At 38.1% G+C, this 288358-nt stretch overlaps 9 protein-coding genes, 2 non-coding genes and 1 pseudogene across 25 annotated transcripts; 7 read left to right on the forward strand and 5 right to left on the reverse strand.

Annotated features, from left to right (window-relative positions):
* The first annotated feature begins 17038 nt into the window (after positions 1-17038).
* ZNF713 (zinc finger protein 713) lies at positions 17039-123131 on the forward strand. 8 transcript variants are annotated; one of them, XM_016138558.2, is made up of 6 exons: positions 17039-17254; positions 42359-42407; positions 44210-44298; positions 47231-47410; positions 48479-48571; positions 70652-72029. In XM_016138558.2, the coding sequence occupies exons 4-6, from the start codon at positions 47266-47268 to the stop codon at positions 71707-71709; spliced, it is 1296 nt and encodes a 431-aa protein (XP_015994044.2). In that variant the 5' UTR covers positions 17039-17254; positions 42359-42407; positions 44210-44298; positions 47231-47265; the 3' UTR covers positions 71710-72029. The 8 variants fall into 8 exon arrangements, with proteins under 8 accessions (XP_015994044.2, XP_036082202.1, XP_036082203.1 ...); XM_036226309.1 differs by having other exon boundaries at positions 47284-47410; XM_036226310.1 differs by lacking the exons at positions 42359-42407; positions 70652-72029 and adding an exon at positions 122950-123131 and having other exon boundaries at positions 47284-47410.
* Positions 93356-93473, reverse strand: LOC118607555 (annotated as a pseudogene).
* A 47-nt stretch (positions 123132-123178) lies between the features above and the next one.
* Positions 123179-125906, forward strand: MRPS17 (mitochondrial ribosomal protein S17). Of its 3 annotated transcripts, none has more exons than XM_016138565.2 (3): positions 123179-123249; positions 123873-124014; positions 125475-125906. In XM_016138565.2, exons 2-3 carry the CDS (start codon positions 123892-123894, stop codon positions 125742-125744), a joined length of 393 nt encoding a protein of 130 aa, XP_015994051.2. In that variant the 5' UTR covers positions 123179-123249; positions 123873-123891; the 3' UTR covers positions 125745-125906. The 3 variants fall into 3 exon arrangements, with proteins under 3 accessions (XP_015994051.2, XP_015994050.2, XP_015994052.2); XM_016138564.2 differs by having other exon boundaries at positions 123202-123280; XM_016138566.2 differs by lacking the exon at positions 123179-123249 and adding an exon at positions 123290-123440.
* Positions 125907-129102: 3196 nt separating this feature from the next.
* NIPSNAP2 (nipsnap homolog 2) lies at positions 129103-160756 on the forward strand. Of its 5 annotated transcripts, none has more exons than XM_016138559.2 (10): positions 129184-129324; positions 135894-136033; positions 136116-136161; positions 139068-139162; positions 139488-139558; positions 140259-140399; positions 141304-141335; positions 152717-152811; positions 156088-156171; positions 159619-160756. In XM_016138559.2, the coding sequence occupies exons 1-10, from the start codon at positions 129254-129256 to the stop codon at positions 159681-159683; spliced, it is 840 nt and encodes a 279-aa protein (XP_015994045.1). In that variant the 5' UTR covers positions 129184-129253; the 3' UTR covers positions 159684-160756. The 5 variants fall into 5 exon arrangements, with proteins under 5 accessions (XP_015994048.1, XP_015994045.1, XP_015994046.1 ...); XM_016138560.2 differs by having other exon boundaries at positions 152717-152795; XM_016138562.2 differs by lacking the exon at positions 135894-136033 and having other exon boundaries at positions 129103-129324.
* An 18363-nt stretch (positions 160757-179119) lies between these two features.
* On the reverse strand, positions 179120-222703 carry PSPH (phosphoserine phosphatase). Its single transcript, XM_016138554.2, has 6 exons — positions 222459-222703; positions 184060-184218; positions 183231-183365; positions 182592-182737; positions 181495-181643; positions 179120-179607 (listed from the first exon to the last, which is right to left on the reverse strand). Exons 2-6 carry the CDS (start codon positions 184197-184199, stop codon positions 179500-179502), a joined length of 678 nt encoding a protein of 225 aa, XP_015994040.2. The 5' UTR covers positions 184200-184218; positions 222459-222703; the 3' UTR covers positions 179120-179499.
* Positions 222704-239120: 16417 nt separating this feature from the next.
* Positions 239121-249008, forward strand: CCT6A (chaperonin containing TCP1 subunit 6A). The gene is made up of 14 exons (XM_016138550.2): positions 239121-239392; positions 239831-239894; positions 241985-242119; positions 242966-243139; positions 243627-243730; positions 244443-244553; positions 244771-244930; positions 245020-245102; positions 245879-245975; positions 246280-246427; positions 246825-246958; positions 247351-247453; positions 248314-248386; positions 248614-249008. Exons 1-14 carry the CDS (start codon positions 239256-239258, stop codon positions 248684-248686), a joined length of 1596 nt encoding a protein of 531 aa, XP_015994036.1. The 5' UTR covers positions 239121-239255; the 3' UTR covers positions 248687-249008.
* LOC118607191 lies at positions 242707-242837 on the forward strand. The gene has a single exon (XR_004952729.1). It is a non-coding gene; the product is annotated as a small nucleolar RNA SNORA22 (small nucleolar RNA).
* LOC118607190 lies at positions 246478-246615 on the forward strand. The gene has a single exon (XR_004952728.1). It is a non-coding gene; the product is annotated as a small nucleolar RNA SNORA15 (small nucleolar RNA).
* Positions 249009-249734: 726 nt separating the features above from the next.
* SUMF2 (sulfatase modifying factor 2) lies at positions 249735-260921 on the forward strand. The gene is given in 12 exon segments (XM_016138553.2): positions 249735-251571; positions 251573-251627; positions 251809-251833; positions 254373-254453; positions 254456-254508; positions 254968-254986; positions 254989-255011; positions 255356-255506; positions 256330-256385; positions 258256-258340; positions 258522-258666; positions 259851-260921. Coding segments are annotated over 12 exon segments (909 nt in total). The 5' UTR covers positions 249735-251440; the 3' UTR covers positions 259936-260921.
* A 110-nt stretch (positions 260922-261031) lies between these two features.
* PHKG1 (phosphorylase kinase catalytic subunit gamma 1) lies at positions 261032-269722 on the reverse strand. 2 transcript variants are annotated; one of them, XM_016138551.2, is made up of 10 exons: positions 269166-269722; positions 266967-267071; positions 266277-266455; positions 265771-265825; positions 263244-263309; positions 262798-262961; positions 262315-262405; positions 262037-262190; positions 261736-261861; positions 261032-261351 (listed from the first exon to the last, which is right to left on the reverse strand). In XM_016138551.2, exons 2-10 carry the CDS (start codon positions 267047-267049, stop codon positions 261106-261108), a joined length of 1164 nt encoding a protein of 387 aa, XP_015994037.1. In that variant the 5' UTR covers positions 267050-267071; positions 269166-269722; the 3' UTR covers positions 261032-261105. The 2 variants fall into 2 exon arrangements, with proteins under 2 accessions (XP_015994037.1, XP_015994038.1); XM_016138552.2 differs by having other exon boundaries at positions 261106-261351; positions 265771-265820; positions 266350-266455.
* Positions 269723-272047: 2325 nt separating this feature from the next.
* Positions 272048-276090, reverse strand: CHCHD2 (coiled-coil-helix-coiled-coil-helix domain containing 2). Its single transcript, XM_016138548.2, has 4 exons — positions 275935-276090; positions 274112-274358; positions 273173-273329; positions 272048-272344 (listed from the first exon to the last, which is right to left on the reverse strand). The coding sequence occupies exons 1-4, from the start codon at positions 275982-275984 to the stop codon at positions 272334-272336; spliced, it is 465 nt and encodes a 154-aa protein (XP_015994034.2). The 5' UTR covers positions 275985-276090; the 3' UTR covers positions 272048-272333.
* Positions 276091-284653: 8563 nt separating this feature from the next.
* Positions 284654-286541, reverse strand: NUPR2 (nuclear protein 2, transcriptional regulator). The gene is made up of 2 exons (XM_016138549.2): positions 286205-286541; positions 284654-285863 (listed from the first exon to the last, which is right to left on the reverse strand). The coding sequence occupies exon 1, from the start codon at positions 286505-286507 to the stop codon at positions 286211-286213; it is 297 nt and encodes a 98-aa protein (XP_015994035.2). The 5' UTR covers positions 286508-286541; the 3' UTR covers positions 284654-285863; positions 286205-286210.
* Positions 286542-288358: the final 1817 nt, after the last annotated feature.

Here is a 288358-nt window from a genome sequence, read left to right on the forward strand (position 1 = left end):
AATAATACTAAGGTAATTTGCTTTTTCCACTGTGTTGACATTTGCGCTGACATTTGCAATGGTGGGTAAAATAGCTTCTACTTTATTCAAGGCAGTTGTACCAAAATGTATTATTAGTCATTATGTTAGTCATTTCATACATGCACAACAAAAAGAAAAAGCTGAATATCCACAAAATATTTATACTATATGCAAGTGTGATGGCTGTCTTGAGTAAAACAAGTTATGTGATTGTGAGAAATTAAACTTCTTTTTTCACAGAACACCAACTTTTTAATTAAATTTATTGGGGTAACATTGGATAATAATATTAAATAGGTTTCAAGTGTACAATTCAATAATACATCACATGTATATTGCATTGTATGTTTACCACCCAAAGTTAAATGTATTTCCATTACCATGTATTTGACCTCCTTTACCCTTATCTACTTCTCCCGCTCCCTTCTTTCCCTCTGGTAACTACTTAACTGTTGCGTCTGTGAGTCTCTCATCTGTTTGTCTTGTTCATTTGTTGCTTTCAGTTTTATATCCCACATATGAGTGAAATCATGTGGTTCTCAACTTTTTCTGACTTATCTCACTTATCATGATAATCTCAAGATCCATCCATGTTGTCACAATTGGCAGTATTTCATCTTTTCTAATGGCTGAGTAATATCCCATTGTATATATGTACCATATCTTCTTTATCCAATCATCTATCAAAGGGCATTTTGTTTTTTTTCCATGTCTTGGCCACTGTGAATAATGCTGCAATGAACACCTATTTTGATTGCAAAAACACCGACACACTAGTTTTTCAGGAGTGTTTATTTCTGAGATAGTATGCTTTGTAACATAAAAAAAACTGAAAATATATGTTGTTAATGATAATATTTGAGCTTGAAAGTTTGTAGAGAACTTGTATCCATCATTATGATCTTAACAGCTTCCTAATACTGACAAACTCTCCCCCAACAAGATTGGTGGTGATATTAACAAATGAATTTTTGATATTGTATAATGAAATATGGCAGCATTAAACAGACTTGAGTTTCCCAACCTCAACATTATTGACATTTAGAGCTGTGTGATTTTTTGTTTTGGAGGGCCATTCTCTGTGTTATAAGATGTTTAACAGCATCTCTAACCTCTACATAGTAAATGTCAGTAGCAACTCCCTAGTGTGACAATCAAACCTGTTTCTGGATATTGCTATATTTCTAGAGGGAAAAATCACCCCCAGGTAAGAATTAGTGTTAGATAACTCAGTAAACAGATATTTTCCAAATGACCGATGTGTCACATTATAAAGTCATTCATGAGCTCAAAATTCATTTGTGGAGTGAGTTAGACCCACAGATTTTAATATTATAAAACAAAAAGTTTTATGTAAATTTTATAAATATGGTTTCAGAGTCCATGTTGCAACAAATCTTGTTAAGTTTTGATGGAGTATTAAAGAATATTCACAATTATGTGGGAAGATGGATTTGTTTTTCCAAATGTATATCCATATGAAGCCAGATTTTCTTTAGAAACATCAACCAAAACATTTTTCAAGAAATTGAAAGCAGAGGTAGCTATAAGTATCCAGCTGTCCTTTTTCTTTTTACTTTTTTATTCTGTTAAAATATACACAAAATTTACCATTAGGCTTAGCAACATTCATTACATTCACATTATTATTTGACTATCACCACCATTCATCTTCAGAACTCTTAGTATCTACAGCCATGCCACCTGCCTGATCTCGTCTGATATTGGAAGCTAAGCAGGGTCAGGCCTGGTTAGTACTTGGATGAAAGACCACCTAGGAATACCAGGTTCTCTAGGCACTAAACAAACAAATAAACAAACAAAAACTCTTAGCATCTTCACAAACTGACCCTCTTATTTTCATTAAATAGTAACTGGCCATCCCCCTTCCTGGCTCCAGCCCCTGAAAACCATTGTACTTTCTGTCAATATCAGAATTTGACTACTCTAGGTATCTCATGTAAGTAAAATAATATAATATTTGTCCTTTTGTCACTGAATTATTTCACTTGGCATAATGTCTTCAAAGTTCATCTATGTTGTATTATATATCAGAATTTCCTTCCTTTTTTATGGCTGAATGATATTCCATACTATGTATATATCAAATTTTGCTTATCTATTTATCTGTCAATGAACACTGAGTTTCTTTTGTTTTGGGGTTATTGTGAATAATATTGCATTGAATGTGGAAATGCAAATATCTCTCCAAGACCCTCCTTTCAGTTCTTTGGGGTACATACCTAGAAGTGGAATTGCTCTATCATATTATAATTCCATGTTCAATTTTTTGAGAAACCTCTAAACTATTTTCCATAGCAGCTGCACCATTTTACATTTCCACAATAAAGAAGGGTTCCAAAATTCCTCCACATTATTACCAATACTTGTAATTTCTATTCTTTTTTAAATAGTAGCCATTCTAGTGGGTACAAAGTGGTAGCTCGTTTGGTTCTGATTTTCATTTCATTAATAATTAGTGCGGTTAAACATCTTTTCATGTACTTAATGGCCATTTGTATACCTTGTTTAAATCCTTTGCCCATTTTTTAATCTGGTTGTTTGTTTATTCATTGTTGAATTACAGAAGTTTGCTATATTCTGGATAATAACTCTATCTTATGTATAATTTAGAGATATTTTCTCCCATTTTGTGGATTGTCTTTTTACTCTATTAATAGTGTCCTCTGATGTACAAAAGTGTTAAATATTAATGAACTACAATTTATCTATTTTTCTTTTGCTTCCTGTGCTTTTAAAGTCATATACAAAAAAATTACTGCCAAGAATACTATCATGAAGTTTCACTCCTGTATTTCCTTCTAAGGTTTTATCATTTTACCTCTCACATTTAGGTCTTTGATCCACTTTGAGTTAACTTTTTTGTATGGTATAAGGTTACGATCCAACTTCATTCTTTTACATGTAAATTTCCTGCTTTCCCAACACTGTTCATTAAAAAAATCTGTCCTTTTCCCATTGAATGCTCTTGGCACCCTAGTTGAAAATAATTTGATTTACATAGGTGTTGGTTTATTTCTGGGCTTCCTATTCTATTTCATTGGTCTGCGTGTCTGTCCTTACACCAGTATGACACTATTTTAATTATTAAGCTTTATAGTAATTTTGACAGCAGGAAATGTGAGACCTCCAACTTTCATCTTTTTTTTTTAAAGCATTTTGGCTCTTCAGGGTCCCTTGAGACTCCATATACTTTTAGGATTAATTATCCTATTTCTGGAAAAATTTTGTTGGGATTTTGATAGAGATTATATTTAATTTTGCACAGTATTTACATCTTAACATTATTAAGTCTTCCAATTCATAAACACAAGATGTCTCTCAATTCACTTGTCTACTTTCATTTCTTTCACCAGCTTTCTTTTATTAAACCAAAAATGTAAGAGATTTGAAAAAATATAATTCTTCTAACCAAAGTTTAAGAAATAAATTTTTTAATAATAAAACTACATTATCATTAATAAGAAAATAGTTTATTATTATGTGAAAATATTTTTAAATTTCTATTTTAATATCTAATAATGTAAATATTCATAGATATAATCTGTATAAAGAACCTCTTTCGAATTCTGGGAAACATGGCAGAGTGAGAGACGTCCCCAGATCTCTCCCCCTGAAACAACAATAAGCTGAACATTTAAAACTCAAGAAAAAACACCCAAACTGCACACCAGCATGTCTTAGCATTGGATCTGTGCACAAGAACTACCACAGGTTGAAACCCCGGGTGTCGGGTGGTGGACTGAGAGAAATAAAGAAGCTGCCTCTTGCAACCCTGGGAGCTCCTTGCAGGAGGAAAGGGAGGGGTGAAGGTATAGTGACTTCCCTGAACTGCCCTAATGAAGTGCTGTGACTTCTACCCAGCCGGCAGCAGGGCCCAGTCATCAAGACAGAAAGCAGAGAAGCAGGACAGGACTGCAGAGAAACAACAGTTGATTTTACCGCAGTTTCAAAACTGAGAATGAGTGGCAGTCTCCAACTCCCAACCCAAGGGCCTCTCCCCACCATACCCTCCAAGACAGAACACTGCAGAGCCAGAAGGGAATCTCAGCAAATGCTGCCAAGGCTGAAGGTACCTCTCACAGCCTCTGGAGATCCCTACAGGAGGTGAAAGAAGAGAGAAGGTGCAGTGACTTCCCTGAACAGCCCTGGCTGGAAGTGTCGTGACTTCTATGCAAACAGGAAGCAGGGCCCAGTCATCAGGGCAGAAAGCAGTAAATCAGGACGGGACTGCAGAGAAACAACAGCTGATTTTTACCAGCCCCCGGCTGCAAAACCGAGGCTGAGCCGCAGCCTCCAACTCCGAACCCAGAAGGCCCCTCCCCCCATATCCTCTAAGAACAATCACTGCAAAACCCCAGGTGAATCTGAGTAAATACTACCAAAACTGTTGCTAACACTGACAGTGACAGAAATTCAGAGTAGCGAGTGTAATTAAATATCTACAAGAAGGCTGGTTCAAAAGAGTAGTGGTCAGCATCTCTCCTTTACACACTGAAGGTCCTGGGTTCATGCCCCAGTGGAGCCATGGTCCATACCCTGGAACTTCCAGGCCCCGGATGCAACAGAATGGGTTGTGCCAGGTGTACCAGGCCCCCTGGGTGAGCCAAGCTCCAGGTGTGTCAAACCCCAGGGTGCACCAGGCCCCAGGTGCACGGGCCCCCAGGTGTACCAAGATACTTGGGTATGCCAAGTCCCGGGTGAGCCAGGCCCCTGGTGTGTGCCACAAGCATGTGAGAGAAGACACCCCGCTTTCAGAGGTCCAGTTCTTAAGGGGAGAATGCAACATTTGTAGATCAGAAGTGGAAGTGGGGCGGGAGGGAGGTATTTGAAAGAAAGAAAAGAAAAAAAGACATTATTTAGGCTTTATATAAAGCAGGGATCCAAGGGACTTAGATGCCACCTACTGGAAACTAAAAGAAAAGTGCTTTCTTACAGCAGGCTAAAGAGAGGCCTTTATATAATATATCATCTTTCTGGAAAAACAACAGAATACACTTTCATTAATGCCCAGGTAGAAAAATAGTCCAGTAAACACCATGAACAACCAAGGTGACAAGGCATCTCAGAAAGAAAGAGAAAAATCTCCAGAAAATAAGCTTACAGACATAGAAATATACAACTTAAATGACAGAGAATTCAGGATGTTACTTCCGAAAAAACACATTGAGATTCTAAACGAGTCATATCAACAATTTCAGGAATTTAAAAAACGCCTAGATGAGCAGAACAAAAAGATCGAAACCTTCAAGAAGAATAGAATATATCTTCTAGAGATAAAAAACACACTGCAAGACTTGAAAAATGATATAGCAAGCTTAGGAAATAGAGTTGATCGAATGGAGGAAAGGATCAGTGATATTGAAGACAGAAATCTAGAAATAAATCAGAAGAAAGAAGAGAGAAACCAAAGAATGAAAAATAATGAAAGAGAAATTTAAGAATTAGCTGATACCATCAGGAGAGGAAACATAAAAATAATGGGCATTATCATAGGTAAGGAAAAGGACTAGAAAGCATTTCAAGACAAATAGTGGATGAGAATTTTCCAAATCTAAGGAATGTGCTGTAGCCTGGAATTCAAGAAGTCAACAGAACACATAATTATCTCAACCCAAAAAGGCCTTCACCAAGACACATTGTATTAAAGTTATCAAAAATCAATGACAAAGAGAATTCTCAAGGTAGCAAAGGAAAATAAAATGGTACCTTCTAAAGGAAAACCAATTAGATTATTGTAAGACTTCTCAGCACAGACCTTACAAGCCAGAAAGAAATGGAATCAAATACTCCAACTATTAAATGAAAGAAACTACCAACCTAGATAAATGTCTCCAGTTAAGTTCTCCTTTAGATATGACGGAGAAATTAAGACCTTTCCAGACATAAAAATAAAACATGTGAAGGAACTCTATAATGTAAACTACAAGACTCTATTATAAGAAATTGAGGAAGATACAAAGAAATGAAAAGATATTTCACGTTCATGGATGAAAAGGATCAACATAGTTAAAATGGCCTTATTACTGAAAGCATTATACAGCTTTAATGCAATTCTCATCAAAATCTCATTGACATTTTTTAAAGAAATAGAACAAAAAATCATCAGATTTGTATGGAAGCACAAAAGACCCTGGATTGCTAAAGCCATCATGAGAAAAAAGAACGAGGCTGAAGGCATCACTCTGCCTGACTTCAAATTATACTATAAAGTGACAGTAATCAAAACGTCATGGTATTGGCAGCAAAACAGACACACAGACCAGTGGAACAGAATCGAGAGTCCAGAAGTAAACTCATATTTATTTGAGCAAATAATTTTCAACAAAAGAGCCAAAAACATACAGAAGAGAAAGGAAATCCTCTTCAATAAATGGTGCTGGGAAAACTGAAGCTACCTGCAAAAGAACGAAACTAGACTGTTGTCTATCATCACACACCAAAATTAATTCAAAATGCATTAAAGGCCTCAACATAAGACTTGAAACAATAAAATACATAGAAGAAAACATAGGAACTAAACTCAAGGACTTTGGACTTAAAGAGGATTTATGAATTTAACCTCAAAGGCAAGGGAAGTAAAGGCAAAACTACATGAATGGGAATAAATCAAACAAAATTTCTTCTGCTCAGCAAAAGAAATCATCAACAAAGTAAAGAGACAACCATTCGAATGGGAAAACATATATTTGCAAGCAATGGCTCCAAAACATACACAGAACTCATACGACTCAATAGGAACAACAAAAAATGATCCGTTCAAAAAATGAGCAGAGAACCTGAACAGACACTTCTCCCCAGATGACATACAAATGGTCAATAAATATATGAAAAGATTCTCAACATTACTAGCTCTTAGGGAAATGCAAATCAAAACCACAATGAGATACCATCTCACACCTGTAAGAATGGCTATAATCAACAGGACAAGTAATAAGTGTTGGAGAGAATGCAGAGAAAAAAGGAATGCTCATACACTGCTGGTGGGACTGCAAATTGGTGCAGCCACTATGGAAAACAGTATGGAGGTTTCTCAAAAAACTAAGAATTAAACTACTATATGATATGGCAATACTTCTACTGGGTATTTACCCCAAAGCCTTGAAAACTCATATCCATAAAGATATTTGCACACAAATGTTCATAGCAGCATTATTTACATGGGCCAAGACATGGAAGCAACCCAACTGTCCTTGGCTAAAAAAGCTGTGGTAAATGTTTACAATGGAATATTACTCAGCCATAAGAAGAGATGAAATACTGCCATTTGTGACAACATGGATGGACCTCGAGATAATCATACTAAGAGAAATAAGCCGGACAGAAAAAGTGGATAATTACATATCATTTACATGTGGGATATAAACCTAAAAGCAACAAATGAACAGGACAAATAAACAGAGACTCAGGGACATGGACAATGGGCTAGTGGTTACCAGAGGGTAGGAGGTGGTGTAGGAGGGGAGAAGTAGAAGGGGTAAAGGAGGTCAATATAGAAGGATAGAGGGACAGTGAAGTGGGTAACAGGGATCAAATATATGGTAGATGAAGGACACTGGACTTTGGGTGGTAATCACAAAATAGAATATATATATATATATATGTCAAATTATAATATACATCTGATAATTACATAATTGTATTAACCAACGTTACCTCCCAAAATTTAAAAGATTTAAAAAAAAAAAAAAACAAGAAAAAATAATCTCTTTGAGGTACTGCCTGAAGTTGAGTGAGACTTTACAAGTTAAGGACACAGTTCAAATCTGACCAGACTGTCAACGAATGGTCTTGACACAATTGAACATACATAAGTATAAAACTAAACCTCAACCTAAATCTCACACCTTATACGAAAATTACTCGGGGGCACAGGGATGGTTCAATATACACAAATCAATTAATGTAGTATATTACATAAACACATTAAAAAATAATCATATCAATAGATGCAGAAAAAGCCTTCGACAAGATATAGCATTCGTTTGTGATCAAAACACTTAACAAAATCAGTATAGAAGTACCTTAACATAATAAAGGCCATATATGACAAACCCTCAACCAACATAATACTTAATAATGAAAATTTAAAATCTTTTCCTCTAACATCGGGAACAAGACAAGTCTGTCCAATATCATCACTGTTATTCAATATAACATTGCAGGTCCTAGAGAGTGCAATCGGATAAGAGAAAGATATGAAAGTCATCCAAATAGGAAACAAAGACGTCAAACTGTCACTATTTGCAGATGACATGATTCTCTATATAGAAACCCCTAAAGACTCCACAAGAACACTATTAGAAACAATAAGCAAATACCATAAAATTTCTGGATAGAATATCAATGCTAAAATATCCATATTGTTCCTATATCCTAATTACGAGTGTCAGAAAAAGAAGTGGAAAAAATAATTCCTTTTGCAATTGCAACAAAAACAATAAAATATCAAGGATTGACTCTAACAAAATGTTTGAAGGACATAAATAATGAAATCTATAAGACCGTATAAAAAGAAATAGAAAAGAAAATGACATAAATGATGGAGGCTCTGTTCATCCCTGTGATGAAAAATTAAAGTTGTGATAGACTCAAGGGGCAAGCAGCTAGGAAAAATCACTTGAGATCCAGAAAACTAAGTCATCCAACTAGGGGAAAATCCAAGAAATCACCCTGCAATGGCAGAAGGTAAGATGGGGCAAAACATGGGGCTGCTAGGACACGAGCTGCTGAGTGAGATGGAGGCTGGGGCAGCAGAAGATGTCTCTTAAAGGGAACATGTCTGCCCACATATTTTCGTGGTAACAGACCTGCTCTGAGCACCAATGCCAATTCAGCTGCATGCAGGGGGAACCAGGAACTTACTGAACTTACTGAAAGACATTGTCAGAGTGAGGGTCAAGGATGACTAGCTCTGTACAGAAGTTCTGGTGGTATCCATCATTGAGTCCTCCCTACTTCCAGTTCATGGACCCAGCATTGCCATAGCTGAGACATCATCAAACTGGATAACAAAGGTCGTTCTACCAGAGCATTTTCTGAAACCCCACCTCCCCCAACTCGCAGCCACTCCCAAGCCACATCCAGGAGTATTCTCAGTGAGTCAGGTGCTCCTTGCTGAACAGCATCTAGAGTCACACTGGAGCTAGCTGTCCTCGGTATATGGTGTGGCCTTTTGAGGCAACTATAAGCACAATATCTGTGGATTTCTTGCTGAATTTTAACAAGTGACCCCAGAGGGGCAGAAGTTCGGGCTAAATTTGGTCTGCACCTGAACCCCTCTTAGGACTGTGTCACTGGACACCTACTTCACAAATCCACACTAATAATACTGGAAGACTTAGGAGCTTTGCTTAATACATACAAACAGACACAGAAAGGTGGCCAAAATGAGAACACAAAGAAGCAGAAACCATATAACAGAACAGAATAGAGATCCAGGTATAATGGAGACAAATAATCTAACAGATGCAGAGTTCAAAACACTGGTTATAAAGATGTTCAATGAACTTTTGGGAAGTGTAGATGAATTCAGTGAAAACTTTGGCAAAGAGAATGAAAACATAAAAATGTAAATGGAAATTATAAAAGGGAACCAGTCAGAAATGAAGGACGCATTATCTGAGCTGAGAAGTATAGTAAATGTAATTAACAAAGGAATAAATAAAGTGAATAAAGAAAAGGATCAAATGACCTGTTTAGAGTATGGGAAAGCCAAGAACACTTAACCAGAATGGCAAGAAAAAAGAAGCCAAGACTATAAACACAATTTAAGAAGCATATGGGACGCTATTAAGGGTCTATATATCCGTCTGATCAGTATACCTGAAGGAAAACAATATGCTAAACAGGTGTTTGAAGAAATAATGATGGAAAATTTCCCTAACCTGGTGAAGGAAGTGGACATAAAACCCCAGGAAGTTCAGAGAATGGCAAAACTCAGGTATCCAAGGAGGCCCTCACCAAGATACATTATAACTAAAATGACAAAGGTTAAATATGAAAAGAGATTCTTAAAAGCAGCAAGAGAAAAGCAGTTAATTATCTACAAGAGAGCACCCATAAGACTGGCACCTGATTTCTCCAAAGAAACTATGCAGGACAGAAGGGTTCGGCACAAAATATTCAACGTGATGGAAATCCAGGATCTACAGTCAAGAATACTTTACCCAGCAAAGCTATCATTTAGGGTCGAAAGACAGATAAAGAGCTTTCCAGACAAAAATAAACTAAAGGAATTCATCACCACCAAGCCAGTATTACAGGATATGTTGGAGGGACTTCTTTAAGAAGAAAAAACATACATCAAAAACATGATTTAAGAATGCTAATAACTACATTCCTATCAACAAGTACCTCAAATGGAAAGAATTAAGTGCTCCAACCAAAAGATAGAGTGGCTGAACGGATAAGAAAACAAGACCCCTACATATGCTGCCTGCAAGAGACTCACTTCCGATTTAAAGACACACACAGACTTAAAGGAAAGGAATGGAAAAAGATACTGCCTCGATGGACCTAGGGGGTATTGTGCTGAATGAAGTAGGTCAGATAGAGAAAGACATGATTTTACATACATGTGGAATCTAAAGAACAAAATAAACGATGGCAACAACAAAAACTGAAATAAACTCATAGACACAGAGAATATTTTGAGGGCTACTAGATGGGAGGGGAGTTTGGAGGGATGGTGAAAAAGGGCAAAGGGATTTGAAGTACAAATGGATACTTACAAAACAGACATGGAGGTATAAAGTGTAGCATAAGGAAAATAGTCAACCATGTTGTAATACATATTTAAGGGGGAAGAGAGTTACCTGATTTAGTGGGGTGACCACTTTGTGAGTTGTATAGATCTCTAATCACTGTGCTGTACAACTGAAATTAAATAAACTCATAGACACAGAGAATATTTCGAGGGCTACTATATGGGGGAACGGTGAAAAAGGGCTAAGGGTTTAAAAAGTAAAATGGATAGTTACAAAATAGACATGGAGGTATAAAGTGTAGCACAAGGAAAATAGTTAATAATGTAATAAATATGTAAAGGGGAAGAGGAGTACTAGATTTTGTGGAGTGATCACTTTATGAGTTGTATAGATCTCTAATCACAATGTTGTACAACTGAAATTAATATATTATTGTATGCCAACTATAATTGAAAAAAAACTCATTGAATTGTACAATGTAAATACAAACAACTAATTGTCTATTATATTTCTTTAAGTAAAGCCAGAAGAAAAACCCATAAAATGTAATTCTTTCATGCACACGAAGGTTAGTCAAGGTTAACAGGGCTTGGTTAGTTCTAATATGCAAACAAGGAGGCAAAAACTCCAAGAAAGGAAGTAAAGTTTATATGTGCCATACTGCAGTTGTTATTCCAGGATGTATATGACTCAAAGATTTTTATGGCTGGCCTTGAACTGATCTTAGGAATAGGTTTAGCAACTTAATAGCAGCTCTGAAAACTGAGGCACAAGTTGTGCATAAGCCTCAATTCTTTAATAGCCTCCTGAATTTATTTTAAGTGAGTCTCTTAGCAATGTGGATATTATTTTATTTTTTCCATTATCAAGGTCTTCCAGGTGATTTTATTAATTCATTGACTTCTTCAGTTTGGAATAAAATTCAGAGGTTGCCTTTATCATCCTTTGTATGTTTGGACATGTCACAGCAGTCCATCACAGGTCTGCCCAGATCTGCTGAAACAATTTCTTCAAAGATGGGGATTGAAAAATTCTGGACATTTTTGACTAATCAATCTTAGAACATTTTCACCACTCCCCAAAGAAACCCTGTTCCCACTAGCAGTCACTCCCCCCTCCCACCTCCCCACACTCTAGTGAACACTAATCTACTGTCTGTCTCTATGGATTTGTCTATTATGGGCATTTCATAGAAATGCAATCATACAATATGTGGCATTTTGTGAATAGCTTCTTTCATTTAGTATAATGTTTTCAGGTGCAATATGGTAGTATATATCAGTACTTACTTTTTTTTTAAATAATATTTTATAGTATGACATCTTAATCTTTTCTGATGCCCATTCTCATAGTTTCCTCATGACAATTAATGCAAAATTATAAGTATTTACTAGTGAGTTGTTTTTGCTTTTAAGATATTTGAGAAACTATAACCTAGATCTTTGGAAGTGTACATCCCTCCGCACCTCCCCGTAGCTTTATTGAAATATAATAGACAATTAGTTGCTCAATTTACATTGTACAATTCATTGAGTTATTTTAAAAAAAATAGTTGGCATATAATAATATATTAGTTTCAGTTGTACAGCACAGTGATTAGAGATCTATACAACTCACAAAGTGGTCACCCCTCTAAATCAGGTAACTCTCTTCCCCCTTAAATATGTATTACAACATGGTTGACTATTTTCCTTATGCTACACTTTATACCTCCATGTCTGTTTTGTAAGTATCCATTTGTACTTCAAATCCCTTTGCCCTTTTTCACCATCCCTCCAAACTCCCCTCCCATCTAGTAGCCCTCAAAATATTCTCTGTGTCTATGAGTTTATTTCAGTTTTTGTTGTTGCCATCGTTTATTTTGTTCTTTAGATTCCACATGTATGTAAAATCATGTCTTTCTCTATCTGACCTACTTCATTCAGCACAATACCCCCTAGGTCCATCGAGGCAGTATCTTTTTCCATTCCTTTCCTTTAAGTCTGTGTGTGTCTTTAAATCGGAAGTGAGTCTCTTGCAGGCAGCATATGTAGGGGTCTTGTTTTCTTATCCGTTCAGCCACTCTATCTTTTGGTTGGAGCACTTAATTCTTTCCATTTGAGGTACTTGTTGATAGGAATGTAGTTATTAGCATTCTTAAATCATGTTTTTGATGTATGTTTTTTCTTCTTAAAGAAGTCCCTCCAACATATCCTGTAATACTGGCTTGGTGGTGATGAATTCCTTTAGTTTATTTTTGTCTGGAAAGCTCTTTATCTGTCTTTCGACCCTAAATGATAGCTTTGCTGGGTAAAGTATTCTTGACTGTAGATCCTGGATTTCCATCACGTTGAATATTTTGTGCCGAACCCTTCTGTCCTGCATAGTTTCTTTGGAGAAATCAGGTGCCAGTCTTATGGGTGTTCTCTTGTAGATAACTAACTGCTTTTCTCTTGCTGCTTTTAAGAATCTCTTTTCGTATTTAACCTTTGTCATTTTAGTTATAATGTGTCTTGGCGTGGGTCTCTCTGAGCTTCCTGGGCTTGTATGTCTATTTCCTTTACCAGGTTAGTGACCCTTTCCATCATTATTTTTGAATAACTCTTCAACGTCTTGTTTTCCTTCAGGTACCTCTATGACACAGACGTTTTTACATTTAACTATGTCCCATAAGCTCTTTAAATTATTATTATAGTCTTGGCTGCTTTTTTATTGCTGAACTAATTGAGTATCCTTGGCTTCCATTCCCTATATTGGTGTTTCTATCCTCTTCTTCCTCCACTCTGTTGATTCCCTCTAATACACTCTTCATCTCACATAATATATGCTTCATTTCTGAGTGTTTCCCTTTTATAATCTCCATTTCCATTTTTATGGTTTTTATCTCTTTGTTAACATTCTCACTGAATTCACCTATACTTCCCCTAAGTTCATTGAGCATCTTTATAACCAGTGTTTTGAACTCTGCATCCGTGAGATTACTTGACTCCATTTTTCCTGGATCTCTGTTCTGTTCTTTCATATGGTTTCTGCTTCTTTGTCTTCCCAGTTTGGGTGCCTTGCTGTGTGTGTTTCTATGTACTGACCAAAGCCCCTATTGTCCCGATCTTATTAGCATAGTTTTGTGTAATAGGTGTCTAGCAGTATAGTCCTCAGAGGAGTTCAGCTGCAGGCCAAGTTTAGTTAGCCCCAGCCGGTGCACCTTCAGGTTACCTATAAGATTCCGTAATCAATCCACAGATGCTGTGGTTATAGTTGCATCAAGAAGCCACACCAGAAACCGAGGCCACCTGCCACCTGTGTGAGTCTTGGCACTGCTCAGCAAATGGCAAAGGACTTGTCAAGGACACAGCTGGATGTGGCTTGGATGGGGCATGAGTGGGGGAGATAGAATTTCAGGGAATCCTCTGAGGAGAGTGACATTTGTTATCCAGTTTGATGACGTCTCAGGTATGGCAGTGCTGAGTTCTGCACACTGGGATGGGGCAGGGCTCAACTGAGGAGCAAAGGATACCATCAGTACTTCTGCCCAGTAGAAATCCTCGCCTTCGCCCTCACTCCAACAACTCAGTGTCTCCCTATAAGTCCTGGTGACCCCTGAGCAGCTGACCCAGTGCTGGGTGCTCAGAACGAGCAGGTCCACCAAAGTCCAGTTATGGACACAGCCCCTTTAAGAGGCTTCTGCATTTGCCGGCTGATGCTGATGCAGCCTCTGTCCCACTCAACCGCTAGGGACCAGGCAGGCTTACATTTTTGCACCTTCGTGCCACCAGCTGTTTCCATCCCGGGTTGTAGGGCTTCTGTTCATCTAGACCTCCAGGTGACTCCTGGCTCTGTGTTCCTTTCTCAATTTTGATGTGGTCTGCATGATGGAATGAGCAAAGCTTCTATCATCTACATCATTTTGCCTGATTATCTGGAAATGTGTATTTTTATTCATTTTTTTCACAATCACCTTCCAAGGCTGATTATGCTATTCCCAGCTTCGTAGCAGACATCAGTACCAAGTCCCAGCCTCGGCCTCTAAAGAACTTGAAGCTTAACAGGAATAAGACAAGAAACTCCAGGATTTCAAATTGAAAAACAACAAGAAATGTTAACTCTTGATTTTACAGCCTTCCCCACACCCTGTAGGCATGATTTTTGTTTGTGCTCACTGCTGCAAGTAACTTGGGGTTTTTTCTTTGATTCCTATCTTGGTGTGAGACTTCTAGATCAAAAATCTGAGTCTCCACCCCATCCTCCTTTAGAAACCATAAATTGCCCTGGTCTTTTCACAACACCAGAACTGGCTTGGTGAGATGCAACAGAAGAGGCAGTCAGAGAGAGTCAAAGGGACTCAACCCCCCACTGCTTGAGGGGAGCCACATGGAAAACAGGAGAAGGAATACAGGCAGCCTCTAGGGGCAAAGACTCACTCATGATGACAGACAGCAAAGAAATGGAGACCTTGGTCCTACAACCACAAGTAACTGGATTCAGTCAACAACTTGAATGAGACTGGAAGTATATTCATCCCCAGAGGTATCGGAATAAAACATAGCCCTGCTGGCATCATAACTTTGGCTTTGCAAATCTCTGAACAGAGGACTCAGGTGAATGACACTGTAACTGGATTTTTGCCTTTCAGAACTAACTAGTTCGTTAATTGTAACCTACAAGAAAACTACCAAACCATCTATTCATCTTGAATCCTATAGGCAAGCTCAATACAGGCCAGATATTACTATAATAACTGTGTCAGAAAGCAATGGTCAGAAAAATTAGAAAATTCGAAATGAAATGTATTATCACATTGGAATTTCTTCATAAAGATAAAAAGTGGAAATCAGTCTGCAACTAAAGTAAGTTTGCTTGTCTCCTGATGACTCAACATGTTATGGATACTGTTCAATTGTTTGTTTATTCAGGAGTCAATGCCAATTTTGCAGTGACTGAAGAATTAGCTTTTATAAATAGTCTGTGTACAACTTCAGGAGAATATATTTTCAAAGAAATTGAGAAAACCAGAATTTATTACTACATGAAGTGGAATTTGCTAAGCAAGTACTTCGTGGAAAATATTTGACTGTACCATGGGTTATTGAACCAGTAATATCAACATGATATAAACTTAACCAGTAATATAAACTTAACCAGTTAGTTTCAAGAATCTTTGTCAAAAATAGAAATTAAATATACTGATGTGTTCTATCACATAGCAGTTTGATGGATTGACAGTGGTAAAGTTTTAAGATTTGACCTTAGGACTGAGATTTAAATTTTTCTAAATGGGAAGAACTGCCTTCAATCACTTTGGAAATTAGCTTTTGTCGCAAATTTTATAATGTATCTTAATGAATTCAACCTAAAATTACAAGGTAAAAGAGAGCTTATAGTATATAACTTGTACTACAGGAACGTCATTTTATGACAACATTGTTTGAATCACAAGTAATGTGAAGCTGCTTTATACGCTTGCAGTGCTGTCAAAAGTTAAAGCAAGAAGATCCCTATCCTCATGCAAAATCAGCAGAGGGTATATTTTCCAAGTGCTATTGTTCCAGTAGCATTTTCAGACCTCTGTGGAAGTGCAAACGACAGTTCTGTGTTTCAAAATCCTTGTAGTGCGCAGTTGAAGAGTTGTTACTTAATCTTCGTTTAGAAGTGATTAATCTGCTATTTATTCACATGCTAAAGGCAAATATCAAGAAACTATAATGGAGTTCTATAAATGCCTTCCAAACAATAACTATGCTCAATTTAAATTATATGCAGTACCTGAAAAGTTTAAAAGATGGAAATATGTAAGATTTCATTACAGACTAGCAGTAACAGACGAATCTTCCCAATCCGTTTTACTGATGAGTTACCTTTGAATCCCAAATAAGCAAAATGTTATCCCCATTTAAGGAATTTCACTGTTCTCATCAGTAGACTTGTATTACCAAAAAAAAAAAAAAATGCATTCAACCATTATTATATTTTATGTTTCGTCAATATAACAAGGGGTGGGGGATTGAGGCGGTATTCCAAGACTGAGGAGAACAACGGCTTGCGTTTGTAGCCTTGGGGACGAAGCAGCGACACCGCGAGGGAGCTGGGTAGTCCAAAGTTTCTGACTGGCAGGAGTTATGGGCGGGTCCTCGCCCCCATCTTCTGGGCCCTCGCTGAACGAAATTCTGCGAGGGCCAGGGACGGAGACCCGGGTCTCCCCGGGTTAGCGAGTCCTGGTGAGAAGTAGACAAGGGAGAGCGCTAGGAGTTCCGGGGCAGGTGGGAAGCGGTCCGCCCAGGGCGTCACTGGCGCATGCGCATTGGCGAGCCAAAGCCAGCGCGACGCAGTCGCCATTGCAGGGTTTTCTTTGGAACGCACTTGAGGCCGAGGGCTGGTACAGCCTCACGAGTCCAGTCACTGGGCGTCATTGGCTCTGGCTTTGGGGCACTCACCCTCTCCCGCCTCAGTTTGGACTGGCGGCGGCAACAGTGGTGGAAGCGGTGTCAGGGGGCGGATCTGTCCCGGGCGCCCTTTGTATGTGAAGGCTGGTGAGTGCGGCCCTCCAGGGACCAAGCTGTGGGCGGGGCCGAGCGTGTCGGGGCCGAAGCTGCCCGTGCTGGACGCGGAGCCCCCCCATCAGCGCCCTTAGCCTCCTTGGAGACTGTGTCCCTTCTTTGATAGGAAGGCCTCCCTTGTTTCAAGGTGATAAACGTGTTTTTCTCTAATACCTTCTGCAATTTATTTTAGTGCAGGCGTGAGTGGGTATCATTTTTTTGAAACGTTTTTCCTTATCTCAAGATTATTAAAACATTCATTATTTTCTTATACTTTTAAAGGATTTAAAAATATTTTTTACATTTCCACCTGTGTTTTATTGGGTATTAATTTTGTGATGTTAAATAGTAATATGCCTTCTTCAGTTATCTTACTATTGTCAAAGGAACTCAAAGAGTCTGGAAGCTTTGTTAGAAATAAACGATAGAGATTTAGTCAAGATCTTAGACTTTGTAAACTGGAAACACGGTTTGGCAAAAACCTATAAGTGTTCCAAAGAAGAAAGAAGAGTTAAAAGTTCTTAAAGTAAAAAGTACATTCTTGAGAATTTTCAGCCCAACATTCTTAGCCCTAGGATTTGTCCAGGATAGTTGTCAGTCAGTTGACAGGCAGGGAGGATGGCGGATGCCAAGTGGTCCTGAAGATGAGCACCAGGAAGTCTAGTCACATCCAGTGGTGTCAGTCATTCAGTGGGTAATTGGAGGGTTTTCTGGAGGTCTAGATGTATATTGACACATTGACACAAGAATGGAAAGTTCAAAAAAAAGTTAAGTTCCTAGGCTAGTTACAAGAATAGTCTTTCCTCATGCCTCAACCTTCAAAATGTTAATAATTTTAGCAGCTTGGTTAAAGTGACTTCATTTTATATATTCTCTATCTTCACTCTTTCCTAATTTCCCCCTATTTTTCTTTCGGAAAACATAATAAACATTGTCAGGGTGGCAACAAGGCCTTCCCTGGGTCAGTCATATCACTCAAAGGGGGCATATCGATTAGAGACACACTTTCCATCTATGGGTCTTATAACTAGCCAATATTTGTGCCAATGTTAGGGTAAAGCATTAGGAAAGGACTGATTATTTTTACATGTCATATTCAATTAAAGGATAATTACACTCAGTATCACAGCACGAACTGACACATGCCTTGGTTTTTAGTGTTAGTACAGCATACATAAATCTTATAAATGATAATAAATATTTCCAAGAAAATAATCATCTCAGTTTGAAAAATATTTTTTAAAACTTTATGTATAGTTGGTATACAATACTATATTGGTTATATTAGTTTCAGGTGTACAGTATAGTGAGTTGACATTTTTATATCTGACAATGTGATCACCCCACTAATCCTAGTAATCATCTGTCACTATACAGACTTATCTCAGTATTATCAACTATATTCCCCTTCCCTTTTCCCCCCCACTCCTTCCCCTCTTGTAACCATCCCATTGTTCTCTTTCTGAGTCTCTTTTTGTTTTGTTTGTTCATTTTATTTTTTTTAGATTCCACATAGTGAAATCATATGGTATTCGTTCTTTTTTGCCTGATTTATTTCACATAGAATAATACCCTATGGATTCATCCATCTTAATGAAAATAGCAAGATTTCATTACTTTTTATTGATGCATAATATTCCTCTGGGTGAGTGTGTGTGTGTGTGTGTGTGTGTGTGTGTGTGTGTGTGTGTAATGTTAGCTATGGGCTTGTCATATATAGCCTTGATCAAATTGAGGTAAGGTCCTTCTGTGCCCACTTTTTCGAGAGTTTTTATCATAAAAAGGTGTTCAGTCTTGTCCAATACTACTTCGGCATCTATTGAGATAATCATATGATTCTTATCCTTGGTTTTGTTGATGTGATGAATCACATTGTTTTGCAGATGTTGAACCACCCTTGCACCCTTGGTATAAATCCCACTTGATCATGGTATATAATCTTTTTAATGTACTGTTAAATTCGGTTTGCTAGTATTTTGTTGAGAATCTTTACATCTATGTTCATCAGGGATATTGGCCAGAAGTTCTCTTTTTTGGTAGTCTTTGTCTGGTTTGAGTATCAGTGTAATGTTGGCCTCATAGAATAAGTTTGGAAGCTTTCCTTCTTCAAATTTTTGGAAACCTTTCAGAAGGATAGGTAATAATTCTTTAAATATTTGATAGAATTCACCTGTGGTGGTTACCAGAAGTGAGGGGGAGGGGGAAAATAAAAAAATTAAATATTAAAAAAATTATGTATATATAGTGTGAAAAAAAATAAACTGGCATTAAAAAAAAAAGAATTCAACTGTGAAGCATCTGGTCCTGGACTTGTTTGTTGGGAGTTTTCTTTATCATTGCTTTAATTTCATTGCCAGTAATTATTCTTTTCAGTTCTCTGTTTCTTCTTGATTTAGTCCTGGAAGGTTATATGTTTCTAAAAATTTATTCATTTATTCTAGATTGTCAAATTTGGTGGCATATACCTGTTCTAAGTATTCTTTAATGATCCTTTATGTGTCTGTGGTGTTGGTTGTAATCGCTTCTCTTTCATTTCTGTTTTTATTCACTTGTGTTCTCTCTTCTTCTTGATATGTCTTGCTAGAGATGTGTCAATCTTATTTATCCTTTCAAAGAACCTGCTCTTTGTTTCATTAATCTTTTATGTTGCTTTTCTATTTTTTATTTTATTTATTTTCTCTTTGATCTTTATTATTTCTTTCCTTCTACTTACTTTGGGTTTTGTTTGTTCCTCTTTTTTCTAGTTTCCTTCGTTGTAAATTTAGATTGTTTATTTAAGATTTTTCCTGTTTATTGACATAAGCCTGTATAGCTATAAACTTTCTCCTTGTAACTACTTTTGCTGCATCCCATAAATTTCATAAGGTGATTTCATTTTTATTTGTCTCAGTGTAGTTTTTGATATCCTTTTGGATTTCCTCTTTGATCTATTGGTTATTTAGAAGCATGTTGTTTGATCTCCACATATTTGTGTTTTTTCCATTTTTTTCTTTGTATTTGATTTCTAATTTCTTGTTATTGTGATCAGAAAATACACTCAATATAATTTCAATCTTCTTGAGCTTACTGAGGCTCATTTTGTGGCCTAACCTGGTAGGTGCATATGTGCATGCTTCCCTTTCCTTCTAATCCGGGTGGGGTCGCATGGTGTAGATGGGGCTGTTTCATGTACTCTTGACATGCTCTGTTGCTTTAACTGTAATCAGAGCTGGGTCATAGCTTAGAAGAATTATTGCTTAGTTGGTTTGGCTCTTGGGGTTCCTGGGAAACTTAGATAAAAAATATCATATAGTCTCGAGGTCCCAGATGGCAAGTATAGGTGGACACTGAGCTCACCTTCTCACAAGAATATACCAAATGTACATCTATATTTAGAGGAATATCTCCTGAGAGATAACTGTAGCCTTTGCACAAGAAGCAAGAAAGGGACTGCATAGAGAAGGCTGGGGAATCACAAGAGCTGGGTCTGGGCAGGATTGCTTTATGTGCTTGCATCTCAACATTCCACCAACTCTGCCCTCTCTGCAGGTGGGGCAAGCCTGTGTTCACACACCTCAGCACTTAGCTAGTTCAGTTTGTACATGCACATTCAGCAGTGCCCCACTCTCTGCACTTTCTCCAGACCAGGCAGCCTTGCATACACGTACCACAGCATTTTATTAGCTCCACACTCTTTCTTGGAGAGAAGGCCCCCATGTGAACACACAGTAGTACCTCCCTGTCTCCACACTTTCTCTGGACAGGGCAGACCTGTAGGTGGGAAACTTCAGCAATTTGTTGGCATCACACTCTCTTCGGGTTGGGGAGCCCCTTGTGTGCACAGCCCAGTGGGAGGGCAAAGCAGCACCATATTGGGTCAGTCTCCAGGTGGAGGGACCTTTTGTATGCATGCTATAGGGATCTCCTGTTTCTGCTGGGTGTAGCTCCAGTAAGGGTGGCTGCTACAGCACCCTACAGGTTAGCCAGAGAACCTGGATCAAGCCCCCACCCACTATCCAAGTTCAGGGGAAACTAAACAATGGCATTCACCAGTCCCTCTAGTCCTGGATTGTTCCCTCAGCTCCTAGAGGCCTCTTGTGATTCCCTAGCCTTCTTTATTCAGTCCCTTTCTTGCTTCTTGTGCAAAGGCTATTCAGTTGGCTCACAGTTGTCTTTCCGGAGGATATGCTCTAAATATAAGTGTATATTTGTTTGTTTTCTGGTGAGAATGTGAGCTCAGTGTCCACTTACACTGCCATCTTGGACCTCGAGACTATATGATATTTTTGATCTAAGTGTCCCAGGAACCCCAAGAGCTGGAGTGGGGTTACTCAGGGATTTTATTGGTTTCTGCACATGTCCCAAAAGAGAGGTCACATTTGTGGATTCATCAGGTATATAAACAAAACAGCTTGAGATGCAGTGATAATATCTAATTCTATCCAATTTTGTAAGACAGCTTTTCTCATTGAAGACATTTCAGTATTTATTTAAGTTAAACTCAGTTGACTGTCATCGAGGGCTGCTTGAGTGAACTTAATTAAAGTTTCCATATGACCAATAATATCTTTAATTTCTAAGGAAGGTGTAAAAATATCTGCTAAACAAGCATACCAATGGAAAACCGAGTCCACAGTACTTCCTAAAAAGGAGGTTAGTAATAGAGGACAAATACATCCTTTAGCCTATGGATGTGCAAGAGTATTTCTCCCTACTCAACCTCGGGGTTTCCAAAGAGAGATTTCTACCACACAGCCACTGCATTCCATGAAGAGCTACCCAATAAATTCCAGGTCTTCTATCCCAGTCTGTCCCAAACCAATCAGAACCTTTTAAGTTTATAACAGAATTACATTGATGGTAGGTATTTCCTGTAACATTCTAGTGCTACTAGGAAACTGTAGTTGAGAATGGTTTTATTGTTCCCAAGATAAAGGAGCTGAACAACTTAAATATCCATATCTAGGAGTTAACCATACAAACCCATCCTAAATTTGTACATATTGTCCATTTGTTATGATGGTTTTTTCAGGATTCTCACTATTTACAGTTTTTAAGTCTACATGGACATTAGCATTATAGGGAATGGAGACATTATGACCACTTGTTTCCATGATGTTGTTAATAGGCCATTTGTCAGGTGTTGGCAATGTAATACCAACTGAATTTAAAGTTGAATTTTGTTTATTCTTGTATATGGTGTAAGAAAGGGGTCCAGTTTCATTTTTCTGCAAGTGTCTGTCGAGTTTTCCCAACACCATTTATTGAATAGACTGTCTTTACCCCATTGTATATTCTTACCTCTTTGTCATATATTAAAGAACTATATGCTTGTGGATTTCTTTCTGGGATTTCTATTCTGCTACATTGATTTATGTGTCTGTTTTTATACCAGTACCATGCTATTTTGATTACTGTCGTCTTGTAATATAGTTTGATATCAGGCAGTGTGATACCTCCAACTTTATTCTTAAGATCGAAAGAGCTATTCTGGGTCTCTTATGGTTGCATATAAATTTTTGGATTATTTGCCCTATTTCAGTGAAAAATACCACTGGTATTTTGATAGGGATTGCATTGAACCTATAGATTGCTTTGGGTAGTATGGACATTTTACCATGTTAACTTTTCCTATCCACGAGCATGGTATATACTTCCATTTATTTGTATATTCTTCAATTTCTTTCTTCAATAACTTATAATTTTCCGAATAGAGGTCTTTTACATCCTTGGTTAAATTTATTTCCAGGTATTTTATTTTTTTGAATGTAATTGTAAATGAGATTCTTTTTTTACTTCCTCTTTCTGATAATTCCTTATCGATGTGTAAAAATGCCACTGATTTCTGAATATTAATTTTGTATTCTGCTACTTTACTGAATTCATTTATCAATTCTAATAGTTTTTTGGTGGAATCTTTAGGGTTCTCTCTATTTAGTGTTATATCACCTGCAAATAATGATAGTTTCACTTCTTCCTTTCCAATTTAGTTGCCTTTCATTTCTTTTTCTAGTCTGGTTGCTGTGGCTAGGACTTCCAATACTATGTTGAATAAAAAATGGTAAGAGTGGACATCCATGTTTTATTCCTGATCTTAAGGAAAATGCTTTTAGCTTTTCCCCACTAAGCATGTTAATGTGTATTTGTCATATATCACATTTACTATGTTGAGGTATATACCTTCTCTTCACACTTAGCTGAGATTTTTTTTTTATCATAAATGGATGCTGGATTTTGTCAAATGCTCTTGCTGCATCTATTGATATGATCATATAATTTTTATCTTTCAACTTGTGAATGTGCTGTATCACATTAATTGATTTGTGGATATTGAACCAACCTTACATCCCAGGAATAAATCCACTTGACCATGATATTTGATCTTTTTACTGTATCATTGAATTTGATTTGCTAATATTTTGTTGAGGATTTTTGCATCTATGTTCATTAGGGATATTGGCCTATAATTTTCTTTCTTTTTTTTTTTTTTTGTCTTTATCTGGTTTGGGAATCAGGGTAATAGTGGCCTCATAATATGAGCTTGGGAGCCTTCATTTCTCTTGAATATTTTGGAATAATTTGTGAAGAATAGATGTTAGTTCTTTTCTGAATATTTGGTAAAATTCACCTGCGAAGTCATCTGGTCAAGGATGAGTTTTTCAATTACAGATTCAATTTCATTAGTAGTAATTGTCTGTTCAGATTTTCTGTTTCTTCTTGACTCAGATTTGGGAGATTGTATGTTTCTTGGAATTTGTCCATTTCTTCCAGTTTGTTCAATTTGTTGGTATATAATTGTTCACAGCAATTTCTAATAATCCTTGTATATCTGTGGTGTCATTTCTCACTTCTCTATCATCTGATTTTATTTATTTGAGCCTTCTCTCCTTCTTGTAGAGTCTGGTTAAGGATTTATCAATTTTGTTTATATTTTCAAGGAACTAGGTCTTGGTTTCATTGATCTTTTGTATGTTTTAGATCCTATTTTGTTTATTTCTGGTCTGATTTTTATTATTTCTTTCCTTCTACTCACTTTGTGCTTTGTTTGCTCTTCTTTTTTTAGTTCCCTTAAGTATAAAGTTAGATTATTTATATGAGATTTTCATTCTTTCTTTAGGGAGGCCTGTATTGCTATGAATTTTTCTCTTAGGACTGCTTTTTTTTGTGTCCCATAGATTTTTGGTTGTTGCGTTTTCATTTTCATTTGTATCAAGGTATCTTTTGATTTCTTCCTTGAGCTCATTGTTAACGCATGTTATTTAGCTTCCATGTATTTGTGTGTTTTTCGATTTTTTTTCTTATAATTCACTTCTAGTTTTATGCCTTTTTGGTCAGAGAAGATGCATGATATGATTTCAATCTTACTAAATTTATTGAGGCTTTTTTTGAGGACTAACTTGTAGTCTGTCTTGAAAATGTTCCATGTGGACTTAAGAGGAATGTATACTGTGCTTCTTGGGGGGTGAAACACTCTAAAAATATCAATTAAATTAATCTAGTTTAGTGTGTCATTTAAGGCTGCTGTTACTTCGTTGATTTTTTCTCTGAAAGATCTGTCCATTGGTATTAAGGTGATGTTAAAGTCCCCTACTATGATTGTATTACTGTTGATCTCTCCATTTATGTCAGTCGGTATTTGCTTTATATATTTAGGTGCTTATATATTGGGTACATAGATGTTTACTAAGGTTATATCCTCTTTTTGGATTGATCCCTTTATCATTATGTAATGTCCTTCTGGGACTCTTTTTATATCCTTTGTTTTAAAATCTATTTTGTCTAATACAAGTATTGCTATCCCAGCTTTCTTTTCATTTCCATGTGCATGAAATATTTTTTCCATCTCTTTCAGTCTCTTTGCGTCTTTTGATCTGAAGTGAGTCACCTGTAAATGGAATATGTATGGGTCTTGTTTTCTTATCTAATTGGCTACCCTTTGTCTTTTGATTGGAGCGTTTAATTCATTTACATTTAAAGCGATTATTGATAGGTACATAGTAACTGCCATTTTATTCATATTTATGGTGTTTGTTTGTTTGTTTGCTTGTTTGTTTGTCCTCTTAAAGATGTCCCTTGAATATTTGTTTCCAGGCATTGGGTAGATCTGCTACATCTCCCAGTCTTGGCCAGGTGGCCTTATGACTCAGTGGCACAGTCTCCTTTGTCACCTGTGCCAGGTGCTCCAGGAGTGTCCATTTTGTGGGTTGTCTGTGTTCTCCTGTTGTAGTTAAGCTTTGATTGGTGTTGGCACATCATTGGATAGGATTGACTCTCAAGCTGACTGGCTGTGAGGACTGGCCATACCCACAGAGTATGAGCTGCTATATCTGGGATGACCCCATGGAGTGGGATTCACCCCAGTGAACTCATGTGCCTCTTGAGACCACCCTTTGTGTGTACTGCTTGTGGGGCTAATTAGGTGGTGCATTTTGTGGTCTGATGCCAGCATCTGCATTTATTGTTTTGGGGGCCCCTTTTGAGGGGCTTCCATGCAGGCCAAGGTCAGCTGCTACCTGTGACTGCCCGAGGCTACCTACTAGGAGCTACAAAGCTATCCAAGGTTGGTCACTGCCTGTGCTGGACATGGAGGTATGCAAGAAAGGCCACATGGCAAACTGAGGTCAGCTGTCACCAGCACTTGCGGCCTGGGACAGACAGCTCAGCAAAGTGTCCAGGGCACTCCAAGGTCTGAGGATCCCTACTAGCTACCCAGAAGGCTCAGTAGTTGAAGAAGTTCCAGGTAGTACCTGAGTTGGGTGAGGCGGGTCCCGAGAAGTTACCAGGGTAGGGTATGTGTGGCACTCCCCAGGTTAGTGCACGCCCAGATTTCTCAGATGACACTGAGTCCAGCTGTTGCCTGCTGCCTCAGGCTTGCAGGCTCCCAAAATTTGTTCAAGAAACATTGCAGCTTGGGCCAAGGCTTGTTTTCCACCACCTGAAGTACCTGTAGAGGTGCAAGAGCTGAGGCCTATGGATTGCTGCTGAAAGAGCCTCCTACTAAGAGAGCAGGGTGGGACTGGTTGCCCAGCCAAGAATATGGCTCCAACAATTTGAGAGTTGATTGGGGGCAGGGTCCCAGAGAGTCACTAGGATAGAGTAAGCAGAGTTCACCAGGCCAATGCAAATTCAGGTTTGGCTATTTGTGGGGCAGGCTCAACACAGGCAAGAAGGCTCACACCTGTAGGCCACACAGGATGAGGGCTCAACACAGGGACAATGGTGGCTGTCCATCCAGTCCTCGCCCCAAAGCCACATAACTCAGACCTTCTTTGTATGTTTCTGGTGCCTCCTGAGTTGCCAGCCCTCTGAGGGACCCCAGCATTAGTGCTTGCAAGTGAGTCTGTGTGTGAGTATTTTAAGGAGACATTTGGGTTTCCAGCAGCCTTCTGTCTCGCTGGACAGTCAGAATCCCCACTGGATTTTACAGCCAGATTTTGTGAGGACTCCTCTTCCCAGCACTGGAACCTTGGGCAGGGGAGCCTTATTGTGAGGTTGGGCCCCTTGCTCTTCCAGGACCGCCATGGGTGAGATATCCCCCCACCACACCTGGGTGCAGGGCCAACTTTTTGCACCTCCATTCTTCCTACCAGTCTCATCGTGGCCTCTTTATGTTCTTAGTTATAGGAGTGATGTTCAACTAATCTTCAGATGGCTCTCTAGGTTAATTTTTCTGTAATTCCATTGTAATTTTAATGTGGTCATGGGAAGAGGCAACCACAGCATTTACCTACCCCACTATCTTGACCAGAGCTCTCCAAAACTATTTCTTGAATGGCATCTGGTAAAACCAGTTTCCACTTAGATACAATTCTTTATAGTATTTACAGCTACCTTCTAGCCGAGATTTCTTTTCCATTGAAGCCCATTGCTGCTTTACTTATAATGATTAGTCCAAGTTATGTTTTGAAGAAGCTAAGATATTAATTGTGGCTTTAACATTTGCATGGCAGCAGCTTTGTAGCTTGATCTGCCATTACATTTTCTTTGCTAATTTTTACTCATCTTTCATGTGTCCAGACACTTTTTAAAAAGTTGTTGGGTGACTGGTTAATAAGATTATATTAGTTTCACCTGTACAATCCTATATAATACATCATCTATATGTTTTATAATGTGCTTACCATCCAAAGTCTAGTCTCCTTCTGTTATTATATATTTGATGCCCTTTACCCTCTTCAGACTCCCCCAGCTACCCTTCCCCTCTGATAATGACCATATAGTTGTCTGTGTCTACGAGGTTTTTTTTGTTTTGTTTGTTCATTTGTTACTTTCTGATATGTGTCCCACATATGGGCAAAATCATATGGTTGTCTTTTTCTGTCTGAATTATTTCACTTAGCATAATACTCTCAGGATCCATTCATGTTGTCACAAATGACAATATTTCATCTAGTTTCTCCTGGCTGAATAGTATTCCGTTGTATGTATGTACCACATCTTAATTCAATTATTCATTGAAGGACAAGTGTTTCCATGAGTAATGCTATAATGAACATAGGAGTACATACATCTTTACAAATAAATGTTTCTAATTTGGGGGGTAGATACCTAGGAGAAGGATTGCTAGGTCATGTGTTTGCTCTATTTTTAATGTTCTAGGGAACCTCTATACAGTTTTCTATAGTGACTATACCAATTTACATTTCATCAGCAGTATATGAGGGTTCCATTTTCAACACAATCTCTTCAGTGTTTGTTATTTCTTGTTTTCTGACAGGTGTGAGGTGGTATCTTATAGTGGTTTTGATTTGAATTTCCCTAATAGCTAGTGAAGTTCAGCTTCTTTTCCTATGTCCGTTGGCCATTTGTATATCTCTTTGGGAGAAAGCTTTCAGTTCCTCTGCCTATTTTTTAATTGGCTTGGCTTGTTTGTTTTCTTGTTGAGAAGTCTATATATTTTGGATATTAGCCCCTTATCAGAGGTAGTGTTTGCAAATATTTTCTCCCATTTGGATGGTTGTCTGTTCACCTTGTTGACAGTTCCTTTTGCTGTGCAGAAGCTTTTTAGTTTGATATATTCCAATTCATTTATTTTTGTTTTTCTTCCCTTGCCTTTGGGGTCAAGTTCACAATAAAACCTCTGAGACCAAGGTCCATAAGTTTACTACCTATGTTTTCTTCTATGTATTTTATTTTTTTAGGTCTTACATTCAAGTCTTCAATCCATTTCGAGTTAATTGTTTGTGAATGGTGTCATCTAGCAGTCTAGTTTCATTCTTTTATGTGTGGCTTTCCATTTTTTGCCAGTAGTATTTATTGAAGAGGCTTTCCTTTCTCCATTATATGTTTTTAGTTCTTTTGTTGAAAGGTAGTTTCCCTTATACATGTGGGTTAATTTCTGGGCTCTCAATTTTGTTCCATTGGTCTGTGTGTCTGTTTTTCTGCCAATATATACTGTTTTGATTAGTGTCTCTTTGTAGTATTATTTGAAGTTACGGAGTGTGAGGCCTTTGGCTTTGTTCTTTTTTTTTTTCCCCCTCAAAGTTGCTTTGTCTATTTGGGTCTTTTGTAGTTTTATACAAATTCGAGGATTGTTTGTTTTATTTCTCTGAAAATACCGTTGGGATTTTGATGGGATTACATTAAATCTGTATATTGCTTTAGGTAATATGGCCATTTACCAAGATCAATTCTTTCAATCCAGGAACTCAGAATGTCTTTCTATTGGGGTGTGGTTCTTCTTCAATTTCTTTCAATGTCTTGATGTTTTCAGTGTGCAAGTCCTTCACTTCCTATGTTTAGTTTACTCCTAGATATTTTATCTTTTTTTGTTGCAACTGTAAATGGAATTATTTTCTCCATTTATTCCCTGATTTATTGTTAGTGTGTAGGAACATAACAGATTTTTGTATATTGATTTTATATCTTGCAACTTTATTAAGTTTGCTTATCATTTCTAATACTCTTATTGAAGTCTTTAGCATTTTATATATGGAGAATTATGTCATCTAGAAATAATGACAGCTTTCTTTCATTCCCAATATTGATATTTTTTTCTTTATTTCTCTTTCCTGATTGCTCTGTCTTTGTCTTCCAATGCTAAGTTGAACAACCATGGTAAGAATGGGCATCCTTGTTTTGTTCCTGATATCATAAGAAAAGCTTTCCGTTTTTTACCATTGAGTATGATATTAGCTTAGGGTTTGTGATACATGGTCTTTATTATGTTGAGGTACTTACCTTCTATACCCATTTTAATGAGTGTTTTAACTATAAATAAATGTCGAACTTGTCAAATGCTTTTTCTGCATATTTTGATATAATCATATGATTTTTCTTTTATTGTTAATGTGATGTACCACTTTGATTAGTTTGCATCCCTGGATGGACACAACTTGATTGTGATGTATTATCCTGTTAATGTATTGTTGTATTTTATTTGTTCTCTGGTGTCAGGGTAATGTTGGCCTCATAAGAAGAGGAAGTATTGCCTCTTCTTCAATTTCTTGAGAAAGTTCAAGGAGGATTGTTAAACCTTCTTTCAAGGTTTGGTAGAATTTACCAGTGATGTCATCTTGTCCTGGACTTTTGTTTTGAGGAGGTTTTTGATTACTGCTTCAATGTCCTTACTACTTACCGCCATATTTAGGCTTTTCTTATCTTCATGGTTCAGTACAGGAAGGATACATATTCCTAAGAATTTTTCCATTTCTTCCAGGTTATCAAATTTAGTGGCTATAGCCTTTCATTGTGTTCTTGTATAATCCTTTGTATCTGTGGTGCCTTTTGTAACCTCTTTCATTTCTGATTTTATATGAGTCTTTTTTTTTCCTTTGCGAATTTAGCCAGAGGTTTGTCAGTTTTGTTTATCTTTTCAAAAATTGGCTCTCTGTCATTAATTTTTCTGTTATCTTTTTGTTCTGTTTCATTTATTTCCTCTCTGATTTTTTTCAGCTTTATTGAAACATAATAGACAATTAGTTGCTTTTATTTACATTGTACAATTCAATGAGGTTTTGTTTTTTTTTTCAATTATGGTTGGCATACAATAATATACCAGTTTCAGTTGTATAGCATAGTGATCAGACAGCCACGTAACTCACAAAGTGATCACCCCACTAAATCTAGTACCCTTCTTTCCTCTTACATATTATTGCAACATTATCAACCATCTTCCCCAAGCTACACTCTACATCTCCATGTCTATTCTGCAACTATCATATCATCCATTTGTACCTCAAAATCCCTTTGCCTTTTTTTTTTTTGCCATCCACCCTAACCCCCTCCCATCTAGTAGCCCTCAAAATATTCTATCTATGAGTTTCTTTCTGCTTTTGTTGTTGTTGTTGTTATTTTGTTCTTCAGATTCCACATGCACGTGAAATCATGCAATATTTGTCTTTCTCTATCCGACCCATTTCATTCAGTGCAATACCTTCCAGGTCGATCAAGGCAATATCTTTTTCCATCCCCTTCCTTTTAGTCTGTGTGTTTCTTTTAATCGGAAGTGAGTCTCTTGTAGGCAGCACATGTAGGGGTCTTGTTTTCTTATTCATTCAGCCATTCTATCTTTTGGTTGGAACACTTAATTCTTTTCCATTTGAGGTACTTGTTGATAGGAATGTAGTTGTTATCATTCTTTATTCCTGTTTTTCATATATGTTTTTTCCTTCTTAAAGAAGTCGCTCCAACATATCCTGTAATACTGGCTCGGTGGTGATGAATTCCTTTAGCTTATTTTTGTCTGGAAAGCTCTTTATCTGTCCTTCAACCCTAAATAATAGCTTTGGTGGATAAAGTATTCTTTGTTGTAGATCATGGGTTTTCATCACTTTGAATATTTTGTGCCAAGCCCTTCTGTTCTGCATAGTTTCTTTTGAAAAATCAAGTGCCAGTCTTATGGGTTCTGCTCTTACTACTTTTAAGATTCTCTTTTTATATTTTAGTTATAATGTGTCTTGGTGTGGGTCTCTTTGGGTTCCTGTTTTTTGGGATCCTCTGAGCTTGTATGTCTATTTCTTTTACCAGGTTAGGGAAGTTTTGCCTTGTTTACCTTCAGGTACCCCTATAACATGGATATTTTTACATTTAATTGTGTCCCATAGGCTCCTTAAATTATTATTGCAGCCTTGGCTTCCCCATCCTCTATTTAGGTCATTTGATCCTCTTTTTTATTCATTCTGTTTATTCCATTTAATATACTTTTCATCTCAGATAATGTGTTCTTCATTTTTGACTGTTTCCTTTTATAATTTCCATTTCCATTTTTATGGGTTTTGTCTCTTTGTTAAAGTCCTCACTGAATTCATCTGCACTTTGCCTAAGTTCATTGAGCATCTTTATAACCAGTGTTTTGAACTCTGCATCCATGAGATTGCTTAACTCCGTTTTTCCTAGATCTGTGTTCTGTTCTTTTCATATGGTTTCTGCTTCTTTGTCTTCCTATTTCGGTTGCCTTTCTGTGTCTGCTTTTATCTACTAAGCAAAACTCTTAAGTCTCTTGGTCTTTTTAGTGAGGCTTTATGTAGTAGGTGTGCAGTGGCACAGTCCTTAGAGGAGTTCAGTCACAGACCAAATTTAGCCTGAGCCTGTACCCCACTAGGGCCGCCTGTTAAGATTCAGCATGCAATCCACAGATGCTGTGCTTATAGTTGCCTCAAGAGGCCACACTAAAAACTGCAGTCATCTGCCACCAGTGTGAGTCTAGGCTCTGCTCATCAAGGGGCACCAGACTCGCCAAGTATACAGTTGGATGTGGCTTGGGTGAGGCCATGAGTTGGGGGAGGTGGAGTTTCAGGAAGTCCTCTGGGCTAAGTGACCTCTGTTGTCCAATTTGATGATGTCCCAGCCATGGCAGCACAGAGTCTGCACACTGGGAGGGGGAAAGGCTCAACAGAGGAACAATGGATACTGCCAGCACTTCTGTACAGAGCAAGCCTCTCCTCCGGCCCCCACTCCAACAACTCAGTGCCCCCAGAGCAGCTGACCCAGCACTGGTCCTCAGAGTAAGTAGGTCCGTCACCACAAAAATCTACTTACAGACAGTGTCCCTTTCAGATGTGTCTGCAGCTGCCAGCTGCTGCTGCCTCTGTCCCACTCGGCCCCTCAGGACTAGGCAGCCTCACATCCTCGCCCTCACATCATCCTATTGCAGGGTGATTTCTTATTTCTCTCCCTAGTCATAGAGTTTGTTCATCTAGACCCCAGGCGACTTTCCTTGCTCTTTGCTCCTTGTTTCTGTCACAATTTTGATTTGGTCTCAAGAGGATGAACAGAGGCTCTATCATCTATGCCATTTTTTTTTTTTACATTCCTCATGGATTTTTATTTTTTCCTCTCCTATTTACTTTGGTCTTCACATGTTCTTCTAGTTCTCTAAGGTGTAATGTTAGATTGTTTATTCATGATTTTTCTTGTTTCATGAAGTAGGCCTGTAATTTTATAAAATTCCCTCATATTACCAATCTAGCTGCATCCCAACTATTTGGTAGTGTCATTTTCATTTGTCCCTTATGTTTTTTGAATTCTTTTATTTCTTTTACCCAATAGTTTGTTCAGTAGCATGGTGTTTAATTCTCACATATTTGTGGTTTTTCCAGCTTTCTTCCTTTAGTTGATTTAGTTTCTTACTGTTGTGGTTAGAAAATATGCTTGGTATAAATTCATTGTTCTTAAATTTATTGAGACAAGTTTTGTGCCCCAATTTATGGTCTGTCCTTGAGAGCGTTCCTTGTGCACATGGGGAAAAAAATATATGTTCTGTCATTTGAGCATGGAGAGCTCTATAAATACTGATCATGCTCATTTGGTCTAATGTGTCATTTATCACACATGACAGAACATATATTCCTTTTTATGCTATGCATTCAGTTCCAAATTGCAGAAATTATATTTTATGTTGATAAATGACACATTATTGACTTTCTAGATGCTCTGTCCTTTACTGTCAGTTAGGTATTTGGGTTCCTTACTATAATTGTTTTTTGCCAGTTTATCCCTTTTGTTCTGTTAGTAGTTGCTTTACATGTTTTGGTGTTCCCAGATTGGATGCTTATATATTAATAAATATTATATCTTTTTGATGAATTATTCCCTTTATCATTATAAAATGTTCATCTTTCACTCTTGTTACCTTTTTTACCTTGAAATCTTTTTATCTGCTAAAATTTGGCTACATCTGCCTTAATCTGGATGCCATTTGCTTGAAGTATCATCTTCCACCCCTTTACTTTGAGCCCGTGATTGTCTTTGTAGCAGGATGGGTCTCCTGAAGGCAACATATAGTTGGGTCTCTTGCCTTTTTTTTTTTCTCTTATCCATCCTGCTACACTTTGCCTTTTGATTGGTGATGTCTGTCCATTTACATTTAGGGTAATTATTGATGTACAGCCATTTTTTTGTGCTCTGTACCTTCATTGTTTCTTTTCCTTTGTGTTTCTGACTGCTATTTTAGTTTTCTAGTTTTCTACGATTTTTTTTCCCTCTGCTACCTCTTTTTTTATGTTACATGTCTCAACTCTAGATTTTTCTTTTGTGGTTACCATCAGATTTATGTAAAAAAGTGTTCCCCATATACAGTACACCTTTTTCTGTTGATTGCATCTTATCTTCATCCACCTGCGCAAGTTCAGGCCTTTCCCTCTCCCTTACTATGTTTTTTATTGTAATAAATTATTCCTTTTTATGCTGTGCATTCAGTTCTAAATTGCATAAATTATACTTTTATTAAATGCTTTTCCTTCATTTACTTTTATGTTGTAATTAAGTATTTAATATACTATTCCAAAATAGAGGTAAAATTTCCTGCCATTGTCAGTTTGTAATCATACTCAAATTTCTTAAACTTTTTTTTGTTTCTTTCAACATTTTTTATACTGCAGGTCGTGCAGTGGTAAATTGCCTTAGCTTCTGTTTGTCTGGAAAAGTATCCCTCCTTTATATATAAGAATAACTTCGCTGGATTTTTATTCATGGCTGGTGGTTTCACACTTTTACTATTTTGAATGTTTCACTCTTTCATTCTTCTCTCTCCTAGTAGGGTACAGTATTCTCCACCCTACCTGACTTGCAAATTTTTTCTCTTATTAATGTTTCTAAATTTTCTTATTAAGTTACTTGGAGTAACATTGGTTAATGCAATTATATAATTTTCAGATGTATATTATGATTTGACATCTGTATATTCTATTGTGTGATTTCCTTCAGCTACCATATATTTGACCCCTTTACCCACTTCACCTTACTCCATCCCCCTATATTTATCTCCCTTTAACCCAACTACTTCTCCCTTCCACTCCCACCCCCTACTCTCTAGTAATCACTAGTCCATTGTCCATGTCCCTGAGTCTCTGTTTGTTGCTTTTAGGTTTGTATCCTACATATAAGTGAATGTGATTTTCAACTTTTTCTGTCTGGCTTATTCACTTAGCATGATTATCTCAAGGTCCATCCATGTTGTCGCAAATAGCAGTATTTCATCTCTGCCTGTGGCTGAGTTATATTCCATTGTATATATGTACCACACCTTCTTTAGCCAATCATCTATCGCAGGGCACTTTGGTTGCTTCCATGTCCTGGCCACAGTGAATAATGCTGCTATGAACGTAAGTGTGCTAATATCATTTTGGATATGAGTTTTGAAGTCTTTGGGGTAAATACCCAGTAGAAGGATTGCTAGATCATATGGTAGATCAATTCTTAGTTTTCTGTGGAACCTCCATACCACTTTCCATAATGGCCGTACCAACTTACAGTCCCACCAGGGGAATCCTATTTCTCCACATCTTCTCCAACAATTGTTATTACTCGTCCTTTTGATTATAGCCATTCTAACAGGTGTGAGATGGTATCTCATTGTGGTTTTGATTTTCATTTCCCTAATAGCTAGCAATGTTGAGCCTCTTTTCATATTTGTTGGCCATTTGTATGTCCTCTGGGGAGAAGTGTCTGGTCAGGTCCTCTACCCATTTTTTGATCAGATCATTTGTATTTTGGTGTTATTGAGTTGTATGAGTTCTTTGTAAATTTTGGATGTTAGGCCCATATCAGAAGTGTTGCTTGCAAATATATTTTCCCATTTGGATGGTTGTTTCTTTACCTTGTTGGCAGATTCTTTCTGGCTTATAAGGTCTGCACTGAGAAGTCCAATGATAATTTAATGGGTTTTCCTTTATATGTTACTGTTTTCTTCTTGCTACCTGAGAATTCTATCTTTGTCGTTGATTTTGATAACATTATACAAAGTGTCTTGGCGAAGACCTTTTTGATTGATGTAATTGGGTGTTCTGTTGTGTTCTTGAATTCCAAGTTCCAGCTTATTCCTTAGATTTGGGAAATTCTCATCCACTATTTGTCTTGAAATGCTTTCTAGTCCCTGCTCCTTTTCCTCGCCTTCGATAATGCCCATTATTCTTATGTTTCCTCTCCTACTGGTGTCAGCTAGTTCTTGTATTTCTCTTTCATTATTTTTCATTCTTCGGTTTCTCTCTTCTTTCTTCTGATTTATTTCTAGGTTTCTGTCTTCAGTATCACTGGTCCTTTCTTCCATTTGGTCAACTCTATTTCCCTAGCTTGTTATTTCATTTTTCAAGTCTTGCAGTGTGTGTATGTGTGTGTGTGTGTGTGTGTGTGTGTGTGTGTGTGTGTGTGTGTGTGTATCTCCAGAAGATCTATTCTGTTCTTCTGGAAGGTTTCAGTTTTTTTGCTCTGTTCATCTAGGTGTTTTTTCAATTCCTGAAATTGTTGATATGACTCATTTTGGATCTCATTGAGTTTTTTTCAGAAATACCATCCTGAATTCTCTGTCATTTAAGTCATATATTTCTATGTTTGTAAGCTTATTTTCTGGAAATTTTTTTCTTTCTTTCTGAGAGGCCTTGTCACCTTGGTTGTTCGTGACGTTTAATGGACTATATCTCCGCCTGGGCATTAATGGAAGTATATTCTGTTGTTTTTTCAGAAAGAAGATTTATTTTATAAATGTCTCTCTTTATTCCAGGCAGGGTTGTTCAGGGAAGTCACCGCACCTTCACTCCTTCCCCTGCTCCTGCAAGGAGCTCCAGCAGCTGCGAGAGGCAGCTTCTTTATTTTTCCCAGTCAACTGCCCAACTCTTTGGGTTCTGACCTATCGTAGTTCTTCTGTGCAGATCCCATGCTCAGACATGCTGGTGTGCAGTTTGGGTGTTTTTTGTTGTTTTAGATATTCAGTTTATTATCGTTTTTAGGGGTTTCTTTTTTAATTTTAATTTTTTCAATTACAGTTGACATTCAATGTTATATAGTTTTAGGTATACAGTTAGTACTTTGACATTTATATAACTTGTGAAGTGATTCCTACCACAAGTCTACTACCCTGTCCGCCTTGTACCATACATAGTTGTTACATTATTGACTGTATTCCCTATGTTGAATTTTTCATGCCTATGACTATTTTGTATCTATCAACTTGTACTTGTTAATCTCTTCACCTTTTTCTCCCAGCTCCTCAAACCCCCTCCCATCTGTCAACTATCAGTTTGTTCTTTTGTATCTAAGTCTGTTTCTATTTTGTTTATTAAGTTTTTTTTCTAGATATCACATATAAGTGAAATCATATGGTATTTGTTTTTCTATGTTTCATTTATTTTACTTAGTATAGTACTCTTAGGTCTATCCATGTTGTCACAAATGGTAAGATTTCATTCTTTTTTATGGCTGAGTAGTATCTATTGCATATATGTACAAATCTTCTTTATCCAACCATCTATTAATGGACATTTAGGTTGTTACTGTCTTTTGGCTACTATAAATAATGCTGCAGTGAACATTAGCATCTCCTTTATAGAATTAGTGTTTTGGATTTCTTCAGATAAATACCCAGAAGTGTAATTACAGGGTCCTTTTTCTTTCTTGTGATAGCCTTTGTTTTAAAGTCTATTTTGCCTGATTTGAGCATTGCTACCCCAGTTTTTTGTTTGTTTCCATTTTCATGAAATATCTTTTTACATTTCTTTCAGTCTGTGTGTGTCTTTTGATCTAAAGTAAGTCACTTAATTGGCAGCATATGCAGTGTCTTGTTTCCTTATCTGTTCAGCCACTTATGTTTTTTGATTGGAGCACTTAACCATTTACATTTAATGTAATTATTTCTAGCTATGTAGTTTTCCCCTTTCATATTTACATTTTTATCTTTTTTCCTTTTTTCTGCTTCTTAAAGAAGTCCCTGCAAGATTTTCTGTAATATTGGCTTAATGGTGAGGAGCTCCTTTAGCTTCTTCTTGTCTGGGAAGCTCTTTATCTGTCCTTCGATTCTGAATGATAGTGTTGATGAGTAGAGTAATCTTAGTTGTAAGTTTTTGCTTTTCATCACTTTGAATATTTTGTTCTAAGCCCTTCTGGCCTGCAAAGTTTCTGTTGAGAAATCAGCTGACAGTCTGTGAGTTTCCTTACAGATAACTATTTGCTTTTCTCTTGCTACTTTTAAGATTCTCTTTTTGTCTTCAACCTTTGGCATTTTAATTATGACGTGTCATGGTGTGGTCCTCTTTGGGTTCATCTTCTTTGGTACTCTCTGTGTTTCCTGGACTTGAATGTCTGTTTCCTTCACCAGGTTAGGGGAAGTTTCCTATCATTTTTTTCTTCAACTAGATTTTCAGTCCCTTGCTTTGTCCCTTCTCATCGTGGTATCTCTATGATGCGAAAGTTGATACTCTTGTGCCAGAGGCCTCTTAAGCTATCATATTTTCTTTTTTCTGTCTCGATTGATTGGTGTTTTCTGCTACCTTATCTTTCAAGTTGCTGAGTTTATCCTCTGCTTCATCTAATCTGTTGCTTCCCTCTAATGCATTCTTCATTTCAGTTATTGTATTCTTCATATCTGAATGGTTCTTTTTATGTCTTCTATCTCCATTTTTGTGTTTCCTAGCTCTTTGTTGAAGAGGTCATTGAGCATCTTATAACCAGTGTTTTGAATTCTGTGTCTGGTAGATTTCTTGTCTCCATTTTGTTTAGTTCTTTTTTTTTTTTTTGAGTTTTGTTCTGTTCTGTCATTCTGAACATGTTTCTTTGTCTCCTCATTTTTGCTGACTCTCTGTGTTTGTTTCAATTATTAGGTAGGTCTGCTATATTTCCCAGTCTTGGTAGAGTGGCTTTAAGTTTTAGGTTTCCTGTGGGACTCAGTAGTGCAGTCTCCCTGGTCACCTGTGCCAGTTGCTTCAGGTGTGTCCCTTGGGTAGGTTGTATGTAGCTTCAAGTCATAGTAGAGTCTTGATTGCTGTTGGCACATCAGTGGTAGGTGTTGACTCTCTGGCTCATAGGTTGTGAGGACTGACCATGATTACAGTGGAGGAGTTGTTGTGTAAGGGCTGACCCTATGGAGCAGTTTTCACTTTAATGGTGCTCTGGTGCCTGCTGAGTCTGCCCCTGGATGTGTCATTTGTGGGGGTGATTGGGTGTTGCTGTGGTGTGGTCTTAAGCTGGTCACTGAATGTTATTCTGAGGCCTCATAAGAGCTTCTCTGGTGCAGGCCAAGGTCAGCCACTGCCTGTGCCCTGTCCAGGGCCACTTGCTATGAGCTACAACATTATCTGCCAATAGTTGCTACTTCTACTGGCCTTGGAGGTGTTTGGGAGAAGCTAAGCTGTAACTGAGGCCTGCTGCAACTAATGCTCCATTTGAGTCTGCTTAACAAGATATAAAGAGGTACAGGGCATACTGAGGCCAGATGCTACTTATTTTTGAGAGATTTTATGAAAATCTAAAGCACGAGCCAAAACAAGCCACTTTTTTAAAAAAAATACTACTGGAAGTAGCTCAGGTTGGCCTGCTAGTTGGGTAGAGTGAGGTGTCAGAGAATCACTAGGGCAGAATGAATGGTATTAGCTAGAATAATTGAATCTCAAATATGATGCCTGCCTGTGCTGCAGGAGGGGTGGGGGTTCTCAACAATATAACAGTGGCTTCTGCCAGCACTTTTGTCCGGGGGAAAGCTGCCTCTCCATTTCTCACACTGAAGCCAGACAATTCCATTTCTTCCTGTATTTCCCTGGCACCGTTCCAGCTGCTGCCACAGCTGGAACTCAGAATGAGTGAGTCCATCAGCAAGTAAGCTTGTGCATGGGACCTTTCAGAAGAAGGCCTAGGACTTTATCAGCCCTCCGTCTCACTCAGCCATAATCTTTGCTGGTGTTCACAGCCAGGAGTTATGGAGACTCCTCTCCCTGGCACTGGAACCCCATACTGGGCAGCCTGGCATGAGGCTGTGACCCCTCACTCCTCAGGGGTCTCTGCAACTGTGATATTCTTCTCAATTTTTACCCATCATACATGGGTGTGGGACCAGCGTATTCCACACATCTGCCCATCCTACCAGTCTTGATGTGGCTTCTTCTGTATGTCCTTAATTTTAGCACTTCTGTTCAGCTAGACTAGGTGATTCTCAGTGATGTTGTTCTGTAGTTTAGTTGTAATTTTCATGTGGTCATGGGAGGAGGTGAGCACAGCATTTACCTGCTCCATCATATTGACCAGAAACTAGCCTTGGGTGCTTTTTATTTCTTTTTCTTGCCTGATTGCTCTTGCTAGGATTTCCAATACTCTGTTGAATAAAACTGGTGAAAGTGGACATCCTAGTCTTGTTCCTGATCATAAGGAAAATACTTTTAGCTTTTCCCTGTTGAGTATGATATTAGCTGTACGTTTGTCATAAATGGCTTTTATTATGTTGAGGTTTGTTCCCTCTATTCCCACTTTGCTGAGTTTTTTTTTTTTATCATAAATAGATGCTAGATTTTGTCAAATACTATATCTGCATCTATTGTTGTGGTCATATTATTTTTAACTTTCATTTTATATGTGGTATATCACATTAATTAACTTGCAAATATTGAACCACACTTGTATCCCAGGAACAAATCCCACTTGATCATGGTATGATCTTTTTAATGTATTACTGATTCAGTCTGCTAATATTTTGTCGAGGACTTTTACTAGAGGTATTAGCCTTGAAACATTTTTTTTATAATGTCTTTGGTCTTAGAATCAGAGTAATTATCAGGGTAATTATGTCATAATATGAAGTTGGGAATCTTCCATGCTCTTGAATTTTTTGGAATAGTTTGAGAAGAATAGGTTTTAATTCTTCTTTGAATGTTTGGTAAAATTCACCCTTGAGCCATCTCGCCCAGGACTTTTGTTTGTTCTTTCATTTTTTTAACTCGGTTTTTTCTTCTACCTGAGTCATTTTTAAATTCCGTAGAGTTCACTAATTCTCTCTTCCATCTGGTCTTCTTTGTTTGTCATGCTCTTGAAATCATTATTCATCTCATTTATTGACTTCTTCAGCTCCAGAATTTATGTTTTTTCCTATAGTTTCAGTCTCTATGGTAAAGTATATTTTTGTTCATTTATTTTATTCCTTACTTCACTGAACTGCCTTTCTGAGTTTTCTTGTATCTCATTGAGTTTTTTCAAAACTTCCATCTAAAATCCTCTTTTTTAAATCATAGCCCTTTATGTTTATAGTTTGGTTTCTAGAGACTTTTATTTTCTTTCTGAGCTAACTTATTCATTTGTGATGCTTGACAGATTGCTTCTCTGCACTGGCATTTGAGATAGTGAACTCTTCTTTTTAGGTATGGTTTTTATCTTTTAAAGATCCTGTCAACTGTGGAGGGAATGAGTAGATTTGAGAACAATATATACATGGTAGGCGGGGGAAAAAGGATTAGAGCATAGCTCACTGAGAAAGACCATGGAAGTAAAGCAATATATAACTGTCAGCAATATCAGATACTATCAGCATTTAGGTAATTAAGAAATAATGAGGCCTGACACAGGAACAATATAAGGGTCTTTTATATTACTGACTGAAGATATTTCAGTGGAGTCCTGACAACATAACAGAAGCAAGATTATAGAGGATTGAAAAAATAAGTGGGTAATGAGGGAGTAGAGACAAGTATTGACAATCCTGTCAATAATGTGGCCTTGAAAAAAAGTATGGTACTTGCAAAGGAGCATTTAGCCAGTGAAAGTTTTTAATATGGGATAGACATTAAATGATTTTAATCGATGATAGGAAGGAGTCATTAAAATGACAGATAAAGTTGATGATATAGGAATGAGAAGATAAGTGCTAGATTCAGGCCTATAAGGAGGCTGTAGAGAATGGAGTGATTCCAGGGAAGAAATAACCTTTTAATGCAAATTTCCTGGGCTGATAATAACCCCAGAAGTGCTATATCATTAGGTCTAGGATCTGCTTTCAACAAATATGATTCAGTGATCCACAGACCACATTTTGATAAACCTTCTTTCTTCTATTTCCCCCATCTATTAAGCTACTCTTAACTTTAGTTTCTTCCCCATCAAGTCTAGAACCTAGGTCTCCTAATTCATAGTCTAGAGTTTTCTAAGATAAAAAAGATAGTGGAAGACCTGTGGCCCTAGAAGTAGGTGACTGAAATAGAGCGATGGTGAAAATCATTGGAACTGAGGAAGTAAAGGAAGTGAAAAGTGCTGGTAGCTGTTTGAATTCTTGCTTGCATCAAAATAACTTGTAGGTCATTAGAAAAAAAACGTATGTAGATGCCAGACTTCATCTCAACAGACTCTGGTTTAGTGGCTCTTGGATGGAGCCTGGGACATGTATATATTTATATCTATATATTTTAAAATCTGGGCTGAGTCTAACGCACAGCCCAGATTGAGAGCCACTACATGGGTTTTCTACATGGTCAGTAAACTTCACTCAGCTTTTTGGAAGAGCTTGGGGTAAAAAGGAAAACTGGTAAGCTCAGAGTCATTTGTCATCTAAATTGATTATAATTCTAGTATTCCTTAGGCAGTCAAGGGAATTTGTTACTTTCCAAGCATCATGGTTTTTTTGAAAAAGACTGTGACAATCCCATAGGCTTCTCTGGAAAGGTGTATATATGTGTTGCATTAAAAATTACATACAGTTTGGGGTTTGGGAATGGTTTTCTTTTTTGTTGTTATTCTTTTCAATACAGGAATGAAAAGGGAAATTATGAGAAGAAAGGGAATCCGATTTTTAAAAAGAGAAAAAGAAAAAAAAATGGTGGAGAACAGCTACTAAGAAGGACTTTAGAGCATACTAGAAGAAACCAAGGACTGTCAATCAGGAGACTTAGGCTTTAGAACCAGCTTTCTTTTACTTAGTTCTGTGATCTCCAATTTTAGAATCCTTCATTCAACCAAGCAACTGAGACCTAAATCAACATTTCCAAAGGTGTGTTCTATGGAATCTTAGTCTTATCAGATGCCATTAAAAAATCTTGGTTTTTCACATATGAAGGAAAAACCCTATTTTGCCTAACTTGGTGAATGTGGTTTTCATTGTTATGAATAAATGGTTTTGAGATGATTTGGTTTGAAATATCAAGGCATTCTCACAGATTCTGTCTGGCTCTTCAGACAGTAGAACCTTTTTAGAGATTTTGATTGATGAAATAATGATTTTTCTTAAAGTGCTTTTAAATTACTCCTGAAAGGTCTGCCTCTTAGTGAACTGGTCACAAACTGTTAAGATTTGTGCCATCTCTTGGGCAGTGAATGGCTTCCTTATCTAAAAGGGCCATTTCACTAGAACTGCAGTTTTCTCTTTTTAAAAAAAATTGCTTCTCAGAAATGTTTTCACTATTTCCATCACTAGTTTTTGAGAGAAATTTTTCAGGCCAACTTTTTTTAACATTAGAATGTATTCTTTCATAATTATTAGCAAATCAGAGCATTTTAGTCTGTTCGTAGTGTTGGTGAAAGTCTTTCCCTAGGAAAGGACCACATGTTTTCTGTTTTAAAAAGAGGATAGGAAAGGATTGAGGGTAAAGTTTGTTGTAGTTAGTGTATCTATACTTCTCTGTTTTTTTCTAATGTGTGAATCTGAGAAATTCTAAAAATGCTTTTTGATTCTTTTAAAGAATCCCACATCCTACTGTGCTCTATCTTCATAAGTGAATAATTTTGTCTCTTTACAGACAATAGGTCTATAGGTGCCTGAAACTAGATTTCTTTTGCTCTGGTGCATCTCATTCCAGGTGCTCAGCCTGAAATTCCCTCTCTCAAGATTCCTACTAGAAGACAGATTTGAATATCATAATGAAGTCTGTATATGAAGGATTGAGTTCTTTGAGTTAAAAAAAAAAAAAAGGCAATAGCCTCCTTGAACAAGGCAAGATTCCGAGAGTGGCTGGCTGCCCCTGGGAAGCAGAAATCATTCTTGTGGATATCCATTGCCTTCTGAGACTCTTATCAGAGATGAGGCACCTTTAATACTTGGGAGTGACTGTTCCCCATAAGACACTACAAAATTAGCTTTAATGGACTGACTAGGATACTGAAGCTGTCAGTACTGGTATATTTCCTGAGGGTCCTGCTAGAAGGAAACAAAGCTTTGATGACATACAGTTTAAGAACTGCAAAAGGTGTAAAAAGCCTGGTGGAGAACTGAATCCAGGTACCCAATAATGAAGGTAAACATTCTGAAAAATGAAAAGAGTGAAATCTCTTAAAGAGAGCAGAGAAGAGAAGAACTCTGGAGTTTGAGTGTGGGGCTAAATTTATCCTCTTAGAGTAAGAATAGGCCCTCAACATATCACATCTCAGTGATTTTCATCTCCCACTTAGAATCTTGTGGAGACTTTAGAATTTAAAGTGTCGTTGCCAAAGCAAACCCCAGACCACCTGGGATAAAATTGGATTTATCCAAATCTCTGGGAATAGGAGCTGAACATTGGCATCTTTTTTAAATTTCCCAAGTGTAAAGCAGGGGCTGAGAACCACTAAGCTCTCTTGAGCTTCCCATATACCACAATAAATGGAGTTGTACCATAGAAGAGAAAAGTCCTGCATTGAATTCTTCAATGTAATAGAGGAACGAGAATGTCACAATTACATCATCCAACCTTTAAAGCTTATGTCTTAGACTACTTTTCTCAAAACTGTCTGCCATCCTAATACAAAGCAAGAGTTTCAAGATTTAGGTTCAGCCTTAATGCCTTGTATTAACAAAATGCTTTTTTTCTCTTTTCCCAGTTATGCCTTCTTAGAATGCTGTACTTTCCCAGGAGAGGAACATGGAGGAGAAGGAAATGAATGATGAATCACAGATAGTCAGGTCCCAGGTAAATTCAATTTTACTGTCCTCTGAAATGCTATTATAGTTCTCAGAATGTGAGCACTTTAATTTTTCAGTTCTCAGGTGCTAATCTCCAAAACTCCAGAGCCCTTGAAACTCTTGTGACAGATGGTAATCTCTGTAGCAGCAGTCCTCAACTGTTTGGCACCAGGTACCAGAGCTCCTATGAGAATCTAGTGCCTGATGATCTGAGGTGGAGCTGAGGTGGTGATGCTATTGATGGGGAGCAGCTGCAAATACAGATGAAGCTTCGCTGGCTTGCCTGCTGCTCACCTCCTATTGTGAGGCCAGGTTCCTAACAGTCCAGGGACTGGTACCAGTCTGCAGTCTGGGGACTCCTGCTCCATTCACCTTATACACCCCTTTATAACTCTTCTTTCCTCCATCATTTTTACCAGATCATGTAGTCATGTCTGTAATAGATGTAAAAGAAACAAAAGAAGCCATAGACTGTCTTTTAATTACTCTTCACTTAAACGGCTCCAGAATCTAAACAACACTTGCCATTCTCTCTGTAAACAATTGATGATGCCCATGCCCTATGACTACTTTGAGTTAATGGCATTTTTAAATATGCCTGAGGAAATCTACTGCCACAAGTTAATTTTTATCTTCAAAAACCTGTTAAAGCCTATTGTTACAATTCTATAATTTGAATACGTATTATGTAAACTGATGAGGTATAACTATGTTTGTTTATTTATATGAAAACTAATTATTTCTATGAAAACTAGTTGACTCTTTTGGAAAGACTTAGTAAATACCAGTCACTTTTTAAAAAAAATTTCTATCAAATTATGGGTGAGCAAATCTGTAAAACACTGAAGGAAAATCGTAAAAATCTTAGAGGATTCTACAGCTATATTATTTCCCAACTGTTATTTGCTCGTTATACTTTAATAAAACAGAAACTAATGCATTATGAGTATGGGTGTTCAGTCATTAAAATCATTCTCATAGAAAAGGCTTGCTTTACATCAAAAGATGAACCAATTAATAGAATTTATATATTTTAAATTAAAATAAAATGTTTAATATATCTTTTGTGGCTCTCCACTTTAACCAGATTCTTTGCTTAATATACCAGATACCAGTCTCAGTTGCTTCAGGTAGGAGGACTTCTATCATTCCTAGTTCTATGAGATAATCACTATGTCTACTTAGCAAATACACTCATTGGAGGAAGTTTTTCAAAGCCTACATCACACAATTAATAGTTGTATACTACTATGCATGCAAAAGACAGCAAAGACAAGAGAAGGGAGAAATCTGATTGAGACTAGAAGGCTGAGGGAAGAGGTCATGAAGGAGTAGAGTTTGAATTTGTGCTGATATCACGTAGGGTTTGGAGGTTAGAGAAGACAGAACCATTGCAGACCGGAAATAAAACTTGAGCAAGAGCAAAGACAATAAAGAGACTGTCAGCTTGAGCTGAGCATTTATTTGGTACATTAGTGCTTTGGGATCTTTGGTCTGCAAAGAATAGATTCATTTCAAGGCTCCTCACAGACAGGAATAAAAAAGAAAGACATCAAGAACGAATGTGGCATATGTGCTTCTTGGCATTCTAGCCAGAGGAGTTTGTTTTAATTTTTCAGAACCAATTACTCTGTTAGGAAAGAAGATGATTCATTTATTCAACAGATATTTTTTGAGTAGCTACTATGTGCCAGAAGTTAAGCTTGGCATCAAATATACATTGGTGAGCAAAACAGATGTGGTCCTAAAGCTAAGTTGCTTACAACCTAACAGAGAGAGACATTCAGCAAATATACTAATAAACTGCCAATTGAGATGTTTATTATACAAAATTAGAATAAGGTGCTGTGAATGTACATTAGAGAATCGGGGAAGAACTCTCTGGGGAAATGAAATTTAAAGTGAGATGTTAAGGATATATAGATGTTATAAAACATATGTGGAAAAGAGCATTTTAGGCATATACTAAACATCATGGATATGTTCAAGAAGTTAAAGTAACACCACTGTGGTTAAAATGGAGGGAGGGAGAGAGTGATTAGAGGTAAGCTTGGAGAAGCACACATGTGGCCATGAAATATTTGGATTTTATTCTAAGTGCAGTGAAAAGCTTTTGAGGGAATTTAAGTAGAATACTAACATAAGTAACTGAATTCCACTTAAAAATCACCCTGATGCATACTATGTAATAAGTGAATTTGTGAGAGTCAAGAATGGAAAGGGGAGAAAACCACTTAGGAAGCTGTTGCTGTATTGTACATGACAGAAAACGATAGCTTAAAACTAGAAGATGGAGAAAAATAGATGGTTTTGAGAGCTTTACTTTGGGAAACAACAGAAAAGAGCAAGAGGGGTAAAGTCAAAGGAAGAAAAGATGATTTCAAAAAAATGTAACCCAGGAAATGGCAAGGTAATGGTAAATCAGATCATGTCACTCCTCTGCTCAAAATGTGTGGCTCCCGTTTCACTCACAGTAAAAGCCAACGTCCTTATGATGGTCTAAACAGTCCTACAAAATCTAAAATCTGGACCTGTTACTTTTCTGGCTTTATCATTTATTTCTACTCCTTGCTCACTCCACTTTAGCCAAGCTTGGCCTCATTCTTCTTTCTTGAACATGCCACAAACACTATTGCCTTAGGACTTTTGTACTGTTTTTTCAAGTCTTTTCTCAAATGTCGCCTCTTCATTGACATCTTTTCTGTATTATTTTTTGTTTAAATGATATGAGAGTCTCACGACAGATTTTTAAAAACTTAAAAGCAAGCATTATTTCATGCATGTTTTTATATATGTCATGAAAGATGACAGAAGGATAGACACTAATTGTTTTTCAAAAATTTTGACCCTGATTACTCAGAGCCTTCTTAAGCCTCTTAGCACAAGTCTTGGACATCCTAACCTTTGTCTACTGCTGTACTTTTGTCCCTTCCCCTAAGGTCTTCAGTAAGAAATGGTTTCTGGCTGAGCAGGTATGTATTTGATGTTTCAGGAATCACTGACATTCCAGGATGTGGCTGTGGACTTCACCAGAGAGGAATGGGACCAGCTGTACCCTGCTCAAAAGAAACTCTACCGAGATGTAATGCTGGAAAACTACAGGAATCTGGTCATACTGGGTAAGGATGCTGTCCCTGTCAAACTGGAAACCATTCTATTGGGTTTACACTACCTCGCCCCCTTTATTTGGAGGGGTGGGGGGATATGTTTCAAGACTCCCAGGGGATGCCTGAAACTATAAATAGTGCTAAACCCTAAATATACTGTTTTTTTTCCTGTCCATACGTACCTATGAAGAATTTTAATGCCTTTGCATATTAACTAAGCACTTAACATACACTGTAGCCATAACTATTGCAATTTGAAGTGTGACATAAAAACAAGCATGAACTTCTTTTTCTTTCACAATTTCATAGATAAAAGATATGTTCTTACCATAAATCTAAGCAACTTAAGGATATAATTATTTTTTTTTCCATATTAAGTTGAGAACTTTTACCTTTTTACTTAAAGGAAGCACTTATGGCTTCTATTTGGCATATCTAAATTGCCAGCATCACTACTCTTGAGCTTTGGGGCCATTATTAAGTTAATAAGGGTTACTTGAACACAAGCAGTGCAATACCCCAACAGTCGAACTGATAACCTGATAGCTAAATGACTAATGGGCACAGAACATCTACACTGTTCATAGCTGGACAGAGGGATCATTCATGTCCCAGGCAGGACAAAGCAGGATGACACAAGATTTCATCACAGTACTCAGAACAGCCCACAATTTAAAACTTAATGAATTACTTGTTTCTGGAATTTTTCATTTAATATATTTTTAGACTGCAGTTGACCATCAAAAACTAAAAGCACAGAAGGTGAAATCATGGATAAGGGGTGACTACTCTTATATTCTCAAGTAGTGAAAACTTTCTTAGCCTTTGCGAACATAGTTCAGGCCAGGACAGAAGAATGCTAATCAGTTTTGTAGACAGAGACCTCTGTTTCCTGGTCTTTCTCTGCAGGTAAAAAGTCTTTACTTTGTTGAGTTGTATGGGTACCTTTATTTTGCTGCCTCTGAAGCCTCTTTTTTTCCAAATCCAGAGGTCCTTAAAGACTAAAAAGTTTGGAAATTAGCCTGAAAGAAATTTTCATTCCCAGTATAAATTTCTGAGATACATTTTTCCCATGAATAGGACATCAACTTTATAAGCCAAAGGTGATCACTCAGTTGGAACAAGAAGAGCAGTGGATGATGGAAAGAGACAGCCCACTAGACATTCATCCAGGTGAGAAGCAAGCATTTAAGTATTTGCTACTGAGTGAAAGGAAATAGTCACTTTTGAAATATTCAACTCAGTGTGCTCCACATAGCTCCCTCTAGGATCTAAACAATACTGAAGACTTTAAAATTTCAGTTAATACTTGTTTTTTTTCCAAAGTGAAAATGGCCCTCTTTTTTTTTTTAATTAAACAGATAATATATACTTATTAAAAAATTTGCACAACATGAAAGTTTTTTTGAAGGTATTAGTTTGAATATCCATAAATACCTAGATGTTGCAAATCTCTATATAGTGTTTTCCTTTTATTTTTTATTCACACATTCTCTTTTGTTTTTGTTTTTGTTCTTTAACTATTTATTAGTTTCCTATTGATCTTTTATTTTTTAATTAAAATTATTGGGGTGACATTTGTTAATAAAATTATATAAATTTCAAATGTACTATTCAATAATATATCATATGTATATTGCATTATGTTCACAACTCAGTCAAATTTCCTTCCATCACAATATATTTGATGCCTTTTACCCTTATCTTTTCCATATCAAAAATCCTTTGCCATTTTTACCTACCTTTTTTCTTCTTTTTTCTTTTATTAGAAAATTCTTTAAACTTGTCCATAATTTATAGCCCTGGTTTTTATTCTTTCATTTACCTTTGCGTTATGACCCTTACCCTACTTAACGTTACTAAAATTATTTTCTTGGAGATTACCCCTAACTTTCTTCCAGTCAAATCTGGTCTAAAAAACCACTTCATCTTCTATTTGACTGTGTTGACTTTACTTTTTTGAAATTTTCTTCCACCCTAGCTTGTGATACACACTGTTCTTACCTCTCCTAGCCTCTCTCCTGTATCTTTACCTGCTCCTTTACTACTTTCTCTCCCTCCTTATTCTTCTACAGGTATGTATTCCTATGGACTTGATGTTCCATTCCGCAGTTAGTACAGTGCTTTTAAGTAGTCATTTTATGTCATTTTCCCATTTCTACATTTCTAGTCTAAGTATTTCACCCACATTCTTTTTCCAGATTTTAGATTATATTTTTGTTTATGAATGTTATGCTATTAATTTAATTAAGTACTGTATTTCAAAACCTGGATCTGTTGATTTTATGCTGTTCTTCAAACATCCCACTAAATATGAGCCTTCTTGACCAAAAAAAAGAAAAAAAGAAAAACCTAGAACCAAAAAACAACAAAAAAAGCTTCTCCTTAGTTCCCTGTTATTGGCATTCTACCAATAATGCTCTGCCTGGGTTATATTAGTAAATGGTTGACTGATAAATGTATGCTGTTTTCCACTCTTGTCCATTAAGCAAGCTACCCTGCCCCATCTCTATCTAGTTTTCCACTCTGATGCCTTGTTCTGGTACCTTGTTTCATCAGTTGGATTTGGCTTTGTGTCATTTGAACTTCAGCTTTTTCAATTTCAATTTAATTTTGACTTGGCTCTCCTCCTTGCTTTTTAGTGCTCTAGGTTATTTTAGGCAGAAAACTTCGTTCCTATTTCAGCCACACTGACCCTGAATTTTGCAAAGCCTGACCAGTGCTGGCCATTCCATGTATAGAGGCTAATAATTAAAGCATTTCATCAAGAACCCATAGCACTTTCCCTGACAACAGTAGGTAAAATTATTTCTCTGAACCTCCATACCTGGATCTTGGGAAGTAGGAAACTAAAGAAAGAAAATGTAAAACTCTCTTTTTAGGTGAATTTCCTGAGTAGGCATCTACAGCAAAAAGCAGAGCTATTCTTTCCTGTGGGTACATATGCCACCATATGTAGGATCCACACTGTTTCTCATATGTCCCTACTCACAGACCCTCAACTAGAGAAAATAATTACTAACTTACGAAAATTTCCAGACATCATTATGCATCTATATATAGATACCCAAGGTTCGTGGTTCGTAGATCAGCTTGAACAAGTAATTATTTTCACATCCACCTTGTCAGGGACAAGCAGGCTAGCAGTCTTCTCCAAGGAGACTACTTATATTTTTGCATTATCCTATGAGATACAATCTTATGAGGATGGTGTAAAATATTTCTGTTGATTGAAGGACAAAGATAGAATGATCTGGCTTTAGTGACCTAATTCTGTTGTGCTCTCTGGGGTATTGCCTCCCTCATTGATATTGACATCTGCTGATGTCTATTTATCTGAAAATCTCTTCCTAGCTAAAATGAGACCTGGAAAGCATTCAATGGATTTTGCAACAAAGAGGTCACTAATTGTAGTAAAAAAAGAAATGACAGAGGAGTGTTTAGAACAATCAATTTGTACATCGTTGAGTGAACAGAGGTATAAAAAAAACATAGAACTAGTAAGTGTACAGTATTCTCACAGGAAGCTAGAATGAGAAGGGGAGACAATAAAGAGGATATTTACTAAAATAAAAAGATGGTGTCCAAAGAGGATTGTTCTAAGCAAGAATGATTTTAGCTTGCTTATAATGCCAAAGAGAAGGAGTCAGTAGAGAGGGTACATAGAAAATAGATACAAAAGAGTTAAGGTTCTAGAAGAAATAGGAATGGAATTGGAGAGAAAGAGATTAGGGTAATTTTGTACATAAATAAGTTTGTTTGTGGAAGATTTGAGAAGTTCACACATGGTGATTTTTATTTCCTTGGTAAAGCCCTCTTGGGTGTAAAGGAATTGGGAGGTCAAGTAGAGAACTTGAGGAGCACTTCCTATAGCATACTAAGATCAATAGAATCTGACCAAAGAGTAGTAAAGGGATTACTGAGAAGTTTTGAGGGCCCAAAGATTTAGCCTGATAGATATGTGGTTTCTCATTTCCATGGGTACGCCATTTCTCTTGTTATATTCGGCATTGGAAGAAGTTTGTAGACCCTCAGTTGAAGGCCTGTTCGACTGTTGAAACTAAACAAGGAAAACTGTGAAAGACAGTTAGTTAATTTAAGTGAATTGAAATAGAGTCCAAGAAGTGACAAGAAGTAAACTAAGGTCTGAAGAGGACTGAAAACGGAAAGACGACAAAAGAGTCAAAGAAATGGAGGTCTAGATGAGGTCAGAATGTGAATAAGGACATGAGACTACTCTAGGCAGGAAAGCGTGACACTGAGTTTGGGATTTCTTACATGGAGCAAAGTTCAGAGTGTAACTTTGTAGCTAGGTAAATAGATTGTTGAAGTGGAGTTAGAAAATAAGATGGAGGAGCCCCATTCAATAGCAACTAAAAAGATGAAATACCTAGAAATAAACTTTCAACAAGAAATATGCAACACCTTCATAATGAAAACCTTGAGGTACTTATGAAAGACACAAAAATAAACAACTAAATGAACATACCAAGATGTCAGTGTTTCTACTATACGTGTAGTGTAACCCCATAAAAAGTGCCTGTAAAGTTTTGGGAGGCTCTAGATAAGCTCATTCTAAAGTTCATATGAAAAAGTGATGTCAGAAGCATGGTGATGTGAGAGGTCTCCCCAGATCTCTCCCCTTTGAAATAACAACAAAATGAACATTTGCAACTCAACAAATAACACCCAACCTGCACACAAGCACATCTGAGAGATCTGCTCATCAGAGCATCCAAAGGTGGGTAGTTCCACATGTAACTGGGAGGCATGTTAGCAGTGTGAAACAAAGGAGCTGTGTTATGCAGCCAGAACTCCCTGCAGAAGGAGGAGAGGGGACATAACACATCCAGGTCTTCCTTTGAAACCCATAGCAGTACTGCCTGAGTGATCAGCATATTCCATGCAGTGGAGCCCAGGGATCAAGGCAAAAAGCAGGGCAGAGACTAAGTGTGGAGGGGTGACAGCTGTGGCTTAGCAATCACCATTGCCAAGCAGGAGGCTGAGTCACAGAGCTTGGACATACCCTCTCCTTCCACCAATCCAGAGCATGCCCTTCCCTCATCCATATCCTCTCGGAGCTAGCATCACTGAGACCCAGGGGAATTTGCACAACCAATACTAAACATATAATACAAGCGGTACAAGAGAGGAGAGTGGTGGTATCAAAGGAAAACAACAGAAACCTGAGGAACAGGAATAAGGGAAGGGAAACAACTACAAAAACAGCAGATCTTTCTTAATCAATCCGACACCCACTTAGGCTGAGTCAGAAGGAAGAAGTAGAACATTGCATCTGACTCTTGGGGCAGTAATGGGCCTTCAGGACCTCTTCAGACTCAGACCCACCATCATCCATTGCACCTTTCCATAGGGTGGAGCCCTGGGACTGAGGGACCTGTTCGCAGAAAAGGCAGATAGCTCACCAGAGGAGAGGCTTTATAGCCTCAAAGCAGAGATAAAAGAGGCTTGGATGTCATCTACTAAAAATCAAAAGAAAAACCCCTTCTTATCAACCTCCTAAAGAGATATAACAAATTTTCTTTTTTAAAAAGAAAAAGCAGAGTATTCCCATTAACACCCAGGCAGAAAAATAGTCCATCAAACACCATGAACAACCAAGGTGACAAGGCAACTCAGAATGAAAATGAAAAATCTACAGGAAATAAGCTCAAATACATAGAAGTAGGAGATTTAAATGACAGAGAATTTAGGATTGCACTTCTGAAAAACTCAACTAGATGAAAGAAAATTCTGACCAACAATTTCAAGAAATTAGAAACAAAATAAATGAACAAAACGAATACTTTTACCAAGAAGGTTGAAACCATTAAAAAAAAAAAAAAAGAACCAAACAGAACTTCTGGAGATGAAGAACACATTAAAAGAGATGAAGAATGAAATAGTGAGCTTAGGAAATAGAGCAGACCAGTTGGAGGAAGAATTAGTGATATTGAAAACAGAAATTTGGAAATGATGCAGAATGAAGAAGAGACTTGAGAGTTAAAAAGAAAAATGAAAGAACTCTACAAGAACTGTCTGACACCATCAGAAAGAGCAACATAAGAATAATGAGTATACCAAAAGGAGAAGAGAGGGAGAAGGGAATAGAGATATATTCAAACAAATAGTCAACGAGGACTTCCAAAACCTATGGAAAGAACTGTATCCTTGAATCCAAGAAGCAAATAAAACATCAAATTATCAATCCAAAAAGGCCTTCTCAAAGACACATTATACTAAAATTGTCAAAAATTAATGACAATTCCCAAGGCAGCCAGGAAAAAGAAAAGGGTAACCTATAAAAGAAAACTCATTAGACTATCTTTAGACTCCTTAGCAAAAAAACTTATAAGCAAGAAAGAAGTGGCACCAAATATTCAAACAATGAAAAAAAAAATCACCAGCCAAGAATAAATATATCCTGCAAAGATAACCTTTAGATATGAAAGAGAAATAAAGGCCTTTCCAGACATAAAAAAAAAGCTGCGGGAATTCCCCACCATGAAGCCTTCATTGCAGGAAGTACTAAAGGGGAGTAATTCTACCTGAAACAAAAGGATAAACAAATGTACATAACCATGAGTAAGACGACTAACAGTCAGACAGCAGCAGGAAACTGCAACCCTTATTAAGAAAAGGGTATTATAAGCTTAAATATTATATAATGGTTGAAGGTCAAAAAAAAAAAAACTCTAAACAGAAAACAGCTACTGCAACTTAGAAATGAATGTTCAGTATATATAGCAATAATTTGAGACAAAAACAAAAGGGGAGAGAGTAACGATCCAAATTCACCGAGGTGAATGGAGATAAAGTGCATCGGAAGAAAATGGACAATTATGTATGTATGTATGTATGTATGTATGTATGTATGTATGTATACACATACATATATATATATATATACACATAGATACCCATCCTTTATGTAAACTTAATGGTAACTACACTCCATAAATCCAGAACTGAGACACATAGCATAAAACATGAGGGAACAGAGGGAAAATCAAAAAAATGCCTCAAAATTAAAATAACAGGAACACAAAAACAGAGAAACAATGGAGACATCGAGCTACCAGAAAACAAAAAAATAAAATGGCTATAGGAAAACTTCATATTTTAATCATCTCCCTTAGTGTAAATGGACTGAACACACCAATAAGAAGGCACAGAGTACCAAATATGATCAGAAAACAAAACCCAACCAAATACTGCCTTTATCAGACATATCTCAGCTACAAGGATAAAAATAGACTCAAAGTAAAAGAGTGGAACACAATAATCCAAGCAAATGGCATCCAGAGAAAAGCATGTGCCACCATACTTATTTTTGACAATATAGATTTGAAGATAAAAAGGGTAATGAGAGATGATGATGGACACTTCATGATGATTAAGGGTGTTACATATCAAGAAGATCTAACACTTAATATTTTTGCTCCCAACCAGGGAGCACCTAAATATATAAAGCAACTACTAACAGAACCAAAAGGAGAGACTGACAATTCTCTATGGTAGGGGACCTAAATACCCCATGTCAGCTATGGATAGATCAAACAGAAAATAAGGAAATATCATCCTTAAATGACACATTAGATCAATTGGACATAATCAATATTTGCAGAGCCTTTTATTCCAAGACAGCAACTTGTATATTCTTCGCTAGTACACATAGAACATTCTCAAGGATAGCTCATGTGTTGAGATACAAAACTAGCCTCAACGAATTTAAGAAAATTGAAATCATACGAACTGTATTCTCTGACCATAATGTTTTGAAACTGGAGGTCAATTGTAAGAGAAGGCAAGAAGAACTATAAAGACATGGAGATTAAACAACATGCTACCAAAGAATGCCTGGGTAACAGTAAAAGGAGAGATCAAGCAATACATAAAAACAAATGAGAATGAAAGTACAACAAAATAAAACTTTTTGGGACCCAGCAAAAGTGGTAATAAGAGAAAAGTTGATATCATTACAGGCCTGTCTCTAGAAACAAGAACAAGCCCAAATAAACAATGGGACTATATTAAAATAAAAAACTTCTCTACAGCAAAGGAAACCATCAATAAGGCAGAGAGGGAGCAATCAGAATGGAAGAACATATTTGCAAACCACACCTCTGATAAAGGCCTAACATCCAAAAAATATAAAGAACTCATACAACTCAACAATAAAAAATTAATAATAATCCAGTTAAAAAATGGACAGAGGACTTTTAACAGACACTTCCCCATAATGACATACAAATATCCAACAGACATTAAAAGATGCTCAACATCACTAGCTATTAGAAAAATGCAAATCAAAACTACAATGAGATACCATCTCACACCTGTAAGAATGGCTATAATCAACAGGACAAGTAATAACAAATGTTGGAGAGAATGCAGAGAAAAAGGAATGCACCTACACTGCTGGTGGGACTGCAAATTGGTACAGCCACTATGGAAAACAGTATGGAAGTTCCTCAAAAAACTAAAATTGATCTGCGGTATGATCCAACAATGCTTCTACTGGGTATTTACCCCAAAGCCTTGAAAACCCATATCTGAAAAGATATTTGCACACTGATGTTCAGGGCAGCATTATTCACAGTGGCCAGGACATGGAAGCAACCAAAGTGTCCTACAATAGATGACTAGCTAAAGAAGCCATGGTACATATATACAATGGAATATCACTCAGCCATAAGAAGAGATGAAATACTGCCATTTGCGACAACATGGATGGACCTTGAGATAATCATGCTAAGTGAAATAAACCAGACAGAAAAAGTTGAAAAGCACATGATATCACTTATATGTGGGATATAAACCTACAAGCAACAAATGACCAGGACAAACAAACAGACACTCACAGACATGGACCATAGACTAACGGTTACCAGAAAATAAGGGGTGAGAGAGGAGGGGGGAGGTAGATGGGGTAAAGGGAGTCAAATATAGGGGGTTAGGGGGAGGGTGAAGCGAATAAAGGGGATCGAATATATGGTAACTGAAGGAAACTGGACTTTGGGTGGTAAACATACAATAGAATATACAGATGTCAAATTATAATGTATACCTGAAAATTATATAATAGTATTATTAACCAATGTTACCCAATAAAGAATAAAATAATGAAAATAATTCTTTTTATGAAACTACAATGAGATACTATCTTACATCTGTTAGAATGGCTGTCATCAGCAGGACAATAATAACAAGTGTTGGAGAGGTTGTAGGCAAAAAGGAACCCTCATACACTGTTGGTGGGACTGCAAATTGGCACAGCCACTGTGATAAACAGTATGGAGGTTCTTCAAAAAATTAAGAATTGAATTACCATATGATTTAGCAATCCCTCTTTTGGGTATTTACCTCAAAAAAAACTGAAAACATTTTGCAAAGATTAATGCACCTTGATGCTCATAGAAGCATTATTCATGGTGGCCAAGGCATGGAAACAACCGAAGTGTCCTAAGATAGATGATTGAATAAAGAAGATGTGGTGCATATATACAGTGGAATATTACTCGGTGATAATAAAAGATGAAATACCGTCATTTGTGACAACATGGGTAGATCTTGAGATAACCATGCTAAACGAAATAAGTCAGAAAGAAAAAGTTGAAAATCAGATGATATCACTCACACATGGGATATAAAACTAAAAGCAACAAACATGACAGAGGCTCATGTCTGTGGATTAGTGGTTACCAAAGGGAAGTGGGGAGGTGGGAGGTAGATCGGGGTAAAAGGGGTCAAACATTTAGTGACAGAAGGAAATCTAACTTTGGGAGGTGAACATATAATGCAATATATGTATACAACATACTGTTGAACTGTACACTTGAAACTTACTTGATTTTATTAATGTCACCACAATAATTTTAATTTAAAAAGTAAATAAAAATTTTTAAAGTTTATATGGAAAAAAAACACAAATATAATCAGGAAAACTCTGAAAGGAACACCAATAAGAATTATTTCTATAGATAACATACAATAAAATTTCATGAATTAAAGCAAGGCAGACCAACTGAACAGAATAGGAAATCCAGAAATAGACCCAGATACATGCAGGAATTAGTATGTAATAAATGATATGACATGACATGACCTAAGACACATGACAAATATAATTATTTCAAATTAGGAGGGAAAAATAGAGATCTAAATAAATTGTGTTGAGACAACTGGTATTTAAAATGTACACTGTTTAATAAATAGTGAGTAGCCATCTGAAAATAGATAAAATTGGATCCATAGCTTACTCCTTAAGGGAGATAAACTCCAAAGGTATCGAGACTTTAAATGTAAAACATGTAACCATAGGAGACCTGGAAGAAAACACAGGAGAAATCTTTCATAACTTTAAAATGGAGGAATTTTTTCTATAATTTAAAATTTAGAAGCCATAAGAAAATTCATACATTCAACACATGCAAATTCCAAATTCCGCATAGTATAGAGCAATAAACAAAGTAAAAAAATAAAATAGTAATAGGGAGAATACTTGCCATTTATGTCAGAAGGACTGATCTCCCATTAATGTATAAAAAGTTCCTCTTAATCAATAAGAGACCAATGGCCCAATAGAAAAATACACAAATATGAATGGTTCTTAGGTAAAGGAATACAAATACCTTTAACATATAAAAAATGTTCAGTCTCACGATAAAAAACACAAATTGAAACTACATCAAATACCTTTTCTCACCTGTTAGATTAGCAAAAAATCCAAAACTTTGACAGTACACACTGTTGATGAGTTCATAGGGAAGAAAGCACTCTCATACTGTGCTAATATAATATAAACCACCAGTGAGCAAAAGAATATCTTAGGCTAATCAAGTGGCCCCTTTCCAGATACCCTTTTTGGTATTGTAGACTCTGAATGAGTAAAACAGTCTAGAGTAAAGTTTTATGGAAACAACCCACACTCACTCTTTTACATATTGTTTATGGCTACTTTCACATTATAAGAGGTATGGCTCACAAAATCTTAAGTATTTACTATATTACTGTACAGGAAAAGCTTATCAACCTCTGCTAAAGCAATACTTTCTGTTTACAACCATCATTCTTATTAAGAAGTGCATTTTTATTGTATCCCATAAGATCTATATAATCTATAAAATTGAACCAAAAATTTTATCATTTATCCTTATCTCAATGTCTGATTAACTGTATTTTCTATTATTTTTTAGTCTATTCTGTTTTAATTTTTAATTCATTTCTACCTACTAAGTTAATATCACAACCCACTGTAAACATGGCACATTTTTTTAATCAAAAAAACAACTGGAAATACAGTGCTTTCCAAGTGGAAAGGATAAATTTTTTAAAATTTGTTTCTTTCCTTTCTTCCTAATTCTTCTCTCCTTCTCTCCCTTCTTTCCTTGTTTTCTTCCTTCCTAATTCCTAAACAATTTAGTTCAAAAGGCATTAGGTAGGGCTGAGCAGGGTGTCTACTTATTGAGGTATGCATTGGTGCAGAAGGCCTTGCAAGATGTTTAAGTTGCTCAATGGCATTGCAATATGCTTATACTGACCACAGACCTGTCCAGAAAGTGCCCCTTTTTAGATACAGAGGAGATCATAAGTGCCCTAGAAATCTAATTTTATTAAAGACCCATAACTCCTAGAGTTGATTCAGGGAAAATGGAGTCAGTGGGGACATATAGTAACCACATGAGACGATGGTAGTCTGTGCAAATCTCCTATTTTTCTTTATAAAGAACGCTTAGGCCCTTACAAGAATGATGGAAGCCTGATGAACCCCTGCCATAAGCTAAAGAGCCTTAGTCTGTAGCTCTGACACAGATATTACACCCACTTAAGATTTGGGTACAAAAAAGATTGTGTGTCATCCGTGCAGTGTAGGCAGGGCAAGTTTTTCTCTATGTCTGAAAACACTTTCTTCATAAGCATCAGTTTCGTTTGTAATCTCAGACAACTGTGGAGGTGGGGGGAGATAAGAAGTATACAATCTAATAGGTGATTAGGCATAAGTACAAACTAGGGCTTGGGGGTTTTGGTGAATTAATTGGGTTTTTAGCCAGGTAAGGCCAAACCAGGAAGAAAGTAGATAGTGCTCTCATATTCATGGCATGATTAAAATGTTCATCTTCATTAGTGTCCACTTGTTTCTTTTAAGGGCAATTGCAGTCATGTATACTAACGTGGGGGCTTAAGTTAGGTGGGGAGCTAGGGCCAACAGATTAGAGTCTGTTCTTCAAAACTGCTTTGAAGTTCAAAATAATTGTCTCAATCTGGAGTCTAGACTCTGTCTCCTGGCAGCCAGCTGCAAAGTAGATAGGCAGCCCTGTGATTGAATATCTGATGTGCCTTGAGGGTATCCCCAGTGGGGGAGCAGTGCATATACAGTCCATGCACAATCACTCCACCTGGATCAGAAGGTGGCATGTCTGTCAACAAGAAGAGTTTTCCCTTTTCTCTCAGAGGGAAGCCATTGAAAAAAGGAAATCAACAAAAGTGGTCATGAGCATGTTGGTCACACTGCATGTTTCCAGGGTTAAACAAGTTCTGGAAGTTAGGCCTTGGGGAATGAATGCCCTGAACTCTACTTGTAGTCAGTAGGAGCCTAGAGTACCATACTTATCTGTGCTTCCAGGAGCTAGGTTCACAGCCTAAGTATTATGGTGCTAGGAGAATATGAAATACAGCTTTCAAAGCTCCAGCCATTCATGCCATGTATTTTAGAGCCAAAGTTGCTGGATGGACAAAAGCTTTTGGGCTAAAAATAAAGTCCATGAAAGGACAATTTTTTTTGGTTGAGATGATAAATTTGTTTAAAATAGATCTTTTAAATTACTATTTTTCCCACATATAATTTTAGACCAGAGGAAGTTGTTTATGTGTCCTTATATACATCTTTGAACTTATTGATCTGTTTTCCACAATTTTCTAACCCAGACTTTTGCTTTTTTTCTTATTGAAATTTCTATTTCATGTTCAGCCAAGTAATTATTCTGCTTTGCTGTTTGTGATAACAGTAAGTTCAATGTAACCTAAATGTGAATTGATAAAAAATACTTTGATTCAATACATCCATAAAATTAGATATTTTACAGTGCCTTAAAATTACATAGAAATGTATTTGTTAACATGGAAATATGTTCATGTTATGCATGTTCATGTGAAAAGGCAAAATACTAAACAGTATTATGGTCTAATTCCACATTATTTCTCAGAACAGTTCCTGGTATAACTATTAATGGTGTCCCCTTTTACTGTCAAGTGTCCTATTTAGGATGATAATCAAGTGTGCCACGCCTACAGCTTTGATATACAGATATACCACAGATATTGCGGGTTCAGTTCCAGACCACCACTATAAAGTCAATCACACTGAGTTTATGATTTCCCACTGCACATTAAAGTTGTGTTTACAATATTGTCATCTGTTAAGTGTGCAATAGCATTATGTCTAAAAAATCAATGTAAATTAAAAAAAACTTTATTGCTAAAAAATGCTAACTGTCATCTAGTATTTCAGCGAGTCATCTTTTTGCTTGTGGAGGGTCTAGCCTCATTGTTGATGGTAGCTACCTGATCAGGGTAGTGATTGCTGAGGGTTGGAGTGGCTGTGGCAATTTCTTAAAATAAGACAACAGTGAAGTCTGCCCCATCAATTGACTCTTCTTTTCATGAACAATTTCTCTGTAGCATGCAATGCTCTAAGATAGCATTTACCCACAGAACTTCTTTCAAAATTGGAGTTGGTCCTCTCAAACCCTGCTGCTGCTTTATCAACTAAGTTCATGTAACAGTCTAAATCCTTTGTTGTAATTTCCACAGTCTTCACAGCATCTTCACCAGGAATAGATTCCATCTCAAAAAAAAAACAAAAAAACAAAAACAAAAAAAAAGAACAAAAAAACCCCCCCAAAATAATACTTCATTCATCCATAAGAAGCAACTCTTCATCTGTTAAAGTTCTATCATGAGACTGCAGCAATTCAGTTGCATCCTCAGACTCAATTTCAATTCCAGTTCTCTTATTATTTCCAACACATCTACAGTTACATCCCCCAATGAAGTCTTGAATCCCTCAAAACCATTCATGAGGGTTGGAATTAACTTTGTCCAAACTCCTGTTAATGTTGATATTTTAACCTCTTCCATGAATCACAAATGTTCCTAATACCATCTAGAAAAATGAATCCTTTTCAGAAGGTTTTCAACTTATTTTGCCAAAACCCATCAGAGTAAACATACAGCTTTATGAGATATACTTCTCAAATAAGGCTTGAAAGTTGAAATTACTCCTTGATCCATGGGCTGCAGAATGGATGTTGTCTTGGCAGTCATGAAAACATTAATCTCATTGTACATCTCCATCAGAGCTCAAGTGGCCAGGTGCATTGTCAATGAGCGGTAAAAAAAATTGAAAAGAAATTTTTTATAAGCTATAGGTCTCAGCAGTAGGCTTAAAATATTCAATGAACCATGTTGTAAACAGATATGCTGCAATCCAAACTTCATTACTCCATCTACGGAACACAGACATACTCCATTTACAGAACACAGACAGGGTAGATTTCACACAATCCTTAAAGGCCCTAGGATTTTTGGAATGGTGAATGATTACTGGCTCCAATTTAAAATCACCAGCTACATTAGCTCTCCAAAAAACAGCCTTGCCTTTGAAGCCAAGCATTAACTTCTCTCTAGCTGTGAAAGTCCAGATAGCATGCATCTTCCAGTATAAAGCTATTTCATCTTCGTTGATAATCTGTTGCTTAGTGTTAACACCTTTATTAACCTTAAACCCCATGAACCAACCTTTGCTACCTTCAAACTTTTCTTCTAAAGCTTTCTCACTTCTCTCATCCTTTACAGAATTGAAGAGACTTAGGGTCTGCTCTGGATTAGGCTTTGGCTTAAGGGAATCTTATGGCTGGTTTGATCATCTGTACAGACCGCTAAAGCTATCTCTATATCAGCAATTAGGCTTTTTTTTTTTTTTTTTGGAATATTCATCTGTTCACTGGAGTGGCACTTTTCATTTCCTTCAAGAATTTTTCCTTTGTATTCACAACTTTGCTAACTGGTGAAAGAAGCCTAGCTTTTGGCCTCTTTCAAATTTCAACATGACCTCTTCTCTAAGCTTAATTGCTTTTAGCTTTTAATTCAAAGTGGGAAATGTGCAACTCTTTCTTTCACTTGAACATTTAGAGCTATTAGTTTGCCTAATTTCAATATGGGTTTGCCTTGGGTCATAGGCAGGCCCAAAGAGAAGAAAATAGATGAACAGCTTGTAAGTAGAGCAGTCAGAACCTACAAAACACTTACTGATTAAATTTACTGTCTTATATGGATGCAGTTCATGGCACCCCAAAAACAGTTACAATAGTAGTATCAAAGATCACTGATCACAGATCACCATAACAAATATAGTAATAATGGAAAAGTTTGAAATATTGTGAGAATTACTAAAATGTGACACAGAAACATAAAGTGAACAAATGGTATTGGAAAAATTGTTGATAGACACACTTGATATAAGGTTGTCATAAACCTTCAATTTATAAAAGCATAATACCTGCAAAGTGTAATAAAGTGGAGCACAATAAAACAAGGTATGCTTGTACATATCCTGTAGTCAGAAGACTAAGAGTACTGTGTGACTAACAGTTAAGAAAGCTAAAGCAATCCAAGGACCAAGTATAGCTGACTAATGAATTACCTTTGGTGGGTGAGCTGGGAGAAGCTGTTAAGATCAGTGTATACTACACAAATTTGTTGGGACAAGGTATCATGAGTGTTTTTCATAAGTCAACCAGCATGATCTTGTATCATGTTCAGTAGGGTTTATGCCCTAGGGCTAGTCCCAAGGTACTACCCCAAACAGAGATGTATCTATCTAGATCATAGAAATAAGAAGAGAATGAGGGTTGCAGCAAAAACCTCCCAAGAGTGATAAAAGTTCCCCAAACTGGTTAAGTTCCCTTAACCATTTGCTAAGCTGAGACTTTGAAGCTACCCAGTCATACAAAAATTATCCTCTTAATCCTTCCTCTTTCTACACAGCTCCTATCCCTTAACTCTTGTTAGAATGGAACTAAACATTAGTGAGTGATGGAAGAAGCCAGCGGGGAGATAAGTGGGGAAAGAAGAGAATAGAGTCAGAGAAAAGTCTAGGATGGAGAGAGTAGAGTTGAGGGAGAGGTAAACCGAAATAGAGTAGAGTGAGGGAAGATGAGGCAGAGATAGTAACATGACCCTGTAACAGACCCAAAGGAGGGGAAAAGGATTAATTTTTTAGTTTGACTATTACACATGACTGAGCATTTTATTTTATTGTTGCTTTTATTTAATTTTTTTTACTTTATTTTTTTACTTTTTAAATTATTCCTTCTTCCCTCACCTACCTCCCCCATGGTAACCACTAATCCATTGTCCATGACCAGTAGGCTCTGTTTGTCCTGTTCTTTTGTTACTTTTAGGTTTATATCCCATATATGTGGCATCATGTGCTTTTCAACCTTTTCTGTCTGGCTTATTTTGCTTAGTATGATTGTCCCAAGTTCCATCCATGTTATTACAAATGGCAGTATTTCATCTCTTCTTATGGCTAAGTAATATTCCATTGTATATATGAACCACAGCTTCCATAGCCAGTCATCTATTGTAGGACACTTTGCTTGCTTTCATGTCCTGGCCACTGTGAATAATGCTGCTATGAACATTGGTATGCAGATATCTTTTTGGATATGGGTTTCCAAGGCTTTGGGGAAAATACCCAGTAGAGGGATTGCTAGATCATACGGTAGATCAATTCTTAGTTTTTTGAGGAACTTCCATACTGTTTTCTATAGTGGCTGTACCAATTTGCAGTCCCGCCAGCACTGTATGAGGGTTCCTTTTTCTCCACATTCTCTCCAACAATTGTTATTACTTGTTCTGGTGATTATAGCTATTCTAACAGGTGTGAGATGGTATCTCATTGTGGTTTTGATTTGCATTTCCCTAATAGCTACCGATATTGAGCATCTTTTCATATATTTGTTGGCCATTTGTATGTCTTCTAAGGAAAGGTGTCTGTTCAGGTCCTCTGCCCATTTTTTTATTGAATCGTTTGGGTTTTTTGTTGTTATTGAGCTGTATGAGTTCTTTGTATATTTTGGATATTAGTCCCTTATCGGAGGTGTTGCTTGCAAATATATTATCCCATTCGGATGTTTGTCTCCTTACCTTCTTGACCATTTCTTCTGCCGAGCAGAAGCTTTTTAGTTTGATGTAGTCCCATTCATTTATTTTTGCTTTTATTCCCTTGACTTTGAGATCAACTTCATAAAATCCTCTTTAAGTCCAAGGTCCTTGAGTTTAGTACCTCTATTTTTTTCTATGAATTTTATTGCTGCAGGTCTTATATGTAGATCATTAATCCATTTTGAGTTAATTTTCCTGTAGTGATAGATAACAATCTAGTTTCATTCTTTTGCAGGTGGCTTTCCAGTTTTCCCAGCACCATTTATTGAAGAGGCTTTCCTTTCTCCACGCTGTTTCGACATTTTTTGTTGAAAATTATTTGTCTATATAAGTATGGGGTTACTTCTGGACTCTCTATTCTGTTCCACTGGTCCATGTGTCTGTCTTTCTGCCAATACATTTCACTTTGACTACTGTCTCTTTGTAGTATAATTTGAAGTCAAGCAGAGCGATGCTTCCATCCTCATTTTATTTCCTCAGGATGGCTTTGGCAATCTGGGGTATTTTGTGCTTCCATACAAATATGATTTTTGTTCTATTTCTTTAAAAACTCCCGATGGGATTTTAATAGGGAATGCATTAAATCTGTGTAATGCTTTAGGTAATATAGTCATTTTAACTATGTTGATTCTTCCAATCCAAGAACATGGAATATCTTTCCATTTCTTTGTATCTTCTTCGATTTCTTTTAAAAGGGGTTGTAGTTTTCATTATATAGGTCCTTCATATGTTTTGATAAATGTATTCCTAAGTATTTTACTTTTTTGTTGCAATTGCAAAAGGAATTATTTTTTCACTTCCTTTTCTGATATTTTGTTATTACAATATAGGAACGCTATGGAATTATGAACATTGATTTTGTATCCAGAGACTTTACTGTATTTGCTCATTGTTTCTAGTAGTATTCTTGTGTAGTCTTTAGAGTTTTCTATATAGAAAGTCATGTCATTCACAAGTAGTGACAGTTTGACTGCTTCGTTTCCTATTTGGATGCTTTTTATAACTTTCTCTTGCCTGATTGCACTCGCTAGGACCTCGACTGTTATATTGAATAACAGTGGCAATAGTAGACAGCCTTGCCTTGTTCCTGATCTTGGAAAGTTTTTACTTATTCACCACTAAATATAATGTTGGCTGATGGTTTGTCATATATTGCCTTTATTATATTTAGTTATTTTTTTCTATGCATATTTTGTTAAAGGTTTTGATCATAAATGGGTCTTGTATCTTGTCGAAGGCTTTTTCTGCATCTTTTGATATGATTCTTATTTTTTAATTTGTTTATGTGATGTATCACATTAATTACTTTGAGTATATTGAACCATCCCTGTGCTTCTGGGATGAAGCCCACTTGATCATGGTGTATAATCTTTTTAATATGTTGCTGTATTTGGTTCACTAGATCTTATTTTGCATCTGTGTTCATGAGAGATATTGGTCTGTAGTTTCTTTGTGTGTGTTATCTTTACCAGGTTTTGGTATTGGGGTATTATTTGCCTCATAAAATGCATTGTGAAGTATTGCCTCCTCTTCAATATTTTGGATGAGTTTGAGGAGAATAGGTATTAAATCTTCTTGAATGTTTGATAGAATTCACTGGTGAAGCCATCTGGTCCTGGACTTTTACTTTTTGGTAGGTTTTTGGTGATTGTTTCCATTTCCATACTGCTACCATTCTCTTTAGATTTTCTAGTTCTTATTGATGCAACCTAAGAAACTTGTATTTTTCTAAGTACTGGTCTATTTCTTCTAAGTTATTATATTTGGTGTTATATACTTTTTCATAGTATTCTTGTATAATCTTTTGTATTTCTGCAGTGTTGTCATAATTTCTCCTCTTTCATCCCCGATTTTGTTTATTTGTGTCCTCTCTTTTTTCTTTAGTGAGTCTAGCCTGGAGTTTGTCAATTTTATTAACCTTCTCAAATAACCAGCTCTTTGTTGCATTTATTTTTTTCTATTCTCTCTCTCTTTTTTTAATTTCATTTATTTCTGCTCTGATTGTGTTTCTTTCTTTCCTTCAGTTGATTTTAGGCTTCATGTATTCTACCTTTTCTAGTTTTCTAAGATGAAGCGTTAGGTTGTTTATTTGGACTTGTTCTTGTTTTTGGAGCTAGGCCTGTAATGATGTGAACTTTCCTCTTATGACCACTTTTGCCTTGTCCCAAAAGTTTTCATATGTTGTACTATCATTATTATTCATTTCTATGTATCTCTTGATCTCTCTTTATTTCTTCTCTGACCCAGTTATTCTTCAGTAGCATGTTGTTTAATCTCCATGTATTTGTGGTTCTTCCTGATTCTTCTGCAGTTGATCTCTAGTTTCAAAGTACTATGATCAGAGAAAAAGGGTGGTATCAGTTGAACTCTCTTATATTTGTTGAGGCTATCTTTTTTATCCCAGTATGTGGTCGATTCTTGAGAATGTTCCATGTGCACTAGAGAAGAATGTATAAGCAGCTTTTTTGGTATGGAAGGCTCTGTGTATGTCAATTATGTTCAGTTGGTCTGATATGTCATTTAAGGATGTTATTTCCTTATTGATTTTCTGTGTGGATGATTGGTCCATATCTAACAGTAGACTATTAAATCTTCTACTATGATAATGTTTTGGTCTGTGTCTCCCTTTAGTTCTGTTAGTAATTGCTTTATATATTGAGAGTTCTCTGATTGGGAGCATAGATATGAATAAGTGTTATGTGTTCTTCGTGCTTCCTTTTATTATTATGAAGTGTCCCTCAGTGTATTTTTTTACCTTTTTATTTTGAAGTATATCTCATCTGATATTAGTACTGCAATTCCTGCTTTTCTCTGAATGCCATTTGCTTGAAATATCATTTTTCACCCTTTCATTTTGAGTCTGTATTTGTCTTTGGAGCTGAGATGTGTGTCCTGGAGGCAACATATGGTTGGGTTTTGCTTTTAGATCCAATCTGCAACTCTGTGCCTTTTTATTGGTGAGTTCAATACATTTACATTTAGGGTGATTATTAAAAAGTGAGGTTTTCTGATAGTCATTTTATCTTTTGCTTTCTGATAGCTTTGTGTTTCCATTGCTTCCTTGTCCTTGTGTTTCTGTTTTCTTTATTTTGTTTGGCTTTTGTGGGGTTTCCCTCTGGTCCTTCTTGTTTTATGTTATGTACTTCAGTTCTGAATCTTTGGCATATAGTTGCCAGTATGACTATGTAAAGGATACACACACACACACACACACAAACACACATGTAAAGGATATATATGTGTGTATGTGTGTGTATATATATACACACATACACACATACACATATATGTATACAATAGTTCTATTTCTTCTGTGCATGCGTTATATCCATTTCCCTTTGCAAATTTGGATCATTGAATCCCCCCTTTTCAGTCATTGTTGTCTCAATTTGTCCCTATGTATGCTAAACATTAATTGCTATCTTGCTATAGCAAATCTCTTCTTATTTTAAGCTTATAATGCCTCGTTCCTAATAAAGGTTGCACTCCTCTGCTTTTATCAGCCTGCTAGTCACCTTACTCCTAATTATGTATTTTTTTTATGTCATTTTGTTTTAGATGAGCTGACCCCTTTTAGTATTTCCTGTAGTGCAGGCCTCTTAGTGGAGAATACCCTCAATTTTTGTATGTCTTGAAAGGTCTTTATTTCTCCTTCATATCTAAAGGAGAGCTTAGTTGCATATAGTATTCTTGCCTGGTAGTTCTTTCAATTTAATAGTTTGATTATTTGACTTCACTCCTTTCTGACTTATATAATTGTGCTGAGAAGTTCAATGATAATCAAATGGGTATTCTTTTATAGGTTATTGTCCTCTTTTCTCTGGCTGCCCTGAGAATTCTGTCTTGTAGTTGATTTTCGATGATTTTAATGCACTGCGTCTTGGTGAAGGCCTTTTTGGGTTGAGACAATTGGGTGTTCTAGTGACTTCTTGAATTCCAAGCTCTAGCTCATTCCTTAGATTTGGGAAATTCTCGTCCACTATTTGTCTAATCCCTGCTCCTTTTCCTCTCCTTCAAGAATTCCCATTATTCTTATGTTTCCTCTCCTGATGGTATCAGCTAGTTCTTGTATTTCTCTTTCATTTTTTTCATTCTTTGGTTATTTTTTTCTCTTCTTCTTTCTGATTTATTTCTAGATTTCTGTCTTTGATATCACTGATCCTTTCTTTCATTTGGTCGACTCTATTTCCCAAGCTCGTTATTTCATTTTTCAAGTCTTGCAGTGTGTTCTTTATCTCCTGAAGGTCTATTCTGTTCTTTTTGAGGATTTCAGTCTCCTTGCTAAAGAACTCATTCTGCTAATCTAGTTTTTTTTTTCAATTCCAGAAATTATTGATGTGATTTGTTTTGGATCTCATTGAGTTTTTTCAGAAGTACCATCCTGAATTCTATGTTATGTAAGTTGTATATTTCTATGTCTGTAAGCTTATATTCTGTAGATTTTTCTCTTTCTTTCTGAGATGCTTTGTCACCTTGGTTGTTCATGGTGTTTAGTAGACTGTTTTTCCACCTGGGCATTAATGGAATTATGTTCTGCTTTTGTTTTTTTCCCAGAAAGAAGATTTATTGTATAATGGTCCCAAGCCTGTTGCAAAGAAGGTGTTTTTCTTTTGGTTTCCAGTAGGTGGTGTCTAAGCCTCTTGGATCTCTGCTTGCATAATCTTAATGTTTTTTTTTTTTTTCCTTATAGATGTTTAATCATGCTGGCTACCCTCAGTCTCAGTTCCTGTCAGTGTTAGCAACAGTTTTGGTAGTGTTTGCTCAGATTCCCTTGGGGTTCTGCAGTGTTCGGTCCCATAGGATATGGGAGTGAGGCCCTCTTGGTTGGCGTTGTGGCCTGCAGCTCAGTTTTGCAACTGCGTCCAGTAAATATCAACTGTTGTTTTTCTGCCATCCTGCTTCTGTGCCTTCTGTCCTGATGACTGGGCCCTGCCACCAGCCAGCCATGGGGAGCTCATAGCTTTCCCAGGCAGGGCTATTCAGGGAACTCAATGTTCCTTCTTCCCTTTCTCCTACAGGGAACTCCAGTAGCTACAAGAGGCAGCTTCTTTATTTCTCCCAGTCCACCACCTGACACCTGGGGTTCTGACCTATGGTAGCTCTTATGTGCAGATCCCACGCTCAGACTTGCTGATGTGCAGTTTGGGTGTTTTTTGTTGAGTTTTAGATGTTCAGCTTATTGCCGTTTCTCTCACTCTGCCATGTTTAATCCAGTCTCACTCTGAACATTTTAATTACTGAATATAGACTGTGTTTGTGGCTTAATATAACAATAGAAAGATCTGGTACTTAAGAATTAAGGGGAAAGTCATGGAACTTGCCCAAATATTTATCCAGAAATTGAGGAAGAATACCCCCCATTCCATAGTTTAAAGTGGTAGGAGACTGAAATTAAATCTTGTTTTTATTAAAATCCATGAGTCATGTTTTTTTCAAAATGTGGTTTACATTTATATTTGTGTGAGCAGAGGAAAAAATTGGCAAGATGGGCTCCACACTATTAACAATGATTACCTCTAAGTGGCGGAATTCTTACTTTATACGTTTCTATATTATTTGAATACATTACTATAGGAAAGTATTAGTTTCATCATTTTAAACAAAAGATTTAAAATAGGAAGAAATGCTTTTTAAAAAACCAGTACCTGTCATTACAATAGAATTAGTCCACAGATGAGACCTGTCTTCTCTAAATCCCCTTTTTCTTTAATATCTCTCCCCTCTGAGCACTGATCTTTCCTGATATTTCTTATCTTTTCCATTTCCTTTCAATCTTAGATACTCCTGGATGATCTCTTCTTTTTATGATTACCACACGTTTTAAAATTTTTCCCAGCTCTCTGATTCTTGTCATCTTTTGTAGTCATTCTGCTTATTACATGGCCACATTTTAAGACTTTTTAACACCACAAGTGCCCTGTTAGCATTATTGTCAGTTTCATTTGGTAATTCATTATGCAACAATTTCTTTTTCAAAACATAGAGAATACTGGAAAGTATTTGTATGTTCTGAATTTCTTTTAGATGGGGAAAATAAACCTGAAATCAAAAAATCAACTCCAAACCAGAATATTTCTGATGAAAATCAAACCCATGACATGATAATGGAGAGACTAGCAGGAGACAGTTTCTGGTATTCCATCCTAGGAAGACTCTGGGATTTTGATTATCAGTTAGAGTTTAACCAAGAAAACCAACAGAGACATTTAGGACAAGTATCTTTAACCCAAAAAAAGATCACACAGGAGAGAAGCCTTGAATGTAATAGATTTGGGGAAAACTATAAAATAAACTCAGACCTTATTATGAATCAGAGAACTTCTTCAATTAAAACATCCTTTAATTTGGACTCACAAGGAAACAGTATCAAATATAATTCAGACTTGGTTGACTATCAGGGAAACTGTATAAGAGAGAATATTTATGATTATAATGAGTATGGAAATATCTTCAGTCAACATATTGTTTTTACTAATCATATTCATGCAGAAGAGAAACCCAGTGAATGTAAGGTGGCCTTCAGCCACAATTCATCTTTTACTCAACCTCAGATAGTCCTTACAGGAGAGAAGCCCTATAAGTGTGATGAATGTGGGAAAAGATTCAGCCAGAGGATACATCTTATTCAACATCAGAGAATTCATACAGGAGAAAAACCTTTTATATGCGATGGATGTGGGAAAGCCTTTCGTCAACATTCTTCTTTTACTCAACATCTGAGAATTCATACTGGAGAGAAGCCCTATAAATGTAATCAATGTGGCAAAGCATTTAGTCGTATCACTTCCCTTACCGAACATCATAGACTGCATACTGGAGAGAAACCTTATGAATGTAGTTTTTGTGGGAAAGCATTTAGCCAGAGGACACATCTTAATCAGCATGAGAGGACTCATACAGGAGAGAAGCCCTATAAATGTAACGAATGTGACAAAGCCTTTAGCCAGAGCGCACACCTTAATCAACATAGGAAAATCCATACTCGGGAGAAATTATGTGAATATAATAAATGTGAGGAAGCCTTAAGCCATAGTCCTTCGCTTACTCAGCAACATGTACCTCATGGTGGGAGAATCATATGAATATATAAATGTAGGAAAATTTTTGTCAGACCTTTCCATCCCATTCAATATTAAATTATTCATAGTGGAGAGAAAGCATATAAACAAATGTTTAATACATAGAAAACAAAGTTAGACCTTAAACTAGTAAATAATTTATATCATGATATAAAACTTATTGTAATGACCAGAAATTCTGTTGTTATAACCTGTAATTGTTCATCAGTAAGTCTTATGGTACAAGTTTTTAATTATAGAAACATTGATTAATCAAGGCAATAATGTAATGTAAACAGTCACATAAACTTGAAATAAACAGAAAGAACATTTCCCAAACTTCAGTCACTTGTGTTCTTCCTTTGCAGTTTTTATAATACTTAGTGCTTAATATATTTCTTTAAAGGCACTCAATTTTTAGCATTATCCTAGGAAATTTTATGTAAGTTATGTGTTATATGCTAACTATGTTTCTTCTAATTTCCATCAAAATAAATTCATAACAAATTTAAAGTATCAATTGATGCACCACCTAAATCTCTGTAGCATTATTTAAGAAACAATGTGATAGGATATGGCAACATGCTGTTATTGTTTTTTAGCAATCCTTTTATTCTTATCAATGAGTCCTAGGATCACTTTCAGAGTCTTGGTGGAGACTGAGGGTCATGTTGATGAACTTTGAGAAGTGATTCCAAGAAGTCTACTTTTCTATCATGCTGTTCTGGTTTTAAATTTTTCTATAGCAAATGTAAACTTTTGAATTAAAATTGATGTTTCTGCTATATTTGCAGGTTTGAATAGAGAAGTTGTTTGTTTGTTTGTTTGTTTGTTTGTTTGTTTAATAATGACTACAGGCTAAGAATCCCTATGCCTCCCAGCACTACTATGGAAGACAGGAAGTAGGGGACTATACCAGTCAGTGAACTGTGGTGCTACGTTGAGGCTAAGAACCAGGGAATAACTTTAGTGTCTTACATAAACAGCAAAGGAAGTATTACTCATTGGCTCAATATTTTATTTGTTGAGATATATTTATGTAATACCATTTTTCTGTAAAGAATTTAGGTGATTTAATTTGATTTTTAGGATTATTGCCTTATTTGACAAAAATTACATTTTGATGCTATGAAGAAGCATGATAAATATAACCTGTCATAAACCATAAACAACTATAAGTATGAGGCTACTTCAGTTTCTTGCCTTTTCATTTTTACCTCAGCCTTCTCAGGCATGGCTAAAGAAGCCATGAGGCTAAGGTAGAAATGCATTCCCCTTGCTTTCTCACCTTTCTTTTAACATTTGCTGCAGCTTAAGACTTCCATGTTTTTTTCTTTGAAAGACTAGATTTTATAGTCCTAGAACCAAAGCTGAAATGATTTAAAGACTTTTAAGAATTAAAATACTAAAAACCAAGAAATTAATAAACTCATCTCATCACAAAAGTTAAACTTTTCAAAGTACTTTTATGTCCTTATGTCAGTAAATGTGATATTTTAATAAAACCTTGAGTTACTGTACTCAGGGAAGATTTCCAATAGTATCTTTTGTTCAAATATCTGTGTAGTGGAGATTCATTTTCAGGGCAGACCAGTTCTGGAAATCTCTTTTTACCAAAAGGCGTTACATTTAACATTCATTTCTCTTAAAAAGGCATAATATAGGGCACTCAGATTTTAGGAATAGAGAGAGTGAGCCAAGGTGAAGTCTGACAGGAAAGATATGTATCAAAGAAGTAATGATTAATTACAGTTGGTAAAGGCTTTGATCAAAGTTTAGTATTGCAACCAGAAAAAGAAAAAAGGAAATATTCCACAAAGAATACTAAGAGCTCAAATATAAGGCAGTGTCTCAGGACTAGTGAAAAACAAGAACAACATGGTATTTTCAGAAGAGGGTCAGCAGAATTGGACAACCCAGATAGAAAGTGTCTGGACTAAATGAGACCACAGTTGGCCAAGGATTTTCACCAATTCCTCACAAATAGGAATTGTAGATTAGAAGCCTAATATATATGTATACATATATACATATATGTATGTATATATATTCATATTCCTTAGGGACATTAATGATTGTTTTTCTCTTAATGGTACAGTAAACTCATTCTGGTGTGAATTCATTCTCATGTTGTTCTTTGTTCTCTTCAAAATGTTCCAAAGTAAGGAGTGAACCCTAAATATATGTTAATTACATCATGATACTGCTGTTGGAGTAGGGGAGCCAGAGGGGTAGTACCCATTCAAAAACATGTTTGTTATTATTTATTTGTCTCGGAGGGCAAGATATTACCCTTTCACATGTATTAGTTCATCTAGTCCATCCAACCAAGTGTTATTGCCCTTCTTTTGTAAAAATAAATACTTAACCCTACATATAATAATAAAAGACTTATTCAGAGTTTCTCAGAATGAAATGTCACTCGAAAATGGATTATCTTACTCCTAATCCAGTAGATACAAACAGTGCCAGGAATTGTATTTTATAACACTCTGAAAACATTTAATAGATTTAATTAATAAAATGAAAGATTACTGCTCAACACCAAAATCCATGTGACTTTTTCTCAGAACCTCAGAATATTAAAGGAGCATCATGTTGATAGGTTCTTTTATGTCCAAGAAAGAGGCTATGTGCTTGGAGAAAAATACTCATTTGTATTTAGATTAATGTTCAGTTTATTAATTTAAGAAACCAACTGACATTCTTTAAATAGCCAAGGTACCTTTCCCAAGATTCCAATTATTCAGTTATTCCTAGATTTAGGTTGTTCAAACATGTACTGTTTGTATTCTTGCCTCAGGTTTTTGGTAATCTTGTCCAGCCCAAAATAAAAATAATACTGTCTCAGACAAATTGAGTTATAATTTCTGGATCAGCAACTAGTTGATCCCTGAGTCATCCAGAAAACCTTGTTGCACAGACCAAATAACTTTCTTTGGTTTGTTGTAATAATATCACTTAATATGTCTTGGGACGTTTTAAGATCGACCTTTTGTGTAGATTTAAAAATTGTTGATTCTTGAACTGTCCCCAAGCCATTTCGACAATTGTCCTGTCATTTTGATGATCTTGTTGGCTAACATTATTTAAAGCTTCTATATGCTTCCTTAGTGTGATTAGTGTCATCCAACTCCTTACTGAAGAATGCTAATTTTGTTGTGTTCCTCTGTAGCTACTTCATTTTGCAACACACTGTTGAATCCTCTTTCTACTTGGCTATCATGTGTGACCGTTAGATCTAATTAGTTGTTGAACCAGACTTCTACTTGCTCTAAGGCATAGGGCCCCAACCCCCGGGCTGTGGACAGGTACCAGTCTGTGGCCTGTTAAGAACTGGGCCACACAGCAGGAGCTCAATGGCGGGTGATCAAGTGAAGCTTCATCTGTGTTTGCAGCCACTCTGTAGTGTTAGCATCACTGCCTTAGCTCCACCTCAGATCATCAAGCATTAGATTCTCATAAGAGCACTTGTCCCTGATGCCAAAAAGGTTGGGGACTGCTGTTCTAAGGGATTATTCACTTTTTCCTATTTCTTGATATGGCTTGATATTTTACATAATTATTGGGCTTACCCAGTACCCTGTTTATTCTTAACTGATTAAATAGGAATATATGTACACACATGTATATGTACATGTGCACACACTTAGCAAGAAAAGACAATATATGTTACTTTTTTGAGATCAGTAATGAATCACACAGGGGTGTTCCAGTCAAGATGGCAAAATAGGTAAATTGTTCATCTTATCGCATAACCACATGAAAGTTATAGCTAAATTATAGAACAACCATTATTAAGACCCACCTGAAGACTAGCCGAGCAGGATTCCTATAACTAAGAATGTAAAGAAAACAGAATGTAATGATAAGAGGGGCAAAGATGTGGAATAGACATGTCCCATACCCACATTGTGGCATTTAAGAATTGGGAGAAATATCTCAGCTGTGGAGGTTTCCACTGAAAAAGTCCCAGTCCTACACCAGGCCCTCCAACCTGGATGCCAGTGCCAGGAAAAAGAGTCCCCGTAATATCTGACTGCGGAAACCAGTGGGGGTTGCATTTGAGTGAAACAAAGGGCTACTGGAGTCCCAGACATTCACTTGTGGGGCCTGCTCATGGACTTGCTCACTCACAAACTCACTAACTATGGCTTCCAGCACAGAAGCAACAGCTCAAAGAGCTGCAGGGACATATGAGGAAGAATTAAATTGATTACCTTCAGGGAAAGGGCTGGAAGGTCAGGGATCAGGGCAGCTTTCTCCAGGGTGAAAGTGTTAGCAGGCACCATTGTTTCTTTGTTGAGTGCATCTCACACCTAACCAGAAGACATAAGCAAGTACAAAATCTAGGCAATCCATTAACCTGGCTGATACTGTTCACACCACCCTGATGATTCCCTGAGAACAAACTCACACCACTCACAATCTATTTGAACCTTTTCCAGCAGCTTATACACACAAGTGGCCTACTTTGGCTCATGTGGACTTTACTAAAATCTCTTAAAGGTCCACAACCCCAAACAAGTAGTGACTGGCCTCAACATGCCCCTTACCAACTGGTAATAAGCAACTCCAAGGCTGTCATAAGCTATGGCCAGTGTTAGCTTGGAACATTTCTTTAACTAAGTGTCCAAAAGCCCAGCACAAGTGGGGGCTGGCCTCAGCTAACATTGTGGTACTCACAAAAGGGTTCCAAGACTGGCACAAGTGGCAGCCACCTCAGTTTACGGCATAGTCTATTCAAGAGCATCCAGACCCATCACAAGTGGCAACCAACGTCAGATCACTTTGTACTTCCCACCAAGTGGCCCTAATTCAGGCACAAATGGCGTCTGAAGATGGCCTACACTGAAGCCCCTCATGAGAGGCTCCATAAACAACACACCCAATGGCCTGCTTCAAACAACACCATAGCACCCCAACCACCTCCAAAAATGCTACTCAAAGAGTAGACAGTTTCATGAGAGCCCCACTAAATCAACTCCCACTCCATGGAATCAGCCCCACACACCAGCTTGTCTACTATAGTCATGGCCAGCCTTCAGCCAGCAGCCTGAGGATCGGTCCTACCTGCACAGCAGTCAAGTCTCAACTACAACATAAGGGCACACACAATCCACACAAGGGACACCCCTGGGGCATTCAGCTCAGGTGACCAGGGAGAATGTGCTTCTGAGCCCCACAAAATATTCACTACATAAGGCCACTCTACTAAGACTGAGAGATACAGCACATCTACCTAATAAATACAAACACAGGGAATCGGCCAAATGAGACAAATATGTCTCAAATGAAAGAATAGGACAAAATTCTAGAAAAAGAACTAAATGAAATGGAAATGAGTGATGTGTCAGATAGAGTTCAAAACACTGGTTATAAGGATGCTCAGTGAATGTAAGGGAAGACTAGATGAACTCCATGAGAACATCAGCTAACAGAAAACATTTAAAGAACAGTAAGAAATGAAGTTAAAGTAACTGGAATGAAGAAAACAGGAAATTGGTATCAAATTATCTAAAGAAGAGGATTGAATTGGTGATCTGGAAGATAAACAGATGGAAAATACCCAATTGAAACAACAAAAAGGAAAAAAAAGAATAAAAAAATAAGGATGGTTTAAGGGATTTTTGGAACAACATAACATGTGCCAATGCTCACATCATAGGGGTGCCAGAAGATTGAGAGCAAAGGATTGAAAAGCTATTTGGAGCTCTCTACCAGTCAAGATGGCGTGGAAAGTGGATGCTGTGCATACCTACTCTTGTGACCACAGCAAAATTATAATGGAACTATAGAGCAACCATCATATGGAGTCACCTGAGGTCAGGAGCTGAACAAAAGCCCTACAACTAAGGGACAAAAATAAGACGCCACTTTGAACTGGTAAGAGGGGCAGAGATGAGAATTGCCCTGGACCACAAATGTGTGTGGCAATCAAGAATCAAGAGGGTTATCTTGGCTGCAGAGCTCCTCCCCCACCTGAGAAGTGAAGGATCCTGGCCCCAAACTGGGGTTCTCAGCCCAGGCTTCCAGTTCCCACAACCTCTGGCTGTTAAAGCCAGCAGAGGTTGCAGGTGAGTGAGACAGAGGTCTGAGGGAGTCAGACTTTCCTCTTGAGGGCCCATGCCCAGACTTATTTGCTGACAGACTTTGTCACTCTGAGCTTCAACTATGGAGCAGCTGCTCGAGGAGCACCAGGGATCCAGGGAGACACTGAATTGTCAGGGGTGGAGGGGCAGCTTTCTCCTGGACAGAAGTGCTGGTGGTATCCATTGTTCCTTTGTTGAGCCCTCCCGACTCCCATGTCCTGACACAGGCCCCACCATATCTGAGATGCCATCAACCTGGATAACACAGGTCACTCCACCCAGGTGATTCCCTGAGACTAGCCTCTCCTAACTTGTGGGCTAACCCAAGCCACTTCCAGTACTTTATTCCATACAAATGGCCTGTGTTGGCTCTTGCTGTGTAGTTTCCTAAACTCTCAAAGGCTCATAAAACCCAAAGAAGCAGCATCTGGCTTTAGCCTGCCTTGTACCTCTTGCAGAGCAGCCCCAAGACCCACACTAGTAGCAGCTGGCCTCGGTTTCTGACTTGACCCTTTGAGGCACCTATAAGTCTAGCAAGGGTGGCAGCCATCTGTGGATTGCTTGGTAACTCTTAGCAAGTGGCCCTGGACGTGCACAGGCTGTGGCTGAATTTTGCCTGCAGTGAGACCCCTCCCATGACTCTGCCACTGGGGCCCACAGGACACCTACTACCTAAAGCCACTCTACTAAGACTGGGAGACTTACAATTTGTACCCAGTGTGTAGAAACAGACACAGGAATGCAGCCAAAATGGGGAGACAAAGAAACATGTTCCACATGAAAGAAAAGAACAAAGCTCCAGAAAAGGAACTCACCAAAATGGAGACAAGCAATCTCCCAGATACACAGTTCAAAACATTAAGTTACAAGGATGCTCGAACTTAGAGGAAGAATAGATGGACTAAGAACTTTAACAAAGAGAACTTTTTTAAAAAAAATGGAGAAAGAAAACTTAAAAAGGAACCAGTCAGAAATGAAGGATACAATATCTGAGATGAAGAGTACATTAGAGGGAATCAACAGAGTGGATGAAGCCGAGGTTCGAATCACCAACATAGAGATGAAGTAGCAGAGGACACCCAATCAAGACAGTAAGAAGAAAAAAGAATTGGAAAAAAAAAAGTTTTAGGGAGCCTCTGAAACAACATCAAGCATAACATTCATATTATAGGGGTACCAGAAGGAGAAGAGAGAGAGCAAGAAGTTGAAAACCTGTGATGGAAATGATGGAAAACTTCTCTAACCTGGTGAGGGAAATTGACATACAACCCCTGAAAGTTCATAGACTCCCAAACAGGATGAACTCAAAGAGGCCCACACCAAGACACATTATAATTAAAACGCCAAGGTTAAATTCAAATAAGAATTTTAAAAGCAACAAGAAAAAAGAAATTAGTTACCTTCAAGTGAGCTCCCATAAGACTGTCAGACAAATTCTCAACATAAAATTTGCAGACCAGAAGCACTTTGCATAAGATATTGAAAGTAATAAAAAGCCAGGACCTACAACCAAGATTACTCCACTTGGCAAAGCTATCATTTAGAATTGAAGGACAGATAAGAGTTTCCCAGACCAAAAAAAAAAAAAAAAAGCTAAAGGAATTCCTCAACACCAACCTAGTATTACAGAAAATGCTAGAGCAACATTTTTAAGAAGAAAAAATTATATATCGTAAATATGAATAAAGAATGACAATACGTATCCATCAAGTACTTCAAGGGGTGGCTCCATAGTGTAGTAGTTAGCACGTCTGCTTTACATGCAGAAGGTCCTGGGTTTGTGCCCCAGGTGGAGCCACGGACCGACCATACCCCAGGTGCTCCAGGCCCTGGGTGTGCCAGGCCCCTCAAGTGCACCAGGGGTGCTAGGCCATGGGAGTGCCAGACCCCGGGGGCACCAGGTCCCGGGTGCACACCGCAAGTATGTGGGAGGAGACGCCTCGCCTTCAGAGATCCAGTTCTTACAGGGAAATGGCAACATCCATAGGTCAGGGGTGGAAGTGGGGTAGGGGGGCAAATTTAAGAGGAGGGGAAAAAAGTACTTCAAATGAAAAAGAATTAAATGCTCTAATCAAAAGATAGGATGGCTGAAAGGTTAAGAAAACAAGATCCTTACATAAGCTGCCTACGAGAGACTCACTTCAGTTTAAGACACATACAGACTGAAAGTAAGGGGATGGAAAAAGATGTTTCATGATGGATCTAGAGAGTGTTGTGTTGAGTGGAGTAAGTTAGAGAAAGATAAATGCCATATGATTCCACGTACATGTGGAATCTAACAAAATAAACAAAAAGCAAACTCATAGATACAGAGAACATTTTGAGGGTTACCAGTGAAAAGGGGGGAAGGGATTAAGAAGTACAAATTGATAATTACAAAATATTCATAGAGGTAGAAAGTATCGCATAAGGAATATAGTCAATAATATTATAACTGTATGGTGTCAGAGAGGTACTAGATTTATTGTGGTGATCGATCACTTTGTGAGTTATATAGATGTTCACTATGTTGTACAACTGAAACTAATATATTGTGCGCCAACTATAACTGAAAATAAAAAATATATATTGTTTTAAATACACCTATTTGAAGAAGTGATGGAAATTTTCATTAACCAGTGAAGGCAAGTTCAGAAAGCACATATAATCCCAAACAAGATGAACCAAAGAGGCCCACACCAACACATATAATTTAAATGCCAAAATGAAAAACAAAGAATCTTAAAAACTGCTATAGAAATTGAGTTATTAACATACAAGGGAGTTCCATAAGATTGTCAGCTGATTTCTCAACAAAAACATTGCAGGCTAGGAGGGATTGGCATGAATCATTCAAAGTAATAAGGAAACCAAGACCTACAACCAAGATTACTCTACTCAGCAAGGCTATCATTTGAAATTGAAGAAGAGATGATTTCTCAGAGAAGAAAAACCTAAAGGAGATCACTAAACCAGTATTATAAGAAATCCTTAAGGGATCTTTTTAAGAAGGAAAAAAGCAAACATGAATAAGAAAATAGAGGAAAGAAAAAAATCTTAACTAAGGCAACCTTTGTAAAAGCAGTAGATCAACCAACTATAAAGCTAGTACAAAAGTTAAAAGGGAAAAGTAGAAAGACCATATATGATTACAACAATAAATTAAGGGATATACACAGGAAATTAAAAAAAGACAAAAACAAATGGAGTGGGTAAGTAAAAATTGTAGTGATTTTAGAATTTGCTTGAATTTAAGTGACCACCAACTTGATATAGAGTACTATAAACATAGCTTGGTACATGTGAAGGACATGGTAACCACAAACCAAATATCTACAAGAGTTATACAAAAAAAAACAGAGAAAATAATCCAAACACAACACTATAGAAAGTTAACATAGAAGAGCAAGAGAATAAGAAAGGAACAGAGAACCACAGAATCAATCAAAAAACAATAAAATGGCAATAACTACATACCTATCAATAATTACTTTAAATGTTAAGGACTAAATGTTCAATTCGAAAGACATAGGGTGGCTGCGTAAAAAAAAAAAAATCAAGACCTGTACATATGCTACCTGGAAGAGATCCACCTCTGATTAAAAGACATAGACAAACAAACTAAAGGGATGTGAAAAGATATTTCATGCAAATAGAAATTTTTTTAAAAACTGGGGTAGCACAATTTACATCACATAAAATAGACTTTAAAATAAGGGCTGGCTGTAACAAGATACAAGGGCACTTTACAAGGATAAGGAAATCAATCCAACAAGAGAATATAACTCTTGTATACATCAATTCACCCAACATAAAAGCACCTAAATATATAAAGCAAAATAATGACATGCAGGGATTGACAGTAAGACAACAAAAATAGGGGGCTTTGACATCAATGGATACATCCTCCAAACAGAAAATCAACAAGGAAACAGCCCTGACACATTAGACCAATGGACTTAATTGTATTTTAGGACATTTAGCCCAAAGAAGCAGAATGTACATTTTTTTCAAATATACATGGGATGTTTACCAGAATGAACTACATGTTAGGCCATGACACAAGGCTCAATAAATTTAAGATTAAAACCATATCAAACATCTTCTGATATGAATCTCACAGTGCTACAAAATGAAATAAATTACAAGAAAACTGAAAAACAAACACAGAGCTAAATAACATGCTACTAAACAATGGGTTAACAATGAGATCAAAGGATAAATAAAAAATACATATTTTAAGAAAAATGAAAAGATGATGACCCAAAAATCTATGGGATACAGCCAAAGCAGTTCTAAGAAGAAAATACATAACAATACATTCCAACTTCAAGAAACAAGAATCTCAAATAAACAATTTATCTTAAACTTGAACAAACAAAGCCCAAAGTATTAGGAAGGAAATAATAAAGATCAGAGCAGAAATAAATGAAATAGATTCTAAAACAATTTTTTAAATTAAAAAATAAAACAATAGAAAATATCAATGAAATCAAGATCTGGTTCTTTGAAAAGACAAAATTGATAAACCTTAAGCTAGACTCATCAAAAAAGAGAAAGAGGAAGCCCAAATAAAGAAAAGCAGAAATAAAATTGGAGATAGAAAAATTGGCACCAGAGAAGTACGAAGGATTATAAGGAAATACTATGAACAATTATATGCCAACAAATTGAAGAATTTGTAAGAAATGCGTAAATTCCTAGAAACATACAATCTTTTGAGACTGAATCAGAAAGATACAGAGTATCTGAACAGAATAATGACTACAAAATCAAATAACAAAATCAAATAACAAAATCAAATCAGTAATTTTAAAACTTTCAATAAACAAAAGTCCTGAACCAAATGGCTAAACAGGTGAATTTTACCAAACTTTCAAAGAAGAATTAATACCTAACTTTCAAAATATACCAAATTAATGCAGAGGAGGGAAGGATAGCAGATTTATTTTAAGAGACCCAAATTACCCTGATATTAGAACCATGCAAAGGCATTACAAAAAAGAAAAGTTTAGCCAAATATTCCTGATATATATAGATACAAAATACCTCAAAAGATATTAGCAAACTAAATTCAGCAACACATTGAAAAGATCATATGCCATGATCATGTGTGATTTATGCCTGGATTGCAAATCAAGTAATGTTTATACCACATAAAACAAAGGATAAAAATCCTATGATTATATCAATAGATGTACAAAAAGCATTTGACAAAATGCATTTTTTTTTAATGACAAAAACTCTCAGCAAAGTGGGGATAGAGAAAACTGACCTCACCAAAATAAAGGTCTTATATGTCAAACCCACAGCTAACATCATACTCATCAGGGAAAAGCTGAAAGAGTTTTTCTTAAGATCAGTAACAAGACAAGAATGTTCCCTTTTACCACTTTTATTCAATGTAGTATTGGAAGTCCTAACCACAGCAATCAGACAAGAAAAAGAAAGAAAAGGCATCCAAATTAAAAAGAAGTAAAACCGTCATTATTTGCAGTTGACATAATACTGTATAGAGGAAACTAAAGATTTCACCAAAAAAGACTCTTAAAACTAATAAATTAATTCAGTAAATTAGTGGGATACTAAATAAATATTCAAAATTTGGTTGCATTTTTATACAGCAATAATGACCTATCAGAGAAATTAAGAAAACAATTCCATCTTTAATTGCACTGAAAAGAATATAATGGCTAGGGATGACTTTCACCCACAAAGTGAAAGACCTGTACTCAGAAAACTATAAGACATTGTAGAAAGAAATTGAAGAAGGTACAAATAAATGAAAGGATATACCATGCTCATGGATAAGAAAAACCAATATCTTTAAAATCTTTACTACCCAAAGCAATCTACAGAGTCAGTGCCATCTATCAAAATACAACTGGCATTTTTTACACAATGGAACACATATTCTTAAATGTCTGTGGAATCAGAAAAGAACCTGAAGAGCCAAAGCAATCTTGAGAAAGAACAAAGTTGGAGGTATCACAGTACCTGGCATCACACTATACTACAATGCTATCGTATTCGAAACACCATGGTTCTGGCATAAAAGCAGGCAAACAAATGGAACAGAATAGAGAGCCCAGAAATAAAGCTACACCTACATGGTCAATCTATGATGAAAGAAGTGAGAATATACAATGGGGTAAAGATAGGCTCTTCAATAGAGTGTTAGGAAAACTTGACAGACACATGCAAAACAATGAAACTGGATCACTTTCTTACACCACATATAAGAATAAATGCAAAAATAAATTAAAGACTTAAATATAATCCTCAAAACCATAAAACTCCTAAAAGAAATCATAGGTAACAAACTTTTTATATCCATTTTAATAATATGCTTTTGGATATGTCTCCTCAGGCAAGGGAAACAAAATGTGTCCAAACTAAAAAGATTTTGCACAGCAAAAGAAACCATCAACAAAACAAAAATACAGCCTACTAAATGGCAGAAGATAGTCTCCCTTGATACATCCAATAAAGAGTTAATATCCAAAATATATAAGGAACTTGTACAACTTAACTGAAAAAGACAAACAGTCCAATTAAAAAATGGTCAGTGAACTTGAATAGTCATTTTTTCAAAGAAGACATACAGATAGCCCTCAGACATATGAAAAGATGCTCAACTTCACTAATCATCAGAGAAATGCAAATTGAAAATACAAGGAGATATCACTTCACACCTGTCAGAATGGCTATCATCAGTAAATCAACAAACAAGCATTGACAAAGCTGTGGAGAAGAGGGAACCCTCATACACTGTTGTGGGATTGCAAATTGGTGCAGCCACTATGAAACAGTACAGAGGTTCCTCAAAAAACTCAAAATAGAACTACCATATGCCCATAAATTCCACATTTGAGTATTTATTTAAAGAAATCCAAAACACTAATTTGAAAATATATGCATCTGTATACTCATTGCAGCATTATGTACAATAACCAAAATACGGAAGCAATGTAAGTGCCCATCAATAGATGATTGAATAAAGAAGTTGTGATACATACATACAATGGACTATTACTCAGCCATAAGAAAATAAGAAATCTTGTCATTTGAAACAACATGGACGGACCTAAAGGTATTGTGCTAAGTTAAATCTGATAGAAAAAGACAAATACTTTATGATTTCACTTATATGTGGCATCTAAAAAATAATAATAATAAGTTAACAAAACAGAGACAAATTAATAAACACAGAAAACAAATCAATGGTCACCAGATGGGAGCAGTATTATGGGAATGGGTGGAAAAGGTGAAAGAGATTAAGAAGTACAGTTTGCCATTTATAAAAAATAGTTATGATGATGTAAAATACAGCATAGAGAATATAGTCAATAACATTGTAATAGTATGTATGGTGTCTGATGGGTACTACACTTGTTGGGATAACCACTTTATAATAAATATAAATTTCTAATTATGTTGTGCATGTGAAACAAAATACTGTATGTCAACTGTAATTGAAAAACAGTCATTGTAAATTTAATAATGAATCATACTATATTCAATTCATCCTTTTACAACTACATTTTAACACTCGATTATATTAACTTAGCTCTTAAGTATATTTGTTGTGAACACCTGGCCTCTTATATATACTTAAGCAGTTCCAATTAACCATTTTTAAGTGCTCAAATTGTGACAGCTATGCCACTCAAAGCTCCATTAAGCAAGCTTATTTTAACTCTCAGTACTGTATGTTATGATTGGAAGGAAAGTGTTCAAAGCCATCTCCAGGTTTTTCCCTCTATAAAACATGAAATTAGCTTTTTCTCCTACCTCCTGTCCAAAGAGTTCTAGTTTCTTATAATGGTGGCTGCGGCCGCAGCAACCAAAGTCCAGGTGCCAGGACTTAATGGTACATGACCATTAAGAAAGCAAAATTAATGCTCCTGCTACAACCACTACTATAAGGTTCTTTTAGCAGTAAAACTAGGTAATATGTCTTTTAAGAAAAGACCATAGTTTCTCAATGACTTTTCTAATTTAGCATATGTGCTTGTACTATTGTTTTAACAAGATATGGATTCTTTTTCACTGGGATGTTCATCTCCATTGACAGAAATCATTTAATTAACTTTACTTAAAATTGATTTAAAAAAAAAAAACAACAACTTTAGAATGTAAAAAAATAAATGAATAAATAAATATATAAATAAAATTGATTCCAGGCTGCCTCTAGAGACACTCAAAGATTTGTGTGAAAACAAGCTCTAACTACTTTTTAAATTATATTCTAATTTTTCCAAAAAACATGGCAGAATGGGAGACATCTCCAGATCTCTCCCCTTGAAACAACAATAAGCTGAAAATCTAAAACTCAACAAAAAACATCCAACTTGCACACCAACAAGTCTGAGCGTGGGATCTGCGAATAAGAGTGACCACAGGTCAAAATCCCAGGAGTCAGGTGGTAGACTGGAAGAAAAAGAAGCTGCTTCTGGCAGCTGCAGGAGTTCCACGCAAGTGGAGAGGGAGGAAAGAATGTGCTGTGGGTTCCCTGAACAACCCTGCCTAAGAGAGTTGTGAGCACTACACAACAGTACTACCCAGGGATCAGGACAGAAAGAAGAGAAGTCGGGGGAGCAGAGAGTGGGAATGGCAGAGAAGCAACAGTTGAATATTAGCATTCACAGTTGCAAAAACTCGGCTGAGAAGCAGCCCCCATTCCCCAACCCAGAGGGCCATTCCCCCATTACCTCCAAGACAGAACACCAGAAGAATATGAGCAAATGCTACTGAAACTGTTGCTAAAACTGACAGGGACTGAAACAGGGTAGTGAGTGTGATTGAATATCTATAAGAAAAAAAAGGCATTATTACGACTTTATATGAAGTAGGGATCCAAGAGGCTTAGACTCCACCTACTGGAAACCAAAAGAAAAGCAACTTCTTTACAACAGGCTAAAGAGAAACAGTATATAATAAATCTTCTTTCTGGAAAAAAAGCAAAATACACTTATTAATTCCCAGGTGAGAAATAGCCCTTTAAACACTATGAACAACCACGGTGACAAGGCAGCTCAGAAAGAAAGAGAAAAATCTCCAGAAAATAAGCTTACAGACATACAAATTTGCAACTTAAATGACAGAGAATTCAAAATGGTACTTCTGAAAAAAACCTCAATGAGGTTGAAACATTTCATATCAACAATTTCAGAAATTGAAAAAAAAAAAAAGCAACTACAGAGCAGAATGGGTTCTTTAGCAAAGAGAGTGAAACCCTCAAAAAGAACCAAATAGAATTTCTGGAGATGGAGAACACACCGAAAGAGATGAAAAATGAAATAGCCAGCTCGGAAAATAGAGTTGGCCAAATGGAGGAAAGGAACAGTGATATCGAAGACAGAGTTTTAGAAATAAATCAGAAGGAAGAAGAGAAAAACTGAAGAATGAAAGAAAATAAATAATAATGAAAGAGAAATACAAAAAAATAGCTAACACCACCAGGAGAAGAAACATAAGAATAATGGGCACTATTGAAGGGGAGTAAAAGGAGCAGGGATTAGAAAGCATTTTCAAACAAATAGTTGACATGAATTTCCCAAATCTAAGGAATGAGCTGGAGCTTGGAATTCAAGAAGCCAACAGAACACCCAAATATCTCAACCCAAAAAGGCCTTCACCAAGACACATTGTATTAAAGTTATCTAAAATTAACAACAAAGATGAATTCTCAAAACAGTATGTGAGAAGAAAACGGTAACATATAAGGGAAAACCCATTAGATTATTATCGGATTCCTCAGCACAGATGACATAAGCCAGAAAGGAATTGAATCAAATATTTCAACTATTAGTTTAAATAAAGTGAAAGGAACTACCAGCCTAGAATAATGTACCTAGCTAAGCACTCCTTTAGATATGTAGAAAAAAAAATTAAGACGTTTCCAGGCATACAAAAATAGAGGGAATTCTCCACGAAGTCTTGCACTACAGGAAATACTGAAAGGGGTCAGCTCACCGAAAACAAAATGTCAAAAAATATATATACATAATTAGGAGTAAGGCGACAATCAGGTAAATAGAAGCAGAAGAGTACAACCCTGACTAAGAACAGGGCATTATAGCTTAAATAATAAGAAGCAAATTGTTATAAGAAGATAGTAATGAAAGTTCAGCATATATAGGTACATACTGAGATAACAATGCCTGAAAAAAGGAGGATTCAAGACCCAAATTCACAAAGGGAAATGGAGATAAGGCACATGCAGAAGAAAATTTACTCATGTGTATATATGTATATGTGTGTGTGTATAACTATTCTTTTCATATTCGTAATGGTAACCACACACCAAAGATTCAGAATGAAGTATCTAACATAAAAGAAGAACCAGAGGCAAAACCCACAAAAGGCAAACAAAATAAAGAAAACAGAAAAACAAGGACAAGACAGCAATAGAAACACCAAGCTACCACAAAGCAAAAGATTAAATGGTTATAAGAGGACCTCATAAATGGACTGAAATCACCAATAAAAGGGCACAGAGTTGCAGATTAGATCAAAAAACAAAACTCAACCATATGCTCCCTCCAGGACAAACATCTCAGCTCCAAGACAAATACAGACTCAAAATGAAAGGGTGGAAAATGATACCACATGCATATGGCATTCAGAGAAAAGCAGACACAGCAGTACTAATATCAGAGGAACTAGACTTCAAAATAAAAAAGGTAAAGAAGTATACAGAGGGACACTTCATAATGATAGAGGGATTCATGCACCAAGAAGACATAACACTTATTAATATCTATGTTCCCAATCAAGGAGCCCTGAAATATGTAAAGCGATACCTTACAGAACTAAAGGGAGAAACATATCAAACCACTATCGTAGTAGGAAACCTAAATACCCAACTGTTGGATGTGGACAGATCATCCACACAGACAATCAATGAGGAAATAACATCTTTAAATGACACATTAGACCAACTGGGCATAATTGACATATACATAGCCTTCCATACCAAAACAGCTGCCTATACATTCTTCTCTAGTACACACGGAACATTCTCAAGAATCGACCACATACTGGGATAAAAAAGATAGCCTCAACAAATGTAAGAGGGTTGAAATCGTTCCACCCTTTTTCTCTGATCACAGTACTTTGAAACTAGAGATCAACTGCAGAAAGAAAGCAGGAAGAACCACAAATACATGGAAATTAAACATATGCTACTGAAGAATAAGTAGGTCAGAGAAGCAATAAAAAGAGATCGAAAGATATATAGAAGAGAATGATAATGATAGTACAATATATGAAAACTTTTGGGACATAGCTAAAGCGGTCATAAGAGGAAAGTTCATATCATTACAGGCCTACTTCCAAAACCAAGAACGAGCTCAAATAACCTAATGCTTCATCTTAAAAACCTAGAAAAGGATGAACAAACGAAGCCTAAAGTCAACAGAAGGAAAGAAATAAAGAAAATAAGAGCAGAAGTAAATTGAAAATAACAACAAGAACAATGACAACAAAAAAAACAATAGAAAAAATAAATGCAACAAAGAGCTGGTTCTTTGAGAAGATTAATAAAATTGACAAACACCTGGCTAGACTTAACTAAAGAAAAAAAAGAAAGGACACAAAATCGGGGATCAAAGAGGGGAAATTACGACTGACACCACAGAAATACAAATGCTTATACAAAATACTATGAAAAAGTATATAACACCAAATATAATAACCTAGAAGAAATGGACCAGTACTTAGAAAAATTCAACCTTCCTATACTGAATTAAGAAGATCTGGAAAATCTAAATAGGCTGATGAGCAGTATGGAAATTGAAACAATCATCAAAAACCTACCAAAAAGTAAAAGTCCAGGACCAGATGGCTTCACCAGTGAATTCTACCAAAAATTCAAAGAAGATTTAATACCTATTCTCCTCAAACTGTTCCAAAAAATCAAAGCGGAGGCAATACTTCACGACTCAGTTTATGAGGTCAATATTACTCTGACACCAAAATCTAGTAAAGATCGCACGCGCGCGCACACACACACACACACACACACACACACACACAGAAACAAACAAACAGGAATCTACAGAGCAATATCTCTTACGAACTCAGATGCAAAAATCCTAAATAAGATACTAGCGAACTGAATATAGCAACACAGTAAAAAGATAATACACCACAATCAAGTGGGCTTCATCCCAGGGGCACAGGGATGATTCAACATACTCAAATCAATGAATGTGATACACCACATAAACAAATTTAAAAAATAAGAATTATATGGAAAAATAATTCCTTTTGTAATTGCAACGAAAATAAAATACTTAGGAATAAATCTAACAAAACATGCAAAGGACCTATATAATGAAAACTACAAGAAGAAGATACAAAGAAATGGATAGATATTCCGTGTTCTTGGATTTGGAAGAATCAATATAGTGAAAATTACCTTATTACCCAAATCATTATACAGATTTAATGCAATCCCCATCTAAATCTCATCAACATTTTTTAAAGAAATAGAACAGAAAAACCATATTTGTATGGAAGTACAAAAGACCCCGAATTACCAAGCCATCCTGAGAAAAAAGAACGAGGCTGTAGGCATCACTCTGCCCGACTTCAAATTATACTAGAAAGCGACAGTAATCAAAATGACATGGTATTGGCAGGAAAACAGTAATCAAAACGACATGGTATTGGCAGCAAAACAGACACACGGACCAGTGGAACAGAATCAAGAGTCCAAAAGTAAACCCATATTTATATGAGCAAATGCTTTTCGACAGAAAAAAAAAAAAAGCAAAAACATGCAGTGGAGAAAGGAAAGCCTTTTTAATGAATGATGCCAGGAAAATCAACAGGCCACCTGCAAAAGAATGAAACTAGACTGTTGTCTATCACCACACACCAAAATTAACTCGAAAGGGATTACACACCTGAATATAAGACCTTAAACAATAAAATGCATAGAAGAAAACATAGGAACTAAACTCAAGGACCATGAAATTAAAGAGAATATTATTAATTTGACCTCAAAGGCAAGGGAAGTAAAAGCAAAAATACATGAATGCAATGACATCAAACTAAAAATCTTCTGCTGAGCAAAAGAAGTCATCAACAAGGTAAAGAGACAGCCATCCGAATGTGATAATATATTTGCAAGCAACGCCTCCAATAAGGGCCTAATATCCAAAACATACAAAGAACTCACACGACTCTAACAACAACAACAACAACAACAAAATGAGCCAATTAAAAAATGGGCGGGCAGAGGGCCTTAACAGACACTTTTCCCTAGAGGACATACAAATGGCCAACAAATATATGAAAAGATGTTCAACATCGCTAGCTATTAGGGTAATAAAAATCAAAACCAAAATGAGATATCATCACCCACCTTTTAGAATAGCTGTAATCAACAGGACAAGTAATAACAAATGTTGGAGAGGATGCGGAGAAAAAAGAACCCTCATACACTGATGGGACTGCAAACTGGTACAGCCACTATAGAAAGCAGTATGGAGGTTACTCAAAAAACTAAGAATTGATCTACCATATGATCCAACAAATCCCTCTACTTGGTATTTACCTCAAAAACTTGAAAACTCATAACCATAAAGATATTTGCACAGTAATGTTCATAGCAGCATTATTCACAGTGGACAAGACATGGAAGCAACTGAAGTGTCCTACGATAGATGATTGGCTAAAGAAGCTGTGGTACATATATACAATAGAATATTACTCAGCCGTAAGAAGAGATGAAATACTGCCACTTGCAACAACACGGATGAACCTCAAGATAATCATGCTAAGCGAAATAAGCCAGACAGAAAAAGTTGAAAATCACATGATATCACTTATATGTGGGATATAAATCTAAAGGTAACAAAAGAATAGGACAAACAGTGACTCATGTCATGGACTATAGACTAATGATTACCAAAGTGTCTGGGGTGGAGGAGGCGATGGATGGTAGACAGGGTAAAGGTGTTCAAATATAGGGGGTAGGAGTAGAGTGAAGTGGGTAAAGGTGATCCAATATATGGCAACTGAAGGAAACTGGACTTTAGGTGGTAAACACACAATAGAACATACAGATGTCAAATTTTAATGTACCCCTGAAAATTATACAATTGTATTAACCAATATTACCCCCAATAAATTTAATTTAAAAAAAATAAAATAAAAATGAGATTTCAGTACGACTAAAATAAATAAATAAATAAATAAATAAATAAATAAATAAATAAATAAATGTGCGAAAGACCTGAATAGACATTTTTCCAAAAAGACACGCAAATGGCCAAAAAATACATTAAAATATACTAAACATCACTAATCATCAGAAAAATCCAATTCAAAACCAAAATGAGCTATCACCTTACACTTGTTAGAATGACTAACATAAAGACATTACAAATGTTAGCAAGGTTGTGAAGAAAAGGGAATTTTTGTACACTGTTGGTATGTAAATTGATATAGCCATGATGAAAAACATTATGGAAGTTCATAAAAATTTAAAAATAAGACTAACATATAATCAAGTAATCCCATTTCTGGCATATATCCAAAGAAAAAGAAATCAGTGTCCCAAATACATATCTGCATTCTCATGTTCACTGCAGCATTTTTCACGATAGCTATTATATGCAAACAACCTAAATGTTCATTACGGATGAATGAATAAAGATGTATGTGTGTATAAAATTTATACACACACAATGTGACGAATACTGTATGATCTCACTTATATGTGGAATCTAAAAGAAAAAGCAAAAACCAAACTCATAGAAAAAGATATATGATTGTGGTTACCAAAGGTGGAGTGAGGAAACTGGATGAAGATAGCCAAAAGGTACAAAATTCCAGTTATAAAATAAATAATTACTAGGGATATAATGGACAATGTGATAACTACAGTTAACATTGATGTATGGTATATATGAAAGTTGTTAAGAGAACATATCCTAAGAGTTATCTCATCAGAAGGAAAAAACCTTTTTTTGTTTCTATGAGATGATGGATGTTAATTAAACTTATTGTGGTAATCATTTCATAATATGTGTAATTCAGATGCTATACACCTTAAACATATACAATGCTCTATGTCAATTTATCTCAATAAAACTAAGGGTAGGGAGAAAATATACAATAGAATATTATTCAGCCATTATAAAAAGCAAATCCTGCCATTTGGGACAACATGGATTAGTCTGGAGGATCTTATATAAGTGAAATAAAGCAGACAAAGACACATACTACACATACTGTACGTGCGATCTTTTCTTTTTTAAAGTCAAATTCATAAAAACAGAGTAGAATGGTGGTTATCAGGGGCTGAAGGATAAGGGAGAAATGGAGAGATGCTAGTGTAAGGATACAAGCCTCAGTCATAGGATAAATAAGCTCTGGAGATGTACAATTAAGCATTGTGAATGTAGTTAATACTGTATCATATACTTGAAATTTGCTGAGAGTAGATCTTAAGCATTTTCATACCCCCCCAAAAAAGTAACTACATGAGGTGATGAATGAGTTAGTTAACCTGATTGTGGTAATAATTTTACAGTGTAAACATATCCAATTATCGCATTGTACACTTTATTTTTGTTTTATGCCTACAGCACCCGGTATTCCTCGATGGTCTCCCATCCAGTGCTAACCAGGCCCAATCCTGCTTAGCTTCTGAGATCAGATGAGATCGGGCACATTCACGGTGGCATGGCCATAGACTGCACACTTTAAATATATACAATTTTATTTGTCAATTATACCTCAATGAAACTGGAGGGGAGGAGCATGCAATTACCTGATTAGGTCAAGTTCACCTGGATATTCTCCCTTAGGATTAACTCAAAGTCAACTGTGACCTAATCAGTAAAGGACTATGCATGCCATCATATTCACTCACAAATTCCTCCCCACTCAAGGCTAAGGGGTTATACAATGCATATATATCATGAATCAGGAATCTTGGAGGCCATCTTAAAATTATGCCTATCACAGGAGTCATGGAAAATTTAGGCAAGGGAGTAACATAATATGTTTTATTTTTCAAAGAGGTAAAACTCCTTGCCACCATAGCTATGTTCAGCTGCTTACAGTTCCATCCCTACTTTGCATAAAATATTGGCTAAATGACGTGGAAAAACAAACTGTTCATTTATCTGAACTGAAAAAATTGGACAATATCTGACAAAAGCTATATGAGCTATTCTACCACCAGGAGTGGTTACAGATTGATTTGGCAATTCAACTCTTTAAATCTAGCATTACATTTAGTCCACTTCATAGAATGATAGAGGACATGATATTATATATATAGAACATACATCTTTTGTCTTATTAGGAGGTTGAACAAATACCCACATATATAGCTTTCCAGTCCCCCATTAACATAGGAGGTATTCATAGTTACTTGGGATGAGGTCAAGATGTATATTATTTACCTGTAGACAAAGAAGCTGCTGTCATTGTTTCTCACTGGTCTTTTATATCATTCCAGTTACATAAGCCCAAGGCCCACACACTAGCTCAAAGCTCTTCCTATGCACTAATCTACAACTCATGCAAAGACTTGCAGATCACTGGTTGCACAGTAAACTAAACCAATAGTCAGCATCCCACAATTTCTCTTATCTCAGTATGTTTCCAAGGAATAACAACTGCTGTGAGAAGGCAGATTCAAGATTATCTTCCTAAGCAGGACAAAACCTGTGTAAAGGGATACAGATCTGATGTTAACCTTTTTACAGTTACTAGTTAGAAAAACTGACTTCTATTCATAAGAATGGGCAGAGAAAACTCAACAGACATATGAAAAAGACTCAGAAGGGGACAAATATGAGCTTTTAAAGTAAAGAGGTCTCAGAAATATATTTACAGTTACAAACATTTGAAAGCTTAAAAACAGAAGGAGGTCAAGATGGCAGGCTAGGTAAACATGTGGTTTGCTTCTTCCCATGATCACATTAAAATTACAACCAGATTATAAAACAACATGGAAAATTACCTGAAGACTAGAGGAACATATCACATACACCTGAAGATATAGAGGAAAAGCCACATTGGGACTGGTAGGATGGCAGAGATGTGAACTGGACTGGCCCCACATCTGGGGCCACTGAGCACTGGGAGGGATAATGGTTCCAGAGTTCTTGAAGGAGTGAGGGGTCCTAGCTCCACACAGAGGCTCCCCAGTCCAGGTTTCACATGCTGAAAAGAGGAGTTCCCACAAAATCTGATGGTAAAAATCAGTGGGGATACCAACTCTACAGGCGAAATGAAAGAAACCTGAAAACCCAGACATCCCCCTTACAGGGCCTGCACACAGACTCACTCACTCACTCGTAAACACTCACCTTGGGCTCCAACAGAGGATCAGCAGCTCAGGAAGCATAAGAGACATACAGAGAAAGATTGATTTATGTAGTGTGTGTCCCTCCAGCAGCTAGAAGGACAGCCACCATTGTTCCTTTGTTGGGCCCCACTCAGACACAGTCTACAGACAGGCACCATCTTACCTGTAGTGAACCTTCCTTCTTCACAGCCAGTGCTGAATCTGCATCGGTCCAGTGAGATCAGGTTGCTCCACCCCATGTCTCCCTGAGACCCCCATCCTATCCAATCCATAGTTTACCCAAGGCAAGTTTGTTGCCCAGCAACCATCACAACCCTGCACTCTCCTCAGGCAGAACATTTGAGAGCAATCAACAGTCAGCTTGTGCAGCCTTTGGGCACCCTGCACATCTCAGGAGAAACTTTCAGTGGTGGGCAGCCAGTGCCAGCATGAGCCACAATATCTTTTGAATAAATCTCATGGGTTTGCAGGCCTGAGCCAAGCAGTGGCTGGCCTCAGTGAAATCTGAGACTCTTCTGGATGGCCACAAGCTCAGCATTGGCACCAAAACTGAATCTGCATTGTCTGGGTGAAATCTCACTTTATCATGGTGATCGCCAGGGTCCCTGGCTCTCAGGGTCCATGTGTACCACCCAAAGGCTCTCACAGCTAAAGAACCTTATGAGCAGCCATCAGGCAGCCTTGGGTCTTTTGCTAAGCCACACCAGGGCTGATAATGAAAGCAACCACCCATGATTCACAGCATGGTCTCTCATACCACCAGATATTGCACAGGCAGCAATCAACTTTGGATCACTTTATAGCTCCTGCCAGCTTGTCCCAAGTAATCAAAGGGAGCATCTGACCTTGGCCTGTATGAAAGCCCCTCTCAAGGGGCCACAGAACCAATACACCCAGGGGCTGGCATCAGACCACAAAAGAGTACCACCTGACTAGCCCCACAAGTAAAACACCCAAAAGGTAGTCTCAACAGATACATGAGCCCACTAAGGCAAATCCCACTCTGTGCGGTCGCCCCTACACAGCAGTTCATACCATCTGGGTGTGGCCAATCCTCACAGCCCGTCAGCCTGAGAGTCAATCCCACCCACTCACATACTAACAGTAGTCAAGGCTAAGCTACAACAGAACACACACAACTCACACAAGGAATACTCTCAGAGCTCCTGGCACAGGTGACCAGGGAAACTGTGCCATGGTCACACAGGGTATGTACTACATAAGGCCATCTGGCCAAGACTGGAATGCATAACAAATCTACCTAATACATTGAAACAAACACAAAGAAGCAACTAAAATGAGAAAACGAACATGTTGCAAATGAAACAACAGGAAAACTTCAGAAAAAAATAACTACATGAAAGGGAGGCAAGCAACCTACAAGATACAGAGTTTAAAACATTAGTTGTAAGAATGCTAAATGCACTTAAGGGGAGAATAGGTGATCTCAGTGAGGATTTTAACAGAGAGATAGTAAGCATAATAAAAGGACATAGGAACAATGAAAAAGAACCAGTCATAAATGAAAAATATAAGTAAAATGAATACACTAGAAGGAATCAACAGGTAATTAGATGAAGCAGAAGTTCAGATCAACAATTTTAAAGACAAAGTAAAAGAAAACACCCAATCATGACTGCAAAGAAACCTCTTGGAAAACATCAAGTGTACCAATGTTCACATCAGAGTTATTAGAAGGAGAAGAGAGAGAGCAAGGGATTTAGAGCCTATTTGAAGAGATGATGATGGAAAACTTTCATCATTTGAAGGAAATAGGCGTAAAAATACAAGAAGTACAGAGTCCCAAACAAGAGGAATTCAAACAGGCCGTACCAAAATGTATCATAATTAAAATGCCAAAGATTAAAGCCAAAGAGAGAATCATAAAAGTAGCAAGAGAAATGCAGCTATTTAATTATAGAGGTACTCCCATAAGATTTCTTGACAGACACTTTGCAGGCCAGAAGAAAATGGAACAAAATATTCGAAGTGATGAAAGCAGGAACCTACAACCAACTGTACTACCCGGCAAGGCTAGCAATTAAAATTGAAAGTGAGTTAAAGAGCGTACCAGAAAGGAATTCACAACTACCAAGCCAGTGTAAAAGAAATGTTATAGGGGATTCTTTTTTTAAAAGGTAGGTGAAAAAACAATCCAAAAATAAAACCCAGGATCTTTGAAATCATGGTGGAGTGATAGACATCCCCCTTGAAACAACAATAACATCTAAAACTCATAAAAAAGACCCAAACTGCACACCAGCACGTCTGAACGTGGAATCTATGTATAAGAGCTACCACAGGTCAGAACCCCAGGTGTCGGGCAGATGACTGGGAGAAATAAAGAAGCTGCCTCTTGCAGCCTCTGGAGCTCCCCGCATGAGGGGAGGGAGGGGAAAAGGAGCAGCGAGTTCCCTGAACAGCCCTGCCTGGGAGTGCTGTGAGCTCCTTATGGCCAGCTGTTGGGAGGGCCCAGTCATAAGGGCAAAAAGCAGAGAAGTGGCCGGCAGAGAAATAACAGTTGATTTTTACCAACAGCAGTTGCAAAACTGAAGCTGAGCCCAACTGCCAACCTAGAGGGCCCCTCCCCTCATATCCTACGTGACCGATCACCATGGAGCCACAGGAGAATCTGAGCAAATGCTGCCAAGACTGTCGCTAACACTGACAGGGACTGAAACTTAGGTTAGCGAGCATGATTAAATATCTACGAGAAAATAAAAAAGGCATTATTTAGGCTTCATATAAAGCAGGGATCCAACAGATTTAGACGCCACCTACTGTAAACCAAAAACAAAAAAACACTTACTTTGCAGCAAGCTAAAGAGAGACCTTGATTTAATAAATTTTCTTTCTGGGAAAAAAAAAAGCAAAATACATTCCCATTAATGCCCAGGCAAAGAAATAGTCCATTAAACACCATGAACAACCAAGGGAACAAAGCATCTCAGAAATAAAGAGAAAAATCTCCAGAAAATATGCTTACAGACATAGAAATATACAACTTACATGACATAGAATTCAGGATGGTACTGCTAAAAAAAACTCAGCAAATTCCAAAATGAGTTATATCAACAATTTTAGGAATTAAAAAAACAACTAGATGAACAAGACAAGATTAAACCCTTGAAAAGAACAGTGTTGACCTTCTGGAGATAAAACACACACACACACACACACACACACTGCAATAGTTGAAACTGAAATAGCAAGCTTTGGAAATAGAGTTGACCAAATGGAGGAAAGGATCAATGATATCGAAGACAGAAATCTAGAAACAAATCAGAAGGAAGAAGAGAGAAACCAAAGAATGAAAAATAATGAAAGAGAAATACAAGAACTAGCTGATACCATCAGGAGAGGAAATATAAGAATCATAGGCATTACAAAGGTGAGGTAAAGGAACAGGGATAAGAAAGCATTTTCAGACTAATAGTGGATGAGAATCTCCCAAACCTAAGGAATGAGCTGGAGTTTGGAATTCAAGAAGTCAACAGAACACCCAATTATCTCAACTCAAAAAGGCCTTCACCAAGACACATTGTATTAAAATTATCAAAGATCAATGGCAAAGACAGAATTCTCAGTTCAGCCAGGGAGAAAAAGTTGGTAGCTTATAAAGATAAACCCATTAAATTATCATCAGACTTCTCAGCACAAATCTTACAAGCCAGAAAGGAATAAAATCAAATATTTAAACTATTAAGTGAAAGGGACTACCAGCCTAGAATAACATATCCAGCTAAATTCTCCTTTAGATACGAAGGAAAAATAAAGACTTTTCCAGACATACAAAAATTGAGGCAATTCACTACAAGGTAATACTGAAAAGGGTCAGTTTACCTAAAACAAAATGACAAAAAAAATGCATAATTAGGAGTAAAGTGACTATCACATAAATGGAAGCAGAGGAATGCAACCCTTACTAAGAACAGAGCATTATATGATTAAATAATAAAAAGAAAATTGTTATAACAAGATATAAATGAACATTCAGCATATATAAGGAGAAAATGAGATAATAATGACTGAAAAGGGAGGGATTCAATGACCCAAATTACAAAGAAAATGGAGATAATGCATGCACAGAAGAAAATGGACAATCGTATATAGGTAACTATTCTTTTCATATTCATAATGGTAACCACACATCAAAGATTCAGAACCAAAGTATATAACAAAACAAGAAACACCAGAGGGAAAACCCACAAAAGCCAACCAAAATAAAGAAAACAGAAACACAAGGACATGGAAGCAATGGAAACACCGAGCTAACAGAAAGCAAAAGATAAAATGGCTATAAGAAGACCTCGTATTTCAATAATCACTCTAAATGTAAATGGACTGAACTTACCAATAAAAAGGCACAGAGTAGCAGAACGTATCAAAAATTAGAACTCAACTCTATGCTGCCTTCAGGAGACACATCTCAGCTCCAAAGACAAATACAGACTCAAACTGAAAGGGTAGAAAATGATATTTCAAGCAAATGGCATTCAGACAAAAGCAGGAGTAGTGGTCCTAACATCAGACAAAATAGACTTCAAAATAAAATAGGTAAAGAAAGATACTGAAGGACACTTCATAATGATAGAGGGAATCATGCACCAAAAAGACATACCATTAATTAATACCTATGCTCCAATCAGGGAGCCCCAAAATATGTAAAGCAATAACTAATAGAACTAAAGGGAGAAACAGACCAAAACACCATCATAGTAGGGGACCTAAACACCCCACTGTTGGATATGGACCGATCATCCACACAGAAAATCAATAAGGAAATAACATCCTTAAATGACACATTAGACCAACTGAACATAATTGACATATACAGGGCCTTCCATACCAAAACAGCTGCTTATACATTCTTCTCTAGTACACATGGAACATTCTCAAGAATCAACCACATACTGGGACACAGAGATAATCTCAACAAATATAAGAAAGTTGAAATGATACCAACCATATTCTCTGATCATAATGCTTTGAAACTAAAGATCAACTGCAGAAAGAAAGCAAGAAGAACCACAAATACATGGAGATTGAATAATATGCTACTGAAGAATAACTGAGTCAGTGAGAAATAAAAAGAGATATCAAGAGATATATAGAAACAAATGATAATACAACATATAAAAACTTTTGGGACAAGGCAAAAGCAATCATAAGAGGAAAGTTCATACCATTACAGGCCTACCTCCAGAAAACAAGAATGAGCCCAAATGAACAACCTAATGCTTCATCTTAAAAAATTAGAAAAGGAAGAACAAATGAAGCCTAAAGTCAGCAGAATGAAAGAAATCACCAAATTACAGCAGAAATAAATGAAATGGAAAACAACAACAAGAAAACAATAGAAAAAATAAATGCAACAAAGAGCTGGTTCTTTGAGAAGGTTAATAAAATTAGCAAACCCCTGGCTAAACTCACTAAAGAAAAAAGAGAAAGGATGCAAATAAACAAAATCCGGGATGAAAGAGGGAAATTACGACTGACATCTCAGAAATACAAAGAATGATACAAGAATAATATGAAAAATTTAATAATCTAGAAGAAAAATACCAGTACTTAAAAAAATACAAACTTCCTAAACTGAATCAAGAAGCTCTGGAACAAAAAGAATAAAATACCTAGGAATAAATCTGATGAAACATGTTAAGGACTTATATAATGAAAACCACAAGACCCTATTGAAAGAAATCAAAAAAGATACAAAGAAATGGAAAGATATTCCGTGTTCTTGGATTGGAGGAATCAACATAGTGAAAATGACCTTATTACCTAAATCATTATACAGATTTAATGCAATCCTGATCAAAATCCCATCAGCAGTTTTTAAAGAAATAGAACAAAAAATAATCACATTTGTATGGAAGAACAAAAGACCTCGAATTGCCAAAGCCATCCTGAGAAAAAAGAACAAGGCTGTAGGCATCACTCTGCCCAACTTCAAATTATACTACAAAACAACAGTAATCAAAACGGCATGGTACTGGCAGCAAAACAGACACACGGACTAGTGAAACAGAATCGAGGATCCAGAAGTAAACCCATATTTATATGGGCAAATAATTTTTGACAAAATAGCCAAAAAGATACAGTGGAAAAAGGAAAGCCTCTTCAATAAATGGTACTGGGAAAACTGGAAAGCTACCTACAAAAGAATGAAACTAGACTATTGTCTATCACCACACACTGTAATTAATTCAAAATGTATTATGGACCTGAATATAAGACCTGAAACAATAAATTGCATAGAAGAACACATAGGAACGAAAGTCATGGACCTTGGACTTAAAGAGGATTTTTTATGAAATTGACATCAAAAGCATGGGAAGTAAAAGCTAAAATAAATGAATGGGACTACATCAAACTAAAAAGGTTCTGCTCAGCAAAAGAAATCATCGACAAGGTAAAGAGACAACTATCCAAATGGGAAAATATATTTGCAAGCAACACCTCCGATAAGGGCCTAATATCCAAAATATACAAAGAACTAATACAACTCAATAACAACAAAAATCAAATGATCCCATCAAAAAATGGGCAGAGGACCTGAACAAATACTTCTCCATAGAGGACATAAAATGGCCAACAAATATATGAAAAGATACTCAACATCGCTAGCTAGGAAAATGAGAATCAAAACCACAATGAGATATCATTACCCACCTGTTAGAATAGCTATAATCAACAGGATAAGTAATAACAAATGTTGGAGAGGATGCGGAGAAAAAGGAACCCTCATACACTGTTGATGGGACTGCAAATTGGCACAGCCACTGTGGAAAACAGTACGGAGTTTCCTCAAAAACACTAAGAATTGATCTACCATATGATCCAGCAATCTCTCTACTGAGTATTTACCCCCAAATCTTGAAAGCCCATATCTATAAAGATGCTGTGGTACATATATACAATGGAGTATTACTCATCCATAAGATGAAATGAAATACTGCCATTTGTGACAACATGGATGGACTTCAAAATAATCATGCTAAGCCAAAGAAGCCAGACAGAAAAAGTTGAAATTCACATAATATCACTTATATGTGGATATAAACCTATAAGCAGCAAATGAGCAGGACAAACAAATAGAGACTCATGGACATGACTATAGACTAGTGGTTACCAGAGGACTGTAGAGTAGTGGTTACTAGTGGAGTGGGGGAGGAGGAGGAAGTTAGATGGCATAAAGAGGGTCAAATATAGAGGGATAAGGGGAGGGAAAAGTGAGTAAGGGGGATCAAATATATGGTAGCTGTAGGAAACTGCACTTTGGGTGGTAAATACACAATAGAATATACAGATGTCAAATTATACTGTATACCTGAAAATTATATAATTATATTAACCAATGTTACCCCAATTCACTTAAAAAATTAAAAAGTAAATAAAAAATAAAACCCATAAATATAAATGATAAAATCGCAATAGATATGTACCTATCAGTAATTATTTTAAATGTAAATGGATTACACGCTCCAATAAAAAGACATAGGGCTGAATGGGTAAGAAAACAAGACCAATACACATGCTCTCTACAAAAGACCCACTTCAGATGAAATCAAACACACAAACTGAAAGTAAAAAGATGGAAAAACATATTTAATACAACTGGAAAGGAAACAAAAGCTGGGGTGCTGATACTTATATCAGACAAAAGAGCCTTTAAAGAAAGACTATAATATGAGACCAGGAAGGATATTACATAATGATAAAGGGATTAATCCAAAAAGAGGGTATAATCTTAATAAACATTTGTGCACCCAATATATAAGAACCTAAATATGTAAAGCAAATATTTATTGACTTAAGGGAGAGAGCAACAGTAATACAGTCAATAGGGGATTTTAACATCTCAGTGACACCAATGAACAGAACTTCCAGATAGAAAATCAGCAAGGTATCAGCGGCCTTAAATGACGCACTAGGCCAGATTAATTAAATTGATATTTTTAGAGTGTTTCCACACAAAGCAGTATAATACACATTCTTCTCAAGTGCACATGGAACATTTTTCGATAGACCACATGTTAGGCCATAAAAAAAAAGCTTCGATAAATTTTAAAAGATTGAAATCATATCAAGCATCTTCTCTGACCACAATGATATAAAACTAGAAAACAATTATAAGAAAAAAAAACTGAAAAACACACAAATGCACGGAGGTTAAATAACATCCTTTTAAACAATAAATTTGTCATCAATGAGCTCAAGGAAGAAATCAAAAGATACCTTGATACAAGTGAAAATGAAAACACAACAACCAAAAAACTATAGGACACAGCAAAAATAGACCTAAGAAAAAAACTCATAGCAGTACAGGCCTACCTCAAAAAACAAGAAAAATCTCAAATATACAATCAAAATTTATGCTTAAAGAAACTAGAAAGAGAACAGCGAAAAAAAACACAAAGTGAGTAGAAGGAAGGAAATAATAAAGATCAGAAATAATAAAGAGCAGAAATAAACAAAATGGGGCCTAAAAATATACAAAAAATCAATGAAAACATGATATAAAAAAAGATATAAAAAAATTTAAAAAAAGATAAACCTTTAACCAGACTCATCAGGAAAAATGGAGAAACAATTCAAATAAATAAAATCAGAAATGATAGAGAAGAAATGACATCACAGAAATATGAGGATTATTAGAAATTACTATGAACAATTATATACCAAAAATTGGACAATGTGGAAGAAATGGACAAATTTTTAGAAACATGCAATCTCCCAAGACCAAGTCAAGAAGAAACAGAAATCACATTACAAGGCCACCATTACTCTAATTGAAAAGCCAAACAAAGACATGAGAAAAAAAATATTATAAGTTGATATCCCAGATGAACATAGATGTAAAATCCTCAACAAAATATTAGCAAATCGAATTCAGCAATGCATTAAACAGATCATATGCCATGATCAAGTTGAGTTTATTCCTGATATGCAAGTTACGATATTCACAAATCAATTAATGCGATACACAAATTAAAAATCATATGCTCATATCAATAGATGCAGAAAAAAATGTTTGACACAACTCAGCATTGATTTATGATAAAAAAAAAACTCTCATGAAAGTGGGAATAAAGAAAACATGCCTCAACATAATAAAGGCCATATATGAAAAGCCTACAGCTAATATCATATTCATAGTGGAAAAGCTAAAAGCATTTTCTTTAAGATCAGGAACAAGATAAGGATTTCCACTCTCACAACTTTTATTCAACATGGTGTTGGACATCCTAGATACAACAATTAGACAAGAAAGAGAAATAAAAAATATCCACATTGGAAAGGAAGAAGTAAAACTTTCATTATTCAAAGATGACATGATACTTTATACAGAGAATCCTAAAGATTCCACCAAAAAAAGAACTGTTAGAACTGATTAATGAATTCAAGAAAGTAGCAGAATACAAAATTAACATTCAGAAGTCAGTTGCATTTTTACATACCAATGATGAACTACCACCAAGAGAAATTAAGAAAACAGTCCCATTTCAATTTGTATCAAAAACAATAAAATACCTAGGAATAAATTTAACCAAGGAGGTAAAAGTCCTATACTCTAAAAATGATGTCATTGAAAAAAAATTGAAGAAGATACAATAAATGGAAATATATACCATGCTCATGGATAGGATGAACCAACATTGTTAAAATGTCCATACTACCCAAAGCAATCTATAGATTTAATTCATTTCCTATCAAAATACCAGTGGTATTTTTTATAGAACTAGAACAAATAATCTAAAAATTTATATGGAACTATAAAAGACTCCAAATAACCACAGTAATCATGAAAAAGAACAAAGTTGGAGATATCACACTACCTGATATCAAACTATGCTACAAAGCTGTAAGTAATCAAAAGAGCATAGTACTGACATGAAAAACAGATGCACAGATTAATGGAACAGAATAGGGAGCCCAGAAATAAACCCATGCTTATATTTTCATTTAATATCTGATAAAGGAAGCAAGAAGATACAGTGGGGTAAAGACATCCTCTTCAGTAAATGGTATTGGGAAAACTAGACAGATACATGCAAAGAAAAATGAAACTGGACCACCTTCTTATACCATATGCAAGAGTAAACTCAAAATGGATTAAAGACTGAAATGTAAGAAACAAAACCATACAATTCCTAGAAGAAAACATAACAGTAATCTTCCTGGCATTGTTCTTATTCATTGTTTTTCTAATATATCTCCTAGGCAAGGGCAACAAAAGAAAAAAAAACAAATGGAACTACATAAAACTAAAAAGTTTCTGCACAGGAAAGGAAACCAACGGAACAAATAGACAACCTACTGAAAGGGGAAAAAATATTTGCCAATGACATATCTGATAGGGGTTAATATCCAAAATTTTATAAAGAATACATAGAACTGAACACCAAAAACACAAACAATCCAATTTAAAAATTCGCAGACCTAAATTGTTATTTCTCCAAAGAGGAAATACAGGTGGCCAATAGACATATGCAAAGATGAGAAATGCAAATTAAAACCCAATAAGATATCGCCTCACACCTCTCAGAATGGCTAACATCAATAAATCAAAAACAACTGTTGGCAAGGATACAAAGAAAAGTGAAACCTTGTGCACTCTTGGTGGGATTGCAAATTAGTACAGCTACTACGGAAAATAGTTTGGAGGTCCTCAAAAAATTAAAAGCAGAACTTCCTTATGACCCAGCAATTCCACTTCTGGGTGTTTATCCAAAAAAAACTGTGGCAGCCTAACCCTGCCTGACCATTTCCTGCTAGAATGAGTTAGTTCCTGACTGCACCCCCCTTCCCCAGGATTATCCTGCTGATGTGGCAGTCCAAAACCCGCTTAAATGGTTAAACTGGTTTCCTTATAGTTTAGCAACCAATCAATGTTCTCCTTATGTTCTCCTTCCTTATATGGAATATCTGTAGCTGTGTAGGAATGCAGAAGTACAAAATTGTATAAAACTGCCCACCATGTTACAATCCGGGCTCAGCCTTTAGATAAGAATCTGCTGAGCCAGCTGGCATCAATAAACAGTTCTTCCTGCTTATAGCCTCGATGTCCCATCTCTCAGTTTGAGAATCCCGCAACAAAACCAAAAGGCTAATTATTAAAGATATATGCACCCCTATGTTCACTGCAGTGTTCTTTACAATAGCCAAGACATAGAAGCAACCTAAGTGCTCATTGATAGACAACTGGACAAAGAAGTTGTGGTGTGTGTGTGTGTATAAAATAGAATTTTACTCAGCCATAAAAAAGTAAAATCTTACCATTTGCAATGACATGGATGGACCTAGAGGGTATTATGCTGAGTGAAATAAGTCATAGAAAACAAATACCATATGATTTCACTTATATGCAGAATTTAAGGAAGAAAAGAAATTTAACAAAACAAAAACAGGCTCACTGATACAGGCTCACTGACTGCCAGATGCAGGAGGTAGGCATGGTCAAAAGTTGAAATGACGAAGAAATACAAATTAGTAGATACAAAACAGTCATAGGAATGTAGAGTATAGCATAGGGAATTTAGGCAATAATATTGTAATGGCTATGTATAGTGCCAGATCGGTACGAGAATAACTGGAGGAGTAACTTTATAAATTATATAAATGCCTAACCATTTTGCTTTATACCTGAACCTAATAAAACTTTTAAAAAATAAAACTTCAATATCAACCTACTAATTTATATTCTTAGGAATATTGAAGAGAGCACATATTTAATTAAGGAGTTACTTATAAAAAAGAATCTAAAAATAAAATATTTCTTTGAAATTAATTTACATTTTTGTCATCTATAAAGATCAATATAAGTAATGAGAGCACATAGCCATTAATAAAATGGAATTATTGGCACCAGAGGAAGATGGCAGACTAGAAAAAAGTAATGTAGGGAGGAGGCAAGAGAAGTAAAATGTAAATCAAGCCACATTCAGAGACTGCAATATTCTGATTAGCCTTGCAGCCATTCCAGGAGGACACCTTCAGAACAAAGGAACATTTCTGCTGGATTACTAACAACCAAGAGTCATTCCATTCCCAATGGCTAAAACCATGGGGAACCTATGGGTTAAAGGCTAGGAACTGCCAGCAGGCCTTTCACTTTTCGTATTCAAACTCTTCTCTTTACTTACTGTATGTCCATATTGAAGGAAATGGGTAAAGGAAGTATTTTAAACAATAACTCACAGGAACTAAGCAGGGTTCACCACCTCCCAGGTCTGCATGGAAATTATAACTGAAGTATAAAATAATCATCATGGACAATCACCTGAAGTTCAGCTGATCATAACACAGACATCTGATAATATAAAGAAGGAGCCAGAGCCACATTGAAGCCCGTAGGAGGAGCAAAATCACAAACTGGGCTAGTGGGAGAGGAACACAGGTAGGGAGGGAGAGAAAGGTTGCAGAGGCTCCCATGAAGGAGAGAGGGGCCTTAGCCTCTTCCAGGGGCTCCCCAGCCCAAGTTCCTAGCCCAGGGAAGAGGAGTTTCAAAAAAATCCTGACTGTAAATAATGTAGGGAGGAGTAAGAGAATTAAAAATATTAATCAAGTCACAATCAGAGACTGCAATATGCTGATTAGCCCTACAGCCAGGCCAGGCAGGATTCCTTCAGAAGAGAGGAAGGTTTCTGCTGGGTTCCTAACAGCCTATTCTCCACATCTGTGAAGGGGAAACAGGAATCAAGAGTCATTCCATTTCCTATGGCTAAAACCATGGGAAACCTATGGATTAAAGGCTGGAAACTGCCAGCAGGCCTTTCATCCTACATATTCTTACCTTTCAGTTACATACCATTCCCATTTCTCACTGTATGTCCATATCAAAGGAAATGGGTTAACAAAGTCTTTTAAACAATAACTCACAGGAACTAAAGAATGACATATAAACTGAATTTCCTGAACACCCACCCCTCCCCCTACTCACTATCTTTACAAGTCTCTTTTGGTCCCTCTCACTCTCTGTCTCTGAGAGACCACACTGTCTGTGGAGTGTTACCTTTTTTCTAATAAACTTTCCTTTTGATTTTAACTTTAGTGTGTGTGTTGAATTCTTTCCTCACTTTCCACCAAAGAACCCTCTTCTCTCACTACAGGGCTTGGTCTCCCCATCACTTAGGGAAATTTGTCCTGAATCATAAAAACCAGGAGATTCTGGCTGTCTGGGTGAGACAGGAGACTCTTTGAAGGGCCCACCACAGGCTCTCTTGCCTGCAGACATTCACCCAAGGCACTGGTGGTGGGTCAGATTCTCATGCAAAATTCACACAAGACTACATCTACTGGTGCCAGAATGAGGTCTGGACTGGCAGCCACAATAGTGCCTTAGTCGGCACAATATACAAACTATACCAGCTTACCCATGCAGATCCCTCCCACAGGGCCAATTCTGAAGCACTGGCCTAAGGAAATCAGGTCACCCCACCCAAACTGCAGATTTCCCAGGGCTTTCGTTGCTGAGTGGTTACTACGCTCTGTACCATTTCAAGGCCAAACATTCCTAGCTTGCAGCCAGCACTGTAAGCACATGTTTTGGAGACAGTTTCAAGCAGATCACTTCTGCCAACATGAACTTGGGCAGATTTCAGGGACCTTTGGGCCAGTCCCAGACAACAGCTTGTCTTGCTGTGAACTGTGACCTTTGTGGGAATGCACAAATGGTTACAGAAGTTGCAGCAAGACTGAAGTTGTAGTGACCTGATGGCCATTGTCTCCCTGAGAACCCGGCCCATCCAACCCACAAATTGCCTCAGGCTGCCCTTTGACAGTCAACTGCCACCACTCTGCCCACCACCACCACCACCACCACCACCACTACCGCCTCCCTCCCCACCTCCCCACCCCCAATCCACATAGGCAACAAACTTTGGCTAGCACAGCATGGACATTACCAGGGAAATCAGTTGCAGGCAGACCTCTGCTGTCTGCAAGAACTACAATATTGTGGTGGGGGGGGGGCGGTCTGTGGGACCGCCTCAGACAGCAGCTGGTCTCACCATGATCTGAGACTACAGCAGGAACACACAGGCACAGAAGCTGCAGAAAAACTGAGGCTATATTGGCCTGACGGCCCTTGTTCCCCTGAAATCCCACTTTACCCAAGCCACAAAGTGTCTACAGCCCATTGACAGGCAGCCTGCCTTGCCCTGCCCTTCTCTGGGGTTGTGCAGTCTGCACACGCAACAAACATTGGCTAGCACAGTGGGCACAATTTGGGGAAAACAGTTGTGGGCAGATCACTGCTGCTGTATGAGATGCAATATCTCCTGAGTGGATCACAGGTGTCTGTGGGACCTCCCCAGATAGCAGCTTGTCTCCCTGTGATCTATGACTACTGTAGGAATGAGCAAACATAGAAATTGCAGAAAACTGAAGCTATTGGCCTGATGGCCCTTGACACCTTGAGATCCTGCTCCATCCAATACACAAAGTGCCGAGGGCACATCGACAAACAGCTGCCCCCCTGCCCTGGGGTGGTGATTCTGCGCAGTCAGCAAAAGCAAATCTCAGCCAGTGAAGTGAGGAAAGATCAAGGAATACAGTGACAGGAAAATCACTGCTGCATGAGATACAGTATAGCTTAGGCAGATCTCCAGGGTTTTGTGGGCTCACCACTGACAGTAGGTCACCCACAGTCGCAGAGCTGGTAATAAATCTGGTGCTATTTAGGCCTGGTGACGCTGTGACTCACTGAAGCAATGCCCCAACTAACTCACAAATTACCTGTGGCAAGCCTGCTCCCAGGCAACACAGTCCCATCCTAACCTGACAAAGGAATTAGACATATAAGTTCACAAAGCACAAAGAGTCCCAAACAAGAGGAATTCAAACAGACCCACACCAAGACATTTCATAACTAAAATGCCAAAGGTCAAAAATAAAGAGAGAAACTTAAAAGCAGCAAGAGAAAGGCAGCAAGTTACTTACAAGGGTACCCCACCAAGAATGTCTGCTAACTTCTCAACAGAAACTTTGCAGCTCAGAAGGGACTGGCAACCAATATTCAAAGTTATGAAAAACAAGAATCTACAACCATGAATACTCTACCCAGCAAGGCTTTCCATTAAAATTGAAGAAGGGGAGATAGAGAGCTTCCCAGACAGGGAAAAGCTTAATGAATGCCTCACCAACAAGCCAGTATTACAAGAAATGTTAAAGGGACTTCTGTAAAAGGAGAAGGGGTAAGAAATAAAATAGAAAAAACAAATATGAATTATAAAATGGCAGTAACTATGTACCTATCAGTAATCACTTTAAATGTAATGGTTTAAATGCTTCAATCAAAAGACATAGGGTAGCCAAATGGATAAGTAAACAAGACCCATGCATATGCTGTCTACAAGAGACCCACTTCAGATCAAATGACTCTCACAGACTGAAAGTAAAAGGATGGGAAAAGATATTTCACCCAAATGGAAATGAAAAAGAGTCTAGGGTAGTGATACTTATATCAGATGAAATAGACTTTAAAACAAAGGCTGTAATAAGAGACAAAGAAGGCATTACATAATGATAAAAGGATCGATAAATCAAGAGGCCATAACTCTAGTAAACATGCATCCAACATAGTAGCACCTACATACATAAAGCAATTATTGACTGACATAAAAGGAGAGATCAGCAGTAATACACTCATAGTAGGAGACTTTAACACCCCATTGACACCAATGGAAGGATCTTCCAGGCAAAGTATCAACTAGGAAACAATGGGCCTAAAAGACACACTAGACCAGATGGATTTAATAGATATTTTCAGAGCATTTTGCCCCAAAGCAGCAAAATGTACATTCTTCTCAAGTGCACATGGAGCATTTTCCAGGATAGACCATATGGTAGGACACAAAACAAGTCTCAATAAATTTAAGAAGATTGAAATCATATCAACCGTCTTCTCCGATGATAATGGTGTGAAACTAGAAATCAACTACAAGAAAAAAACTGGAAAATACACAAACATGTGGAGGCTAAATAACATGCTACTAAACAATGAATAAGTTATCAATGAGATCAAGGAAGAAATCAAAAGATACAAATGAAAATGAAAACATGATTCAAAATTTATAGGATACAGAGAAAGTGGTCCTAGGAGGGAAATTCATAGCAATACGGGCTTACCTTAAAAAAAAAAAAAAGGCAAAGCTCAAATAAACAATCTAACTTTACAATTAAAAGAACTAGAAAAAGAATAGCAAACAAAGCCCAAAGTGAATAGAAGGAAGGAAATAATAAAGATAAGAGCAGAAATAAATGAAATAGAGTCTAGAAAAAGAATGCAAAAGATTAATGAAACCAAGAGCTGGTGCTTTGAAAGGATAAACAAAACTGACAGACCCTTAACCAGACTCAACAAGGAAGAAAGAGGGCCCAAATCAATAAAATCAAAAATTAAAGAGAAGAAATAACTATGGCCTCGCCTCCACAGAAATACAAAGGATCATAAGAAAATACTATGAGCAATTATATGCCAACAATTTGAACAGTTTGGAAGAAATGGACACATTCCTAGAAACATACAATCCCCCAAGACTGAGTCAAGAAAAAAACAGAAAATCTGAACCAACCAATTACCACCAAAGAAATAGAATCAGTAATCAAAACCTTCCCAATAAACAAAAGTCCTGGACCAGATGGCTTCAAAGGTGAATTTTACCAAACATTCAAAGAAGAATTAACAACTATTCTTAAACAATTTCAAAAAATTCAAGAAGAGGGAAGGCCCCCTAATTCCTTTTATGAGGCCACCCCAATCTTGATTCCAAAACCAGACAAAGACATTACAAAAAGAAGAAAACTATAAGCCGATATCTCTTATGAACATTGATGCAAAAATCCTCAACAAAATTATAGCAATCCAAATTCAGTAATACATTAAAAATATCATACACCATGATCAAGTTGGATTTGTTCCTGGGATGCAAAATTTGTACAATATCTGCTAATTAATTAATGTAATGTACCACATGAACAAATCAAAAGATAAAAACCATATGATCATATCAATAGATTCAGAAAAAAAGGATTTGACAAAATCCAGCATCTATTTATGATCAAAGGTCTCAGCAAAGGTGGAAACAGAGGGAATATACCTCAACATAATAAAGGCCACATAATAAAGGCCACGAACCTACAGCTAACATCATATTCAATGGGGAAAGGCTGAAAGTGTTTTCCTTAAGATCAAGAACAAGACAAGGATGCCCACTTTCACCACTCCTCTTCAACATTGTATTGGAAGTCTTAGCCACAGCAATCAGACAAAAAGAGAAATAAAAGATATCCGAATTGGAAAGGAAGGAGTAAAACTCTAATTATTTCCCTATAATATGATACTATATAGAGATAACTCTAAAAATTCCACCCCAAAACTCCTAGAACTAATCAATGAATTCAGTAAAGTAGTGGAATACAAAATTAATTTTCAGAAGTCAGGGGCATTGTTATACACCAATGATGAACTTTCAGAAAGAGAAATTAAGAAAACAATCCCATTTACAATTGCATTGTAAACAACAAAACACCTGGGAATTGAATTAACCAAGGAGATATAAGACCTGTTCTCAGAAAATTATGTCATTGAAAAAAGACATTGAAGAAGAAACAAATAAATGGAAGCATATACTGTGCTAATGGGTAGGAAAAATCAGCATCATTAAAATAGCCATACTACCCAAAGCAATCTATGGATTAAATGCAATTCTTGTCAAAATACCAATGACATTTTTCAGAAAACTACAACAAATAATCCTAAAATTTATATGGAACCATAAAAGATCCCAAATAACCACAGCAATCTTGAGAAAAAAAGAACAAAGTTGAAGGTATCACGCTACTTGATATCAAACTATTCAATAAGGCTACAGTAATGAAAACAGCACAGTATTGGCATAAAAACAGATATATTGATCCATGGAACAGAATAGAGAACCCAGAAATTAATCCATACCTAGATGCTTGTTTAATAAATGACAAAAGAGGCAAGAAAATACAATGGGGTAAAGACAGTCTCTTCAATAAATGGTGCTGGGAAAATTGAACAGATACACGCAAAAAAAAAAAAAAAGAAAGGAAGGAAGAAAGAAACTGGATCATCTTCTTACACTGTATACAAGCATAGACTCAAATGGATTAAAGATTTAAATGTAAGACACAAAATCATAAAACTTCTAGAAGAAAACATAAGCAGTAAACTGAAATATTGCTAACAGTAATTTCTTTTTGAATATATCTCCTCAGACAAGGGAAACAAAGGAAAAAAATAAACAAATGGGACTACATCAAACTAAAAAGTATTTGTACAGCAAAGGAACCCATCAACAAAACAAAAAGACAATCAATGGGAGAAGACATTTTCTTATGATACATCTGAAAAGAGGTTAGTATCCAAAATATAAAAAGAAATCTGGAGATTTCAGGAAAACATGGCAGAATGAGAGATATCCTAAGATCTCTCCCCTTGAAACAACAATAAGCCGAATATCTAAAACTCAACAAAAAACACACAAACTGCACACCAGTACATCTGAGCGTGGGATCTGAACATAAGAGCTGCCACAGGTCAGAATGCTGGGTGTCAACCAGTGGATTGAGAGAAATAAAGAAGCTGCCTCTCACAGCTGCCTGAGCTCCCTGCAGGAGGAGGGGAGGGTAGAAGGAGCAGTGAGTTTGTGCAGGAGTTCCCTGAACAGTCCTGTCTGGGAGTGCTGTGAGCTCCCTGTGGCCTGCAGCAGAGCCCAGTCATCAGGGCAGAAAGCAGAGAAGCAGGATGGCAAAGAAAGAACAGTTGATTTTTTTCCAGCTGCAGTTGCAAAACTGAGGATGAACCTCAGTCTCTAACCCCCAACCGAGAGGGCCCCTCTCCCCATAACTTCAGAGCCCAAACACCACTAAGTCTCAGAAGAATCTGAGCAAATGGTGCCAAGACTGAAGCTGCCTCTTGCAGCCTCTGCAGCTCCCTATAGGAGGAGGGATAGAGGAGAAGGAGCAGCAACTTCCCTGAACAGGCCTGCCTGGAAGTGCTGTGACTTCCATCCAACTAACAGCAGGGATCAGTCATCAGAGCAGAAAGCAGAGAAGCGAGGCAGGACTGCAGAAAACAACAGCACATTTATACTGGCCTGGTTGCAAAACCGAGGCTGAGTTGAAGGCCCGACTCCCAACCCAGAAGGATCCCTTCCCCCATACTCTTTGAGACAGAATACTGCAAAGCCCCAGGGGAATATGAGCAAACACTGCCAAGACTGTCGCTGACATTGACAGAAACTGAAACTGAGGGCAGCAAGCGTGATTAAATGTCTACAAGAAAATTAAAAAGGCACTATTTAGGCTTTATGTAAAGCTGGGATCCAAGAGGCTTAGATGCCATCAAATGAAAACCAAAAGAAAAGTGCCTTCTTTGCAACAGGCTAAAGAGAGACCTTTATTTAATAAATCTTATTCCTGGAAATACAGCAGAATACACTTCCATTGATGCCAAGGCAGAGAAATAGTCCCATAAACACCATGAACAACCAAGGTGACAAAGCGTCTCAGAAAAAAAAAAAAGAGAAAAATCTCCAGAAAATAAGCTTACGGACATAGAAATATATGACTAAACTGACAGAGAATTCAGGATGGTACTTCTGAAAAATCTCAATAAGATCTGAAACAAATCATATCAATAATTTCAGGAATTGAAAAAACAACCAGATGAGCAGAACAATGAGATAGAAACCCTCAAAAAGAATAGAATAGATCTTCTGGAGATAAAAATCACACTGCAATAGTTGAAAAATGAAATAGCAAGCTTGGGAAATAGAGTCAACCAAATGGAGGAAAGGATCAATGATATCGAAGACAGAAATCTAGAACTAAATCAGAAGGAAGAAGAGAGAAACCAGAGAATGAAAAACAATGAAAGAGAAATACAAGAATTAGCTGATGCCATCAGGAGAGGAAACATAAGAATAATGGGCATTACTGAAGGCGAGGAAAAATAGCAGGGACTAGAAAGCAGTGCACGAGAATTTCCCAAACCTAAGGAATGAGCTGGAGCTTGGAATTCAAGAAGTCAACAGAACACCCAATTATCTCAACCCAAAAAGGCCTTCACCAAGACACATTGTGTTAAAATTATCAAAAATCAATGACAAAGAAGAATTATCAGGAAGCCAGGGAGAAGAAAATGGTCATTTATAAAGGAAAACCCATTAGACTATTGTAAGACTTCTCAGCACAGACCTTACAAGACAGAAAGGGATGTATTCAAATATTTAAACTATTAAGTGGAGAAATCAAGACCTTTCCAGACATACAAAAATTGAGGGAATTCTCCACTATAAGGTATGCACTACAGGATATACTGAAAGAAGTCGCCTCAAAAAAAAAATGACCAAAAAAATATACATAATTAGGAGTAAAGTGACTCTCAGGCAAATAGAAACAGAGGAGTGCAACTCTTACTAAGAACAGGGCATTATAATCTTGAATAATAAGGAGAGAATTGCTATGGGAAGACAGTAAAGAACATTCAGAATACATAGGGACAAACTGAGATAACAATGACAAAAAAGGGAAGGCTTCAAAGATCCAAATTCTCAAAGAGGAATGGAGATAATGCACACGCAGAACAAAATAGATGACTATATATATATCTATATATCTATATATATATATAAAATCAATGCTTTTCATATTTGTAATGATAAAGACACAGTAAAAACTCAGAACTAAAGTATATAACATAAAACAAGAAGAATCAGAGGCAAAACCCACAAAACCAACCAAAATAAAGAAAACAGAAACACAGGACAAGGAAGCAATGGAAACATCAAGCTAAAAGAAAGCAAAAGATAAAATTTCTATAAGAAGACCTCATATTTCAATACTCACTCTAAAAGTAAATGGACCAAACTCACCAATAAAAAGGCACAGAGTTGCAGATTGGACCAAAACACAAAACCCAGCCACGTGCTGCCTCCAGGAGACACATCTCAGCTCCAAAGACAAATATAGACTCAAAGCGAAAGGGTGGAAAATGATATGTCAAACAAATAGCATTCAGAGAAAAGAGGGAGTTGCACTATTTATATCAGATGAACTAGACTTCGAAATAAAAAAAAGGTAAAGAAATATACTGAAGGACACTCATAATGATAAAGGGAAGCATGCACCAAAAAGCTATAACACTTATTAATATCTATGCTCCCTATCGGGGAGCCCTGAAATATATAAAGCAATGACTAACAGAACTAAAGGGAGAAACAAATCAAAACACTATCGTACTGAGGGACCTAAATACCCCACTGTCAAATATGGACAGATTATCCAAACATATAATCAATAAGGAAATAACATCCTTAAATCAAACATTAAACCAACTGAACATAATTGACATATACAGAGCTGCTTATACATTCTTCTCTAGTGCACAGGGAACATTCTGAAGAATCAATCACAATTGGGACACAGAGATAACCTCAACAAATACACGAGGGTTGAACTCATACCAACCATATTCTCTGATCATAGTGCTTTGAAACTAGAGATCAACTGCAGAAAGAAATCAGGAAGAAACACAAATGCATGCAGATTAAACAACATGCTACCAAAGAATAACTGGGTCAGGGAAGATCTAAAAAAAGCAATCAAGAGATACATAGAAAAGAATGAAAATGACAGTACAACATATCAAAACTTTTGGGATACAGCAAAAGTGGTCATAAAGGGAAAGTTCATATCATTACAGGCCTATCTCCAAAAAAAGAATGAAATCAAATAAACAACATAACGCTTCATCTTAAAAACGCTAGAAAAGGAAGAACAAATGGAGCCTAAAGTCAGCAGAATGAAAGAAATAATCAAAATCAGAGCAGAAATGAATAAAATGGAAAACACAAATAATAATAATAAAGATACCAAAATAAATACAACAAATACCTGGTTCTTTGAGATTAATAAAATTAATAAAACTCCTGGCTAGACTTAATAAAGAAAAAAGAGAAATAATACAAATAAACAAAATTAGGGATGCAAGAGGGGAAATTATGACTGACATCACAGAAATACGAAGGATCATACAAGAATAATATGAAAAAGTATATAACAACAAATTTAATAGCCTAGAAGAAATGGACCAGTACTTCAAAAAATACAGCCTTCCTAGACTGAATTAAGAAGATCTAGAAAATCTAAATAGATCGATCAGCAATATGGAGATTGAAACAATCATCAAAAACCTACCAAAAAGTAAAAGTCCAGAACCACATGGCTTCACCAGTCAATTCTACCAAACATTCAAAGAAGATTTAATACCTATTCTCCTCAAACTCTTCCAAAAATTTGAAGAGGAAGCAATAATTCCCAACTCAGTTTATGAGGCCAATATTACTCTGATACCAAAATCTGGTAAAGATAACACAAAAACAGAAATCTACAGACCAATATCTCTCATGAACACATGCAAAAATCCTAAATAAGATACTAGTGAACCAAATACAGGAACATACTAAAAAGATTATACGCCACCATAAAGTGGGTTTTATCCCAGGGGCACAAGGATGTTTCAACATATGCAAATTGATTAATGTGATACACCACATAAACAAATTAAAAAATAAGAATCATATGATCATACCAATAGATGCAGAAAAATCCTTCAACAAGATACAGCATCCATTTATGATCAAAACGCTCAACAAAATCGGTATGGAAGGAAAATACCTTAACATAATAAAAGTTATGTATGGCAAGCCTTCAGCCAACATTATACTTAATGGTGAAAAACTAATACCCTTCCCTCTAAGATCAGTAATAAGGCAAGGTTGTCCACTATCACCACTGTTATTTAATATAACATTGGAGGTCCTAGTAGTGCAATCAGGCAATAGGAAGATATAAAAGGCATCCAAATAGGAAACGAAGAAGTTGAACTGTCACTATTTAAGGATGACATGATTCTCTATATAGAAAACCCTAAGGACTCCACAAGAACACTACTAAAAACAAGAAAATACAGTAAAGTCTCTGGATACAAAATCAATGTTCAAAAATCTATAGCGTTCCTATCGTCTAATAATGAAGTGTCAGAAAAGAAAGTGAAAAAAAATTTCTTTTGCAACTGCAACAAAAAGAATAAAATACCTAGGAATAAATCTGATGAAACATGTTAAGGACTTATATGATGAAAAACACAAGACCCTATTGAAAGAAATCAAAGAAGATACAAAGAAATGGAAAGATATTCCCTGTTCTTGTATTGGAGGAATCAACATAGTGAAAATGATCTTATTACCTAAATCGTTATACAGATTTAATTCAACTCCCATCAAAATCCCATCGGCAGTTTTTAAAGAAATAGAACAAAAAGTCATCAGACTTTTTGGAAGCACAAAAGACCACAAATTGCCAAAGCCATCCTAAAAAAAAAGAACGAGCCTGGAGGGATCACTCTGCCTGACTTCGAATTATACTACAAAATGACAGTAATCAAAACTGCATGGGATTGGCTGAAAAACAGACACATGGACCAGTGGAACAGAATCGAGAGTCCAGAAGTAAATCTATGTTTATATGGGCAATTTTTGACCAAAAAGCCAAAAACATACAGTGGAGAAAGGAAATCCTCTTCAATAAATGGTGCTGGGAAAACTGGAAAGCCACCTGCAAAATAACGAAACTAGACTGCTGTCTATCACCACACACCAAAATTAACTCAAAAGGGTTTACGCACCTGAATATAAAGCCTGAAACAATAAAATGCATAGAAATAAAACATGGGAACGAAATCCAAGGACCTTGGATTTAAAGAGAATTTTATTAATTTGACCTCTAAAGCGAGGTAATTAAAAGAAAAAATAAATTAATGGAACTACCTCAAACTAAAAAGCTTCTGCATAGGGAAAAGAAATCGTCAACCAGGTAAAGAGACAACCATCAGATGGGAAAAAATATTTTCAAGCCACACCTCTGATAAAGGCCTAATATTCAAAATATATGAAGAACTCATACAACTCAATAACAACAACAAAAGAAAAATGATCCAATTAAAAAATTGGCACAGGACCTGAACAGACACTTCTCCCAAGAAGACATACAATGGCCACCAATATATGAAAAGAGGCTCAACATCGCTCGCTTTTAGGGAAATGCAAATCAAATCCACAATGAGATACTATCTCACACCTGTTAGAATAGCTGTTATTAACAGGATAAGTAACAGCAAATGTTGGTAAGGATGCGGAGAAAAAAGGACCCTCATATACTGCTGGTGGGATTGAGAATTTGTACAACCACTATGTAAAACAGTATGGAGTTTCCTCAAAAAACTAAGAATTGATCTACCATAAGATTCAGCAATCCTTCTACTGAGTATTTACCCCAAAGCCTTGAAAACCCATATCCGAAAAGGTATTTGCACACCGATGTTCATAGCAGCATTATTCACATTGGCCAGGACATGGGAGCAACCAAAGTGTCCTACAATAGATGACTGGCTAAAGAAGCTGTGGTACATATATACAATGGAATATGACTCAGTCATAAGAAAAGAAGAAATACTGCCATTTGCGACAACATGGATGAACCTCAAGATAATCATGCTAAGTGAAATAAGCCAGACAGAAAAAGTTGAAAATCACATGATATCACTTATATATGGGATATAAACCTTAAAGCAACTAAGGTACAGGACAAACAAATAGAGACTCATGGACATGGACAATAGACTATGGTTACCAGAAAGTAAGGGGAGGGGATAGGGGCGAGATAGATGGGGTAAAAGGGGTCAAATATTTGGTGATAGAAAGAAATCTAACTATGAGAGGTGAACACACAATGTAATTATATACATATATCTTACTGTTACAATGTTCAGCTGAAACTGGATTTCATTAACCAATGTCATCATTTAATTAATTAAAAATTTTTTTAAATAAAAATATTTGTGTATCAAAATATGAATAAAGAATGACAATAACTACATTTCTATCACCAAATACTTCAAATGAAAAAGAATTAAATGCTTTAATCAAAAGATAGAGTGGCCAAATGGATAAGAAAACAAATCCCTTACATATGCTATCCACAAGAGACTCACTTCAGATTAACAGACACACGCAAACTGAAAAGCAAAGAGATAGAAAAGGTTTCATGATGGACCTAGAGGGTATTGTGCTGAGTGGAGTAAGACAGACAAAGACAATTTCATATGATTTCACATATATTTGGAATCTAAAGAACAAAACAAGCAAACAAAACAGAAAACAATCCCATAGATACAGAGAACATTTTGAGTGTTACCAGATGGGTTGATGTTGGAGAATTAGTGAAAATGGGGGTAATTAAGAAGTACAAATTGGTTGTTACAAAACAGTTATGGAGATATAAACTATAGCATAAGGAATATAGTCGATAATATTGTAATAACTATGTGCGGTGTCAGAGGGGTACTAGATTTATTGGGGAATCAGTTTGTGAATTATATAGATGTCAAATCACTATGGTATTCACCTGAAACTAGTATAATATAGTATGACAACTATAATTTAAAAACAAAAAATATTATTTTTAAAAAATGATTACTTGCTGCTGGTGTTGTTTAACTTGTTTATGTCTCGTATTTCCTGTAAAATGGGGATTAGATCTAGAATATTTATGAGATTCGGGTTACTTTTTATGCAGTAGTATTTTATATCTGGTGGTGTGTACTTTCTTTTCTTTTACACCAAAGATGTATAATATCTAGTTTGGCTTACTTCTACTAATGCTAATATTAATTGAGGGTTCAAGTGGCATTAGTCTGTTCTCTTTATTATAAAGTTTCCCATCAATCTTTCACCCAATGGTTTTGTTGGTATTGTTGATGTTTTGGTATTATTGTTGATATTATTCATTATTTCATTGCTTGGTATCACATTTCAGAATATACTTATTGCTTCCTTTTATTTATTAAAGTATTGACTCGATCCGTTTAGAATCTCCAAAAGTGACTAATGAGGCTATACTTTTATGAACTGTTATGAATTCATGGAATTTTACACATTTATGTTTTTCAATCCATTGCAGTTTTATTTATTTTAGGCTCATCTCATCTTAATTCAGTGGAAACTCCTTCAGGTTGGCTTGTGACCTGATCCCATTTATCTTTGATACCTCCCTTGATTTCTGAGACAAGATGTCCCAAGTTTAACTCATACACTTCTGCTCTAGACTTGAAGTTAGGAATTTCTCAAGAAAACTTAGTGCTTTTTAGAGAGAAATGGTATATAGATACCACAATCTGGATGTTTGATACACTGATTGCTACTAGGTTATCATTGCTTCTAGGCTTTCTAGGAAAGATTTTTTTTTTTAGGAAAATAAATTATGAGTTCATACTGTATTTTCAATTGAAATTTAGGATACAAGGCTTTTACTTTGCTTCTTTGATTTTTTCATTATGCTTTGAATTATGTCCCCCCAAAATTCATATATGTGTTGAAGCCTTAACCCTTGATGTAGTGGTATTTGGAGGTAACATGGTTAAATGAAGTCATAAGAATGGGGCCCTAATGCAATGAGACTGGTGTCCTTATAAAATGAGACACCAGAATATACTCTCTCTCTCTCCCTGTGCACACATACACAGAGGAGTGGCCATGTGAGGATACAGCAAGAAAGTGACCATCTTCAAGCCAGGAAAAGACCTGTCACCAGAAAGTGCCCCTGACGGCACCTTGATCTTAAACTTCTAGCCTCCGGAACCATGAGAAAATAAACTTGTGGTTTAAGCTACACATACATACCTCCTCTGTTCCCTTTCATTACATGGTCGATTGCCCAGTCACTTCTCCAACACAACTCTCTTTCATTCCCAACTGCTCCAGTTCAGATCTTCACCATCCCCTAACAGAGCATCCAGCCTCCAATCTCTGCAACCTTTGTTCTGTCTTCCACACTCCTATCAGAATGATCTTGAAAGCTAGCAAAACTAGTTAAGGCTCCCCATAACTTTGAAATAAAAATGAGGTTATTAACAAGAAATGCCTTCTCGAGTTTAGGCCTATCTTTGTCCAGTTTCAACCCCTGCCACTCTTCTCCTTACCCCATATTCTGGCAGTCCCAGATTCCTGCTTATCATACCACATTCTCTCACACCCCAGCATCCCTGCACATGCTCTCCTTTAATCTTCAAATGCCTTCCCTACATCCCATGTCCTTCTCAAGTTCTGGCCTCTGGCCAGGGTTATCTACTGATCAAGTCTCTTTTCTCTGCAAAGTATGCACACCTTTCTCAAGGCTCTCATTACCTGTGCTTGCTATATAATTTTCTTTACTCACCTGTCCCTAATAGACTGTGGTCTTGTAGGTTGGAGTTTCCTTTGATTCACCTTTGTGTTCCCAGCGCCTAGCACAGAGTCTGAGATTAAGTTTTCCATAAACCTATCCTAAGAAAGAAGTGAACTTGGACAGACTAATGTATGGACGAATTCTTTTCCCAGCTTTCTCTAATCAGCTGCGAAGATGTTTAAATGGTCAAAGACAATTGACCATATCCATATTGCGCCCTCCAAATTGTCTGTGCCAGTAGCCTATTTTTTTCTGCTCCTCTTAACAATTTCTGAACAGCCTAATACATTCCCAGATTTCCTTCGATCTGAGAAGGCATCAAGCAGCCTTCTCATGGTCCAACTAATTCGTTTGTACTGGAATTGTGTGTGTGTGTGTGTGTGTCCACAATGGACTTCTTTTCATTTCACAAATATTGAGAAATAACAATAAAAGCAGCTGTGGGGATAAAAGAGCTTACGTATTAATGTCAGCATTTTAGCAGCTTGCGATGTTTCAATGTTTGATAATAAAGTTCCTTTGCTTTAGAAGGCCTTATCCAATACCTGGGAGCTCAATGGAAGAAGAGGAAATCAAATGGAACAGGAAAAGGAAAGGCCGGAATCCTGCGCGTGAGGAAATGCGAGTCTAAAGTCCCCGGCGGACCCAGGGTGCCGGGCCTTATAAGGGGGCGTGGGCAGAGTCTTGCCTTTAACCTCTCCCAGAGCTGAAGGGACCCGCGACCAATGAGAGGGGCGGTCCGGGGTGGAGCGACCTGTGTACGTCGTGGCGTCACCACGCTCCGATCGGCTCTCCGTACGTTATGCGCCGGAACAGTGGAGCCTCCAGGTGCGTTTGGGTTACGCGCTGTAGCAGCGAGGTATGGATTCAGGGTCCGAAGCGCCGCTCAGTGAAAGTTCTCAGGCCAAGTCGAGTCGCCCAACATCGGGGTCGTCCGGGGCGGAAGTATCAATGACGCCAGCCCTTCCCAGGCCAAACGGAACGAGCTCAGTATTGACTAACTGATCTCGAAAGCAGCCGTGAGTCAAGATCTTCAGCGGAGAAAACATCCCTGCCACTCAGCTTTAGGGCGCCATCAGTAGCCATACAGATAACTTTTAGGGAGAGGCACCCCAGAGAAATGAAAAGAAAGGAAGGACACCCGTAAAAACCAGCGTTTATTCGCGCTGCTGAGCGCCTTTTAGGTTAAATCTGGAAAACCTATGAATAGGCCTTGTAATTCCCATTTTGCAGAGGGGCAAACTGAGGTTTAGAAGAGTTAAAATTACAGATTTGTAAACAGTGTAAAGATGGGAGATTGGGTAGTTAAGGAAACAGGGAAACGTGTAAACATCTCTAACGTGATTCCAGAAGGCCAACAAAAGCTGTTTCTGAACTTGGGCAGCTCTAGTAACAATTCATTTGGTAAGTCTTAACCAGAAGAATATTAAACTTTGAAATTTGTCTTTCAGGTAACCAAAGCCATCTGAAATGTCAGTAGCTCGTTCATCTGTCCATGCCAAGTGGATCGTGGGAAAGGTGATTGGGACAGCAATGCAAAAAACTGCTAAAGTGAGAGTGACCAGGCTTGTTCTGGATCCCTATTTATTAAAGGTGAGAAACAGCCCTATTTTCAGTTGGCACTGATAAATCACCAACATGTCCTGGGTTGTAAGCAGAAAAACATTCTGCTATCAGTAAAAATGCATTGAGCATCTGCTGCAAACCAGTCAACTGTCCTGGTCCATGGATATAACAAAGTGAATTATTAGTTTGTACTCATATTCTAAGGACATAGAGTTCATTTCAATTCAATCTGATAAGTGCTGTAGTCTTTCTGTGTGTGACATATTATGTGAACAGAGCAGGACGCGTCATTCTTCCCAGGTTGCTGAAAGAGAGCATCCTCAAGAGACATTTGAGCTGAATCTCAGAAAGGATTTTATCCAAAGCATCAGAATGGGGGAAGTCATTCTGGCCATGATGAGTAGTTTTTAGCCAGGAGCAGGGAGGACATTCTATAGGGATAGCAGGTGTTTTGGCAAGGGTAAGCCCACAGTTTGATGCTGAGTAGGCACTGAATGAATGAGTGCAAGAACAATCAGAGCTTTACTGTGAAGGGTCTTTTATATTGTATTTTGGATTTCATCAAAGGAAAGACAGACTTGAAGATAGGTAGGAATGAGGATTGGAGGTAAGGAAATAGGTAAAGAAGCTATTGCAAAAGTCTAAGGTAGAAATGATAAGGACCTGAACAGCCCTTGGAGCAATGAGGATGTAGTGGGAAAAATAGATTTCAGAAAGAAGGGCAGAGTCCTTGATCTATTAGATGTGTAAGGGAGGGAGGGGGAAGTGCCAGTGGTGTTTCTGCATTGAAAGTTGGGCACATAAGTTGGTAGAAATACCAGTTGTTATGTGGGATCAAAAATAGGAGCAAGCTGAAACGTGATGGCATGATCATTGGCCTTAGAATCAGAAGATGGTAATTTAAATACTGACTGTTGTTTTCTAGCTGTACACATTACCTAAGCCTCTTTTTCTCATCTGTAAGTGGAAATACCTGCTGTTGCAGGTTGTCTTGATGCTAAGTATTGTTTGTGGCTTGTTTACAATGTTTTGAGTCAAGCATAGAACTAAGTGCTTTACTTTTGTTATAACATTTAATTATCTTGAGAACTTTAAAGGCATGGGTATTTGAGCCTCATTTTATAGTGGGAAAAAAACTGAGGTTGGAGTTGTTGAGTGTCTTGTCCCAAATCACGCAGCAGTAGTGAGAGTAGCATGTTTATAGGCTGGAGAGAAGGCTCCACTGCGAAGGAAGAATTTAGTGTAGAAAAGGATGATAATTGATAGAGGAAGAATACTGAAAGTAATAGACTTTGAGCTCGGGGACAGAATCAGCTCTGGAAAAGTCATTACTGTTTTCCAGAAATTAAGAAGCTAATTTTTGTATTGAAACTTCCATAAGTATGTTATGTTTTTTATCCTCCAAGTCCCAGCTTTTTTTCATATTCTATACTGCACTGCCAGATCACAGATGGGAACTACTGATTTGTTCCTCCTTCTCTCAACAGTATTTTAATAAACGAAAAACCTACTTTGCTCATGATAGACTTCAGCAGTGCACAGTTGGGGATATTGTGCTTCTTAAAGCTTTACCTGTTCCACGAACGAAACATGTGAAACATGAGCTGGCTGAGATCATTTTCAAAGTTGGACAAGTCATAGATCCAGTGACCGGAAAACCCTGTGCAGGAACTACCTACCTGGAGAGTCCAGATAGTTTGGAAGCCACCCACCTAACCAAAAATCTGGAAGAACTCAATATCACTTCAGAACAGTGAAGGAGGATTAGAAAAAGGAGCCAAAGGGAAAAATTTAGAAGTCTGCTTTATGGAAAAAGAAATTTTTCTAAGTTTCATCACAAACTGGCCAATTTCTCTTCTGATATTTATGAAATAGCTAAAAGTAAATGAATAAAGAGTTTGTTATAATTTTCCATAAAAGTTTATGGTCATGTTTCGAATTTTCGTTTCAGTGAACATATTTTCCTGTTATGCTAAGTGTCCCTAGAAATGTTCTGCTTATATTTAAGGTCACTGCTTCAGATGTGTTATTTTTCATTCAGAGGAATCTTGAATTTATCTTAGAACCTTTATTTTGGGAGAAGAAACCTTTTTGATATCATAAATAAGAACATTAAGTGAATATTTTTCATGGTATATATTCAAAATATATTCAAAATTAATTTAAATTTTTCTCTGGTTTAACCAGTTCCAAACAGAAATAATCAACATGGTTGGGGTTAAACTATATCAGATTAAAGTCTATATTAGAATGTTGACATATAGAAATAAACTTAAAAATTCTTTATTACTCATTTTAAAATCCTGTATCCTGTGCTACATTAAATATGTCATGAGTTCTTAAATCTGACACATTGATGAAGTTGTAGAACTTCTCACACATGCTTTTGAATTGGAGAGTTTTCGAGTTTTGTTGCTGTCTGTTAAGAAACTGTGATAACTTAAATTTTGACCTGAAGAAACATTAAGCAATATATTTCAGTTTTCTGGGCCCTAGATTTGGAGCTTATTTCAACTTCAGCTAATATGTGTATTATACAAGCACAAGGTTTCAACCATGACTACCCTCTCAGGGCTCATAATCTAGTGGTATACACAGGTGCCTTCATGGCAAACAGAGAAGAAATTAGGGTAACTTCCCAGAAGAGATGAGATGGTGCTAGAACTGAATCTTAATGGAAGATCCTCCAGGCTAGTAGATGGATGTAGAAGGGGCATTCTTGGGTGAGGGAAAGGAGTATAAAGTCTTCAAAAAGTATGAGAGAAAGGAGCATAACTAAGGGGTTCTGGAAGCTAGTGAGAATTGCTGGGATAATCTGAACAAGGGTGGAAATCAGGCAGAGAAACAGGCAGGAATTATATTGTAAGTGGTGGGTTATTTAACATTTTTAAAGAGTGACATAATTAGGTTCACATTTCAATAAAAGTAATAGTGTAGAGAATGGACTGGAAGGAAACAGATTAGAGGTAGGATTAGATTGGTACTAAGATGTAAACTGAGTTGGACAAGGAAGATGAGAAGAGGTTAGATAGGTGATGTTTCAAAGTAGAACTCTCAGGGCTTAGTACCAGGAAGGGTGAGTGAAAGAGAAGCGTTTAAGACTGTCTAGGTTTCTGGCAGGTGGGGCTCTGTTATCCTGGAAAGGACAGGACATCTCTAAAAGTTCAAATATTTTAAATGTTTACATATACTTTAACATATCATTGTTATAATTTTTGAGAATTTCAGTATAAAAATTATGCATCAGGAAGATGCCCCGTATTTATTCAATGGTGTTGACTAACCTAAGCCACCACCTGTGAAATAAGGGTAGCTCTCCGCATTAAAAAGCACTGGAACTGCAAAGCAAAATGGTAATGGAGAAAAAAATGCAAAATGAGTAGCCTAATAACACAAAAGCAAGGTCAGCAAAGAAATGTCAGGATTGCACATCACTAGCTTGAAGAGGCCGTGCCTCCCCCTGTGCAGGACTGGGTCATGTCCTTTCTGCCGTGGAGAAAGCTCACTTCAGCCTCCCTTTGGGGTCTGTCCAGCTTCTACAGCCTCTCCTAGCATATGCCAGTTGAAATAGGGAACTCTCTCAGCTACACATCCTCTAGCCACTTGCCCCTGTGTCCCCTGGCCTCCTTTCCACTGGCCTTTAAGAGACAGATGTTATATCCCTGGTCTAGGGCAAATCCTTGTTGCCACCTCTCCATCCACAGGAACTATTTCTGTCCTCTCCTTGCCATAGTAAGGTGTTCAAACCTTGCTCCAGTAAGAAAATTGCATTCCTTGAGTCCCAATGCTTCCTTTGCCTCCAAGATCACCAGCTTCCGATGGTAAAGATGAACTGGAACTTTAAGCAAATGTAATCAGTTGGGGGGGGGGGGGAGGTCTATAGGAGGAGCTAGGGCTTGTGAAAACCTACAGGAAGAACTCTATAATAAAGCTCTATGATTCTGACTTCTTTCATTAACTTTCCCCTTATATAACTACCCTTCTATCTTGGCACACAGGCCCAAAGTATACACTTGGCTTGCCATGTCTGCATGCCCTGGGTTGCAACTTTTTTTCCCCGGAAAAAAATTCTTTTGGTGACAAAACACTTACTCGATATCATTTTTCACCCCACACAGACAACCTCAGTTCACAAGCCCAGTTCCTGCCCCTTACCCTAACCCCTGAAGCTACCCCCGCCCCCGCCCCCCGTACCCCGCCCCGCGCGCGCGCGCGCGCACACGCACACACACACACACACACACACACACACACACACAAAAAGATCTACCTGGATAGCAGAGACCTCTCAGCCAGCCAGTCCTGAGGGCATTTTCCTCTTGGCCTCTGAAGACACACTGGCCTTAAAATGCTGCTTTTAGGGTCTGGAGCCTCTGCTCCTCCCTGTTTCTACCCTCTCACTGTCTAGCTCCCTTTCTGCCTACCTTGTTTTGGTTGCAGTTTTCACAGTTACTGGGGCTCTTTTATCTTATCGCAAGATACATTTTTCCCCAAACAGTGCAATCCTGATCTTCGACTTTGTTTCCTCTGCTGGTGGAAAATGCCCTCCTTTCTTCCATTGGTCAACTCCTTGCCTTGGGACTGCACTGCTGGGCCAGCTCCTGGGTGTCTATCCTGCACTTCAGAGTCCCATGCTTTCCTGTCTGTACTCCCTTCCTGTCTCTTGAACCTCTCCACTTCACTTGATCCAATCATTTCACATTCTGCCTCACTAGCCTGGGACTGCTTGAGGATAGGAATGGGACCAGCAGCAGTCTCGGGAGACATTTGAATATGTTTTCATCCAAAATATTTCTATTAACGCAATATGTAGGTATTTATTTATTTATTTTGAAAAGGCAATATATTTACATGGTATAAAATGCAAAAGGTATTCAGGGAGAAGCCTGCCTCCCAGCTTTGCCCCCCAGGTCCAGGATTCCCCTAACAACATTGTTATTCTTTTTTTTGTGGACATTTCCACGTGCATTCAAGCCTTGCCCTTGTTTCTTTTGAGCACCCTGTTGCGGGAACCAGCTCCTTCCACTGGAGGTTATTTTCTTAGGACGGACTCTTCTCTGGTTTGAGCTCCTTTCCCGACGCTGCCGGGCCTCCCGGCGCCGGGACGCACTGCGCATCGGCCTGCAGCTACTCGCGCCCTGCTCCCCCTAGCGGCGGCGCCCCGCCCGGCAGCAGCCTCGAGGCCCGCGCGGCTGGGGGAGGGGTCGCGGAGGCGGCGGCGGCGTCAGCTGCTCCCCTGGCGGTGGGAGGTGAGGCGCCGGACAAGATGGCGGCGCGAGTGCTTTGCGCCCGTGGAGCGGCCTCAGCCGCACCCTGCAGCCTCATGCCCGGGCTCCGGTGAGCAGCGCCGCCCTTTCGGGGAGGGGCCGCCGCAGGACGGAGGGTGCGGGGTTCCCGGCGCGGGTCTCCGGCCTGGCCGCGCTTTCGTGCGGCAGGGTGGCTGGGGCTGCGGGCCGCAGTGGCCGAGGCCGCGGCCGGGGGCCGGGAGTGGACCCGAGCCGCGGCGAGGACGGAGCGCCTTCCCAGCGGGCTCAAGGTCACGGAAGGGACGGTGCCTGGCGCCGAGGCCACGTCCGCCGGCCATGCCGGCCCGGTCTGCGGGTCCTTGCCCCGGCACGACCCGAGTCGTGGCCAAGCGTCAGCCGCGCGGCCGAGACCGCAGGCCCTTTAGGCCTCCCCCTCCCCCGGCGTCCTGAGAAAGCTGCCTCCGGGCGCAAAACGCCGATGTCTGCATCAGCAAAGGGCAGCAGAGGCACTACATAATATCCTCTTAGGTCGTTGTGAGGAAGAAAAAGCATCATCCTCACTGAAGAGGGTCGGAGGATAGTGAGGAGGTCTCAGTACTAGGAATAGCGTTTGACTTGCCTTTAAAAGTAGGTAGTGAATGAAAAAGTATTTAAAATTACAGGACTAAGTAGGCATTGGGTTCATGTTTAACTTTTGTTTTTCTAAGCTCATTGGGTTAAATGTTCGGTTTTCTGAATTCATCACTTTGACATATTCATGTCCCACTTCCACGTTCAAAAGAAGAAAAAAAAAACCCGAAGCCCATACTAACGCGGATATTTGCTTTCTCGTTTTCTTTACACCAGGTTTAAATGTTATTTTTTGTTTGTTTTTAATTAATCATGAGCCTCCAGAAAATATAGTTGTCACTTCAAAATGAAAAAGCGAAGAAACTACCTATCAAACTCTTACTATGGGCCAAGGAGCTTTATATAATATGACATTTCATTAAATCCTAGTGTCAATCTTAAGTAATGGGATATGTATTTCAGAAATAAGATGGAACTTCAAAGGGTGTGAGACACATAGCTAGAAAAGGCATTTGAGCCCAAGTTTGTCAGACTTCAGGCCCAGCGCTCAACTCATATTTCCATATTTGATGTTTGTTGTTTCCAAGTTGATAAGTCAACCTCCTTTCATTTTTATTATTACGGAGCATCTATTGTGCACCTTATTTTTTTCACATATGTGATATGAGCCCATGAAATTCATATTTTCTTTCAGCTGAGACTGAAGATGTTACCTCACATGTTTACCTTAAATGTCCAAGGTCACAAAGCTAGGAAACCGGAGAATTGGACCAGTACCCTGACCCCCTGATGGAGTCAGATGTTCTTGACCCTGGAGTCCTTATCTCTGTCTTTCTTGTAGGCTCTTTGATTGCTCTCTCAGGTCCCCTGTACCTTTTGACTATTCTTTCCTGGGCTCTAGTCTGCCTTAACTGTAGGTGTTCTTTAGAACTCAGTCTAGACCTAGTTAATTATCTGATTCTATCCAATATTGAATATATATGATGTCTTTGGAACTGAGCATAATAGCCATAGTTACTATCTCCAGAAAGCCATGGCAGTTAAAAAGCCATATAGATTTATAGATTGAGGTCGGTGCCATGAGAGAAAATCAGGGAACCTGATTGCAGAAGGCCTCTCAAGGATGGTGATGTTAAGCTGAGACGTGAAGGGACAGTGTACATGACAGGCCTGAATGAGAAGGAATCGGGCACGCTGGGAAACTCTAGAAAAGTGTAGGAGGCTGGAGCACAGGGGTGGGTGAACAGAAGACTGGCTAGAGGATAGGTGGCAAGAAGCAAGGGCCGCATAATTCCAAGCCTTGTAAGCCATCTTAGCTTGGATTTTGTTCTGGGAGCCATGGAAAACATTTAAAGATATCAATTCTAGTGTGGCATCATCTGACATATGTTTTTAAAAGTTCAGTCAGATATTGGAAAGGAGACAGAATTAAAGGTAATAGCCAACTGGACAGATACTCTTGAGTCATTTGTTCCATAGGTATAGGAGTGCCCACCATGTACCAGGTGCTGTTGGAAACAGTGAATAAGGCACATAAGGTCCTCTCCATCGGGAGCTTGCTAGTAATTCAGAGGAGAAACAGATGTGGGGTGGAGGGAGCAGCTTTGAACCAGGTAAAGTTTAAGATGACTGTGAGCTGTTCAAATAAAAGGCCAAGTAGGCAGTTGACCTTAACCTTTGTGACTCCTCAAAAATGTCTGTGCTACAGGTAACATTTGGGTGTTGTCAGCATGTAGAAATGCAAAACATTGAAAATGTTGATGAATACGTGGGTTTCAGTATACTGTCTTGTATTTGATTGAAATTTTTCATAAAATATTTTTTAAAACCATAGGAATGAAAGAGATTGCTTGAGGAGAGAGTGTGGATGGAGAAAGGGCTGAGAAACAGACCCTGGCATGTGTCAACATTTACAGGCTGGATATAGGAAAAGAACCCAGCAAGGGAGATGGAAAGAGCAGCCAATGAGGTCATTGTTATATGAGTGCCCAGGGAGAAGTATTTCAAGGAGTCCACTGTGCCAGATGCTGGTAAAAGGTTAAGATGACAAAAGAAAACTGGATTTGCCAACATACCCCTTGTGGATGACCTTGCAAGAGTGATTTCAGAGGGAAAGGAGGACGCATTCCTGGGAGAATTATTTACCAGCTACTTAGTGGACATCATGCTAGTGTCCCATAGATGCTGAGATGCTTATGTACTCGAAATTTAATGCATCTTCCTCCTACAAAGCCTACTTGCTCCTCCTGGATTCTCTCTCCCCAGTAATAGAACATCTTTCACTTTGTGGCTCAGGCCAGAAACCAAAGGTCTTCCCCAAGCCCATCCCCTCTTGCTGCTTCCCATCTACCTCCAGCTCTTCTTCACTCTGCCTTCTCTGTCACCACTCCCCTAGCTTAACTCTTGGCATCGTGCTCCCTGCTTTATTGCTATAGTCCATCCTCCATATCACTACCAGGCTGCTTTTTACACCTAGAATTTTTTTTTTGAAAACTTGCTAGCATTTCACCATTTACAGGGTAAGGTCCACTTGATAGGCATGGTGCACAAAAGCCTAACTACCCTGCCCACCCCTTTACCTTTCTCACCGTCCTCCCATACCCTATTCTGCCTTACTGAAATCTGCTGTTCCAGAAATACATCATACACTTTCATGGACATGTTGTTCCCTTTGACTGGAATTATTGCCTGCCTTGTTTACCTTTCTTGTCCTCCAAGACAGATCCAGAATGTCTCCACTGGAGTCCCTCTCACTCCTTGCAAGCCAAGATAATGGTTCATTCCTTTGAACTTCCACTGTGTATGTGTGTAAGTTTGTGTGTGTAAGTCCACAGTATCTGTGATCACTCTGGCTGTTTACTATTAGGTTTTTCCCATGAGACTGAACAGGCTGGGCATCTGGTTCATTTTTATATCCAGAGAGCCTGGCACATAATGCTTGTTCTATTTAAAGTCTAGGGCTTTGTAGAATGTGCTGTTCCCCACCCCACACTCTGTAAAGTGTCACACAACATATATATAATCTTAGAAGCACAGTCAGTTGTGTTTGTCACTGTTGTTAAAGAACCCCAGCCTTGCCTGGATCTTAAACCCTAACAGCTGATGGCATTGCTGCTTCTGCCTTCTTCCATGATTCAGCTTTGGTTACCTGACACTCTAAAACTTTCAGAGTTTGACAGTCAGTTGGGAATAGCTGGTCAGACTGTCTTTCATTTATCAAGACAATTGTTGCCTAAGTTCACAAGCAAATACCACTCAGGTTCTTGTATGTGTCCTGTGATATTGACTGTTTCTTAGGCTTATCTTTAGTGTACAAAACATTTCCATGTCTCTGACCTCATTTACCCTTTCTAAAGTATATCCCTTTGGTATTAAAATCAACCAAATGCTCAGTTGAGATTTGTGTTTGAGGAGGAGACATTCCTTAATTAGTAAAAATATTTTGAATTTCATAGGTCTAAGCTCATATTTTTATTTTGCTACTTCTTAGCTCAGATCAGTCTTTAAAATTCAATAATACCTACCTTACTAGATTGTTCTGAGGACAAAATGAGATGACATAGACAAACTACCTAGTCCAGTGCCTAACAGGAAGTATGTACTTATTAACTTGTAATCCCCTTAAGTTCTAAAGAGGAGGAGAAAAATTACTTTCGGATTTTTTTTTCTCCTCCAGATTTAGTCTGCCAATAATTATTTATTATGTTCTCTTATTTTATAAAGTGTTAAATGCCATAGAGATTAAATATCAATATATGTACATATGCTTGTGTATGTATTTCTGGAAGGCTACAAAGTCTCACGAATAAATCTTAAAACTTTCTACTTTGTATACCACTAATTTTATATACTTGCCATTTCGCTTCATGCCACTATCCCAAAATGTGTGTTTAAAACACTTTAAACAAATTGACAAAATGTTTTTATTTTTATTAAAATAAATTTTACCATGATTAATTTGGAGAATTGCCTTCTTCAGAATGAGTTTATTTACACAATCAGAGAGTGAACTGAAAACAGAAACAAATACCATATGAGTTTGGTTTTTGCTAAAGGGCCAATAGCTTTTATATGTAATTAATTTCTTTTAATTTTACAAGTTTGTTTTATTGAAAAAGTAGTTTTAAAAACTTAATTTTTAAACTCCCCTTCTCTCAGGGATACCACCATTGACAGTTTCTTAATTCTATGGTAAAGGCAAAATAGAAGAATTTCTAACTTCTTTTTACAAATACCATTTAAGATTATATATTTTTCTCCATTGCACTTATGAGAAAATTTCATAACTGGTATTATCTTATTTTGCTTGTTTACTATGAGCATGTTGCTTTTCAATCATAGAAGGGTTTGAAAAAAATACTTCATATTTATTGATCATTATATATATAAAACATTGTTTATATTTATATGTTTTATTTGTAAGCTTACATCATTCAAAAGCCTTTTTATCTGGTTTCTAGCTATTTGTAATAATGCCCTATGAATTAGTTTTAAATTAAAAGAACCTTTTATGGGAAGAAAATTGCCTGTAATGTTTGTTCATTAAAGCAACAAGTTGATTTTTTTTAAGCAAAAAAAAAAAAAAAGCTGCCATTATCACTATTAGCAGTTCACTTTATGTCTGAATTTATAAAACTGTTCTCTGCCGCCTTTTTCCCCATAATTTCAGAGTTATGTGCATGTAGATCTGCCTCCTCATCCTTTTAAATGACTGCATTCTATTCTGATCTTGGATATTCACCATTCAGCCAGTCCCATTAATGAATATCCAAATGCCTATATACCAGGAACAAACTAGAAACAAGGCAGTAATGAATGTTTTTGTACATTCACTTTTGTGTACTTGTTTAAATATGGCTGCCTGTAGGACGTAACTGCAGGTGCAGTTATTGGGCCAAAAGGCCTACACAGTTTTAATTTTGATGTAGATAATGCCATACTGCCCTCTAGGGATATTAAACAAATTTGTAATCCCACTTGCAAGCTTATGGAAGTATGCACTTAAAAATAAACTCATAGACACAGACAACAGAATGGTGTTTACCGGAGGGGATAGTAGGTGGGAAGAGGGTGAAGTGGTAAAGGGGGTTAAATATGTGGTAACAAAATGAAACTAAATTTTGGGTAATGAGCACAGAATAGCATACACACAAGTCAAAAAAGGAAAAAAAACAACAAAAAAGAAAACATTTTTTAAAGAAAAAAAAGGAAAAATCAGAATAGAGTACACTCGATGTTGAGTTATAATCTTTTACGCCCGAAATTTATGTTATTAACTGTTACCCTCAATAAATTTAATTTTAAAAAAAGTTTGTGGTTAAACTATAGTTTATTCTGTCAAATTTATCCTTACTTTCTGACAGCATGTATATAGTAGAAATTGTTATAAGATGAAAATTAGCAAATTTATGTGTTAATCAAGTTTATATTCTTAGGTTTTTGTGACAGTTAAAAATCTTGATTCAAAGGTTAATTTAGGGGTAAATTTTTTTAAATAAAGAATTCATTTAATTTCCATGTATATTTTCACATTTTTTTTATTCTGGTAAAGTATAGGTAACATAAAATTTGCAGTTTTAATCATTTTTAAGTGTACAGTTTAGTAATGGTGTTAATACATTCACATTATTATATAACCATCACCATAGTTTATCTAGAAACTTTTCATCTTCCCAGACTGAAACTGTACCCTTTCTCCCCTCCCCTCAGCCCCTGCACCCACCTTACTACTTTCCTTCTCTATGAATTTGGCTACTCTAGGTTTCCAAAGTGTATAATTTTTTCTATGTCAAAATTGCTTTGCTGGAGGGAAAAACATGTTGCGGAAATTGCAACGGTAAACATGAGAACCCTATTAGGAGAACCACAGGTTACTTCTTTTACACTTTCCTTCTGCTATTTTTGAGTACATAGTGGAAAGCAGGTATTTTGTGGTATCCCAGATTCTAGAACAGTACCTAGAATGGGTGCTCAAAGCTTGCTGAATGGATTGATAAATTTATGAAAACAATATACTATGTGACAGTACCTAAAGACACTGAAATCTTTGTACCTCTGATGAGACTCAAATTTTTGTGTATTATACTATAGGAGATTGACATCTTCCAATAACAGACCTCGAGAAGACAGCTGGTTAAAATCCTTATTTGTCCGGAAAGTTGATCCAAGAAAAGATGCTCACTCTAATCTCCTAGCCAAAAAGGAAACAAGCAGTCTATACAAATTACAGTGTGAGTGATAGGTCTGCTATCTTCATATTTGACTTTTTTTCCTTTCTTCATAAGTTTATCGTTGAATTTTCTTTTGTTTCAGTTCACAATGTTAAACCGGAATGCCTAGACGCATACAACAAAATTTGGTGTGTATACCAAACTATCCTTTACTTGGGGAGAAATAATGATTTTAATATTTGTTGGTTTAGGTAATACTTGATAGCAGAGTGATATCTTTATTCCTTTTTCTTAAAGCTGAACGTTCAGGGGCTCTTACATTGAGCTCTGATGTGGGATTACCAAGGAGGGCAGTTTGATTTTAAGCACTCATACAGCTAAGTCATCGTATAAGCTGTCAAACTTTAGAATTGTACTGGACCCTTAAGGTTGGAAAAAACCTTTTAAGGCTGTCTAGTCCATCATCTCGTCCAGTGCTTGAATCCTTTCTGCAGACCTTCCTGACAGTCGACACTTAAATACATTTATACAGTCCAACTCTGGACAGCTGTGAATGTTAGGATTAAAACTCACATTCCTAGAACCTCCACTGTTTCCAGTTTTACTTTTAAGTTCAGCTACTACTTGAAAGTCCTGTGTGTATTTGAATATAACTGTCATTTCTTTCCAAATCTTCCATTCACCAAGATTCAGGTCCCTTCAGGAGATTTTCTTGATTTGAGATCAATTACTCTTCCAGAATGTGTAAACTTTAAAGAGAAAATAAGTGTATCAGTTTTTAATTAATAAAAATACTATTTTACTGATCAAATCTGAGCAAATATAATTAAAAGGCATTTTTTTTACCTTTATTATCTGCTTTTATGAAAAGAAGCAAATGATTTTGTCACCAGAATCAGCATGATTTTCAGAAGCAAAAATCTTTAATTTTTGGAGGCGGTTTGTGAAATATAACACCATAAAATTTCCTACTGCAGCACAATTCTCTTTATTAAAAAATGCCTGCAAACAAAGCAGATGCTTATTTCTAAATCTTTTCTTGTAAAATGAAATTGGTTTTCTATGCTGATGTTTTCCCTGGATTATCTCTCCTGCCTTGTTTTTATTACTTCATCTTCTGTCTCTGATTTCAGTCTATTCTTATTTTTGTTTGGATGTCTTGCTTTCTCCCTTCAGACTCAACAAGTAGAATCACCTCATTCTTCCAGCTTCCCTGTTATTTACCATGGTTTTATTTAACCTTTTCCTTAGTTCCTTGTGATTAGTTTCTAAGGGTTGTGCATTCTTCATTTGACATATATTTTGGTTCTCTTTGCTTGCTTCCTTCTCCATCTGCCTTTCCTACCCTATTGAGCCCCATTTCCAAGTAGCCTCCTTTCTGACTCCTTCCTGGGCTCGTAGCTGTACCTATCCTTCCACCTCACCCCACAATCCATTACTCAGAAGTCTGCTAAATTGATCTAATCGAACTCCATTTTTTCCATCATGTTTTTTTTCTTTTTCATGTCCTCTGAAACTGGAGCAACTCCCTGTTCGGAGTAAAGACTTAACTCCTGTCTGGTTTGTATGAGTCTCTATAATGAGGTTCTCCCTAACCCATCCACTCTGAGTACAGGTACTACCTACCTTACAACCTCCATTCATATAAGGCCAGCACTTCTAAGAGCAGATTTAGGGCCCCCAACAAAGAGGATTGGCTACAAATCTATATATGACTTTGTATTGGTGAATAAACTATGCCCTGTTGTCAGGCCTTGGCCCCTTCTTGGACCCCACCTGGGTCATTTGTACAGGCTTTCTTTTTCCACGTTGGCTCCAATTCAGGATTATTTACTCCCTGCTCATTTCATATGACAAAAGGAGGCCCATTTCTATTTCCCTAACATTATGCTTTCCCCACCCCTGATTTCCATTAATTCCCTATTAGTTCTGAATATAAGTCTTTATGAGCCAGTACAATGACCACACCATGTGTATTTGTTGAAGGGTGGCATTTACTTTTATGGGTTTTTACTTAGACATAAGACCAAACTGAGTTTTTCTCTGTTAACGATTAATATACACCCAGTACTGGTGCTCCAGCATGTGGTGGTGATCACTAGCTTAATACTGCTCAGTGTCAGCAGACAATTTGAACAGGTTCTATTCCTGATCCTTGATTTCCTTTTTCATCCATTGTTGGGTCTGTTTTATACTTTTTCATTTTTTCTATTCAAAAAATATGCAGGCTTTAGCTTTTCTCTTCATATGGCATAGTTATGTCTCTTCCCTTTGCTTTTCCCTATAAATTAGAATCTGTAATACAGGAAAGTTTCCATGGAATCAAGCTCTGGCACCTATGTTAAATTAAATCTGACCTGTCATGGCTTTGCCTCAACTCCTGTACAATAAATGATAATGAACTGGGTAGTGTGTTCAACATGAGATTAGGTGATACCTCTCAAATCCCCTCAGTTGGTTAAATTAAATAGAACCTAATTTATGCCTATGTTGTTTCTTTAATTTGGAGTCTCCTGTTATGTTGATGCCCTTTGTAACTGTTGGAATTGGGGTTGCTTCCAAAATGTGTTGTGTTCTAGCTCTGTCTTCTTCCTCCTTGCTTAAGCCAACTTGTTCTCTGCTGGTTACCTCTGCCTGATTGTGCCACTTCTGTTTTCTTCCCTTTCTTATTTTTTCCATATTCTTTTTCCACTAGTCCCATTTCCCTCATTCTTTCTATCTTTGAAAACAGCATAAGTTAGCTTTTATAAACCTCATCATTCCTAAGTACTTCTTTTCTTTCTGGAATGGCAAACAGTAGACTCATAGTTCTTGGAATCTTGGAAGCTTTGGCTCTTCCTTATCATTTTCGTCACTATATTTGAGTTGGTTATGAATGTCCTATATAGTTGGGAGTATCAGAAACAAGCTTCTGATAAGTGGGATATCAAAGTAGAACAGAATTCAGCTAAAAGGTTAATTTTGCATGTCATTTTATCATAAATGTATTCTGAGGTCAGTTGTCAGAACACAAAGTAGATGACCTTTTTCCTGTTATTGCTCATGTGTTGTCCACCTGGTTGGTTAATTAGTGTTGCTATTTCTTCTCTTTAAGTCAAGAGGTGTTGCCAAAGATTCATGAAGATAAACATTACCCTTGTACTTTGGTGGGGACTTGGAACACGTGGTATGGCGAACAGGATCAAGCTGGTAGGAAGCAGAAGTCTTTGAAATAAACACTTGTTCCTTTAGCCTTTTCTGTAACAATTTAAATGATATTTAATTATTGATTTTATAATCAAAGCTTTTCAAGTTTCAGTCTAGTGTTATGGTTAATTTCTCCAGTAATTCATTGCAAAAACTACTTTTTTGTTGTTTTTAATGTTTGAATCCTGTTTTGAAACTTTATAGTGTAACTCATAGGGCAACACATTACAGTGTTGTACTATGTTAACATTATACATATTTAGAATATTTTCAAGGTAAGAATACTATGAAATTCTAAATGTATGTTATCTTTTAAAATATATTCCAGTCCACCTCTGGAGGTATGAAGGAGGCTATCCCGCCCTCACAGAGGTCATGAGTAAACTCAGAGAAAATCAGGTAATGATTTTGAAAAATGTTTACTTATTTACACTAATGATATAGTAGATGTTAGTACAGAATTAAATGACTATTCTGTTATCAGTTTCTTTTTAACATTAGTAAACCGTTAGTTTTTTGTAGTAAAAATTTTATTATTTGAACTCTTGAAGTTGTATTCAAATGTAAAGTAACCAGTTGTGATACTATGAAAATAACTGTTCTTATTGTAAAAGGCAGTTGTACTTTGAAATTGGTAAGTCAGCATGGTAGGCTTTGCTATTCTCCCCCTCCTTTCACTAATAGGTGCACATTAGTGTAGAGAAGTTTAACAGCCATACATTATATAACTTCCCAGTCCAAATATAAATGGCTTTTGGATTTTGTGATATTTTGTAGTCTCCACCTCTATTATGCTATTTGACACTGCTGGAAAGACTTAAGAAGCAAGAAATTAAATTTGTTTGTATTGTCACTGAAATAATAAGGATGACCATGTAGTTTGTCTACCTGGACACTTGAGAGTGAAAGGGAATGCTAATAGTCATGTCAGTTTGCCAAGAAGTAACCTGGGATTGTCTCAGGCCAACCGGGCCCTATTTATAATACTATTCTATTATAGGAAGAACATAAATATTCCAAGTAGGAACATAAATATTACTAAAGTGGACTTATATATAAATATTAGAAGATTTCATGAGCACATTTTTTTCACTCAAAGGAATTTGTGCAGTTCCGGAAGGCAAGAAGCAACATGCTTCTCTCCAGGAAGAATCAGCTGTTATTAGAATTTAGTTTCTGGAATGAGCCTGTTCCACGGTCAGGACCTAATATATATGAACTCAGATCTTACCAACTCCGAGTAAGTACTGAAATATGAGTTAACTGTCTCTCATTCTTTTGTGAAGAAGCATGAGCTCCCCTTAATGATGACAAAAAAGTTGAGTGTGTATTCTGTAATATTTCCTTGGCATTACATTTTGATTGACTTATTTTCTCCCCTGTTGTCCTCCTCTTATTTTCTCTTTTTATCTTCTTTTTAATTTCTCATTTCTCTTCTAGGCTCTTTCATATTTTATAATCTTATACATAATATTTATTATTCGACATTTTTCCATGTAGGATTTGTTTTTAAGAGGAAAGACCTAAAATGCAGGACTATGTACAATATATAGCATCTATTATAATTGAATTAGAGCAACTAATAAATGTGTGACTCTTGAATAAATAGTACAGCACTGTAATATTAAAAGGGAATAAATAATATTTTCTAAGACTTTCCAGATGTTTGCCCACTAGTGACCACTAGAAAGAAAGTCCCAGATAGCAACACTATTAAAAGGAACACATATCAGTAGATCTTAGTGGTCTACACTCACCATTAATCCTGGAAGAAGGAAAACGATGTTCTTATTACTAAGTTTATGTAAATCGAATTTTTTAATTCCACAATAAAATCTGAATGGGTACCAATAGTTAATTCATGACTTAAGTATATCTAGGGGGTGGGAGTACCTGTGGTTGTGATAACTATAACTGGATTACTTACTATATATGTTGTCTTCTTATATGAAGCCAAAGAATATTACTCCCACTATGGAGTTGGTATGAACACAGTGAATAATTTTTTATAACATTTTTTATTTGTTACATCTCACATTATTAAGAGTTAATTTTTAGGTTAGTTTTGTCCTTTGATATTTTTAAACCGCTATTCCATATTTCTTCACAAAAGAACTAACATCAAAATCCAAATCTCTTTTCAGCCAGGAACTATGATTGAATGGGGCAATTACTGGTGAGTATATTACCAAATGGTGAGTTTGTAAGTAGTGTTAATAGATTATATTAGGCAATAGAGTTAATTATAGGAATAAAATCTGGAGATAATGCCATGTTTGATACTATACTGTTGTTTTGTGTGACATTTTTATTATGAAAATTTTCAAACATATACAAAACTAGAGAGAGAATACCATGGGTACCCTGCCTTCTATACCCATTACTTAGCTTCAACAATTATCAACACATGGCCAATCTTGCTTAGGTCTAACTTCCTCAACCCAAATTATTGGGAAGTAAATCCCAGACAACAAACCATTTCATCCATAAATATTTTAGTATATCTAAGAGATAAGGATGCTTTTCTTAAAACATAACCCCAGTGTGCAAGGGATTATTTCATATTCTTCTTTGACATTATCTTTCTGATGTTGCTTTTATCACATAAATATAACACTGCCATGATACAGCTACTACTTTTTTTTCTTTTTAGTTTGAGTAGCAAAATACCTGTTTTTCCCAAAACTGATCTTTAGATTCAACACAATCCCAATCAGAATCCCAGCAAGCTTTGAAAATGCAGAGGACCCAAAGTAGGTAAAGCAAACTTGAAAAAGTAAGCACAAAGTTGGAGGGCTCACACCTCTCCTTTTCAGAACTGACTACAGCTAGAGTGATCGAGCTAGAATAATCAAGATAGTAAGGTACTGGCATACAGATCAATATAATAGAATTGAATTGCACACCTAAATGTAAGAACTAAATATAAAACTTTTAGAAGAAAACATAGAAGAAAATCTTGCTGACTAGAGTTAGGCCAAGAGTTTTTAGATGTAACACCAAAATCACAACCCACAAGAGAAAACAACTGATAAAATTTCTCAAAATTCAAAACTTGTAATTCTGGATTTATATACAAAAGAACTCAAAGCAGCATCTCAGAAAAATATTCCCACACTTATGTTCACTGCAACATTATTCACAGTAGCCAGGAGGTAGAAGCAACGCAAATATCCATCGACAGATGAATGAAGAAAATATAGTAAAGATAGACTGGTCAAGATGGCATAGAAGGTAGAGGCTGTACACGCCTCGTCTTGGGATCACACCAAAATGATAAAACTACAGAGCAGCCAGCATGCAGTTGCCTGAGGTGTGGCTGAACAGAAGCCCTACAACTAGGAACAAAAATAATAGGACACCTCAACCTAGTAGGAGGAGCAGAGACGCAAAATGGCCTGGTCCCACAACTGCATGTAGCAGTCGAGAATCAGGAGGGCTATCTTGGATGCAGAACCCCTTCCTGCACCTAAGGATCGAGGGGTCCTGGCCCCACACAAGGCTCCCCAGCCCAGGGTTCCAGCACTGAGAAGAGAAGTCCCCACAACCTCTGGCTATGAAAACCAGCAGAAGTTGTGGCTGAGTGAGATGGAGGGCTGCGGGAGTCACAGATGTTCCTCTTAAATGGCCCATGCCTGGACTTACTGACAGACTTACTTGCTCTGAGCTCCAGCACTGGGGCAGCTGCTCAAGGAACACCAGGGACACAAGGGAGACACTGAGTTGTCAGGCTTCAGGATGAAGGCTGGAGAGGCACCTTTCTCCCAGACAGAAGTGCTGGTAGTATCCATTGTAAATATGTTGAGCTGTCCCCATTCCCAGTGTGTGGATGCCGCTGCACCATAGCTAAGTCGCCATCAAACTAACGTAAGTCACTCTGCCCAGGTGATTTCCTAAGACTCTGCTTCTCCAGTTTGTAGGCCCACCCAAGCCTCTTCCAATGGTTTATTCCATACAAATTGCGTATCTTGGCTTTTGCTTTGAGCTTTCCAAAAATTTCTCAAAAGCTCACAAAGCCCAAAGAAGCAGCATCTGGCTTCAACATTTCCTGTACCTCTTGCTGAGCAGCCCAAAGCCCCACACTTAAGTATCTGACCTCTGTTTTTGAGGCACCTAGGAGCAAACCATGGGTGGCAGCCATTTGTGAATTGCTTGGTGACTATTACCAGGTGGCCCCAGAAGTGCACAGGCTGTGGCCGAACTTGGCTTTCAGCTGGATTCCTACCAGGACTTTGCCACTGGGCCCAATAGGACACCTATATAAAGTCATTCTACTATGACTAGGAGACTTGGGAACCCTACCTAATACATAGAAGCAAACACAGGGAAGCAGCCAAAATGGGGAGACAGACATGTCCCGTGTGAAAGAACAGAGCAAGACTCCAGAAAAATAATTCACGAAAAGGGAGACAAGCAACCTAACAGATGTACAGTTCGAAACAGAGATAGGAAACATAATAACGGAGATGGAAAACATTATTGGGAACCAGTCAGAAATGAAGAATACAGTATCTGAGGTGAGCACATTAGAAGCAATCAATAGAGTGAATAAAGCAGAGATATAGAGGATGGGGTAGCAGAGGATACCCAGTCAGAACAGCAACAAGAAAAAAGAATCCAAAAAATGAAGATGCCTTAAGGAGCCTCTGGGACAACGTCAAATGTAATGACATTTGTATCATAGGGGTACCAGAAGGGAAAAAGAGCAAGGAATTGAAAACCTAGTTCAAGAAATAATCATGGAAAACTTCCCTAACCTGGTGAAGGAAATTGCCATACAACCCCAGGAAGCTCAGATGAACCCAACAGAGGCCAACACCAAAATACATCATAATTAAAATGTCAAAGATTAAATACAAAGATAGAATCTTAAAAGCAGCACAAGATAAATAATTAGTTACCAGCAAGGGAACATCTATAAGACTGGCAGCCAATTTCTCAACAGAAACTTTGCAGGTCATAAGAGATTGGCACAAAATATTCGAAGTGATGAAAACCCAGGACTTAAAAACCAAGATTATGCTACCCGGCAAAGCTCTCATTTAGAATCAAAGGAAAGAGAAAGAGCTTCCAAGACAAGAAAATTGTGAAGGTGTTCACCGTCAAGCCAGTATTACAGGAAATGTTGGAGGGACTTCCTTAAATGGAAGAAAATATGTATAAAAAATATGAATAAAGAATGGCAATAACTATATATCATCAAGTACTTCAAATGAAAAAGAAATGCTCCAATCAAAACAGGGTGGCTGAATGAATAAACAAGACCCTTACATAGGCTGCCTACAGGAGGGTCACTTCAAGTTAAAAGACACGCAGACTGAAAGTAAAAGCACGGAAAAAGACATTTCATGAGAATGTAGAGGGTATCATGCTGAGTAGAGTAAGTTAGTTAAAGTCAAATGACATACGAATTCACATACATGTAGATTCTAAAGAACAAAAACAGTAAACTCATAAAGAACATTTGGAGGGTTACTAGATGGGAAGGGGGTTGAGGGATGAAAAAGGGGGAAGGGATTAAGAAGTACAAATTTATACAAAATAGTCATGGAAATATAAAGTATAGCATAAGGAATATAGCCAGTAATATTGTAATAACTATGGTGTTAGAGGGTACTAGTTTTATTAGGGAGATCACTGTGTATATTATTATAGATGTCTAATTACCTGAAACTAAATATTTATGCCAACCATAACAAAAATAAAAATTTCAAAATGTATAAAAAGTTTTTTCAAAGAAAATATATGTAATGGAATATTATGCAGCCTTCAAAAAGAGGGAACCCCTAAGAGGGAGGAAAAAAGTCGTGTAGATGATAGAGGCTCTGTTCATCCCTCTTGTGACCAAATCAAAGTTGTGACAGAAACATGGAGCAAACAGCAAGGAAAGTTCCCTGGGATGTAGATAAACAGAAGAACTACAACTAGAGAGAGAAATAATTAATCAACTTGCAACGGTAGAAGGTAGGACGGGGCAAAAACACGAGGTTACCAGGTCCTAAGAAGCTGAGTGGGACAGAGGCTGTGGCGGCAGCAGCTCATAGTTGCAGACACCTCTTAAAGGGGCCGTGTCCAGAAGCAGACTTTCATGATGATGGACCTCTTTGCTCTGAGCACCAGCGCCAGTCGGCTACGTGGGGGCACCAGGGACTTACTGGGGAACACTGAGTTGTCAAGCCAGAGGTGAGGATTTGTCCCAGACAGAAGTGCCAGCGGTATCCATTGTTCTTCTGTTGAGCCCTCCCCCATCCTGGTGTGCAGACTCAGTGCCTCCATACCTGAGATATCATCAAACTGGATAGTAGAGGTTGCTTCACCCCGAGGATTCCCTGAAATTCTGCCTCCCCCAGCTCACAGTCCTACCCAAGCCACATCCAGATGTATCTTTGGCGAGTCAGGTGCTCCTTGCTGAGCAGAGCCAAGATTCAGCTGGCCTTGGTTTCTGGTGTGGTTTCTTGAGGCAACTATAAGCACAGTATCTGTGGATCGCTTGCTGAATCTTAACAGGTGACCCTGGAGGGGCACAGGCGAGCGCTAAACTTGGCCCGCAGCTGAATCCCTCTCAGGACTGTGCCAGTGGACACCTACTACATAAAGCCATGCTAATAAGACCAGGAAACTTAAGATCTTTTCTTAGTACATAGAAACAGACATGGAAAGGCAGTTAAAATGGGAAGACAAAGAACCAGAAACCATGTGAGAGAACAGAACAGAGATCTAGGAGTAATAGTCAAAACACTGGTTATAAGTATGCTCAATGAACTTAGGGGAGAGGTAGATGAATTCAGTTAGAACTTTAACAAAGATATAGAAAAAAACAAAAATGGAAATTATGAAAGGGAACCAGTCAAATGAAAAACACATTATCTGAGATAAAGAGTATATTAGGTGGAAAAAACAGAGTGGGTAAAGAAGAGGATGGGGAAGCCAAGGACACTTAATCAGAATGGCAAGAAAAAAGCCAAGACAATAATAATTTAAGGAACCTATGGGTAACTATTAAATGTAAAAACATTCATGTCTTGTGGTACCTAAAGGAAAGCAAGATGTTGAAGAGCTATTTGAAGAAATAATGATGGAAGACTTCCCTTACCTGTGAAGGACATAGACATACAATCCCAGGAAGCTCAGAGAGTCCCAAGAAAGAGGAACCCAAAGGCCCACACCAAGACACATCATAATTAAAATGCCAAAGGTTAAATACAAAGAAATATTAAAAGCAGCAAGAGAAAAGCAATTAGTTACCTACAAGGGAGCACCCATTAGACTGGTAACTGATTTCTCAAAAGAAACTGCAGGACAGAAGGTCTTGGCACAAAATATTCATTGATGAAAACCCAGGGTCTACAATCAAGAATATTATCCAGCAAAGCTATCATTTAGAGTTGAAGGACAGACAAAGAACTTCCCAGACAAAAATAAGCTAAAGGAATTTATCAACACCGACCCAGTATTACAGGAAAGGTTGGAGGGACTTCTTTAAGAAGAAAAAACATGTATCAAAAACAGGAATAAAGAAGTAATAACTACCATCCTATCAACAAGTAGCTCAAATGGAAAAGAAGTGCTCCAACCAAAAGATAGAGTGGCTGAATGGATAAGAAAACAAGACCCCTACTTGTACTGCCTATAAGAGGCTCACCTCAGATTAAAAGACACACACAGACTAAAAGGAAGGGGGTGGAAAAAGATATTACCTTGATGGACCTAGAGGGTATTGCACTGAATGAAATGGAAAGTATAGAGAAAGACAAATATTACATGATTTCATGTACATGTAGAATCTAAAGAACAAAATCAATAACAACAATAAAAGCAGTAATAGACTCATAGCTAGAATATTTTGAGGGCTACTAGATGGATTAGGGGACAGAAAGAAAAGGCAAAGAGGTTAAGAGGTACAAATGGAAAGCTGCAAAATAGACATGGAGATATAGTCTAGCATGGGAAAGATGGTCAATAATGTAATATGTAAGGGGCAAAGGGGTACTAGATTTAGTGGGGCAATCACTTTGCAAGTTATGTGGATCTCTGATTGCTAGGTTGTACTACTGAAAATAGTTTTGTATGCCATCTGTAATTGAAAAAATCTCACTGAATTGTACAATGTAAATACAAGCAACTAATTGTCTGTTATATTTCAGTAAAGCTGGGGGGTGGGGGGAAACTGCCACATGCTACAGTATTAATGAACCATGAGGACATTATACTAAGTGAAATAACCAGCCACAATGGACGAATACTTAATGGTTCTACTAATACAAATCATCTAAAATAGTCAAAATTACAGAAACAGAAAATGAAAATGTGGTTGTTGGGCTGGGGAGAGGAATTGGTTGTTAGTGGGTATAAAGTTTCAGTTTTGCAAGATGAAAAGTTCTTGAGGTGTTTCACACGACATGGTGAATATATTCAGCACTAATGAACTGTACAGTTGAAAACGATTAAGATAAATTTAATGTTATATGTTTTTTTACCACAATCAAAATAAAAAGAATTTTTTTTTATTGGCCAAAGGATTTGAATAGAAAGTTTACCAAAAGAGATATATGAAGCCTAATAAGCACATGAAAATGTGCTCAGCATCCTTTGTTATCATGGAAATGCAAAGTAAAACCAGAGTGAGATACTATTTCATACCCTATGATGGCTATAACTAAAAAGACAGATGATAACATATTGAGAGGTCATGGATAAATTGGTACCCTCGTACAGTGCTGGTAAGAATATAAACTGGTATGGCCCCTTTGGAAAACAGTATGGCAATCCCTCAAAATATTAAACATGAAATTACCATATAACCCAGGTCATGACTGTACTCCTAGGTATATACCTAAGAAAATGAAAGCATACATCCATACAAACTTATGCACAATGATAATAGCATTTTTCATAATAGCCAAAAAGTGGAAACAAACCAAACGCCCATCAACAAATGAATGGATAAAGAAATTTGGTGTATCTATATAATTGAATGCTAATAAGCAATAAAAAGGGATGAACTGATACACACGTGTAGATGAACCTCAAAAACGTGCTATATGAAAGAGTCCAATACAAAGGAGCACATATTCTATGATTCCATTTGTATAAAATGTTCAGAAAAGGCAAAACTATAGAGTCAGAAAAGTTAGTGATTACCTTGTGTTAGGGGTGGGGAAAAAAATGATTGCAGATAGACACAAGGGATCTTTTCGCACAGTTGGATTGTAATGGTTGCATAAGCCTGTGTATTTACTTAAAAAGCATGAAATTGTACACTTAAGTGAATTTTATGACACATAAAATACACCTCAATAAATCTGCTAATGACCTACCTTACTAAAGAAAATTTATACACAAATCCAAAGATGATTCAAAATTAGGAAATTGATTAACATAAGGCCAGAATCAGGTGCCCAACACGACACATATTCTCTGTATCCTTAACATGTCACTTCCATACCTTTGTTAGAGCATTTATCGCACCCCAGCAGAATCTTCAGTTTCTAGTTCCACAACCATCTACAAGGCCTCACACAACCTGAATAGTCAGTAAATGTTGAATGGATGGGAGAAACTAGTGGTTATATAATAAAAAGTTGTAGTTGCCAAAATTGTATGCCTTAGTGGAAAAGATTATAGTATATTCATTCATGCAGTGGAATCTTATATAGTGGTAAACCAGGTCTGTGCCTGTTGTTAATGGATAAATCTTGAAAACACCAAGTTGTAAAAGTTAGTTAAAGAAGAATCTGTACAACATGATGTCTTTTATATAAATTTTTTAAAAGATGTACCAAAAGAGTTATATAAACAAGATATTTAACATGAGCTATATAAAAAGATATAATTATTGTTCATGGGTACATACATATGAAGTAGAAATATAAAACCATGGACAGGAAGAATCTTGTCTGCAAAAGAGGTAACCGATGGGGGAAGAGTGAAGGGAAACGGGTGGAGGAAGAATGCAAAGGGAGTCACATCTTTTTTAAAATATCTGAAACAATAAAATGTAAAGTGTTAATGTTTTAAAAATCTAGGTAATTAAAGTGGTTGAAATATTTCATAATTAAAAGGGGAAAAAAAACATCTTAATGCATGTTCAGAAGGCATTTGGTAATATTCGACACCAGTTTTACTAGAGACGCTGATTTCTAATTTTAAAACAAAAAAAAACACCTTAAAATTAGAAATAGAAACTATTTTGTCTAAATCAGAGATTGGCAAACCTTTCTACAAAGCAGTGGTCCCCAACCTTTTTGGCACCAGGGACCAGTGCTCCTCTGAGAATCAAATGCCCGATGCTCTGAAATGGAGCTGAGGTGGTGATGCTAGTACTCAGAAGCTCAAAGCTCACCTTCTGCTGTGCAACCAGGTTCCTAAAAGGCCACATGAGTACCATATAGGTCTGCAACCTGGGGAGTTGAGGACCCCTGATGTAAAGGACTAGATAGTAAATACTATGGGTTTTATGGACCCAGCTGTGTGGTATCATTACTTAACTGCTGTTTAGTGGGAAAGCAACCACAGGCAGTTTGTAAACAAGAGTGACTATGTTCCAACAAAACTTTATTTATGGATGCTGAAATTTGAATTTCATAATTTTCATGTGATTTTTTTTTTCAAGCCTTTAAAAATGTGAAAACCAGTCTAGTCCTTGGGCCATAAAAATGAATTGCAGAGGGTGAGATTTAGACTCAAGGCTACGGTTTGCTGGCCCTGGTTTAAATGATAAACTCCATCACCTCTATTTTAACAACTACATTACTCTTAATAGTGAAATACCAGAAATGTGGTCATTACCATTAAAAAAATATATATATACAACTTTTACTATTATAATTTTATGTTTTTGGAAACCCTGAGTATTGTAATGAGAGAAAAAACAAAAACAAGCTATAATAATATAAAACCTCAATAATTAAAAGTGGTACAAGCATAGATTATTGCCCATTGGTCAGCTATTAAACCTTGGTTTCTTTAAGTGAGAATCTGTGACTTTTACTTACTTTCAACTTAATCTATGTTCTTTTTTCAGTTATGAAATTTCTTTCATTGGACTAAATAATTTTCAAGATCTCTTATAGCTCCAAAAATAGTTCTGTAATCTTTATTTCTAATGAATCTTTTCTTAGGTCATCAAAAGCTAAACTATGCAAGTTAGAATTTTTTTTAATTTGAAAATTAAGAAATATTTGTATATATGGAGGAAGACAAATCATTTTACTTCTACCCTTTTAAGTTCAGGTTGGACTAGTAATCAAATTAACATGTGACAAATTAGCAGGAGGAAATGACCAAACTCATTATGTATATACATTTGGGGCTTCCATAAGAATATGAGACTCTTAGATCTGGCAGTTAAGGCTTCTGTGCCATCTTGAGTCAAGGAAAAGGGGGGAGTTGTGGTTTGGGACTTCAAAGGGCAGGAAGTCAATTCACGTGGAAATGGAAAACGTTTGCTGGGCATCTTTAACAATGGAACATTCAGAGGACTTTGATCACAGGGGCCTTGCTAGATTCCTTCCTGGTGATTGCAGTAAGTTCATATTACACTATAGTTATCTATGATGATAGCTCCCTTTCTGGACCAAGTCCTTTACCTGAATTCTTTTAGGCAGTGAGGGGTAAGGTCAAAGGTTTTTCCTGAGTCTTCATTTTTAGAAATTAGCTTCAAATAATGTCTCAAAAGACACATTTTAGGGTGACAAACTCTGCTTTTCCTCATACACTATTATAGCCACTATTAAGTGATTTTTTTAAGGAGGGGGGATTATATATGTAATAATTTAGTTGCCCATAGTGTAGGATCACTCAGTAGTTCTATTTTTGCATGTTACTAATTAAAACTTGACTACCATGGAATCCATGAGGGAGTATGGAGGTTATTCTTAAATTATTTTAAGTTATTTATAAAGCCAGTTCAGCATTCAATTTATATTTTGGCACATAGGTAACTATTTTAAGATGGTGATCTCCTCTTCAGTACATGCTTCTGATTATTACCAGGCTAAGGCAAGTATGTTTTCTTTGCCTACTTAACTGAATTAGTAAAATTCAGAATGAAATGAATAATCCTGAATTTTTATCATTATCAATGAGTTTTTTCCTTCTGAATAGAGTTTGAATGCACATTAATGTGATTCGCGTAATTTCAATAATTTACCAACCAGATTTGTAACTTTCGTGAATATATTGAACACTTAATTCTAAATGTAAAGGTTAAAGAATATAATATCATTTGGGGGTAAGGCACTAGCAAGAGATCCCTCCTTCACCAGAAAAAAACCTGAAATCTTAGGTCACCCTCGTGAAGTTGAGAGCATGGTCTACAAAATAATCTTAAGGAAATTGGCTTCATCACTCCCCTCACAGGTTGTCCTTGTTCTAATTCCATACCCCACTGCCAACTCTCCCCCACCCCCTATCCGCCTCCCCTTTGAGCTATTCTAATTCAGTTGCTATGAAGTTTGCCTCCAGGAAGAGAATACACCGGTCAAGCCAACTCTCAAGTATCTTGTCCCTAGAGAGTTATGTTTCTCACTGTCGATATTAATAAGTTGGTAAGCTTGTTCATATGCCTCCACATCTTCTAAATGAATTAGAATGAATCCATCTTCTCAGTCCTGTCAACTTTGGGAACCTGATATGACTGAGATTTCAGGCCAAAGCCTGGGTAGCGTTGATATAAACATTTTCAATTTAGATTCTAGAAAACTGCTTTCAGAAAAATATGTATATTTTAAAAACATTTTTTAGGATTTTCCATGTATCATTAAATATAAAAAATAAAGTACCTAGAACAAATCTGAAAGACGGTGTTTCAGTTAAAGAGCTGATAACTTTTTTTTTAGCAAGAAATCTTAAGGAAAATTTAAGACAAGTACCAATTCTTAACCATGTTAACAATTTCATGTTATACACAGATACAACATGTATACACACTTTCCTCCACACATAGTACATAATGAATGTTATTTGGTATTCATTTTCCTAATGGTTTGCTCTAAAAAAAAAAAAAAGTTTTAATAGTGATGGTAGTGATGATACATTGCCAAGAAGGTCCACTTTAATGGTTTTTCTATATGCTTTCCAAGATGTTGCAAAATCCCCATTATAGTCCAGAGAGCTTGCATGTTTCTCGGAGTTCACTGTCTGCAGCTGCTTTAAAGGTGTGTGCTCCATTCTTTTAAATTCTAAAGGGGTTCTCCCTGTCACATTTTGGGTGTTCTCATACCCAGGTTTTCCTTACTTTCAGTGTATTCTTGGAGAAGCTGTTCTTAGAACCAAGGGTATTGGTCCTGTCCTCAGCCAGTTTTCTAAATGTGAGGAATCAGCAGTGCAACCATGTATCTTCACATTTTTATTTTAATAGCCATTACTGTCCACTGCTCACAGAAGTGACTAGTATAGCTACAGAAAGGTACATTTACATTTTACATTAAAATAACTTTATTGTCTCAAATAACAATTAGTCTTTATTTTGAAAACCTTGTTCAGAGTATAAAGGATATTTCCTGATTCTTTTTAATATACCTAATTCTATATCTGAACATCGTTTTTTTCTTGCAGGGCTCGTGCAGTTCGCTTCAGACAGGACAATAATGAAGCTGTTGGAGGATTCTTCTCTCAGATTGGGCAGTTATATATGGTGCATCATCTTTGGGGTATTTTTTCTTCATATTTGTGTTACTGGGATTTCATAGTTCATCACTAAATAAATTATACAGTAAAGTATATCTCAAGTCAGAAGCCTATCTCAAGTCAGTAATCTTAAACACTGTAGCAGATTCAAACGTCACAGATGGAAGGTAAGTCCTGGCTGTCTAGAACAAGAGGTCAACAGCAAAAGTGTCCATAGACTTGTGGCATTTTGGTAAGCTGATCATTCAAGTGGTGATCATGGTGAAATGAGTGACCAGGGGAGAGGGAAGATGATAAAGTGACTGAGTGTCTTTTACAGAGTTGTCCTAACCTCCCTTTCTAGACACTTACCACTGTTCCCTCTGAGACAGTCTTGCATTTACCCTGAGAGATAGTTCCCGGATGCAAACTCACTACCTGCTTCAGGTCTGGTTCCATGGTCCCAGAGGCCCTTCTCCTTTTGCCTTTTCCATCTTTGGTGTCTTTCAGACCTGACTCAGATATTTGCACCTTCTCCCCACCCCCTAAAGTGAATGTCACTCTCCTCCTGAGCCAAGTTGTCACAGCTGTGGCTATTTGTGTCTCTCCCTGCTAGAATAGGAACTGGGCCTCATTAAAAGTTTGGTATAAATACCGCCAGAACATTCTGGGCACATTTGTAAATGGATATTAAAAAAATGAAAAGCGTAACTTATTTCCAGACCATATCAATTAACTAAGGTGTTCATTTGACCTATTTGGTCCCACCAAATGCCATTCCCTGTCAGCCTGGCATGTTAGCATGTCAGGCTTATAAAGATAAGGTGACCTGTCTAATGAGGAATAAAGCAAACATGAATGACATGCCACAAGGCAATGTATTATTAGTAACACAGAAAGTTATATTCAAGGTACTACTAACACTTAAAGGGATATCAATTTACCTATATTAGGAGATAATCAATAAAAGATGGAATATTAACTAGACTTCAGGATCTAGGTGGGATGGACAAGTAAAGGTGGGAAGGAAAGGCTGGAACGGTGATGGAAACATGGGAAATTATCAGGTGTTCAAAAAACTACAAATAGTTCAGACCAGCTGAATAGTAGACTATCTGCCAGGGATCTAAGTCTGAATAAGTTGACACAAGAAAAGTAGTTTTTACATTGTGTCGCTGGAACAGCTCCCCCAACCTTCAAGGTGTGGGGAGGAGACCCTCACCCTCACCAGTCATTGTCTCGACCAGGTATTCATCTCAGCTACACACACGGGGCTTCCCTGGCATTTAACAGATTATAAACCCTGTACCAAAATGTAGATGCCACAAATAACCCTCAGCTCCACAAAATGTCAGGGGCAGCATTGTCCCAGGGTTTTTCACTAGCCAACATTTAACCTCATAAGTATCAGAGCTGTTGATTTGAAAACAACTCTTTAAGAAATGTGTTCTGTGTCTCTAAATTGAATTTAACCTTTATGAGTTTGAGGTAGGGGTGAAGTAATTTTTAATTTTTAAATAGTGTATGTTTTGTCCAGAGAATGTAAACCAAAAAGTCACACCTCTCCCCCTTCCTTCCCTTCCTTTGATCCTGGAGTGGCCTTTGAGGGTGGCTCGTGCACATCCTCCCATTCATATTCCGTACATGAAGTATGAGAGTAAGCACAAGGACTTGATGGGTCAGGATTATTATGTGCTTTCGTTCCCTGGCAGAGGTCAAGCCATGTGCACACTCTGTTCACATCAGTACCTTTCAGCATGTCTGGATAGAGACTCCCAGGTGAAGGAAGTGGAATTGCAAACAGGCAGGCAGCAGGACATGAATGGCAAAGCTCTGACAAAGGCTGTGGCGAGCACAGAGCAGAGCACTCATCTCCACCCTCTGGGGAGGACTCAAGGCTTCCCAGAACAACAGCAAGATGAAGAGGAGTCCACTAAGGTCCTTCTCCATACCCAGATGCAGAAGCCAGGAACTGTGCCTATCTGTGGCCTCCTTCCCTCAGTATATGAACATACTCAAGTGCCTGCCATATTTTAAAAATTCTTCAAACCCAAATGTCCATTGATGGATGAGCATATATATATAACATAGTGTATATATACAACAGAATGTTAATCCACCATAAAATAAAAAGGAATGAAATTTCAGTACATGCTACATACAACATGGATGAACCTTGAGAACATTATGCTAGGTGAAATAAGCCAGACACAAAAAGACATTGTATGATTCCACTTATATAAGTTACCTCAAATAGGCAAATTCATAGAGACAGAATTTAGAATAGAGTTTACTGGGGGCTGCGGGGGGCTGGGGGGAATGGGATGTTATTCAGTGGATTCAGAGCTTTAATTTGGGATGATGAAAAGGTTTTAGAGATGGATGGTAGTGATGGTGGCACAGTGAGAATATACTTAATGCCACTGAATTGTACATTTTAAAAATGGTTATGATAATTTTATGTTATGCATATTTTACAATAAAAAATTTTTAAATTAAAACTAAAATGGCCTGCCCAACCTGTGTTCCCTGGAAGGGGTAGCTTACCACACAGTGGTAGTCATGTGCCTGACCTCAGTGAGAATACTGCTTCTTGTCACATGAATGTTAAAAGCATTTTTCTCCATGTGGTAAGAAGTAAAAGATTTCTTTTTCCTTCTATTTATCAGCATCTTCAAAACTTTATGTAATAAATTTATACTCTATTACTAATAAAGGGAAATTTTGTCTTTAGATGGTTGAATTCCTAGGCCTAGAAGAGTAGATCCTCTCATAAGGAGAAGAAAGCCCCAAAACGAAAACGTGTCCCAAAACAAAAAGTAGAACTGAGCAGGGGAGGCCTGGGTGATCTTTTAGCCTTGACTGAGACCAACACTGGCACTGTCAGGATGCCTACAAAGCATTTCCCTTGTGAGTAGTTGGAAGGATCTTGAGATGTCTGAATTCTACCACATGACATCTCTGATGCCTTTGACCGTACTCTACGCACCATCTGGAGCACCTTTCTCTTCTTTTTCTGTATATCGATGACATCGTTTTCAGCCTTTAAGACCCACCAAGTCAAATCACACCTTCCAGGCAGCTTTCCTAGTCTCTTCTCTGTTCTCCTTGTGAATTCTGTTCTCGAGGATACCACAATACTCAACAGGGGTCCACCTTGCTTTTTTCACTTGTTCACAATTATCCCAGCTTAGTACTAAATTTCCAAGGTAGTCTCTTTGAGAAAACTAGCTGAACAACTGAGTCAATACTTAATGAATGTAAGTAGAATGTAGGGTATTATATTTGGTTTAAGTTGTTTCGTCTGTGGTTATTTTTAGCTTACAAGGATCTTCAGACGAGAGAAGATATACGGAATGCAGCATGGCATAAACATGGCTGGGAAGAATTGGTGTATTATACAGGTAATTTTAACAGGCATAAACTATTTAATCCCCCATCTTACTGTTTTATGGCCTCTTCCCTTAAAGCTAATATGTATTTTTTTAAAAATAGTATGTTGCTCTAGACAGTGAATTATAAAGTTGGGGGGAAGGAGAGAGAGTCAAATTTTTCTTTAATCATAACTTTTTTTCAATAAAGAAGAGTATTCTTTCATGTATGTATGTTTTCTGGTACAGTTTTCAGACCTTTGTATACTGTTAATTTTATATCATTAATTTTCTACGTGTCTACATTCTCTGAAAATGTATAACAGATTTTTTCTAAGCTTTCCCTTTCTCAGAATTGTTTATTAACAAAGCATTACAATTTAATACAGCAGTTAAAAAGAAATTTTGAAAATTAATGTGGTATTTACTTTTGATATGTGTATGTGTGTTTATATGTGCATGTATACCTATATATGTATGTTCACCCACATACATGTATACTATGAAATCATGGTTGCTTTATTTTTATAAGAAAATAGTTGGGCTGAACAACCTAGCGATACCAATACTGGTAAGAAGTACCAGCTATGCTGCATGTCAAGTACATTGAAGCCCATGTACTACCAAGAAAATCAAAGAATAATTTGTTCTAGAAAACATGTATTTTAATTTAAAAATACTATATAATTATATGTGACTTTGCTGCTTATTTTTATACTTTCATCAGTTCCCAGAAGCATATTTTACTCAGCAGTGAGTTTTACAAGGATACAGTGTATCTGTTCCTTTGTAGGGTACTGTCAAATGAAATATTACTTGGTTTTATAAATATTTTATTTTAGTTCAAAGAACCTTTCAGGAAAACACCATTTTTCTCATAATATGGGTTTTCCTAATTTCCTATAAAACATATTTCCAGACAGAATCTCTTTTTTTTTTTTTACTTGCAATTTTTAAAAATTTATTTTAATTAGTTTCAAATATACAGTACATGGGTTAGATATATATATAGTTCATAAAACAATCTCCCCAGTTGCTCCCTCCCTCCCCTGACCCTCCACCTAGCCAACCTATTAATGTTAACTGCATTCCCTATGCTGTGCACCCCATCCCTGTGACCATCCTTCAGCTGCTAATTTGTACTTCTTTAACACTTCATCCCATTCTCCCATCCCCCTCTCCTCTGGCCATCACCAGATTGTCCACTATAATTGTGTCTGTTTTTGATTAGTTTGTTCTTTTTATTCCTTAGATTCCGCATATAAGTGAAATCATATAGTGTTTATCTTTCTCTGACTGACTTAAATACCTTCTAGGCCCATCAAAGCAATATCTTTTTCCATTTCCTTCCTTTTAGTCTGTGTGTCTTTTAATCTGAAGTCTCTTATAGGCAACATATAGGGGTCTTGTTTTCCTTTCCATTCATCCACTCTATCTTTTAGTTGGAACACTTAATTCTTTTCTTTTTGAGGTACTTATTGATAGAAATGTAGTTGTTACCATTCTTTATTCTTGTTTTTGATACATGTTTTTTCTTCTTAAAGAAGTCCCTCCAACATTTCCTGTAATACTGGTGTGGTGGTGATAAATTCCTTTATTTTTGTCTGGGAAGCTCTTTATCTTTCCTTCAACTCTAAATGATAGCTTTGCTGGATAAAGTATCTTTGGAGATTCTGGGTCTTCATCACTTTAAATATTTTGTGCCAAGCCCTTCTGTCCTGTGTAGTTTCTTTTGAGAAATCAGTTGCCAGTCTTGAGGGTGTTCCCTTATAAGGAATTTTTTTTCTCTTCCTGTTTTAATATTCTTTCTTTGTATTTAACCTTTGGCATTTTAATTATGATGTGGATCCCTGTTTTTTGGGATTCTCTGAGCTTCCTGGGGTATCATGTCCATTTCCTTTACCAGCTTAGGGGAGTTTTCCATCATTATTTCTTCAAACAACTGTTCAACATCTTGATTTTCTTCAGTTACGCTGATCAGATGGATATTTGGACCCTCAATAGTATCCCATATGCTCCTTAAATTATTTTTATAGTCTTGGCATCTTATCTCTTGCCATTCTGATTGCACGTCCTTGGCTTTCTCATCCTCTAGATAGGGCATTTAATTCTTTTCTTTATTCACTTTTATTCCTTTGCTTATTCCATTTAATATACTTCTCAGCTCAGATAATGTGTTCTTCATTTCTGACTGGTTCCGTTTCTATTTTTACGTTTTTTATCTCTTTATTGAAGTTCTCACTGAATTTAGCTACACTTCCCAAAAGTTCATTAAGCATCTTTATAACCAGTGTTTTGAACTCTGCATCTGTTAGATTACTTGACTCCATTATATCTGGATCTCTGTTCTGTTTTCTCATGTGGTTTCTGCTTCTTTGTCTTTTCATTTTGGCTGCCTTTCCCTGTCTGTTTCTATGTACTAAGTAAAGCTCTTAAGTCTCCCAGTCTTACTACTGTAGATTTGTGAAGCAGTTGTCCACTGGCACAGTCCTAAGAGGGTTTCAGCTGCAGGCCAAATTTAGCCCAAGCCTCTGCACCTCCGCGGCCACCTGTTAAGATTCAGCAAGCAATCCACAGATGCTGTGCTTATAGTTGCCTCAAAAGGCCACACCAGAAGCCAAGGCCAGCTGCCTCCAGTGTGAGTCTAGGTGCTGCTCAGCAAGGAGCACCTGACTCACTAAGGATAAACCTGGATGTGGCTTGGGTGGGGCCGGGAGTTGGGCGAGGCGAGGTTTCAGGGAATCCTCTGGGCAGAGTGACCTCTGTTATGCAGCTTGATGACATCAGAGCTATATATAGTGCACTGGGAGTGGGGAGGGCTCAACAAGGAACAGTGGATACTGCCAGTACTTTCATACAGAGCGAGTCCTGTCTAGGCCCTCACTCCAACAATGTCTTCCTATAAGTCCCTGGTGCCTCCTGCACACAGCTAAATAGGCACTAGGGCTAAGAGCAAAAATCCGTCACAGTGAAAATCCGCTCATGAACGTGGCCCCTTTAAGAGGAGTCTGCCACTGCCATAGCCTTTGTCTCAGCTGCTTCAGACCTGGCAGCCCCATGTCCTCACCCTGTCCTACCTTCTGCCATTGCAGGGTGATTACTTGGATTTCTCCCTGGTTTATGGCTTGTTCATCTAGATCCCAGGCGATTTTTCCTTGCTGCCTTTTCCTTGTTTTCATCACAGCTTTGATTTGGTCACCAGAGGGATGAACAGAGCCTCTATCATCTACATCATTTTTTTCCCCTCAGACAGAATTTGTTTTAATTTCAATGACTTCTTAAAGGTAAAGGAGTCTGGCTGATTTCTCATTAGCTTGTGTGTTTCTGCCTCTGAGATCAGACCAGTAATTTTTCAATATCACGTTCTGTGATTTCAAGCTGTACAATTTCTGAACAGTCTCAGCAACCTATTCGTTAATATATATTTACCATAATCTGCTTAGAAAAAAACAAGCACAGTAATCTTGATCTTGTTTTCAGTTCCACTTATTCAGGAAATGGAATCCAGAATCATGATCCCACTGAAGACCTCACCCCTCCAATAAAGCTACAGAGTTTAGATGTGCCTACATAAATTTATGTGACAAATATTTGTCATAAATTAATTTTAATTATATATCAAGTGAAAAACACTGAAATGTAAACTGCTGTATATAGCTTATGAGACCTCTTTTCTTTGAAATTTACATAATTGCAAGAAAGGAAACAATTATAGTTTGATTGATTGTAACAGTGCGCTATAGTTCTCTTGAAACATCCCTGTGTTGAATATACCTTATAATACTGAACCACCTGTCCCCACTCTCTGGGAAAACTGGGCTCAGATTAAAATTTGAATCAGCTTTAAATAAGAATCCATGAAAAAAAAAAAAAAAGTTAGCCATTCCTTTATAAAAAACAAATTGTTTTATAATTATAGATTTTTAGACAAATTTCTTGTATCAGAAAGAAATACAAATTTTGTCATGTTTCTCTAGCAGTTTTTTTGAGCCTCAGACTAGGAACACATTATGAGTGTACTCAGTAGCTGAATGTTTTAATTCACTGTCATTTTCAGTAAGTTGGCATAATAAACGTGTCACTACTAATTTGGTAGTGGCTGCCAAGGTATATTTAATCAGAAATTCAGCCTTCACATAGTGTGTTGTAATGTCTGTATGAGAGGAGAAAAATGGCTTGAACCTCTATATGTGACATTGAAATGAACACCCCGAATAGCATTGATTTTTATTTGTAATATTTATAACAAAACAAGAAGCACTAGAAAAAGGTTTTATTATTTTGCAGTCATTCATGACTGCAGGTGTTCTGTAGTTATTATTCTAGTAAGCTCACACTTCCACAGTCATGTATGAGGGGTGGTGCAATTTGAGATTTAAATTGGTGTAAAGCTGCATACTTTGTCTAGCTCTGTTTGATTTAGTTTTTTAAATATAGTGTGCCAGATTTGTGACTGTAATCATGTAAAAGTCCTGTTGAAATGAAAAATTATGTCTGACCCCCAAATTAAATAATATATGTGTAAAAGTGAATAAATATCACATCAGATGTCAAATTTTACATGTGAATGATTTTCTCCAAGACACATAAAAGTCAATAAAATCCTAATTTTCACATATTACATGTTTTCAGTCTTTTTTTATGAACTTGTGCTGAGAATGGCCCTGTTGCTCTTGAAAACTGGCTTGTTCCAGTTCAGTGGGCATATATAAGATGTAAATAAGCTCATCAGCCTCTCCCTTTGGCCATTAGATAGAGTGTTATGGGGAATGGACGTTAGTGTACCAGTGCATAGCATCATGATGTTTGGGAGTTGAGGCTGCCAGAAGAAGAATAAGCTCTTTCAAGTCCAGGCTCCATTCCTTGACAAAGTACTTATCCTCTTTGGGTTTGAGTGCCTTAATCTATAAAAATGGGGAGATAGAATCCCATAACCTTTAAGATTACTTCACCTCTGAATTTCTGTAACTGACTCTTCTTGATGCTGTGGGAAGCAGTAGGTATGGAGAAACCAAGAAGGGCGAGTGAAAACCACCAGGGAAATAGGAAGAAACTCACTCAAGAAAGTGGGATATCTTGAAACCCAAGTGAAGAAAATTAATCAAGAATAAGATCACTTGTGTCAAATGCTGCTGCGAGGTTGGATTACATGAGATCTGAAAACTGATCATTAATTTAGCAACATAGTGACTTTTAACAGGAACATTCTATTATTAAGCTAACATCAAATTATCACTTTATTTTAGCAAATCCTTTTATTAAACTCCCTTAGTAGAATGAGTTGTATTATTTTGTCCCACTATTAATTTTCATTGGCAATACTCAAAACTTCCACATTCATTTTTAATTATCATTCATGTGATATCTGCTTTTTAAAAGCCTTCTTACAACTTTGCTCTCCTCCAAACTAGCTCTTGACAGACACTCTCTTATTCTCACAACTGCCTTTTTTCAGTTCTACATTATACTTAACTAAATTTATACTTTCATTTTCTGGCTGGGACATAGTGGATGTTCGACAATGGACTTCATGAATCAGAAGGGATGAGGGAGGAAGTAAAAGAAGGAAGGAGAAAGGGTAGGAAGGAAAAGAAAGTTTGGAGACTACCAGTTCAAATTAGAAAAGACATGGGAAGCAGTAAGCAGAGCAATGTCCTTATTTATGCTATTTTTTATAAAAGTTCTAGAATTTTTAGAAATTAATATGCCTAGATAAGCTCAGTAAATACAATTCAAAAGGAAGACAGAAAGATGTTCAAAATTGGAAACTATGATCAGCAAAGTACTGAACAATCCTCTAATAATAAAACACACTTTTTCCATAGTTCAGTGACCATTAAGAATGAAAACTCTTGATAACTAAAGATGTAAAGAAGAAGCCATATCGAGACCAGTAGGAGGAGCTGAGACACGAAACAATTTGGTCCTACACCCACCTATGATGGTTGAACGAACATTCAGAGGAATATCTTGGCTGCAGAGGTGCCCTGAAGGAGTGAGGGGCCCCAGCCCTGTACTGGGGCTACCCAACTCAGGGTTTCAGTACCAGAAAGAGGAATCCCCACAAATTGTGGCTGAGAAAATCAGTGGGGGTTCTGACCATCCAGGAGAGATGGAAGGCAACTCGAAACCCAGACACCCCTTAAAGCAAAGCTCGAGAAGAAGAATTCAACAAAATGGAGATGAGCAATCTAAAAGATGCAGATTTCAAAACTGGTTATAAGGATCTTTAAAGAACTTAAGGGAAGAGGAGATGAACTCTGAAAACTTTAACAAAGGGAGAGAAAACAAAAATGGAGATGGAAAACATAATAGGGAACCAGTCAGAAATGACTACAATATCTGAAATGAAGAGTACATTAAAGGGAATCGAGAGTGGATGAAGCAGAGAAACGGTTTCCAACCTTTTTGGCACCAGGGAGCAGTGCTCCTATAAGGATCTAATGCTTGATCTGAGGTGGAGCGGAGGCAGTGATGCCACCACTGAGAAGCAGCTGCAAATAGACATGAAGCTTTGCTTGCCCACCAATCACCTCTTGTTGTGCAGCCCCGTTCCTAACAGGTCATGGGCCAGTACCAATCCACAGCCTGGGATGTGGAGACCCTGCCTTAAAGGGCCCACACACAGACTCATTAGTTTGCAAGCACTCACTCTGGGCTCCAGTGAACAGGTAGCAGCTTGGAAGGTGCCACAGACAAAACAAGGAAAGACTGAGTTCTGTTGCTTCAGGGCGAGACTGTAGAGAGACAGTCACCATTATGCCTATGTTGAGTTCTCCTCCTGTATAGCCTACAGGAAAGGAGGGTAATCTTGCCTGTGTTGAGCCCTTTACCCATGCAGCTAGATCTGACTCTGCATTGGCATGGTGAGCTCTGCTCAGTCCACCTCAATGACTCCCTGAGACACCTCCCACCCAAGTCACAAATTGCTGGTGGCAATTTTCTGACTGGAAAACTAGCTCCATCCTGCTCTCTCAGCAGGAGAGTGCTTCAATAGCAATCAAAAGTCTCGGCTCAGGAACCTCAGGAGACACTTTTTCTGGGAGTAACCCATTCCAGCACAAGCTACAGTGTTTCTTGAAAAATCTCAGGGGTCTACAGGCCCAAGGTAAGCAGTGACCGGCCTCAGTATAATCTGAGGTGTTTGCAAGAAGCCATCAGCTCAGCACCGGCACCAAATCTGCATCAGCACTAACCTGGGGAACACAATTTTCCCCACCTGGGTGACTCCCTGGAACCCTTCCTCACCCAACTCACGTACCGCTTGCTTATTCAGTTGCTGAACTTTACGGGCAGCTATTAGGCAGCCTAGACCTTGGGGCACTCAGCTGCCCCAAACCCAGTGCTGGTGGCAGCCTGTCCTGGTTCACTGCATGAACTCTCCCACGTACCTCCAGGTCAGCACAGAGGGTAAACAAACACAAAAAAACTTTATAGCTCCTACGAGGTAGCCCAAGGCCAGAAATAGGTAGTGGCCTACATGGGAACCCCTTTCAGGGGCTCTAGAACCAAAACACCTGGAGTCTATGATATGACCTCAACAGAGCACCCCTTGATTAGCCCCACAAATAGCACATCCAAAGGATGGTTACAACAGGCAAAGAAGCCTGCTAAGGCAAAACCAACTTGGTGGGCTCAGCCCACAGAGCAGCTCATATACAGTGGGTGTGGCTAGTCCTCACAATTAGCCAGAGTCAATACCACCCACTGATGTCCAACACCATTCTGGGTCAACTACAACAGGAAGGCACACATAAACCACACAAGGAACACTCCTGGAGCATGTGTCATAGGTAATCAGGGAGAGTGCACTCCTAGGTCACAAAGGACACCTACTACATAAGCCCACCTGGCTAAGACTGGGAGATCTACCTAATACATAGAAATGAACACAGGCAGCCAAAATGAGAAAACAGAAATATGTCCTAAATGAAAGAATAGGAGAAGTCACCAGAAAAAGAACAAAATGAGATGGAGGCAAGCAACCTATCAGATACAAAGTTCAAAACACTGGTTTAAGGATGCTCAATGAACTTAGTGGAAGAAGAGATGATCTCAGTGAGAACTTCAACAAAGAGATAATAAGCATAAAAAAGACACAGAACCCTTAAAAAAGAACCAGTCAGAAATGAAGAACACAATAACTAAAATGAAAAATACACTAGAAGGAATCAACAGTAGATTAAATGAAGCAGAAGACCGAATCAGCAATTTGGAAGACAAGGTAACCGAAAAGATCCAATCAGAACAGTAAATAGAAAAAAGAATTTTTTTAAAAAGAGGAAAATTTAAGGGACCTCTAAGATAGCATGAAGCATACCAACATTTGCATCAGAGAAGTAACACAAGGAGAACAGAAAAGGCAAGGGATTGAGTACCTATTTGAGGAAATAATGACTGAAATAATCACCTAACCTGGTAAATGAAATAGATATACAGTCCAGGAATTGCAGAGATTCCCAAATAAGATGAACCCAAACAGACCCACATCAAGACACAACATAATTAAATTGGCAAAGGTTAAAGACAAAGAATCTCAGCAAGAAAAAGGCAGCTAGTTACCTACAAGTGAGCTTCCATAAGACTGTCAGCTTGTTTCTGAACAAAAACTTTGCAGAAGGGATTGGCATGAAATATTCCTGGTGTTGAAAAATTAAAATCTACCACCAAGACTACTCTACTGAGCAAGGCTAGCATTTAAAATTGAAGGTGAGATGAAGTGTTTTGCAGACAGGAAAAAACTAAAGCAATTAATCACCACCACCCAATACTACAAGAAATGTTCAACGTCTTCAAGAAGGAGAAGGAGAAGAAAAAGAAAAGAACATAAATGTCAATAAGAAAATAGCAATAACTATGTACCTATCAGTAACTATTTTAAATGTAAATGCATTAAATGCTCAAATCCAAAGATGAAATGTAGCTCAATGAATAAGAAAACAAGACCCATACATATACTGTCTAAAAAAGACCCACTTCAAACTGAAATGAAAAGAAAAAAGAAAACACTTGGGTAGCAATATTTATATCAGACAAAACAGACTTTAAAAACAAAGGCTATAATAAGAGACAAAAAGGGACATTTCAATAGGACATAGCAATAAAGAGATTAATCCAACAAGAGGATATAACCCTTGTAAATATGTATATACCTAAACATAAAAAGCAAATATTGACCAACATAAAGAGAAAGCTTGACAGTAATACAGTCATAGTAGGGCACTTTAACATCCTGTTGACACCAATGGATAGATCTTCCAGATAGAAAATCAAAAAAGAAATTGCAGCCTTAAATGACACACTAGACTAGATGGATTTAATTGATATTTTAGAGGGTTTCACCCCAAAGGACAGAATATACATAATTCTCAAGTGCACATGGAACATTTTTCAGGACAGCTGCGTTAGGCCACAAAAACGAGCCTCAGTAAATTTAAGAAGATGAAAGCATATCAAGCATCTTCTCCTACCATGATGGTATAAAACTAGAAATCAAATACAAGAGAAAAAAAAACTGAAAAACACACAAACACACTGAGGCTAAATAACATGTTACTAAACAAAGAATAGGTTAACAAGGAGATCAAGGAAGAAATCAAAACATACTTCATATAAATCGAAATGAAAACACAATGACCCAAAACTCTATAGGACACAGTAAAAGCGGTCCTAAGAGAGAAATTCGTAGCAATACAGGCCTATGTCAAGAAAAAAAAAAAACTCAAATAAATTATCTAACTTTATACTTAAAGAAACAAGAAAAAGAACAGCATACTAAGCAGGCTCAAAATGCGTAGAAGCAAGGGAATAATAAAAATAACAGTGGAAATAAATGAAACAGAATCTAAAAACATAATACAAAAGATCTACAAAACCAAGACCTGGTTCTTTGAAGACATAAACAAAATTGGTAAACCTTTAACTAATCAAGAAAAAAAGGGAGAGGACCCAAATAAATAAAATCAGAAATGAAAGAGAAGCGACAATTAACTCCACAGAAATACAAAGGATTATGAGAAAATACTACAAGCAATTAATTGCCAACAAATTTGACAATCTGGAAGACATGAATAAATTCCTAAAAACATATAATCTTCCAAGATTGAATCAAGAAAAAACAAAATCTGAACCAATCGATTAATACTAACAAAATTGAACGAGTAATCAAAAAACTCCAAACAAACAGAAGTCTTGGGCCAGATGGTTTCATAGGTAAATTTTATTAAAAATTCAACAAAGAATTAACACATATTCTTCTCAAACTATTCCAAAAGATTCAAGAGCAGAAAGGTCCCCAACCTCATTTTACAAGGCCACCATTACCTTGATTTCAAAACCAGACAAAGATGTTACAAAAAAAGGTAAATTATAGGCCAATATCCCTGATGAACATAGATGCAAATATCCTCAACAAAATAGTAGCAAATCAAATTTAGTAATACATTAAAAGGTCATACATTATGATTGAGTTGGGTTTATTACTGAGATGCAAGTTTGGTACAATACCAACAAATTAATTAATGTGATACATTACATTAACAAATTGAAAGATAAAAATCATATGATTATATCAATGGATACAGAAAAAGGATGTGGAAAAATATAGCATCCATTTATGATGAAAATTCTAAAAAAAAAGTAGGAATAGGGGAAACATACCTCAACATAATGATGGCCATATATGACAAACCCATAATTAACAAAATACTCAGTGGAGAAAAGCTAAAAGCATTTTCCTTAAAATCAGGAACAAGACAAGGATGTCCACTTTCACTACTTTTATTCAATATAGTATTGGAAGTCTTAGCCACAGCAATCAGACTAGGAAAAAAGTAATAAAAGGCATCCAAATTAAAAAGGAAGAAATGAAACTGTTATTTCCAGATGACGTGATGCTATATATAGAGAACCCTAAAGCTTCAATCAAAAAACTGTTAGAACTAATAAATGAATTACTAAAGTAGCAGGATACAAAATTAATATTCAGAAATTTGTTGCAGTTTTATACACAAAAAATAAACTATAAGAAAGAGAAATTAACAAAAATAATCTTATTTATAATTGTATTGAAGAAATAACTAGGAATAAATTTAACCAAAGAAATAAAAGACCAGTGCACAGAAAATTATGTCATTGAAGAAAGAAAATAAAGATACAAATAAATAGAAGCATGTACCGTGCCCATAGATAAAAAGAATTAACATTGTTAAAATGCCTGTACTACCCAAATTGATCTATAGATTCAATGTAATCCCTATCAAAATACCAATGGCATTTTTTTTACAGTCCTAGAACAAATAATTCTAAAATTTATATGGAACTATAAAAGATCCCAATAGCCATGAATATCTAGAGAAAGAACAAAGTTGGAGTTATCAAGTGACCTGTTATCAAACTATACTACAAGTCTACAGTAAACAAAACAGCATGGTATTAGCATAAAAACAGACATATAGATTAATGAAACAGAATAAAGAATCCAGAAATAAATCCATGCCTATATGGTCATTTAATCTATGACAAAGGCGACAAGAATATACAATGAAGTAAGGACAGTCTCTTCAAAAAACTGGACAGATACATGTGAAACTGGACAGATATATGCAAAAAAAAAATTTGAAATTGGACACCTCCCATCTTACACCATACACAAGAATAAACTCAAAATTGATTAAAGACTTATATGTAAACCCAAAACCATAAAACTCCTAGAAGAAAACATAAGCAGTAAACTCTTCATTATAGCTCTTAGTAATATTTTTCTGATGTATCACCTTGGGCAAGGGAAACAGAGGAAAAATTAACATAAAACTACAACAAACTAAAAGAGTTTTGAACAGCAAAGCAAACCATCAACAAAATGAAAAGACAATCTATAGAATGGGAGAAGATATTTGCCAGTGATACATCTGATATGGGATTAATATCCAAAATATTTAAAGAACTCATACAGCTCAAAACCAATAAATAAACTGAAGAAAGAAAATAAAGATACAAATAGATAGAAGCATAGAAAAAGAGGGACTCAACGGAAACAGTGGAGTGAGAAACGACCCTAGATCTCCACCCTTGAAACAATAATAAGTTGAACATCTAAAACTCAACTAAAAACACTCAACTGCACACCAGCACGTCTGAGCGTGGGATCTGTGCATAAGAGCTATCACGGGTCAGAACCCCGGGTGTCGGACGGTGGACTAGGAGTAATAAAGAAAATGTCTCTCTAGCCACCAGCGCTCCATGTAGGAGGAGGGAGAGCAATAAAGGCACAGTGACTTTCCTGAACCATCCTGCCTGGAAGCGCTGGGGCTTGTACTCCGCCCACCAGAGGGCCCAATCATCAGGGCAAAAAGCGGAGAAGTGGGCGGGACTGCAGAGGAACAACAGTTGATTTTTGTTGGAGGAGGCTGCAAAACAAGGGCTGAGTTGCACCCCCCAACGCCCAACCCAGGGGACTCTTGCCCCCATATCCTCCAACATCTATCACCTAGGAGCCCCAGGGGAATCTGAGCTAAAGCTGTTGAAACTGCTAGGATTCCAAGAGGCTTAGATGCCACCTACTGGAAACCAAAAGAAGAGCGCCTTCTTTGCAGCAGGCGAAAGAGAGACTGTTATTTAATAAATCTTCTTTCTGGGAAAACAACAGAATACACTTCCATTACCGCCAAGGCAGAGAAATAGTCCATTAAACACCATGAACAACCAAGGTGACAAGGCATCTCAGAAAGAAAGAAACTAATCTCCAGAAAATAAGCTTACAGACATAGAAATGTGTGACTTCAATGACAGAGACTTCAGGATGGTACTTCTGAAAAAGCTCAATGAGATCCAAAACAAATCATATCAATAATTTCAGGAAGAAGAGAGAAACCGAAGAACAAAAAATAATGAAAGAGAAATACAAGAACTAGCTGATACCATCAGGAGATGAGATATAAGAATAATGGGCACTCTCGAAGGGGAAGATAAGGAGAAGGGATTAGAAAGCATTTAAAGACAGAGAGTTGATGAGAACTTCCCAAATCTAAGGAATGGGCTGGAGCTTGGAATTCAAGAAGTCAACAGAACACCCAATTATCTCAACCCAAAAAGGCCTTCACCAAGACACATTGTATTAAAATTATCAAAAATCAATGACAAAGATAGAATTCTCAAGGCAGCCAGGGAGAAGAAAACGGTAACATATAAAGGAAAACCCATTAGATTATCATTGGATTTCTCAGCACAGACCCTACTTACAAGCCAGAAAGGAATGGAACCGAATATTTAAACTATTAAGTGAAAGGAACTACCAGCCTAGAATAATGAATCCAGCGAAGCTCTCCTTTAGATATGAAGGTGAAATCAAGACCTTTCCAGACACACAAAAATTGAGGGAATTCTCCACTACGAGGCCTGCATTACAGGAAACACTGAAAGGGGCAGCTCACCTAAAACAAAATAACAACAACAACAACAAAAAGACATAATTAGGTGTAAAGTGACTCTCAGGCAAATAGAAGCAGAGGAGTGCAACCCTTATTATGGCTTATATAATAATAAGTAGTGAATTGTTATAACAAGATAGTAATGAATGTTCAGCATACATAGGGACAAACTGAGACAACAATGACTGAAAAGAGGAGGGTTCAAAGATCCAAATTCGCAAAGCACAAAGGAGGTAAGGCTCGCGCAGAAGAAAATGGACGAGTATGTGTGTGTGTATGTGTGTGTGTGTATAATATATAACTATCCTTTACATATTCGTAATGGTAACCACACATTAAAGATTCAGAACTGAAACATATAACATAAAGCAAGAAGAACCAGAGGCAAAACTCACAAAAGCCAACCAAAGGAAAGAAAACAGAAACACATGGACAAAGAAGCAATGGAAACAATGAGCTACCAGAAAGCAAAAGATGAAATGGCTATAAGAAGACCTCACATTTCAATAATCGCCCTAAATGTAAATGGACTGAACTCACCAACAAAAAGGCACAGAGTTGCAGAATGGATCAAAAAACAAAACCCAATCATACGCTGCCTCTAGGACACACATCTAAGCTCCAAAAACATATATACACTCAAAGTGAAAGGGTGAAAAATGAGATTTCAAGTGAATGCATTCAGAGAAAAGTGGGAGTAACAGTACTAACCTCAGACGAAACAGACTTCAAAATAGAAAAGGTTAAGAAAGATACTGAGGGACACTTCATAATGATAAAGTGAATCATGCACCAAGAAGACATAACACTCATTAATATCTATGCTCCCAATCACAGAACCCCAAAATATGTAAAGCAATTACCAGCAGAACTAAAGGGAGAAACGGACCAAGACGCCATCGTAGTAGGGGACCTAAATACTCCACTGTCTGATATGGACAGATCATACAAACAGAATATTAATAAATAACGTCCTTGAATGACGCATTAGACCAACTGGACATAATTGACATTTACAGAGCTTTCCATCCCAAAACAGCTGCTTATACATTCTTCTCTAGTACACATGGAACATTCTCAAGAATCGACCACATACTGGGACACAGAGATAGCCTCGACAAATATAAGAGGGTTGAAATCATGCCAACTATATTCTCTGATCCTAATGCTTTGAAACCAGAGATCAACTGCAGAAAGAAATCAGGAAGAACCACAAATGCATGGAGATTAAACAACATGCTACTGAAGAATAACTGGGCCAGAGAAGAAATGAAAACAGAGATCTAGAGATACATAGAAACAAGTGATAATGATATTACAACATATCAAAACTTTTGGGACAGGCAAAAGTGGTCATAAGAGGAAAGTTCATATCATTATAGGCCTACATCCAAAAGCAAGAACGAACCCAAATAAACAACCTAACACCTCATCTTAAAAAACTAGAAAAGGAAGAACAAATGAAGCCTAAAGTCAGCAGAAGGAAAGAAATCATCAAAATTAGAGCAGAAATAAATGAGACTGAAAACAAAAGAAAAATAGAAAAAGTAAATGCAACAAGGAGCTGGTTCTTTGAGAAGGTTAATAAAATTGAAAAACTCCTGGCTAGACTCACTAAAGAAAAAAGAGAACGCACACAAGGAAACAAAATCAGGGATGAAAAGGAGAAATTACGACTGACATCGCAGAAATACAAAGGATCATACAAGAATACTATGAAAAAGTACATAACAACAAATTAAATAACCTAGAAGAAATGGACCAGTACTTAGAAAAATTCAACCTTCCTAGACTGAATCAAGATCTGAAAAATCGAAATAGACCGATCAGCAGTATGGAAATTGAAACAATCACCAAATCCTACCAGAAAGTAAAAGTCCAGGACCGATGGTTTCACCAGTGAATTCTACCAAACATTCAAAGAAGATTTAATACCTATTCTCCTCAAACTCTTCCAGAAATTTGAAGAGGAGGTAATACTTCTCAACTCATTTTATGAGGCCAATATTGCTCTGATACCAAAACCTGGTAAGGATAACACAAAAACAGATAAGTACAGACCAACATCTCTCATCAACACAGACGCAAAAATCCTAAATAAGATACTAGGAAACCGGATACAGCAACATATTAAAAAGATTATACACCACAATCAAGTGTGCTTCATCCCAGGGGCACATAGATGGTTACCATGTGCAAATAGATTAATGTGATATAGCACAGAAACAAATTAACAAATAAGAATCGTATGATCATATCAGTAGATTCAGAAAAAGCCTTCGACAAGATACAGCATCCATTTATGATCAAAACACTTTACAAAATCAGTATAGAAGGAAAGTACTTTAACATAATAAAGGCCATCTATGACAAACCCTCAGCCAACATTATACTTAATGGTGAAAAACTAAAAACATACCCTCTAACATCAGGAACAAGGCAAGGCTGTCCACTATCACCACTGTTATTCAATATAACATTGGAGGTCCTAGCAAGTGGAATCAGACAAGAGAAAGATATAAACGGCATCCATATAGGAAACAAAGAAGTCAAATTGTCCCTATTTGCAGATGACATGATTCTTTATATAGAAAATCCTAAGGATGCCACAAGAACACTACTAGAAACAATAAGCAGATACAGTAAAGTTTCTGAATACAAAATCGACTTTCAAAAATCCATAGCATTCCTATACTCTAATAATGAAGTGTCAGAAAAGAAGGTGGAAAAAATAATTCCCTTCGCAATTGAACAAAAAGAATAAAATACCTAGGAATAAATTTAACAACACATGTGAAGGACCTATATAATGAAAACTACAAGACCCTATTAAAAGAAATAGAAGATACAAAGAAATGAAAAGATATTCTGTGTTCTTGGATTAGAAGAATCACATAGTTAAAATGATTATATTACCTAAAGCATTATATAGATTTAATGCAATCCCCATCAAAATTAAAGAAGTAAAACAAAAAATTATCAGATTTATGCAGAAGCACAGAAAGCCCTGAATTGCCTAAGCCATCCCGAGAAAAAAAGAACGAGTCTGAAGGCATCACTCTGCCCGACTTCAAATTATAGTACAAAGTGACAATAATCAAAACAGCAAGCTATTGACAGTAAAACTGACTTACAGACCAGTGGAACAGAATCGAGAGTCCAGAAGTAAACCCACATTTATATGTGCAAATAATTTTTGACAAAAAAGCCAAAAACATACAGTGGAGAAAGGAGAGCCTCTTCAATAAATGTTTCTGGGAAAACTAGAAAGCCACCTGCAAAATAACAAAACTAGAGCTATCACCACACACCAAAGTAACTCAAAATGGATTAAGGACCTGAATATAAGACCTGAAACAATAAAATGCATAGAGGAAAACATAGGAACTAAACTCAAGGACCTTAGACTTAAAGAGGATTTTATGATTTCCACCTCAAAGGCAAGAGAAGTAAACACAAAAATAAATGAATGGGACTACATCAAACTAAAAAGCTTCTGCTAAAAAGCTTTCAGCAAAAAAAAAAAAAAAAAAAAAAAAAAAAAAAAAAAAACCATCAACAAGGTAAAGAGACAACCATCCGAATGGGAAAATATATTTGTAAGCAACACCTCCAATAAGGGCTAACACCCAAAATTTACAAAGAACTCATACAACTCAATAGCATCAAAATACAAATGATCTGATCAAAAAATGGGTGGTGGTGGACCTGAACAGACACTTCTCCCCAGAGGACATACAAGTGGCCAACAAGTATATGCAAAGATGCTCAACATCGCTAGCTCTTAGGGAAATGAAAATCAAAACCACAATGAGACACCATCTCACCCTGTTAGAATGGCTATAATCAACAGGACAAGTAATAACAAATGTTAGAGAGGATGCAGAGAAATAGGAACCCTCATACACTGCTGGTGGGACTGCCAATAGGTACAGTCACTATGGAAACAGTATGGAGGTTCCTCAAAAAAACTAAGAATTGATTTACCATATGATCTAACAATCCCTCTACTGGGTATTTATCCTAAAGACTTGAAAACCCTGTTGCAAAGATATTTGCACACCAATGTTCATAGCAGCATTATTCACAGTGGCCAGGACATAGAAGCAACTGAAGTACCCTACAATAGATGATTGGATAAAGAAGCTGTGGTACATATATACAATGGAATATTACTCAGCCATAAGAAGAAATGAAATACTGCCATTTGCGACAACATGGATGGACCGCTAGATAATCATGCTAAGCGAAATAAGCCAGACAGAAAAAGTTGAAAACCACATGATATCACTTATATGTGGGATATAAATCTAAAAGCAACAAATGAGCAGGACAAACAAACAGAGATTCATGGAGATGAACTATAGACTAGTGGTTACCAGAGGACTGTAGAGTAGTGGTTACTAGTGAGGTGGGGGATAAAGTTACTCAGGGTAAAGAGAGTCAAATATGGTGGGGAGGAGGAGGGTGAAGTGAGTAAAGGGGATCAAATATATGGTATCTGAAAGAAACTAGACTTTGGTGACCACACAAAATACAGATATCAAATGATAATGTTCACCTGAAAATTATATGATTATATTAACCAATGTTACCCCAATAAACTTATTTTTTATAATTAAAAAAATAAAATAAATAAAATAAATAAATGAGAAGAGTCCCTGAATAGGCATTTCTCCAAAGAGGACATAGAGATGGCCAATAGACATAGGAAAAGTTGCTCAATATCACTAATCAGAGAAATGCAAATTAAAACCACCATGAACTATCACCTCACACCTGTCAGAATGGCTATCATCAATAAATCAAAAAAATAGGTGTTGGCAAAGACGTGGAGAAAAGGGAACCCTTGTGCACCTTTGGTGGCATGGCAAATTGGTACAGCCTCTATGGAAAACAGTATGGAGGTGCTCAAAAAATTAAAAATAGAACTACCTTATGACCCAGCAATTCCACTTCTTGGTAATTATCTTAAAAAAAAACAAAACAAACAAAAACACTAATTCGAAAAGGTATATGCACCCCTATGTTCACTGCAGCACTATTTACAATAGCCAAGATACATAAACAATCTAAGTGCTCGTCAATAGATGACTGGATAAAGAAGTTGAGGTACATACGTACAATGGACTATTAAAAAAAAAAATGAAGTCTTACCATTTGCAACAACATCGATGGACCTAATAGGTATTATGCTAAGTCAGATAAAGACAAATACCATATGCTCTCACTTATATGTGAAAACTAAAGAACAAAATGAACCGACAAAACAGAAACAGATTCATAGATACAGAGAACAAACTAGTGATTGCCAAATGGGAGGAGGTATGGTGGCTGGGATTAAGAAGGGATTAAGAAATACAAATTGGTAGTTACAAAATGTTCATGGGGATGTGAAGTACAGCATTGGGGTACAGGCAATAATATTGTAATAACTACGTATAGCGTCAGGTGGGTATTAGACCAATCGGGAAGATCACTTCATATATTATATAAATGTCTAAGCATTATGCTGTACACCTGAAATTAATATAAAATAATGTTAAATGTCAATGCTAATTGAAAAATAAACATACTAAATAAATAATTTATTAATTTTTTAAAAAACCTTGAATTTTTTGCTACATAGGCATTCTATTCTATCCTAGGGAGTAGGATTTGATTTACTGTATTAATATATCTATTAACACTTATGATCACAGTGTTAATAAATATTAGCTTAGGGTGGATTCTCCTGGCTCTCTATTAATGCAGATAGAGTAATGTAGAGAGGAGGCAAGAGAACTAAAATGTTATATCAAGCTACATTCAGAGATTGCAACATGTTGATCAACCCTATAGCCAGACCATGCAGAAACCTACAAAACAAAGAAAGATTTCTGCTGGAATTACTAACAAATCATTTACCCACACTGTGAAGGGAAAACAGAAAAAACAGAGTCATTTAAGTCATGCCCTACACAAAATAAAATCCTGGCTACAACCATGGGGAAGCTATGGATTGAAGGCTGGGAATTGCCTGCAGGCCTTTCACACTACACATTCTTACCTTTTCTCACTACATACTCTTCTTTTTCACAGTATGTGCAAACCATCAAAAGAAAATGAGTAAACGTCTTTAAACTATAATTCACAGAAACTAAGAATGATATATAAACTGAATTCTCTGTACACTTGGGGTCCCTCTCAGTGCCATTTTATCAGTCCCCTCAGAGTCTTTACTTTGTCCTTCTCACTGTCTCTGTCCCTTTGTCTGTCTGTCCCTCTGAATCTCTCTCAGGCTCTCTCACTCTCTAACTCTGAGAACATGCTCTGTCTATATAGCATTACCCCTTCTCTAATAAACTTTCCTTTTGACTCTAACTTTGGCATGCGTTTAAGATTCTTTCTGTGCTCAAAGAACCCTTTTTCTCAAAGTTACTGTTTGGGAGTGATTTGAATTCTGATGTCGCTCCAGCAGCATGGGGGATGGGTAACAACACAGAAATGCAATTAGCATTTTTCCTTGGTTCTTCTCCCACGCTAAGGAAGGCTGTAGCCTTGTGGAATTTGGAAGGTGAAAAGGTAAGACAAACTTGCTCCAAGGGAGGAGTGGGTTTTCAGAGCTGTAATCCTGCATTAGTGGAAAAGTCTGTATTAGGTTGGGGCTGTGATGGGTGGTTATAGTCGTTCCTAGGTGCTTGGCACATGAGGTCACTTCAACTGACACTCAGCTGCTACGTAACTTTTTGCGTAGTGCACATGTTCTTACCTAGAATTCAGTCTGTTACAGTCAGATTCACAAACTTCTGGGTATAAGCATGGTATTATCATGATGGTATAATGATGCTGAGGTTATGGGCAGGTTAGGGTAGTACCTTCTGCACATGTGTCTGTGGCCAGATTTAACCAGCTATAGATTATGACCCTCCTGTCCTCTGTCTCTGGAAATGCAAGAAGGGTGTTCTTTGGGAAGTCTCTAGGCTGGGCCTCCATTCCTTTGTTCCCCTGTTGCTCATATCTGACTAGCTAACATCGGTTCAGGCCCATTAAGGGGAAATTCACCGTCCTATATCAAAAGAATGCTGGGGAAATCATTGGCCTGGGTTCCAGCTCTGAATGTGACCCTATAGCGGTCATTAACTTTTGTGAACTTGTTTCCCATCTATTATAAAAAGGACAGCAATATCTATACTGCTGACCTCAGAGCTGAGAATCACATGAAAATACCTTGGAAAATGTGAAAATAAGCAGCAGTGTGACTTTGTGATCAGTTCATTCCTCAAGTTTTCTTAACTGATGATAAAGATTCTGAGGGTCATAGAGGCAAAAAACGTAATGTTTGTGCCATCACTTACTGAAGCTGACTGCTTGAATCTTGCTACACTCCTGCCCCAGGTCTGGAATTCTGCTCTCTACCCTTTTGAATGGCAGCCAAGTGGGCCTCCCTAGGTGTCATGGAAAAATTCTTATCTCCAGTAGAAGAGATAGAGGAATCATTATAGCATCAAACTAGAGGAGAGGAGGTGGGATAGAGAATGAAGCCCATTGGGCTGTCTTTTGTTGTTGTATGTGTTGCTTAAGCACATAAAAAGTTCTAAGGGATTTCCGTTTCATCTTAATACCATGATGAATTTCGATTCTTTGACTCCCATTCATAACTTGTTTTGTTTACATAAGCAGTGTTCATAATCAGCATGAAAAGTTGTGTCACAAGGATAGGAAGCCACTTTCTGTATCCTATCTGTTTGTAACCACATACGTAACTCTTGGGAGAGCCATTCTGTTTCCAGTGAGTCCAGAATTAGAAAAGCATGAAAGGGGTGAGTGCGGTCATTGCATCATTTCAAATTCACCCCTTCAAAATAACAAAGAAGGGATTGTGAATGCTTCTTTTGTGCGGCTTGCTGGGGACTAGGGAGGCTATGGACCAGAGTGGTTGTGTAATTGGTATAAAAGGTTTTATGTGGGTATCAAGATTTCTCAGCAGATCAGACTCTTTTGAGCCAAAGACAGTGCGCACCTCTTGTTCAGGACATTGCACTGTGGATGTCAGGCTATGACAGGGCCAACAGCTTCTGTTCTCTGCCCACCCGTGGAAGTCTTGCTCCAGCTTATGTACCTTGGGTGGTAGCAAAGGCTGAGGCAGTTTGCAGAGAGCTCTTCACAGACCTGGCATGCTTGGTCCTGCCCAGCGCACTGCACTGCTGAAAGTAGAAATGCTGCAAAACAGCTTCTAGGAGAGCTGCCAGTAAGGATTCACAATTGTGAAACAACCGCCTCATTGCTTGTGATCTCATTTAAATGTTGCCAAACTTATTTCAGGTCTTGCCTGATTTTGAAGGAAATTTGATTCATCTGATTTTTTAGCTAAATAATTATCTGATTATTTGGCCAAATTTGATTTGGTTAAATTACAAATTTTTCAAATAATTTCCCATATTAAACCTTTCCAGTCTTTTCTACTTAGTTAGCCAATAGTGTCCACCGTTGCTTTCTAAACCTGTGTCTTTATCCTCTCCAATTTTCCCATGAGGGAGGGTATATAATCTCATACTTTTAAAGCATGTTCTGAAATTTTCCTTTCTTAGCGCTGCTCAGAATAAACATGAACCTGCCTTCTAGGTCTTTCCAAGTCATCTGAAAGAAATAGGTCATATATGCTATTTGGAGTTATTTCTTAATCCATTTCCTATTTGTCCCCCAAACCCTCGCCAGCTGAGCTTGCAGCCGCAGCATTTACCCTGAGATGACTCACGGATGACAGTCCTAAACTTAGCCCCAAAACTTGCCATGAAATATTTCGCTTTAGTGATTATTTTCGCATCACTCTAGTATATCAATAGTTTTCAGAAACAAATGACATCATTCTGTTTATAGCATTCTGTTTTTAGTAGTGGTATTTCCATTTACAAAATATAGTAATTCTTGATCATTGAAAATGTCAAATGCATGATGTTAACATCAATCTCAAATAGTGTTAGATTGATTTAATAAATCCTATTTATGTATATATTTCTGTTACATTGGGATTAGAGACAAGTTCTGTTTAGAAATAACTCCAAGAACAGTTTTTATATTTTATTTTCACATTGAAAACCAGTCAGATTTGCTACTACAGCCTCAAAGAGTGTGTTTGTGTAAAATTAAATTAATGCTGACAGGAAATGAGTTAATTCATTTAGGGGAAAGTGAGTGCGCTGACCTTCATCTGGGATGAAACTTGTATTTTGTTCTTTTACTTCATGTGGTTATCAAATATGCATTTTTAAAGGTCAAAACTTTTAAGGCTCCATTGTTATTTTTTAAGAAGCCTTTGTAACAATTCCCTATATGACAAATTCCAAAAGGTAATAAAAGCACTTCCACCCTTCTGGCCCAGAGCTTCACTCAGTGTGGCAGTGGGTGGGGCCAAGTGGCAGGTACATTGTGACAAGCTCTTTGCCCTGTGCTCAGAGGGACCGCCACATAGTTCCTTGGGTTTTTGCCTTGAGGTTGTTTCTACTCAGACACATAAGGTACTTGAAATATTGGCTACTGAAATACATGATAGGCAGAAATGAAAAGTCCAAAAATCGGTTCTGATACCAGGATAAACTTTTATTTATATACCAAAGGGAAAAAGAATATTCACTTAAGCTGCCTAATCTATATTTTCAACAGAGAAGGTGTTTAATTTACTATCCACATTTAAAAAGCTTCAAATAAAATAAAGCTAGGAAAATACGTAAAGAACAGGTGATAAAACTCTCCAGGTAATTAATGGTCATAATAATACTGGAACTGCAGTTTGAAAAACCAATTTTCTAGAAGGCCTAACTGTAGTTTATTTAGAACCACAGATAATTAGTACCAAATGTATCCATTAAATTGTAATTGGCAATGGCAAGCGAACAGCATCAAACCGTATAACTTTAAAAAATTAATCTGAAGTTGTGAACTATATAAAAATCGATCATTCTTCCAGTTCTCCTAAAAGCTCTACAAAATCAGTGATGTACCATTCTGCATTGTCCTTTACTTGCTGCCTGATTACATTTCCTCCAAATCCAATGAAAACATCCTAAGAAGAAAAAAAAGAGAGAGAGAGAAAGAAATGTTTTTTGAAATAAATGATACGGCAGCAGCATAGGGCAGTAAGTATTGTTTGGATGAATAAACTGTCGATATAAAGAAAGGTCATCCCAGTCTCACCCATGGTGCCTCCAGGGCTCCTTGTGGGTCTCCCACTGCCCTGTGAATGAGTAAGTGCACCACTGCTGCAGATCCATTCACCTGGACGTTGTGGGCTTCAAAAGAATTGAAGCCCTCTTAAAACCAAGGAAATCGTTCAAAGATAAAATCACATCAGATGGTAAATGCCTGAGTTCCTAAATGTGCAGCAATTACCTTCAGTCCAGGAAATTTGAATGCTGTAAGGTCAAAGAGAAGCCTGTGGTGCCATGGAACTCCACTGGGGCCCGGAATCAGAACCAGAGCAGGAATCTCCCTACTGGTGTTCTAGGTGAACTTGAGGGACCTCTTACTCAGGGAGGTGTGGTATCCTGGGCTGGAGGAGATGACGCCAATAACCGTTGGCGGCACTCCAACTTTCATCATTAAAATTATTTAAAGTTACATTGTTTCTTTAATTTGTATTAAGTGATACCTTCTTTCACTCAATAATCTTTTTTCTATGAACAACAGAAATTTATTTCTCACAGATTGAGAGGCTGGAAGTCTGAGATCAGGATGGTCAGATGAAGGCCCTTTTCTAAGTCTTTTAAAATGCTATTTTCTCTTTTTCTGCCAGGATATAGACATGATATATACTAAATTGAAAGTACAAAATTCTCTTACTTGTCCTTTCTCTTCATTTGACTTTTCATACCACACAAGGGGGAAAAATACACCTAGATTCTCACCTTCTAATTAAATTTAGTCTCCTAACTGAGCTTCTTGCCTCTGTGGTAGCCCTTTCTACATGCCAGCGCCAACTCAGTTCCTACCACATCTGACTCATTCCTTCTCTCTCCAGAAGCCTTCTAGGGCTTCCTATGACCTAAAAGTAACGCCAAAGTGTCAGGTGAAGTGTGGGGTCTTCAGTGGTTGCTTACACCCATTCCTGCTGGTTTTTGCCCACTGACCAGCCCAGGACTGTGCCTAATACATCCCACTCTGCTCTGCTACTTCCCCTCCATCTGAAAACTTCTCCTAAGCCCCACCAGGCCTTCTTGAGGTGGCTGCTAACCTTCCTTTAGGTCACAGATTCCTCTGACCACCTTCCAAGGACTACACACCTGTGTACACGCCACTTTCTCTTGGTTTGGTTAGACTATTTATAATTTTGGAATGTAAATTATATAATTTTTCCACATCTCGACAATGGGATTGAGAGCTCCCTGAAAGAACTCTACATTTGATGTCTATGTACTCTTCATTAAACTATCCCGGTGCCCATTACTTAATCAGCCCCAATGTTGATTATAAATCACCTAAGAAGGTGTTATCTTAAACTGATGCAAGTAATGTTAAAAGAATCCAAAAAGATTCTAAAACCACGTTTGATTAATCATTTACAAAAGTAATTACTCTTTTTAGATCTCAGGAAGCTAGGTAATAAAAAAGTTCACCACTATATTTTTTATCCAGTTTTTCTTAAGAAATGATAAAGGCATGAACACATCTGATATTTAGGACACTTGCTATACAGCATTTTTTTCCTGCTGGTCTCAGAAACAACATTAATTTAGAAGAATAAAATGCTATAATATGGGCACATTATCGAACCTCCATGAGCCTCAGTTCTCAGTTTACATATTGAGACTGAATTTGTTTTGTTTTATTGTTTTTTATCTTACAATAATATTTAGATTTTTGATTGTTTAACTCTCATAAATCTTATTGAATTCCAAATCAGCTGTTTAAAACAAAAGTAAACTGGAAAAAAATTATTATGCTTAATACATACAGCAGGAGGACAGGCTTCCATGTCTGTGGCTCCATCTCCAATCATGAGTATTTTCTTAAAATGAAATTTTTCCTTTAAAAGTTTAATAACTTTTCCTTTCCCACCAGATTCAGCTGTTGGCTGCATCTCATCAAAACCTGCATATTCACCTTAAAATTGCAGTTAAAACAGTATTAAAGATCCAAAGAATTAGAACGGTATGGTCAGCTTTACACATAGATCATATCCTCACTTAAATGTCACTGAGAAAGCTAAAAATGGCCCTCAGTAGAGTGACAAAGCCTGGACTTCGATACCTATTCCTCAGAATAAACAAGATTTTAAATTATAAATGCAAGGTTACTGCTTTAGGTCATAAACACCTTGGAGTAAATAGTTTTATCTTCTAAGCTTCCAGTAATTCTCAAACATTGTTAAGGTTGCAGAACACCATGAAATAGTAATATATTAAATTTAAAATAAGTTAATATATAATTTCATCTAAGAAGAGATTCCAACTTATATTTGATTATTTCCATTCTTACAGTAATTACCACAATAATCATTGCTCTATTTCTTTTTTTTTTTAATGATCTCTATCTATAGACTGTTCAAAAGTGTTCTGTTAACACATTTAATATTATTTGGTTTTAAGAATGTCAGCCACCCCTTGATGTAACTGGAGACATCTTGAAATAATAGAAAACTACAGCTGTGGCCCTCTGATGGTCCTGAAAGGAGCCAGGAGGCATCTCCAAAGGCAACTACAGCACAATGACTTACTAACAAATTAACTCTCTTTCCTGAGTTTAAGTAGGTTCAAATATATGAGAGCTCTCATAAAATTGAAATATAATGCATAACAAAATAACCATGTGAATTTTACATAGAAATGAACATTTTACTACATGTTACATACTAATAGATTTTATGGATACTAAAGCTAGGAAAGATGATGACCTAAGTCTGTTTTGCAGAGTACAGAATACCAAGGGGCAAAAGACATCAGTGAACAGAATCCTGTATCTCAAAATTTTATCCTGATGTCTCCTTGCATTCCAAGAGACATTACCTAGAATATTGAAAAATAAAACTGAGAAGAAAGGGAAATATCTTACCATTGAAGTAGAATTTCAGCTTATTGGCAAATACATTGGTCAATGGGATATTGAGCTTTGAAGCGACATGCTCTACAATGCTCCTAAAGCCACCAGATATTAGGAAAACCTGAACATTTCGCTCTTGTAGGTAACTTACCAGCTCCCTGCAAAACAAAACAAAATATGTATATATGTATATGTATATATAATACCAAACACTGATTAATAATACAAAAGGGAAAACATGAAATATGAAAAAGAAACTAAAATATAAATCTATTTTTTCTCTTGAATGCATTTGCCCAAGGTACATCAGACAAGGTATATTGCCTGGTGAATTAATGTTTTACCTATGTTTTTCTAAATGCACTTATAAATTAATGGGTGGGGCTTGACTGCTATAGGAGACCACTCCACAACGCTATTCTGCCCTTAGACTTAGAAACACAAGATAAAGAGGAGGCTTAGGCTCTCCCTAGGAAAAGAAAGAAGGCAGAAAGGGATAGCATCAACTAGCCAGATAAAAACTTTTATAAGTGCCTAAAGAACCACACAGAAGGGATCTTTAAAGTAATAGTGAGATACTCTCAGGAGAACATGCCCCAAAATGCAGGTACTAATAGAGAAACAGTATACCCAGACCAGGGCTCCTCTTACCTTATACCAGGGGTCAGGTGTGGGGGATGCTCTGCTATGAGTCTTTGTACCTGTTCCCTGGAGGGCTGGATCAGAGCTAAGCGCTCTGTGAGGGCAGCCTTGAAAGGCACTGCCCCACCCATGGCTCGCCGTGTCCTAGGAGAAAGATCCAACAACGAGCCAACGATCAGGCCATCAAAGTCAGCTGTTCTCAAAGTTTACATGCCTAACCTCCCCAGTACATCACAACGTCTACCCAAGAGGAAGGTGCTGCCTAGAGGCCCCTGTGACAAAATATGATGGTATGGGAGCGATGCCTAACAAATTATTGAAGGTTTGCTTAAGAATCACCTTTCTTTTATCACATGCAGCTGAACCTAAAATGGTCCATGACCCGGTGACTGCCAAGTAACACTAAGGAGGGTAGGCAGGTAGGAGGAGCTCTCATCCAGGCATCTACTGAGAGACTCTGAACCAAAATTTGCTTTCCAGCAAACCACTAAGGCCACACTCTTAACCATGACACTGGACACATGGAGAACCCACCCAGGTCATCTTTGGTTAGTGATATTCACTGTTCCCCTAACCAAGCTAAGAAAGTATCTTATCCATATTTGTTTGTCAGAGCAGTTTTTTTTTTTTTTGCCATAAATATTTGTGAAAATGGATGATTAGATAATGTGCACTGCCAATTTCAGCTCTAAGTGATTCAATAAAAAGCCTAGTGCCCATGTTTTACAAACAGGGACTAAAATCAGAGAATTGTGGCTCTGATCTTGCATGTAATCTAAAAGTCACTCTCTTTTGCAATTCTTTATCATTTCATAAAGTGAACAGATACTGTCCCTACATTTCTGACACAGCATCCTCAACTCCACAGATTTTGGCCAGCTCATCAATTCCTTCTTCTCTGATGACTGTGCTATCAACATCAAAGCATACTGCATCAGCTGAACAGAAAAGTTTCCTCAGCTCTGAGTGGGAGACCATCCTTAGAAGAATTTTCCTCCTACCACACAAAAAAAAAAAAATATATATATATAAACATATTTAAAGGCACAAAATACAATCACAAAAGGTCCAGTTTTGCCTAATAATGCCAAAGTACTTTGATTTATATCAAAGTTAGTGTAGCCCATATAAGAATATACTCATGGATTCGTTCATTTTTTTAACACAAATTAATCACCTTCTAAATGTCAGGCTCTTGGTTACAAAAATGAGCAGGACCCAAACTGCTTCTAGGAAATCAGTCTAGTGATGGTAACAACTTGTAAATATATTTGATGTTCAATCAATATGCAACTGTTTCTGACCTGATAATATCAATAAGGCAAGTGCTAAAAATAGAAATGTAGATAAGATACTATGGGCACACAAAGAAAATGTTTAATCTTGTCTATGAAACAGGACTTCCAGGAGGCATAGGCATTTGAGTTAAATCTTAAAAGGCAAGAGGCACTCTGAGTGGGTTCTCAAAGGGCAGGGCATCATTTTGGCATCTGTTGGGAGTAGGAAGGAAGAAAATAAATGGAGGCAAGGAAAGAGGGTAGTGATGTCACAGGGAAAAGCGGGGCCAAAGATAAGGAGAAAAAATGATGGATAATGTGCTGGAAGGTGCCAAGTGGCTCAGACTAGCTGACAGGCAGTGCACAAGATCAGACTAGTGGGACGTTGGGTCAAGCTAAGGTGTTTCGATTTTAACTGCTAAGTATGGGAAACATTGAAAGCCTTTATGCCTCAGAAGAGGGATAAGAGTTAAAAACACGCATGTGTTATTTACCACCAGTGTAGAGATGGTAACTGAAGGCATGGCGTGATGAAAGTCACCAGAGTGAAAAAAGGGAGAAAGAAGAGGGCTGAGGACAGAGCCTGTAGGAATGACACCTTCAAGTCAAGACCCTGGGAAGTAAAATGGAAAGGAAACATCACAGGAAGAAACTCTGGGAGGCCACAGTACTGCAGAAAATATGAAAGACAGAGTTTTGAGATATTTTATGTTTTAAGAAAATCATTGGGGTGATTCGGCGGAAACATGGCAAAGTGAGAGACGTCCCTAGATCTCCACCCTTGAAACAATAATAAGTTGAACATCTAAAACTCAACTAAAAACACTCAACTGCACACCAGCACGTCTGAGCGTGGGATCTGTGCATAAGAGCTATCACGGGTCAGAACCCCGGGTGTCGGACGGTGGACTAGGAGTAATAAAGAAAATGTCTCTCTAGCCACCAGCGCTCCATGTAGGAGGAGGGAGAGCAATAAAGGCACAGTGACTTTCCTGAACCATCCTGCCTGGAAGCGCTGGGGCTTGTACTCCGCCCACCAGAGGGCCCAATCATCAGGGCAAAAAGCGGAGAAGTGGGCGGGACTGCAGAGGAACAACAGTTGATTTTTGTTGGAGGAGGCTGCAAAACAAGGGCTGAGTTGCACCCCCCAACGCCCAACCCAGGGGACTCTTGCCCCCATATCCTCCAACATCTATCACCTAGGAGCCCCAGGGGAATCTGAGCTAAAGCTGTTGAAACTGCTAGGATTCCAAGAGGCTTAGATGCCACCTACTGGAAACCAAAAGAAGAGCGCCTTCTTTGCAGCAGGCGAAAGAGAGACTGTTATTTAATAAATCTTCTTTCTGGGAAAACAACAGAATACACTTCCATTACCGCCAAGGCAGAGAAATAGTCCATTAAACACCATGAACAACCAAGGTGACAAGGCATCTCAGAAAGAAAGAAACTAATCTCCAGAAAATAAGCTTACAGACATAGAAATGTGTGACTTCAATGACAGAGACTTCAGGATGGTACTTCTGAAAAAGCTCAATGAGATCCAAAACAAATCATATCAATAATTTCAGGAAGAAGAGAGAAACCGAAGAACAAAAAATAATGAAAGAGAAATACAAGAACTAGCTGATACCATCAGGAGATGAGATATAAGAATAATGGGCACTCTCGAAGGGGAAGATAAGGAGAAGGGATTAGAAAGCATTTAAAGACAGAGAGTTGATGAGAACTTCCCAAATCTAAGGAATGGGCTGGAGCTTGGAATTCAAGAAGTCAACAGAACACCCAATTATCTCAACCCAAAAAGGCCTTCACCAAGACGCATTGTATTAAAATTATCAAAAATCAATGACAAAGATAGAATTCTCAAGGCAGCCAGGGAGAAGAAAACGGTAACATATAAAGGTAAACCCATTAGATTATCATTGGATTTCTCAGCACAGACCCTACTTACAAGCCAGAAAGGAATGGAACCGAATATTTAAACTATTAAGTGAAAGGAACTACCAGCCTAGAATAATGAATCCAGCGAAGCTCTCCTTTAGATATGAAGGTGAAATCAAGACCTTTCCAGACACACAAAAATTGAGGGAATTCTCCACTACGAGGCCTGCATTACAGGAAACACTGAAAGGGGCAGCTCACCTAAAACAAAATAACAACAACAACAACAAAAAGACATAATTAGGTGTAAAGTGACTCTCAGGCAAATAGAAGCAGAGGAGTGCAACCCTTATTATGGCTTATATAATAATAAGTAGTGAATTGTTATAACAAGATAGTAATGAATGTTCAGCATACATAGGGACAAACTGAGACAACAATGACTGAAAAGAGGAGGGTTCAAAGATCCAAATTCGCAAAGCACAAAGGAGGTAAGGCTCGCGCAGAAGAAAATAGACAACTGTGTGTGTGTGTGTGTGTGTGTGTGTGTATAAAACTATCCTTTACATGTTTGTAATGGTAACCACACACCAAAGATTGAGAAATGAAATATATAACATGAAACAAGAACCAGAGGCAACACCCACAAAAGCCAACCAAAGGAAAGAAAACAGAAACACATGGACAAAGAAGCAATGGAAACAATGAGCTACCAGAAAGCAAAAGATGAAATGGCTATAAGAAGACCTCACATTTCAATAATCGCCCTAAATGTAAATGGACTGAACTCACCAACAAAAAGGCACAGAGTTGCAGAATGGATCAAAAAACAAAACCCAATCATACGCTGCCTCTAGGACACACATCTAAGCTCCAAAAACATATATACACTCAAAGTGAAAGGGTGAAAAATGAGATTTCAAGTGAATGCATTCAGAGAAAAGTGGGAGTAACAGTACTAACCTCAGACGAAACAGACTTCAAAATAGAAAAGGTTAAGAAAGATACTGAGGGACACTTCATAATGATAAAGTGAATCATGCACCAAGAAGACATAACACTCATTAATATCTATGCTCCCAATCACAGAACCCCAAAATATGTAAAGCAATTACCAGCAGAACTAAAGGGAGAAACGGACCAAGACGCCATCGTAGTAGGGGACCTAAATACTCCACTGTCTGATATGGACAGATCATACAAACAGAATATTAATAAATAACGTCCTTGAATGACGCATTAGACCAACTGGACATAATTGACATTTACAGAGCTTTCCATCCCAAAACAGCTGCTTATACATTCTTCTCTAGTACACATGGAACATTCTCAAGAATCGACCACATACTGGGACACAGAGATAGCCTCGACAAATATAAGAGGGTTGAAATCATGCCAACTATATTCTCTGATCCTAATGCTTTGAAACCAGAGATCAACTGCAGAAAGAAATCAGGAAGAACCACAAATGCATGGAGATTAAACAACATGCTACTGAAGAATAACTGGGCCAGAGAAGAAATGAAAACAGAGATCTAGAGATACATAGAAACAAGTGATAATGATATTACAACATATCAAAACTTTTGGGACAGGCAAAAGTGGTCATAAGAGGAAAGTTCATATCATTATAGGCCTACATCCAAAAGCAAGAACGAACCCAAATAAACAACCTAACACCTCATCTTAAAAAACTAGAAAAGGAAGAACAAATGAAGCCTAAAGTCAGCAGAAGGAAAGAAATCATCAAAATTAGAGCAGAAATAAATGAGACTGAAAACAAAAGAAAAATAGAAAAAGTAAATGCAACAAGGAGCTGGTTCTTTGAGAAGGTTAATAAAATTGAAAAACTCCTGGCTAGACTCACTAAAGAAAAAAGAGAACGCACACAAGGAAACAAAATCAGGGATGAAAAGGAGAAATTACGACTGACATCGCAGAAATACAAAGGATCATACAAGAATACTATGAAAAAGTACATAACAACAAATTAAATAACCTAGAAGAAATGGACCAGTACTTAGAAAAATTCAACCTTCCTAGACTGAATCAAGATCTGAAAAATCGAAATAGACCGATCAGCAGTATGGAAATTGAAACAATCACCAAATCCTACCAGAAAGTAAAAGTCCAGGACCGATGGTTTCACCAGTGAATTCTACCAAACATTCAAAGAAGATTTAATACCTATTCTCCTCAAACTCTTCCAGAAATTTGAAGAGGAGGTAATACTTCTCAACTCATTTTATGAGGCCAATATTGCTCTGATACCAAAACCTGGTAAGGATAACACAAAAACAGATAAGTACAGACCAACATCTCTCATCAACACAGACGCAAAAATCCTAAATAAGATACTAGGAAACCGGATACAGCAACATATTAAAAAGATTATACACCACAATCAAGTGTGCTTCATCCCAGGGGCACATAGATGGTTACCATGTGCAAATAGATTAATGTGATATAGCACAGAAAGAAATTAAAAAATAAGAATCCTATGATCATATCAGTAGATTCAGAAAAAGCCTTCGACAAGATATAGCATCCATTTATGATCAAAACACTTTACAAAATTGGTATAGAAGGAAAGTACTTTAACATAATAAAGGCCATCTATGACAAACCCTCAGCCAACATTATACTTAATGGTGAAAAACTAAAAACCTTCTCTCTAACATCAGGAACAAGGCAAGGCTGTCCACTATCACCACTGTTATTCAATATAACATTGGAGGTCCTAGCAAGTGGAATCAGACAAGAGAAAGATATAAACGGCATCCATATAGGAAACAAAGAAGTCAAATTGTCCCTATTTGCAGATGACATGATTCTTTATATAGAAAATCCTAAGGATGCCACAAGAACACTACTAGAAACAATAAGCAGATACAGTAAAGTTTCTGAATACAAAATCGACTTTCAAAAATCCATAGCATTCCTATACTCTAATAATGAAGTGTCAGAAAAGAAGGTGGAAAAAATAATTCCTTTCGCAATTGAACAAAAAGAATAAAATACCTAGGAATAAATTTAACAACACATGTGAAGGACCTATATAATGAAAACTACAAGACCCTATTAAAAGAAATAGAAGATACAAAGAAATGAAAAGATATTCTGTGTTCTTGGATTAGAAGAATCACATAGTTAAAATGATTATATTACCTAAAGCATTATATAGATTTAATGCAATCCCCATCAAAATTAAAGAAGTAAAACAAAAAATTATCAGATTTATGCAGAAGCACAGAAAGCCCTGAATTGCCTAAGCCATCCCGAGAAAAAAAGAACGAGTCTGAAGGCATCACTCTGCCCGACTTCAAATTATAGTACAAAGTGACAATAATCAAAACAGCAAGCTATTGACAGTAAAACTGACTTACAGACCAGTGGAACAGAATCGAGAGTCCAGAAGTAAACCCACATTTATATGTGCAAATAATTTTTGACAAAAAAGCCAAAAACATACAGTGGAGAAAGGAGAGCCTCTTCAATAAATGTTTCTGGGAAAACTAGAAAGCCACCTGCAAAATAACAAAACTAGAGCTATCACCACACACCAAAGTAACTCAAAATGGATTAAGGACCTGAATATAAGACCTGAAACAATAAAATGCATAGAGGAAAACATAGGAACTAAACTCAAGGACCTTAGACTTAAAGAGGATTTTATGATTTCCACCTCAAAGGCAAGAGAAGTAAACACAAAAATAAATGAATGGGACTACATCAAACTAAAAAGCTTCTGCTAAAAAGCTTTCAGCAAAAAAAAAAAAAAAAAAAAAAAAAAAAAAAAAAAAACCATCAACAAGGTAAAGAGACAACCATCCGAATGGGAAAATATATTTGTAAGCAACACCTCCAATAAGGGCTAACACCCAAAATTTACAAAGAACTCATACAACTCAATAGCATCAAAATACAAATGATCTGATCAAAAAATGGGTGGTGGTGGACCTGAACAGACACTTCTCCCCAGAGGACATACAAGTGGCCAACAAGTATATGCAAAGATGCTCAACATCGCTAGCTCTTAGGGAAATGAAAATCAAAACCACAATGAGACACCATCTCACCCTGTTAGAATGGCTATAATCAACAGGACAAGTAATAACAAATGTTAGAGAGGATGCAGAGAAATAGGAACCCTCATACACTGCTGGTGGGACTGAAAATTGGTACAGCCACTATGGAAAACAATATGGAGCTTCCTCAAAAAACTAAGAATTGATTTACCATATGATCCAACAATCCCTCTACTGGGTATTTACCCCAAAGACTTGAAAACTCATATCTCTAAAGATATTTGCACACCAATGTTCATAGCAGCATTATTCACAGTGGCCAGTATATGGAAGCAACCAAAGTGCCCTACGATAGATGATTGACTAAAGAAGCTATGGTACATACATACAATGGAATATTACTCAGCCATAAGAAGAGATGAAACACTGTCATTTGCGACAACACAGATGGACCTCAAGATAATCATGCTAAGCCAAAAGCCAGACAGAAAAAGCTGAAAACCACATGATATCACTTATATGTGGGATACAAACCTAGAAGTAATAAATGAGCAAGACAAACAAACAGAGATTCATGGACATGCACTATAGACTAGTGGTTACCAGAGGACTATAGAGTAGTGGTTTCCAGTGGAGTGGGGGAGGAGGGGGAGGTAGAAGGGAAAAGAGGGTCAAATATAGGGGAAAGAGGGGGAGGGTGAAGTGGGTAAAAGGGATCAAATATATGGTAGCTAAAAGAAACTGGACTTCGGGTGGTGAACACACAATAGAATATACAGATGTCAAATGATAATGTACCCCTGAAAATTATATGATTGTATTAACCAATGTTACCCCAATAAACTTTTTATTTAACGAAAAAAAAAAAAAAGAAAAAAAGAAAATCATTGGACTAGAATCCTGGGGGTGACCAGGATCCTAGATATGTCCTAAACCATCAAAGTGACTAATGTGTCATGAACAAGGCCACACAAATGATATAAATAAGCTATATTTAGAATAGGCATTAGCTGAAAACAGACTCAAAGGAGCTGGTCAGTCTACTACACAACTGATTTCTAACCAATGCATTTGGTAGTTTAAAGCTGATGTGGAACAAAATGTCTTTTATAGCCAGTAAGCTAAATCCAGCCTGATGCCTGCTTTTGTATGTCCTGTTTTTATATTTTAAATAGTTGAAAACAAAATCAATGGAAGAATATTATTTTGTGACATACAACTTAAAAATAAAGGCCAAAGTGAGAGGTAACAAGCATTTATTTGATATCCAAAAGAATAGGTATATAAATGTGTAACCAATGTACTGTATACTTGAAACTAATAATAAAATTAAATTTTAAAAAAGTGGAAAAAAAAAAAAAAAGAATAGCTATTCTGGAAGCACTGATTCAGAAAGAAACCCAAATAGTGTCCTGATTAGAAGTCAAGGAGTATTTATGAGAAAGGGAAGGGCAATAATTACATCAATAAAAGGAAGGAATTTCCATAGGAGCAGATAAGCTAACATAGGGATGCTAATTCTAAAGAATGTTTTTAGTTTTCAGTCTGGTAGTCATTAATCCAGTAGTCATAATATCTGATTTCTTGTTATCTTTGTAAACAGATGTTTGGGATGCAATGCTGTCTTAGGTCCAGGGTTATCTTACCCTGTTTTAACATAGGTTTGAGACATAAGATGTGCAAGGCAGTTCTCCTAAGATAGCAGCTCCAACTCCATTATAGTGACTCTGTTTTATAGATGCAAGAAAATTACATGAAACTCAAAATTCATTGTCCATAAGTAAAGTTTTATTGGAAAATAGCCACATTCATTTGTTCACATGTCTAGAGCTGTTTACAACACATGAGTTGAGTAGTTGCAACAGAGACTATATGGCCTGCAAAGCATAAATATTTACTGTCTGGCCTTAATTGCTGACCTTAATAAAAGACCTCCAAATAGGAAACATGAGTTTAATCGGAGACTCACTACTGGAGAAAGAGAGGGTAAATTGATGAATCCCAATTAGTTAAATCTTAAACTCTTCACTAACATTATCAACCTAAATATGGATGAAGCTTCAACAAAAAAAACTGTTAAAAAAATACATAAATATGAAACACAGATGCTACTGGTTATCTACAATCTGCTTTTTTCCTCTACTATCATGCTCTTGTTTAAACTGATCCCTCAATTTAGAAGAATGCCTTCTCATGTTCACATACTGTCCCTTCTTTGAGACTAAGCTCCTTTGCCGATTGATTCTCTTCTGTTCTCTTAATGTTGCAATTATACATGGTCTGTCTTTGATCTTCTCTATCTATACTCACTCCCTAGATGAATTCATTGAGGCTCGTGGCTTTAAATGTATGACAGTAACTCTATGACAGTAACTCCCAAATATATATCTGTAGCCCCGTCTCTCTCTCTCCCGAACTCTAAATTCCAACTACCTACTGGAGCTCCATTCAGATGTTTAGTAAACAACCTAAACTTAACATGTCCAAAATTGAACTCCTTCCTGATCTTCCTTTCCCCACCAAAACTGCCATTCTTGTAGCCTTACTTTACTCTCTTAATGGCAAGTCCCCTTGACATTTCTCTTTCTCTCAAATCCCACATCCAATCTTTCAGGAAATTCTGTTGCTGCTACTTTTAAAATCTAACCAAAATCTGACCACTTCTCACCACATCCACTGCTATCACTCTGGCCCAATTCTCTAATGCTTCTTGTGAAGATTATACCAATAGCCTCCTAAAAGGTCCCCTACCCCAGTATTTGTTCTCAATACAAGAGCCAGAGTAATCATTGTAAGCTGTAAGCCAAATCATGTCACACCACTAGCTCAAAATCCCTCAATGGCTCCTTATTTTACTAAAAGTAAAAGCTAAACTTCTCACAATTATCTATAATTCTAAAGAATTATAATTCTGTAATTCACCAGCACTACCCCTATACTCTCCCCATTACATGTTTAACCTTATTTCCTACTCATCTCGCGTTCACTCACTCTGCTTCATCACTGATACTCCTACTGCTCTGCAAATACACCAGGCAACTGTGCTCTCAATGGGAATACTCTTCATTTGGATAACCACTTGGCCAAGTCTCTCATCAAGAGCTTGCCCAAATCTCACCTTCTTCAGTGAGCCAGCCCTGACAGTGAGCCAACCTCCCCATCCCTATTATTATACCCAACATGACTAATCTCCCTTATTATGCTGTACTTTTCAATTTTTCTGTAACATCTATCATCTCCTAACACATGAGAAAATGTATTTATGTTTATTACATATTGTCTACCTGCTCTCTTTAGTATGTAAATTTCACGAGAGTAGGATCTTTATCAGCTTCGTTCACTGCTGGATCCTTAGTAGTAGTTAGTCAGGCATGAGCCAAAGAAACGAAGGCCCAGCTCTGTAACCATAGAAACTTCCCTTGAAGACCTTCCTTAAGGACCTCCCAGAAGCACCTCCCTTAGGATTAACCCAAATCCTAGAGCACAAGGGCTAAAAAAGCTGCTGGCTACACCAGCTGCAAACACCCACACAGGAGGTACTACCCTAATTTGCCCACAATTTAAGATCCATTGTGCTGTCATTATAATACTATAATTATACCTGGAAGTTCATGAATCAAATTATAACAGACTGAATTATGGGTAAGCACATGTGCAGTAAGCAAAGTGTTATATAGCAGCCAGCTGTCCGTTAAGGTAACCTCATATAGGGATCATCTAGGACTTCCCATCTACTTCCCATTTCTGAGTTGTTACAGCTCTCCTTGCTAAAAACCCGCTCCTCCCTTGGGGCGTACTTTGTTTTATCTCTTCACCTCTCAAATTCCACAGGGCTGCAGCCTTCCTTAGCATGGCCCATCTCCTTCTAAAGAGTACTTTCAATAATTTTTTAAAATTTTGTCAACCTGTAATTCTATGCTGCATCAAAGAATTTGATGAACAGAGGGACAACACACAACACCACTGTCCTCCCCCATGCCGCTAGGGCGACGCCGGATTTCACATTACCCCACCAGTAACATTAGGGCTGAGAACAGTACCTCGCACACCATAGGGCTCAATTATTTGTTGAATTAAGTGAATGGACAAAGCTCAAATGCCATCTTCACTATCTCTCCCCAGAACTCCCGTGGTACTTTATGTAGATCTGTTTTTAATATGTTAATATAATAAATTTGTAATATTCCAACTTATCTTAAACTTATTTATGTGCATGTCACCTCCACTCCTGGATAAGAAGCTGTTTAAACTAAGATTCCAAAATTTCCAAAACACCTATTTTCAGCCTCTTTTGAGTAAATGCTCAATTACTTTCTGAGAGTTGAATGAATAAACAAAATGATGTAATCATGAGTTACACACAACTACCCATTTTTTAAAAAATTTTTATTGTGAAAAATTTCAAATACATAAAAAAATAGAGAAATGAATACATGAACTCCATGTATTCATCATCCTGCTTCAACAATTGTAACAAATCTTACTTCCTCAACAACCCCACAAAAAAAGGTTCCACACCCAATTCCAACATGATGGATGGGAGGTTCCTGCACATCTAAGCAATTCTCCAACACAAGCAGGGTATCCTACAATTCGACTCACTTTTGACACTATCTACCCAGAGAAAGCAGCAGGTTCCACAGGTTTAAGGTCAGTCACCCAAGGCAGACCCCCTCACACACTTCTAATGCCAACTGCAAGTCTAAGTTGTCACCTGTTCTTCCAACCTACCGGCTACAGGCTGGAGGTCCCAACAACCCCCTTCTTGGGTTCTATTAATTTACTAGAGTGGCTCACAGAACTCAGAGAAACATTTTATTTACTAAATCACCAGTTTATTATAAAAGCATATAACTCAGGAACAGCAAGAAAAAAGACATGCATAAGGCAAGATCTTTGGGAAGGATACAGAGCTTCCACACCCTCTCCAAGTAAGACATTCTCCAACCCCAAAGCTCTCTAAACTCTGCCTTTTGGATTTTTATGGCAGCTTCACTATAAAAGCATGAGTGATTAAATCATTTACCATTGATGACTAAAAATCTCCAGACCCTCTCCCCTCCAGTGAGATCAAGGGAGGTGGGACTGAAAGTTCCAATCCTCAAATTACTGGGTTTGTTCCCTGAGCAAACAGCCCCCTTCCTTAGGTACAGTCCAAAAGTCAACTCATTACAACAAGAGACATGTTGCTCACTCTCATCACAGGAAATTCCAAAGGTTTTAGAAGCTCTTGCCAGAAATGGGGATAAAGACCAAATAATTTGTTCCTTATTATAAATCTAAATCACTGTATCACACCTACACACATCCACCTTCCCTCATGATCTCAAATTAAATCACATCATCTCATACAAGAATATTTCAGTATATATTACTAAAAGGTAAAGACTTTTTTAACATGGCCATTTGCATTTTAACTATTGTTGTGGTGTGTTCAAATTTGAGACCCACGGAGCCAATTGAGATTAATTATGAGCCTTTATTAACCGGCCAGCGACTGACTCTCCCCACTAGAGAATCAGCCCAGAGCTTTCAGAGGAGGTAGCTTATAAAGCCTATAATTATATTAAACAAGCAAGCAGGCTTACAGTAGCAGAAGTTAGCCATTAGCATATCTTTGCACAGGATATCTCCTAGAACTACACCCTGGTTAAACATTAAACAAGCAAGCAGAAGTTGGCCATTTGAAAAATTTCCTCCCTTAACAATCCCCACTGGTTTTCTAGGGGAATTCAAATCATTGATTTCCCAACCTGGAGTGGTCAGCATAAAAAGCAGCAAGTCTTACCTAAAGCTATACAATTAAAGCAAGATCTATGCTTATGAACACATTAGTCTTATATGTATGAATTAATATACAAGATTTTTATTTCATTTTACAGATTCTGAAACTAAGTTGTTTAAAAGGTAAATTCTGAAACTATGGTCGATGCAGTAAATGAATATATTAAAACACAAACTTTATCTAAATATTTACATTAAAAAAGACATTTAAAACGGGGAAGGGTCCATCTCAGTGAGGCTCAGGTGAGGCAGGTTGTGGCTGGGTGAAACTGAGTTGGGACTCTGGTTGTGGAGACGAATTGGTGTTTTTCGCCTAGTAGTGAGTGGAGAGCCTGTAAGGACTTAAGAAGGGAGAAGTTTCGGATTTCTGAGAGCTTATTTTTTCTAGTTTGGGGAGAAGTGGAGGAGGCCTTTTAAACATGATTTCATAAGGTGTGATCCCTTTACAGTAGGGGGTGTTTCGTGCCCTTAACAGAGGGGAGGGAAGGAGGCTTACCCAGTTTTCGCCAGTTTCTAACTTGAACTTGCTTAAAGTTTCTTTCAGGGTCTTATTTATCCTCTCTACCTGTCCCCAGCCTTGAGGCCTGTGTATGCAATGCAACTTCTAATTAATTCTCAGAACCTAGGCTAAAGATTGACTTAGTCTGGGCGATGAACACCTGGTCACTGTCGGACCCCAGTGTTATGGGCAGGCCAAGTCGAGGCACTATTTCGTAGACTAAATTTTTTGCTACTACCTGAGTTGTTTCCTGCTTGGTGGGGAAGATTTCAGTCCATCCTGAGGAGGTGTCAATGAACATAAGCAAGGACTTGAATCTGAAGGTGCCTGGGTTGACCTCAGTGAAATCTAACTCCTAATGTTCCCCCGGTGCCTGTCTACGAAGTTTTGTCTCTTGTTGTACTCCCTTGGAGGGTCCTGGATTCATTTGTACGCAGATGTGGCACTGGGCCGATACTCGCTTGGCCATTTGTTGCAGCCCCAGCATGTAATAGTCTCTTTTCAACAGTTCAATCAAATTGGTCTCTTAGGTGAGTGCTCTGGTGAACCTGGGTTATGAGGTCTCAGCTCAAGGCCTCAGGTGCTATATAATGCGACCATCTGGGAGCCTGACCCACTCAGCAGATTTTTCTTTTTGTTTTTTCTCTCAGCTTGTTGCATAGTTTAACTTCTCTTGGAGTGTAGGCAGGGGTGTCTGCTAGCACCCTGGGCACTTGGGCCAGTAGAATGTCAATTGGCCCCACTGGTTTTCGGGAAGCTTCCTTTGCGGTCCAGTTGGCAAAGGAGTTGCCCTGGGCTACCTCACACCCAGGCCTCTGGTGACCTGGGCAGTGTATGATGGCTACTTTCTCAGGCAGCCAGATGGCTTCAAGTAGAGCTAGGATCTCTATTTTGTTCTTGACTTCCTTCCCCCCTGAGGTGAGTAATCTTTTTTCTTTATATAGTGTCTTATGAATATGTGCAGTAGCAAAGGCATACCCGCTATCTGTATAGATATCGACTGTCTTTTCCTTACCCCATTGGAGTACTTGGGTCACAGCAATGAGGTCGGCTTGCTGAGCTGATGGTCTGTGGCTCAGGGCCTGAGCCCAGATGACAGTCCCTCTGCTAACTACTGACACCCCAGCATACCTGACTCTCTCGGAGACGGAGCTGCTTTCATTGGTGTACAGTGTGGCATCCGGTTGTGGCCACAGGACGTCAGTCAGGTCTGGTCTGAGGCTGGTGATGCGATCCAAGAACTCGAGACAATCATGTAATGGCTGTTGAGGGTCATCATCAGGCAAAAAGGGTGGATGGGTTAAGAGCAGAAGTTTTCAAGAATTGTACTTGTGGGGGGTTAAGGAGAAGAACCTGGTATTGGGTGATTTGTGCACTGGAAATCCAACGATCAGGGATGCTGCGGAGCATGGTTTTCACCACATGGGGGACTATAATCTGAATAGTCTGTCCTAAAGTCAGTTTCAGTGCTTTTTGGTGAGGATGGCTGTGGCCGCAATGGCCCGCAAGCAATTAGGCCACCCTGCTGCAACATAGTCCAGTCTTTTGGAGAGGTATGCAATGGATCTCTTCCATGGTCCTAGAGTATAGGTGATATTAACTTTATCCCGGTTGTTGAAGATGCACAGGGCTACCTCAACTAGCTCAGTCAAATTCTTGTTCTTAAACCTTTTTATCCTTATTACTTTTTTTTTTCTAATATCTGGGGCCGACTGACTGACAAAAGCGAGGTTTTATTATTTGGGTCCTCCAGGTCAATAGGGGTGTATAACCAGTAAGACTCTAAGAGTCGTTCTAGAAACACTGCCGGCGATTCATCCTTGGCCTGGATGAATTCGCTTACCTTAGAAAGGTTAGTAGGTTTTCTGGTGGCAGACTGGAGGCCCTGGAGAAGCTGGCGATACTGATCAAGAGCCTCTTTACCTCGTTTGGTGTTGGGGTCTCAACGCGGATGGGTGTATGGGAGAACATGGTGGACGTGGGTGGGATTAGTGGTGGGCTGCCCCTTTGGGTCATGCACAGTCTTGGCAGCCTCTCAGAGAATCCGTTCTTATTTCTCAGAGGCAAAAAGGACCTGGAGAATCTGTTGACAGTCATCTCAGGTGGGCTGATGGATAAAGAAAATAGCCTCTAAAGGAGAGATTAGTCTCTGTGGTTTCTCTAAGAAGGGTCTTGATGTTTCTAGTTATACAGATCTTTCCTGTTATCTGAAATTCCAATTTTAATATCAAGACTATGTATTTATTTAAATCATAGCTATCTAATTATTGTAATAGTTTTGCTGTCTTGGCCCAAATCAGAGCCATGCCCTTTGCTTCTTTATAAGTCCTTTGTTTCTGAATAGTCAGGTCTATTTTTGATATTTATGACATATGACAATTTATAATAACTGAAATTATGACTGATACCATTATACAAGGACATATGAATAGTAAAGATATTGACAAATTTCTAGGAACTTTATACAATTTTTAGAACACTTGTATTAGTAACATGTATTTATAAAAATGTAACTTAAGGTTAAGCATCATTTATTATTTGGCAATGCTTCTTATATAATTTAATATATTAAATAGACTGAATTAGCTTAACATTTCTCTTTTACAAAGTGACAAAACCAAACCTTTGAGATTTTCCAGGTGCCCTCTGGGAAGTCTCAAAGTTATTTTGAGATAAAACAAAAGATCCCATTTAGATTTTATGTTGGGAAATTTATCATAATGTCACAAGGTTTGATCACTTGATTAAATAGGATCACAGGCCACTATGAAACAATATTTAGTTATCTATTTAACCAAAGTGATAATAAAAGATTTTAAAGGTAAATATGACTGACTATATAAAAACCTTAGCACTCTTAATGTTAAGAAGACTCAGTTGTTTTTTTTTTTAACTAATCAAAGACATAATAAAGACTATAAAGCACAACACATTATTTTGATAAGATACAGAATTTTTGTTTTTTAAGTGTATTGTTCACAGGTAAAGAAAAATCTTTTACAATCTCTTATTAGGAACAGACTAATAATCCAAACTCTAGTTTTTGTGTCAGTACACTGTTAATATTAAAGTTAATTTTAAAACCTTATTGTTTGGTTGGTCATGGGCGCCATTATGCCAGCGGGAAGGTGGCTCAATACCTAAGATGGCTGACGGCTCATGACCAAAGTTACAGCAGAGACTTCCCAGGTGACATCCCAAGATCAACCAAACAGAAAAGTCCCTGCCCTGTAACCCTACTGACATCCTGGGCCAAAACCTTTAAAAACCGCATCTATACCCCTGACACGTGCGACTTCTCTGGCCCCTTTCCTCGGGACCAGTGAACCTCGCCCGCAGACCCTAATAAAGCCTGTTTTATACTTCACTTTGGCTCAATCTCACCCTCATTCTCGTCTCCTCCGGCCGATCACTTATGATAAATACATTTAATTTTAGCCAACTTGACTATATAAAACAAGATTTTCTTTTTCTCTTTTTCTTTATAACTTCATATATTTACCAATGTTTTTGTCTTTTATTTTTTTAGGATTTCTCTTCACAAACCTTTTTCCACTTCTCATTTCTTCAGTTTCCCTCTTCTCACTCATTCAGAAATAACCAACTTTAAGACAAACACCTTTCCTTCAATTTCTTTTAAAATAAATCTCTATACTTCATTCCTTCTGTTACCAAAAACATATTTTCCTTTACTTGTATTATTCTCACTAATTCATTTTACATATACTAGAACTCATAATTTTTAGTAGCCTTAGAGAAAACAATGAAGCAGGCAATTGTAAACTGTGTTTTATATATCGGCATACAATAGGTTAGCAAATTTATGAATATACCAATTTTATAATTTTTAAAGGCATATTTTTCTTATTTGGAAATGCTCTAGAGAGTCAATGAATATCTATTATTAAACTTAATTAAGTATTTTGCCAAAAAGATTTTGGAAAATATTTTTAAACATCAACATTCATTTTTAAGCTTTTAGGTTAAATTTATAATTTTATAATCTTCAACAAGTAGAAATAGCATAAACTTCTTTGACTAATAAACACAGGTAGAATAAAACTGTGTGTCTGAAAACTTTAAAACATACCTATTTTATTTAACCTACAATATTAAACTATCCTTATTACCAAAGATTATCTCAGATTGTTAAGGGTAGAAAATTTTCAAACTGAGCCGACTAGCTAAATCAGCTACAGGGAAGAAATTGTCCCACTTGCTTTGGTGTCGTTTTAGAAAATGTATTGTATAGGATATAAAGATGGCCAGTGTTTGCTTCTGTAATCAGCTCACCTATTAACCAGAGTGTGGTACGAGACAATGTATTTGTATTGTGTTAATGGTCGATTTCTACTATTGTAACCTGCTTACTTGTTTGGTGTAGTTTTAGGTTTCATGAGCTGCCTCCCTTGAAAATGTAAGGATTGAAGCTTCCCAGTAAATCAGAAACAAGGAGATGACTCCTCTAGGCACCAAAGCCCCAGAAAGAGGTGCAACATTCCGGGATAAAGATAACAAGACTGCCTATCAGGCTAGGTGTGATTTAGTAGTTCCCCAGATACATTTATCTTTGTAAAAGACATTAAAGGCTAACATCTGTTCTCTGTAATTTCCTTACCCTCTTTGTTCTAGGAAGTAGTCCGAGACTTTATAAAACTGCCTCAAATAAAGACCCGGGGCTGATCTTCTCTAACCCTGCATGGTGGAGAGTCAGTCCCTGGCCGGCTTATAAAGGCTCATAACTAATCTCAATTGGCTCCGTGGGTCTTAAGATTTGAGCGCACCACAACAAGATCACGTAGACTTGATAAAGTAAAACAAAACATTTGGATTAGTTTTTATTTTTCCGACAATTTTAGGAAGACTTAATTTATCTATAAGTGTTTATCTCTCTCTAAACCAACCAGAGTTTTTCTACACATCTACCTTTCCATAAAAACAAACTCCAACCCAAACCGAAAAACCAGTTAGAAAGGCGACTCTACCATCTAGAATTTTGCCCCACAGACACTCTGTGAATCTTCTAATCAAATTCACTTTCAGTCACTCTCCAGATTCAAACCTCTAACACAAATGCACATCCATCTCTCCACCATCTCTCAACCACATCCCCACTTCCAGTCCTCACCTGCATGACCATTTTCCTGCTGCTCTTCCCCGCTCTAATCTAAAATACAAAGGATTAGTTTAATAGGCCCCTATTAGCTTTTTTAACTCTTGTAATTTTAATATCAAAAACAAACTCTCTTCCATCACTGGGTAAATTATTTAAACTTCCTGTACCTCAGTTTCTTCATCTGCAAAACAAGAATAAAAAAACAGCTAGCATCCTACCACTATGCATCAGGCACATGACAGGTGCTGAACCGCTGAACGAAAGAACTTAGTCAAAAGTTAAATGCCGCAGCAACACAAGCACCTAGTGTTATGCCCTGACTCGTATCTCCACAAACCACGAAGAAGCCGACACCGATGCAAGAGCAAGAGGGAGTTTATTTCAGACTCGAGTCCGGACCACAGTCAGCACATCGATGCAGCAGTGAGTAGGAGGCAGTCTCGAACATGGGGCTTCAGGGGTATTTGAAGTGAAAAATCGTAAGCATGGAGAGCGATGTCTTGGCGTTATAGGATTGGTACAACGAGCTTGTCACTTAGCAGGATTGGCTGGGTGATGGTGCCAAGGAACAAGGCGGGGAATTTGGAGAGTTACTTTCCATAGTTGCTCTGATTGGCTGAGTCTAGGGTGGGGTGATGGTCTCGCTATCTGCGGCTTTTCCGGGAACTGGCCTGTGCTTAAGATGGAATCTTATGCCTAAGATGGAGTCACTTTGGTTGTTCACTAGCACACTGTTAGGGATACCGAAAGTGCACATCAAATGTAAGTCACTGCTATCAAAATCTTTAGTGCATCCCCACTGTCCACAAATTCTAATTTAAACCTTTCTGTACTGTTTTAAAAGAAGCCTATGATTACCGTAGATAATATTCTGCACCTGAAAGGCTGCTTGCAGGTCGAGTGACCCCTCTAATGGCCGAATGTGGGCCACTCTAACTGGCAGAACCTCTGGAGATCAAACGGAGTGACTGACAACCCCATACCCTCAGGCCCGTCATCTGAAATCCTTAAAATTGTCCACAAGACACCGCAAGGGAGTGGGCTTAGAAGAAGCCTGTCCCAGGGGGGCGGAGATGGACATGAATGAGAATAAGAGTCCTGTGAAAGATAAGAATGTTAGACAAGGTCCACTTGGTGACTAGACAGCCACTCGGGTGGTGCTGCAGCAGCAAGAAACCTGCAAAAAGAAGAATAGATTAAAAAGAATAACAAGAAAATTACAAAAGACCTTTAGGGACCAGAACAATCAGACAATGAGACAAGCTTGACAGAAACCCAAGTAAGTAAACTTATGAGGACCAAGACAATAGGAGGGTAACAGTACATCCGACCGGTCCAGACAAACAGACACAATACAAACAGACAAAACAGACTACAAGTAATACACACCACTAGCCTATCAGGCAGGTACTGGGTCAGGATCTGACATTGCGGTGGCTGAAAAATTGACTCTTACTGGAAATTACTATTTGACTATCGCTATGGACACGTAGGCCTTTGATTATAGGAACATAACATTCTAAACAAGCTTTCTGCTTCTGTAACCCCACTTATGCACCTGACCTGTGAGTTGACAGGTAGTGAATAGAAGATAGCCCTTTGTGTTTAGACAGAATGAAGAATGAGATTTTGGGCTTAAAAACCCTGTACCTCTACATTTCGGGGCTGCTTAATTTGGGGTCTGCATACCCCTGGCAGACCCAGCTGGCTGAATAAAGAATGTTTCCTATAACTCACTCACTGAGTTCTGGTGGTCTGTGTGTCTTTCAGGGGCTGGCGGCCACAACAACGTCTCAGACCTGACTGTACTAGGGAAGTTGTGCCACATCCGGCTTTCCACTAGTTCTTAGGGCCCACAGACAGGAACGGTTGGTTCTAAGCCGAGACTTAGATGAACTCTAGGGCTTACTGACAGACAGGTCTAAGCTGAGGCTCAGACACCCTAGGGCTTACAGACAGGTCTAAACCGAAACTTAGACATACCCTAGGGCTTACCAGCAGACAGGTCTAAGCCAAAACACAGACATACCCTAGAACTCACAGACAGGTCTAAGCCGTACTCACCGGTGAGACTGATTCAGGTGGCTCGTGACCAATTCTTAGTAGAATTTATCCTCTGGCCTCCTGGGCTGAGATTGTCCAGCGTCCGGGGCTGAGGAACGTCTCTCAGCGGCTGCCCCCTGAACACGGCCAAGTCTCCCCCAGACCGACCGGGGCCGCGGGTCTTGGAGATGCTCCCCTTTTCTCTCAGGGGACAATCTCGCTGGGGCCTCCAAATGTTGTGGTGTGTTCAAATCTGAGACCCATGGAGCCAACTGAGATTAATTATGAGCCTTTATTAACCGGCCAGCGACTGACTCTCCCCACTAGAGAATCAGCCCAGAGCTTTCAGAGGAGGTAGCTTATAAAGCCTATAATTACATTAAACAAGCAAGCAGGCTTACAGTAGCAGAAGTTAGCCATTAGCATATCTTTGCACAGGATAACTTCACCCTTAACATTAGCATATCTTTGCACAGAATATCTCCTAGAACTACATCCTGGTTAAACATTAAACAAGCAAGCAGAAGTTGGCCATTTGAAAATTTTCCCCCTTTAACACTATATTACTGTACCTGTCTGTATTCAAGTTTGGCTGCTAAGGATTCTAGAATCAAATGAAGTGCAGACTTAAGCATATCAAACCTTATGATGCCCTTGCTAATCTAATCCCTGTCATTAGCATATAAATTAATGTCTCTATTATTTAATTCATTCATTCCCTTCCTGACTTGGCACCTATCTATTTCACGAATCTAGTACTCCCCATTGCTCTTCTCCCCTCCAATTACACACACACACAAACACACACACACACAACTAATGTTCAGGGAATACAAAGGATTTCTTAAATATGTCATGTTTTTTTTATTCTTCTACACCTTTGCAAATGCTGTTCTCTCTGCCTGAAATTGCCTAATCCCTCAAGTCTAGTGAACAAACTCCTATTTATTCTTTAAGGTACAGATTAAATGACCTCCCTGTACTATACTATTTCCTTCCTCCCCTTCTCTAGCCCAGAGAATCAATCACTCCCATTCCTCTCCTAGAATGTGAGTTCCTTCAGCGTAAGCATCTTGACTGAATTATCCATTTCTGTTTCTTGCACCCAGGAAGTGTTAAGTAAATGTTTCATAAATTAAATAGACTGAATCCAAGTAATGCAGGGAGGAGGCAAGAGGATAAAATGTTAAATCAAGCTACATTCAGAGACTGCAATGTACTATACTGCAGCCAGGCCATGAGGATACCTGCAGAACAACCCATTTCCCACACCTGTGAAGGGGAAACAGGAAAAACAGTTTTCCATTGGCTGCCCTATACAAAATAAAATCGCTCATTCCCTATGGCTAAACCCATAGGGAACCTATGGATTAAAGGCTGAAAACTGCCAGCTGGCCTTTCACACTACATATTCTTACCTTTTCAGTTACATACTCTTCTTCCCCTTCCTCACCGTATGTCAATATTAAAGGAAATAGGTAAACAAAGTCTTTAAACTGTAACTCACAGTAACAAAAGAATGACATATAAACTGAATTCCGCACTCAGGATCCCTCTCAGTGCCTTTACTCTGTCTCTCTCTCACTGTCCCTCTCACTCTCTGCTTCTGAAAGGAGACCATGCTCAATGGAGTGTACCCCTTCTTCAATAAACTATTTCTTTGACTTTTACTTTGGCGTGTGTGTTGAATTCTTTCCACTCTCTGTCAAAGAACCCTTTCTTCTCTCAATACAAGGCTTGGTCTCCCCTCTCTTGGGGAAATTTGCCCTGTCCTATATCACCACAAAAGATTAGTTTTCTCTTTATAAAAGAGCAATATTAAACTAATTAGGTTTAGTTTGGTATGTTGAAATTACATGGAAAGATTTGTCAAATAAAGAAATAACAACATATTTGTATACATGTATTCTTAATAGTAAAATGGATGTTCTAGAAATTACATAAAAATCACCAAAAGTCTACAAAGTTAAAGCTATGTATGTGTGTGCTCCCCATAAAGTTTCTCCAGTGTTCTGGAATAAATTAGATTTTACTTTACTGCTTGCTGTTTTATTCATTATATTCTTGCCAAGCGCATTGACATGTGTGTTAAAATGAATCACAAAGGTTTTATGAGTATGGTGGTAAGTTAGGACCAGTGGACATTGTTAGGTTTATTCTCTGCTCTGTACCTGTCAAAATAATAGTAAAAACAAAACTATGTGAAAATTTGATTTTTAAATTGTTAGCACTTAAGCTGTCTTAGAAAGTATAAAAGGAAGCAGATGGCTGCCTGTTGAAATACTTGATGCTTTATTCTACAGGAGATTGTAAAGAATGTGGCTCTTTTAAAACTGTATAAACAAGTCACTTAAATGCCAGTTGTCTGAAAAATCTTTTCAGGTTTTTCCCTTGATATGAAGATAGGAAATCTATATGGGTAGGGAGTATTTGACAGACAACAGTGCAGCTTATGATGGAGACTGAGATAGAACTTTCAAAGAAACTCAGAATGGTGGTGGTGGGTGCTAAACTGAATACTCAGTTAGGGGGTGATCTTCCCTGGGTAGGCATGATGATACAGAAAAGCCACGTTGGATTGTGGATTGCATTATCATCAGATCTGTTAACGGTGTCCTTTTAAGTTTTTTGTCATCTACAGACATTCTTTAACTCTAATGCTTTTTGCGAGTATGTTGCTGAACAACCAAAGTGACTCCATCTTAGGTATAAGACTCCATTTTAAGCACAGGCCAGTTCCCGGAAAAGCCGCAGATAGCAAGACGATCACCCCACCCTAGACTCAGCCAATCAGAGCAACTATGGAAAGTAACTCTCCAAATTCCCCGCCTTGTTCCTTGGCACCATCACCCAGCCAATCCTGCTAACCGACAAGCTCGTTGTACCAATCCTATAACGCCAAGACATCGCTCTCCATGCTTACGATTTTTCACTTCAAATACCCCTGAAGCCCCATGTTCGAGACCGCCTCCTACTCACTGCTGCGTCGGTGTGTGGACTGCGGTCCGGACTCGAGTCTGAAATAAACTCCCTCTTGCTCTTGCATCGGTGACGGCTTCTTGGTGGTTCGTGGAGATACAAGTCAGGGCATAACATTTCATCTCCAGAAAGGTCCATGGAGAGGACTCTGGCTTATTTTACAATACAGGTTTCTGAGGGTGAATATTCAGATTATACTTTTGCTCAATGAAAATTTATAAAACTCCAATAAATAACTGGATTCATGGAAATACTAGCAAATAATCAAGATAAACAAGTATTGATTGTGTGGAACTGAATGAAGATGATTATAACTCTTATAACATTTTGTTTGAAATATTGCTAATTTTTAAGTCCTTTGTTTTCCAGATATAAGGAAACTTGTTTCTCTTAAGTGACTCGTGACTTGGAACAGTTTAGGAAAATATGCCTTTGTAAACAGTATTGAGATATTCACATTTCTCTCCCTACCTGATCCCTCCAGAATTTGGAAACTTTATTTTTTTAATTTTTTTTTTCATTTTTTAGGCAGGCAACCCTTGGTTGACCTCACAGATTGCAAGGACCTTGTCAGCTTACAATCCCTTATATTTTAAGCCTACAGCACCTCATCTTCCATCCAAGTACTAACCAGGCCCGACCCTGCTTAGCTTCGGAGATCATATGAGATCAGGCTTGTTCAGGGTAGCATGGTCGTAGACCAGAATTTGGAAACTCTTAATGAGTATTATTATTTTCATAGCAATATGGTTATATACATAGATCCAATAAGAATCTGTTCTCTTTATAATGGGGCACAACTGGAAACTCCTGATTTTGTATTTGAAGACATGTGCAAACTCTGGATGTCATCAAAAAGCTTTAAGTAATTAAGATTGACTTAACTAAGAAGCCAATAAAAGCCTCTTGGAAAAACAGCCTGATACCTTGCTTATATGGTCCACAGCAGTCTTTCCAGGTAGGGAATGAAGGTTGCTTTCCTAGGAGATGGCAAAGGAAGAACCTCAAGATGTTTTAGGGACCTCAAGAACCTGAGGAATTCACTCAATTCTATAGGTATTGTAGGCAAGGTCTGATGGCAAGGATGTGGCTTGGCTTCTTAGCTCCAAGAGGCTACTTGAAGTTTGATCTAAAGATTCCTTATGAAATCTCAACAATGCAGATTTAAGGGAGCTTATATGATCAATTGCTATTCTTAATGCACTTATGCAAGTAACAGGCCAAGTTTACTGAAGTTAGACTTATGCAATTTATTAGTCTTAATTTGGCTATCTTTGATAAAAATGGGTGTGATTTTACAGAGGAAAATTGTTTCAATAGACTATAATACACAATTGTAGATACTAAATTCTAGTTCAGTTAATTGTCTTTAAAGTTTTATTTTTCACTTGTGGACTGGATTGGATCCTGAAATTTTCTGGTGGAAGTGTTTGGCTACAACCTCTTAACTAGTGGTTCACTTTTTCTCTCACTCTTTGCCTTGGAATCATTGAGAATTAAAACTATTGGGGTTTTTTTTGTTTGTTTTTTTTTGTTTGTTTTATTTTGTTTTGTTTTTGCTTTGCAATTGCAGACTGCAGCTGGACAACACAATGTAAATGGGAGAAATCAGCACAACAGCTCAGGCTTTAATGATCTCAGTGATTGATACTGTGTAAGAGCTTCCCTGAGTACCTGATGACATCATCAGAGGTATTAAAACTGCAGGCCATGAGAATCTGTCAGGTTATTGCTGCCTGTGTTCATTACTTTTTACTATTCTCATATTAGGGTACAGCTATCCTGACTTACTGCTTCTTCTACCGTTGCTGTGGTCTCTGCTTGTAAATTGAACACCTAGTATGCCCCCTCTAAGGCTCAGGGACCATTGTGGAAGAGGTGGGTGTGCAAGATTGTAAGAGCCAGATAGGAGGGGCACAATAAACAGACAAATCTGACTCTATCTTATAAGCAATCCTCCCTCTTGAATGAGACAGGAACTGGTAGCCCTACTTCCCTCAAGATTGAAGGATGAACAAAAAAAGGGGGCAGGGACTGTAACAGGGTAGAATGCTTCTGATTCTCTCCCTGACTCTGCCTTTCCAACCTGCACTTCCCCAGATATGCTAATTGACTGGAAGAGTTCTACCTAAGACTCATGCAATTTATGGTCTAACTGGGAACCAAGAGATCTGGAGATTTCCTCCTCTTCCTTGGGTCCCACTTCTTGCCCCACCCCTTCTCCTTTCGGTGTTTATAGGGCACAGAAACTTGGGGGAGTTCTTAAGATGGATTTGAGAAAGCTAGAAATCTCCCATCTTCTTGTCATTTTTTATTTCAAAAAATAAAACCTTTCTTTATTCCAAACTTGATCAGTTGAATATTAAATATTTGATGCACCAAGCACACAGGCCTTGTAACTAAAATTCTTTCTAACTAGGCTAAGGTTCCCTGGGCAATTCACTTATAATACATTTTATGATTAAAAAAAAAAAGAACAAGTATTCTTTGGGGAACCTGAGATTTTTTGCATACTACATAGGTTACAGAAGACAATTTTTAAAATTTAGGTGAGGAATGACCAGATAACTAATAGACATATAACAATGAGAACAAAAGACAAATCTGACTTGCATTTCTCCATTGCTTCCTAACTCTGCTCTTCCTGGTTTTTTTTTTTTTTTTCTCAATAAAAATGCAGCATAAAGTTCTGACTACAAATGCCTTTGAGATCTCGTGAATTCTGCAAGAATAAGAAGAACCTAGAAACAAAATACAAAGAAATAAACATCAAGATCCAGACACATGAGAAGAAACAGGAAGACTGGCTATACTCCCTCCAACTAGGAGTGGTACAAATAAGAGTCAGAAGCAATGTTTCCTAAGACTGGTTCCTTTGGGACACAATTGACTTCTGACTCCTTCAAGCACTGCAGAGGAGTTAAACAGTCTTTTCTGTGGTTTAAATTCTGCAAAAGCTTCAAGTATGACAGGAAATCACCTACACCTGATTAGCAGAGAATCTACTGGGAGAACAAAATGCAAATACAGAGAAGCCAACAGAGGTATATTATTACAGACTCTACAAAAAAAACCCTGCTGTCTTCAAAATGAGGAGACACAGTTGACAGCATTCTAAATCAAAGAAGAGTAGTGCTTCCCAATAACAAGGGAACAAAGCCAACAATATGAATTACAGTCCTCATAATTAAAACTAAATATGTAGATAAAGGTGCAAAATATATGAAGAAAAATAAATGATAAAACAAAAACAGTTAAGAACACAAGGCAAGAAAAAGCAAAAAAAAAAAAAAAGATTTAAAAGGAAGGGAGCTAGAATAGAAATAAATAACTCAAAAGGTTCAAATACAGTCCTTACAGAAATCAGAAAGGGTTCAGTGTACCCTTCTTCTCACTCGAGTGACATGGAATAATACTCCTGTGAAGGAGGAGGAGTACAAGGTGTATTCAAAGCCCTGCACCTGGAGATGCAAGTCTAGCACTTCTTTTCCCATTCTCCTTAGCATGACTGGCCTCTGCAGGTGTTCTGAATCCCACTTCCCAACAGACCAAGGAGAGCTGCAGCCTAGGAGAGACTCCCCCCAGAAGTTATTAATCCTGACAGGACCCATTACCTGGGATAGCAGGACAATAACAGTTCTATTTCCAATTTGCTTCTTTACTATAGTTTACTCTTTCTCCTTTGAACCATTTACATCTAAAAGAGGATTATGTTAATTATAAAGGCCTGCCCTATTTTTCTTCTAGTTTGGAATTCATACATTGCTACTTGACTCTTTTTTAAAATTGGACATGTATTTTAAAAGTCATTCTATTTTGTTTCATAAACATGAAAATAACAGGACTATGGTCATTATTATATTGAAATCCTACCTGGTAATTGTAATAAAATATAAAAATCTTAGAACTCATATTCTTCTCTGACCTGCAATCCAATGCCAAAAATTAACTTGATATTAATCAACAGCTAAACATAAAAGCTACAACTATAAAACTTCTAAATCATAAAAATTTTTCACAAATGTGGTATGCAGCCTCTAAAATGGCCCCCAATGAACTCACCTGGTACAACTCCAAATTGTTCTGTAAACACCTGCCCTTGATTATATGAGCTGGATTTAGTAACTCTCTTTCAGTGTATAGAATGAGACAGAGGTTTTATCACTTTCAAAATTAGACTGTGAAACAAATGAGTGCATGTATAACTGACATCTGAATAAACTTTATGGATTGTGCCAATGTCAGTTCCTAGTGATACTGGCCCAAGGGAAGGAGCATGGGAATAGAAAGAGTGCATAAGACTTCCCTATATATTTTTTTGTAAATTCCTGTGAATCCATAATTATTTCAAATTAATTCAAAATAAAAATGGTCTGTTTGTTTCTAATTGAGTTCATCTCAAAACAAAACAAAAGAATGTGGCTTCCATCTTGCCCCCATCCTTCTTTGCTCTGCAGGCAGGCAGCTGCCATGTTGTTAGCTGCCCTATGAATAGGTACATGTGGCAGAACGGAGGGGGCTTCCAGAATACAGCCAGTGAGGAACTGAGGCCCTCAGTCTGACAACCCTCAAGGAACTAAATCCTGCTAACGATCATATGAGTGGGCTAGGAAGCAGATCCTCCCCCATTAAAGCTTTCAAGTAAGTTGACCTTGACCAACTACAACACCTACGCTAGACTCACCCAGACAAGCTGCTCTCAAATGTTTCACCCACAGAAACAGTGAGCAAATAAATGTCTGTTGTTTTAAGCTGCTAGGTTTTGGGGTAATAGATAGCTTCAGGTAAAGGTGGTGGAGTAGGTAAACTACATAGTCACCTCCTTCCACGAGTATGTCTAAATTACAGAACAACCATCACTGAGAACCACCTGAAGACTAGCTGAAAAAAAATTCCTATCAATCACTAAGGATATAAAGAAGCCACAACAAGACTGGTAGGAGGGACGAAGACACAAAATGGGTCGGTCCCATATGCACGTGTGGTGGTTAAGAAGTGGAAGGGACATTTCAGCTGCAAAGGTTCCCAAGGAGTGAGGGGTTCCAGCCCAACACAGGGCTCCCCAGGCCAGGGCTCCCCAGGCCAGGGCTCCAGTGCAGGAAAAAAAAGTTCCCGTAACACCTAGCTGTGAAAATCAGTGGGAACTGCAGTTGAATCAGATAGAGGGCTGCTAGAGACCTAAGTCTTACAGGAACCACTGACAAACTATTGCTATGAGAGTTTGCTATCCCCAGCATTGGGGCAGCAGCTCAAAATGCACCAGAGACAGGGCAAGGGCTGAAAGGGTCAGGGCAGTTCTCTCATGGGACTGAAGTGCTGGCAAACACCATTGTTACCTTATTGAACCCTCTCTACACACAGTTGGCAGGTACAAGTGGGCACCAAATCTGAGTTCTCCATTAACTTGGATAGCACCATCCATCTCACCCTAGTGACAGACTGAGATCCCGCCCCACCCAACTTATAAATCCAGACCGAAGCTCTTTCAGCACCTTTTTCCATACAAGCAGCCTTCCTTACCTAATACTTCAGATTTTCCTAAACTCTCTCAAAGTTTCATAAACCACAAAGAAGCCATGCCTGGGCTCAGCATGCCCGGTACTTCTTGCTAAGTGGCCCCAAGGCTGGATTAATGGCAGCAGCCTCAGTTGGTAGCCTAGCCTCTTCCATGCATAGACAGCAACCAACAACAGGTCACTTTGTAACTCCTACCAGATGGCCCTGGGCCAAGCACAAGCTGAGGCTGACCTTGGCCTGCACCAGAGACCCTCCCCAAAGGCCCCAGAATCAACAAACCAGGTGATCAGCTTCAGACTTAACCAGAGCACCACCCAACCAGCTCCACTAACAATACACCTGAAGGGCGAACTTGACTGGCACCAGAGCCCCACTAAGCAAATCCCACTCCATGGAGTCAGTCCCTGCACAAAAGCTTATCTGCTGTAGTCGTGGCCATTTTTCATAGCCGGTCAGCCTGAGGGTCAATCCCATCCACTGACATGCTAACAGCAATTGAGGTTCAACTATAACAGTAGAGCACACACAAGCCACTGGAGCACCCAGATCAAGTAACCAAGGAGTCTGTGCCAATGTGCCCCATAGGACAACTACTACAGGCCGCCTTGCCAACACGTGGACAAATAGCAGATCTACCTAATACATAGAAACAAACTCACAGAGTCGGTCAAAATAAGGAGACAAACATCCCAATGAAAGAAGCAGATAAAACTCCAGAAAAAGAACTAATAGAATCAAGCAATCAACCAGGTACAGAGTTCAAAACATTGGCTATAAGGATGCTCAAGGAACTTAGAGAAAGAATAGATGTACTCAATGAGAACTTTGATAAAGAGATAGGAAACATAAAAATGGTATAAATATAAAAAGAACTAGTAAGAAATGAAGACTACAGTAACTGAATGAAGAATACATTAGAGGGAATTAACAGCAGATTATTTGAAGCAACGAAAAAAATTAGTCATCTGGAAGACAAAAGTCATGGGAAACACTCAATAAAACTTCAAAAAGAAAAAAGAATCCTAAAAAAATGAGGATAGTTTAAGGGACCTCTGAGACAACATCAAGTGTAACAACATTCACATCATGGGATACCAAAAGGGGAAGAGAGAAAGCAAGGGATTGAAATAGTTGAAAAAAATGACAAAAAATTTTTCTACTTTGGCAAAGAAAATAGAAATACAAGTCCAGGAATAGTAGAGAGTCCCAAACAAGATGAACCCAAAGAGGTCCACACCAAGACACATCATAATTTAAATGCTAAAGGTTAAAGACAAAGAGAGAATCTTAAAGGCAGCAAGAGGAAGCAGTTAGTTTCGTACAAAGGAGTTCCCATAAGACAGTCAGCTGATTTCTCAACAGCAATTTTGCAGGCCAAAAGGGACTGACACAAAATATTCCAAGTAATGAAAAGCAAGGACCTACAACCAAGATTACTCTAACAAGTAGACCATCACTTAGAATTGAAGGAGCGATAAAGAGGTTCCCAGACATGAAAAAAAAAAAAAAAAAGGAGTTCCTCATCACTTAATCAGCATTACAAGACACATAAAAGGGACTTCTTTAAAACAAAGAGAAAAAATGAAAAATATGAAGAAAATCTAGAAAGGGAAAAAATTCTCACTGACAAAAGCAAACAGTAAAAGCAGTGACTCGACCAACAATAAAAGTATTACAAAGATTAAAAGACAAAAGTAGAAAGATCATATGTAATTACAATAATAAATTAAGGGATATACACATAAACAGATGCACAAAAGAAGTAAAAAATGATGGCAGAAACATAAATATGAATGGGGTGAGTATAAACTGTAGTAATTTTTAAATGTTTAAACTTAAGTGACCATCAACTTGAAATAGGCTTTTGTTATAAACATAGCATGGTGAATAGGAAGCACATGGTAACCACAAACCAAAAATCTATAAGACATATACAGTAAACAAAGAGAAAAGAATCCAAATATAACACTATAGAAAGTCATAGACATACAAGAGAAGAAAGAAAGATAATAAAGGAACAGAGAGAAACTATAGAAACAATCATAAAACAATAAAATGGCAATAATTACATACCTATCAATAATTACTTTATATAACAATGGACATAGGATGGCTAAATGAATATAAAAACAAGACCCACACATATGCTGCTAATAAGAAACTTACTTCAGATCAAAAGACACACAGTCTAAGGTAAAGGGATAGAATATGAAATAGCAATATTCATATCAGAAAAAATATATTATACAACAAGGGATGTAACAAGAGATGAAAAGGGTATTTAATGATGACAAAGGGATCGATCCAACAAGAGACCATAACTCTTGTAAACATCTATGCACCCGGCATAACAGCACCTAAATATGTAAAGCAAATATTGGTAAACATAAAAGAAGAGGTCAACAGTAATACAGTCAGAAAGGAGGCTTTAACAACTCATTGACATCAATGGATAAATCACCTGACAGTAAATTAACAAGTAAACAGTGGACTTAAATGACACATTAGACCAGACGGACTTAATTAATAGTTTGAGGACATTTCACCCAAAAGCAGTAGAATATACATTTTTTAAAATGCACATGTAACATTTTCCAGGATAGACAACATGTTAGGCCACAAAACAAGTCTCAGTAAATTTAAGACTGAGATAATTTCAAGCATATTCTGTGATCACAAATGTATGAAACTAGAAATCAATTACAAGAAAACTGAAAAGCACACAAGTACATGGAGGTTAAATAACATACTACTAAACAACAAATAAGTTAACAATGAGATAAAGAAAAAAAATCAAAAAGTACCTTGAGACAAATGAAAATGAAAACGCAATGACCCAAAAATCTATGGGACACAGCCAAAGTAGTTCTAGGAAGAAAATTCATGGCAACACAGGCCTAACTTAAGAAAAAATAAAAATATCAAACAATCTATCCTTACACCTAAAGGAAATAGGAAAACAACATCAAACAAAGCACAAAGTGAGTAGAAGGAAGGAAATATAAAGATTAGAGCAGAAATAAAGAGTCTAAAAAAATGACAGAACAGAAGCTGGTCTTTCAAAAAAGATTAACAAGCATAAGGAAGAAGAAAAAATGGTATAGATGATAGAGGGCTCTGTTCATCCCTCTGGCGACCAAAGTTGTGACGGAAACAAGGAGCAGCAGCAAGAAAAATCGCCTGAGATCTAGATGAATAAGCCATACAACTAGGGAGTAATCCAAGAAAGCACCCTGCAACGACAGAAGGTATGATGGGGCGAGGACCGGGGCTGGCCAGTCTCGAGCAGCTGAGACAGAGGCTGTGGCAGTAGCAGAAGCCTCTTAAAGGGGCCGTGTCCACGAGCAGATTTTTGTGGTGACAAACCTGCTCTTTCTGAGCACCAGTGCCCATTAGGCTGCACGCAAGGGGCACCAGGGTCTTACGGGGGGACAGTGTCGGAGTGAGGACCAAAGCGAGATTCACTCTGTACAGAAGTGCCAACAGTATCCATTGTTCTCTGTTGAGTCTTCACCCCTGGGGGGGACACAGCGCCGCCACAGCTGAAACATCATCAAACTGGATAACAGAGGTTGCTCCGCCCAAAGGATTCCCTGAAACCCCACCTCCCCTGACTTGGGCCCCACCCAAGCCACATCCAAGTATATCCTCAGTGAGTCAGGTGCTCTTTGTTGAAATTCACACTGGTGGAGGCAGCTGGCCAGTTTCTGGTGTGGCCTTTTGAGGCAACTACAAGCACAGCATCTGTGGATTGCTTGCTGAATCTTAACAGGTAGCCCTGAAGCGCCCAGGCTTGGACTGAATTTGGCCTGCAGCTGAACCCCTCTCAAGACTTTGCCACTGGACACCTACTTCACAAATCCACACTAATAAGACAAGGAAACTTAAGAGCTTTGTTTAGTACATAGAAACAAACACGGAAAGGTAGCCGAAATGAGAAGATAAAGCAGCAGAAACCATAGAACAGAACAGAGATCCAGCAAGTCAAGAAAAATAACAGATGCAGAGTTCAAAATACTGGTTATAAAGATGCTCAATGAACTTTTGGGAAGTGTAGAGAACTCCAACAAAGAGATAAAAATGGAAATGAAAATTATAAAAGGGAACCAGTCTGAAATGGAGAACACATTATCTGAGAAGTATATTAAAGGGAATAAACAGAGTGAATAAAGAAGAGGATCAAATGACCTATGTAGAGGATGGGAAAGCCATGGGCACTCAATCAGAATGGCAAGAAAAAAGATGCCAAGACTATAAAAATAATTTAAGGAGCCTATGGGACACTATTAAGGCTCCAAATATTTGTCTGATTAGTGTAACAGAAGATAATCAAAATGTTGAACAGCTGTTTGAAGAAATAATGATGGAAAACTTCCCTAACCTGGTGAAGGAAATGGACATAAAACCCCAGGAAGCTCAGAGCATCTCCAAAATCAGAGATCCAAGGAGGCCCACACCTAGACACATCATAAGTAAAATGCCAAAGGTTAAATACAAAGAAAGACTATTAAAAGCAGCAAGAGAAAAAGAAGTAGTTCCTTATAAGGGAACAAAACTGGCAGCTGATTTCTCAAAAGAAATTATGCAGGACAGAAGGGCTTGGCACAAAATATTTGAAGTGATGAAGACCAAGGATCTACAACCAAGAATAATTTATCCAGCAAAGCTATCATTTAGAGTTGAAAGACAGATAAAGAGCTTCCCAGACAAAAATAAGCTAAAGGAATTTATTATCACAAAGCCAGTATTACACAAAATGTTGGAGGGACTTCTTTAAGAAAAAACACAAATATCAAAAAACAGGAATAAAGGATGGTAACAACTACATTTCTATCAATAAGTACCTCAAATTGAAAAGAATTAAGTGCTCCAACCAAAAGATATAGTGGCTGAAAGGGTAAGAAAACAAGACCACTACATATGAAAAGGGAGGTGATGGAAAAAGATATTGCTTTGATGGGCCTAGAAGGTATTTAAGTCAGACAGATAAAGATAAACACTATATGATTTCACTTATATGTGGAATCTAAAGAATAAAAAGAACAAACTAATCAAAAACAAATACAAATATAGTGGACAATTTGGTGATGGACAGAGAGAGGGTAGGGAGGTTTGGGGGGCTGAGAGAATGGGGCAAAGGATTAAAGAAGTACAAATTAGTAGCTGATGGATGGTCACGGGGATGGGGAACATGCCATAGGGAATAGAATTACCATTAATACACTGGCTAGGTGGAGGGTCAAGGGAGGGACGGAGCAGTTGGGGGGTGGTCATTTTACTCACTATATAGATGTCTAACCAACGTACTGTATACTTGAAACTCATTAAAATAAAAAATAAAATAAAATAACAAAAAATAAAAATAAATTTTAAAAAGATAAACAAAATTAATAAAACTTCACTCAGACTTGTCAAGAAAAAAGAGACGAGCCAAATAAATAAAATCAAAAATGAGAGAGAAGTAACAAATGGCACCACAGACATACAAAGCATTATAAGGAAATACTATGAACAATTAAATGCCAACAAATTGGACATCCGGGAAGAAATGATTACATTCCTAGAAATATATAATCTTCCAAGGCTGAATCAGGAAGAAACTGAACATTTGAAGAGACTTATAACTACTAAAGAAATTAAATCTGTAATCAAAGCACTCCTTGCAAACAAAAGCCCTGGACCAGATGGCTTCATAGATAAATTTTACCAAACAATAAAAAAAGAATTAACACCTTTCTCAAACTATTCCAAAAAATTGAAGAGGAGAGAAGCCTCTGAAAATCATCTATAAGGCTAGCATTACCCTGATACCAAAACCAGACAAAGACACTACAAATAAAGAAAATTATAGGCCAATACCCATGATAAACACAGATGCAAAAATCCTCAAAAAAATAATAGCAAACTAAATCAGCAATACATTAAAAAGATCATATACCATGATCAAGTGGAATTTATTCCTGGGATGCAAGTTTGGTTCAATATCAATTAACGTTATATACCATATAAAAAAATGAAGGGTAAAAATCATATGATCGCATCAATAAATGCATAAAAAGCATCGGATAAAATCCAGCAAAATTTATGATAAAAATTCTCAGCAAGTTGGGAATAGAGGAAACATACTTCAAAATAATAAAGGTTGTACATGTCAAACCCACAGAACATCATACACAATGGGGAAAAGGTAAAAGCATTTTCTTTAAGATCAGGAACAAGACAAAGATGTGTCTATTTTCACCGCATTTATTCAACATAGTATTGGAAGTCCTAGTCACAGCAATCAGACTAGAAAAAGAAATAAAAAGCATCCAAATTGGAGAGGAAAAAGTAAAACCCTCATTATTTGCAGATGACAAGAAAGATATATAAATAACCCTTAAATTCCACAAAAAAATCACAACTGTTAGAACTGATAAATAAATTCAGTACAGTACCAGGACACAAAATTAATATTGAGAAATCAGTTGCATCATTATATACCAATAATGAACTATGAGAAAAAGAAAATAAAATAATCCTATTTATAATTGTATCAAAAAAAAAAAAAGACCAAAATACCTAGGAATAAATTTAACCAAGGAGGTAAAAAATTTGTACTTGGAAAATTACAAGATGTTGAAGAAAGAAAATGAAGATATAAATAAATGGAAGCACATGCCATGCTTCATGGATAGGAAGAATTAACATCATTAAAATGTCCTAAGCAATCTATAGATTTAATACAATCTCTATCAAAATGCCAGTGGTATTTTTCACAGAACTAGAAAAAATAATCCCAAATTTTATATGGAACTACAAAAGACCCCAAACAGCCACAGCAATCTGGAGAGTGAAGAACAAGGTTGGAGGTATCACACTACCTGATATCGAACTATACTACAAAGCTATAGTCATCAAAATAGCATGGCATAAAAACAGACACCTAGATTAATGGTACGGAATAGAGAACTCAGAAATAAATTCACACCTATATGCTCAAATAATCTATGACAAATGAAGCAAGAATATACAATGAGGTAAAGACGGTCTATTCAGTAAATGGTGTTTGGAAAACTGGGCAGATACATGCAAAAAAAAGAAAAAAGAAACTAAACCACTTTCTTAGGTTACATAGAAGAAAAAACTCAAAATGGATTAAAGACTGAAATGTATGACCTGAAACCATAAAACTCCTAGAAGAAAACATAGGTAGTAAACCCTTTGACATTGCTCTTAGTATTTTTTTCTGATATAGTTCCTCATGCAAGGGAAACAAAAGAAAAAAAATAAACAAATGGGATTATATCAACCTAAAAAGTTTTTACACTACAAAGGAAACCATCAGCAAAACACAAAGGTAACCTACCCAGTGCAAGAAGATATTTGCCAATGATACATCTGATAAGGAATACAACTAAATACAACTAAAACCAAACAATCCAATATAAAATATGGGGAGAGGACCTGAATGGACATTGCTCCAAAGAGGAAATAAAGATGACTAACAGACATATAAAAAGATGCTCAATGTCACTAATCATTAAGGAAATTAAAACCACAATAAGATCTCACACTTGTCATAATGACTATCATCAATAAATCAGTATACAAGTGCTACAGAGGCTGTGGAGAAATGGTAACCCTCCTCCATTGCTGGTGGGAATGTAAATTGGAACAGCCACTATGAAAAACAGTATGCAGGCTCCTCAAAAAATTAAAAATAGCTCTACCTTTTGAGCCAGCAATTCCACTTCTAGGTATTTAACCAAAATCTAAAACACTAATTTGAAAACACATACGTATCCCTACGTTCACTGTATCATTATTTACAATAGCCAAAATGTGGAAGCAACTCAAGTGTCCATAGATAAATGGATAAAAAAAATGTAGTACATATATACAATGGAATATTACACAGTCATAAAAAAAAAAGAAGAAAATCTTGCCATTTGCAACAACATGGATAGACCTACTACAGGGTATTATGCTAAGTGAAATAAGTCAAACACAGAAAGACAAATACCATATTATTTCACTTACATGTGGAATATAAAAAAAAAAAAAACAAAATAAACAGACAAAATGGAAACAAACCCATACATACAAAGAACAAACTGATCATTGCCAGATGGGAGGGCAGTTTGGCAGGATGGGTAAAAAAGAAGGGATTAAGATGTACAAATTGTCAGTTATAAAAACAGTCATGGAGATGTAAAGTATAGCATAAGGAATATAGATAATAATATTGTATAGATAATAATATTGTAATAACTATGCATGGTATCAGTTGGGTACTAGACTTATCAGGGTAATCACTTTGTAAATTATATAACTGTCTATTCAGTATGTTGTATACCTGAAACTAATATAATATTATATGTTAAATATAGAGTTTTTTTAATTAAAAAATAAAAAGCAAGGAAATCCTTATAGGGAAGGGCAGTGTCATGGCCCAAGAAGGGAGGCATATACATATTAAACACCAAGAGATTTACTGAAACACAATGTAACGCATGTTTCATTTTCTAGTGGGAATAAAACTGACCCCACAAAACTAAAAAATAAAAATAGATAACTAATATAATTACCTTGAGGTAGCCAAAATTTAAACAAAACCCAAAATCATGAATAATAAAAGGAAACACTGATAGCTAGGACTTCATCAACATTAAACACTTCTGGCTTTCAAAAGATAACTATTATGGAAAAAAGAAGAAAAAGAAAAGGCAAGCCACAGAACAGGAGAAAATATTCGTAATACATATATTTAATAATGGACTTGTATCCTGAATAAAGAATTCTTACAACTCAATAGTAAGACAAACAACTCATTAAAATATGAGTAAAAGATTTGAACAGACATTTCTATAAAGATACACAAACTAAAAAAGACTGACAATGCCAAGTATTGGTGAGAACTTGGAACTTTTATATATTGTTGATGGGGATGTAAAATGTTACAACCACTTTGGAAAACAGTTTGGCAGTTTCTTACAAAGTTAAACATATAATTGACCATAAGACTCCGCAACCTCACTCCTGGATTTATTCAAGAGAAATGAAACATATTCATAGCATCTTTATTCATGAGAGTCCAAAACTAGAATGTCCATCAACAGATAAATGGATAAACAAAATGTGGTATATCCCCACAGTGGAACACTACTCAGCAATAAAAAGGAATTAATTACTGATCTATGATTTACCATGGATAAATATAAAAAACATACCAATCAAAAGAAGCCAAACACACAAGAGTACATACAATATGATTTCATTTATATGAACCATAGAAAATGCAAACAAATACAATAATGACAAAAATCAGGTTAGTAGGACTAGGAGTAGGGGGACATGACTACAAAGAGCCCCTAGGAAACTTTTAGGTGTAATGGAAATGTTCTGTTGTGGTGCTAATTGTGTATAAAATTGCCAAAATTCATCAAAATGTACACTTAAAATGGGCGCATGTTATTGTATTAAATTATACAACAATAAAATGTTAGTTTAAAAAATGTACTGGGCACATATCAAATTATTCGAAAACTTAAAACGTCCCAACTACTTTGTGTCTCCACGACGAAAGTGACAGTATTATTATATTGAAAATCTACCAGCAGTTATAATATAGAAATCTTGGATTTTATTATTTTCCTTCTTGATCTTTATTCCAATATTAGTCAAATATTTATGCAACTCACATACAAAGAAAATTGAGTAAATAAGTTTAATAAATGAATTATTTAATTCCCAACTTGAAGCTGTATCTCTATGACAATGTATATGGTAAGTACTTATTTAAAATTCTAATTCTAATGGAAAAGAAGATGACAGTCATACACTGCAACTCTAAATTTTGGAGAGTTTCCTAATCTTGTATTGCTGCTTCCCCTATGGAGGATTGCATCATTCATTCATGCCGTTTGGTAACAATCAACAGTGAAATAAAACAAGTAAAAATTACACAAAAGTAAATTGATGAGAAGAAAGCTTTGAAATCCCATAAAATAGTTTACTTATCCTGATTAAGAAAAATAAATGTAGAATCACAGAGGCCCTGGATGTGGAAAACACAGACCCGTAAATCAGAAAGTTGGGCACACGGAGAGGTAAACACATGCCCGGACTTACCCTGGTGGTTGCTGCTCCTTCCTGGGCCGCTGCCACCCACTCCAGGGCTCCCGCGGCTGTTACTGGAGCGGGGTCAAGGGCTTTCTCCAACGCTCAGTCACGGAGTTCCGAGGATGGTGACCTGTGCAGAGTCGCAGAGCCTTCCTTTACCAAACAATCAGATGAGATCTGCTGATAGGTGCGGTGGCTTCTGGTCTGCTTTGCAAGGGTTTTATCTTAACTAAAGATTGCAGATTTGGGCTGAGAAGAACTTGGTCCCGCCCCAGGGGAGGGGCTTCTTGAGCCCGCCCACTTCTCCCTCCTCCGGCTCTGCGTCGGAGGACCCAGACATACCCTCCACTGCGGAGGCTTTCCTGCAAAGCTGGGAGGCGCACCATTTCCACTTTACAGAACAAAAACGAAGAGCTACCGACCTTCAGAAGTGCTCCCAACCGCCGCCACGACTTGAGATAAGGGTACGTGGAAGAAACGAAAGACCTCTGCACTTATTTTGCAATTAAGGAAAGCCCCTTAAGGGGCTTCTTTCGACATTATGCGCTTGTAGGAATGTAGATCTTCAGAGAACTTCAAACGCCACTTATTCGCAACTAAAATGCAGAAAACCGTGACAAAATGAGTCTTTGCACCCTTTAGCTTTTTTTTTTTTTTTTTGTCATTTTTTTCCTAGGTGTCACTTGCCCAGCTACTTTTATGTTGACTGCGGTAAATAAGAACTGATTGCCCCCAAACATTTACCTTTAGGCGCAGCTGGCTGAAGCTGGGCAGTGAGGCCCTACTCTAAACACAACCTGAAACCGTAGCCGCTGATAGCTCTGCAGGCTTCCTCCAAGCTGGACACTCAGGCAGAGGGGATGCAATTGGAGCAGGACACTTGGTGACAGAGTCTCTGCCCTTTGCTACAGAACACCTCAAAAAAACACAATTCTATCCAGAAAGAGGAGTCCTGCTGCTCTTTGGTCAGATGTGCCTTTGAAGTTCAATCTTATCGGATTTCATTAGTAAGAAAATGGTTGCAAGTTGGAGCAAACCGTTTAATTTTTCTCAGATCTGCCAGAGATGGTTCTGAGGAAGGATAGAGAGGAGAGATTGCAAACTTTTGAAATATGACATAAAAGATTATACAATTCCAGATGAGTACTAGACTAATAGAGGGGTCATTTGTAAATTTTATAAATACTATATACCTGAAACTAATATAAAATAACATTAAATGTCAATTCTAATTTAAAAGTTAAAATTTTTTTTAAAAGATTATATAATTAAGGGGGTGGGCAAACTAACAAGGTCTAAAATAACAGTCTAGTCAAGAACCTGTTTGTATTTTGTAGTAATTTAGAAACAAGTCTAATAAAGGAAACAAGGTGCTAAATACCAAATATTTATACATAAGTATAAAAGGTAATTGAGAATTTATTTAAACAGTAAAAGAAACCCAAGTAAATGAAAGAGTAGAAGAGTTCATTTCTGCTATTATTTATATTTCAAAGATATTTAGTATCAAATAGATTTCAAATAAAATATTTATACTGAATAAAATCTGTGAGCTACACATGGTCCCTTTACCTACCTCACATTCATACCTGTATTAACACTTATGGTCATGAGGTGGTAGTGTTGTAGTTGCTGTTTAGCTGGAGCACACACTACTTAAAAGAAAAAAGTCCAAAGGAAGCTAATGAGTATCACAGATATATGTAATGATCAAGAAGTAAACTTGCCATACAAGGCATAAAATATAAACAGATTAAATATGCTTCATTGTTGTTCTTCTGGAATAATATTTAATAGCAAACATGAACCAAGTACAAAACAGTATAGTGAAGTCATAATAAAAAACATTCGCAAATTATTTTGCAAAGCTTTAATCATAATTGGTTAGTAAAAAGTAATATAGGTAATACTGATGTTCCTGAGAGGTTTTTAATAGATCACATTTTTATAAGCTAACAAGTTTTCTAATGATTAACTATGTTAGAATCAAGTACTGTTTTTTCCTTTAAAAGGTAATTTAGTGCTAATAAAATAGCCTTATAAAACATAGTAATGGAACAATTATATCAGAAAACAATATGGTATTATTCAGTACCATTGAACACGCATGTTTTCTATGACCCAGTAATTCCACCTTAGGAATACACTCAAAAAAAAAAAAAAACAATTTGTCATAAATTATAACTCACAATATAAAATTCAGGATAGTAATTAGCCTCTGGAGACAGAAAAGGAAATGAGACTGGGAAGAGATTATATAGAGTTCTCTAATGTATTGAAAATGTTCCTTTACTTAAGGTCAATAAATATACAGGTTTCTTTTTGTATCTGTGTATATATATATAAAAAATATTTTCTAATACGTGTAATATTTTTATATCACTACATTAAATACCAGTACATTAAAATATCATAAATGTTTTAAAAGAATATGGCTAAAGAAAAATACAATTTAATATAAACAATGACATTCAAAATAATTCATACCATGGAAATATGTCTATGACATGTCACGTGAATAAAGTAGGTTACAGAACAGTGTATGTATAGTCTGATTCCCATTTTTGAACAAAGGTTTTGTATGTTTATACACATGTGCAGTATATGGTTATATATCTATGTCTATATATCTTTATAAAAGGATACACATCAGACTCAGTAGCAGTTAATTCTGGGAAGTAGTTAATCCTGGGGAGAAAAAGAAGTGAAGAATTTACCTTTCTACTTTTTTCAGTTTCATATTGGTTGAAATTGGTTTAAAAACATTTCTTTTGTCATGATTTAAAAACCAATTAAAATAAATGCCTAAGGGGTGAAGGGGCGGGCAAAATACATGAAGGTGACCAGAAGCTACAGACTGCCAGTTATAAAATAAATTATGGGGATGTAATTAAAATGAGGAAAACTCAGCTCTTTCCCCCTTCCTATGCAGGGAAAAACAGAATTCTTCCCTACTATGTCTTCTTTACTACTCACACAAAACACTTCAGGTAACCAAATGTGTGCGGGATTTTCCCCACATCAAACAATTCCTTGCTACATCAGCCGGATATCATATAATTTACCTCAATTCTGACACTATATGCCTGCAGCAACAGAACCACCCCTTAGGACTCAGTCCCACAAGACTACACACACACAGACACACAGACACACACACACACACACAAACTTCTGATAGTAGTCTCAAGCCCAGGTTATCCCCTGTGAGTCTGACCAACTGGCTATAGACTAGAGGTTCCAAGGACCCCTCACCTTGAGTTCAATTAATTTGCTAGAGCCACTAACAGAACTCAGTGAAACACTAGTTTTTTTACAAGATACGATAAAGGATACAGATGAATAACCAAATGAAGAAATACATAGGGCAAGATTTGGGAGGGTCCCAAGCACAGAAGTTTGTGTCACTGTGGATTTGGGCCGTTTTACCCTCCTGGTCTGGGTTTGTTCACCAACATAGAAGCTCTCCAAACCCCATATTTGGGGGATCTTATCGAGTCTTCATCATGTAGACATGATTGATCATTAACTCCATTTTCATACCTTCTCCCTTCTCAAGAGAATGAGGTGGGGCGTGGCTGAAAATTCCTACCTTCTAATCATGGCTTGGTCTTTCCTATGACTACCCTTTATCCAGGAGCCCACACAGTTGCCTCATTAGAACAAAGGACAATCCTATCACTCAGATAATTACAAGAGTTTCAAGAGCTCTTCAGGAACAGAGATCAAAAACCAATATTAGAACCAGAGTAGCTCCTAGTTGCTCTTATCATTTAGGAAATTACAAATGTCTTAGGAGCTCTGTGCCAAAAACCAGGGACAATTACCAATATATATTTTCTATTATCTTACAATAATGTACAGCATAGTGATGATAGTTAATACTGTATTGCATGTTTGATAGTTGCTAAAAGAGTAGACCTTCAAATTTCTCATTATAAGAAAAAAAATTGTAACTGTATATGGTGACAGATATTAACTGGATGACTTGTGATAATTCTGTAATATATACAAATATTAAATCATTATGTTATACACCTGAAACTAATATGTTATATATCAAATATAACTCAATAAAAATAAAATAAAAATCTAAAAAGGTAAAAAATAAATAAACAAATGCCTCAGATTGATAAGTTGAATGATGGAGTATTCCAAAAAAAATTATCTAAAGGTGCTAATTGGAGAACTGGTGGAGTTTCTGGTAAGGTGGCAGAGTAGGTAAACGCTGTGCTTGCCTGTTTGCCTTCATCCATGACTGCATTAAAATTCCAACTAAATTATAGAACAATATGAAGACTAGCTAAACAGAGCTCCTGTAACTAAGGATATAAAGAGGAGGCCTGGTACGAGGCGTGGAGATGTGAAATGGGCTTGGCTAGCACCCACACATGACAGTTGAGCATCAGGAAGGATATCTAGGCCATGGGGGTCCCCGTGGATGAATGAGGGGACCCAACCCCACACTGGGCTTCCCGGCCCAGGGTTCAAGGAAAGGGGAAAAGAGTCCCTATAAAATCTAGCTGTAAAAATCAATGGGGATTCTGATGATCCAGGTGAGATAAAAAGCTATTGGAAATCCTGACATTCCCTTACAGGACCCATGCACAGACTCACTTGCTCACAGAACTCACGCGAGGCTTCAGGAGAGGGACAGAAGCTCTGGAAGCACAAGAGGCATACAAAGAAAGACTAAGTTGTGTGGTTTTTAAGGCAAGGACTAAAGAGACAGTCATCATTATCTCTTTATTAAACCCTCCTCCTGTGCAGTCAGCAGGCAGGTGCCACTTTGCCTGTGTTGAGCCCTACTCCTACAAATAGCCAAATCTGAATCTGCATTGGCCTGGTGAACTCCACTCACTCCACCCCAGTGATTCCCTGGGTCCCTGCCCCAACCAACTCTCAATTGCTGGAGCCATATTCTTGGCTGGGCAACTAGTCCCACCTTGCTCTCCCAGCAGGAGGCTCTTTAAGCAGCAATCTACAGGCCTTGGCTCTTATACCTCCATAGATAATTCGGGTGGGGGGAAACAAGCCGTGGCCTGAGCTGTAGTGTTTCTTGGATAAATCTTGATAGACTGAGAGCCTGAGGCAAGTGGGCAGTAGCTGGCCTCAGTGTAATCTGAAAGTTTTGTGAATGGCCACAGGCTCAGCACTCGCATCAAATATGGCTGTGCACTAACCTGGTATGTGCCAAATATGCCCCACCCTGGTAACTTCCTGGGACCTTGTCTCACTCAGCCCATGTACCACACGGAACTCCTTCAACTACTGAACCTTGTGGGCAGTGTCGGGAGCCATTTTGAGAAGGCATTATGAGGCACTGAAGAAGTCATGTAGCTAGAAGCCATAACATGGCTACCGAGTTTGCTTAAACAATGGTTCTAGGAAACAAGAAGTTGAGTTACCTTGGTGAGCCTCGTAAACTCACCTTTTAAGGTAACAGAATGTTTTACAACCTTGGAAACAGGGCTATGTATGATCATATGTAATTGACAAGCATTGTTATAGATATGTATGGCGTGCTTTGCTATGGTAACGTAGTGATTGATTATGGTATTCAATAATCACATAAATAGGCTATTCTAAATAAACTCGGGGCTGCAGCTCTGACTGTATGCCCTCCAGAAAAGATCTTTTCTGTCTTCTCTTTTTTCCCTTAGGCTTCACCCCCTCTTTCAGGTGTTGTTCGATCTCAGCCGGCTGGCTCCAGCAGTGCACTAATGAATGTCTGACTACATGCTCTAAGATGGGAATAAAAGACACAAGTCCTAGCTCTATGCTTCTAAGCTGTGTACTCTATCCTGCTCTCTGTGTTTCCATGCCAGTGAGATCCAGGCCATAGAGCCAAAGATGGTAGCCAAAACAAAGGGAAGTAAAAGACAATACCAGAGAGAAAAAAAATGAAAGTCAAAACAATATTTAAGATCCACATTATATATACACATAGACAGGTTTGGCAGCAAAGACAGTAAGTGGTTAAAAATGGTGTTCTCCAGAGAAACAGAACCAAACCAACTCCGTGTGTGTGTGTGTGTGTGTGTGTGTGTGTGTGTGAGAGAGAGAGAGAGAGAGAGAGAGAGAGAGAGAGAGAGAGAAGAAGAAGAAGAAGAAGAAGAAGAAGAGGAGGAGGAGGAGGAGGAGGAGGAGGAGGAGGAGGAGGAGGAGGAGGAGGAGGAGAAGAGGGAAGAGAGGGAGGGAGAGATGTATTTTAAGAATGGGCTCACATGGTTGTAGAAGCTTGATAAGTCCCAAATATGCAGGATGGGTCAGCAGACCAGAGATCCAGGGATGAGTTCCATGGCAGTCTGCTGGCAGAATTCCTTCTTGCTAGAGGCAGTCCAGGTTTTCTCCTACTAAAGTTTTCAGCTGATTTGATGAGGCCCACACATATTATATAGCATAACCTGCTTTATTCAAAGTCCACCTTTTAAATGTTAATCTTATTTAAAACATACCTTCATAGAACCATCCAGAATAATGCTTATGCAAATACCCAGGCACTGCGGCCCAGCCAAGTTGACACATCACCATCACAAGTCCACCCCTCGTCTAATTGACACTCATGCATCCCTTTAAACTTAATCTCTGAATAAAGACAATAACTAGGTCATAATTCTGCTTAGGCGCAAGTTTTCTTTTGTCTTTCAACCGATCACAGGAAACTGCTATTATGCCATAGGTACAGACTGAAAGAGAATAGGTAAGATAGGAGTTGGCATCATAGATATTTGGGCCACTTCTTCATGTAACCTACTTGCCCCTTCAAGGCCTGCTGGAACTTTAGTTCTAGAAGCAAAGAGGGGAGGAGGGCATGGGTCCTGAAGAGTATCGACACTGTCTTGCAAGGGAACTACCTCAGGGGAGACTATAACAGTTTCATAGGGCAATAAAAGGTAAATCTCCTCAGCCAGGTATAGGGAAGTTACTTATACTGGCAAAGAAGATTCAACAGGATGTAAGGGCTCAATGTCTCCAACTTCATCAGAGTGTTCTCACATGTTTCATTTCAAATTTCAAGATCTATTATCAATGACTTCATCAATATCTTTTGCTTTACAATTTGCATTGCAATTCATAGGATTAGATTCTGGGTTTGTTTTTCAGCAATCTGAGCTCTGTGGCCACAGGAGTTAAAAGTCTCTTTCAGAATGGATCAACACAGATGCTTTCAGGTCATTTTTATAGTGCTTGTGCTGGGAATTTGAATCCTTGATATTATTCTCTTCTTTTCCTACTTTGACCAAAGACATTAGAAGCAACTAACCAATCTCATTATATTTATTAATTTGACAAAAAGTTCAAATGTATCTTATACATGGTTTCCCAGATCTTTGCCTCTTATAAGTGTTTGATTAGGATTATCCAATGGCGATATTTTATATATTTCTATTTTCATATCATCACTATTACTCTTTTTACTACTGGAAACATAATCATTAGTGTCTTTAAATCTAATCAGATTAGAGCACCAATTCCAGGAACCCCAGAACCAATTCAGAAAATTCATCCTTAAGATTCTACTTCTTTAGAACCACTCTCAGTATCAAAATCTTTATTGTTCAGGATTCTCCAGAGAAACAGAACCAATAGGATGTATATACAGATAGTTATAAATATAGATATAGAGATAGAGATATGTTTAGATATACAGCTTCACAGGGAGTCTACTGTTCAAGTGAGGGCATCATCTACTGGTAAGAGAGATGATTTTAAGGAATTGGCTCATCGATTGTGAAGGCTTGCCAAACATAAAATCTTCAGGGTAGGCTGGCAGGCTAGAGGCCCAGGGAAGAGTTGTAGTTTAAATCCAAAGGCAGTCTGCTGGCAAGACTTCTTGATCAAGGAAAGTCAGTCTTCATTCCATTAAGGTCTTCGGATAATTGGTTGAGGCCTATCCATACTATGTAGGATAGTCTGCTTAACTCAAAGTCTACCTATTTAAATGTTAATCTCATCCAAAAAACACCTTCACAGATAAGTCCAGAATAATGTTTGACCAAATAGCTGGGCACCATGGCCCAGCCAAGTTAACACAAAAATTGACAATCACAGGTGGTTATCTGAGTGGTGAAATTACAAATTTATTTAAAATTTGGTTTTGCTTTTACTATGATGATTACACATTACTTTTTGTAATAACAAAATCAAAAGTGTATTTTTAGTAGTTAAAAAAAGGCTTTGCTTTAGGAAGTCTTCTCTAGTAATGTGGCACTGAGAAGATGCCGCTATAGCTCTCTAGTACATTATACATAATAAATATGTTGTTGTATGTTCGTCTCTTTAATAGATTGGTTTCTTTTAAGACAGGGTTTTCTCTTTCTGTGCACATATGTTTACCCAAGCACAGTACTCTGCCACAAACTCAAAATATGAATAGCTAACAACAGAAAAAATATTATCCCAAATCAATATTATTACTCTACCTTCTCATTCTAACCTGCCCCATTTCTAGAATTTCTTTGACATCTTCAAACTTCTAGACTGGAAATGGTAACCAAGTAACACATAATCCAAGATTCTGTCAATTTTATGTCAGAAATGGGTCTAGCTCCTGGTCTTTTGCTATCTCCACTTCAACTGCTTAAAGTATTTTAAAAAGCAACCTAAGGTAAAACAAACAAACACATTTCAAAAAACTAGATAATTCTATCATTCATTTGGGAGGAAAAAAAAAACGTAATATAGTCTGAAATACTTCTGAAAAAAAGATTGATGAAAAGGATCTAGCACTACTAAATTTTGAAACACATTGTAAAACTACAGTAAATAAAACAATATGGCATTGATATTCGAATAGACAGAGCTAAGGAACAGAATATAGTACAAAGTCGACCCAGATACATCTGGAAATACTGCATATGCTAATAATTACATTACACATTAAGAGTGGAAAACATGAATTATTCTAGAAAAAAATAAAATTAGATTCTGTGCAAATTCTTTTCAAAACGCCAATAACCAGTTCTCTTGTTCTCAGACACCAATTCTCTCCATCATCAACTATGTCCCCAACAACCCAATTGAATTCTGACACTATCTGAAGTTAATGTAGACCAGAGTTAAGCGCTCAGTCCTACAACACTGCCTCTACTTTAGACACGAGTTCCAAGTCCCAGGTCCCTAGACTACCCACACTTCTATCTGACTTGGCAACAAAGTTGGGAGTTCCCACCTCTCCCTCCTCAGGTTGAAAAGTTTGGAGACCAACTTGGAACTCAGGAAATCACTCTATTTAGGTTTAATGGTTTATTATAAAGTATACAACTCAGGAACAGCCAAATGCAAGAGATGCACAAGACAAGTATGGTATTGAAGGAGTAATTCAGAGCTTCTATACCTTCTGAATGTGCCACCGTACCAGAACATCAATATGTTCATCCACCTTAGTTGTTCAAGCATTTTTATAACCCATCTCCAGCCCCCCATCATTCCCCTGAGATTGGGAGTATGGGGTTGAGAGTTTCCATCCTCTGATCAGTGTTTGGTCTTTCTAGTCACCAGCCCTCATCCTGAGGCTATCTAGGGTTCCCACCTTGGCTCACCTCATTAGCATAGACTCAGGTGTTTTGCAGAAGGAATTGTTATGAATAACAAGACACTCCTATCATTCAGAAAACCAATGGTTTTAGGAGTTCTGTGCCAGAAAGTAGAGACAAAGACCAAATATATATTTTCATTATACCACAGATTCTTATCTAATTTCTCACCAAAATAAGTTCCAAATTAATAAAAAATTAAAATAAAAAATAAAACCTTAAAAATACAAAAGAAAATATGGGAGATATTTTGAAATTCTTATTAAGTGCATTTTATGCAAGTTCCAAATCCCCATTAAATAAAAAAAAAAAAAAAACAGGCTACATCTGACTACATGAAAAAAAATTTTAATATTTAATTGGAAAAAAGACATAAAATACAAACAATACTGAGACAAGTTCAAATGCAACACTAAAAACATAAAGAGCTCCTCCTACAAATCCATAAGAAACCAAATAGGAAAACAGATAAAAGACATGACTAGACAGTTCACATAAAAAGAATGGCTCTTACATATAAGATGTATGCTCAACTTCACTCTCAATAAGTAAAATTTTAAGATAGCATTTTTCACCTATAGAAACAAAATGTTAAACATTCTGAGGCATATGGTTCTGTTCTGGTCCTTTATTGACATATATTTACACATATGTATATATTTGGGAGATTTAATAAGACATACTTTTTATATTCTAGGTTTTCATGTATATATTTCTGTGTCTCCCTTTTACGAATACACAAATTTGGGGAGTTTTTCAAAAATAAAAATATTCTGAATTTTTTATATAGACGATGTTAATATTTTGATGCACGTCCTCTATGCTTTTTTGTACATATGGGAATTGTAGAAAAATTAGATATTGCATACTATTTAAAATATGTTTTTCCCCCTTATCAAGAACACCTATTTATGTCATTAAAAATTTCTTCCTCACCTTCCACATAGACTTTTTCAATACTCTTCTTTCTGCTTTCCCTATCCTTAGTCTTCTCCCTTGGTTCAACCTCTAACCCACTTCCAGAGTTATCTTCATCACGAGTTCTTTGGGTTCCCAGTGCTGGCAGTCTTAGGCCCAGACTTTTTTGTTGTTGTTGTTCTTTTTTATTTATTTACTTAGTTTCAAGTATAAAGTACATTGGTTAGACATCTATATAGTTCATAAAATGGTCCCCCCAATTGCACCCTCTCTCCCCTGACTCTCCACCTAGTCAATGTATTAATGCTAACTGCATTCCCTATGCCATGCTCCCTATCCCTGTGACCATCCATCAGCTACTAATTTGTACTTTTTTGGCCCTTCACCCCATTCTCCCAGGCCTTTATACCACCCCCCTTTGTGTGACACCAAATTGGCCACTGTATTTGTGAGTCTGTTTTTGATTAGTTTGTTCTTTTTATTCCTTAAATTCTGCATATAAATTAAATCATACAGCGTTTATCTTCCTCTGTCTGACTTAAATACCCTCTAGGTCCATCAAAACAATATTTTTTCCATCCTCTTCCTTTTCATGGGTAGGGGTCTTGTTTTCTTATCCATTCAGCCACTCTATCTTTTGGTTACAACACTTAATTCTTTTCCATTTCAGGTACTTATTGATAGAAATGTAGTTGTTACCATTCTTTATTCCTGTTTTTAATACATGTTTTTTTTTAAAGAAGTCTATCCAACATTTCCTGTAATACTGGCTTGGTGGTGTTAAATTCCTTTAGCTTATTTTTGTCTGGGAAGCTCTTTATCTGTCCTTCATCTCTAAATGATAGCTTTGCTGGATAAATTATTCTTGGTTGTAGATCCTGGGTCTTCATCCTATTGAATATTTTCGGCCAAGCCCTTCTGACCCGCATAGTTTCTTTTGAGAAATCAGCTGCCAGTCTTATAGATTTTCCCTTATATTTAATTATTTGTTTTTCTCTCGCTGCTTTTAATACTCTTTCTTTGTATTTAAACTTTGGCATTTTAATTATGGTGTGTCTTGGTGAGGGCCTCTTTCGATCCATGAGTTTTGGAATTCTCTGAGCTTCCTGGGGTTTTATGTCCATTTCCTTCACCAGATTAGAGAAATTTTCCATCATTATTTCTTCAAACAGCTGTTCAACATCTTCATTTTCTTCAGTTATGCTGATCGGATGAATATTTGGAGCCTTAATAGTGTCCCATAGGCTCCTTAAATTATTTTCATAGTCTTGGCATCATTTTTCTTGCCATTCTGATTGAGTGTACGGATTGGCTTTCCTGTCCTCTAGATAAGGCATTTGATCCTCTTTACTCACTTTGTTCATTCCTTTGTTTATTCCACTTGACTTCTCATCTCAGATAATGTGTCCTTCATTGCAGACTGGTTCCTTTTTATAATTTCCATTTGCATTTTTATGTTTTTTATCTCTTTGTTGAAGTTCTCACTGAATTTATCTACACTTCACAAAAGTCCATTGAGCACCTTTACAATGAGGGCTTTGAACTCTGCATCTGTTAGATTACTTGACTCCATTGTATCTGGATCTCTGTTCTGTTCTCTCATGTGGTTTCTGTTTCTTTGTCTTCTCATTTTGGCTGCCTTTCCATGTTTCTACGTACTGAGCAAAGCTCTTAATTCTCTGTCTTATTAGTGTAGATTTATGAAGCAGGTGTCCAGTGGCACAGTCCTGAGAGGGGTTCAGCTGCAGGCCAAACTTAACTGAAAGCTCTACCATTCTGGGGCCACTGTTAAGATTCGGCAAGCAATCCGCAGATACCATGCTTATAGTTGCCTCAAAAGGCCACACCAGAAATGGAGGCCAGCTGTCTCCAATGTGAATCTAGTTGCTGCTCAGCAAGGAGCACCTGACTTGTCGAGGATACACCTGAATGTGGCTTGGGTGGGGCTGTGAGTTGGGGGAGGCAGAGTGTCAGGGAATCCTCTAGGCGGAGTGACCTCTGTTATCCAGTTTGATGATGTCACGGCTATGGAGGCGCTGTGTCTGGCACACTGTTAGTGGGTGAGGGCACAACAGGGAACAATTGATAATGCCAGCACTTCTGTACCCAGCAAGTCTCGCCTTGGCCCTCACTCCGACAATGTCTCCATGTAAGTCCCTGGTGCCCCCTATGCAAAACCAAATTGGCACTGGTGCTCAGAGCAAGCTGGTCTGTCACTGTGAAAATCTGTTCGCGGAAGCAGTCTCTGTAAGAGGCATCTGCCACTACCACAGCCTCTGTCTCATTCAGCTGCTTGAGACAGGGCAGCCCCGCATCCTCGCCCCATCATACCATCTGCTGTTCCAGGGTGTTTTCTTGGACTTCTCCCTAGTTGTATGGCTTGTTCCTCTAGATACCAGGCAATTTTTCCTTGCTCCTGTTCCTTGTTTTTGTCACAATTTTGATTTGGTCGCCAGAGGAATGAACAGAGCCTTTATCATCTATGCAATTTTTTTTTTCTATCTAGGCCCAGACTTTTAATCAGCAAACCAGGCCATAACAGTCAGAACAAGCTACTTCTCCAAATTTGTTTCTTGCAAACTTCTTCTCTCTATCCTATGTATACACCTTTCACTGTGCATGCCAGTCCCTCCCACTGTTAGTCTGACTAGATACACTCTCTTAAACCCTCTTTCCCTGCAAAGTGTCTATCTTTCAAAACCCCATTCAAAACTCACCTCCAGGAAGACTTCTCTGATGCTCAGTTAATACTTTTATGCTCACAGCACTTCATTCATCTCTTAAATATAACATCCTATACTTTCATTTACCTGTTTACAATTTTATCTCCGTTACTAGGCTAAGTGCTTCTTGAGGATTAGGATCTTCCATTCCCACTGGATGAGGACTGGAATAGGAATGAGAGTGAGGGCAGGAGAGAAGAGGTCCTTGAAGAGTGTTTCAGGCTGAACATAGTGTTTCAGGCAGGTAGAATGTTCTAAGAACTGCAAAGTTCATAATGACCAAGGAGCATAAAGTGAGACGGAAAGAGAAAAGGGTTTTAAGCCTGGAGAGGGGGGCACAAGATGTAGTTGACTCTGCAGGTGAATTAAGACATTTAAATTTCAGTCTATGTTCTTGGGGATAACCGAGGGATTGTAAGCAGAGCTGTGGCTTGTAGATTTACTTTTGATAGATTGCTCTAGCAGCAACATGGGAAATTAAGGCAAAGCAACAACTTAGGGCTCTATGGAAGTTAGCCAAGTAAGAAATGATCATAGCCTAAACCTAAGTGGTAGAAATGGGGATGGAGAAAAGTGGATAGAATGGAGAGAGATGACATCTAGAAAGTAAATGTGAAAACATTCATGGAATATGTGGCTATGGGAGCTTGAGACAAAGGGAGTAGTCAAGGGTGAAACCTAAGTTTTTACCTCTCCCCTAATACAATAGTGTAACCCTGAATTTAACCTCTCTCTGCATTGATGTAATCGTCTGTGAAATTGGTTTAATACATGACCTATCAACTTCAAAGGAGTCATATTAGGATCAAACAAGACACTGAATGTGAAGGTGTTATGAAAATTAAATAATTACATGAATGCAGTAATTCATGTCTGGCACAACACAAAGCACATTACACATGCAATTCATTTAATTTTCTCTAAGATGTCACTTCCTTCTACTTTATAGATTAGAAAATTTTGTCAAAAAAGTTAAGTAACTTGTCCAAGGTCACATACCGGTAAACATTGCAAAACTATATTTCAAACTCAAATTCTTTGACTCTAGGGTTCTTTCTTATACACCACACTGCCTCATTAGGGTTCTTTCCTTTAAATGTTCTTTATTGAAATTCCTCCTGAATCAACTAGCTAAACCCCTGCTACCACCTCAATTTCACCACTCATGGACTTTTTCTTTGAAATTCTCCAAAAGATATTCTAAAGTCCTCTCCCATTCTATGTTGCATTAGCATACAGCCAACACTCCCTTGCTACTTTACTTTGCATCATATAATCAAAAAAATTAATTTGCTTGGATTTGTGATAACCAAGACTAGTAAAACAATATATTCAAGTAGATTGCCTTGTATAATGTTAATAAGATGCCCACTTTAAAATTCTGATATTTGTTCATTGTGAAGTTTTTGCATTAACTTTGATTTTTAAAAAATATTGCATTAAAATATTACTGAATTTTTGGTGCCCCTTAAATTTTGTATCCCTGGAAAGACTTCCACTCCCCTTTTCCCTACCTGCAAGCAGATGCCTGAAATTTCACAATCTTCATCTTTGTTTATGTTTCCTCATACATCTCTAACAGTAATTAAATAAATCTGCAGCACGGCAAGTGCATCACAAGTCTCCTTATACTGTGTTATGCTATTAGTCAAACTTATGTAGATGCTTTTGTGATTCTCAAATATACAAACCCACATAAAAGCATTATATACCAGGATATTCACTGCAACCTGAATAGCAGAAGATTTAGAAAAGAATCTCAACATCAATTAGCAGGTGACCTGTTAATTATGTCATTCTTACAAAGAATATCATGCAGCTGTTAATAAGAATAAGAAATCCCTGTTTTTATCAATATTGTACAATCTCTAATATGCTTTAAGATAATACAAACAACTGTGTGTATTATAAATTGCCATTTTGTGTGGGGAAAATGCTTCTATTTATATAGATATATACTTATTTATAAATTCAGAAAGCATCTGGGGGAATTTAGAGCATCTAAACGTAACTGTGTTTGTCTGGAGGAAGTGACACTAGAGTGAGGAAGACTTACTTTTCACCATATATGCTTTGGCACCTTTTGAATTTTCATTATTATCTATAAAAATAAAATACGAAACATTACTAAATACTTGGCACTTGGGGGAACTGGACACTAGAAAATAATTGTGGACACCTTTCAAAACTTTTCTGTCTTAAAAGAAGAGTCTTCTCAAAGGCTGGACAACACTGCTCAATCAAGTTTTTTTCAAATGTGCCTTGAGGGCCTAAAGCCTCAGCAGTATGTTCTGAACCAGAAGGTGAATTGTCTCTTGCTTCTTCTCAACTGCCAACAGACCAATGCTGTAGCTTTCTGAAGGCATCTAGCATTTTTTACCTTGCATTACAGCATTTCCTAGGCTGAACACACCTAGGAAACTAAATGAGAGTCCTGTTGACATAAGAAACATCCAAACCTGCAGAGAATTTTTGAGTTTACTCAAGCCAAACTGACAACATATGCCAGGAAGCAAAATCTCAATGGATGGAGAAAAGGCTCTGGAGAATGGCAGTTTTGCAGTTCATTTTATATTAGAATCAAAGGAAGTTACATGAAAACCATTGGTGAGAAAAAGCATAGCAGGGAAATCTCTAGAATTGGATAAAAAACAAAAGGGAGAAACACATACTTCTTACTTTGGTGCATTGAGGATAGCTGATAATATTTACAGCATGTAGATGGAATGCAGGGAACACGATTATGAGGGGTTCAGTGGCCTTGTGCTCTGGTGCTGATGGTTGTGCCTTTTGAGGGGTAGGAAAAGAAAATCACTCTAATGTTTCAAAGGTATGTAATCCAAGATGTGTAACTACAACGGACAGAACTCACTTAAGGTGAAGAGTGATCTTTGCTAAGGACACTGTAGGCCTGGGATGTGACTACCTGGTATGACCTGCCCAGTTAGGAATCTGACATCAGATCATCCTATTAGTTACTTTTGGTCGCTGAGCTAGCTTGTCAGGCCTACCATGTGGTCTCATCGAGCTTGTCGGGTTTAGCGCACAGACCCTTTTTCATTCACAGTACTTGTGATATTCCTTACAGTACCCCCACATACCTACAACACTGCCAAGCGCACAATATAGTTAAGAAAACTGGTGACAGGCATAAAAGAGGAAGAAACAAAGCAAACCACTGATAGTGAGGGAGAGAGAAAGCTCACGCTACAAATCGCAGTTAAAGACCGCCAGTAAAGAGCAAAAGCTCTCTGACCACTCCCAGCGGTGCGGGGCCCACAACCCCAGCCTCACGCAGAGAAGCGGTTGGCCCCGCCCTGCCGACGTCTTTACGTTCCGGGGCCGCAAAACTGAGAACCGAGGGGTCCTTCCTGCCGGAAAACAGGCTCCTCCCTCGAGCAGTGACGCCGCGGTCCGGACGCGAGGGGGCGGGGCCGCTGTGCCACCGCGACCCAATGAGAGGCGCCTGACGACAGGCAACCCAATGGGGACAGCGCGTTGGCACGCTGGGGGCGGGCAGTGCAAGCTCGACTTTTCCAGAAGACTCGGATAGTACCTCCGGGCCACGCTGAGCCAGCTTTGAGATATCTTCGTATCTGCTCTCTTATTCTTCTGATAGGTCAGCTATGGCGGCTGTGAAGACCCTGAACCCCAAGGCCGAGGTGGCTCGAGCCCAGGCAGCGTTGGCGGTCAACATCAGCGCTGCCCGGGGGTTGCAGGACGTGCTGAGGACCAACTTGGGGCCTAAGGGCACCATGAAGATGTAAGGCGGGGCTGGCGGGGAAGGCCGGGCGGGCACCGTGCACCTCGTTGGGCCGCGAGCCTAATGCCGGGAATCGTGGTCTCGAGCTCGCTGTCTCTGAGCCTCCGGTCCGCCTCAGCAGCCCTTTTTCCACGTCCTCCTAAGTCGGACCTGTTTCCTCCCCCCCCCCCCCCCCCGGCCATTTCCTCCTGTAATCGATACAGCCTCCGTTGAGAACAAAGCTGCCAGCCTGCACCGCACTTCCCGGTGCTTTGGGGCTTCAGCGACCCTGAGGTGTCGGCAGACTTTTTTAGAAGGGAGGGAGATGGGCAGTGCACTGTTCCTATTACCACAAGGGGAGAACCAACCCTTTAGAATCTGGGTGAAGCCTCGTGTTTATGGGATTCAGTTTGTTCTTTGTTGCGAAAGTGACTGATTTCGTTTCTGCCCATTGAACAGGCTTGTTTCTGGTGCTGGAGACATCAAGCTTACTAAAGATGGCAATGTGCTACTTCATGAAATGGTGAGAGGCAGCTATACTAAAACGTCTTGGTTTTCCATAGTACATTTAACTTGTGGGAAGATTTTTAACGTTTATTCTCAAGTAGGAGAAAATCAAAGTCATCATTTCTTAATAGGTGGTCTTTCAGACAGTGGAGGAAGTAGAAAAGGAATGTAATCAGTAATGGTAGCGACTGTACAGTAGTAAAGTGAGAAGCCCTGAAGTCAAATACCTTTTTTTAAATGCCTACTTTTGACATTTAAAGCCTTTGTTAGAGGAGTGTAATTATTATAATTCTAATAAGATCTGGAAAACAAGTTATTGACACACGCAGAATGAGACAGGTTTACACTTTTTCTCTTTTTAAAACAGTGATTCCTGTTACATTTCATCACTCCACCTCCAACACACCACCTGTCAGCTGGAGGGGGAGAAATGAGATGTAACAAAATTTGTTGTTAAACCATTTAAAAGGTCTCCTGACCAAGAAACTTCAAATCCAATGTTTTGAATTCAGAATAAAATTTAAGGTTTTGAAGCTTTCTACATCCAAATGGTTGTAAATATCTTCAGTAAGGATTAGCTAACCTCGAAAGTGTAGTTTTTGTTTTTAGTGGTCTAAGTGGTGCCCTGTGCTAGCTCGGAACAATTTGGAGTTGTAGTGATGCAGGACGGGGCAAATTTCCTTGAGTTGTGGGGAGACCAAGCCCTGCACTAAAAGAAGAGGGTCCTTTGGTGAAGAGTGTGGAAGAATTCAACACACACCCCCCAAAGTTAAGAGTCAAAAGGAAAGTTTATTAGAAAAGGGATAACACTCCACAGAGTGTGGTCTTAGAGCCAGAGAGTGGGAGAGACCAAGAGAGATGTGGAAAGACAGTGAGTAGGGGGTGGAGTGTTAAGGAATTATATATCATTGTTTAGTTCAAGTTACTGTTTAAAAGACTTTGTTTACCCATTTCCTTTGATATAGACATCCAGTGAGGAAGGGGAAGGGTATGTAGTGGGAAGAGGTAAGAATATGTAGAATGAAAGGCCTGCTGGCAGTTTCTAGCCTTTAATCCATAGGTTCCCTATGGTTTAGCCATAGGGAATGACTCTTGCTTTCACAGGTGTAGGGAATGGGTTGTTTGTAAACCCAGTGGAATTCTTACTTTGATCTGAAGGTGTCCTCCTGGCCTCCTTACAGGACTGATCAGCATATTGCTGTCTCTGATTGTGGCTTTATTAACATTTTAATTTTCTTGCCTCCTCCCTACATTAATAGTTTAAACTTCATATCAGAAAAGCCTTATCTACATGGCTTTTATTTTACTAGATTTTTTAAATTGTGAAATATGACACAAACACAGAGATGGACATTAAACATTTACAGCTTAACAAGAAACCATAAAGAAAACACAGCGAAAAGTATACAGTATCACCTGTGTAGTAATCTTACCAAAAATAACATCAGCAAATTAGATAATGAGATAGATAGTCTGCTAGATGACTGGGCTGGATTCTTAAAACTGTCAATGTCCACAAAGACATAAAAGTCTGGGGAACTATTCTAGATTAAAGGAAAATAAGGAGACATAAAAACCAAAAGCAGTGCAGGAGCCTTGATGGGATCCTTTGTAATTAAGAATCTGTGGGTGACATTGGAGACTCGATGAATATCCTGTTCTTGCAAAGCCTTTTCACAGTGATTTAGCATCCACTGATGATCTTTGCTAAAAGGGCTATTTTTTATTTTCTTTTTAATTATTTGGTAATGGTAAGTAACTGAACACTGCTTGGGCTTTCATTTTATGAGGTACCTGGTTTATTCCCACAAAAGTCCTTGATATTATCGGTTACTGTTACTTCTTAGTTCTATCACCTTATGTAAACTAACTGAATCTCAGATTTCCTTTTCAGTAAGATGGAGATAATCTTAAAGAAGTAAACAAATTTAAATATGAAAATGTTTTGGTCATCAGAAACCGATATTGCAAAATAGCTAATGGTAAATTTTTAATCAAACTAAAATGTAGCTGAACACTTGGGCAGTTTGTGCAAGTAGCACATTTCACACATTTTAAGATACGTTTAGATCGTTTTAAGATATTTAATTTTTTTTCTACTTTCAGCAAATTCAACACCCAACAGCCTCCTTAATAGCCAAAGTAGCAACAGCCCAGGATGACATCACTGGTGATGGTACCACTTCCAACGTCCTGATCATTGGGGAACTGCTGAAGCAGGCGGACCTCTACATTTCTGAAGTATACATGATTCTTGTGTTTCCGTGGTATTTTATTATGTATAGGAAATAATCTGAGTTTTAGTTATACAAATTGATGTGTTAATATTACCTGAGGCAATAGAGTGCGAAGAGCAGGAAGCTTCACTCTGGGAACTAGAGTCTTTATATTGGTCTGACTTTTATTATGATCCTGGACAAGTTAAGGAAACTTATTTGGCCTGAAGGGGGTTTTGTTGTTTGTTTTTTTAATCAAGTTGCATTGTACATGTGACTTATATCCATCTATGATGTAGATTTCTGAATGAGATCTAGAAATGGGATTGTCAGTACTGAACATATTTATAAGGAAAAAGGCAACTGAAAACAAATTTAAATAAGAATTCTACAACATTTAGCCCTGGGAAGTTGCAAAGTTAGAGTAAACCTCAATGAATACTATTCTGATATCAGCAAAACTTCTACAAAAATTGGAATTCAGTCTTCCTGACTACTAATAAAAAATAGTAAATGATGTGAATTAATTTCAGATTACTGATAGAAAAGATATAATGGTCCTGTTAACTGCAGGTTGTTGTTACACATTGAGTTTTTGTCATTCCTTGTGGTTTGCACGGTGAAAACCCAAGTGTGCTTTGTAGTTCCCTTGGCTTCGACTCTGTGCTAGAGCAATGTCTGTCTTCCTCTGCATTGAAAGGACTATTTATCCTTTCAGATGTATTCAGAAAGTCAGCACATTTTATTGTATTAATGAATATGAATGATCCAGAATAAATGTTCAAAAATATATTTTATCATTAATTATAGTTCCATCTAATTGAAGAACTCCACTGTTAATAGTGGTTTTGTAATCGTGTGTGTATTATAGGGCCTTCATCCCAGAATAATAACAGAAGGATTTGAAGCTGCAAAAGAAAAGGCACTTCAGTTGTTGGAACAAATCAAAGTAAGCAAAGAGATGGATAGGGAAACACTCATAGATGTGGCCAGAACATCTCTTCGTACTAAAGTTCATGCTGAACTTGGTGATGTCTTAACAGAGGTAAGTGTTAAATTAGGTATGTGTCTGGTAGTATAGTACACCTATATCAAAACTCCTGATTTAGAAACAGCAATATACTTAATCAATTTCAATTACAGGATACTCTCTAAATTCTTCACAGTGTCATCCTTTGAAATAAGTAGGTTCATTTTTGTGAAAATGATAACCTGTGTTCCTAAAAAGTAAAATGAGAAAAAAAAGTCTACTTGACCAGATTGTAAAATAAAAATCAGAGTTCATTATTAAAAAGTTTCCTGTTATTAATATTTTTAATAGGATGGATGTTGGTGGTTTTTTAGATAATTATAAATTTAGATTTCAGAAATGTAAATGACTTCAGCCCCTTTACAAATGTATTCTATTAGCTCATAGCAAATGACTTAGTTCAGAGGTTTTAAAGTCAAGAAACTGTCTACTTTAAACTTTTCTAAAGAATAAGCAACCGACTTCAAATAAAATTCATTTAATGGTTATACTTCTATTGTAGGCTGTAGTTGACTCCATTTTGGCCATTAGAAAACAAGATGAACCTATTGATCTCTTCATGGTTGAGATCATGGAGATGAAACATAAATCTGAAACCGATACAAGGTAGGTGTAGAATACTATTAATATTTATAAAGTGTGTTTGCAAATTTATAGGTGCTTTCTTTATACAATACTTATTTTTGGCTGAATAATTTTTTGTCTTTGAATTAATGCATATTGCCTAGGTGAATATTTAATTTACTCACTAGCTCTCAAAGTTGGTACTATATGTTTATAGTCAGAATGATTCAGAAAAGTGAGTTACATCAGTCATTTGGCATTTATTAACAGTTGGACACAAAGCATGATGGAAGACTATTGGAGAGTTTTAAAATACATTTCAAAGACCTAATTTGAAAACTTTTTTTAGAAAGGTAATCACAATTTGGTGGCCTACCAGTTGAGACATTTTCTCTAAAATTTTCTGTACAAGACATCAGGGTTGTTGCTTTTGTTTGAATGACTTGTTTTTGTTCTGGAATGTTGCTTTTTTACAATTGAACCTGCCTAGGTTTCACTCAAAAATCTTGTTCAAATAACTCAAGGAATAAAGCTGATTATTGGAAAATTATTAACACAGTCTCAAATTAGTGTTGTAATTTTGTTGGCATATATTATATCATCTGGAAATCAATAACAATATGATTTTTTGTTTTAAACTTATTTTTCAATTCTATTTGACAGATAACATATTAGTTTCCAATATGTAATAGTGATTAGACATCTATATATATACTTTATGAATTGATTGCCGTAATTCTTTGTGTTTTAACAGCTTAATCAGAGGTCTAGTCTTGGACCATGGGGCAAGGCATCCTGACATGAAAAAACGAGTAGAAGATGCATATATTCTCACGTGCAATGTGTCATTAGAATATGAAAAAACGTGAGTTTATATCCCCTTACAAATGGAATCAAAAAGCAGAGGAGCTTAGTATTTTGGGCAAGTCCCTTCTTTGTTGAGACTCAATTTCTCCACTGTTAAGAACAATAATCCCTCATTTGGGTTGGTAGAATCAAGACTAACCCAGTTTCTGAGGCTACTGGCTTATCTTCTCAAAATATGAACATTCTCCCTCCTTTCTGTAACTTTTTTTTAATAGAGAAGTGAATTCTGGCTTTTTTTACAAGAGTGCAGAAGAGAGAGAGAAACTAGTAAAGGCTGAAAGAAAATTCATTGAAGATAGAGTTAAGAAAATAATAGAACTGAAAAAAAAGGTCTGTGGTGACTCAGATAAAGGATTTGTTGTTATTAATCAAAAGGTGAGAATGAATTTTGTTTTATAAATTAGTCTATTCATTTTTATTATTAAGGTGGAATATACTGAAACTATTTTTTATTTCTATTATAGGGAATTGACCCATTTTCCTTAGATGCTCTTGCAAAGGAAGGCATAGTAGCTCTGCGCAGAGCCAAAAGGAGAAATATGGAAAGGTATGGGATATCAGATTATCTGAGTGATAAGAATTTATGCAAATTAATTGGGATTATTCCTTTTTCTCCTACTTAATTTTTGCATTTTTAAAATTTTTTTATTGTGAAATAAACATAGAATTTATTTTACCCATTTTTTTACAGTGTAAAATTCAGTAGCATTAGGTCACATTCATATTCAACCATCACCATTATCCATCTCCAGAATTTTTTCATAATTGCAAACTGAAACTCTATCCCTTAAACAATTACTCCCCATTTCTCCCCCTTCCCCCCCCGACACACACCCCTTACCCCATAAATACTATTCTACTCTTTGTCTCTATGAATTTAGTACCTTATATAAGGGAATCATACAATATTTGTTTTTTTGTGTCCGGCTTATTTCACTTAGCATGTTTTCAAAGTTCATCCACATTGTAGCATGTATCAGAATTTTGTGTCATTTTAAGAATGAATAATATCCAATTGTATGGATATATCACATCCTTGGTCATCCATTTATCAGTGGACATTTATTTGGGTTTCTGCCTTTTTGGCTATTATGAAATAATGCTGCTATGAACATTGTGTATATTTTTTATTTTTAAACCATCATATATATTGTACATGTTTTTCCATTTCAAGAGATGGCATCAAGGGGTTTTACAGAATTACTTCCTCCCAAAGAGCATAATTTTAGTATGTAATTCTGAAAGATTGCTTCCTAAAAATTATTAATCTTTAAACATAATTTATAAAAATCACATCTCCTTTAAAATAATTCAATATTTCAGGCTGACTCTTGCTTGTGGTGGAATAGCTCTAAATTCTTTTGATGAGCTAAATCCTGATTGTTTGGGACATGCTGGACTTGTCTATGAGTATACGTTGGTAAGTGTATTTTCTTTCTAAAGGTAATACTTTGTTTCATGAATTCTTTAGTAGTAAAAACTCATTCAGACTCGGGACCAGATTTTGCTTTGTTTCTATACATTTCTGTTGTTTATGTGTAGCGATATGCCTTTGGAAAACTCAGCCATTATGTGTGGCTTTTTTTGTTTGTTTGTTTTTTGTTTTTAGAGAAATCATTTACTTTAATGTGATCAGTGTTGTTCTCTATTAATATGCTACTTACATTTCTCCTCGATCATTCGTTGTACAACTATATCTTGGTTTTGGAAATATCTCTACATAGGGAGAAGAGAAGTTCACCTTTATTGAGAAATGTAACAATCCTCGTTCTGTCACATTATTAGTCAAAGGACCAAATAAGCACACGCTCACTCAAATCAAAGATGCAATAAGAGATGGCTTGAGGGCTGTTAAAAATGCTATTGATGATGGTAAGATCCTCACTGTATTTCAACTATATTCTTTTTGCTAATGTGAAAAGGCATGGCTGAATACTGTGTTCTTTTTATCAGTAGCTTACACAGCCAGACACCATGCAAAAGTAAAGTCTTCCCTTTAAAATGACTAATGGTATGCCAGATGTTTTCATAGCATATCATTATTAAAAGTGGATACAAATAAATGAGGCAAGAGCTTCCAAGTGCTAAATTTTAATCATTCTATTTGATAGGTTGCTTGTATTGCTTTCAAATGCAATATTAAAATTGCTGTGGTTATACTGAATTCTAAAGGAATTAATGGCTTTCATATATATGTTTTAATTTATATGTTTTCTTATAATTCTAGTCTGCTTTGTTTCTTAGCATTTTTCTCTTCCCCACGCAACAGGCTGTATAGTTCCAGGTGCTGGTGCAGTGGAAGTGGCAATGGCAGAGGCCCTGGTTAAATATAAGCCCAATGTAAAGGGCAGGGCTCAACTTGGAGTTCAAGCATTTGCTGATGCATTGCTCATTATTCCCAAGGTACGACTACTTTAACAGTCAGTTTTCTCAAATACACCAAAATGATTCAGCTGATGAATAAAAGCTTTTTGATAATGTGGATTTTTCATAATGTGGATTTCAAATAAACAAGTTTGATCAGTTTTCTCCTTAACACTAGAAGAGGTGTATTCCATCATCTAAATGTATTTGATTCCTCTGGAAAGGAAAATGAATATCTGAAGTTTCAGATGTAAGAACTAGAAAGAAGTTTTCAGTGCAAGGGTTATGCTTGAATACAAGCTTGCTTTCTGTTTGTTAAACTATGATTAATATGATTTTCTGTGGATTGCTAATTGGAAATACTGGTTATTTTACATTTGACTATCACTTTTTAGGTCCATCCTTTTAAAAATTGTGTTTGTTTGCTTTAGGTTCTTGCTCAGAATTCTGGTTTTGATCTTCAGGAAACACTGGTTAAAGTTCAAGCAGAACATTCAAATTCAGGTCAACTCGTGGGTGTGGACTTGAATACAGGTAAGAGAATGCAACTATTTGTAAGGGGAGAACTAGATAATGCAGATAAGGTAAAGCTAGGAAGGATCAAAAAAATCCTGGAGAGTTGCTTTGCAGTTTGTTGTTAGTCCTATCAGGGAACTCTGGGTTTCTAAAATATGGTATAAAAATGGAATGACTAGATACAGTAAGGGAATAAGAATATACATTTGAATAATTTCAAAGAGTGTGGATTTGTTAATGTTGCTGAGTGGTGATAGAGGGTTTGGGTTACCACTGAAAAATTTCATATTGGGCTTTACTCAATTTTATATCAAACTTTGATGAGAAAATACATTAGGCAATCATATTTACTGGTGAAAAAAGGGCTGAGGATAGCAAATAATGCTTGAAGAGGGGACCAAATATAATGTATTTTAAAGTGTTGGTCCTAGGCCAATGTAAAAAATTAATATAAGCACAAAGTGCAAACAGGCTAACTGAGATACATCCATGCAATATGTGTAAGAGCTACTGTGGTAAAACAGTATTATTTATGATAAGCCCATTTTGGCCAGATTGTAGTTCAAGTGCTGTATGTTAATATGAACAAATGTGAGTATGTCCAGAAAAACAAGATGTGCAAACATTTGGTAAGCAATTAGAGCATTCCTATCACTGAATTATCTAGAGATTAGTCACTCATCAGAGATACTGTGCACAGAAACGATTTAGAATATAAAATTGGACTAATTGAGAAACTTTGGGTTCTCATACTTAAGAGTGGAGGAAATGAGAGTAATTAGTGGTGAGCAGAGCAGCACAGAATACTGCGTTGTAGACAACATTCTGATTTTATGACCTGTTATATATGATTTTAAGATGACTGGGTTGCTTTTCAGGTGAGCCAATGGTAGCAGCAGAAGTAGGCATATGGGATAACTATTGTGTAAAGAAACAGCTTCTTCACTCTTGGTAAGTTTTGGAAAGCCAAAATGAAAATAATCTTTAGGTTATCATCATACTCTCAATTTGCTGTGTTCTTTTAATTCCCGCCCCCCCCCCCCCCCGCCCCATGAAAACGTGATCAACCGAAAGTATGGGAAAGGGGAAATTTAATTGGATATAACTCACATGGCTTAGTTGAGAATTGAATTAGGGTTCATATCTGAAATCTGATCCGTGTGATTGTCTCCTTTCAGCACTGTGATTGCCACCAACATTCTCCTGGTTGATGAGATTATGCGTGCTGGAATGTCTTCTCTAAAAGGCTGAATTGAAGTTACCCTTGTATCATCTGAATCATGACGACTCTATAGTATGATTCTAAGAATATAGCAATGGAAGTTTTGCCCAAGCTTCAAATGATTATCAAAGGAATTTTCTTTTCCCATATGACAAAATGAAAGAACACTGGCACCTATTCAAATTCTAAAGTCTGAAATTATTACAGTATTTTTATAATTGCATTCATTGTACACACGTAAAATAAAGCAAGCTGTTTTCACCCAGTGATCAGGATGTTTTGCTTTAGCTTCAGTGACAATACATGTTAGAAAGCATGATATCTACCTTATTAAATATTCCTTGAAAAACATTTTAATGGTTTAATAATTTTTTCTAATTATTTTAATTTATGCAATAGTTCCCTATTGTTAAGCATTCAAGTTTAAAATTTTGTATGCTAAATAAGTAAGTAACTTAAGGTTTTAAAACCATCCCTGTTTTCGTAGTATGAATTCCTGAGTAAAACTATTGGGTCTTTCTGTTGGACTTTTCATGCTAAAATGTTCCCCAGGATGGTTTGGTAGTGGTTAAAAAGGTGGGTGAACTAGAGGTGTAAGGGAGTTGAAAGAGCTGCAAGTATAAAGTGGCAGAAATAGAAATAGAAGAGGCAGAAGTAGATGGCTAAAGTTGTGAGTAAGGGCTATGTGAGTGAGATCAGATTTTCAGATGGACCAATTTTCACACCTCTGAACCTTTGATTATGCTGAAATATATCCATCCTAAAACTTTCAGTGACATCTTTTTCTAACTCAAATTATCCTCTCCTATGTGTTTCCTCAAAATTGGTTTTATACAGTTGGTGTATCTCTGCATTCCTCAAAGGTGAAATTGTGTTGCAAAATTTTGTATTTTGAGGACTTGGCAATTGCCTGCAGGGAATGTACACTAAATGTTAACTTGAAACCTTTTCTGTGATCTTGGCAATGATATTCTAAAGCACAAAAGGAGTCCAAATATAAAAGGGAAGGAAGGCGAAATGTTCACAAGGTAATGAAGGAAAGGGTTCTGGAATGGCAGGACCTTCTAACACTAACCGTAAGAATATTGCTTTTTCTTAATTACCGACCCTGCCTGCTTAAATTCAGGCCCCAGCTTATTCCTGGGCCTGTGGAATTAATCATGCCCTTCAGCTGACAGGATTTGTAAGGGGTCGGAGGCTGACTTGGGAGATGTACAGCGCATTCGCAGCAGGGCCATACAATGAGTATCCTATTGGTGCCGCCGTGACTCGCGTTTCCGGCATGGACTCCTTGCAGCTGCTGACTACTGTCATTCCTGTCCTGCCCGAAGATAAAGCTAGGTCAGTGTACTGGCCTGCCTGCCTTCCCCTAGCGCCATTTGTCCTAGGAGGCATCAGGAAAGGGGTGGGGCGCTTCACCTTGGTAGGAGAGACCGGTGGCTTTTCGGCTTCCTGGTCGGGCTGCTGGCACCTCCCAGAGGTGGCCAACCCAGCAAGGTAATTAACAGCTATCCTATTTCACTATTTTGTTATTTTGGAATCTTGGACATTAAAAAGTAAAAGAGTGTAACAAGCCTCACGTATCGTCGCTCAGCATAAACGGTTGTCTGTTTATGGCTAATCTTGCTTTGGTATCTTTCCCCGGCCGGAGCCATATTGACGTGAATCCAGGCATACAAATTTATTCGTAAATACTCAGCCTGAATAGCCAAAAATATAAGCAGTCACGAAAAGGAAAAATACCATACCATTTTCCACGCACAAAATTAACATCCAGTTAGTGTTTAAATACACTTACTATAAGTTTTTTTTTTCAATTAGTGTACTTTTTGAATTTGTGTCAAAATAAACTTTATACATTGCAGTTGTATGTTGTTTCTTAATTCCCCTTTATTCTGAGATTTCCCTGTTTGTTCCATTTTTTCCCTTGAAGTGAATGAAATAATCAGTGTGAGTGTGTATCAGGATGAGAATGAGAGGAGGGCCAAAGATAGGATTCTAAGGAACATGAAAAGGCGTGGACTTAACGGAGTAACTTAATGGTTTTTAGACATCCTTACATAGAAATGTATCACCATAAAGTAATACATCAAGCCAGAGAAATGTTGCCTGTTGGAAATAGCACCTGAAAATAAAGAGACCTGGATCTAGTCCTGTCTCCTGATAACTAGCTCTTTAAGTCATTTTCCTTTTTGGCTCTTGGTTTCCTCCAGTTAAATAAGAGAGTTGAGTTAAAGATCCTTTTAATTCTATTATTTTTTTGAGGCATTCAAACAGCAAGTATGAAGGAGCTCATTCAATGATTTGATAATTATTGTGTACTTGTGCTAGATGCCAGGGATACAGTGGCAAAATAGATGTAGTCCTTTCCTTTCTGGAGCATATGATATAATGGTGAAAATCATTAAGAATTGCTAAGAGTTCAACAAATGGAGAGGAAGAGGCAGAGAAACAGCATGAGCACAAGATGGGTAAAAAGGTACTATATTTCAAAGTATAGTGTTTAGGTTTACCTACCTGGGACAAAGGTGGTTGTGTAGAAGAAGAGAGAGGTAAGGAAAAGAAAAAAAACATTTGTTGAAAACCTACCACGTGTTCAACATCTCATACGTCATTTTAATTCATACACCTTTGCCTATGAGATAGATGCTATTCCCACTTTATAGATGAAGAAATTGAAACTCAGATTAAGTAATTTGCCTAAGGTCAACTAGCAAATTAAATGGCAGAACAAGAATTTAAAGCCAAATTTTTAATCCTTTTTTTTATGAATACTCATTTTTATGAGTGTTACATATGATCCAAATGTTGCCATTTGTTTTATATATATTCATGTATTACTGATGACTCTCTTTTTTTTCTCTGCAGGGAATGGGCAGGTGACTAGCATGGTTCAGCTACCAGATGGGAGATTCACCAGATGGCAGAGATGGTGAAGGGCCTGTCTGGGAGGTGACAGTAAAACTCTTTGCCATGACAAAGAGATGTGATAATGGATGATTTTGTTTTATTTTTTTAGTTTCCACATTTTTATTGGGGGCCACACAAGAGGGGCCCTGTCAATGGAGCCTCTCACAGTTTCTTCAGGCACATCAGGTGTTCTTCCAGGAAGAGTAGTCTCTTTCTAATCTCCTTTCTTAATATCTAAAAGGAAATTAGCTTGTTTACAATCACTTATCATCTTTGCAATAGTACTGTGGGATAAGTGTTTTCTACATTTTTTCAGACGAAGAATCTGAAGTCCAAAAATGTTTACCTCGCTCTCTGTTAGTGGCAGACCTGGGCCTGGAACTCAAATTCCCTGCCTTTTGAGCCCGTAGATTTTTGTTACGCTAGCATAGCACTTAAAAAGATGGGCAAAAGTGAAACACTCAACAGAAACCTTTCAACAAGGGGGAAGGGATTGGGAGAAGTGTGGTACTAGCTGAGAGTACCTTAAATTCCCTTTACTGAGGGAAATGGCATTGTTTTAGGAGTCAAACACTGTGGTTCCAGCCTAATCTAAAAAGCCAAGTTGAGCTGTCTTAGTTTCCTGAAGGTGACAACATTTTATAACTTACCTTCAAATGGTATAGCAGGGAATATATAGAGAAGGGGAAAAGAAGGAGAGGAAACAGGAAGGCAGTAAAGCACATGTGGGAAATGACTTAAATGTTATATTGGTGGACATAAACCTTTTTAAGATAAAAGGTTATGGGGACAAACTGATTCAGGAGACATACTGAAGTAAGCATAGGATTGTTGGTATACTCCTCAGGCCTTTTGACCCAGTGATTCTACCTCTAGGGATTTGTCTTAAGGAAAGAATTAAAGTTGTCTAAAACTGCTAGGCTAAAAAGATGACATTGTAAATAACTATTAACAGTTTTTAAGAATCACTTAAACATATCAATATAACGGAATACTTAGCAGCCATTTAAAGTCCTGTTGTCAAAAAGAATTAGTCATGAAATATTAAGTGAAGAAATTAGCTTGCAAAACAATATATAGGGTATGATCCCATTTTTTTGAAACTATGTATGTGGAATGTATATACATTTAAAAAAGAACTGGAAGTACAACATTGCATTAGTTGACAGATTTTGCCCATGTTTTTGTGACTTCCAAAAGAAAATAATTCCAGGGAAGCAGCTTGTTAAATGGAGGAGGAGGGGTGGGGAGGAGAGAGAAGAACTAAGGGCAGGGAGAATATGGAATGATATTAGTTTGATGTGATAATGGATGATTTTGTTTTATTTTTTTAGTTTCCACATTTTTATTGGGGGCCACACAAGAGGGGCCCTGTCAATGGAGCTGCTCACAGTTTCTTCAGCCACTCCAAGCTTGGGCTTTGAGGATCCTGGGGGTAGCTGGGCACATTGGGCATGTTTCCATCGCCTCAGGCCAGCAGTGGGTAGTAGTAGGCTTGACCATGGTGACGTACTTGGTGTAGGGGCTGAGGGGATGTAGAATTATAGTCCTGGACATCTTGGTCTGGGTGGCAGTAGAAGTGGCCAGTAATGGGTGATTTTAATATTTTTTCTTTTTATCTACTGACATTTTCTCATTTTTCTAAAGTACAATATGTACTGCTTATATATGCTTTTTGGAAATACTTTTAAACAGGGAAGTTATTAAAATTGAAAAAGAAATCACTTGTGATCAGACTTGTTCCATATGATGACAAACCGAAATAGGTAGGTAGATAGGTACATGGTATGCTTTCTTTTATATTTCAAAGTTGACTTATTATATGACAGAAATATAATTTACCTCCAGCAAGCCCCTAAACTTAGCTTAGAAGCCACAATTTGTCTCTGCCTCTCTGGTAAAAGGTTCTCAAACTTTTCAGATCCTCTGAGGCCAGTAAATAGCTATTGCTACCAACTCTGATCAACTCCTCTATTCTCAATGTCCTTTTGATGGGTGTATGATATCATCTTATATCAGCTGGGGTACTATTAGCCCAATGAAAACGATTCATCTTACCCCAGCAATCTGCTTGCTGAAATTTGCTAAGCCATACCAAACTATATGAAAATCCATTCTAAAATCTCAGTTTTTTTCATCTGTTAATAACATATTCTGACTCTCTTCCGTGATGTTGTGAGATTAGATATGGAAGAAAGAGCTTTCAGAAAAGAGAACCATTCCCCACCCTTAAATCTTCTCAGCAGCTTATTCATAATCTCTAAAAACTGGAGATAACCTAAATGACCTGCAATTGGTGAATGAATAAACAAAATATGGTATATCCATATGATGAAATATTGCTCAGCAATAAAAAGGAACAAACTACTGATAACTTCAACAGTATGAATGAATTTCAGTGTTAAGTGAAAGAAGCCAGACCCAAAACTACATACTGTATGATTCAATTTATATAAATTTATATTCTAGGAAAGGCAAAACTATAGTGACAAAAACAGATTGGTAGTTACAGGGGCATGGGGAATTTTGGGGGGGTGTTTCATGGAACTGCTCTGTTTTTTGATTGTGATGATGACTATAAGCTTTGTCAAAACTCACAAAAGTATATATTAAAAAGTAAATTTTATTGTAGTGAATTGCATATACAGTAACAGATTTTAAAAGAAAATCTCCTGCTCAGGGTTTCAGGTTAATTCCTTGGAGTTCACAAGAACTCGGTGACATATGACTTATAGGAAAAGGACATAGGAGCTTTTCCAGAGCAGGAGAGGGTGAGGATGGAGCACAGAGCCCTTTCAGCTGAACCAAGTGAAATATCTCTTTTCAGGGAGTTTGTCAGGGAGAAAAAATACCGGACGGAGGCTGAGATGTTTGGATGGAGTTTTATCTTGAGGACTTTGTCTCCGATGAGCTTAGAAACAAAGCAACTCAGCAGATGAAAGTGAGAGAACCTGGGGCTTGCAGTTGAAGGAATGGAAGTGGGACCTGGACATTGAATCCTGTGGGGTATGGGGTCACCTGGGCCACAGCAGAGAATCAAACCTGAGAGCTGGAGGAAAGGAAGAAGAAAAACCCTCCCTGGAAGAGTAAGATGAACACACACTCACAGGAAGTTAACACTGAGCTGGTTTCTGCATAGAGACACTCTGTAAAGACCCAGACACATATAGAGTTCATGATACCTCCTGAACCAGCAGCAGAACATCTTGACAAGCCTCCCTCTAATAGGGTTGTGAAATGTCATGCTTTTAAAGATTCCAGACACAGCCTTACTTGGACCACCTGAGTCTCCGCCTGAAGACTCTTCTCTCCCTCCTGTGTGTCAGGAAGGTGCCCTTGTTAGGTTAGAGGATTTTGCAGTCGTGCTCCTTCTTTTAGTCATGCTCTTTCTTCTTTGCAGTCTGTTCTCTGGTGGCTTCCAGTGAAAGGGCATTCTGGAGGCAAGTAAGGATTGATTCCTCTGCCCCCTGGAGGGCTGGCTTCCCTAGACCCCTTGTCCATCTAGGAATACTGAGTTTAAAAGGATGACAGAGAAATTTCAAAGAAACAACCAATCAACCCTGTTTCCTCTGTGCTAATCTTTTCCCCACTGTTCATCCCATTTCTCTTTTCAGTCTCATGTTTAGTCTCTTCTTTCTGACTCTGGACCTCTCTTCACTCACCAGGCTATCTCTTCCAACTTCCTTGCTTCATCTAGTGTTAAAAGCTGAACTTAGATACCCTAAGCCTAGCCTACCTCAGACTTTCATGAGTTCCCAGAGGCCTGTCTCACTTCATCCTGGCTACAGCCTGCAGGTCCTGGCTCTGGCATCCAAGAGAGCCTGGAGCTCCCAGTGGTACACATGAGCTGGAATGATGCTCGTGCCTACTGAGCTTAGAAGGGGAAATGGCTGCCCACTGAGGAAGAGTGGGAGTTTGCTGCCTGACAGGGCTTGAAGAGTACAGACATGCCAAGGCGATTTCTTTTTATTTTTCTCCCCATCCTGCCCTGCATAGGAAGCTTTAAAGGGTGGGAAGAGTGCTTCTTAAAGCATGTGATGCAGGACCAGTTGCTGCTATTTTCTTTTCTAATCTGTCTCAGACTAATACTTATGTAAAGTACCATAAAAACTAATAACTAGAAAAATGGAATGAAAAAAAAGGCATAAAATAGTTTATTGTTGGAGATTCCACAGACATGTTCATTTCAGTAAATATAATTAGAACAACATGGCATAGGGAAAGAGAAAAGAGTTATCCAAACTCATACCTTTTCCATGGGTGTATAGAGATTAATATAAAGAATCACCGTTTGCTTGTAATTTTGTTGTTCTGCAATACTAACAAAACAAAAAGTTGTGAGAGTGAAGTAGCAGTGCCCCATATTCAGCACCTCTACACACGCTTTGAAATAACAACAGCTATACCAATAGTCAGACTGATTAATGTGATAAATGAAGTTGCTTGTTCATTTAGCCAATCTGAGTCCAGTTAACAAGTTTCTCAGTAGTTACTCTCTTTTCTGAGCTGATCTCAACATGAACTGTTAACAAATAGCTTACACACTGGCATTGATTAGAACCACACCTAGGACTGCACTGTCCTGCGGTAATACAGGAGGCCGGGTTGCAGTGAGTGGATGAGATGAGCATGGGAAATAAAAATAAATAATCCTTTTCTCATCACCTCCTAACTTCCTTTTGGTTCCCTCATTCTTTTTGTCTTTCCCTTCTTTCCCGACTCTTATCTCTATCCCCCTGCTGTCTCCTTGCTCTCCTGGCAGGCCAGATTTACCCATGGGGAAACCAGTTCCAGCTACGTCGCACCGACCTGTGGCAGGTAAGGACATACATTCCTCACTCCTGTCCTTTCTCAAATCATTAAGGCCTGCTGTAGGCTAGGCATTGTGTTAGGTGGTGGGATTCAGAGGGCTTTGTGTTCTAATGGAAGTGAAGACTGGTAAAGGGTAAAGCGAAAGACAATGTGGTAGGGTGTGCTCAGAAATAAATCACTCGTTGCCTGAGAGTGCTGGGAGTGACTTTATAGAGAAGATGGCATTCAGCTGATAGAATAGGAATTTGTCAAGTGAAAAGTGGAGCAGAGGGTATTCCGAGCAGAAGAGAAGAAACAACATGAGTATTGTCATTGTATTAGGAGACAGTACTGTATGTTTGAAGACATGACAAATTCAGAGAGGCTGGAACATAGAGAAATGAGAGAGGATGTTAGGAGATGAAGTAGACAGTGGATCGGAGGCAGATTTTGAAGGACAAGGTGTGCCAAGATACAGTTTCAGATTTTATCCTCTAGGCAGTGGAGGTTTTTAAACAGGGGAGTAACTACATCATTTCGACTTGGGGATGCTAATTGTTGCTAATTTGTGCAGGATCAGATGAAGTAGAGATGCAGTGGTTGCAGATCTCTGAATTTGAGTCTGTGGCAATGGCCCAAGTGATTATAAACACTTGAATTAAGTGAAAGTGGAATAGAGAGGAAGTCAAATGAGATAAGCATGTCTGAGACGATAGACTGGGTTTGGTCACTAATCAAATGTGGATGGTTAGAAGAGAGTTAGGCTAAAGCAGGAATCTAAGCTTAGACAGCAGGGTGATGGTGCTATCATTATTCAGAATAGATAATATGCTTGTTGAGTCAAAGGGATAGAACTTGATCAGTGTAGAGTCAGCTTAGCTTAAGATGCCTGTCGGTCATTTATATATTCAGTCAGAGGTAGAAAATATAAGTCTGAAACTTAGGACAGAGGTCTGGGTCAGAGCAAGTGGTGTGCGAGTCATCAATATTTACCATAGCCAAGAATGATATATTCCCCCCAGGAGACTCTGTAGAGTGAGGGGAGCACAGCACCAGCATTTTAGGGGGTAGCACTGAAAAGGGCCTGAGAGAGAGACTGACCTTTTAGATGATCATGATATCAGAATTTTGCAGAAAGAAATATCTGGTTTATACACTGTTTGATCTTTGCTAAATTAACCATTTGAGCCTCAGGTGCCAGTTTTTTAAAGGGAGAAAATACTTGCCTCACAACCTTGTAAGAATTAAAAGAGATAAATGTAGCAGTCCTAGCACATAGGAGGTGTTGAGTAAATTATAACCCCTTTGGCTTCCCTTTCATAGGAACAGCTGCCATAGAGTGGTGGCAGCTGAACCCAATTTTAATGAGAAGAATGAACAAATTGAACAAATTGCATCAGCAAATATAGGTTACTTTTTCAAGAATTTTGGTGGTAAAGAATAAAAGATGAGAAAGGTAGAGTCAGGGCAGGTGAGGGAGAGTTAAACCTGTTGGTGGTAGAAGAGAAAGAGATGGTACAAGAGAGCACAGGACAAGCATCATGGCTCATGAGAAGGTAGGGAGTGCAAAGCATGGAAAAAGGAAGAAAGAAGGGACCTAGCACATGGCGTTCGAGGCATAGGGGAGGAAGTCACTGAGAGTAGAGAAAATGAGAGTGGGATGGGCTTGACATGGACTACTGCTGGCACACACTTCCTAATGCAGCCAGGAGGTCATGGTGGAGGACATGAGGCCACTGGTTTGAGAGCTCAGGATGGGAACTTTAAGTCACTTCGCCATGCTTTTCATCCTATCCCAGATGATACAGCTAGATGACCTTGGTTTTCTTCTGGGTAAGTAGGAACACCTGCCTTAGAAAGGATAGTAAATCCTTTAGTCTAAATTTCTTCCTCTCAGGGAAAGATCCCCAAGGGTGACAAGGCTGAGGACAGCTTCCATGGAGTCTCCCCAGTGAGTGCTGTCCCCCCACAGAATAACTATGGTAAGATTTCTCATCCAATTGCTGTCAACATTCACAAATTGGTTGGTGGGATCATTCTGCCTGATAAATGAGGCAGACAGAAGGACCCGCAGGGAAGCACTTGCTCCCCAGGGCTTTGATGGCTAGGAGGGATGAGTGTGGTGCTTCCCAGCCTGGGACTGCCCTACCTGCTGTGCTGCAGGGCTCTATGACCTCATGGACAATGTGTGGGAGTGTACAGCTTCACCATACCAAAATACCGATCAGGACATGCGTGTCCTCCGGGGAGGGTCCTGGATTGACACGTCTGATGGCTCCGCCAATCACCACGCCCAGGTCACTACCAGGTGAGGAGCTTGGTAACTGGGGACTGAAGGTCTGGGTCCTGGCCTCCCAGAGAATAGGCGACACCAGAACTGGTGTTGTCACTACTTCCACTGGGAACTGAGAGTAAAGCCAACGTCACTTGCCATGAAAAACAAGAGTCCAGGACAACTTGTGCCTTTTCTTGTCAGCTCTCAGCACCAAGGGAGACTTTGTGTCCAGCATCTTCATTATATGGGTTTCTCCTCTTGTCCTCATAACTAGGTGTGCAGAGGGAGGAAAGTAGAATGGCCACATCAATAGGTCATGGCCAAGGGTCATAGAAATATTGACTCTTCTAACTGGTGGCTACATGAAAAATCATTTTCTACAATCATTTTGTTTTACAATCAAGATAAAAATAGGCTCGGGGAGGTCCTGAGACATGCTCCTTTCACACAAATGGTTAGTGATTGCACCAAATGGTAGCTCGGTAGTCCCATGCTCTTGAGTCCCCTTCTAGGACTTTACACTTAATTTATATGTAGATTTATTTTGGTTGATCTCCCTGCAACTCCTTCTACTCCTTGGTTCCATGAGGACTGTATAGAGGCCACTTTTCCTGTGGCCTCATGTTTGCAGATGTTTCTTTGATCTGTTGGGGCCCCTGGATTTTCTCACCTTTTTTAGTAGTGGAGAAAGGCTGGCCTAGAAACCAGGAAACTGGGTTTGACATTGATTCTGTTGTGCCACTGAAGCAGTGATTGGCATTGGGCAAGACATTTAAATCTATCTACATCCGATTCTGAGTCTATAAAATGGTGAACAAATCCTGCTTTCCAGAGCCATTGGGAAATGGCAAATGAAGGAATATATGAGAAGTATCTTTGAAAAGTATGAAGTACTGAGTGGTGCTACGATATTCTCACTTCTTGCCAAAGGGTTTTATTTCAGCTGAGTTATTCTAAACTCAAAGTTATTAGTCATAGCCTTTCCTCCCTTCCAGTGTAATCTCTCAGAACCACTCTCACTCCTCCACCCTGTCCCAAGGCTGCTTCATATCTCCCAGACTGCCCTCACACCAAGCTTCTTTCCAGACTATGCCCTCCCCAGTCCTCAGGTACCCCAGATCACAGCAGGCTATGGGAAGAGGAAGAGGAAAGTTGGGTAAGGCCCCAGGCCCCATTCTTTACAAATGTCCATTCTCTCTCTCTTTCTCTGGTGGCAGGATGGGCAACACTCCAGATTCAGCCTCTGACAACCTAGGCTTCCACTGTGCTTCTAGTTTTGGCTGACCACCTGGGAAGCTGTGAGCAGCTATGTAAAGCCAAGGAGAAGAGTCCTCCATGGTACCCATGTCACTCCCTGGTGACATTCCAAACACAGCCAAACTCCAAGCTCTTCACCTTCAGCCTCAGGAATGATCTTCCTCTTCCCCCATCCCTCTGTTACAGACACCTCTCACCAGGGTAGGTGAGACCTCTTACCTCAGAGAAGGGGTGGGTCTATCGCTTGGAGAAAGGGCCCAACTTATTAATTATGGCTTGGAGCTGGCCTATTAGAGGCCACGTATTAATCATATAGGGGCCAAATACTCAAACAGTTGGGGCAGAGTGCTCTGAAAAGCAGTTTGTTAAAAAAATGTTAAATCTGTTCCCTCCGCCTTTCTTGATGTCTGATTCAGGGATCTGACATTGTTTTCTCAAGGCATAATTTCCCCCAGTTCTCTTTGTTTTCCCAGCAAATTGCTGCAGAAAGAAATGCTTCCTTCATTTGCCTCATTTGTAGTGTTTCATGTGCTTCTGAAGGAATTTAATTTCAATAACCTGTATGTAAAATGCAGCAATATGAGCTCTTTAAAGCACATGTCAGTATTAAAAGGGTCTAGGAGAACCGAATTTTTACCAGGGAAAACTACATCATGGGAGTCACAAAGTAAATAATATTCCAGAAAGACAAATATCAGAAGCTTTCCTTTCTATTGTTGATTATGTAAGGGCTTCCATATGCCTCTAAAAACATGTGCCCCTGAGAAGAACTTGCTCCCGTGGTGTCACTTAATGCCATGATGTCAGTAAAATCTTCTGTGATTATTTATCTGTCTTTTGTCCTCACCCAGGGACCCTAAGGGAAGTACATACTAGTGTCAGTAACTCTGGGCCTCCCATGAGGAAAAAGAAACTGAGATAGTGCTATAACTGGGAAGTGGAGAAGCAGGAAGCCTCCCTGCTGTTGGATCATACCTAGTGCCCTATTCTCTATGCCTAACCGCTATTGCGCTTACCATTGTGTGATGGGAGTGCCCGATCTTCTTGCATAGAGCCTCTGAGAGGGATAATGGCCCAATTCCAGGAGTCCTGGCAGGGACCAACTGCCCCTCTGGACAGAGAGAGGCCAGCACACAATCTCACTCCTTTGACTAATATTTCTGCTGCTTTCCCTTTCTTTTGCCACCTACTCGCCCTATTCCACTTGCCGGCACTTCAGTATTCTTCCTCAATCAAGGAGAGGAGCACAGCCTTGGGTGTGTTCTCAAAGAGGGCAGCCCGGTTCTGTTGCTGCCCCTTCTTCACCCAGTGGCCATAGATGCGGAAAGCATAGGCATCAATGAGTCGGCGCAGAGACCGGAGGGCATAGGGATCACGAATGACAATCTCTCGGGTCACAGGCTTCACCCGCTGGTACTGGTAGTAGATCCTCACTGAAGCCAGCACTGTCAGAGCGATCACCTGTGGAGGGCCAGGACTGAGAACCTGGACCCAGCCCCTGCAAACCTGTCTCCTTCTCCCTCCAATGCAGGGAGGCCCTGAGCTTGTTTGCCATGAAGACTTGCATGGCTTCTGCTGGGCCCTTCCTAGTGTTCTTTCCATTTTCACCCTACCAGTATTTGCAGGGATTTAGACTGTTGGAGCCAGTCAGGTGACATCTGTCTTGCTTGAAGCCAGAAGAAATTGAGCTGGAACCATTATGGGTGGGGTAGGGGAGGAAAGGGGCCTTGGAAACCCTGAAGGTGTAAGTAGTAGTCCCTCAGGAGAAAAAAGGGGATTTGGGGGCTTGGACTTGAGGCAGTAACAACTGCCCCAGGGCCCTGGGTGAGAAGGGAGCTTAAGTACCTTGAACTTTCCCCGGGGGCTGAAGTGACGCACTTCTTCCACAACATACTGCTGGAAGAAGGGATGCGCTAAGGCTTCTTCTGCAGAACAGCGGCCCTGGGGGTTCACCACCAGGAAGCGGGAGACCTGAGAGAACAAGGGGGGACTGAAAACATGAATGCAGAGTCCCCTCCAGCACTTTAGAAGACTTGGGGTCTCTCCTGGCAGACTCCTCCATCCTGTGGCATGGCATACTCTTCTACCTCCATGGTGAACTTTTCCCCTTGCCTGATCCCTGGAGGCAGCAGGCCAGGGCACTCACCAAGTCTTTCACAGTATCCGAGTAATCATCCCATTCAGGTGAGCCAAACTGGTAGTTGCCACTCATGATCATCCTCAGCATCAGCATCTGCTTCCGGTGCCAGAAGGGTGGGGAGCCAGCCAGCAGGGTATACATGATGACTCCTGTGCTCCACCTGGCACCAGGTGGATGGGGAGGAAGACAGGTGGGCTGGCTGTAGCTCCTGCCAACTCCTCCCCTTCTCAATCAGGTATTCCTGGTCACGGTGGCATCCTGTCCCTCCTCCCCAACATACTCACATGTCCACCTCCTTCCCGTAGCCTGGGTGGTCATCATTCATGGAGCACTCAATGATCTCTGGGGCCAGGTAACTGGGGGTCCCACAGATCTCTGCAGGAATAGTTATCATCAGGATAGGTCAATGGGGGATACTTGGAAGAAGATCTAAAGAAACAGTTGAGATGTAACCAAAATGATGTTTGGGCTGACCAACTTCAGGGCTAAGGGCATGGACCAGGTGCTGGCCCATAGGGCCACCTGCTTGGGGCTTATTTGTTCTGTGATCATGTCTAGACATCCAGGTCTACCACTCAGGCAGTGGGAACCTGACTCGGCTCAGTCCTAGGAAGAGAGCCTACCTGAAAAGACACGTAGCCTTGAAATGATAGGGGTTTTATTCTGGAGTGGGAGGGAATAGGAGAGAAACCCAGACAATTTCTATTCCTGGGAGAGTTAATAAGAAAGCCTGAGCCCCTGACGTGGGCCAACACACATTACCAGACCTCGCAGCTTCTGTCCTGGCTCCAGCTGGCAGGAAAAGCCAAAGTCTGTGAGTTTGATGTTCATGTCATCATCCAAGAGGATGTTTTCGGGCTTCAGATCCCGATGCACAATGTTGAGTTTGTGCAAGGTGCAGATCACCTCCAGCAGGGCTCTCATGATCTTTCTGGGGTGAGACAGGCACATGTTACTCTTATCTCCTATTCTGCAGGGTCAAGTAGCAGGCAGAGAGAACAAAGCCCACCTATTAGCCAGACTGCAAGTAAGAGAGGACTCAGGGCAGGCTGAGACAGTCTAGGCTGAACCAAGGATGGAAGGAGGCCATAAAAGCCAGTGGTGCACACCCCCAGCCCAAGCAAGTATGCTCCATATACCCCCTCCAAGACCTTGGTGCCTGTAGCACTAGGATTCAGGCAGGAAGTAGGGAGAGAGGCAAATGGACCCTCACCTGGTTTCCTTCTCACTCAGAGTGACTTTCTCAGTGAGGTAATCAAAGAGCTCCCCTCTCTTCATCCTGTGGGGACAGAGGGTTTGTAACTGTATAGGTCCCAAGACCATTCCCTCCTTACCCTTCTCCCAGAGAGTTGTTTCTCACCCTAATACCTCCAGAGTCAAAGTGGGTCACTCCCACAAAGAACCAAGGTCTGTGGAGAGGAGCTGGGGAAGTGAGTGGAGAGATTATCTGGAAGGATTGAAAGAAGGCCAAGGAAGTCTAGACAGGTGGGATGGCATCAATATGAGGGTCTCCCCCCACTCTGCAACCATCTGTGTAAATGACAGCATGTACGGGATTTATCAGGGCCAAAAAACAGGGCTGGGAGGTGAGACTAGCCCAAGGCCCCCTGGCCCAAGGCCCCAGACCCAAATCAGAAAGACCAGAGTATCTTGATTTTTCCCAGGAACAAATGGAAGAAGTGGCAGTACAAGTGTTGGAGGAGCTGTTTTGCCTGTTTTAGGATTAAGAATTGTGATTCAGTCTTCTCACTTCTTGGGATGATCTATAAAGAGGTCTCTGCTGGAACAATCTAGTTATAACCCGGAGGGCAACTTGGGGCAGCATTAAAAATAGCTTCCCAAAGCAACTTCTTGAAAGGTTAGAGACATTTGAGCTGTCCCCAAGGGCTCTACAGGACAGTTCCACTGAGAAGAGTTAGCATAGCTGCAGCTGGGCAAATCTGGTGGGGCCCTGGGAAAGTCTTCCTGGGTTAAATTAATAGGAAAGGTGCATCCTGCCCCCTTTCACCCGCCCTTCCATGAAAAGCAGTGGGATTCTTAGAGCACAAGGGATTTTGACAGTGTCACCGAGAGGCAATAAAACAATCGAGTTTAGCTGCTGGAGCAAGGAGGGAGTTTCTGTTTGAGGAGACAACCTAGAATTTAAAGAGGTGAGCCTTGTTTTATATTGTTCCTAAAAGGTAATGTGTGAATCCAGTTTTTATCATTTTAATTCCATTTTAAAGACACTAGGAGAACTCACTATTAGCAGCAGCAGCAGCCCCAATAAGATTTACTAGTAAACGCTAGGGGACTGTGCAAGGCACATCAGAAGGCCCCTGCCTTCCTGGAGCTGGTGGTTTAATTGTATACACATGCCAAGTAAAACTGTGTCTTCAAGCAAATTAACACTGCACATATTCAGTATGGCTACAATATGAAATGTTCCAACAATACGAAATCTACTTGAATAATTTTCTCAAGTAAATCTGGTCCCTAAATTAGCTGTTGTATATGGAGAAATCAAGACACCCCTTCAACAATGAATCATACAGCAAAGATTTTTGTTCTTTAGTGAGGATTTGACGGAGCGGGGGAACAAGGAGATGGAGAGTTCCTTTCTCTGTGAAACTTTTCTAATAAAAATGGTAATATGATTGCACCATTCACAGAACACTTTGTATTGTTTGAATTTGATGCTTAGAGCCTGGTGAGATAGGCAGAGTGGTTGGTATAATTTTTCCTTTCTTGAGAAAACAGGCTCTCAGAACTGAAGGGCCCACAGGCACCTGTGATAAAGAGATCATCTCAATAGCCCACTGGTGCAGAGGCAGGGAAATAGTGATGATGATGTTGTTGATGATGATGATGATGATGATGATGATGTTGATAATGATCTCCATCTTTGAACCGCACCCAAATTCAACCTCTACCTCCCTGGAGGGGTCTCTTCCCTCAATACCGCTAGCCTCCACCTTTCTACTCTTGCCTCATGACAGTCGGCAGGATCCTTTTCAAAAGAATTGGACCACATTACTCTCCTGATCTCCATCCTCCAAAGTCTTTGCCATAGCTAAAATGCCTGCATCATTCCCCCACCCTAGTTTCCTTGCCAGTCCTCAAACATACCAAGCCCATCCAGCAAGGCCCTTGCTCTCGTTCTTCCCTCTGCTGGAAGGCTCCAGCTCCAGGTCTTGTTTTGGATTCCTCCCTCCAAGTCTCTGCTCAGGTCACCTCCTAGAGAGACTTCCCTGACCAATTCAACTAAAAAAGAAATCTCTACCCCTCTCTAATCCCTGTTCAGCTTTATGTATATGTACACATACATAACTATGTGTAATATTATGGCTTAATTGCTTTCCGTTCATTACCTGTGAAAATTATTACATAAAGTTGAGGACCTTATCTGTCTTATTCATTGTTCTAACTTTAGTGTCTAGAATAAGTATTGAATGGCCACTATCTTCATCACTGTAGCTAACAGTTATTAGCGTTTATTTACATTGTGCCAGTCACTGTGTTATTATTACTTCCATAATACTGATGAGAAAACCGATACTTAAAGAAATCCTCCACCTCATAATCAGTGGACCCAGGATTTAAAATGTGGCGGCCTGATCCCAGGGGCATTTCTGATCCTATTTGGCATCCACAGTATAAGGGGCTGGCTGCTGGTCTCCAGGAAGCCCCGGATGGGGGACCATAGTATCAGGTTCTCCAATAGTCCCCAGGTATGGTTGACTCCAGGGCTGGGTACTTACAGGTCAAACACCAAGAAGAAGAAAGTGTTGGTCTCATAAGTGTCCTTCAGCTGTACTGAAATGGAAATGGTTGGCTCATCTTAGGTAGCAGAGAAGCCTGGGGAGGGGGAGCAAGGCATAGGGGCAGGGAGATTAAAGTTGCTAGGGCTGAACTTTGAAAGTGGAGGTGGTATCAGGATGGTGCACAAAGGAGGCCCACCAGGGCAGGGGGAAGGCCCAGACATTTCCCTCACCCATTCTCCCACCAGTACCCAACCCCAGCCCTGCCTGTTACCCCTTCTGTCTGGCTGAAAGAGGAGGCTTAGACAGGACTGAATCCCTGGAGCAGGTTTCCTGGAGGTTGGAACCAGGAACTTCAAGCCTCAGGGAACTGGGCTGGTGAGGCCTCAGGATGCAGGAGACACTCTGGACAGGCCAGCTGCACAATGAAGCTGCACTCCCTGACTTGGGTTATCAGAGCAGAATCATGGTAAAGCACCCTGATGTGGCTTGAGGCCATCACTCACTGATATTAGGGTGCCCTGAAACCTTGCGCAGGATGTCCACTTCTTTCAACGTGGCCTGTCGCAGCTCTCGCACCTCCTCAGAGCTGAAGCTTCCCCCGCCCGTGATGTCAATGATCTTCACTGCGTACTCCTGGCACGTGGGCTTGTGGATGCAACGCCTGACGACACTGCTAACTCCCCTGGGGGTACAGAGGATAGATAGTCCTAAGGGCCCCTCACTCTAGGAGAAGTCCCACATCTTGTTCCCTAACTCACTGTAAACTTTTGGGACAGTAGGATGAAGAAGGCGCAGCAAAGGTGATTTGCAAACCTGGTCTTAGGCCTGGTCTCAGGCCTCTTAACTTCTAGCTCAGTGCTCTTTCACACAAAGAAAGAAACCATGCATTCTCAAGGCCATAAGCTTCCTCTGACCCCTCATTCTTAACCCGGTCCCAAAGCTGAGTTTGGATGTGCTTGTCAGCAGCATCCGGGGGAACTCTTTGCCAGGAGAAGTCTCCGATCTACTTACTCTTGTACACCCTTATCTGTCCTGGTTTAGGAGGGCAGGACCCAAACCGAGGGATTCTCCAAATGAACAGTGCTTTGGGGATGGAAATGAGGTCATTGCTCAAGGTCAAGCAGAGATGGCTCCAGTCTGTGGAGCCAGCTGGAGCCTAGGACAGCACTTCCTGGTGAAGGTCTGGGCCTTACCTGCCCAGGATCTCCTTAGGCTCATAGTTGTCATAGAAACCCTGTGCAGAATGTGAGTCTGGCAGCGCTTCATCCCACGTCATGCTCAGCTCCTTGGGGATGATTCTGAGGGGATTTGAGAGGAAAATAGAAAGAAGCTATCAGCCTTCCTGCCTGACCTTGGGGATGAGTTCTTTGAGGGCTGGAACAATTTCTCTCACTTATTTTTGTCTCTCCTGGCACAGAGCTGGTCTATCGCAAATGTTCAGAATAAATGTTTGTGAACTAAAAAAAAAAAGTGCCTTGGAAAGAACCCAACATCCTTTTTCCCACTAGCTGTAAACTTGTCAGCCCCAGGTGACCATGTGCTTCCCTATACATACTTCCCCAGTAGAAGCTGCAAATAATCAGCTAGTCCCAGGCCCAGGACTGAAGCAGGAAAGCCCCAAGGTTAGCTCTGAGGGGGACAGTACACCCTTGGTTTTAGAAAGAACTACTGAGGAATGCTTAAGAAGACAAATTAAAATGCAGTTTCCTTTTCTCTCTGAGGTGATGAGTAGTCCTGTTTTTCCTCTACCTTCTCTCTGTCCTTGAGGAAAAGATGAGAAGCCTCACAATGTCATTTTTTTAACATGCTGCTCTAATAGCCTTTCCTTATCTACCCTAGTCCTAACCAACCGTCTGACCCTGAAAACACCCTTTCCTCCAGGACATGCTTCCTCTGCTGCCCACTGCTCTGTCCTCACTCATTCTATCCTTAACCAGGACTTCCATAATCACTCTCTCATTCATTCATTCTTTTATACTCTTTGTGAAGCACTATGCCAGGTGCTCTGAGGGATGCAGAGCCTGATGGTTGAGTCCTGGTCTCCCAGCCTCTGGTATCAGTTTTGTCAGTGTGTGCTGTCTTCTCCCACATTAAACTGTGATCTTCTCTAGGATGTCCCAGCTGTCCCTGCCCTCTGTGTCCAGTGCGGGTATGCAGGTGCTATTCCCTAGATATGAGTTGGCAGTTGGAGGTATACCTTTGGTTCAGGGTCCTGCTGGCAGAATGCATGCACCATGTTCTACCTAACAGTGGCCAGTGAGCCCTGAGTGGTCCTACTGCAGTGGGGGCGGGGGTGGCGGGGGAGGAGCGCAATACAAAGCTGGAACTCTCAGGCATGGACTCAGAGTTGCTAAGCTGGCCAGGTTTGCTTCATCTATGTAGAGGCCACCGGGGTACTGAATTCCTACCTTAGATGAAGGATTTGAGAAATGAAGAAAATCATCTACTAACAGAAAGAAGAGCAGGTAGAAAACAGGCACAAGCTGCCACTCAGGAAGGCCAAAACTGCCTCTAGCCCTGATTCTACTGCCATTTCTGGGTCCAAGAAGGCCTGTCCTACCCAAGTGGCCAGTTTGATGACCAGCCAAGCTGCAGCCCTGGCTACCTCAGGTCTCAGGCTAACTGTTTCAAAAAGCCTGGTGTCCCCACTGCTGGGTACATGGTTAACAGAGAAAAGATTTGAACAACCATAACCTCTACCAGCAGGTACCTGGGCTGCTCACAGGCTGCCTCTGCCCTGTCAGCAACCCCAACTGAACACAGGAGTGTCTGTTTTCCATAAAGACAAGCTAATTTCCCAGCAAGTCCTTTGAAGTTCTCAAGATGCACATCTGTGCCCTCACCTCCCAAAGTTGAGTAGTACCAAGTCTTTCTCTTCTCCCAGCCTGCAATGGGCAGACCTACCCCAGGATGCCACTCTAATTGGGGACTTCATTCCCTGGCATGAGCACATTCACCTAGTTCTGGCTGCAATCAAATCTCTCAGTGCAGGCGGGGTAGGTTTCTATTGCCCCATCCCTTTGCTTTAGGCCTAACTTGGGGCTGACTTTGTGCCACTGTCCACTGCCCCACCTATACCCACAACACCCTTCCCAAGACCCCTTTAAAAAGGGTCACCAAATGGGAGTAGGTAGCCTAGTCTTTTCTGGAATATAACATCCCTCCCCTAAACTCAGAGTCTAAAAACACAGTCTCAGGGACCCACTTTCTGTAGATAAGCTCCATGGTGGGAGTTTCAAGAGTCAACACTGCCACTCTTCTGGTCCATCTGCCCTTCAGAAGGGAAAAGTAAGTCTAATAGATTTGGTGGTTTCTGTCTTCTTTACCCCACAGCCTCTCCCCTCTCCCTGCCTACTGCCTGGCTTTAGTCCATCACTGGCCCAGTTACTTACCGTTAGGTCCTCACAGGCCTTTGAGTGAATTCAACAGGAATCCCAAGGGTCCCAGAGCCCCTTGGGGAAGGGGGAAAAACAGAGGACTGAAGCAGGTCGAGAGCAGACACCCGTAGCCGGAGCGGATATCTTGTTGCTGCTCTTCCTTCAGGCTTTGCTAACTTGATGACGGTAGGCTGAAATGCCAAAAATAAATCACAACTGCAAACCCGGGATGCAGGCCAAGGCTCAGCAGGCACAGTGCACAGACCCAAGTCTCACCAAGGGTGACCTCTGGTGGAGGGTGAGGAAAGTCCAGGTGACCTCGGACCAGGCATTTCAGTGAGAGGTGACTAATTTTCCTTCTAGAGCTCACTTGGCCTCCAGGCCCAGAGGCTATAAGGCCAGCTTTGCCAGAAATGCATTAGCTTCTCTGGGGGCAATTTCTGTGTTTCTTAAGATCAGGAAACACAGTGCACTGGTGCACTCACACTACAATGTTGGGACATGGAAGTCAGAACCTGCTTAGGGACATTTTGTGTGGCTGCTCTATAAAATGCAAACCTTAAAGGTTATAGGGAACATCTCCTTCAGAAATCTACCTCTGATCTGCCTTCATTGTATCACTGCCCCCCCACCGCCTACCCCCCACTCCCCACCCCACCCCCCACACACAGTCTTCCAGCCCTGACCTATGGATGTTGCCATTTCCCCTTAAGGGATAGGTCTCTCAAGGCGGGGCGTCTCCTCCCATATGCTAGTGCTAGTGGCCTGCACCCGCTGCTGGCACCCAGGGTATCGTCTGTGGCTTCACCTGGGGTGAGAACCCAGGACCTTCTGTGTGTAAAGCAGATGTGCTAACCACTACACTGTGGAGCCACCTCCATTGTTTTATTCTTAATTCATTTTATTTTCAGGCTGCAGTTTCTACTGGGAAGAGTTCTGAGTGTCAGGAAAAGCATATGGGTTCTGTGTGCGACTTTGGGCTCTTTGGGTGTTCTCAGCAGTATGATTCTACCTACAAGGCTGACAAAATTGGAAATAATGTACACAACATGCTAGCACAGTAGACACTGGTTTATTGCTCTCTCTTATTCTAAAACTTTTTTCAAATCCCTAATTCTAATATGCAAAATGGAGGGGTAATACAATGCTTCACAGCTGAGCCCACAAACACCCATTTAACTAGCATTTTACAAAGCACTTCATATACACTCACTTGGACTTCAAAACTCTGGTATTAAACAATTTAGAGAATGAACTTGCTCAGTTACCAAATAGGTGAATAGAGGACTGAGATTAACCCCAGATGTGGGCCCAAGTGCTCTATTATATCATACTGACCATCTATCTCTTCACTCTGGGGAAATACTTTGCTGAACTGCTAAAGGAAATTGAGATGCATCATCTGGCTCCAAGTATGAAAACACCTCAATCTCCTCCTTTGTTAGTGTCAATAAGCTTTTTTTTTTTTTTTTTTTTTTTTTTGGTCCTAAGGTATAGAGTTGACTCTTGCTAGTATATACTTTTGATGCATGACAAAATCCCTCCTGACCACAGGACAAAAGGTCAATGCACCTAAGTTATTCCCTGTGCCCGTCTCTGTGGAACCATGGTTCCACCCAGGAAGAGGCCAGGCCAGTCAGACTCTTACATTTTATTGATTTCAGTGACTCATTTTCCTTTGATTCACTAATTTAACAATATTTGGGTACACGCTATATACCATCATGCCTTAGACATAAGGGGAATTAACACTACGAGCCTCCAGGAAAACGGGCAAAGGAGCCCAATGATGAACCCAGCAGGGAATATTCAGGGGACCTGATGAATAAATTGTCTGTGTTCATTCAGGTGCTCAGGGTAAGGTAGTCTTAGACCCTTTCAGGAACTGAATATTAGGTACAGAGTGGGGCACTCTAAGAAAACAGCTGAAGGCAGGAGGCAGGAACTGAATAATTCATTCAACCTCACCTCTCACCTCACAGTAATATGGGTCTCTGAAATGTGGAGGGGAAAAAAACAGGTAATAGAACCTATGAACCATGGTACATTTGAAAGTCAGAAAACTGCAGGAGCATAATGTAAACTTGGCAGTCGACTTCTAAGAAGTTATGAAATTTTCAGTTTTGCTTCATTAAAAAAAAAATTACGCACTTTAAATTGAGTCCATCTCCTTAAGATGAATGCAGTTAGCATGAGTCTTTTAAGATAAGGAAATTACAATGCCTTATGTTGAAGAAAAACTTTTGCAGGGGAACTGCCAGCATTAATAAAATGGTTTTCATCTCTGACCAAGTAATTAGATATTCTAGGGGAACAGTGACAAGTAGTGCTGGCCTGGCCACAGGGAACACATTTTACTTATTTTTTTTAATCTCCCTGCTCCCACTTCCACCCCTGACCTACGGATGTTGCCCATCTCCCCCTTAAGCCCCCTTAAGACCTGGATCTCTGAAGGCAAGGCGTCTCTTCCCACGTGCTCTTGGCACACACTCAGGGCCTGGCACACCAGGAGTATGGACCATGGCTCCACTGGGGCTTGAACCCAGGACCTTCTGCATGTAAAGCAGACATGCTAACCACTACTCTATGGAACCACCCCCCATTTTACTTATTTTAAACAATTTCCTGGTACTACTCAGTTTGTTGAACATTGACTCCAAAGGCCTGTAGTATCTGAAACCTTTTTAGTGAGCAGCATATTTGCTAGTGAGCTCCTCTTTACATGACTATTTCTCTACATAAGTTCCTCAGGGAGTTCTACCAGATGCTCTGGGTAGATGCTATAGACTATAAACTAGATAAACTTAAAGACATAATGATTGTGTTCTTCTGCAAAATGCATATGTTCAGCATGCACATACCATATTTAATTATGACCTTATATTTATCAGACATCATTTTGGAAGAAAATCACTTTATTCTAATTGATTCACAAACATCACAAAACGTGGTTTAAGGAGCCCACACAAACATCTGCCCAACCCCAAACTCAATACCATCTTAATGAACTATATAGTACGAACACTCTCTTCCACTGCAATTCTGAGGTAAGGAAGCTATTAATATTAGAGAGGTTTAACTGGTGGTTTTATACTTCATACTTTCACTATCAATTATATTTTTATACTAAATTAACTTGGTCGTGAGAGATGATTTTCCATGTCTTCGGTTTGAACTTCTTGATTAGGCTAATCCTGCAAACAAAAAAGGTACTTTAATAGAGCACTTCCTGTATAATCTTAACAAGAGAGAAAACTTACCAGCTATGAAAAGAGGGGAAAAAGGCCCAGGGTTATTAGTTTTTTTTTTTTTTATAAATTATTGAAGGCATCCTGTGACCAACAAAACTTCAGCTCTGAACTTGCCGCAACTGAGAAAAGGCAGGGCACATGTGCTTCGAGGGACAGAGTCCTGAAGCAGAAACACAGTCACTTTGGTACTAGATGTAGCTTCATCAAAGAATTCTGAAACTCAGACTTCCCTTTCACAGTTCAACCACCTGAAAGGATTAACTTCTCCCCTATGTCCTACCAAAATGAAGGTGGGAAAATGAAAATAAGCATTTTAATAGATTGTGAATTCTTAGGTTGACAGAAATTATGTTAAAAACAAGTTAACATTCCAGAGCACCAAAATCTTGTCTCTCCCAAATGAGGCACATAGAATACCAATAACATATGGGAATCTACATGAATTCCTGGACTTTGGTGAAAATAGAATTTTGTATTCATAACTTTAAAAGTCTAGATCACTAACATGCAGTTAACCACACAAAGATCTGGCACACTAATCTGTACTTGTTTAAGGAAGAATTAGATTCGGAACTGGTAAAAGATTAAGATACCTCTGGACCAGTTCCTTGTTAGAAGTTCGATTATTTTTAGAGTAATTTTAACAAAATCTCCTCTAACTTTTCAGTTTAATTTATTAAATACAGATTCCCTAAGTTCTATAGGGTCCAGGAGCATCATTAAATGAATCAACAACATGCGAATTCAATCATGGATTGACATATCACCTACCATTTGCAAATCTGCATTGTTTCAGCACCTCGCTGAAACCCTCACAAAGCTTAAGGTCACCCTGGTTCTGGGCACACTCCAAAAACTGTTTCATCTCATAGTGGCATGGGCCAAACTGCTGCTGCTGCTGGTATGCCGGCTGGGTTCCCTGTGGCTCCTGCAAAGACATAACATAATGTTCAGGACCGTTTAGAAAGGAAATGAGATTTATACTTGTCCATTGTCTTTGAGGTTAACTGAGGAACTAAACCCTGATGCAAATTAAAGTTTCAATAATATAGAAAGTGAAAATTTTTCAAGGTAGAAAATAAGCTTAAAAAAAATTCCAGTTGTAATCAGAAAGATTCAAGAATAAAGATGCAAATTAAGTGAAATGGTTATCTGGACATTTATAGACCAGTGGTTCAGTGAAATTTCATGGAAGATAAAATGGGATTATTATAGAAAAATACATGGATGAGAGTTTCAAGTACACCAGAAATACAACAGAATACACACCCACACTCATTAAAGGAGAAAATTCACACACCTCAGAAAGAGGGGCAGTGGCAAATATTAGGTAAGAGATCAGAGAGCAAAAAGCTATTAAAGAGATTTTTTGAATATTTAACTAAGGTTGAGACTGAATTAGTTAAGGGAAATCAAGAAAAAATATTTAAAATAAGGGGGAAATGGCTGTTTTATAGTGAATCAGCTACTATATGAGCTACTATAATTCTACAACTTGAGAAGATATATAATTTGTATAGTACTTGCTGACGCATGTCTAAAGCACTAACTCAATTGCTAAATGTGACTTTTAACAATCAAAAACATTTTCTGTCAACAACATTGTGGATTCTAAAATTACAGACAGTTCTTACATATATAAGGCACTTACAAATATTAGGTTTTCTCATAAAATACTCCACTAAAGGGAAACCCTGCCCCAAATCTTACCTGGTAAGTGATATCAGGCCTTGAGGGCTCATTGTTACTTCCACTGAAACCCCCAGTGATGGCATGACCTAGCGTGTGGCCAACAGCAGAGCCCACAGCTACACCAGCTGCAGTAGTTGCCATCTGGGCCATCAGACCTGGCTGCCGGGGTACAGCAGCAGGTGAGCCAACAGCAGATGGTGGAGCTGCTGCTGGCAGCTGAGTTGTTGGCGCTGGTCTGGGCGCAGCTCTCATCTGAGGTGCCCGGCTGTAAAAGAAAAGAACAAAGAATATGAAGTTCCCACTTCCAATCAGGTTTGGAAATTGTCAACTTAAAAAAAACCCCGTATAAAAAAAATAATATACGGGATTTTCATTTTAAATCATTAAACACAAATACTATATACATACAAGAAAACTTTACAAAACACAATTCCCTGAGCTATTTTATTTTAACCTTTTGTTAAGGTTGTAATCACCAAGTATAAACTATTTTCCTGCTTTTTAAAAAATCATTTCCATGTATTCACATAGCCCACAGTATCTTTAAAGAAGTTATTTCAGTACTTTTCCAAAATTATAAAATATTAAGAGTTTAAAATATCCTTACAGAATTCATCACATGGTATTAAGTGTGAAGGAAAAAATATTGGGAAAGAGAGTGAATGTTGTGGGATATCACAATTTTAGGATAGTCAAAGGAAGTCTCCCTGAGCTAGTAACATCTTAAATGAAGACTTGCAGATAGTCATCTGGGGAAATAATCTAGTTCAATTCCTTCATTTTACAGATTAGAACACTGAAGCCCAGTAACTAGAAGTAACTTGTCCGAACTATTATACCAAAATTAATTTCAAATATTTCCTATCTGTAGGAAATTTGGATGCTTTCAACACTTTCACTAATATGTCTTGTGCTGCTTTAAAAATTTTCACATACATTATGCTCCCTCTGCCCATTTTTTAGATTTGTTTCCTTGGGTGTTCTTCCCTCAAATAAAGCCAGGTCAAGAGTTTATGACTTCACTTCCTATTAGATGGCATCTAGCATAACATTATAAAAATATGGTTTCACATTCTTTGAGTATAAGTTTCTTTCAATAAGTGAACCCCTTCCTTATACACCTAGCACACTGAACATAATCCACTCAGAGAAGCCATGTGGTCCATGCTAAATGTCCTCAATTGGTAGTCTTCGGAAAACCAGGGTCTGAGATCTGGCTTTCCTACTTAGTGGAGGTATGACCTTGGAAAAGTCACTTATCCTGAGTCTCCAGTTTCCTTATTTCTGTAAATTAGGAATAACATTAATCTTTAGAGTTATCATGAAGTGTAATTGGCACATAAAAAATATTTTATGAACGAGAAAACGTCATGTACACGTGAAGGCCTTAGTGACTGAGTCCCATACTAGGCCGAGCCCATGGAAGGCTCATTGCTCATGATAGGTGCTCAGATTCACTGAATTGAAATTCGGTCATTTCCCCGATTATATTACCTTTCTTCTACATTTTTTCTTTGCTACTTATGATATTTCAACCGGTTTACACTTACAAATGTCCATTTCTTTTTACAACTTGCCTGTTTTAAATTAAAACGAGCTATGAGCTATTTTAAGAAATAATTTATGGCCATTCGAAATTAGAAAGTTTGCCACTAAAGGAAATCTAACGAAAGCCTATTTACAACCATCTTGTGACAGGCGGGGACGGGTAGGCGCCATATCCGCCTTCGGATGACCTAGTCCGCGGCCTACGCCTGCCTCCGCCTCGCCGTGCCTCGATCTAGCGCGGCCTTCTCCGACTAACAGCGCCGGTAGGGCCCCAAACCTTGTAGTGGCCTCACCTGGACGGCGGGGCCATGCGGGAGGTGCGGCTTCGGCTTCCACGCGGCATCGCAACTGCACAGCGGCTCTGCGTCTACAAGCGTTAGACTCGAAGAAGACCCCGGCGACTTCTGCTGAGCTAGAGAGAGGAAGACAGGAGGCGGGGCTGGCCTCAGCGCGCGACCAATCAGCACACAGTCAGGGGCCTTCCGTTCGCCAACGTCTCCTCCGGCCCTGAAGGTCACTGGAATAGCAAGGCGTCATGGTAGTGTATCGTTGTGCGCAGTTGGCGTCAGGAGCTGGGCGCTGCGGCTGTTCAGAAAACCGGAAGTGCCTGTGATTGTCAGGCAAACCTTGTCGTCTGAGAAGGCATGAGTCAGAAACGCTAGCAGTTTGCTTCCTTCAAAGATTTGTATTAACATGGTAGGTCAAATACAACCTTGATATTCAAATCTCTGACGTGACTACCACTGGACTTTGGTCGAGTTAGTTAACCTTGCTCAACATTAAGTTATTTGGATAAATATTTTTTTGAGGCAGTGTGGGCGCTTGATATGAACTGATGAAAATTGTGAACTTGAGGCAGGAATTAAAAGAACTAAGTTGGTTCTGTGTTTCTCTAGTCTGAATCCAGTCAATAAGTTAAATTCAGACAGTAATAGTGCCTTACATTGTTATTGTACACATTCATCCCCCATTTCATGTATATTACTGAAATTGTGCCTATAATTGGGACAGTATTAATTCACTGACTCTTAAAAATGTTCTGAATGATCTAGTTAGGTTCCAGAGATAAAGCACCAAATAAGACTACACCTTCCTGTAGTTTAAATTCAGAGGTGACACAACACACATATATAAGTCAGGTGCTGGCGAAATGAAGCAACAGCAGAGTAAGAGAGATTCCAGTTAGGTTAAAGAGTACAACACTTTGAACAGGCAGTGTACAACACTTTGAACAGTCCTTGAGGGGAAGCAATCCATGTGTTTATCAATGGTTAAGAAACAGTTCTAGGCAGAAAGAACATCAATTGCTATGGTCTCCCATCCGTGCATTAGCAATAGGTATAAAATGCATTTATTTCTTTAAAAATTTTTATAATTTTCTATCTTTTTGTAAAATTTATTTTTATAGCGACATTGGTTAACGAAATCCAGTAACTTTTAGCTAAATTAGATTTTAGTTAGATTTCTATCACCACATATTTGACCCCCTTTACCCTATCTACCTCCCCTTTACTCCTCTACCCCTTACCCTCTGGTAACCACTAGTCTATTGTCCATGTCCACGAGTCTCTGTTTGTTCTGTTCATTTGTTGCTTTCAGGTTTATATTCCACATACATGTGATATCATGTGATTTCCAACTTTTTTTGTCTGGCTTATTTCACTTAGCATGATTATCTCAAGGTTCATCCATGTTGTTGCAAATGGCAGTATTTCCAGTATTTCATCTCTCCTTGTAGCTGAGTAATATTCCATTATATATACGTACCACAGCTTCTTTAGCCAGTCATCTATCATAGACATGGTTGCTTCCATGTCCTGGCCACCGTAAATACTGCTGCAATGAACATCAGTGTGAAAATATCTTTTTGGACATGGGTTTTCAAGTCTTCAGGGTAAATACCCAGTAGAGAGATTGCTGGATCATGTGGTAGATCAATTCTTAGCTTTCTGATGAACCTCCATACTGTTTTCCATACTGGCTGTACCAATTTGCAGTCCCACCAGCAGTATATTTCTCTGCATCCTCTCCAACATTTGCTATGACTTCTCCAGTCGATTATAGCTATTCTAACAGGCATCAGATGGTATCTCATTGTGGTTTTGATTTGCATTTCCCTAATAGCGATGTTGAGCATCTTTTCATATGTTTGTTGGCCATTTGTATCTCCTCTAGGGAGAAGTGTCAGTTCAAGTCCTCTGCCCATTTTTTGATTGGATCATTTATTTCTTTGATTGGATCATTTGTTTTATTGAGTCATGTGAGTTCTTTGTATATTTTGAATATATATTGGATGCATTGCTTGCAAATATATTTTCCCATTCGGATGGTTGTCTCTTTCTTTACCTTGTTGATGGCTTCTTTTGCTGAGCAGTCCCATTCGTTTATTTTTGCTTTTACTTCCCTTGCCATTGAGATCAAATTCATAAAATCCTCTTTAAGTCCAAGGTCTATGAGTATAGTTCCTATGTTTTCTTCTATGCATTATATTATTTCAGGTTTTATATTCAGGTCCTTAATCCATTTTGAGTTAATTTTGGTGTGTGATTATTGTCACTATATAGTGTAATTTCAAGTTAGGCAGAGTGATGCCTCCAGCCTCATTCTTTTTTCTCAGGATAACTTTGGCAATTTGGGGTCTTTTGTGCTTCCATACAAAGCTGATGATTTTTCGTTCTATTTCTTTAAAAATTGTTGATGAGATTTTGATGAGGATTGCATTAAATCTGTAAACGCTTTAGGTAATATGTCATTTTAACTATGTTTATTCTTCTAAGAACACAGAATAACTTTCTATTTCTTTGTAACTTCTTCAATTTATTTTAATAGGGTCCTGTACTTTTATTATATAGGTCCCTCACATGTTTCATTAATTTATTCCTAGGTATTTTATTCCTTCCGTTGCAATTGCAAAAGGAATTTTTTTTCCACTTCTTTTTCTGACACTTCATTATTAGAGTGTAGGAATGCTATAGATTTTTGAACTTTGATTTTGTAGCCAGAAACTTTACTGTATTTGCTTATTGTTACTAGTAGTGTTCTTGTGGAGTCTTTAGGGTTTTCTGTATAGAGAATCATATCATCTGCAAATAGCGACAGACTTCTTCATTTCCTATTTGGATGCCTTTTATAACTTTCTCTTGCCTGATTACACTCGCTAGGACCTCCAATGTTATATTGAATAGCAGTGGCGATAGTGGAGAGTCTTGCTTTATTCCTGATCTTAGAGGGAAGGATTTTAGTTTTTCACCATTAAGTACAATGTTGGCAGAGGGTTTGTCATAGATGACCTTATTTATGTTAAGGTACTTTCCTTCTATTACCGATTTTGTTAAGTGTTTTTGATCATAAATGGATGCTGTATCTTGTCGAAGACTTTTTCTGCATCTATTGATATGATCATATGATTCTTATTTTTAAATTTCTTTATGTGCTGTATCACATTGATTGATTTGAGTATGTCGAACCATCCCTGTGCCTCTGGGATTAAGCCCATTTGATTGTGGTGTATAATCTTTTTAATATGTTGCTGTATTAGTTCGCTAGTATCTTATTTAGGATTTTTGCATCTGTGTTCATGAAAGATATTGGTCTGTAGTTTTTTTGGTGTTGTCTTTACCAGGTTTTGGTATCAGAGAAATATTGGCCTCATCAAATGAATTGGGAAGTATCGCCCCCTCTTCAATTTATTGGAAGAGTTTGAGGAGAATAGGTATTCAACCTTCTTTGAATGTCTGGTAGAATTGACTGGTGAAGCCATCTGGTCCTGGACTTTTACTTTTTGGTAGGTATTTGATGACTGTTTCAATTTCCATACTGCTGATTGGTCTATTTAGATTTTCTAGTTCTTCTTGACTCAGTCTAGGAAGACTGTATTTTTTCTAAGTACTGGTCCATTTTTCTAGGGTATTAAATTTGTTATTATATACTTTTTCATAGTATTATTGCATGATCCTTTGTATTTCTGTGATGTCAGTCGTAATTTCCCTTCTTCCATCCCTGATTTTGTTTGTGTCCTTTCTCTTTTTTCTTTAGTGAGTCTAGCCAGGAGTTTGTCGATTTTATTAACCTTCTCAAAGAACCAGCCCTTTTTGCAGTTATTTTTTCTATTTTTTTTAATTTCATTTATTTCTGCTCTGATTTTGATTATTTCTTTCCTTCTGCTGACTTTAGGCTTCATTTATTCTTCCTTTTCTAGTTTTTTACGATGAAGATTTAGGTTGGGCTCATTCTTGGTTTTGGAGGTTGGCCTATAATGATATGAACTTTCCTCTTATGACCACTTTTGCCATGTCCCAAAAGTTTTGATATGTTGTACTGTCATCATCACTCGTTTCTATGTATCTCTTTATCTCTTAATTTCTTCTCTGACCCAGTTATTCTTCAGTAGCATGTTGTTTAATCTCCATGTATTTGTGGTTCTTCCTGCTTCCTTTTTATAGTTGGCCTCTAGTTTCAAAGCATTATGATCAGAAAATGTGGTTGGTATGATTTCAAACTTCTTATATTTGTTGAGGTTGTCTCTGTGTCCCAGTATGGTCAATTCTTGAGAATATTCCATGTGCACTAGAGAAGAATGTATAAGCAGCTGTTTGGGGATGAAGGGCTCTGTAAATGTCAATTATGTCCAGTTAGTCTAATGTGTCATTTAAGGATGTTATTTCTTTATTGATTTTCTGCTTGGATGATCTGTCCATATCCAACAGTGGGGTATTTAGGTCCCCTACCATAATTGTTTTTTGCCCTGTTTCTTTTTGTTTTACATTATATACTTCTGTTCTGATCTTGGTATGAGGTTAGCATTACGAATATATAAAGATTAGTTATATATGTAAACATGTATATATAAATGAAAGGGGTCAGCTACCTAAAACGAAGTGACAAAAAATATATATAATTAGGAGTAAGGTGACTGTCAGGCTGATAGAGGCAGAGGAGTGCAACCCTTACAAAGAACAGAGCATTATAAGCTTAAATAATAAGAGAATTGCTATAGCATGATAGTAATGAACATTCAGCATACATAGGGACAAAGTGAGACAATGATGACTGAAAAGAGGTGGCATTTAAGCCTCTTGAATCCCTCCTTTATATAAAGTCTTAATAATGCCTTTTTTTTTTCCTTATAGATGTTTAATCACACTTGCTTCCCTCAGTCTCAGTCCCTGTCAGTGTTAGCGACAGTTTTGGTAGCATTGTTCAGATTCCTCTGGGGCTCTGCAGTGTTAGGTCTCAGAAGGTATGAGAGGAGGGGGTTGATGGCTGCAGCTCAGCCTGTTTTGCAACCACAGCAGTAAAATTCAGCTGTTGTTTCCCTGCCATCCTGCTTTTCCGTTTTCTGCCCTGATGACTGGGCCCTGCCTTCAGCTGCGTGGAACTCACAACTCTCTGAGGCAGGGCTGTTCAGGGAACTCGCTGCACCTTCTCCTCTCTCCTTCCTCCTACAGGGAGCTCTGGAAGCTGCAAGCGGCAGCTTCATTTCTCCAGTCCACCGCTCGACACTCGGGGTTCTGATTTGCGCAGATCCCATGCTCCTAGGTGTTTTGGGTGTTCTTTTGTCGTTGTTGAGTTTTATATGTTCAGCTTGTTGTTTTAAGGTGTGAGATCTGGGGGTGTCTCTCACTCTACCTTGTTTCTCCAAACCTCCAACTCTGCTATTCTTAATTAGACAGTTATAGTGCAGTTTCCAGGAATGAAGCAATAGGGAAATGAACAATCTTTTGATCTGAATCCAGATGTCACTCACATTCTTGCTAGTTCTAGTTTTCCTGTTTCCCTAGAGGGAAGACGAGGAGGTGGTGCCGGTCTCGGTCCCCACTGCTCTCTCCAGGTGGACCATGCAAGGCACACACACGTCCTCTTACTGCCACTGTTCTTGGAGGGGCAGCCCCTTTGGGGCACTGAGCCCCCCCGCCTTCAACTGAGGACCACCTGAGGGGGCTTTCCCAGCTGCAGCCTCAAGTTGCTGCTGTTAAGTCCTGCAGCTACTGCTGCCGCAGGAGGAGGATTTGTGAAATGCATTTAACAGTAACATTTTAGAGTCTCTGCAGTAGGGGATAAGTTGACTAGTGGCATTTCATTGGAGGCTTCATGGAAACGTCCTTTGGGATGGGATGGGATTTACGAAGGACAGACCATAGAAGTGGAACCTCCATTTTTGCTTTGAACTCCATCAGAGATTTCCCCCTTCCACTAGAAGTAGCAGATTTTAATACACGCTTTCCACGAACAGGAGAAGTTGTGGAACCGAGGGGTAAATAATGTAAAAATTTTGGGGAAAAGGTTTTATTTTCACAGTACGTCTTAAAGAAATGAAAGCTTTATAAATGATAAAGACTTTGTACTTGCCTTTGAGTAATTCTTAAGCAGAGACAGAGAAAAGGAACTTTATGAAGGACACCCATTCACATGAGCTTAGAGAGAGAAACCTGGACAATCAAAACCGATGGGCATCCAGACCAGAACAGAGCCCATTTTAATCTTACTTGGCATTAATTCCTAAATTGAAGAGAATATTATGTTTGTACAAGGTTATTTTGTGATAGTAAAAGATTGGAAACAACTTAAATTCCTGTCAGTAGAATGTTTAAAAAAAAATTATGGCACATTCACACAATATGTGCCTGTAAAAAAAAAATAAAGAAGCTTCTTTATGTATGGATATGATTTCCAAGATAAACTGTCAGGGGAAAAAAGTGGGGAGGGGGGCAGAACTGAGTATAGTGTACTATTAATTGTGTAAAATAGAAAAGACCATATTGCATATCCATAAAATATCTGCAGCTGGTAACATGGCTTGCCTTCAAAGCAGTAAGACTGGGTGGCTGTGGCACAGGGGTAGGACTTTTACTGATAACATTTCTATCTTTTGGATTTTGAAACAATATATTCTCAGTATTCAAATAAACAAATTAAGAACATGTGAAAATTAAAACTAGTAACAAAAAAAAAAAGCGGGAATTGAAAAATACCAGAATTCTGCTACACATTTGTATTTTGCCAGAGAGATGTACTTAAGTTCACTCTTTAGCAAAATTTATGTAACAATTCATTCCATAGTGATTTCGGTCATTCTCAATAAATTCACATGCAGTGACCAAAATTTGAACAAAAAACTCTTACAGGCATTATTTCAGATATTTGACATGGACATTTGGCTAAATGAACTCTTGATGACTGCAGTAAAAATTCTAATCAAATTAGGCAGTAGAAAATACGTTTTAAAATTGTGCAAATCCTGTTCCAGAAATTCCACGTTTAGGAATTTAAGAAACAGCCATGTATGTGGAAAGAAATTAGCTATAAGAAAAGAAAAAAACCTGTAAATAACTTGTGTCCTACAATATAAATTAAATGATACATACATAAAGATGCTATGAGCCATTTCAAATGTTATGAAAGAATATTTGACATGAAAGTTATCTTTACAATAAATGAAAGAGCAGTTTACAAAATAGTATATAGTATGTTTATGTTTTGAGAAAATTTATGTATTTTAAAGCCTGGCATTATATTATATACACTCAAGGAGTGATGTTATCCATTGGGTAGCCATTTCTTCTTTTTTGCTTGTCCATATTTCCCAATTTTTCTATAATGAAAATACTTATAATTAAACATACCATGGTGGTCTAAAATGTATCTACAAATTGACACACCTTTCAAAAGGAGGAGCCTGATTTCTCTCCTCTTGAGTGTGGGCTAGATTTAATGACTCATTTTGAATGGACAGAAAAAAGCAGAAGTGATGGTGTGCAACTTCGAGATTAGGTCACAAAAAGTACTTTGGCTTCCTCCTTGCTCACTCTTTCACATCACTCACTCTGGGAAGGCAGCTGTCACCTCATGAGGACACTCAAGCAACCTAATGTAGAGTCTCATGTGGTAAGGAAGTGAGGTCTTCTGCCAGCAGCCATGTGAGTAAGCCTTCTTGGAAGCAGCCTTCCAATGACTAGTCTCAGCCAACAGCATGATTGCAACCTTATGAGACCCTGAGCTAGAACCACCCAGTAAAATCACTTCCAATTCTTAACCTACATAAACTGAGATAAGTGGTGTTGTAAACCACTAGGTTTTGGAGTTATTACATAGCAATAAATAACTAATGCACAATTTCTACAGTTACTATATTTCAATTATAAAAGTTCTAGTAACTGAAATGAGCAAAATCTAGTTAGAACACATTGTAGTGTGTTACTTTAATATGGCTTTTGTCTGACTAAGTATGCTGTACTTTACAAGAGGAATTGCATGGGAACTGATGTTTGAGAAATTAAGATTCTTACATTCTAAATGTAGGTTTTTTTGGTTTTCTTTTTTTGATACCTCATACATACTTATATACAGTTCCTTGTACGTATCAGACAAAAAATAATGAATTTTTTAAATTGTTCCCCTAAAAACACAAAATACTGTATGAACAATTAAAGTATTTATATGAAGTTCTATAAGGTTTCAAAGGAATGGACATTCAATGTGGATGAGGGTTTCGGGAAGAAAGTGGCACTTAAGTGGAATTAGTTTCAGGATTCAAATTGTAAAGGGAGAAAAGGACATGCTAAATAGGACAGCACGGATTTAAATGAAGCAGAATTGTGGTGAGTTTAGAGGACAGAAAACCTATGTCAAGAACCATAGTGTTAAAAACAAAAACAAAAACAAAAAAACCACAGTGTGTTTGGAGTTGTGGGTCAAAATTTCAGAAAATCCGAAAGATTTCCAGTACAATATCAGGAACCAGGGCTTTTTATCCTATAAGGTTTGTCAGTGAGGATTTTATATGATTAAAATGGTCTTCAGTTAGACTAATCTAGATATGGTGTCTGAGACATAGCAAAGGGATACTAGGGGTAAAGAAAAAAGTCCTGAAAGCTAAGACAGTGGCAGTGGAAATATCATTAACTCTCTGAGTGCCTATTATATACCAGACAGCAGGAGCTTTACATGCATTTCATTTATGCCTCATGAGAACTCTTGAAATAGGTACCATATTATCCCCATTTTCTAAGTAAGAAAAGAGATGCTTAGAGAGTTAAAGCAGCTTGTCCAAGTCAGTACAGCTGTTTGACTTCCAAGCCAGGACTCCTACCATACCACACTGCCTGGATGTTGGAGATATTTTTTAAAAATTAATGAAGTGAAATAATTTAAGACACCTTGACTAAAGGAGGGTAAACTTTTAAAAAGTTATCATTTATTGAGCACCTATTATATGCCAAACCCTTAACTGTGTCATGTTTTATATATTTTATCTATAACCATAGTTTGGCGAAGTAATCCAATATCATTCCCATTTTACAAATGAGAAGCCTGAGCTTGCTGGAACTTGAAAACAGTTACCACACAGAATTTTGTTTTCTGCCAGAGTGATGCACAGTCATAGCTAGGATTACAATTCAGGGTGCTCCTTACAGTACACCATCCTTCTCTCCTAACCAAGGACTCAACAGTGGGCACAGGCCTGACAGAAGGCATTCTAGGGAAAGCTATCCTGCCATATTCTGTATAATTTTTAAACTACAACTTAACTCTTGTCCTTGGACCTGGGGTTTGTGGATGGTTGTGCATCACGGAACATTGTCTACAGTTGAGGGAAACCGCAATACTGGAGTGAATGCTTTTTAGTAGGTTATGCTGGTCTTCTTTCTAACCAGGTGTGTGGCCTCTGGAAAGTTATGTGAACTCTGAGTCTCAAGAATCTCCTTTATAAAATGGATGTTAACAGCCTCCACCTCAAAGGATTGTTGTGTAATCAACAGTGCAGAGAACACAGCAGCTAGGTTCAACACACTATTACAATTTAAAATACTCTTATTCTGGCAAACAAATATTAAAACTGCATAGTAGTATCTGACACCTGAGTTAAAATCTTGTATAAACGCCTACCTTTGTTCTCCCCTCATTCATTTTTGTGATCTCTTCTTTACACAGAACTCAAATATTTGTGGACTAGAAACGAGATACCATGATAACTAAAAAAAAAAAAAAAAAAAAAAAACCCAGAAGTTAAAATGCCATTCTTGCTGCTCTTTTAATTAAAAATCCTAAAAAGGCATACCCACTTGGATGTTACTTAATTAACAATCAGTAAGGAAAAGATACTAAAACAGGAAACTTAAGCAATGTCGAAAAGAAATTGTTGACCAACATGGATTCTCTCCCCCTTAGGACCACAGTTAAGCTGGAGTCAGAGAAAATACTTTTGTCAGGTCCTTCAGGTATCCTGTAGAAAATTAGACAAAAACAAAAATCAATTATTTTCTTTAGTCCGACATAAGCACTGGAAGTAAATCCCTCACTTGTATTTTTAAAAAAGATGTTTCCTAGCCCTTCTACCCAATTACAAAATTCCAAAAGGTAGAGTTTTCCACCATTCCAACTGCAGTTAGGAGAAAAGCTGACGGCTAAGGGGGTCCAGCTATGACTCGCTAACGTGTGACCGCCTCAGAAGGGGACGACTGTGTCCCGGTCGAGTTGCAGGGAGGCGACGCGAGCGGTGGCCGGGGTAGCCCGCCGAACTCAGGGCGCTTCCCTGGGCCCTGACTAGCTGCCGCCCGTACGCACCGGCGCTCAGGCGAGGCGAGTGCGCGGCGGGGGCTGCAGCTGGCGCTGGCGACGTTTACGCTGGCCGTTGAGGAGCTTCTGCGTGATCTTGCGCTCGTGGCCACCAGGCACCGGCCAGTTGGTGCGCAGTTCCCGCTCGCGCCGCGATCGACCCTTGCTGTGCCCGGCACCGCAGGCCGGGAAATCGCGCAGGTAGTAGTAATCCAGGCAATCGTAAAGCTCCTCCTCAGAGTTCACCCGAGGCCAGGCCTCAGGTAGCGGCGGCTGGGTCTGAGCCCGCGCGCTGGGAGCAGCCCGATCCATGACGCCTGGCTGCCTGGCTGCCTGGCCGCCTGCTTGCCCGCCCCCGGGCGGGCGCGGGCGCGGGCGCGCGCTTCCTGGATGGTCTCGCCTCGCGCTGCGATTGGCTCCGCCAGAGGGGCGGGCCTAGTCCTGATGTCACAAAGCGGGAGTCCTAGCGTGAGCGCTCTGAGCTCCAGATCCCGGCTAGGAGCTCCTTTCTTCGGCCAGTACCTCTGTACACCGGGCTTAGAGGAGCAATTGGCAAAATCCAGCCGAGCACTTTGTTTATGTCCATCGAAAATGAGAAACTATCCAAGTGTCCAACAGTGAGGGACTGCTTAAAGAAATTGGGCTGTGCATTCCTCCAGACGACTTTTATCAGCAATAAACGTTTTGATAGGTTGATGACATGAGAAAATACTCATGATGTAAAGTGCAAAATTAGCTTCGGAAGAAATGCCTTTAGTATCCCAGGAACGTATTTTAGAAACATCTGTCTACAAAAGACTGAAAGGAAATACATTTTGGGCTTGTAGTGTTAAGAACTTAGGTCCAGACGCTTGCTGCTGGTAAGCCAATACACCCAGGGACAAGAGTTTGGTCAAAGGAAAGCAATTTATTGGAGAGCCTGCACCCTGATAAGTTGAGGGACTGCTGTCACAAAGGCCTTGCCATTTCAGTATAGGCAAGGATTATTATAGGGAGAGGACTGAGTAAGAGAGAGAAATTCCAAAGCCCCTGGGAGAAGGTGGCATCCTGGAGGGGAGGGGCAGCCAAGGCCATCTATCTTGTCTTTTTGGCCTTGGCTTGTTTCTCAGGACACCTGGAGGGGAGTCCAGTGGAACAAAGGAATTAAGTTTGGGAACTCTTTTCCTGCACAGGTTAGCATGTAAACTCTCCTTCCTATCCTGCTCTGATAAGCAACTGGAGCTGGTCAAATGGAGGCCTGGAGAAGATTTTGCAGCCAACCTCTGGCACCAGCTGGTCTGGGAACCAAGCCAGGTCTCTTTGAAGTCTGTTTCTAGAGTTCTCAATTAAGCAAACTGTTTTTCTACAAGTTAGACCTTAGTTAACAAGGCATTTTTATGTACATAAAGTGAGAGTGAGATTGTAAGGTCTAAAAGGAAAAAGAATGAAAAAGGTTACAATCATAAGAATGAAGAAGAATTCCACCAAAAGGCTAACCTTATAATCAGCTCTTTGTTCTGTTTCTGTAGGCATGCTTTCTGCATAGGCCGAAGGGCAGAGTGATCTCGAGATCAACTGAAGACTTACCCTCCCCTTTGACTGTTCAGTCTAGATAACAGACATATTGCCTAAGTTCCTGTGTGAAAAATCTCATGCTTTATAACTGCCACAGCCCATAGCAACTCCTGCGCGTGCCTGTAACCTATAGAAACTCTCGCAGTAGTAATCATCTGAGGACAAATCAAACAATCGGCCCATCCCAACTAAGCCCCATAAAAGCACAGTTGCATCTGAGCTCAGGGCCCAGATCTTCAGATTATTAGCTCTTCTGGGACCACCAACGTAATAAACCTGAGTTCTCCAACTCTCTGGTGCTTGGTTTCTCGCCGGTCTGATTTCATAACATTTCTGCAACAAGACTACAATAAAGCCACAACAACCACGGTTACAATCCCCACTGTCATTTCTTCATCTCCATTTCTGTGGAAGTTTTGTTGATCTACCTGTAATGAACTTATGGAACAATAATTAAGCACGAAATGTTAAGATCTGCAGTGAGACATGATGTTCAGTTCCTCTAATTGGAGGAAGAGTTCTAAAGTGTAGAACAAGGCAAATTGCCCCAAGTGAGGAGGAGACCAAGCCCTGTACATAGAGAAGAAGAGGGTCCTTTGGCAGAGAGTG

Source organism: Rousettus aegyptiacus, unplaced genomic scaffold (genome assembly GCF_014176215.1).
Source record: "Rousettus aegyptiacus isolate mRouAeg1 unplaced genomic scaffold, mRouAeg1.p scaffold_m13_p_8, whole genome shotgun sequence".
NCBI classification, from domain to species: Eukaryota; Metazoa; Chordata; class Mammalia; order Chiroptera; family Pteropodidae; genus Rousettus; species Rousettus aegyptiacus.

Bases quoted from the DNA above. Each gene is read 5' to 3' on its own strand.
- ZNF713 (XM_036226309.1), top strand. From the start codon at position 44,251: ATGGAGGAGAAGGAAATGAATGATGAATCACAGATAGTCAGGTCCCAG. The intron at 44,299-47,283 runs GTAAATTCAATT...TTGATGTTTCAG, and splicing joins CACAGATAGTCAGGTCCCAG to GAATCACTGACATTCCAGGA. The intron at 47,411-48,478 runs GTAAGGATGCTG...TCCCATGAATAG, and splicing joins CAGGAATCTGGTCATACTGG to GACATCAACTTTATAAGCCA.
- MRPS17 (XM_016138565.2), top strand. From the start codon at position 123,892: ATGTCAGTAGCTCGTTCATCTGTCCATGCCAAGTGGATCGTGGGAAAG. The intron at 124,015-125,474 runs GTGAGAAACAGC...TTCTCTCAACAG, and splicing joins TGGATCCCTATTTATTAAAG to TATTTTAATAAACGAAAAAC.
- NIPSNAP2 (XM_016138559.2), top strand. From the start codon at position 129,254: ATGGCGGCGCGAGTGCTTTGCGCCCGTGGAGCGGCCTCAGCCGCACCC. The intron at 139,163-139,487 runs GTAGGAAGCAGA...AATATATTCCAG, and splicing joins TGGCGAACAGGATCAAGCTG to TCCACCTCTGGAGGTATGAA. The intron at 139,559-140,258 runs GTAATGATTTTG...TTTCACTCAAAG, and splicing joins GTAAACTCAGAGAAAATCAG to GAATTTGTGCAGTTCCGGAA.
- PSPH (XM_016138554.2), bottom strand. From the start codon at position 184,199: ATGGTCTCCCACTCAGAGCTGAGGAAACTTTTCTGTTCAGCTGATGCA. The intron at 182,738-183,230 runs GTAAGAGGAGCC...TTTGTTTTGCAG, and splicing joins CACCTGACCCCTGGTATAAG to GGAGCTGGTAAGTTACCTAC. The intron at 181,644-182,591 runs GTAAGATATTTC...TGCAATTTTAAG, and splicing joins GCTGAAATTCTACTTCAATG to GTGAATATGCAGGTTTTGAT.
- CCT6A (XM_016138550.2), top strand. From the start codon at position 239,256: ATGGCGGCTGTGAAGACCCTGAACCCCAAGGCCGAGGTGGCTCGAGCC. The intron at 242,120-242,965 runs GTATACATGATT...TGTGTATTATAG, and splicing joins CGGACCTCTACATTTCTGAA to GGCCTTCATCCCAGAATAAT. The intron at 248,387-248,613 runs GTAAGTTTTGGA...GTCTCCTTTCAG, and splicing joins AAACAGCTTCTTCACTCTTG to CACTGTGATTGCCACCAACA.
- PHKG1 (XM_016138551.2), bottom strand. From the start codon at position 267,049: ATGACGTGGGATGAAGCGCTGCCAGACTCACATTCTGCACAGGGTTTC. The intron at 262,962-263,243 runs GTGAGGGTCCAT...GTCTCACCCCAG, and splicing joins CTGAGTGAGAAGGAAACCAG to AAAGATCATGAGAGCCCTGC. The intron at 262,406-262,797 runs GTCTGGTAATGT...CTATTCCTGCAG, and splicing joins GCCAGGACAGAAGCTGCGAG to AGATCTGTGGGACCCCCAGT.
- CHCHD2 (XM_016138548.2), bottom strand. From the start codon at position 275,984: ATGCCGCGTGGAAGCCGAAGCCGCACCTCCCGCATGGCCCCGCCGTCC. The intron at 274,359-275,934 runs GTGAGGCCACTA...TTTCTTTTACAG, and splicing joins CGCATGGCCCCGCCGTCCAG to CCGGGCACCTCAGATGAGAG. The intron at 273,330-274,111 runs GTAAGATTTGGG...ATGTCTTTGCAG, and splicing joins GGCCTGATATCACTTACCAG to GAGCCACAGGGAACCCAGCC.
- NUPR2 (XM_016138549.2), bottom strand. From the start codon at position 286,507: ATGGATCGGGCTGCTCCCAGCGCGCGGGCTCAGACCCAGCCGCCGCTA.